At 41.8% G+C, this 288,358-nt stretch overlaps 4 protein-coding genes and 1 long non-coding RNA gene across 7 annotated transcripts; 2 read left to right on the top strand and 3 right to left on the bottom strand.

Moving 5' to 3' along the window:
- Positions 1-58,658: 58,658 nt before the first annotated feature.
- LOC116973277 (gap junction alpha-1 protein-like) lies at positions 58,659-67,277 on the bottom strand. Its single transcript, XM_033021192.1, has 2 exons — positions 66,891-67,277; positions 58,659-62,165 (listed from the first exon to the last, which is right to left on the bottom strand). The coding sequence occupies exon 2, from the start codon at positions 62,147-62,149 to the stop codon at positions 61,001-61,003; it is 1,149 nt and encodes a 382-aa protein (XP_032877083.1). The 5' UTR covers positions 62,150-62,165; positions 66,891-67,277; the 3' UTR covers positions 58,659-61,000.
- A 14,186-nt stretch (positions 67,278-81,463) lies between these two features.
- On the bottom strand, positions 81,464-92,396 carry LOC116973276 (gap junction Cx32.7 protein-like). The gene is made up of 2 exons (XM_033021190.1): positions 92,266-92,396; positions 81,464-83,711 (listed from the first exon to the last, which is right to left on the bottom strand). The coding sequence occupies exon 2, from the start codon at positions 83,695-83,697 to the stop codon at positions 82,816-82,818; it is 882 nt and encodes a 293-aa protein (XP_032877081.1). The 5' UTR covers positions 83,698-83,711; positions 92,266-92,396; the 3' UTR covers positions 81,464-82,815.
- A 10,645-nt stretch (positions 92,397-103,041) lies between these two features.
- On the top strand, positions 103,042-114,706 carry hsdl1 (hydroxysteroid dehydrogenase like 1). Of its 2 annotated transcripts, none has more exons than XM_033021189.1 (4): positions 103,042-103,700; positions 107,915-108,360; positions 110,222-110,449; positions 114,071-114,706. In XM_033021189.1, the coding sequence occupies exons 1-4, from the start codon at positions 103,481-103,483 to the stop codon at positions 114,164-114,166; spliced, it is 990 nt and encodes a 329-aa protein (XP_032877080.1). In that variant the 5' UTR covers positions 103,042-103,480; the 3' UTR covers positions 114,167-114,706. The 2 variants fall into 2 exon arrangements, with proteins under 2 accessions (XP_032877080.1, XP_032877079.1); XM_033021188.1 differs by lacking the exon at positions 114,071-114,706 and adding an exon at positions 113,434-113,998.
- LOC116973275 lies at positions 114,690-119,355 on the bottom strand. The gene is made up of 3 exons (XR_004412030.1): positions 119,345-119,355; positions 118,119-118,121; positions 114,690-114,802 (listed from the first exon to the last, which is right to left on the bottom strand). It is a non-coding gene; the product is annotated as an uncharacterized LOC116973275 (long non-coding RNA).
- A 3,932-nt stretch (positions 119,356-123,287) lies between these two features.
- Positions 123,288-273,499, top strand: tbc1d32 (TBC1 domain family member 32). 2 transcript variants are annotated; one of them, XM_033021186.1, is made up of 34 exons: positions 123,288-123,600; positions 126,549-126,707; positions 129,008-129,166; positions 133,498-133,675; positions 143,558-143,629; positions 144,155-144,280; positions 146,805-146,883; positions 153,582-153,685; positions 153,782-153,843; positions 155,309-155,459; positions 161,852-161,911; positions 167,479-167,575; positions 167,793-167,930; positions 175,565-175,657; positions 178,116-178,258; positions 180,075-180,199; positions 180,541-180,742; positions 184,001-184,083; positions 187,531-187,669; positions 188,957-189,044; positions 194,929-195,047; positions 197,463-197,582; positions 208,562-208,650; positions 214,715-214,837; positions 214,922-215,030; positions 225,585-225,678; positions 226,367-226,483; positions 229,299-229,376; positions 242,767-242,836; positions 243,587-243,702; positions 248,927-249,081; positions 252,435-252,575; positions 258,898-259,086; positions 273,190-273,499. In XM_033021186.1, the coding sequence occupies exons 2-34, from the start codon at positions 126,553-126,555 to the stop codon at positions 273,301-273,303; spliced, it is 3,888 nt and encodes a 1,295-aa protein (XP_032877077.1). In that variant the 5' UTR covers positions 123,288-123,600; positions 126,549-126,552; the 3' UTR covers positions 273,304-273,499. The 2 variants fall into 2 exon arrangements, with proteins under 2 accessions (XP_032877077.1, XP_032877078.1); XM_033021187.1 differs by lacking the exon at positions 161,852-161,911.
- Positions 273,500-288,358: the final 14,859 nt, after the last annotated feature.

Genomic DNA, 288,358 nt, shown 5'->3' with positions numbered 1-288,358 from the left:
GCAATCATCAGATAAAGTTAATGATGCTGACATAATTTCCATTTGCTTCCAAATGTGGGCAAATGGGTCTAGCCCAGAATGTCGCTGTTTGGCTTGGAGGCTGAAGGACCTGTTTCCATGCTGTATGGTTCTATCACTATAAACCCTACCATTTTGTTCCCCTTCCCCAGTAATGGTAAGTTAGTTTTGTTCCCCTTCCCCGGTAATGGTAGGTTGCAGTCATATTTCAGGAATTTTTCTACTTACAAAGTTGTCTTCAAATTTACTTTAGGAAAACTGGATCCAAGGAATATATTGCAACTTAAAAAAAACCATAAGAAGAGTCCTGACCTGAAATGCCACCTATCCAAGTCCTCCAGAGGTGTTGCCTGACTCACTGAATTACTCCAGAATTTTGTTTCTTTTGTAAACTAGCATCTGTAGTTCCTTTTGTCTCCATAATTTATCAACAGTTTCATATCATAGAAATAATAATTATTTTTTTTATTTAAAGAAAGTACTGATGCTCAACATTGATTCATGCTGTACTTAAGAAAAGTATGTTGTTGACTGTAGGTTGAAGAGAACAATCTGTAACTATATTGTCCTTTCCTATGATTTCCGCCTTCAAGATGCACATTATTAGCTTTTTAAATGTTGTGAAGGGCTTTCAAGAAACACAAATTGCTATCTATGTTCTATTCCTCCACTATAATGCTCCATATATTAATTCTATGGAGTCATCTTTAGATTGCTTCGCCATATACAAATCAAAACCAGGTTGACTGTATTACAATCTGATTTCCTTAAATCAATAGACAATAGACAATAGGTGCAGAAGTAGGCCATTCGGCCCTTCGAGCCAGCACCGCCATTCAATGTGATCATGGCTGATCATCCCCAATCAGTACCTCGTTCCTGCCTTCTCCCCATATCCCCTGACTCCGCTATTTTTAAGAGCCCTATCTAGCTCTCTCTTGAAAGCATCCAGAGAACCTGCCTCCACCGCCCTCTGAGGCAGAGAATTCCACAGACTCGACACACTCTGTGAGAAAAAGTGTTTCCTCGTCTCCATAAAATGCAAGCAAGGTCAGATAAAGGCTAAACATGGTGTTAAATATAAATCATCAGCCCAATCCTATTAAACATAAATGGGATAAAAATGTAAAATATATTTACCATTTGCTAAAATAAAAGCTTTTTTACATCTACTGATCATACGCTTTCCATGCTAAATGCACAACCATAGTTTTCTTTGATGTGGGATGCCCAGATAGTCGGTTCATACAGACAATACTTAATCTTCTAAATATTTTAGGTACTACAGTGAAATAACCTTTTTCATTTTCTACCGCATTAAGTTGATCGTGTCCTCTAAAGCCAACGTGATAATCATGGGTTTAAAATTAGATATTTTCAACACCAAAGCATCTGCATGTATCTGGTTACATTTTTGTCCAAAACCAGTTGCAAGTGTCAGCTAGATAGATAGATAGATAGATATAATTTAATTGCCACACAACCAAGGTCGGTGGTATTTGGGTTGCCAGCGGCGGTACAGTAATAAAGAACACAACCACAATAAAAAATTTACACAAGCATCCACCACAGCATTCATCACTGTGGTGGAAGGCACAGAGCTTGGCCAGTCCTCCTCCATGGGTGAAACACATTGTCTTACTCCAGGAAGCTACCACCAGAATCTAAGGATCAGCAAAACTTTATCAATATCCATATCAACGAGGAAGCAGTGCATGACAACAGTTAAACCCAAATCCTGGCACAGTCATTTTGTAAAATGTACATAGGTACTAGTTACCTCACCTACTTTGAGGTTAATGCCGAATGTACTGATAAGGAAATAAACTAAAAGGTGCAAAAAACTATTAATATTACCTATAATAAGTTCACAGCGACTGAGATCATAGTGTGCCCTGGATGAAGTAACATACATGGATGGGAATGTACAAGGCATGATTAGCACGTTTGCAGATGACACTACAGTGGGTGGTCTTATAAATAGTGAAGATGGTTGTCAAAAATTGAGGTAAGATCTTGATCGGTTGGCCAGGTGAGCTGAGGAATGGTTGACAGAATTTAATGTAGAGAAATGTGAGGTGTTGCCTTATGGGAAGTCTAACATGGGCAGGACCTACTCTGCGAATGGTCGGGCTCTGGGGAGTATTATAAAACAGACGGATCTAGGAGTGCAGGTACATAGTTCCTTGAAAATGCATCATAGGTAGATAGAGTGGTCAAAAAGGTTTTCAGCACTTTGGCCTTCATCAGTCAGAGTATTGAGTATAGAAGTTGGGAGGTCATGTTACAGTGTATAAGTCATTGGTGAGGCCACATTTAAAGTACTGTGTTCAATTTTGGTCACCATGTTATTGGAAAAATGTTGCCAAGCTGGAAAGGGAGCAGAGAAAATTTACAAGGTTGTTGTTATGACTCGAGGGCCTAAACTATAGGGAGAGGCTGAACAGGATGGGACTTTATTCCTTGGAGCCCAGGAGGATGAGGGGTGATCTCCTAGAGGTATACAAAATTATGAGAGGAATAGATTGGGTTAATGCACAGAATCTTTTGCCCATAGAAGGGGAATGTAGAACCATAGGTTTAAGGTGGAGGGGGGAAGATTTATTAGGAACTTGAGGAGTAATTGTTTTTTACACAAAGGGTGGTAGGTATATGGAACAAGCTGCCGGAGGCCGGGCTGCCAGAGCAGCAAGGTAGCAAGCGGTAGAGTTGCTGCCTTACAGTGCCAGAGACCTGGGTTCGACCTTAACTACGGGTGCTGTCTGCATGGGGTTTGTACGTTCTCTCCGTGACCACATTGGTATTCTCTGGGAGCTCCAGTTTCCTCCCACACTCCAGACATAGGGGTTTGTAGGTTAATTGGCTTTGGTAAAAATTGTAAATTGTCCCTAGTGTGTAGTGTGTAGTTACCTATATAAACGTGGATCGCTGGTCAGTACAGACTCAGTGGGCCGAAGGGCCTGTTTCCACGGCATATCTCTAAACTAAACTAAGTAGATGAGGCAGGTACTATCATAACATTTAAGAAATATTTAGAAAGGTACATGGATAGGATAGGTTAATGTTATGGGCCAAGCGCAGGTAAGTGGGACTAGTGTACATGGAGCATGTTGGTTAGCGTGGGCAAGTTGGGCCGAAGGGCATGTTTCCACATTGTATGACTCGATATGTACTTTCATCTCCACTAGAGGAAATAGCTTGACAGTACAGGACCACCATAGATTCAGTTATTAAAGACAATGAAAATAAAAAAGGTAAATGCCAGAAATCTGAAATTAAAACCACCAAGCTCACCACCAAACTCCACCAGCTAGGCCTCAGCTCACCGATATGCGATTGGATCCTGAATTTTCTGACGGAACGACCGCAAGCAGTGAAACTGGGCCCGCACCTGTCCTCCACTATCACCCTGAGCACCGGCACAACACAGGGCTGTGTACTGAGCCCCATGTTCTACTCCCTCTTCATACACGACTGTGTTCCTGCATTCGACACAAACACCATCGTCAAGTTTGCAGACGACACAACAGTGATTGCGCTGATCACCAACGGTGATGAAACAAAATACAGAGTTGAGGTGCAGAACCTGGCGGACTGGTGCACACGTAACAACTTGTCACTAAACACCTCCAAGACCAACATGCTGATTATTGACTTCAGGAGGTCACATAATGGAGAATACGCCCCAATCTCCACCTACGGGGACAGTGTGGAGAGAGTGTCCAGCTTTAAGTTTCTGGGCACTCACATTTCAGAATACCTCACATGGTCCACCAACACCGCTGCGCTGGTCAAGAAGGCACAGCAATGACTGCTCTTCCTGAGAACATTAAAAAAGACTGGTCTGCCCCAACAGCTACTGACAACGTTCTACCGCTGCACCACAGAGAACATATTAACGTATGGCATCTCTGTGTGGTATCTCAGCTGCACGGAGGCGGAGAGGAGAGCTCTTCAGCGCGTTGTCCACAAAGCGCAGAAGATCATTGGGACACCGCTACCAGCCTTGGAGGGCATCTACCACACGGTGCCACAGGAAGGCCGTCAGCATCCATAAAGACTCCTCACATCCTTGTAATGGACTGTTCGAACTACTTCCCTCCGGCAAACGTTACAAGGCCTTCTACGCCCGAACCTCCAGACTCAGGAACAGCTTCGTTCCCAGAGCTATAGCGGCTCTGAACCGGCCCTGCTGAGTGCCCCCCACCCCCATGGACTGTCTCCCTCGGATGGTCACGTCGCACAGACACATCTGCACTTTAGTCTGTTTGAACTGTTTTGCTGTTGTAATGTTCTTTGTACAAACCATGTTCTCGGGGTATCTAAATCTAAATTGTATTAGTTATTTAAGTTATGACATCGGTTGGAAGCTGCAAACCCAAATCTCGTTGCACTTATGTGCAATGACAATAAAAAATATTATTATTATTATTATTATTATTATTATTATTATTATTATTATTATTATTATTATTATTATTATTATTATTATTATTATTATTATTATTATTATTATTAAATACTGGAAATATTCAGCAAGATAGGTAGCCATGCTGGTACCGTATAATTCATTCTAGTAAAGGGTCCTCAGCCTAAAACATTAACTTGGTTTCTCTTTCCATTGATAATGTGTGACCTGATGAGTCTTTCGAACATTTTCTGTTTTTGTTTCATCAAAAACAAAAGCTATAAAACTAAAGAAGTGGAAAGTAAAGAGAAGGTACTGTATTTGATCACATCCTCACTAACATGTCTGTTGCAGCCCTGTATACTACAATGTGATTAATCAGAATTACACTTTCATAATGCTTATGAAGACAAATCTCACCATACCTGATGGAAGTCATGCCAGAATGCCAGCAGGTCTGGAAATTTTATATTTTGAAATTTATACCACCATAATCTCATGGCCCAATGCATCCTACATTTCTTAATGACTGTCAGTCTAGATCAGCACTAGTTGAGTGGGCAGTATTTGTGAAGCAGCATTGGATAAATAATGTGCTGATCAAATAACACCGATCAAAAGTGTGAACTTTTTCACACCATCTAGCTTTTTGTTTTTTAACAAGGTAACTGTTTAAAGGCCCAATTTGATTGTTACATTGTCTGTCCACTGCCGTTTCCCATATATATTACTACAATGCCCATTGAATTGGTTTTGATCTCCTCGATTGACAGTAATTATTAAATGGACAATGCAAAATGCTGGAGTAACTCAGGCAGCATCCCTGGAGAACATGGATAGGTGAGATTTCGCTTCGGGACACTTCTTCAGACCTGGTTTGAATTCATTTCCAACATACAAACAGTTCTCAGGAACTGAAATCCGTCATAACCTGGGGAGGACCTGTAAACTATAATTCTTCCATCCAACATTGCTGCCTGAGTTCTATAATGATTCACAATGTATTTATTTATTTATTTCATAGCTTGTGATAGCAATATCATCCAAGCTGGTTGAACTAAACTAGTTTGGCAGGCCGCTTTTAAGTGTATCTTCCTCCTGGATGGTAAATTATATATAGGGTGTTAAGCTGAGGCTGAAAGATTTGTCTGGAACCTTGGCTGTATATTCTTGACAAAGCACTGGTCAATATAGTTTCACAGTAAATCTCTTATTTTAAATTAAAACACAGATTTAAATTAATAAACGTAGTCCTGATTTTCTTCAAATAAATCAAACCACAGAATTAGTAAAAGGGTACAGAGTGCTGGAGGAACTCAGCAGGTCAGGTAGCAATCCTGGAGAATGTGACAGGTGACATTTCAGGTTGGGACTCTTCTTCAGACTAATAATAATAATAATAAATTTTATTTATGGGCGCCTTTCAAGAGTCTCAAGGACACCTTACAAAATTTAGCAAATAGAGTAAAAACATGTAAACGGAATGAAATAAATAGTAAAGACATCACCAGTACACAAATTAAAGACAGAATTCAATCTAAAGACAAAAATCAAAAACACAATATGATTATGAAGAGAGAGCAGCGGCAGCTAAAGCGCGCCAGCGTACACTCTCCCTTCCGGCAGCCATCTTGGACACAGAATAAAATAATAATTTACACACAAAAAAACATCCCCCCACAATGGTTACCACTGTGGGGGAAGGCACAATGCCCAGTCCCCATCCCCAGTTCTCCCATAGTCAGGCCTATTGAGGCCTCCACAGTTGCCTCTACGGAGGCCCGATGTTCCTGGCCGTTCTCGCCGGGTGGTGTTGCTCCGGCGTTGGGAGAGTCCTCACAGCGGCTGGGACGGCTGGAACGGCCGATTCCCTACCGGAGTCCGTGGCATTCCGAAGCCGACAGGGCCGCGTCGGTTGGTGCTCCGAGGCTCCCGATGTTAAAGTCGGCGCCGCCGCCCGCGGCTGGCCGCTCCACAGTCCCGCAGCTCGTCAGTGTTGATCACGGCAGTCTCAGCATACCGGAGCTCCAGCGCGGCGACCCAGCGCGGCGACCCAGGCAAGGCATTGCCCGCTCCGCTCCGTTCCGCGATAGCGCTCCAGCACTGTGCCGCCACCGAAGCTGAAGGTGCTGGGCGGTCCCCGCCAGGAAAACGCCGCTCCACTCCTGCTGGTAGGCCGCAAGGACGGGTCGACGGTGCAGCCCGGGGAAAAAGCTGCCTCACCGACCAGGTAGGGACCTAGAAAATAGTTTCCCCCTTCCCCCCCACATAAAAAAAGTCAAATTCCCCAACAAACATAGGACAAAATTCACTAAAAACTAATTTTAAAAAAGTGAATTGAACGGACAGCTGCTGGTTAGCAGCCGTTCCCCAGACTGAATGTGGTTAATTCCAATACGTGTAATGTCACATGATGCGACCATATATATTCACGTTTAGACATTGAAGAGGGTTTGAATGTTCACCTGCTTGAATCAGACTGACGAAGGTGGGTCCCGACTCAAAACGTCACCGTCCAAGTTCTCCAGAGATGCTGCCTGATCTGTTGAGTTACTCCAACACTTAGTGTCCTTTTGTGTAAACTAGCATCTGTAGTTCCTCGTTTCTACACATAATTAGTACCTTCTGGTTGTTTTAAGTAGGTGACAATTCAAACCCACTTCAATGTCTAACAGTGAATATATATGGTCACATCATGTGATATCATGCATATTGCAATTGACCACAAAGAGTTCAGAAAAGATTTACGAGGATGTTGCCAGGACTTGAGGGTGTGAGCTATAGGGAGAGGTTGAGTAGGCTTGATCTCTATTCAGGAGGATGAGGGGTGATCTTATAGAGGTGTACAAAATCATGGGAGGAATAGATTGTGTAGATTTGCTATTTGCTAAATTTTGAGTCTCTTGCCCAGAGTAGGGGATTTGAGGACCAGAGGACATAGGTTCAAGGTGAAGGAGAAAAGATTGAATAGGAATCCGAGGGATAACTATTTCACACAAAGGGTGGTGGGTGTATGGAACAAGCTGCCAGAGGAGGTAGTTGGGGCTGGGGACTAACCCATAGCTTAAGACAGGTACATGGATAGGACCATGTTTTGGAGGGATATGGGCCAAGTCGGACTAGTTTAGCTGGAACATTGTTGGCCAGTGTGGGCAAGTTGGGCCGAAGGGCCTGTTTCCACACAGTATCACTCGATGACTCCATGACTTTATTCACAGTGCTTACGTCAGTATTAGCAGACTGCCAGTTCTGTATTTCATTCTTTATGATGTCTTCCTCCCGATGTCTATCTAACCATGCATGCAATAGAAGAGTGGTGCTTTAAGTAAACACCTTTATTGTCATCAGTTGCACATTCCTCAGATCACAGCTAAGTGCTTTGCAGTCTGCCACTGCAGCCAAATAAGAGCACACTGCTTACTTTGAGTAAAACATTAACAATGTATGTCAGAGAATAGGCAGAAAATGTTTTTATCCCCTTAACTGTGCGCATGGGAGTAGATCCAAGCCACAGAGAAAGGAAAAATCAATGCAATGTTTCTGTTCGGTCATTTCCATTCTAGGAAAAAAACACATAGGCATGGACTCATGCCAGTTCTGCCACTGTAGCATGTAAAAAAAATCACCTTAGCTTCTCTCAAGACATATTGCCACTTACAATGGGCACGATGAAAGCCAAAGTAGTTGCTTGCAGTATCTCTGAGAAATATATTTTGCATTATAAGTATTTTATCAGCTGTTTCCTGTAACTGTAATAGCGTTGCCTCCTCTAAAACACTTTTTAATAAACCCATACATTTATAAAGGCTTACCATAATGCAGTTTACTGCCTCTTTGCCAGCATTTCTCACAAAATAACATGTTCTCAGCAGGCATGACATGCAGTCAGTCACTCTTTGTTAAACAATTTATCAAGTTGTTAAATCATAAGAAGGAGGGTAATAGAGATTGCCTGTGTTTGTCTAAATAACTTCTCGACAAGTAATACATTTCACCATCTGACTGTGAACACGTAAACTTGGTGAACAATACACTGGATCTCACCCAAAATATTCTGAAACAGACAGGAAACAGGGCAAAGTGATTTAATGGCTTTTTCTTGGTGAAGGGGGTGATGGGTGGGGTGGGGGGGGGAGGTAGTGACTCATGGTTTACTGCAGGGATTATTGCCCCAGATAGTGAAAAACATACATCAATTATTTAGTTGAGGGGGATTGGATGTCATATTTCAAAGATTGCAAAGATGCAAAATTAGGTTATATGGTGAGTTGGTAAGAGGAAACAATGAAATTGTGCAATTTAGATAAGATCAATGGGCAAAAATCTGTCAAATATAATGAAACCTGGGCGAATGTGAGGTTTACACAATGACACAAAGCTGGGTGGGAGTGTGAGCTGCGAGGAGGATGCTATGAGGCTGCAGGGTAACTTGGATAGGTTGGGTGAGTGGACAGAAGCATGGCAGATGCAGTATCTATATTACTAAAACTAAGATCTTGACCACTTTCTGACTTTCTGTTTCGTGATTTCCGAAAGAACGCCGCCACTTACGGCTGTCATTTTTGGCCACCTCTCTCGGAGTCCCCCTCCGCCGGATTGGACTGAAGGATTTTTCCCATCGATGAAAGATCAGAGAATTATTAATGTTTTAAAAAATGTCGCCATTCTCTCTGCTGCCCCCACTAGCGGCAGGGGGGAGGGACTATAAAACCCAGAAGTGTTGTGCCTCACGGAGACGGAGGAAGCGAGTGGGTCACGGCTCTGAGCTGCGAATAACACTGAACGCACGTCTACTCGACGATGAGTCCCCTCGATGTGGTTGTAAAGTGTTTGCCAAATTGTCTTGGCTTTTAAAGACTTTTCAGAAAATGAGTTTGTTGCTTGCAAAGTGTTTGCCAAATTGGCTTGGCTTTTAAAGACTTTTCAGAAAATGTGTTTGTTGCTTGCAAAGTGTTTACCAAATTGGCTTTGCTTTTAAAGACTTTTCAGAAAATGTGTTTGTTGCTTGCAAAGTGTTTGCCAAATTGGCTTGGCTTTTAAAGAGTTTTCAGAAAACGGGTTGCAAAGTGTTTGCCAAATTGGCTTGGCTTTTAAAATGCTTGCAACAGTTTTCGGATGGATAAAACGTGAATAAACATTTTATTAGATCAGCACTGTGTTTAATTGCATAATTGGCGCTCATTCCATGACTTCCACTTAGTTGCAAGATGGCGCTGAGTGCGTCATTTCCGGTTCGTGGCAAGATGGCGCAGACTGCAGAAGGCACAGAGTGAAGACGCCGTTGAATAGTTCAAGAAAGCTGACTGCTCTGTCTATGGTGAGTGTGTTTGTTGGACGTTATTTAAAGCATGTTTTTTCTTCAGCAGCAGCAGCCTCTACAGGAGGCTTTAAACGTTTGAATCATTCGGCTCACACACTGTACGTTCACCACGTTCTGAAGTTACTTGGCATTTTAGTAATGGTTGTGAGTGTGTGCGTCTGTGTGTGTGAGTGTGTGAGTCTGTGTGTGTGTGTGAGTCTGTGTGTGTGTGTCTTTGAGGGTCTGTGTGTGTGAATCTGTGTGTGCATGACTGAGAGTCTGACTGTGTGTGTGTGTGTGACTGAGAGTCTGTGTGTGTGTGAGTGTGAGTCTGTGTGTGTGTGTGTGTGAGTCTGTGTGTGTGTGTGTGTGAGTCTGTGTGTGTGTGTGAGTCTGTGTGTGTGTGTGTGTGTGTCAGTCTGTGCGTGTGTGTGTGTGTGAGAGAGTCTGTGTGTGTGAGTGAGTCTGTGTGTGTGAGCCTGTGTGTGTGAGAGAGTCTGAGTGTGTGAGAGAGTCTGAGTGTGTGTGTGAGAGAATCTGTGTGAGTCTGTGTATGTATGTGTCTGAGTGTCTGTGTGTGTGAGTATGTGTGTGTATGTGCGTGTGTGTGAGAATCTGTCTGTGAGTGTGTGTGTGAGAGTCTGTGTGTGTGTATATATGTGTGTGTGAGTCCGTGTCTGTGTGTGCATGTGTGTGTGTGCGCGTGAGTGTGTGTGTGAGTCTGTGTGTGAGCGTGTGTGTCTGTGTGTGTGAGAGTCAATTTAACAAAAGGTGAAGACATTCTCCTTCAGCAGACCCAATTCCCCATTCAATCAAGTTTTGCTATGACGATCCATAAAGCACAAGGACAAACAATGCAGAAGGTGTTGATCTACCTCGACAAACCGGTATTTCAGCATGGAAAACTATGTGTGTCTCTTAGTCGAGGAAAGATGAAGGGAAATGTCAATGTTTTCCTAAAGGATGGAACATCGACCATGAATGTTGTCATTAAAAGCGTGCTTCGTTGAACGATGACTTCTGAGATAAATTCTCAGATATTCTTTGTTAAAATTTGACCGCTGAATCTCTCTATATTTAAATTGTCTCTTTTTTTTATCAACAGCAAAGAGACATAAAGACGCAGTGAGCAGCAACAAGAGACACAACAAGAAAGAACATAATAATTCTCATCTTTAACATTTAAATTGTTCTTATATCTTAAGAGTCATTCACATTTTAAACTTTAATAAATCCTTTTTCCACTTTTCATGCATGCGTGTTCTTCATCACAATGGGAACCTAATAGGCAGTAATGGATGCTCTGTGGGAGAGCCACTAAGAATGCATCGGGGGAGGTTGTGGGGCGAAGGACTGAATGCGTGGGGTGGTGGGGAATGGCAAGGAGCAGAGTGGGAGGGTGAAGGGAGCAGGGGTGACTGAATGAACTGCCAGCGTACCAGGCGTGAGTGACTGCACGGCCAGTCCACCAGCTGTCAGTGACTGCACTGCCAGCCCACGAGCCGTGAGTAAGTGAACTGCCAGCCCACCAGCTGTAAGTGACTGAACTGCCAGCCCACCAGCCGTGAGTGACTGCACTGCCAGCCCACCAGCCGTGAGTGACTGCACTGCCAGCCCACCAGCTGTGACTGACTGAACTGCCAGCCCACCAGCCATGAGTAAGTGAACTGCCAGCCCACCAGCCGTAAGTGATTGAACTGCCAGCCGAATAATCCATTCAGTCCACCCTCTCCCCCTTCTTTCTCACAGAGTCTGTCACCTATTTTGGGCAGAATTTCAGGCAGTTTCTCAGCTGCCACCCTGCCAGGTCTGAGTGACTGTACTGCCAGGCCTGAGTGACTGGGCTGCCTGGCCTCAGTGACTGAGCTGCCAGCCTAAGAATCCATTCGGCCCACAATGTCCATACTAGCCCTCTGGAAACCAGTCCCTTCGGCCCACAACACCCATACTAGCGCAACAGAAAGCCCCCCTCCCACTGGCCAGCAATATTGGAATTGGTGGAGAGGTGGTATATTGCGTTGGGTGACCAGCCCTCCCGTGTGATGCTGGGACCCAATGGGTCCCACTTAGTCTTGTATATGGATAAATGTGAGGTTATCCACTTTGGTGGCAAGAACAGGAAGGCAGATTATTACTAAATGGTGTCAGATTAGGAGAAGGGGAGGTGCAACGAGACCTGGGTGTGCTTGTACATCAGTCCTAGAAAGTAAGTATGCAGGTAGAGCAGGCAGTGAAGAAAGCAAATGGCAAGTTGGCCTTCATTGCAAGAGGATTTGAGTTTATGAGCAAGGAGGTCCTACTGCATTTGTACTGGTGAGACTGCACCTGGAGTATTGTGTGCAAATTTAGTCTCCTAATTTGAGGAAGGACATTTTTGCTATTGAGGGAGTGCAGCAGAGGTTCACCAGGATAATTCCCGGGATGGTGGGACTAACGTATGATGAAAGAATGGGTCGATTGGGCTTGTATTCGCTGGAATTTAGAAGGATGAGAGGGTATCTTATAGAAACATATAAAATTCTTAGAGGATTGGACAGGGTAGATGCAGGAAAAATGTTCCCAAAGTTGGGGGAGTCCAGAACCAGGGGTCACAGTTTAAGAATAAGGGATAGGCTATTTAGGACTGAGATGAGGAAAAACTTTTTCACCCAGAGTTGTGAATCTGTGGAATTCTCAGATACAGAAGGCAGTGGAGGCCAATTCATTGGATGTTTTCAAGAGAGAGTTAGATTTAGCTCTTAGGGCTAAGTGAATCAAGGGATATGGGGAAAAAGCCGGAACGGGTTACTGATTTTCCATGATCAGCCATGATCATATTGAATGGCGGTGCTGGCTCGAAGGGCCGAATAGCCTACTCCTGCACCTATTTTCTATGTTTCTATGTTATTCATTTCATCAGGAAGAATAGCAAGTAAAGAAGGGTTTCAACCTGAAAAGTCACCCATTCCTTCTCTCCAGAGATGCTGCCTGTCCTGCTGAGTTACTCCAACATTTTTTTGCCTATCTTCACAGTATTACTTAGATTGTGTTAAAATGGGAAATGTTGATGTAGAAAGGGATCTCATTGTCCTTCCATGTCAGAAGTTCACTGAAATCAAATATGCAGGATAAGGAAACCGTTAAAAAGATAAATGGTATGTTGCACTTCCTTGCAAGGGACTTTGTCTACAGGAACAATTATATTCGACAGTGTTATGCAAGACCTCAGTGAAAGCACACCGAGAGTCTTATGGGAAGTTTTACTCTTGTCACCTGAAAAATAATATTCCGACCTTTGAGGAACTGCAGCAAAGATTCTTTGGACTTATTCCAACGATGACAGGAATAAGGAGAGACTGAGTTATCTTGGCCTCTATTCAATCAGGTTTAGGAGAACAAAAGTAGATCACATTGTACAGTGCCCTCCATAATGTTTGGGACAATGACCCACCATTTATTTATTTGCCTCTGTACTCCACTATTTGAGATTTGTAATAGAAAAAAAATCACGTAGTTAAAATGCACATTGTCAGATTTTAATAAAGGCCATTTTTATACATTTTGGTCTCACCATGTAGAAATTACAGCTGTCTTTATACATAGTCCCCCCATTTCAGGGCAACATAATGTTTGGGACACAGCAATGTCATGTGCATGAAAGTAGTCATGTTCAATATTTTGTTGAATATCCTTTGCATGTAATGACTGCTTGAAGTCTGCGATTCATGGACATCACCAGTTGCTGGGTGTCTTCTCTGGTGATGCTCTGCCAGGCCTTTATTGCAGCCATCTTTAGATGCTTAAACTTATGCTTGTTTTGGTAGCTAGTCCCCTTCAGTTTTCTCTTCAGCATATAAAAGGCATGCTCAATTGGGTTCAGATCGGGTGATTGACGGCCACTCAAGAATTTACCATTTTTTAGCTTTGAAAAACTCTTCTGTTGCTGTATGTTTGGGACCATTGTCTTGCTGCAGAATGAACTGCCGGCCAATAAGTTTTAAGGCATTTGTTTGAACTTGAGCAGATAGGATGTGCCCATACATTTCAAATTCATGATGCTACTACCATCAGCAGTTGTATCATCAATGAAGATAAGTGAGCTATTACCTTCAGCAACCATACATGCCCATGCCATAACACCCCCACCACTGTGTTTCACAGATAAGGTGGTATGCTTTGGATCTTGGGTAGTTCCTTCATACGTTGATCTTGCCATCACTCTGATATAAGTTAATCTGCGTCTCATCTATCCACAAGACCTTTTTCCAGAACTGTGGTTGCTCTTTTAAGTACTTCTTGGCAAACTGTAACCCGGGCATCCTATTTATGTGGCTAACCAGTGGTTTGCATCTTGCAGTGTAGCCTCTGTATTTCTGTTCATGAAGTCTTCTGCGGATAGTGGTCATTGACAAATCCATACCTGACTCCTGAAGAGTGTTTCTGATCTGACGGACAGGTGTTTGGGTTTTTTTCTTTATTATACAGAGAATTCTTCTGTCATCAGCTGTGGAGATCTTCCTTGGCCTGCCAGTCCCTTTGTGATTAGTAAGCTCACCAGTGCTCTCTTTCTTCTTAATGATGTTTCAAACTGTTGATTTGGCTGATGTTCCTAACAGTTCTATTCTTGTTTCTCAGTCACATAATGGCTTATTTGACTTTCATTGGCACAACTTTGGTCCTCATGTTGATAAACAGCAATAAAAGTCTCCAAATGTGATGGAAAGACTGGAGGAAAGACTAGGTGCTGAGAGCTCTCTTATACCTACATTAAGGAGGCAATTAAACCCACCTGAGCAATTACAAACACATGTGAAGCCATGTCCCAAACATTATGGTGCCCTGATATGGGTGGACTATGTGTAAACACAGCTGTAATTTCTACATGGCGAAACCAAAATGTATAAAAATACCCTTTAAAAAAAATCTGACAATGTGCACTTTAACCACATGTGATATTTTTTATTACCAATCTCAAATCGTGGAGTACAGAGGCAAATAAATAAATGATGGGTCTTTGTCCCAAACATTATGGAGGGCATGGCTATACTGACTGGATGCGCAAAGGATGTTTCCCCAGTCCAGGGGTTTGGAAGGGAGAGGCATGGAATCAGGGTGCCAGAGTAACAGTGTTGGGATATGGGATATATGACTATATGTAGGCGGCGCGACTCTCGTCTGCAGCGGCCTCTGCAGTCCGTCTGCGTTTTTATTATTTTATGTCTATGTTTTTATGTAGTTTTTGTTATTTTTGTTGGGGTATGTGTGTGGGGGGGTGGGGGTGGTGTGGGGGGGTTGGGGGTAACTTTTAAATCTCTCCCTGCGCGGGAGACCCGACCTTTTCTTTGTCGGGTCTCCGTTGTCATTGGGGCTGCAACGAGGAGCGGCCTCCAATAGGAAGACCGGGGACCTCTGGTGCCAACTACTCACCTCACCGTCGCGGAGCTGGCCGAGTCCAGAGCGGGTGGAGCTGTGGTGGACGCTGCTGCGGCCCGACCCCCGGAGATTCGGTGGCTGCAACTGCGGGTCTGGCGGGCGGCACCGGGAGCCCGCGGGTACCTGGAGGGAGACCGCTTTTCAGGGCTCCCGCAACGGCGACTTCTCCCGCCCGAGTTGCGGGGTTGAAGAGCTCCTGGAGCGGGGCCTTACAGCACCCCCCGCGCGGCTTGGAATGGCTGCGGGTCTCTGCGAGCGCACGCCGGGGGCTCTAACACCAAGACCCGGCGTGGCAATAATGGCCACGGGACAATCGCCATCACCCGCCGGGGGCTTTGACTTTGACTCTGACATCGGGGGGGGGGGGGGGGGGAGTGCAGTGGAGAGATAAGTTTTTTTGGCCTTCCATCACAGCAATGTGATGGATGTTTATGTAAAATATGTTGTGTCTTGGGTCTATTTGTTTGTAATGTATGGCTGCAGAAACGGCATTTCGTTTGGACCTCAAGGGGTCCAAATGACAATAAATTGAATTGAATTGAATTGAATTGAATTGATAAGAAATTTAGGAGTGGATAAAGTGCTTCATTCAGAGGATAATGAAACTCTGAAATTCTCTACCATAGAAGATAGCAGAGACTTAGTCACTGAACAAAATGTAGAAGATAGATACATTTTCAGACATAAAATGAGTCGAGGTATAAGAGAGGGAGGATCACCGTGATTGTATTTATTGTGTTTGTTTGCTTCTATGTTTACACATGAGCTTTGGAAGTTGAGTGAACATGTGTAGGAATATTCTAAATATCCTGTAAACATTTATAACATGTGCATAGAAAAAAAATACTGCAAAAAAGTGTTAAATTTCAACACCCCTTGATCAAGTGCACGCATGGGAATTTAAATTTAACTAAATGGAAGTGCATATTGTACAAGTATTCCCATATCTACACCTTTGCCCACAAGCCATATAAGAGAAACTCTTTAACTAAAGCCATCCATTTCCCAAAACATGGATGATAAATGATCTATACTTTCGGTCATTTTCATATATTTCTCTTAGATAATTCCCACCAGTATAACAACATTACTCTTTAGGAATGTTCCTATCAAATATCCATTTGTTAGACTTCTTGGTGTTTTCCTGCCGTATCGGAAATTCAATTTTTGCTATTGCTGGATGTGTACACGGTTATTATAAGGTCTGAAGTAAAGATAATTGTCTTTGGGAATCTGCAGAAGTCTCTGGAGGCTGATGGAAGCAACTCGCCTACATAATGGACCATGAGGTTTGGAGCAGACTTTCCTGCTGTGATGTTCAAAGCTATCCAAAAAGAGTTGAGGCGCCTGCTTTCACCAGTGCTCAATCGCTCAATTCACCAACCTTCCCAAATATGGCCTGGAGTTGTAGACAATGAGCACCTCCCTTGTAATACGTGATGTCCTGGCTTTAATCAGTATCAGATGACACTCCAACATTGGAATCTTTGGAAGTTCACTCAGAACATAACAAAATATGTTTATTATGATCTGGATGCTATAATCATGTTATGCATCAAGAGCATGAATCTGCAGCCCAAATTGAGTTAGACACCTAGTGTGATCCCACCAATGTGCTTTTCAATTTAGCTCTGATGTCTTTTCATGTTTATTCATCAAGCAATCCCTACACTATCTGTTTACACTATTGGACATACTGTCAGGTCGGGGGGTGTTCCCCCGCCACAGGTACCATGTAATCCCGTGCTACCTGCTCCATGGTCGGATAGTCGGCCAATAAACCGTCTCCTCCAACTGGTTTGCCAGGTGTGGAGGGGGCTGTGGACCCCCAGCAGGACCAAGAACAAGACCCGTCAAAGGGCCGATGAGTTCCTAGCGAGCCAACGGCCAGTTGCGATCACTGTCGTACATAGCATTGTAAGGCACCGTGCCCGTTGATGTTTTCAACGATAATGATGATGATGATGATGATGACATACTGTGGTTTTGCGCACACAAGATCAACTGCAAACCTTCCCTTCCTGCTCTCTAAAGGGACTCCGTTTCATTTTCTCAGCCTCTCCATCTTGTCACATCTCTTACACTCAGCTCCATCACCTCTTGAGTTATTTTATCACCTGTTCTCCTTCTATCTACGGAACTGTCCTGACGCCCCCCCCCCCCCCCCCCACCTCCCCACCCCCCTGTCCCTCACCTGTTCTCTGTTTTACCTCTGAATACTCTGTTCTAGTGAAAGGAGCTGAAATGTTAACTCTGTTTCCCTCATCACAGAAGCTTCGTGTCCTGCTGAATATCTACAACATTTTCTGTTCTTATTTGACTGACTTCCAGAATCTCCTGTTCTATACTTGTTGATGTATTATTGGTTTGAATCATCATGGAAAAGCAGGGATGAAACATTTTTATAATAACTATAAACAGAACAGACAGTTCCAATGAAACTAGACAAAATAAGAACACTGTAACAGTAATGAATAAGCAGGAAGAATAATTGCAGTCTTATCATAATAAATTACAAACAAACCCAAGCATTGGAAGGTATTATGCAAACCTTTAAAAGAAACTAGATTATTTGATGCTAATGGTCATTGAACTCCATGGATTTTCAGCATCAAAGAAAATTAAATGGAAGTGCTTTGTTCATTGTAGAAATGATTCATGATTTTCAATTATAGTTTAACTGCAAATACATATTGCTATCTTACAATGCACCCTTAAATGACTTTTAGAAAATATGCACATTTCAGGTTTTGTTGCTGTACCTTCCCATACCACCTCATTTCCTCTGCAATCTTGATCGCTGATCACATAGTGTATTTTTTACAAATGAGGTTGGACTTAAATTTGGGTAAGGTGCAAAAACAATGCATGATGTACGTGGAACTGGGCAATGTCAGAATTGATCCAGTGACCTCTGTTATAGTAGAGGCACACTGTCAGTCCCTGATGCAGTTCACCATTCCAAGGAAGAATTCAAATCAAGACACAAAGTGCTGATTGATTAGTAGGACTGCGAGTTGCAATCCCTAAGATTTCACTACAATTCTTAGGTATGACCACTAGGTGAATTTGCTAACAGTCAGACACATCTTCAGTTGTGTACCTCAACGTCACTGGGTGTTTCGGCCTTTTATCACAAGCCACCCTCAGTCGAGGCAGGCCCACCGCAGGTTGATCTGACCTGGGTGTGTGTCTTATTGTTAGCCTCTAGATGGTCACGTGACAGCCCAGACAGCATCTTTCCTCTTCAGCCACAGCCAGTGACTGCTCCATTCGGCGGCATTGGCTAGTTCTTTTATTGCCCTCCTTTGTGCCTGCCCTTTGACTCCTACTTCCCTCAGGAGCCTTGCGGTGGAACTGGCTACAAAGCCCCTGCACCCCACCTCCACTGGACACACCCTTACCCACCAACCTCTCTCCTCTGCCTCTGCTGCATGGTTTGACTATCGAAGCTTTTTCCTTTCATAAGCCTCGTCCACAGCCTCCTCCCATGGGACCGTCAGCTCAATTATGAAAACACGGCAACAGGAGTTGGACCAGAGAACGAGGTCTGGTCGCAGGTTGGTAACTGCGATTTCAACTGGGAATGAAAGCCTCTGGCCTAGGTCAACACGCATTTCCCAGTCCCTGGCTGCGTTCAGTGGGCATGAGAGGCGAGGGGTTAGTCCTCTGTTTCTCTCCTTCCCGGATGAAGGATGGTATTTGCGGAATGTTATCTGGGCATTGATAGGCATGGCGTTGGTGGTAACTCTCTTACACTCGAGTTCAGCTGCCAAACACCTCAGCACCTGATTGTGTTGCCAGGTGTATCTGCCGTGTGTTAGGCTGGTCTTACAACCGACCAGGATGTGCTTGAGGTTTGCTGGAACTGCACACAGGGGGCAGGCTGGATCCTCTCCCAGCCAAAGATTTAGGTTTGTGGGAGAGCGAAGGACGTCATATGTGGCTCTGATAATGAAGCTCAACTTATTTGACTCCATGGTCCACAGCTCTCTCCATGTGATCTTCCTCCTTTCAACACCATCCCACGTCATCCAGCGGCCTTGTTTGGCTTGGGTTATGGCTTTGGCACACCTGGCTGCTTCTTCCTGGTGGCGCACCTCCTCCACCACCAGGTGCCGACGTTCAGCTGGAGTAGCCTTTTGCCAGGTAGGTTTCATTGCTCCCAGGCCAAAGCCCCCTCGGCCTTGTTGGACATGGCCCACTATGTCCCGGTGTTGGAGGGCGGATTTTCCGTCCAGTACCACTGCTGCTGGAGTCCATTTCTTCCCTGTTGCTAGGGTTGGTGCGACACCTCTTATCATTTGGTCCCGGGATTCTGTTAGAGTCATGTCCAGCCTCACTTTGGCACATTTGTATTCCTCCATCAGGCTTGAGACTGGCAGTGAGAGGGCTCCATTCCCATAGAGCCCTATGCTGCTGAGGCATCTTGGTAGCCCAAGCCACTTCCTCACGTGAGTTCACCAGTTTCTCCAGCTGGTTGACATGGGATAAAGTGACCTCGTAGATGGTAATTGGCTACATGAGTCGGGGCAGTAGACCGAATTGAAGACACCAAAGCTTCAGCTTCCCTGGGAGAGCAGTATTGTTGATTTGCTTGAGGCGATTGATTGTATCCTGCCTGAGTTGTTCCACCTGCTCTGCATCCTTGAGGTATGCGGTGTACCATTGCCCGAGGCTTTTGACAGGCTTCTCCAGGACAGTTGGTTTTGTCTCGTTATTGATGCGGAACCTTTCGTCAGTGAGCCGGCCTTTGACGATGGAAATACTGCAGGATTTGCTGGGTTTAATCTCCATTCGTGCCCAATTGATGTTTTCCTGGAGTTTATCCAGCAGGCGTTTGGTGCATGCTTATGTTGTTGTTATTGTGGTCATGTCATCCATGTACGCCCTGATTGGAGGAAGACGCAGCCCACTCTTCAAGCGTTCCCCTCCCACCACTCATTGTGATGCTTGAATGATGAGCTCCATTGCCATGGTGAAAACCAGAGGAGAAACGGTACAGCCTGCTATTATGCCTACATCAAGATGCTGCCAGGCGGTGGTGTTGTCCTGTGTTGTGAGGCAGAACTGGAGGTCCTGGAAGTAAGCTTTTACCAGCTTTATGATGACCTCTGGGAACTGGAAGAAATAAAAAACTGCCCAAAGAGTCTCATGGGGCACCGATCCAAAGGCATTGGCAAGATCTAAGAAAACCACATGCAGATCTCTCTTTTCCTTCTTGGCAGTTTGTATCTGGTGCCAGATGACGTTTGCATGTTCCAGACATCCTAAGAAACCAGGTACCCCTGCTTTCTGCACTGATGTGTCAATGAAGTTGTTGCTCTGCAAAAATGCCGAGAGTCTTTGGGCCACAGCACCAAAGAACATCTTTCCTTCCACATTCAAAAGGCTGATCTGGCAGTATTGGCTAATGGTTGAAGAGTTATTTTCTTTGGGAATTAAGATCCCTCCTGCCCTTTGCCATATCTTAGGTATGATTCCTTTCCCCCATGCCACTTTCATTAACTTCCAAAGGTATTTCAGGGCACCAGGGGTGTTCTTATAGAGCCTGTATGGAATGCCATTGGGCCCTGAGGCTGATGCTGTTCTTGCCCGTTTGACTGTGTTCTCCACCTCCTTCCTTGTAGGAGGCCTTATGTCCATCTGGTGCTCAGGTGGGTGGATAGGTGGTTTGTCATCTGGAATGGTGACTGGCTCATGCCTCCGGTTGTCAGAGTACGTCTTCCTCAGGTGCTCCTCCAGTTCACTTACAGGTACTCTCAGGATCCCGCTCTTCTCCTTGACAAAGAGGCTTTTGACAAACTTATACAGATCTCTGTAGAAACTTGTCCTCGCCCGTTCTTTCTTCTTGTGTTGCTTTCTCAGGCATTCTGCTCTTCGCAGGATTGCCAGGCGTTGCTTTATTTCTGCCAGCAGTGCCTCGAGTCCTTTCCTATCTGCCTCTGTGGCCTTTCTCCACTGTTTTATCAGCTTTCTTTCACCAGTCTTTTGATCTCCTGCTGCCTCCTGGACTTGTACTGGAGTGCTGGTTCCTTCTGTGTCCTCTGTTTCATGACCTTCACCCCAAATCTCTCCGCCCCATAGTTGTATATGGTGTCTCCCATCTTCTCCAGTTTTCTTTCCACACATCCCTTCAATCCTTCCAGAAGATGGACGAGGTCAGTGTTAATGGTCTCCCACTCTTTCCTCTGGCAGGATTTAGGCCACAAGATTTAAGGCTTTTCCCCTTCTATTTTCTTCTCTACCGCTGACTGTGGCTGGTTGGGCTCTGGACTCGTGTCCGTTGGTGGTACTGTACCTGGTTGAGCTTCGCCTGGGGTGCTGATACCCTGTGGACTGTGGTGGTTATCCTGCCACTGGGCTTCACTCGACTGATTTGTCCTACCTCTTAGAAAGTAATGGTCGATGCGAGGCCCCACACCAAGCTCTCTCAGGCACTTTTTCCTGCCCTGGTGGATCTTGAGACCCTTCTCTCAAGCACGAATGTGCCTGAGGAGTTCCTTTCTCATGAACAATAAATAGTTCCACAACCTCAATGTTCAGCTGGTTGTGGATAAGCACAAGAATTTGGTGAAGATGAAAGATTTGTTTCCAAAGAATACACAGCAAATATTCATCCAGAGGGAGACAAACTCTCAGACATTTCCTGCCACTAGAACTACTCAGGGTATTGATCCTGAGTGGGGGCAACTGCTTCCCTACATCCTGACACCAACCTGCCTTCCTACCATAGTCGCTGTGTGCTGTTACAATAGGAGCAAATACAATACTGGAATTAATGTGGAAATCATCGCAGTCTTTTCTGAAGGTGAGGCCCTGGTGTCTGCATCAGTCTTGTGGTATCTTGCAGTCTAATACACAACAGGAACAGATGCACACCATAGGGAGATGTGGGCTGTACAAGTTAGCAATCCAAAGAGATCAGATGGTGCTGGAAGGGAAGAGGCCTGTAGCTTGAGGGACATGAGGTACAGGTCAATGGGTGTGACCCAGCAAATAGTGAAAAATAGTGAAATTCTGTTGCAGAGCTAGGCAAGACATTGAAACATGGACAATAAGGATTTATCTGAAAGAAGGATGCTTTACTTAAGGTTCCTGCCAAATGAGAGCACCAAATGCAAAGCAAGTTACCTGTAACCATGAACACCCGCTTCATCTGACTAATTAACCAAGAGAGGTCTGATTAATCCAATTATCCCTGACATTCTCATCTGCTGGACTACCTGCTCTGCTTGTAATATGTCCACGATGACCTCCTGATCCTATAACCTAACAGAGTTTCCATGTTTCACAATGAGTCACATTTAACTGACATCAGCTCAAAATACACTCTTTTCAGATCAACTCCATTCTGCAGCTATAACCTATTATCAACAGTGTGGCAATCCTGGAAAGCAGCTCAATACTGATGCTAGCTACTTAGCAATGTAGCCAATGTAACCAAGAGTAAATGCAAACAACAGTGTCTTGATCAAAATGGAATTCATTGAAACGGGCACTGGGAGGCTAACATTTCAACTGAATAAAGTCCAAAATCAATCAATGAGAAATCCTTTGGGGAAATACCATTTCAAGTTAAACAAGGCTCCTAATAAGCTATCAATAGTAAAAGCATGGTGTCTCACTCAGCTTCCTACATTTCTAATTGCATTAACATACTTACCTGTACATGTTTCACTTAACTCTCTTACATATTCCTGTCAGTTTCAACCATTCAGTTAAAGGGGAGTCCTAGAGAAAGCAGAACATTGAGCAGATCTTGCACAATTTTTCTCTCCTGAGCAAAATATTTCCATGACCATAAAGAAAACTTCACAAATGCTTTATTACCTACGGCTGCTTAAAAAGTGCAACATCGTCACCAATCATTGCGAATCCCTGACTTTGCCCCACTCAAAATGCAGAAGGAACATAAACTATGGCATTGAAAATCTCAAATCTCAATGACAGGAGAAACTAGAGGCCAATGGCAAACATGGGTGTAGAGATGGCCATATGAGGGGAAGTTAAGCAGATGAACTTTTACTGTCTATTGTTTAGAAACTTGGAAGATGATATCATTGACATAAAAAAATATCTTTGAGGTTTAACAGATTAGATGCTTTCCCTGGCTAAGGCAAGAAAAACTGATGGCTATACTCTCAGAGTAAGGTATCAATCATTTAGAACAGGAAATATCTTTATTCAGACAGAAATTAATATTTTATGTTCTTTACCCATGGGCTGTGAAGGCTCAGTGATTGAACATATTCAAGAAAGATGGATAGATTTTAACATATTAAGGAACAAGCTGAGGTAAAAGGTCAGTGAAGTGAAGTGAAGTGAAGGAACAAGCTGAGGTAAAAGGTCAGGTTTGATCATATTGAACAGCAAATATGTTTATCAGACTCCTGCTTCTAAGTCATATGAGTCAGAACCCTTTAGCTATTGAGAACACCAGGACCAGAGTTGACTGCAAGAAACTAACTAAGTGAAATCATCCTAAAGCTATTTTAAACACTTTTTTGCCAATATATTACTAATTTTTGTTTGGGTGAGTGCTGTCTGGTTATTAGACTTAAACGTAATGATGGTTTAATGTTAACTAGCTGAGAGCTAAAGAACAAGAGTGTAACTGAATTGTGCACATAAAGGATGCTCTCTGGAATCTGCAATCATTTCGAATTGTGCAATAAGAATTAATTAGTAAAAATATGCTTCAAGAATCTCATCTCAAAATGAATTATTTGATGCCCAGCAAGATATTGCACTGAAGGCCAATGATATTTTTATTGGGGGCCAAATGTTGCAAAGTTAATAAGCTCACAATATTCATGGGTATATAATTATAAATTATCTTATGCTTCAACAGGCCGATGTCAGCAGTCAGGTTTCTGGGACATAGGTCATGAGGATAGAAATCCAGGGTATGCAGTGTCAAGGTATCATTGGAGACAAGATTGGGATCTCAAGGGTTACTTCAAGCCATTGGGTAGGAGGCAGGCAGTGGCTGAAGTCACAATAGAAACTTGCAGATGTGGTGGCTTGGGGTCACAATCAGTTTGCATGAAAATTTGTTTTTGGCTGAGGGGCTTAGGAAGAACTTTTGCCAAGAAGTCTTTAAGTATTAAAGAGTAGTACTTGTGGCACTTTCCCAATACTTATTGTCATGGCCTTCTTTAACCAGTGATGACACATGCGCTGGGAAGCCCTGCTTCTTCATAAGTTTATGTTCATAAGTGATTGGAGCAGAATTATGCCATTTGGACCATCAAGTCTACTCCACTGTTCAATCAAGGCTAATCTTTCTTTCCCTCTTAACCCCATCCTCCTGCCTTTTCCCATAACCCCTGGCACCCGTACTAATCAAGGAATCTATCTATCTCTGCCTTAACAAATATCCATTGACTGCCTCCACAGCCTTCTGTGGCAATTAATTCAACAGATTCATCACTCTATGAAATTCCTCCTCATCTTCTTCCTGAAGGAAAGTCCTTTAATTCTGAGACTATGACATGGTTCTGGACTCTCCCACCAGTGGAAACACCCTCTCCACATCCACACTATTCAGGCCTCATTATTTGTATATGTCGGCCACGGGTCATACAAGTCTTGGCAGAAGCAAGGAGGAAGGGTCCAGATGTACATTGAATGCTATTGGATATGTCTGGATGTTTCCATGCAGTATTCCATTGGATTTGCAGAGGACTTGGGAGAAAAATCTTGGATTTAACGATCCCCACTGTAAACCCATGATTTTCTTTAACAATAATTTTTTCAGAAAAAAATTTAAGAGGCTGTCCAATGATCTTTTGTAATGAATATACAATTATGTGTAGTGAAGTAGACAATTCAATCACTTCACAATAACCTATTCAATTACTTAACATTCCATTCAATCATGTAATTAAGTGCTTCATTTGTTTATATTTACTTTTTACTGAGCAACAGAATTGCATTCACTATCATTCCAGCAGGTGAGAGATTGTGAAAACTGATGGTGATATATACCAACTAAAACTCAACTGTTTAAAAAAAGTTCATTTGGGACAATGTGGTAAAATGTTCAAAAATGATTCACAGAAGCAGTCATAAACTTGAAAGTAGACAAAAAATGCTGGAGAAACTCAGCGGGTGAGGCAGCATTTATGGAGAAAAGGAATATGCGACGTTTCGGGTCGAGACCCTTCTTCTGATGGGGGGGGCGGCGGGGGGCGGGAAAGAGAAAGGAAGAGGCAGAGATGTTAGGCTATGTGGGAGAGCTGGGAACGGGGAGGGGAAGGAGGGAGAAAGCAAGGACTACCTGAAATTAGACAAGTCGATGTTCATACCGATGTGGTGTAAACTACCCAAGTGAAATATGAGGTGTTGTTCCTCCAATTTACGCTGGGCCTCACTCTGGCAATGGAGGAGGCTGAAGACAGAAAGGTCAGATTCAGAATAGGTGGGGGAGTTGAAGTGCTGGGCAACCGGGAGATCAGGTTGGTTCGTACTGACTAAGCAGAGCCATTGGGCAAAGTGGTCACCGAGCCTACGCTTGGTCTCACCAATGTAGAGAAGGCGACACCTACTAATGCGGATGCAGTAGATGAGGTTGGAGGAGGTGCCTCACCTGGAAAGACTGTTTGGGTCCTTGGATGGAGTCGAGGGGAGAGGTAAAGTGACAGGTGTAGCATTTCCTGCAGTCGCAGGGAAAAGTACCAAGGGAGGGAGTGGTCTGGGTGGGAAGGGACAAATTGTTTAGGGAGTTCCAGAGGGAACAATCTCTATGGAAAGCAGAAAGGGGAGGAGATGGGAAGATGTGGCCAGTGGTAGGATCTCGCTGAAGGTGGCGAAAGTGTCGGAGGATTATATTTTGTATGCGCTGGCTGATGGGGTGGAAGGTGAGGACAAGGGGGACTCTGTCCTTGTTATGAGTAGGGGATGGGGAGTGAGAGCTGAGCTGCTGGATATAGAGGAGACCTTGGTGAGAGCCTCATCTACAATAGAAGAGGGGAACCCACATTTCATAAACAACGAGGACATCTCCGATGCCCTGATCTGGAACACCTCATCCTGGGTGCAGATGCAGAATTGGGAATAGGGGATAGAGTCCTTACAGGGAGCAGGGTGGGAAGAAGTGTAGTCAAGATAGCTGTGGGAGTCAGTGGGTTTGTAGTAGATGTCGGTCAGTGGTCTGTTACCTGCGATGGAGATGGCGAGATCAAGGAACAGTAGGGAGATGTCGGAAATGGTCCAGGTGAATTTGAGTGCCGGATGGATATTGGTGGTGAAATGGATGAAGTCAGTGAGTTCTGCATGGATGCAGGAGGTAGCCCCAATGAAGTCGTCAATGTAGTGGAGGTAGAGTTCAGGGATAGGGCCACAGTACACCTCGAATAGGGATTGTTTGACGTACCCTACAAAGAGGCAGACATAGCTGGGGCCCATGCGCGTGCCCATAACTACGCCTTGGATTTGGAGGAAAAGGGAGGAGTCAAAGGAAAAGTTGTTAAGAGTGAGGACCATCTCCGCTAGGCAGAGGAGAGCATTAGTAAATGAAAATTGGTTCTACGGTTGAGGAAGAATCGGATGGCTTTAAGACCCTCCTGGTGAGGGATGCAGGTGTCGAGTGACTGGACATCCATCGTGAAGATGAGTGAGTGGAGGCCTGGGAAATGGAAGTCGTGAAGGAGACGAAGAGCTTGTGAGATGTCTTGGACATAGGTGGGGAGGGATTCGACTAGGGGGGATAGGATGGAGTTGAGGTATGTGGAAATAAATTCGGTGGGACATGAGCGAGCAGAAACAATGGGTCTGCCAGGACATTTGCTATGGTGAAATATGAGTTATTCTGCAAGGTTGTTTAATGCTAATGCAATCAATGAATACCAAAGTCACATATTCCCTCAGAGAAATGTCATCAACGCAGCCAGAAATATGTGCAATTTAATTACCATAAAGGAAAATAAATTACAATGTACTAAGGCACATTTAGCATTTTTATTACAATATCACATTGCATAATATTTTCATTTTACAGTTTAAGTTATCATCCATTACTTCTATTTATATTAAATGATATCTTGTTTCATTTAATCTATGCATTAATTTTGATTAATAGCATTAAGTAGAGTTTTGGACCTTTTCTTCCAGGAAATACTGCATGTATCGCCATCTTAAATTAAACTTGTGATACTGATATTATTGCTGCCTTAATGAATATTTTAACTGAAAAGCAATGCTTAGCTATCAGACTTATATAATTGCATTTTCAAATTATTCAGGTGCCTCTTCCAGTTGAATTCCTTAGAAAATGTGATAAATGAGCTTATTTTGTCAAAAGGGATGTAAATGCAAATTCTGATAATTTTCTGGTGAATTATAATTCAGCAAAATTGCATTGCAATCTCCAAATTATCCAACTGATTGTAGAATGTTGAGTAAAATAACATTAACCAGACTCAAAGCACAAAGTGCAGGAGGAACTCAGCGGGTCAGACAGCATCTTGGGAGGGGGTGAACAGGCATTGGGACCCTTGTACTGATTAACCAGACTAATTAGATCAAGTCTGTAGAAACACAGAACTGCTGATGTTGGTTTATACAAAGATAGACGCTAAAATAAATCAGCAAGTCAGGTAGCATATCTGGAGAAAAAGGATAGGTACCTGACCTGCTAAGTTCTTCCAGCATTTTGTGTCTTTCATTATTGATAGTACATTTAAGATTTTAATTGCATTAGATAAAGTCTCCCATGGTAGGCTGATTAGTAGTTTAAGGTGCAGGATTAACAGTAACGATTCTATGGATTCAAAACTAAGACAGTGTTGTGGTGGAAGGACAATATTCAGGCTGGAGGTCTATGACTAGTAGAGTTCTGCAGGTATCTTTATTGGGGGCCTCTGCAGTTTGTAATATATACTAGACTAAGTGGGACCCGTTGGGTCCCAGCATCACACAGGAGGGCTGGTCATCCAACGCAATATTCCACCTCTCCACCAATTCTAATATTGGTGGCCAGTTGGGGGGGGGGGGTGCATTTGAAGTATGGTGCAAAGCCACTAAAGACAGCGAGTCGTGACCTCTCCCTCCTCCATCTTGCAGAGACGGAGCCACACCCACATTTCCGGGTTTTATAACCCCCCCCCCCCCCCCCCCGGAAAAAGGTGTGGCTTTCAAGGAGTGATTGACAGGAGAGAGATTCTCAACATTTAAAAAAAAACTAATAACATTTTTATTTTCATTGATGGGAAGAATTCTCTGCATCTGCTCAGCCGAGGGGGACTGAGTAAGAAGGCCAAAAATCACAGCCGTAAGTGATAGCGTTTTATCTAAAATCAATATACAGTGCAAACAGGAAGTAAGTGCATTTACAGAAGTGCCTTTTAACTTCAAGCCAAAGCACCCAAGCCACCATTTGCGGTAAGTAGTACCTTTCAACTTCAAAGCTCCAAAGCCACCATTTGCAGTAAGTAGTGCCTTTCAAATTCATGCCACCATTTGCAGTGCCTTTCAACTTAATGCCAAAGCACCCAAGCTACAATTTGCAGTAAGTAATGCCTTTCAACAATGCCAAGCATCCAAGCCACCATTTGCAGTAAGTAGTGCCTTTCAACTTCAAACCACAATTTGCAGTAAGTAGTGCCTTTCAACTTCAAGCCAATGCACCCACGCCCCCATTTGCAGTAAGTAATGCATTTTAACTTCAAGCCATTGCACCCAAGCCACCATTTGCAGTAAGTAGTGCCTTTCAACTTCAAGCCACACCCAAGCCATCATTTGCAATAAGTGGTGTCTTTCAACTTCAAGCCACACCCAAGCCACCATTTGCAGTAAGTAGTGCCTTTCAACTTCAAGCCAAAGCAACCAAGCCACCATTTGCAGTAAGTAGTGTCTTTCAACTTCAAGCCAAATCAACCAAGCCACCATTTGCAGGAAGTAGTGCCTTTCAACTTCAAGTCAAAGCTCCCAAGCCACCATTTGCAGTAAGTAGTGCCTTTCAACTTCAAGCCAAAGCAACCAAGCCACCATTTGCAGTAATAGTGCCTTTCAACTTCAAACCAGAGCTCCCAAGCCACCATTTGCAGTAAGTAGTGCCTTTCAACTTCATGCCACCATTTGCAATAAGTAATGCCTTTCAACCTCAAGCCACACCCACGCCCCCCATTTGCAGGAAGTAGTGCCTTTCAACTTCAAGCCAAAGCAACCAAGCCACCATTTGCAGTAAGTAGTGCCTTTCAACTTCAAACCAAAGTAACCAAGCCACCATTTCCAGTAATAGTGCCTTTCAACTTCAAGTCAATGCACCCATGCCCCCCATTTGCAGTAAGTAGTGCCTTTCAACTTCAAGCCACACCCAAGCCATCATTTGCAGGAGTAGTGCCTTTCAACTTCAAGCCACAATTTGCAGTAAGTAGTGCCTTTCAACTTCAAGCCACAATTTGCAGTAAGTAGTGCCTTTCAACTTCAAGCCAAAGCAACCAATCCACCATTTGCAGTAAGTAGTGCCTTTCAATTTCAAGACACACCCAAGCCAAGCCAACCAGGAGGGGGGGAGGGACTTTCAATCTCTTCCCTTTGCTCTGCCACGATAAGTAGCCGGCGGCGTTTAGGTCCTCTGCGTTGGGGTGATCCAGTTCCTGCATCGGGGGGGGGGGGGTTGTCAGCTCCCCCGCGCAGGCAATCAAACCCCGCGTCGGAGCTGGTCGAGCCTCTGCATTCGCCGGAGCTCCCGACTAGCTTTTCCCGACTGCGTGCTCCGATGTAAAGTCCGCAGGTCACGGTTGGAGCGGCTCCGATATTACGTCCGAGCCCCGCGGTGGGGCCCAAGGTTAGTCTGAGGAGGTCTCCATCTCCATGGATGATAGGCCGCAAAGCAACCGGAAACGTGGCCCGGAAAGGTAAGAAACTGAAAAAAAAGGTTTCCCTCGACCCCCTGCCCCCACTCCCCCCACTCCCCACACAAAATAAACCAGAGAATGTTTTCACAAACTTATAAAACGCACTAAAACATTTTTTAAGGACGAAAAATCAAATAGACTGTTGGCGGGGCTGCCAATCTTTCGGCACCCCTGGTGGCATAAAATGTGAGTTAACAGGGTGAGAACTGGGATCGTGATACCCCAATTGAGATATCCAGAACTAGTGGGATTAGTTTGAGAACAAGTTTCAGATAGAGATGAGAGATAATATCATCCCTGAAAAAAATCTCTGGGATTATCTAAACCAGAGAGGTGTGGAGGTGGAGTCATTGAATACATTCAAGGTAAAGATTGGCAGGCAGATGAACTAAAACAGAAAAACTGGGAAAACCATGTTTTGTACAAAACTAGATTAGCCATGATCTTACTAAATGGTGGAGCAGGCTAGTGGGATGAACCGACCTATACCTGCTTTGGTTCTTATGTTCTTATGTGAAACTGAATTTAAGCACTGTCACAAAGAAAAGATTTATGAATGAATTCCAGCAATAGAAGTCCTTTGCTTAATTCACCAGATTTACTCTGGTTTCTCTGTCTCTCTTCTCTTCAATGTTATGCTACTTTCCAAACTGCACAAGTCCAAGGAGTCTTTATTATGAATATTTCTGAAATAATGAACAGAGGAAGCATGTGGATAGAGGAGTAGAAAGCTGTCACCTAATTTAATTTCCCCCCATTTATAGACATCCTCACTGGTCTTCTCGTTTGTATCGTCTTTCCCTACCTCTGTGGTTTAAGTACATTTTCCCCAAGCCAAAAATACTTTGAGCAACCTCCTCTCAAGTTCTGGTCCTTGTCAGTGCAAAACATTTAGTAAGCTTGACTCACATTTTATTTTTATTCTTTGATCTCCCATCATTCTCTTCCCATGATGATTATGGTAAGATCCAAAAATCATCATCAGGAGAATTGCTAGCATGAACACTATAACAACTCAGCCAAAAAGTTTGAATGAATTAACCCATTTATTAATCTCAAAGGCTGAGTTTAAAAATGAAGAGACTCGAGGCAGCATCTACGTTTAGTAATTAGAGCATAAAATCATTTTTACTTCACAATTCCACTTTCAATTTATTTTTGTCACTGTTGACATTGTGAAATTATTCTCATTCCAAAGGAAAAGTTTTGATTCCTAGGAGCTAGAAATAGCACTATCATCTTAAATGCAGTGGGAAATATCACTGTAGCATTTACACCGAATGAGTTAAAACACAAAATTGTCACTCTTTTAAATATATTGTTTTACTTGTTAATATAAGTTTGATCATACATGAAACTGAATGAGATTTAATCTTCATTTTAAATGTAATAAATATTTAAGAAACATGTTTAAGAAACATTTAGATAGGTACATGGCTTGGACTGGTTTAGAGGTACATGGGCCAAATGCAGGCAGGTGGGACTAGTGTAGATGGGACATATTGGCCGGTGTGGGCAAGTTGCCTGTTTCTATGCTGTAAGACTCTATGATGCTATAAGTATGCATTAATATTATGCTTTTACAAAGTAAAACGCTATTTTAAATAATCATTTTATGTTATTCTTTTGACAGAACCATTCAAATGAATGAAGTCTCCTAATTACTAAACTGTGGCTGCTTAATCCGACTTTATTCGAAATGCCAGAACTACTTATTATGCTTTCACAATACTGCATTTGTTTTACCATTCAAATGAACTCACAAATAGAGGGTTGATATTTGCAAAGAAGATGTTTGCCAAAAACGAGGGAAACAGTAAGCTGGAAACAAATAGTTGAAAATTGAATCACTTAATTGTTCTTTTAGATAAAAATATATTTGATGCTTTTTTAAAACTGTGCTGTCAAAATCTTAACAAAATATGTGATAAGTACATCAGTGTTTATATATTGACCATGGGAGAGAAAGTAAACGGTGCCAGAAATCATGAACTGGAATCACAATTAATCTGCATATAATTGATCAAGGGCAGGTTGCAAATGAAGTTGTGCTCTCACCTCATTACCATGACAGCAGCGTCTTCCGCATGTTAACCATGCTATTTGTGGGGTTAGTGCTTATTCACAAGGAGTAATTTAATAAATAGTTTGTGCTAGATGAAACTAGCAAGCATGCTTTGAATCCATATCAGCACAACCTAAAGAGGAGATATTGCCAGCAACTAGGGGTCAATCCAAAGAATTGGTAAAATGGCTTTGTCAAGATTGAATAAATTACTAAACTCTCCTTTAAGGCCATTCACCACACCAACCCCTCCCCTCCACTCCTTACCAGGGATCTGATGGTGTGGCAACCAGAAATGCAGACAGAACTCCAACTGTGGCAAATTAATATTTTATAAAACTGGACCATAATCTCCCTGCTATTATATCCTACTCCCCAGCAGTATCCATATCTTTTCTTCACCTGCACACCAGAGCCCTTCTATTTCTTGATAATTCCTTGGGCCCTACTATACATGGAGTACATTCTTCTGCTACTAGTCCAAAGATTCCTGATGGTGTATTCAAAAAGTGCTATTCAAAAGGCCTATTTACATTTCTGCAATGCTATGTACACATATATTGGTCATCGTGCACTGGTAATGGAGAGAGTGATTTTTTTCTGGGGACTTTTGTCCTGAGTGTGTTCGAATTTCTTGTGTATTGTTGAAGCTGCACTCATTCAGGATAAGGGAGAGCATTCCAGCTGCACTCTGTGCACGGTAAAATGTCAATGATTTGTAAAAGTTCATGCAGTTTAACCTGCTAGACTTCAAATCTTCAATTGGATATATACTAGTTTTAATAATATGTGTGTGTGTGTGTGTGTGTGTGTGTGTGTGTGTGTGTGTGTGTGTGTGTGTGTGTGTGTGTGTGTGTGTGTGTGTGTGTATATATATCTATATTACTAAAAGTCTGTTCTTGACCGGTCTTGGCCATCTGTGCTGCGATTTCCGAGAGAACGCCACAACCTACGGCCGTCATTTTGGCCACCTCGCTCAGAGCCCCCCTCCGCCGCATGTGTGCCGAGGATTTTTCCCGTCGATTAAAAATGACAGAGATATTAATGTTTTTACAAAATTCTCCATTCTCTTTGCTGCCCCCGCTGGCGGCAGGGGGGAGGGACCATAAAACCAGGAAGTGGTGTGCCACACAGTCTCTACAAGATGGAGGAAGGCAGAGGGTCACGTTTCTCTGAGCTGTGAATGATACTGAACACATGTCTACTCAAATGTAAGTGTCCTTAGTGGTTCTAAAATGCTTGCAAAAAGTGGCTCTATTGGTTCTAAAGCTTGCAAAAATATGTTTATTGGTTCTATAGCTTGCAAAAAGTGTTTCTATTGGTTCTAAAGCTTGCAAAAAGTGTCTCTATTGGTTCTAAAGCTTGCAAAAAATGTCTATTGGTTCTAAAGCTTGCAAAAAGTGTTTCTATTGGTTCTAAAGCTTGCAAAAAATGTCTATTGGTTCTAAACCTTGCAAAAAGTGTCTCCATTGGTTCTAAAACTGGCCAAAAGTGTCTCTATTGGGTCTAAAGCTTGCAAAAAAATTCTATTGGTTCTAAAGCTTGCAAAAAAATGTCTCTATTGGTTCTAAAGCTGGCAAAAATATGTCTCTATTGGTTCTAAGCTTGAAAAAATATGTCTATTGGTTCTAAAGCTTGCAAAAATATGTCTATAGGTTCTAAAGCTTGCAAAAATATGTCTCTATTGGTTCTAAGCTTGCAAAAATATCTCTATTGGTTCTAAAGCGTGCAAAAAATGTCTATTGGTTCTAAATCTTGCAAAAAAGGTGTCTATTGGTTCTAAAGCTTGCAAAAATATGTCTATTGGTTCTAAAGCTTGCACAAATATGTCAATAGGTTCTAAAGCTGGCACTACTTACTGCCAATGGTGGCTTGGGTGTGGCTTGAAGTTGAAAGACACCACTTACTGCAAATGGTGGCATGAAGTTGAAGGGCACTACTTACTGCAAATGGTGGATTGGTTGCTTTGGCTTGAAGTTGAAAGGCACTACTTACTGCAAATGGTGGCTTGGGTGCTTTGGCTTGAAGTTGAAAGCACTACTTACTGCAAATTGTGGCTTGGGAGCTTTGGTTTGAAGTTGAAAGGCGCTACTTACTGCAAATGGTGGCTTGGTTGCTTTGGCTTGAAGTTGAAAGGCACTACTTACTGCAATTGTGGCTTGGGTGTGGCTTGAAGTTGAAAGACACCACTTACTGCAAATGATGGCTTGGGTGTGGCTTGGGTGTGGCTTGAAGTTGAAAGACACCACTTACTGCAAATGGTGGCTTGTGAGCTTTGAAGTTGAAAGGCACCACTTACTGCAAATGATGGCTTGCGTGTGGCTTGAAGTTGAAAGGCACCACTTACTGCAAATGGAGGCTTGGGAGCTTTGGCTTGAAGTTCAAAGGCACTATTACTGCGAATGGTGGCTTTGTTGCTTTGGCTCGAAGTTGAAAGACACCACTTACTGCAAATGGTGGCATGAAGTTGAAAGGCACTACTTACTGCAAATGATGGCTTGGGTGTGGCTTGAAGTTGAAAGACACTACTTCCTGCAAATAATTGCTTGGGTGTGGCTTGAAGTTGAAAGGCACTACTTATCGCAAATGGTGGCTTGGTTGCAATGGCTTGAAGTTAAAATGCATTACTTACTGCAAATGGGGGCGTGGGTGCATTGGCTTGAAGTTGAAAGACACTACTTACTGCAAACTGTGGCTTGAAGTTGAAAGGCACTACTTTCTGCAAATGGTGGCTTGGGAGCTTTGACTTGAAGTTGAAAGGCACCTCTTACCGCTAATGGTGGCTTGGGTGTGGCTTGGGTGTGGTTTGAAGTTGAAAGGCACTACTTACCGCAAATGGTGGCATGAGGTTGAAAGGCACTACTTACTGCAAATGGTGGCTTTGGAGCTTTGGTTTGAAGTTGAAAGGCACTATTACTGCAAATGGTGGCTTGGTTACTTTGGCTTGAAGTTGAAAGGCACTATTACAGCAAATGGTGGCTTGGTTGCTTTGGCTTGAAGTTGAAAGGTACTACTTACTGCAAATGGTGACTTGGGAGTTTTGACTTGAAGTTGAAAGGCACTACTTCCTGCAAATGGTGGCTTGGTTGCTTTGGCTTGAAGTTGAAAGGCACAACTTACTGCAAATGGTGGCTTGGTTGCTTTGGCTTGAAGTTGAAAGGCACTACTTCCTGCAAATGGCGGGCGTGGGTGTGGCTTGAAGTTGAAAGGCATTACTTACTGCAAATGGTGCATGAAGTTGAAAGGCACTACTTACTGCAAATGGTGGCTTGAGAGCTTTGGTTTGACGTTGAAAGGCACTATTACTGCAAATGGTGGCTTGGTTGGTTTGGCTTGAAGTTGAAAGGCACTACTTACTGCAAATGGTGGCTTGGTTGCTTTGGCTTGATGTGGAAAGGCACTACTTACTGCAAATGGTGGCTTGGGTGTGGCTTGAAGTTGAAAGGCACTACTTACTGCAAATGGTGGCTTGGGTGCAATGGCTTGAAGTTAAAATGCATTACTTACTGCAAATGGGGGCGTGGGTGCATTGGATTGAAGTTGAAAGGCAGTACTTACTGCAAATTGTGGTTTGAAGTTAAAATGCACTACTTACTGCAAATGGTGGCTTGGATGCTTTGGCATTGTTGAAAGGCATTACTTACTGCAAATTGTAGCATGGGTGCTTTGGCATTAAGTTGAAAGGCACTGCAAATGGTGGCATGAAGTTGAAAGGCACTGCTTACTGCAAATGGTGGCTTGGGAGCTTTGACTTGAAGTTGAAAGGCGCCTCTTACTGTTAATGGTGGCTTGGGTGTGGCTTGAAGTTGAAAGGCACTACTTACTGCAAATTGTGGCTTGAAGTTGAAAGGCACTACTTACTGCAAATGGTAGCATGAGGTTGAAAGACACTACTTACTTTTTTTTGCAAGCTTTAGAACCAATGGACATTTTATTTGCAAGCTTTAGAACCAATAGAGACATTTTTTGCAAGCTTTAGAACCTATAGAGACACTTTTTGCAAGCTTTAGAACCAATAGACACTTTTTGCTAGCTTTAGAACGAATAGACATTTTTTTGCAAGCTTTAGAACCAATAGACATTTTTTGCAAGCTTTAGAACCAATAGACAATTTTTGCAAGCTTTAGAACCAATAGACATTTTTTTTACAAGCTTTAGAACCAATGGACATTTTTTTGCAAGCTTTAGAACCAATAATCTTTTTTTGCAAGCTTTAGAACCAATAGACATTTTTTTGCAAGCTTTAGAACCTATAGACATTTTTTTGCAAGCTTTGGAACCAACAGACACATTTTGCAAGGTTTAGAACCAATAGACATTTTTTGCAAGCTTTAGAACCAATAGACATTTTTTTCAAGCTTTAGAACCAACCAACATTTTTTTGCAAGCTTTAGAACCAATAGACATTTTTTTGCAAGCTTTAGAACCAATAGACATTTTTTGCAAGCTTTAGAACCAATAGACATTTTTTTGCAAGCTTTAGAACCAATAGACATTTTTTTTGCAAGCTTTAGAACCAATAGACACATTCTGCAAGCATTTTAGAACCACTAAGGGCACTTACATTTGAGTAGACATGTGTTCAATGTTATTCACAGCTCAGAGAAACGTGACCCTCTGTCTTCCTCCAGCATGCAGACACTGATTGAGGCACACCACTTCCTGGTGTTATAGTCCCTCCCCCCTGCCGCCAGCGGGGGCAGCAGAGAGAATGGGGAATGTTATAAAAACATTAATATCTCTGTCATTTTTAATCAACGGGAAAAATCCTCGGCATACATGCGGCTGAGGGGGGCTCTGAGCAAGGTGGCCAAAAATGACGGCCGTAGGTGCCGGCGTTCTCTCGGAAATCGCAGCACAGATCGCCAAAACCGGTCAAGAACAGAGTTTCAGTAATATAGATATATAATACTGAAACTCTTTGACTTGTTTGTGGCTGTGTGTGAGTCAATCTGGTTAATTCTCCTATTTATTTCCAAACACTAGGCCACAGTCTTCCCATTTTCACTCATTCTACTCACATTGTTCCTGTTGAAGTTATAAACACCTTCCCGTCACATTTCCACCTATATTTCTGAACTTTTTAATCATTAAAATTTTAAAGCAGCCCGTAAACTCACTCATTTCGGAAAAAACCTCGAGTGACTCGCAAGGCCGGACGGGACACTCCAGGAGGGAGGGGCACTCCATCGCTCGTGTGGCAGCGGCTGCCGACGCCCGACAGGGAGGGTGGTGCTGGAGCTGGAGTGAAGGCCGAGCCCGGGGCTTGGGATGGTGCCGTGACCAGGGTTGAAATGGAAGCCGCCGCTGGAACCAAGGATGAGCCTGGGTCCGGGGTCAGGGACGAGCTCTGAAATGAAGTCGTAGCCTGCACTATAGCCCAGGTGGCGGCCAAGCTGATTGCTGGAGTCTACAGCCAGGGCCGGGCCGAGTACGAGAACCAGGCTGAGTTCCAGGCCCTGGCGCTGCTCTACGACCTGGGTAGGTCCTGGGGTAGGGAATGGGAGTGAGGGGAGGAGGATGATGGAAATGAGGAGGATGGAGATGGGGTGGGGAGTGGGGTGGTAGAGAGACATGGGGGGGGGGGGTGGAGGAGGGATATGGGGAGGGGTAAAGGAGGGAGATACCCCCTCCCTATCTACCCTCACTCCCACCCTCTCCCCTCCCTCTCTACCCCCTCCCTCTCTACCCCATTCCTTTCCACCCCCATCCCTCTATACCTCCCTCTCTCTCAACGCCCTCACTCTCTGCTCCTCCCCCTCCCTCTACCCTCCTTCCCTACTCCCCTCCCCTCTCCCTCTCTACCCCCTCCCCCTCCCTCTCTACCCCCCTCTCTACCTCTCTCCCTCTCTACCCCCATCCCCCTCCCCCTCCCTCTCTACCTCCTCCTCCCTCTCTGCCCCCGTCCCTCTCTGCCTCCCCTTCTTTTCTACCCCCCCCTCCCTCTCTACCCTCCCACTCTACCACCCCTCCCTTTCTACCCCCTTCCCTCTCTAGGGATTGAAGAGGGAGGGTGAAGAAGAGGAGGATAGAGTGCTGGGGGATGAGGAGAAATGAGCCGTGCCTGCGCGGGGCTATGCGTGAGTGGTGCAAATTGCATTGGGGGAACGGATTGCATTGGGGGAATGGGTGAGTGGTGGAATCTTGTGTTGGGGAGCAGATCAATGGGTCTGCACTTGGTCTAGTATAATATATATAATTAATAGATGTATATTTATGGCCGTCACATTTTCTGCATCATTATATTGTTCGGCACGGACTTGTAGGGCCGAGATGGCCTGTTTCCGTGCTGTAATTGTTATATGGTTATATGGTTATATATTGCATCATCTTAGATTGTACAATAAAATAATGATTCACATTTAAATAATTTCTCAATCATTGAACAGATTCACTCAATCCACAAGAAAAATGTCGAAATGATATGAAGTATTGTTGCTGCTATGATCTTGCTGCACCAGAGCTTGGCCGATTGCTTTCAATCTCAATAACACTTGAACTTACAAGTGTGCCAATCTCATTTCAGAGTGTAAGCATAATAGAGCAGTAATGCTTCAGAATTTACAGCCACATACACTAAACTGTCTACGCTTTGTGAAAAATCTAAAAGGCAATTTGATACGATGTGAAATATTGGAAAATGTGTCATTCACAGGAAAGGAATAATTGGTATTTCAATTATGATTCAGTGAAGAGAAAGTCTGTCACATAACCAAATGGTGCTCGCAACAATGTGTCTGCCATTTTATGCAGAGGCATGAAGTATACATAGTTTATCTTTGTAGAATAAGTAACTGAGCAAAGTATTAGCCATACTATTATTTAACATCATCAGGAGAGAAACTAGTGTTGCAAATGCCTTTGAATCTAATGTGCTGGATGCCCAAAAATAATACCTTTACGATGTATTTCACTCTGTACACAATGAACATTCACTGACAAATATTATGCTGCATGGTAATTATATGGTATCCCCATGCTATAAAAAATGGAAGTCAAGGTGAAATGAAAAATGAAAGGTTTAAGCTACTTTAAGCATGGATATTAATTATATTACTATTTCACTGCCTGGACAGCTCTAAAGGTGTTGCAGATATATAACTCAGAAGCATTAGACAGGACAACAATGTAGACTGCATTGTTAATAGCATCAGACAGAGTGCTTACTTGCTTATCAATTCTTTTAGATCACCAGAACGTAAGCAGTTCCACTAAAAAACATTGATCTTCTGCTGATTATCATATTCAATCTGTTGCAGAACTTCACAAATGGATATTTATGTTTTATTACAAATATATAATTATCTGGAACATTATCTTCTAATAGCAGTCTGCCAATGGAACCAATTCATCTGTTTCCAAATCTAATGTGGAGCGCAACTGTGAGCATCCGTTCAGAAACATAAACATCAATGTGGTCAATGTGCCGCTATGATTTAAATATAGTGCAGTGTAGGGCTTTTATGTACGGTGGGGATAACAATAATTCAAAAACCTCGTACTTCAAAATTAACCCTTCCTAAGGTGAGATTTGTTTTCCTGATGAAAATACCTCTTTCCATTGATGTAGTTTGACTGGCTGAAAGCTTACAGCATTTTCTGTATTTATTTCAAATTTCCATAATCACAGTCTTTTGATTTCATTTCAAGATTTCTTCTCAACTGTGTTTCAATGGCCTCAGTGTGCAGTGCAGGAGAACAAGTAAGAAGAAAAATATTTAACATAAAACATTGAACATTGTAGCACAGAAACAGACTTTTCTGTGCTGAACATAATGCCAAATGAAACCAATCCCTCTGGTTGCACATGGCCTATATCCCATAGTTATAGGGATACAGGCTAAAACGTTTTTCCTCATCTCAGTCCTAAATGGCCTATTCCTTATTCTTAAACTGTGACCCCTGGTTCTGAATTTCCCCCAACATCGGGAACATTTTTCCTGCATCTAGCCCGTCCAATCCCTTTAAGAATTTTATATGTCTATGTTTATATGATTCAATGTTCTATGCAAGTCCTCTTTCCTCTGGTGTAAAACTATCTTAAATCATAAACACTGCTGAATATTTTTCTGTCAGCCGCTACTTCTAAAGAAGTTTTATTTACATTGCTATTTACATTTTCCCGACATCCATCTTTTGCTCCATTACTTAGTGCTTTATCTTCCCTTTAATCTTAAACAAGTCTTCCTCCAGTCATACAAAGCACTAGATTTTGCTTTATCGCCAATCTTCCCGTCTCTTTGTACCCTGTCTTTCACCTACAAAATTATCTGCACATCTCGAAACTTGTTACACCTGTACAACTTCCAGTCCTGACAAACCATAAAAGGCCTGAAAGCTCCACTAGTTTCTTTATCTCCAAATGTTGCGCAATTTGCAAAGCAGTTCCAAGAATTTGTTTAAATTTCAAATCTACTCTTCCCCTCAATCAGTATAATACTGGGAGAGTGACTGATGTGACTCCCCTGACTAATTCATTGAGCTTAATGCAACATGGGGACGAGAGGGTAAACAACAAGTGCTAGCGTCAGCTCCCACCGATAATATATTTGGCAAGTTTCTGCCGTGGGAATCTGGCAATGTGCACATAATGAGCTCAGGTTCATTGATGTAATCTTCCAAGTCAGATTCAGGGACTATGACCACTTTTCAGTCTAAATTCATGCCCTGTTGGCACCTGTAGCGGCTATCCTTGAGAAATGGAACAAAAAGCTTTGTGATGTGCAACCGTCTATTTGAACAAGCTAGGCATGATTGCCTTCTTAATCTTCTCTCATTCAGGCTATTGATCCAATCTTCAGCCAAAATTAAATTTTCAAAGGCCACATGTCAACTTAGGTCAAAAGGTCAATTTAGCAACATATAAGAGGCATGTGAAAAGGCCAACATTCCTCCTTCAGCAGTTGAATATCAATTTTAAATTATTGTAAAAGTAATGTTAATCACACACACACACACACACACACACACACACACACACACACACACACACACACACACACACACACACACACACACACACACACACACACACACACTCGCTCTCACACACACTCATTCACCCACACACACACACACCCACGCACACACACTCACCCACCCACACACACTCACACTCACCCACTCACACTCACCCACACTCACCCACCCACACACCCACGCACACACACTCACACACACACCCACCCACTCACACTCATCCACACACACCCACCCATCCACACACCCACCCACCCACACACCCACGCACACACACTCAAACACACACCCACCCACCCACCCACTCACACATTCACTCTCACACACACTCACACACACACACACACACACACTCACACACACTCACACACACTCACTCACACACACTCACACACCCACCCACGGACCCACTCTCTCACTGGGGCCACCGCCGACACTGTCGCTGATCTTCACTGTCTACCCGGGTCATCAATGCTGCTGCCGCCGACCCGTATCTTTACTCCAGCTCCCCACGAGCCTCCACCAGCAACTGCGACGACCCTCTCCTCTCCACCAGCCACCAGCGGGCCAGAGCCGTCACCTCACCTGAGTTCTAAGTTCAGCACCAGGCCCACAACCTCCGCGATACAGAGTGGTCTGACTCTGCTGGGTCCTAGTGCACCCCCCCCCCCCTTCCCCCTCCTACAGGGAACCTCAATAGTAATGGGTCTTCCCCAACCACACATCCGCTAGTTAAAATTCCCCGCTGTTTATTTTAGTTTTTTTTACAGAGGCTCCGGTGAGCTCCGGCAGCACTGCACCCCTGGGTATTAGTCACGTACAACTAACGGTAACCTGTCAGCAGCTACACACAAACCCTCAACTTGATAGCCTACGGAAAACTGCCGTGTAAGTTCCCGCGCTACCACAAAACCCGCTAAATAGCCCGCCGCACAGAACGTGTTAAGAGCTTGCTGCGGGCCGGATAAAATCTCGTGGCGTGCCGGATGTGGCCCGCGGGCCATAGTTTGGAGACCTCTGGTCTAGAAGGTAGTGATATGGCTTACAAAATGATTCTGCTTTAAAGAATCAGGCAGAACTTTTAAAATTGTGACCACACAATCTTCATTTTAACAATATAATGAAAACTTTAAAATTTATAAAATTCTCCCGTTAAATAATGCTAGGTTGTTTTTTTTTTTAAAGTACAAAAAAATATGAATGTACATCAAAGACAAATTGAAGACATCTCCCACTAAACTGCAAAAATCTAGCAGCTATGCTTGGTATTTGTTGGTTTTGGATTTCTAATGCATTCTTCACACATAATAGACATAACAGACATTTGTGTCGAGAACTGAACATTCTGTATTGAAGAGTAAAAGAAAACAGATCTGTGGCGATTTCTAAACTTCATCAGTCACAAAATATAAACTAGGACTGAATTATTTTGATGGAGAGTCATAATGTTCATATAGGATTATGTTTTATTTCAAGGACAACCTTTGCCCTGAAAATCTGGGGGATTGAATAGTGACTGTATGGTGCCTGTATGCATGCACTGAAACGGGGCAACCATGGACCTGAACACATTTATGATGTTGCTGCATGGGGTTTTTTTTGTAAGTTCCAAACTTAGACAATAGTACAGAATGACAAGAAAGTGTCACAAACCCAAGAATCTGATGGATTTGAAGCTGACTAGATGCTATTAGAAGACATTGACTCTGGCAACAGAAGATTTCTGACTGTAGGTTGGGATGGGCAGAGGAATAAAAGGCTCTTCTATATCTCGAGGTTATTCTTGTTGAAAATAACCTTCTAGCCCTCATTGAACAACAATAGCCCTGAGCTAATATGGAAGCCAGCAATAATCTGCTGCAATCCATCTAATATATTGGAGGTATCATCAGTCTCAATCTGTATACTTAAGAATGACCTTGCAATCTCTCTGGGTATCCAGGAAAACAATTGTATCCACCCTATATCCATCCCTTATGTTCTTTCTACCCCTACCCCTCTCTGCTGCTTATGCCACACTTGTTTTCTCAATTTTTTGTTTTTTTCTGATGTACCATTGACCTAAAATGTTAACTCTGTTTCTCTCTTCACACTTGATGCTTAACATGCTGAGCATGTCTAACTCTTTCTATTTTTATCTCTTAACTTGTTCCTTTGAGCTGGTGACAGATAGAAACAGTTAAAAAAACTACAAATAAATCATACATACTTACTTAGACTTAGTTCCTCCCACACTGTTGAGTGCATTGGGCAGCAAGCTTTCGTCATTCTGTTCGGTTCTGTGCGACGTCTTCCACCCTCGATAGGCTTGCGTCCCGGACTTCCAAATCCTTCTGGAATGTTCGCCTCCATGTGAGTTTTGGTCGGCCTCTTTTCCTTCTTCCGTCATGATGCCATGTCATTGCTATCTTAGGTACACGTTCTGGTGACACTCTGAGTACATGTCCTGCAAATTTCATCCTGCGTACCTCTATATCCTGGCAGAGAGGCTTTGTTGCAGTTTCATGGTAGCTCTCCTCGTTTGTGATGTGGTCTCTGTAGCTGATCTTCAGGATCACTCTCAAGCAGCGTTGTTAGAATGCATCCAATTTCTTTTTCATCTTCACATTGATCTTCACCGTCTTACTGGCATAGAGGGCTGTAGGGAGAACCACGGACTGGAAGAGCTTAACTCTTAGCATCTTGGATATCTCACCACGAGACCATATTGGCTGCATTCATCTGAAGACTGATGCAGCTTTACCAATTCGGGAGTTGATGTCGACCTCTAAATCTCTGTCTACTGTGAACATGCTGCTAAGAAAGGTAAATCTTGTAGTATTTTCCACAGGTTCTCCATTGATTATCAGTTGGTCTATTGGCTGCTGGTCTCCAGTCTGCGTGGTCTTAGTCTTCTGGAAGCTGATCTTTAATCCAACGTTTGATGCATTCTCATCCAGAGCGGTTGTCATCTCTTGAAGGGTGTGTCTCGACTGCTAGTAGTGCAATGTCATCGGCAAAATCTAGGTCTGTGGGGCATCTTCCTGTTCTCTACGGTATTTCAAAGTCAGGTTTGTTCATTGTCTTCCGCATGACATAGTCGATCATGACAATAAACAGTAAGGGGGATAGAAGGCAACCTTGTCTTACCCCTGTGACAATGTCAAAGAATTCTGTGTTTCGTGAATCATACATACTACATTATTAATATTAAACCTTTCCGAGGTGCAGGATTTATTCTTTCAATAGAATGAATAACAACATGATTTATATAACTTGAGGGAAATCCTTAGTTTCCACTTAGCCAGTGGTCATTATGGAATGATTGACATTATGTCCACAATTCCGAATGCAGATTCTGGTTTAGCTTCTTGCGGAGAGCATTGCTAAAAGCCAATCTGAACAAAAATTATTTTCTTACTGAACAACGAATTCACCAACTTTTCAATCATGACTGTGCTCTTTAAGCTTTTTGATACTCATTATTTCAATTGCCCTCTCAAAAATGCATTTATCTCTAGCTAGCCAATCCACCCCCACCTCTTTATCCCCAGAATAGTACACCAATGTCCACCAATCCTTAATTAGTCTCCACCCCTGCTTCTGATCAGGTCCATGATGTCCCCATCTCAGACCCTGATCAAGTCTTTGATGAACCCATCCTTGCCCCGAATCAGGGCTCTGATGAACCCACTCTAGTCCCTGATCAGTGTTCCAAATGCCTGATAATAAATTCAGTGTCATACACTGTGGGTCTCGAGCACCACTGCAATGGTGAGACAGAACAAGTCGTCAGCAGGCTGTGAAATTACCGTATTACACATCTTTTATGGCAATGCCCAAAATTAGGGATATTTCTCTGCCATTAAAATGCACTATATTACTATTTGTTCACAGGATAAATTGCCTGAATATATTCAAGCCATTCTTACTTAACAACAAGAGCATAAGCTACGTTGAGCAGGTCTGCATACCTGTTCAGGATCAACTAGTCTCTGGAAAGAATCAATGTGAAGAAACCCATCCCACATCCAGGCTTAGAGGAGGTGCCCTGCTTGGAGGCCTCACTCCAACACCTAATACCAGCTGGAAGCTGGAGTCACCGATGTAATGAGCTGGCAATCTTGCCACCGGAAACTTGTCCATTTCTGAAAATGAAATTTGGGCAGCTTGCCCAAAGTTACATCTCAGGTGTGGAGTGGAACCATGGTAACCGGCAAGTTGTGAAGCTTTCGTCACCTAGCTCAAGGAAACAGTTTATTATGTGTCTGTCACTATTTGCATTGCAACAATGACATTTGGACATCGACTAGACCAGGATCATCCCCAGTCCACTGACTATTAACCATGTGTTGCAAACAAAACATAGACATTCAATTCAACTCCAAAGCCTCTTTCCTCACTATGCCCAACTCCAGGAAAGAGATCTGGTGTGAAATGTTGCTCTCCAAACTGGACCCTTAATTTCCCTCTTTAGTTTAGGAAACACATGTTGCAAGGATCACATTCTACTCAAAATACTTAGGTTTCTGGATCAACATACTTAAAAGCAATCCAACTAACATCAAGTTTTCCCTCAAAAAGAAAACTTCAGAAACTCAGTCAAATCTGCCAGTCCAAACCACATAGATTAGATCAGGAGCAATTCCGTGTGAACAGTGCCAAAAAGGATATGGTAATCAATTCTATTTAATTATGAACTAAATGCCTGCATTTAGTTCTCCCATATCAACTCCTGTTTGTCATCCATAAAAACCTGGATGCAACATAACTTCCTCAAACTCAACAGCGATAAGACAGAATTCCTCCTCATAGGCTCCAAATCCACACTCAGCAAAATCAATAACCCCACTCTCACCATCGATGGCACCACTGTCTCCCCATCTCCCCAGGCCCGCAACCTTGGCGTGATCTTTGATTCCACCCTCTCCCTTGAGCCTCACATCTGCCATGTCATTAAAACCTCCTTCTTTCATCTCCGCAACATCGCCAAACTCAGACCCTCTCTCACACCTCCCGCTGCTGAAAGACTCATCCATGCCTTCATCTCCTCCCGACTGGACTATTGCAACTCACTTCTCCTTGGCATCAGCTCCACCTACATCAACCGACTCCAACTGGTCCAGAACGCAGCCGCCCGACTCATCACCCACACCAAATCCTGGCATCACATCACTCCAGTCCTCAAACAACTTCACTGGCTTCCCATCTCCCACCGGATCACTTACTAAATCCTGGTCCTCACCTACAAAGCCCTCCACCATCTGCCCCCCCCCATATCTCACTGACCTCCTCTCCCCCTACCAACCCTCACGGTCCCTCAGATCCACATCAGCCGGTCTCCTCTCCATCCACAAGTCCAACCTCCGCAGTTTTGGGGACAGAGCCTTCTCCAGGGCAGCTCCCAGGCTCTGGAACTCCCTCCCCCAACTGATCCGCAATTCCGTGTCCCTCACCATCTTCCAGTCCCGCCTCAAGACCCATCTCTTCACCTCTGCCTATCCTTAGCCCCACGTCCCCCTCCCTTTTCATCTGTGCATGAATTGCCTCATATTGTGTTTTGAATTGAATTCTGTCTTTAATTTGTGTACTAGTCATGTCTCTACTATTTATTTCATTCCCCTTACACGTTTTTCCTCTATCTGCTAAATTTTTGTAAGGTGTCCTTGAGACTCTTGAAAAGCGCCCATAAATAAAATGTATTATTATTATTATTATTATAGTTACCTGGTGAGATGGATGAAAGGTAATTGATTTAAATTTGTCTCTTTCCATAAATACTATATTTGAATATTCTACCACATTCTATTTTTATATTAAGTTCTTGGAGTAATAATTGGAATGTTTTGCACCAGCCTTTTTGAGGATGAAATATTATTCAATAAGAGATGAGTTTGGTGAGATGGTGGGATGGTGTTACAGCAGTGGATTAGGGCAAATCAGAAGCTTATTTTGGCATCAATTATGTTGTCAAGGTCACAAACAGGTTTAATTTTAGACAATTCCTTGTTGAGAAAAGGAGTCGGGGAGATTGCAATGGAATTGAATATGATGGCTTCAACCTTTCCAGTCGATGGTTTCCAATTTTAAACAAGGCTTTATTTTTTTGAAATGTATAACATCATGTTTCAAAATGGAATTTTAAATGTATTTAGTTGAAGTCCCTAGTTGCTAAAAATCCTTATACCTTAAGTTTATTGAAAATTGTTTTATAAAAATTGGCAAAAATAATAATTTAATTACAATCGTATTGATTAACACTAAGTCAAAGATGCCAGATTTAAGTTCAAAATCTATATAGGCACATAAAATATATTTAAATATATGCTTTATGTAGTTTGTGTAATGATTCAAATGACAATTGAACATACGGAAAGTAATATTAAGATAATTTGGGAGATTCCAATTAGTGCAAAAATGAATTTAAATCCCAGAAAAATTGCAGAGGAACAGCAAACACAGCAAGAAATCAACATAATCAAGAATATATTTTATGTCAATATTGATTTATTATCTATTTCATCAAAGTGCTGACCAGAGATGTGAACCTACTGTCATGTAGCTTTGTAGCTTTTCAACTGCAAATGAAAGGAGGTATATCCTGCAGAACTTGAAGAATCACACTTTAGAGTTTTCATGAACAATTTTCATATAATGTGTTATGTATTTTTTCTGATGGTCACTAAATGACAAGTATTTTATGTTGTGTTTATATTGTAGCTACTGGTTTGACACTAGTAGCTGCAGAATCACTTGCAGCTGACAGAATGTGATTTATGCCACTTAAATCCAAATCAAATTTTCAGCGCCTGGGAAGTCCTGTATTTGTTTACTTGCACTTATATGCAGAGCTCAGCTTCTGGATGCTAAATTTTAAATAACTCCAAACTTGAATGGGTGCTTTGACATTCGCAAAACAATAATTATGTAAGTTTATAGAGTACACAGGAGGTCAAATTATCTTGTGTACTCTATAAACTACACAAATCTCCTCACTATTGAAAATTAGGTTTCACATAGTATTCCAGATATAATAAGATAATATCAAAACAACTTTATGCATATGACCTTCACTTTTCTGTTGAACGTATGAATAAGCCTTGAATCCAATATTTTAAAAAATTTATGTCTTACCAATTTGGAAATTTATCAGTGAATGTAAAAATGTCATTATTATTCTGCTCTTAAATATGCACCTCCATTTATTGCAGTTAGCCTTGCAATATAAATATTGATTTTAATATCCTTTTTTAAATACTGTGATAAAATGAATTGCAGCAAGCCAACATTTTTGTTAAAATAAATATTTAATGACCTCCAAACTTCTAAAAGACAAGAAAGAACCTTTGTTTAAAATGTACTTTCATGGTGTTGAAATTTTGCCTTGCATGGTGTCAAAAACAAAGAAAGCTGGACTATTAATAAAAGACACATTTGCCATTCTCCTCCTGAAAATGTGAATGCAAATAGCTATGCCTTTTGCCTATGGGTGATGCTTTATTAAACACAATCTGCAGACAGAAATAAGAATGTATCTGCTATTGTGCTGTAATGTTTAAGTAACTTAAGAAACTATTTAAATATCACAGTTGGTGAAATCATTCAATAAAGAAAGTAAAAATGAATAGTCTGTTCAGAAAATACAAGAGAATATGATAGTGCTGGGTTGAAATTCTTATATATTCTAATTCATAAGTTCATGTCATAGGAGCCATTCAGCCCATTGAGTCTACTCCACCATTCAATCATAGCTGATCTATCTTTCCCTCTCTAACACATTCTCCTGCCTTCTCCCCATAACCCTTGACACCCTTACCAATCAAATATCTGTCTTTAAAGTACCCAATGACTTGGCCGTCCGTGGCAATGAATTCCACAGATTTACCACCCTGTGACTAAAGAAATTCCTCCTTATCTCCTTTCTAAAGGTACATCCTTTCATTCTGCTTTGCCCTCTGGTTCTAGACTCTCCCACGAGTGGAAACATCCTCTCCACATCTATTCTATCCAGGCCTTCCACTGGTTGGTAAAATTCAATGAGGTACCCCCTTCATCCTTCTAAACTCCAGCGAGTACAGGCCCAGTGCCATCAAACGCTCATCATATGCTCAACGCCCAATCATCCCCAGGATCATTCTCGTAATCTTTTCTGGACCTTCTCCAATGCCAACACATCCCGCCTCAGATATGAGGCCCAAATCTGCTCACAATGCTACAAAGGTGGTCTAACCAATGCCTTTTAAAACAGCATTGCATTCTTATTTTTATAATCCACTCCTCTTGAAATAAGTTAAGTTGAATTGAGCATAATTTATTGTCACATGTACCGAGATACATTGAGAAGCTTTTTTTCCATGCTAACCAGTCAGCAAGTATGAAGAAGGGTCCCGACCTGTAATATCACCCTTTCCTTCTCTCCAGAGATGCTGCCTGTCCTGCTGAGTAACTTCAGCTTTTTGTGTCTATCCTTAGCAGGAAAAACAATATAGATTACATCTACAGTGTACAGATATATGATGAAGGGAATAACGTGAATAACCTTTAGTGCAAGATAAAGCCAGAAAAGTCAGATCAAAGATATTCTGTGGGTCTCCAGTGAGGTAGATAGTAGCTTAGGACTGCTCTCTGATTGTGGTAGGATGGTTCAGTTGCCTGATAATAGCTGGGAAGAAACTGGAGGTGTGCGTTTTCACACCTATACATTTTGCCTGATGGGTGAGGGGAGAAGAGGGAGCGGCCGGGGTGCGACACGTCTTTGATTATGTTGGTGGCCTTGTCGAGGCAGCGTGAGGTATAAATAGAGTCAATGGAAGGGAGGTGTGGTGGTCTGGGCTGCGTCCACAATTCTCTGCAATTTCTTGCGGTCTTGGATAGAGCTGTTCCCAAACCAAGCTGTGATGCATCCTGATGAAATGCTTTCTACAGCTCATCTATAGAGGTTAGTGAGAGTGGTTGGTGACATGCCAAACTTCCTAAGCCTTCTAAGGAAGTAGAGGCATTGGTGTGCTTTCTTGGCAATTGTTTCAATTTGGTTCTTTAGGAGAAGTTGTAGGTGATATTTACTCCTAGCAATTTGAAACTTTCAACCATCTGTAATTCAGCACTGCCAATGCAAACCGTATGTGTACCAAAATGCTAACATTGTATTAACCTTCCTTACTACCCATCCTTACTACCCATTCAACTTGCAAATTAACCTTTTTGGAATCCCGCACAAGCACTTCCAGGTCCCTTTGCACCTCTGCTTTCTGAATCCTCTCTCCATTTAGAAAATAATCTACGCCTTTATTTCTACTGCCAACATGCATGACTCCACACGCTACACTGCATTCCATCAGTTCAGTTCAGTTCAGTTTTTATTTGTCATATGTAGGTTAACACAGGGTCAACAGTACAATGAAATGTTTTTGACAAGACAACGGGTCACCTCAGCAATATTATTACAAGGATAAAATTAAGGTAAAAAAAAGATAAGATAAGAGTGACATTGGTAGGTAAAAGACAATAATAAATAAAATAATCAACATATATGATGTGTTTATGAGTTCAGAAGCCGGATGGCATGATGATCAAAACTGTTCTTAAGTCTGGTGGTGCATGCAGCCATGCTCCTATATCGTCTGCCTGATGGTGACAAGGAGAGTCTGCGTGTTGGGTGGCTGTGGTCCTTGATGATGCTGTGTGAAAATGTCCTGAATGGCCGGGAGACAGTTGCCAGTGATGTGCTGTGCCACCTCATCTGCCAGATCTTTGCCCACACTCCCAACTTATCCACCTCCTTCTGCAGAATCCCTGCCTCATCTACATTACCTACCCCTCCACCTATCTTCGTATCATCTGCAAACTTGGCCACAAAGTCTTCAATTCCCTCATCCAAATCATTGCTATACAATTGCTCAGCGCTTACCCCTGCGGAACGCCACTAGTCACTGGCAGCCAATCAGAAAAATCCCCCTTTATCCCCACTCTCTTCATTCTGCCATCCAGCCAACCTGCTATCCATGATGGTACCTTTCCTCTAATACCATGGCTTCTCATCTTTTTTCGCACTCACATGCAGCACCTTATCAAAGACCTTCTGAAAATCCAGGTAAATAACATCCACTGACTCTCCTTTGTCTATCCTGCCATTAATTACCTCAAAGAATTCCAACAGATTTGTTAGGCAAGATATCTCCTTCATAAAACCACGCTGACCGGCCTATTTTGTCATATGTTTCTGTACTTGGAAACCTTATCCTTAATAATGTATCTTCTATCCATCTACTATCTATCTATCCTTCTATCCATCCACTATCTATCTATCTATCTATCTATCTATCTATCTATCTATCTATCTATCTATCTATCTATCTATCTATCTATCTATCTATCTATCTATCTATCTATCTATCTATCTATCTATCTATCTATCTATCTATCTATCTATCTATCTATCTATCTATCTATCTATCTATCTATCTATCTATCTATCTATCTATCTATCTATCTATCTATCTATCTATCTATCTATCTATCTATCTATCTATCTATCTATCTATCTATCTATCTATCTATCTATCTATCTATCTATCTATCTATCTATCTATCTATCTATCTATCTATCTATCTATCTATCTATCTATCTATCTATCTATCTATCTATCTATCTATCTATCTATCTATCTATCTATCTATCTATCTATCTATCTATCTATCTATCTATCTATCTATCTATCTATCTATCTATCTATCTATCTATCTATCTATCTATCTATCTATCTATCTATCTATCTATCTATCTATCTATCTATCTATCTATCTATCTATCTATCTATCTATCTATCTATCTATCTATCTATCTATCTATCTATCTATCTATCTATCTATCTATCTATCTATCTATCTATCTATCTATCTATCTATCTATCTATCTATCTATCTATCTATCTATCTATCTATCTATCTATCTATCTATCTATCTATCTATCTATCTATCTATCTATCTATCTATCTATCTATCTATCTATCTATCTATCTATCTATCTATCTATCTATCTATCTATCTATCTATCTATCTATCTATCTATCTATCTATCTATCTATCTATCTATCTATCTATCTATCTATCTATCTATCTATCTATCTATCTATCTATCTATCTATCTATCTATCTATCTATCTATCTATCTATCCCAAAATACAGCTATTATAAAATGGAGGATCTTTGCATCTGCAGGGCCTGCTTGGCCAATTGCTGTGTAAAGCTGCAAGCTTCGAACTGGTGCCAGGAAATCTACGTCTCAAATGGAAATATCAGATAAGGTGAGGTCCAGATGTCCTCTCTATTGTTAAAATGTATGAGGACTGCAGAGAAATGCAGAGGTGTTGCAGATGCAAAAGGGTTGTAAATACTGTTAATAATGTTTATAAGAAGGAACTGCAGATACTGGAAAATCGAAGGTACACAAAAATGCTGGGGAAACTCAGCGGGTGCAGCAGCATCTAAAGAGTGAAGGAACTAACTAAAACTCTGATCTTGTGCTCTTCCGGTTTGTGGGGTTTTTATATTTGCGCAAAAACAGTACATGATAACACTACGATTTTTTGCCAGGTTACTCACCTTTCTCCTGTGCTGCGAGTGCAACAAGTTTCCTTCTGATCGGTGATATATTGTAAAAGTTATCAAGATTTAAAAATCTTAAAAACCACACATGGGCAGATTACTTCAGTCAGCGCCACGCAGACTGGTCTCTTCTCCTGTCAATCAATGCCATCGCCGGGATGACGACGACCCTTCCTGCCTCACCGGTGGCGGTCTGTCCCGCCTCACTCACAAACTCCTCTCTCCCCTCCTCACAGTAACTTGCCTATCGTCTCGCCCACCACCGGTGGCGGCCGCGGTTCAGTGGAAGCCCAGTGGAGACCCTGGTCCTGTCACTCTCTCCCTCATCACTCACCCCTCTCCCCTGCCTGCTCCCTGCGGCAATGGCGGTCCCGTCTACCTGCTCCCCGGGTCCATCTCCTCTGCCGCCGTTGCGGTAACTCACCCTCACGGCCTACTCGGAGGAGATCTTCTCCACCAGCTCATCGAAACTCAGCCCACCGTGATGAACACCGACTCCATCGCCCTCCCCCAGCGGCCCGGTGACGGCAGCGAGCAGGGAGGCAGGTAGGCGGGTGGGCAGGCACAGGACGAGCGGCAGTAGTAGGCGGTTCGAAAGGAAGGGGAGTGTGCAGAGGGAGGGAGAGTTGGGTTGCAGGGTGGCCGAGCAGTTTGCGCGGAGCTTGTGTGACACTGAGAGACACACACACACACACACCACCCCCCTCCACTACCCCCTCTGCTCCACCCCCCTCGCACCACCCCCCCCTCCGTACCACCCCCCCCTCCACACCCCTATGCTTTTGCTCTCTCTCCATCGCAGTTCTATGACAAGTCTGACTGTCTTCTTGATTAAATTTGTATCTTTGTATGTCAACTTCCCCAGCTTACAATGATCTATTCAACATTTTCCTTGAGCTTCCTCCGCATTGATGTCTTGTTTTCACACCTTATATTCTTTATCTCTGGGTCTCCATCTCCCATGACTAAAGAAGGCTCTCGACCCGAAACGTCTCCCATTCCTTCTATCCAGAGATGCTGTCTGTCCTGCTGGGTTACTCCAGCATTTTGTATCTATCTTCAATGTAAACCAGCATCTGCAGTTCCTTCCTACACAATGTGGATATACTTTGGTTGTGAGATACTCTACCCTTTAATGCAAGTGGCCCATGATCCTTTTTAATATCTATGCATTTGGAACCAAGAATATTTATTGTCAACAAATTAACAAGCCAATCAATGGTGAATCTGGATAATAATAATAATAATAAATTTTATTTAATGGCCGCCTTTCAGACATCTCAAGGACACCTTACATAGTAATCGGAATAAAAACATATAATCGGAATAGAACAGGTAAAAAAGACATCACAGAGACACAAATTAAAAACAGAATTCAATCCAAAAACAGAAAATCATAAACACAGTGTGAAGAGAGAGCAGCGGCAGCCAAAGCGCGCCAGCGTCCACTCTCTCTTCACGGCAGCCATCTTGGACAGACCTACAGGACTACAATTAGACAAAAAAATCATCCCCCCACAGTGGGTAGCACTGTGGAGGAAGGCACAATGTCCAGTCCCCACCCCATGTTCACCCCAAAGTCAGGCCTATTGAGGCCACCGCAATTGCCTCTACGGAGGCCCGATGTCCCAGGCCGTTCTCACCGGGTGGTCTTGCCCCGGCGTCGGGAGAGTCCTTTCGGCGGCTGGGCCACCTGGAACGGCCGCTTCCTGGTTGGAGCCCGCGGCTGCCGAAGCCGACAAGGCCGCGCCGGTTTGGAGCTCCCAGGCTCCCGATGATAAAGTCGGCGCCGCCTCTCCGCACTGCTGCCTCTCCGCACTGCCGCCTCTCCGCACTGCCGCCTCTCTGCACTGCCGCCTCTCCGCACTGCCGCCTCTCCGCACTGCCGCCTCTCCGCTCCGCAGACCCGCAGCCCGGAGATGTTGCTCTCGGCGGTCCAGCTCGCCAGAGCTCCAGCGCGTCGCTCCAGCGCGGCGACCCAGGCAAGGCATCACCCGCTCCACTCCGCTCCGCTCCAGCGCTCCAACGCTGTGCCGCCGCCGAGGCCGAGGTGCTGGGCTGTCCCCGCCAGGAAACGGTGCTCCAAGCCCGCAGGTAGGCCACGAGGACTGGTCGACGGGCAGCCCGGAGAAAAGGCTGCCACACCGACCAGGTAGGGACCTAGAAATAAAGTTACACCTACCCCCCCACATTAAAAGACCATATCCCCTACAAACAAAAAAACAGGACTCACTAAAAACTATTAAAAAAACGAATTTAAAACGGACGGCTGCTGGCTAGCCGATGGCTCCTCCTCCACATGGATGTAAATGTTACACCTCTGCATTGTAATTTGTGAGTGATGTTATTTATCGGAAACCTATGAAGGATTAATTTTTCTTTTCAGGCAATCTCTCTGGATTGAGGATGACTTACCTTTTGGTCAGGTCGGAGGAAATTCCTCCCACCACGGGTACCATTTAATCCCGTGCTACCTGCTCCATGGTCGAATAGTCGACGACTAAACTGTCTCCCCCACCTGGTTTGCCAGGTGAGGAGGGGGCTGTGGACACCCAGCAGGACCAGAAACAAGACCTGTCAAAGGGCTAGCGAGCCAACGAGCCAAAGGGCTAGCGAGCCAACGAGCCAAAGGGCTAACGAGCCAACGGCCCTCCACACTTCAGTAGAAGTTGCGATCACTATTGTACATAGCATTGTAAGGCACCGTGCCCGTTGATGTTTTCAACAATGATGATGATGATGATGACACCTAGTGATGATACCTAAAGGACACAGACAAGGTGGGCCGAAAGGCCTGTTTCCTGGATGTACAGCTCTATGACTCTCGATGACCATTTCAGCTCTGAGATTAATTTAGTTTAGAGATACAGTAGGTATGTTGCAAAGCGTACCTGAAGCGTCGCTGAAAATCTGTCCCAGCCCGTGTGCACGATTTTGGCGCCGTTTAGAGGCGGGTGGGTTTAAAACGCGATTTTCCCTAGGCTGTTCAAATCGAGGATGTTCAGCCTAGTTAATTATTAACGAAAAATCGCTGGAATATTCCGTCGCTTGAGCTATTATTAGTTTTAAGGGCTTTATCTAATTGTTATAGTAGTTTAAAAATTAACCTCTAAACCCCCGACGGCCGGCAACGGCCGGATCTCATACAGGGTACAATAGAAGGTAGGCTGTTTATTTTTACATTAAAAAGGGCTTCTTAAGATCCCTTTATACAAAGTTTAATGTTGCGACTAGCTAATTTTGGGCCCATTATATCCCGCAGTATTTTTCTGGGCATTTGAGGGCACAAATCTACCGCAATGTGAACGTTCTAAACCAGCGCGTTCACAGGATCCCACTAGAAAGCTGATTTAAATGGACTTTAATTTACAGCAATTGAACACTAAATTCCTTCCATTTGGCCTATAAATTAATGTAAATTAGATTTAAAAATCATGTTTTATTGTGAATTATTTGTGAATATTATTTGGACACTTAGGCTATTTAAAAATGTTAATCATTTATTAAGAAATGGATAGATGTTTAGATCTAGTAATTGAAGTTTGAAATTAGCTACAATTGGGTAACTAACTAATTATATGCTTTAATTTCAGGTCATCCAAGTAAGATTATTTTATATTTGTTTCAGAATGGTTCAATCTATGATAACTGAAAATTTCATTCAGCTCTCTTAATTTTTAAGAAGGTTATGGGCTTTTGACTGTCCATGATCACAGCTTTTTTGTTATGTCCATAGAAAATCAATAGGGAACAAGATGCTAATTTCCGAGTATGAAAATGGCCATAACTTTTTAAATACTTGAGATATGAAAGTGAATTAGGTGTCAAATTAAACTTCTTTTTATGCTTTATCTGATGGGATAAATTGCAGACTTGATTTTTAAAATCTCAAAATGTTGTAACATTGCTAGATACAGCACAGAAACAGACCCTTTGCTCCACCGATCTTTGGAGTGTGGGAGGAAACCAGGGTACCCAGGGAAAACCCACACGGTCACGTGGAAAACGTACAAATTCCCTACAGACAGCACCCGTAGTCAGGATTGAACCTGGGTCTCTGGCACTGTAAGGCAGCAAGTCCAGCACTGCGCCACTGTGCTGGCCCAGAGATGATTGATGAGGCAAATGTGGGAACCAAGAGCAGAGGGGACGGGGGACACAATTTTCTGGCGGCGGCGCGCGCATGCGCACACTCACACACGCGCGCGAGGCTTCGGAGGCTCAATCCAGCGCTAAATGCAGCTCAACTGCCTGTCTCACCGGGTTAACCAACAGCCCTGTCTGGACTGACGGGAAACCAGCGCTGCTTCTCCGTGCTGGCCATATTTCCCACAAGCCCAGGCAGGTTCACCTGGCAGGGATGTCGCCCACCTCTCAAAACATGGGGGGGACGTGTCCCTTCTGGCCCCCCCGGGTTTTCCGCCCCTGGTGGGAACCATATTCTCCCTCACAGAGGGGGCAGATAATGGCCTGCAGGTGTAGGCAATTTATGAGATGGTCTGCACTTTCAGTTGTTTATGCAGGACTTCCATGGGCCCCATTTCTTGGCCTAGAGGTTCTCACTATCACAGATAAGACCATAGCTGAAGTACTGTTCACCCTATAAAAGGATATTATTACATGGGAGAGGGTGCAGAAGAAATTCATCAGGATATTCCCTTGGACTGAACATTTCAGTTCTGTGGAATGATTGGATAGGATAGATTTGTTTTTCTTGGAGCAGAGAAGGCTGATGGGTGACATGATAGAGATATACATAATGATTAGGGGAATAGGCAGGTTACACAGTAGGAAACTTATCTGCATTGCAGAGCAGGGTAAAATAAAGGGCATGTGTTTGCTAAAGTGAAAGGGTATTTTGTGAGTCTGACGAGGATTTTCTTTTACACATGGATTTATTTTACACATTCAAATATGGATTGTGCTGCTTAAAAGGGTCAGAGGGAGAAATTGTCACAAAACTTATGAAGTACCTAGCAAGTACTTGAATGATCAGGCAATAGAGGGCAACTGACAAAATGCTAGTAACTAACAATTGTATAAATATGCATGTGATGGTCAGAATAAACATAGTGAGCTGAAATGTTTCTGTGTAGTATGACCTTATGATAAAAATGATCCTTAATGGTCCTTGAATGGTCATGGGTTGGAGATTCCCAAGGAGTCAGTGAGGATGTAATTTTTTTTCTGAGGAGGTTTTGAGCACACCCTTAAATCTTTTCTTCTATTCGCCTGCTAATCGCTTCAGATGGCAGAACTCAGATCAGGGTGTTTACTTCAGGAGTATGGTGTTAGGCATGCGAACAGCAGGTCCTGCCAAATGTAGTCGACTGCATGTGAACTAGGGCCCTTGCTTTGCTTGATGGCTTAGTAACACTTGTGTGCTGTTGGTGTAATTTGAAGAAATTGGTTGGAATTTACTCAGTTAAGTGAATGTGGTGTAGATAATAAAAATAAAAGTTGGAAGCATAATTATTAATTTGCTTATTATCAATTACATTTAGCACCACTTAATCAAAATATTCTATTAGTTTTGAATAACTGCACATTTTTTATATTGCCAATTTTTTTTTGGTTATTCCCTTCCTATAGCTGATGCACTACAATGCTGAGAACTATACCATACGCTATATCTTTCCATTTGCTCTATCTATTGCACTTGAGTTTGCCTTGATTTATTCATATAAAGTATAGTATTATCTAATCTGTTTGGACAGCAAGCAAAACAAAGTTTTTTGTCACTATTTCACAGTTCACATGACAATGGTAAACCTAAACCAAGGTGGAGTCACAGACACATTTTGCACCTAAAATATGATTGCCTGAAGACCATGATAAATGTGAACTCCAGAAATGTTATCGCCTTTAAACCATCATTTATCATTTGATGAAGCTAAAAAGTTTATTTAAAAAGTCAATGAACCAGATTACAAAGAGATGATATAAAAATTGAATCCTTTAAATCCTTTAAATCCATCAGTAAGAAATGCAGGGGGGAAAAAAAAACCAATGAGAGTCATACACACAAATTAAGATTCTGAAGAGTTTTAATATCCTTAACATTGAAATCATGAAACAAAATTGACAAGGTACCATTAAGGAAAATGCCATTTTAAAGTTTAAGTTATCAGACTGTATTAAACAGGAGACTGTTCACGTGATAATAATTCTAAGGATCTCAGTATAAGTGGGGCTGTTTGTCAATGATTTAGCTTGGAATGTTAAATTATACATTTTTTAAAAACATAAGCACTTTACAATAATTATGACTAGAGTGAACATCACTGTTTCAAGTAATTTTCTTTGTGGATGAATATTAGCATTTTGCCCCACCCCCCAAAAAAGTGTTGACTAGTCACACCACAATTTCCCCATGGAGATGCAACAGACAATGGAAATAGATATCAGACAACAACTCCACCTGTGACAGTGATCACAGATTATATCCCTCAGTTATTTATGGAATGATCACAAAATTTGGGAAATTAACAATGACCATAGAACATAAATGGAACTGAAGATGGATCCATCTGTGGATAGGCTTTTCTCTAAAGTAATCCCAAATACATTATTAAAGGAGATATGGAACCTTTGCAAAAAATAAATTAGTTACATGCACACTACTTGACAAATAGTAACAACTTTCTGTGCCATGTGCATTCTGAGCAAGTATCAAACTTCAGTGCAAACGCCATTATAGCTAAAGTAATAAACAAAACTTGGATACATGAAGACCAAGTCAATTCTTGGAAACTGTAGTTTTAGAATTGCTTGTGAGATTATATTATGTGATATTTTAAAAAAAGAATCAAATAAAATGTATTGGTGAATGTGGATATTTGTGATGCTATATTGGCGAATACCTTTATTACTTGATGACTAAATATTAGTCCAGCACTAAGCACATTGACTACAAGTTTCTCATACTACTGATAACTTCATCTCAAAAGTACTGTTACCACTATCACTGCAATGATTAAATAGTTCTTAATTTTCTTTCACACAATCAAGTTACTATTGCTTAGCACAAAATAGCAATCATTCTTACCTTTCTCATATAAACCACAGTATCCTCGCTGGATACAAATACACTCATGTTACACAGTTAAGACAATAAAATTAGCCATGCCATATTTGAACAAATATTCTAAGAAAAATACACCAGATTGTCAAATAGGCTCCTTGGGAATGCATCAGTATAGGCCCTCTCCACAGCAATTCCCCACTCTGCTCCCCTCCTTTCCCCTGACCCCCCACCCACAGAGTATTTAACTTTTGCCATCCTGCTTTAAATTAAGAATGTATGAACCAAATAATTAATGGTTTGATGATCAGATTATAAAACTGCAGTGATAATAATAAGTAGAATATTAATTGTACAAACATTTTGTCTTTCAAAATTATCCCAATTGGTTTCATTGTGTTCATTGCACTTGAAATTATTCATTATTCAGTGAAGCAGTGTTTTGTTTATAAGTATGATAAGAAGTAATGGGTATGGTATTGGTGGAACAATTTAACAAAAAGGGTCAAATACCAAACATTCATTAGTCAAGAAATATGTTCAAGAACATCTAAACTGATTTTCTGGTTAAATAATTTCAAGTGCACAGGGAGACATCTGACATGAACAAATCAACAATGTTTATAATGTAGAAACAAAGAACTGCAGATTCTGGTTAATACATAAAATGATACAAGATGCTGGTGTAACTCAGCAATGGAGAATATGGATAGGTGACAGTTCTTCTGACAGCAGATACACCAGCAGACAGATCTGAAGAAGGTTCCCAACCTGAAACGTCACCTATCCATGTTCGCCAGAGCTGCTGCCTGAACTGCTGAGTTACTCCAGCACTTTGTGTCCATCTATATTCATAAACTCTGCAATGTATTCTTTTCAAATTATTTTGATGCCCAGGATAGATTTGTGTTTTACTGTTGCTGCTAAAGAGTTATTTCAATCAGAATGATGAAAAACTTCATAGTGCAGGATCATGTCTTGAAATATTATTACTTGGCTTAAATCAATTGGTACAAGGTCAAATTCTTTGAAGGAATAAGAAGGAATACTTTGGCAATGTGCAGGAGTATGACAAGAAATTGCATAACATCATTGTAATAATTTCTTATATTTTTTTCAGCTGGCCTTTTGTTAAATGAGTTTACTGGAGTGAATATCATCAGAAGTATAATTTTTGTTGTGTCTTAGCGTGGTCCTATTTAAAAAGGTAATACCACCGAATTGTTAGTTAGTAATGAGTATAACTCAAAACTACTAAGTACCAACATCTGGGAAGCATTTCCAGACAAATAATGTATCTACTCGAGATTGTAGAAATGAGGCAGTGTCTTAAATGAACCGACTGGGTTAGACCTCAAGGTCATCTGGTCGAGGCCTGCTGCTTCCTCTACTGCTGGCTCTACTGGGAGGCCTCTGTTCCGTGAGACCAATTGGTTCCAGTTCTGTAACAGATGATAGCTTTTGCATGGTTGGCTGTTCACCACGGAAATCAAACGCCTGTGCATGGCAGTTGGAAATGGTGCTACCGGTCTGACCGATCCGGTTTTGTTCTGTGCTGTAATTTGCCCAGTTTTGTTCATTAGCCTGCTTATTGTAGCTTCGGCAAGAGGACATATTCCTGTCCCCGGTAGCAAGCTTGTATCCAGGAGGGGACATGGGTGCAGTTGGTGCGGAACACCCATTGAAATAGGCGTACTTCAACGCAGAGGAGTCTTTGAGAGTATTCAAGCCTGTTTTTTGAGAGTCTTGAAATAAATTCCTATTCTGTTTGACATGGTCAGCTGTAGTTTTGAAGCCGATGTAGAACAACTCTGCCACATTTAGCATAGCTGACGCAACGGATACCACCAGCATGAATATAACAAAGATGGTCTTCTCTGTGGGTCGTGACAGGAAGCAGTCTACTTTGTGTGGGCATGGATACCTCTCGCAGGTGTAAATAGCATTCAGTATGAATTTGAAATCATAAATGCACCATTGAGTTAATATAAAAGACACTTCGAAAATTATTTTAAAGATTATACTGACAGAATAAGTGCGCAAGAGGGATCCTTTAATTTTAATTCTGCCCTCCTCCTCCAGACCATACTTAATTTTCTTTAGTTCTATTTGTTTCAAGTGCAGACCCACATCTTCGCCACGTTCTTGGAGTATCCTCAAATATGATTCCTCCTTAGATATTTTCTTCTCTTTGTGAGAGATACGAAAGACGTGGGCAAGGTAGACCAAAGTCGGTGTGGAGACAAAAATAAACTGAAGGACCCAGAATCGAAGGTGGGATATAGGAAAGGACTTGTCATAGCAGACATTACCACAACCTGGTTGCAATGTGTTGCATGTGAACGCAGATTGTTCATCGCTCCAGGCTGATTCCACCGCAGTGCCCAGCACCAAGAGACGGAAAATGAAGAGCACAGTGAGCCACACTTTACCTCCCGGAGTCATATGTGACTGTACTTTATCCAATAGCTTCCCAAGGGCACTCCAGTCACCCATCTTGCTTTAGCTTTGGCTATAAAAATAAGAGAATGACTGTGTCAATAGATTGAGAAGTTGCCAGAGATGTTGGTTCATTTTAATATATAGCTTAATTTAAGTTTACATACTATCTTTAATCATGATCTGACTAGGATGTATATTTTCAGCTCAACATTAGAGTCAAAACCATTTAGCATCAATAACATTTCATGTATGTACCATACACGGTAACGTAAAAAAGTTATGAGTAATTATTTGAAAGCAAACAAACCAATAATTTAAAGTGCCAGGCCTTTTAAAATTAATTTTATCCATTCAAACAATTAAAAAATCTGAAGATAATTTGTTCTTTCAATGTATCTACTCAATTTGCTCTGAAATAATATGTAATTATATTTGAGTAAGCACTCATAAATATAATAAATATTTACAACATCTTTTACATAGCAATGACACATCCATATAACGGTCTGATAATCAAGTGATATAGATATAGGGTTCTTTTTAAAACATCATAAAGGAAAAAATTGTGGGTTGTAGGTGAGCTTTGGAAACAAATTCCTGGGTTTTGGGCTTTGGCTGTTGAAGACAAGGCCAATTAAGGTGGAACACCAAAATCCAGGGATGAGCAACAGGCCAGAACTGAAGTGGACAAGTTGGGCCGAAGGGCCTCTTTAAAAGTAGAATGACTCTATGACTTCAGTGAAATTACAAAGAGAAAAGTAATGCCATGGATAAACTAAATGTTAAAAGACAGCTCTTTAACCAGGATCAAGCAGCTGGGTGATGGGTGAACTATATTTGAGTTGACAGGGGCTTTGATGAATAAAACAGTGCAGGCACAGGAATACATCCTTCAGCCCACCAATTATGATACCAATTTTAAACTAATCCTATCTACAAGGCATATCCCTCTATATCCCTGCCATGAGGAAAAACGTTTTCACCCAGAGAATTGTGAATCTGTGGAATTCTCTGCCACAGAAAAATGCCACAGTAGAGGCCAATTCGCTGGATGTTTTCAAAAGAGTTAGATTTAGCTCTAAGGGCTAATGGAATCAAGGGTTATGGGGAGAAAGCAGGAACGAAGTACTGATTTTGTATGATCAGCCATGATCATATTGTATGGCGGTGCTGACTCGACGGGCTGAATGGCCTTCTCCTGCACCTATTTTCTATGTCCATGTGTCTGTCTAAATATTTCTTAAATGTTGCTATCATATCTGCTTCTGCCAGTTACTCTGGTAGTATGTTTTTGTCACCTCTAACCCTACAGTCGCCCTTCCTCAGATATCTCTCTCTGACTGATTGGTTGAGTTTTTCCAATATTTTTATTTTTATTTCAGTTTCCAACACTTGCAGTTTTGTTTGTTTTCTGCATTCTATTGGTAGCGATGCCAGTAAGAGTTTAGGGTGCCAATAATTGGGATTATTTGTCTTTGACGTAAAATGATGAGTCTTGCTGGAGCTGCATTCTTCCTAGCATGTGGAGAATATTCCAATAAACTCAGACACTTTCCCAAGGAACTCCTGCAGTTTAAGGATGTCATTAAGTTGTAAAGGGGGCAGAAGAGGTTCACCATGGATGCTATCGAGCCTTGCGAGCATGAGATATAGGGAGAGTTTAGATAGGCTAGGATTTATTTATTTGGAGCATAGGCTGAGGGGTGATTTTATTGAGTTGTACAAAATCATGAGGAACATGGATAAAGTGAAAGCTCAGTCTTTTTGTCTGGGTAGAGGATTTGAAAACTAGAGGAGATGGGCTTAAACTGAAAAGGGATTGATTTAAGAAGGAGCTTAGGAGCAACCTTTTCGCTCAGAAGATGTGGAATGAGCTGGCTGAGGAAGCTATTGAAATGAATACAATTATGACTTCTAAAAGACATTTGAACAGAATGGATAGGAAGGATTTAAAGCATCATGGGCTAAATGCAGAAAATACTAGCCCAGTATGATAACTTGGTCGACATAGACAATACAGACCGAAGGACTTGTTCCAGTCTTGCATAGTTCTATGGCTCCTTGACTGCACTGTCGAGGAGCTGAGGTCTATAATTTTTCACACAGAGAGTGGTGAATCTGTGGAATTCTCTGCCACAGAAGGTAGATGAGGCCAGTTCATTGGCTATATTTAAGAGGGAGTTAGATGTGGCCCTTGTGGCTAAAGGGATCAGGGGGTATGGAGAGAAGGCAGGTACAGGATACTGAGTTGGATGATCAGCCATGATCATATTGAATGGCGGTGCAGGCTCGAAGGGCCGAATGGCCTACTCCTGCATCTGTTTTCTATGTTTCTATGGTTCTATCTTCATCGTATAACCATCTTCCTTTGCGCTAGATCTAATTGCAGTCAAAAAAAATATTTTCTCCCCGATTCCCATTAACCACAACTTTACAATAAATTCTAGTGCTACACTTGGTCAAAATCTGTTATAATCTTTCGGGTGGTTAATTTCGACCCACCATTGGAATGCCGTTGCTTTGTACATGTTTGGATTAAGGCCAGAATGAGGGCTTGAGTCAAATAATTCTGGTGGAAACCTAAAAAAGAATGAACGTGTAAGGTCATGGCGCGTAGGTGAGTGTTTAATAACAGTCAAATCTCCATTGAAATATTATATTTTTTATTGGGCGTACACTGAAGGAAAGATAATTACAGTGATTGGATTTATTATTATTTTTGCGACAGGACAAACCTGAGAAGAATGGCAGTGAGCATCTGTTTAAAAAACAAATCTACGTGGCATTTCAGTAGCGTAAAATCAACATTAGGCTCTTTCAAGTCGTGTTTGAAAGTGTGAAAAACAGCAATCGGTTGTGGGGGGTCCTGCCTCATTCTTATTTCAGGCTGGTGATGTTGTCACCAGTTCAATCACCATGTCATCATCTCAAGCAAGATTAAGATAAATTAAAATATGTATTTGAAATTAACAGATCTGTTTAAGTTTGAGGAACTGTAATAGTCACAATGGATCTTAAATATATACGTTCAACAGACAAATAAAAAGCTGAATAAATATTAATAACCACATCTTTTGATGCAAGGGTATAGTCATAGTCAAAAAGGGTGGTTTCTGGATGTTCTTTACTGGCAGACTCCGAAGTTATTTGTGATTCATGCACAGTAACTATGAGGTATCAGACTAACTAAGACTTTTGGCTGTAAGCATATGGATCTTTGCGGAAAACTCCACTATGAATTGGTACTTTAATTATTTTTAGGAAGCCTGAAAACATTTAAGTATCCTGTTAGAGTAACCTTGAAGAAAGAGGCTTCCACATTTTATCTCCCCTCCTTCATTTTGGAATCCAGGAATCGCTTCCTACATTTGTTGGTGCCTTAAAGTTTAACAAAAAAACACACAACTTTAACGAGGAACGGCTGTCAATATATTGGAATATCTGGATCCAGAGTGTATTACTACTCCTTTATACAGCCATAATGATCTCCATATACAAAACAGTTGTGAGAAAGACTGACAAGCTCTCTGTTATAACATTATAAATAAGACTCAAACTCTACTAATTAAAGTAATTTGTTTACGTTAATTATGATTATGTTTACACACTTGAGATATTTCAGTTTAAAATTGTAATTCAGTTCCTGCTCCTGAAGCAATATTTAGTGACAGTGATATTTTAGACAAAAATTGCTTCAAATGTGTTCAGCATTGTTATTTTATGTCACTTAAACTGCGAATTCATAGCAAGACTCAATTAACTCATATTTTTCCAAATGCAAAATATTGTGCTTTACAAATTATACCTGATTCTGGGTCGTCCTTCTAGTCACCAACGACCTATGTATTGGAGGTAAATCTTAATATGTTTGTTAACGTTACCCCTGCCAATAGCCTGCCTGACATTACTGTTGATTACATGCTCTGCATACCTGTTACACTTATGCATTCCATATGCAAATAAGAAAAAAAAATAGAATAATTTGAACACAATAAAATAGATCATAATGAACATATTCTATTCCTCCTTAGCAGGCACCAGTCAATTTTATGAAAATATGATTTGTAGTTTTGAATTTATTACTTCATTGAAACATATAGTTCGTCGCCAGTTCTATGGGGCCCGGAGAACTATCACCTCCTGTGGGTACAACTGAAAAAATCGTGCACTTCTCTCTTAACTTCAGCTTTCAGAGGTCCGGAGAAGGGAATGGGACTACTTGTTAAGATAAATTTGCTGGCTGTATTTTCAATCTAAAATGCCACATGTATATATGGAGGGATAGATTAAGATGCCAGCTCAAAGTTTACATATTGACTTCACGAGGTAAATTTAATCCCGGTACCCTGGTTCGCTTTAACTAGATTGAACCGAAAAGAAACTAAAAAGTGGTTTACTGAACAATGTCATTCATCATATTTAGCTAATTTATCTAGTTTCAAGTACTAGCGTCCGTGAGATGCCTAATTCCTGATTAAAGTTTGTAAAGCACTTTGTGAGTTACTCCAGAGTTTAGCGTAAGTTATGTAAAGTTAGTGAGACGACCAGCTAGCTCCCTGAATTGAGATGCGTTTCTCACCAGATCCCACGTACAGACCGTTATATTTTTCTCTCCAACATCCTTTTAACAGCTAGTTTTCAACATTTTGCAAAGTACGGTATCGCTCTAAATCGGACGCTACGTGAGGAAGGGGTTGCTTTCAACAAGTTCGTATATTTCGCGATTCAAACTGCAGCGGTGAAGTTCAACTACAGCAGCTCGTTCCTTTAAATGTTAAAACAAACTTTCACTTACCACCAAAGTTTCGGAAGAAGCTCTCAACGATGGTTGAAGTTGATTAGATCAGACTGACCGAACAACAAAATATTGGAACAAAATATTGGAATCCTTGAGCTTTGGTCCACTTCTAGGTGAAGGAGGATCTTTACTCCAGCCCGAGCGGTGGGTGCCGGTCGATTTAAAGCCCTTTTAGCTCAAAAAAAAAGTTTTGAGTCATCTGACACTGACGTCACGAGCTCCCTGAAACTTCCAAGTTCCAGCGGCTGCTTGTCACTTGCTCAAGTCCCGGAATTGGCACTGGTAACCTCTGTCTGTGTCAACTACATCCCCAGTCTTTCTATATGGCCGGCGATGCCAGTAAATTCCACAGTGCACATTCCACTGTTGGAAGTCGCTTCCTTAAAACAAAAAGATAGACACAAAATGCTGGACTAACTCAGCGGGACAGGCAACATCTTGGAGAGAAGGAATTAAAACAAAAAGTCAATATTTGAAACGGCTTCTTTTCTAATATAGGATTCATCCCGAGAAAATCGACGTTCGTCATCGCAAAAGACCACTTTGATTACGTGTGGCTATTTTCGAGGTTGAAAATTCTGCAAAATGCCTACTTTAAGAACACTCTGCTGAGTTAGACGAATCATCGAGCATGTTTTGCTTTATTTCAGATTCCCAGGATCCGCGGATATGTGTTAACGTTTTATCAATACAATTGTTTTTTTCACTCACTTGTTCGACTCTTCGTGCAAAACGCCATCGTGTCCTTTACAGTTTTATTCTTTGGAGTGTAAACAAGTTTATTCACAAATGACACCCCGTAGAAAGATTTGGCAATGCAAATTGGATAGTTAATTATGTATTATGACAAACAAATTATACTTTAATATTGAAAAATTAAGGTTGTAGTTCAATATATAAACTAAACCCTTTATGATGTAATAATTTGATTAATAACATGCTAACAGAAATGTAAAGGTGATGGATATTAAACGGGTTGTTGATGTTATGCATGCCAGAACCATTATGTTAGGACTCGCAGTAAAGAGAACCGGGCCCACAAGAAGCTGTTCAAAATACATTGGAAAGACATTTGCTTTCACCGTCATGAATGTGACTCTGACATCGAAATACTTTGTCGATGTAGCTGTGTTTTCCATTAAAGTCCAGATTTGTCAAAAGTTTTACAAAACATAATCTTCAGTTCACTCTGTAAATTTGTGTTAATTTCAAGAATCCTATGTTCTAGTTGTTAAATCATCACCACTTTAACGGGGATTATAAATACCAGCTAAAGCCTTTTGCCTATGAAAGTTCAGCTAAATGGGCGGCATTTTATATTGATTCTCCGCTGCAACAATACTGAGGTGTAAAGGTAAAACAGGCAAGAGATATCATTTCAGCAATTTTTCAAAATTCAGACACCTGCTGAAAAGAACTCTACTTAAAGCACGTGACGCACACGACGACACTCATAAGTGCTCTGGAGTAAAGAGAGAAAAGTTCGAACAGGATTACTGAATGTCAATGGGAAAGTATTGGTTGAGTCAACAACGTGTCGCAAAAGAACGCGTTTGCAGGTCGTTATTAGCAATCCAGAACTATACCCGCTGGCCGGCCCAACAGACACATGGAAGAGAATAAATATTTATTAATACTTGATGAAGAGAAGTAAGCAGTAAAACAATTCCAATCCTTTAACCTGCATTTAATGATATTTTCCTTCCTTCACTAGGAATATGTCTGAAGAAGGGTTTCGGCCCGAAACGTTGCCTATTTCCTTCGCTCCATAGATGCTGCTGCACCCGCTGAGTTTCTCCAGCAGTTTTGTCTACCTAGGAATATGCCAACCCGTTTAATGACCCTGTGGCAACATTTGGATGCTGCAAATGCTATTAATGTTCAACAAGACAGGCAGCTTCTGTGGCGAGAGAACCAGGGCAACCATCTTACTATCGACCGGAAAGGTTAACTCGGTTCTTCTCCTCACAGACGCTCCTTTAATGATCATTTATTGATTCGGAAAGGGCCACTGGATCAATCATCCTATATGAAATTAGACAACATCATACATTGAGGGGAAATTATCTGGTAACTTGTCAAAAGCTTGGCTGTAACGGTGGTGTTCTATGTTATTGTACTATTCTGGACACGTCTAATCACTGGGGAAACAATACCTCCTTCCTGGAAATCAAGCCTGAAAATATTATAGACCTCAGTAGTAACCTTTAGTTTTCGTTCTTATTTGCAGATTGCTTAAATAATCATTAAACAGATCATGCAATCGGGATCCAGTAAATTGATGAGCAATAGACATTTTGAAATGTGGTGTTATTGCGCCCTCTCCTTTAAAACTTGTTAAATTATATATTACGCCTTTTACCAGCTCACTGGCACTAAGACTGTTTGATCTAAAAAATCTGAAAAAAATCACTAATACAACCTTTCTCCGCTGCACGCGCGCGGCTTTCAACATTTAAATTGTTCGTGGAAGAACATAAACATTGGAAGTGATTTCCATGTGATATTATTTTCGCAGGCATTGAATCTATGTTAGTGAAGTCAGTAGGTCTACTTTGAATGATTCGGATTGAAAGGGAGAAGCATTGTTTCTGCGGAGTTGTCTAACATCGCGTCTTGTGTACCTACATAATAGGCATGACGTGTGACAAACACTCCCTATAATCATGGTCATACACTTACAGTGCCGCTATAGATATATATCTGAAATATGGTTGTGCATCTGTAATTGTTCTTGGGAAGGAGCTGGTGATGAGCCAGCAACTGTGGTGCTTGCAATGGAGATTTTGCCTCAGATATGTTGGGTATGAAGTTCCAAGATTTAGACCCAGCTATAATGAGATAAAGGTTTCATATTTATATCTCTGAACTTGAAAGTGGAACATGCAGGTTCAAATGTTTCCAATTGCCATGCATCCATCCATGTTCAAGGCATTAGAGATGTTGAGTTTTGGAATTGCTATTACATTGTTGCAGTGGATGCTATCACTGCAGCCACAATACACTGGTGGTGGAGAGAAGGAATATTTAAGATAACAAACGGATACCAATAAAGTAAATATTTTAGAATCATGGAAACATAGGTGCAGGAGTAGGCCATTCGGCCCTTCGAGCCAGCACCACCATTCAATATGATCATGGTTGATCATCTAAAATCAGTACCCCGTTCCTGCTTTTTCCCCATATCCCTTGATTCCTTTAGCCCTGAGCTAAATCTAAAGCCCCTGTCTCACGGTGCGAGCCCACCCATGAGTGATCCCGAGTGAAAGAAAAAATCAAACTTGTGGTTGTCTACGAGATTCGAAGTTTATGTTCACGAGTTTAAACGAGTTCCCACGTGTATGTCTAAGTTTGCCGTTTACTTCTCATTTCTGCGATGTTCCAAGTTCCTCTCCTGAGTTACACTTGAGCCAACAACGACTACCGACGTGTGGAAAAATCATCACATGGATAAAAATGTCATGCAGTTTTTTTAAATTATAAAAAGCCTCCCATGACCATGGACAGAACTGCCCCGATGATCAGCTTCTCCGTGTCTCTTATGTAGCTGCATGCTTCTCTTGTCATGTAATTAACCGTTTTTATCAAATCGTTGTCTATCATTGCTACAATGCAATAAATGGTATTTAAAGTACTTGACTGTCAAAAAAAGCGCAAAACGTAAAGGTGTTTAAGAAACGGACTGCAGGGAGAACTTCAAAGCTTTTGTAAATCGATTAAATTCAGGAAGTTGAACTCAAGATTTAAATCCCCTGAAAGTTAGGTTTCTTAACACAGGATAGATGTTCTGCCAGAACGGAGTTGCTGAATAAAATCGTCTCCCGTTTTCCTCCGTTTCTTGCATGACCTCGGCTTGCCAGCTTTATTTGCCATTCCGTGATCTGTGTAATGTATATAAGTGTAAAATAATAAACTGACCAAGAAGGTCCAGTGTTCTCCCTTGTTAGTTTAGTTTAGAGATACAGAGAGGAAACAGGCCCTTTGGACCACCGGGACCGCGCCGACCAGCGATCCCCGCACATTAACACCATCCTACACCCACTATGGACATTTTCACATTCACCAAGCCAATTAACCTACAAACCTGTACGTCTTTGGAGTGTGGGGGGATCTCGGAGAAAACCCACGTAGGTCACGGGGAGAACTTACAAACTCATTACAGACAGCACCCGTAGTCGGGATCGAACCCGGGTCCCCGACGCTGCATTCGCTGTCAGGCAGCTGCACCACCGTGAATGAAGGCCTGTTTTAAGTATCAAATAGATTAGATTAGATTAGATTATTCCTTTAATAATCCTTTTCAGGAAATTACAGTGCCACGACAGCTTCAAGACAAACATAACACCACGCTTTCATACATAACAAGTTAAAATACGTTAAAATACAAGTTAAAATACAATTAATTTTAAAAAAGTGCAGTTATTTATGCTCATTATAAAGTCTTATAGCAGCTGGTAAACAGGACTTCCTGTATCTCTCCGTTTTGCACATTGGTGCAATCAGCCTCTGACTGAAGATGCTGCTCTTGATCACCTTCAGGGCATGGAGTGGGTGAGTGGGGTTTGTCATTATGGAACCTAGTTTATTTAGAGTTCTGGCCTCTGCCACCTGCTGGACCGTTCGTTGCTCAGCCCCGACCACTGAGCCGGCCTTCCTGATTAGTTTGTCCAATCTGTTTTTATCCGCTATACGGGCGCCATCTCCCCAACAGGCCACAGCAAAGAACAGAGCACTGGCCACCACTGAATGGTAGACACTGCACAGTAGGGGTTGGCAGATATTAAAAGACCTCAGCCTCCTTAAAAAATACAGTCGGCTTTGTCCCCTCCTGTACACCGCCTCCATATGACACTTCCAGTTCAGCTCACTGTCAAGCTGCACCCCAAGGTACCTGTGATTAGCAACCACCTCCACCTCAGTGCCCTTAATGGTGATCGGCGTTGCTTGAGTCCTCCTCCTCCCCCTCCTAAAGTCCACCACTATCTCCTTTGTTTTTTTGGTGTTGAGATGGAGATTATTGTGTGCGCTCCACTCCACAAAGTTACTTATAATGTCTCTGTATTCCTCCTCATTGCCCCCTTTAATGAGGCCGACAACAGCTGTATCATCCGAAAACTTCTGCAAAAAGCAGCTGTTGGTGTTCCATTGGAGATCCGCTGTGTAGATGGTAAACAGGAACGGAGCCAGCACAGTTCCTTGTGGAGCCCCTGTGCTGCTCAAGATGGTGCCCGAGACACTGTTCTGTAGGCGCACGTACTGTGGTCTGAGGGAAAGGTAATCCAAACACCACAGTACCAGTGATGGATCCACTTTCATCTTCTCCATCTTCTCCCCTAGCAGTCGGGGCTGAATAGTGTTGAAGGCGCTTGAAAAGTCAAAAAAAGTAATCCTTACAGATGCATCAGTAGTGTCCAAATGTGTGTACACCCTCTGCAGCATGTAAATGAGGGCATCATCGACACTGATGTTAGGCTGATATGCAAACTGTAAAGGATCCATGTGATTTGACACACTAGTCCTGATGTAGGAAAGGACAAGTCTCTCAAATGTCTTCATTATGTGAGAAGTGAGCGCTACTGGTCTGTAGTCATTGTAGAGAGTGGGATGGGTCTTCTTTGGAACAGGTACCAGGCAAGATGTTTTCCACAGCCTTGGAACCCTCTGTAGACGTAAGCTCAGGTTGAACAGGTGTGTTAGAATACCACACAGCTCTGAAGAGCAAGTCTTCAGTAGCCTTGGGCTGGTGTCATCAGGCCCCACTGCCTTCCCTGGCTTCAGTCTGTCCAGCATCACCTTGACCTGAGCAGTATAAAGAGTCATGGGTGGGGCTGCCGGTGGAGTGGGAGGTGGAAAGAGGGGACTCAAATAGAGGAGCAAGAAGGTGATCAAGGCGGAGAAAGTGTAGATTCCAATGCCCAGGTAGTCCAACTCGCAGGAGTGCAGGTCCACCTTGACGATGCCGTGGCCACGGTGGGTCATGGGGGAGGTGCAGGTGACATCGGTGACCAGGCGAGGGATGTAGACCGTGGTCTGATTGATCCACCACACGAACCACCTGGCGTCGCAGGTGCAGAGAAAGTGGTTTCCACTTAGCCGTAGCTCCCGAAGGTGTTTGATGGCGCTGTCCGGGAAACTGGAGGCCTGGATGGTCTTCAGGTTGTTGTAGCTGAGATCCAGGTACTGCAGGGAGGTCACGTCCCGCAGGAAGCCCCTGGTCAGCTTGGAGATTTTGCTGCGGGTGAGGTTGAAGACGCATAGGGTCTGAGTGCAGTTGGACAGCATGCGAGGCACCATAGTCAACAGGAGGTCCAGCAGCTCCAAGCAGCCTAGCAGGTAAAGCCTGACCCAGTTGAAGCTCCACAGCTGGTTACCGCTCAGCACAAGCTCCTTGAGTAGCGGGGGCAGGTGGTCAAACACGTCATGCGGCATGAACGCGAGTTTCTTCCCCTAATAATCTGCTGCTATCTGTGTTCGAGAGCGAAAACTTGCAATGGGCAGGCACGATTCCTCGCCAGCGAAGATAGACGCAGAATGCTGGAGTAACTCAGCGGGACAGGCAGCATCTCTGGAGAGAAGGAATGGGTGACATTTCGGGTCGTGACACATTACTTCTCTCCAGAGATACGGCAACAGCACAGCACAAAACTAGTCTGAAGAAGGGTCTCGGCCCGAAACGTCACCATTTCCTTTTCTCCAGAGATGCTGTCTGCCCTGCTGAGTTACTCCAGCATTTTGTGTCTATATCCCATGGCTTATAATGTCACCTCACATTGTAAAATCTTTATCTGAAGAAATGTCTCCTCGCTGGCTCAAACATAATCTATGTAGAACTCACGTTTCTCTCTGCTTCATATACGTGGGAATTTCCTCAATATGGTCACTTTTCAAGCGTCCCGCCCGGTGTTAACCCTTCCCTTCAAAGCTTGAGCCCCCATCTTCGCTCTGTACCTTCAACTTCATCGGCGGCTCTCTCCCATTGAAAGTATCCAAGTTAATTTCAGACCCCTATCCATCCATCCATTCATTCATTCCCCATTAAGATCTGACTAATCTCCAACATTTCACTTCTGGCACTCAGGCCAAACCCACGAGTTACTCATGAGCCACTACGGTAAACTCACGGGCTACTACGGTATTACAACGAGTTTAAAAGTTTCAAATTTTTCCTTCAAGAGTAAATTTGACTCGTGGAAATCTTTCAACATGATGAAAATTTTTCACGAGTTAACAAGTTTCCTGAGTACCTGCCGTTAGCGTTACGAGTCGTTAAGTTAAGTCCACGAGTTCCGATGTTCCCGCTACATTAAGATGTTCACTTCCTACAGCTGACCTTGAAGGTGCTGGAGCCATTAATCTCATGCAATCTTCTACTGACCTTTGTTGCTCACATTCGACGTCTTCAGCCCACTGAGTATTCGTGTCCTCTGGGCAGGTTCCTGGTTCCACGGCCCGCCTATCTGAAAGGCTTTAATGCTTTAGATTTTCAAGCACCGATTCCATTTTCATTCTTGTTACCAACAGCAATCACCTGGCACGAACATTATATGCCATTTGAATGTTTTTCCCATTTTGATGTTTGATGGCAAAGATTGCCTCATTGTCTGAGGAGTAGAAAATGGAACAAAAATACGTTCACAATTTTGGATGGCACTTCAGAAACTGCTTTTCATTTTCAGTCAGAATGTTTTGAATAATTCAATCATCAGCAAATATGCATACCTCCAAACTTATCACCCAGTTGAAGGTAGTTGGATTTAGCTGAGGCCAGTACACACACCTGAAGAAATCATGGAGTGTTGGAGTAATGTAATTGTAATTGTAATTGATTTTATTAGATAAGTATGAAAACAAAACAAGTATGTAAATCAAACAAGGAATTTGATTTGCCAGAGTCATACCAAAAAGCAACAAAACACGCAACTACGTAAACATTTAACATAATCATCCATCACAGCGGCTCCTCCACGCTCCTCACTGGGATGGAAGGCTTATCTTTTCTTCCTCCATTTTCTCCCGCGATCGGGAGCTCCCAAGGTAGATCCCCAGCAAGAGGCCGCCAGCTCCATGATATTAGGCTGCAGTGCAGACGGAGATACGATAAGGAAAAAGTTGCATCTCCATCGAGGAAAGAGATTAAAAAAGTTTCCTCCACCCTCCCACATAATACAAAACTAAACATACACTAAAATAACATTTAACTACAGACAAAGAGCAGATAAAAACAACAAAGAGGGAAATGGACAAGACAGACTGTTGGCGAGGCAGCCATTGTACAGCGCCACCTGGTCAATGAGATGCAACATCTAGGGAGGGAAAATGCTAGATTTCACCATCTGTAGGCCCTTGTGGCCTGAGGAATGCCTGAAATAATGACCCGAGGATGAATAAGCACAGCCATTTTCTTTTGTGTTCTGAATGATTCCAGTCAGTTAAGAGAAGTTTCAGTAACTTTGACTTCAATGTTATCAAGGCCTTTCATACCAAACTCTGGAACGTATTGAGCCATGGAGCTCAAGTAACGTAAAAACTGATCATTTCTTAGTAGTTTATTGTTGAGCAATTTCTTTTTTTTCCAACGTGGGTGCATTTGGCATGATGAGAAGCATTTACTTTGGCATGGCTCATGTGTAGAATGCATTCCTGGGCACTTTCAGTTTTTCCGAGGCAGTCCCTCGGGATGGAGAATGATTTGCTTCCAATTGAGTCCATAACATATGGACTTAGGAACATGTGTGTACTAAGGTGGTAGTAGGGGCAGACTCTGTCATAGTTGGTGCAAGAGGTACTTGATGTGACGAGTGGGTGGATAATTTTGCTCCAGCTGTATCTTTCCACCATTTTTGATGAATATACTTCAATAAAGATACCCAAATGTCCTTGGTGCAATTTTGATATTTCTTCTCCATTTCCATCACAGGTCAACGAATCTCATGATCCAAGGAATTTGTCACAATTTTTCAAGAAGGCTTTGAAAACATTTAATGCATTTCCTTTGTGCTCCTGACAAATTACAGAGGTCAGATGGAAGTTCTGGTAACAGGGGGCTTGTGTCAGGAATGTGGACAATGTAGCTAATCCCTTTGAAATAGACTAAGCTCAACAATAGTATACATTGGCAAGGGAGAGAATGCTGATTTTGGTTTGCTTATCCTGCCAGAAAATTTGGAGGAATTTGTACTGAATTTGCTGTAAGTGTAAGTGTCCCAAATCTCTTGTGGACAGAAATCTTAGGATCACTGCTGGTTGATAGGCATTAGCATCTTGCTGAGTTTAAATTCTTCAAACACCTTTTCTCTCTGAACAGAATTTAAGATAAGGCAGTACAGGGCAGCATGGTGGTTAAAAAAAAAAGGCTCTACGATGCATTTTATGAAACAACTCTAAGAAATTTACACAACTTTACCGTAAAATGTCGAAATTACTTTCACCCTTGCCTCAGATGGCCAAACATGTGTTGCATCATCATTGACGTATCTCTTCACTGACAGGCCACTCCCGAGATGTGGAAAATAGTTCAAGATTTTTACAGCTGTGCCGGCTGGCAGAGAATCTTTGATTTGCAGATGTGTTGATTCTCTGCAACGCTTCACTAAGAGATTCAACAATGACTTGGAGCTCAGTCTCTGAATGTACACATATGCATGCATTGCCAGCAGACTGCATTTGTTAAAGTTGTAGGGTCCTCGACTGTGGAGTAAAAGTGTTAAATATAGAGCTGCAGGATTAATTCTATTCCTGTTGACAGCCCTTTAGAGTTGAGTTGCAATTTTATCGTGGCAAGAGTTGGACAAACGTGTTGGTATGATGATGCATTCTTGCTTGACCCTGGTATAGATTTGGATCAGATCTGTAGTGGACTGACTGGTTTGATTCAGAGAGACTCAAGTAATTTTCTGATGGATCTATTCCCTATTAGGGTAATAGAAGAGAGGTGATTATAGAAACAAATGAGAAATTGGATGCACAGAGTCTCTTGCCCAGGGTAGGGGAATCGAGGACCAGAGGACATAGGTTCAAGGTGAAGGGAAAAAGATTTAATAGGAATCCTAGGTGTAACGTTTTCACAGAAAGGATGGTGGGTGTATGGAACAAGCTGCCAGAAGAGGTAGTTGAGGCTGGGACTATCCAATCATTTAAGAAACAGTTAGACAGGTACATGGATAGGACAGGTTTGGAGGGATATGGACCAAGCGCAGGCAAGTGGGACTAGTGTAGCTGGGACATTTGTTTTGGCCGGTTTGAACAAGTTGGGCCAAAGGGCCTTTTCCCACACTATGACTAAAGCTTTTCCAACTGGGGTGGCACAGTGGTGTAGCAGTATAGCGCCAGAGACCTGAGTTTGATCTTGACTATGGGTGCTGTCTGTACGAAGTTTGTACATTCTCCCTGTGACTATGTGGGTTTTCTCCAGGTCTTCCCTGTTTTTTTGTTTAGATTTCCAGCCTCTACAGATTTTTTGATTTTCAACAACTAAGAGTTTGATGAGAAAATAATAATGTGTCTTTTTTGGCAATCACTATTCATATGTTAATGGATGGTAATTTGTGCTAAGAAAGGAATATAGCTAGAAGTGCAATTCACCACAAGTTGCTGGACTCTTCTATTAACCACAGAAGAACAGAAGCACAGCATCAACCTCCTCTTACATTCAAGAAAAATAAATTTAGCACAGCGAATTGGGGCTGGTTCTTAATCATGTAAGGAAAGGATTTAAGTTCCTACCATGTCTTTCAATCTTTTTGGCTAAAAAAAGGAAAATTGAAACTGTGGGGATTACAAAGCCTGAGGCCAAGAGCTGGAAAGTGGGATTAAGCTGGAAAGTTACTTTTCTGCCAGCGCGACATGGTGGTATATTTTGCCTTCTTTACTGCCATTTTCTTATTATTCTGTGCTGAATTTTCCATTGGATACTAAAGTATTTCCAGGGATCTTCTTTCAATTTTGCATTTTTTAATATTATTCTTACATTTCCGTTATGTTCCATACTTTTATATTGCTTTTGATCCAAACTCTTTTCCCTCTTGCACTTAGTCAGGCTATGTATTTTCCAGTAATTACTCATTCTTTTTTTTCTCTTCCGTTTCAGTAACTAATGAGAGAGTCCCAAGACAAACTCTAATCCATCCATTCTCTATTGAACAGTTCTTGCATTTGTCTGCTGTGCTTCGTAAAGAAATGCTGCATCTATATACTACGCATCTAAACAATTTAAAATGTAATTAGTTTGTTACCAAAAAAAACTGTGTGATTCAAATTACATTCTGCAAAGGAAAATGCAGCTTTGAACATAACTTACACCACTGGGAGGCACCATTGCTTCTCGTTCAGAATAACATTCTGTCTGGAGTTGCACATTAATGTTCAGGCTGCTTATTTCTTTATATCTTTCATAAATGTTTTGTTTGAAACAAGCTATTGCATATTTCTACTTGCCGTACAAGTAATATTTATTTTGTAGTCTCATTAAGTCTTTGTGCAAGTTGAACATGAATTCCATCTTTATGCGTTCCATGCCTACTGGTACAATGTCAATTTAATTTAGTTGCCGTCCTTTGCTTTGCATGCACTCATCGTCTGTTTACTCAGAGTGATTCATATCCCTTTATCTAACGTGCCACAAAGGGATATGCTAGAATTTAGGACTGGAACCAGTTACACAGTCAGCCTTTGGTGCTGTTTTTACTGACAGATCTAATGTTCTTGCCAATGCAACTTCTTCTCCTGCATGGATGCAGACTGGCAATTAATCTGGCAGAAATGGGGCATGCACTGCTGCTTTCATAACTGCAATGAAGAAAATGGCTAATTATATGTTAAATCACTCATTACATTAGTAATTTCTATCAGCCTTAATGGCCTGTCCTTCCCCTAAAGGAGCTGCAATTCTCCTATATTCCTGAACTATGTGGGGTAAATATACAGAAATCTAATTAATGTTTCAGTCTTAACTACTTTTACTTAAATGAATTTTCCCTTTGAGCAGGATGCAGGATTAACACCTGAGGCCCTGTTCCACACAACTTCCAGTGGGAGTACATGGAAATCCATTTTTATTATTGATTAACAACTAGCCCTGAATGGAGTACACCAGTTTATTCCTTGAAAAACAAATCAACATGTCCCTTTCCAAATTCTTAGATTTTGAGCAAAGCACAAAGTGTTTAAGGAACTCAACGGGTCAGTCAGCATCTCAGGGAATGGGTAGGAAATGTTTCAGATTGGAAATCTTTCAGGTTTTAGTTTGCTGCATCTGCTTTGCAGGCTTTAAAGTGAGCTTTTAGTGGCATTTCTCATTTTTGGCAATATTTTTACATCAAACTATTAAATAGAGTATTCATAATGGGATTTTTACTTTTTTTTCTCTCTCAAACTACTACACTGCTGATTATTTTCCTATATGTTTCATTCTTGTTTTTTCCTCTTCTTTAAAATATTTTTGTCATGAAATTGTATTTGATATTGTACATCCAATTGTCATCTTACATTATTCTACTAATTTGTCACAATTCTGGTTATCTCATTATTTGCCCAACTAAACAAAATAAAAGCCATCACATATATTTCCAGAAAATGTTTTGAAATGTTAAAAGACTTTGTGACATAAATATTAGTCTTTGTCCTATGTTGTCTTCTTCTGCAAAAATGCTATTCAAATGTTAACATTTATTGTATTGTATTGTATTCAAATTTATTGTCATTGTCTCAGTTAGAGACAATGAAATGAATTTCCCTTACAGGCAGTATCATAAAAATAAAAATAAATAAATAATAATAAATAATACAACATATTAAAAATAAAATTAAATTTAAAAAAAAGCACAAACACTGAAATTCCACGACACAACATAACACAGTGGCACCAAGGTGAGGAAGGCACCATAGTCCAGCCAGCCTCCCCTCCGTTCTTCCCAGATGTTCACTCGTGGTCGAGGCCTTCCTAGCACCCGCAGTCGCCGCCCCGGGTGGCCCGATGTTCAGGCCCTCACGCCGGGCTGGTGGAACGCCGACGCCGAACCCCGACGGTGATACCTTTCATTCTCATTTGAAAGATTATTTACAATGAACTTAGAGCAGGTTAATTATTAAGATAATAAATAATAATTTGAAGCCTAAAAATGTGCATAGGTTGAATCTTTCATGAAGAAGAATGTTAGAGTAATACTAGACTAAGTGGGACCCATTGGGTCCCTGTCACAAGGGAAGCCTGGTCTCCCAACGCAACCCGTTCCCCAAGGCAATATTCCACCACACACCCGTTCCCCCAACGCAACCCGTTCCCCCAACGCAATATTCCACCACTCACGCCTATCCCTCTTCTATCGAATCCACCCCTCCCTCTCGCCCTCTCTCTCTACACACCCCTCTATCCTACCTTGCCCATCACCCCGGACCCCTTCCATCCCCCTCCCTACCATCCTGCACTTCACCACCCCTCTACCCCACTCCCTCCCTCATCCCTCTCCCCCCCCCCCCCCCCACCACCATGCTGTGGGTCAGGCTGCGGCACTCCGTCTCTCCGTGTAACACTGTGGTGTGTTAGGGCCACTCCCGTTGTCCACGCCCAAGAGCAAGAGTCGCTGGACGCAGGACCCACGGTGTCCTTCGCCAGCAGGTAGCTACCCAGGTCGTAGAGCAGCGCCAGGGCCTGGAACTCGGCCTGGTTCTCGTACTTGGCCCGGCCCTGGCAGTAGGCGGCCAAAGCACTCGCGGACGTGGGCCTTGACGGAGCCGGGCTCGCTGTGCCGGGGGGGGGGGGGGTGTGGGGGGCGGGCGGCGAGGCAGAGCTGCCCGCAGAGCAGGATGTGGAGGCTGGGCGGCCCCACAAGGCGCTGGTACATCTTGACCCAGGCCCCGGGCTTGGGCCCGACTCCAACCCTCAGCTCCGCTGCCACCTGGGCTCCAGTCCAGGCCCCGACTTCATCTCCAGGCTTGTACCTGACCCCGCACCCAGGCTCGTCCTTGGTTCCAGTCCAGGCCCAGACCACGGGCTCGGCCCACAGCACCACCCTCCCCACCAGGTACAGTGCGGCTGCAGCTCTTCGGGTGGCGGTGCCACTCCTTCATCATGGGGGTGGGGCTGCTGCTTGGGGCAGGGGTGCTGCTTGTGGTGGGCTGCTAGGGGTGGGGCGGGGCAGGGCTGGGCTGCTTGGGACTGGACTGCTTGGGGATGTCCCGGGCTGCGTTGCTTTGGGTCCCTTCGAAAGTCCAGTTGGAAATCTCCACCGTAATGGCACAGGAAGGGGTGGACCGTCCCGAGGAGTGACAGGGAAAGAGACTAATCTGTGTGTGCGCAGATATCGATCTGCGCACGCGCGGTTTTTAAGATTTTTAAACCTCGCTAACATTTACGACATTCAACTGATCGGGACGAAACTTGGCGCAATCGCAGCACAGGAGAACGGTGAGTGAACTGGTGAAAAATCCTAGCGCTATCGCAAACCGTTTATGCACAAATAGATAGACTGCCTAACCAGAAGATAACAAGATCAGAGTTTTAGTTATGTATAGATAGATAGATGAGCTGTTCTCTAATATTGCCACCTGTATATTAGATTAAGATTATGAGGCACTTTATTAAAAATATCTGATTTATTTATTCATTGCTCACATTTATAACACTGAAGCATTGTTTCAAATGATCTTATATTGTAATATCAATAGAAAATTAAATATTTCCAGATTCTTAAGATATTATGACATATATTGGTCTACAACTGAAGTGATTTCAGAAATATTGGATCCAACATGATGTCACTTCAAGTTTTCTGGCCATATTGATCTCTCTCTTCTTCCACCTGCACTCACTATTGAATCCCAGGGCACTTTAATAATTCCTGAACTGAAGGATCGGAGAGACATTGTAACTGCCCCTTAGACGGCACCTAGCACAGATAGGCTAAGAAGCATTGGGACATTCAATTCAATGGGTATATTGACCCCCATTCAAACGATAGGTTGAACTAAGCATTTTGTTTTTTTCTCTACATTGTAGAAGCATAGAAATATAGAAAATAGGTCCAGGAGTAGACCATTCGGCTCTTTGAGCCAGCACCGCCATTCAATATTATCATGGCTGATCATCCAAAATCAGTACCCCATTCCTGCTTTCTCCCCATATCCCTAGTTTAATGTGCTCAAATGTATGTCCTTTTAAATTTGTTTTCAATAATGTTTTCATTTTTATATTATCTAAATCAATTTAAGCTGAGATTTCTTAAAAAGCAGACCCTTGATAGCTTAGCCCTCAGTATCGTGGTGAGAGCCAGGAAAGCATTGTCTACTGCCTTGCGATTTGTGGCGCAGTCCACTCATGGTAGGGTCACAGAACCACTCTCAAAGTCATTGGGAGCTAAACGGGTTAATAAGATGAACCTGTTTCAGACAACAAATGAGATCAATGGCAATTTGATCAATTGGAACTGATATTCAGATCATTCAGATGATACATTAAAAAGTAAGACAGAAACTGTAATGAGTTAGCATTAATATCTATCAGCATAATGATAAAAATGACACTGTCAGCTTGGTCAAAACACAGTTTAAAAAATTTTCTCACACCATTTTTGCCACAAGTGAACTGAATGACTTCAGGAGAAACATACAGAGCAAAAAAATTGTTAGTGTGGATGCGGTACCATTATGAATCATACGATTCATCAGTTGAAAAATGAATTAGTGTCAGAAAGTTGTACATTTTGGTCAGTCCTGATGACATATGGAATTCTGGCCCTTTTTATCATGGCTGAAGAAACTGCTTAATAATACATTGTAAATTGTTCGTCAGGTTTACAAGCCTAATACAATAATATAATCATTGTTACATTTCTAGATTCTTGTTCATGAATTGGTTTGTTGTATTATTTCAGCGACCTATGTTCTGGAATAAAGGCAGATTAATTTATTGAAAATCATACCCATTTTATTATCCTGTATTTTCTTTAATTTCCTCACTACCTTTCTCAATCCCATAATTAATGGTTTTCTGAGACTTGGGATCCTGGCTATTGCTTGGTTCTGTACTAAAAGGCTTCACTTTAGAACCTGATAGAGGTAAATCTTCAGTCAGCTTTGATTTATCAAAAGACTCAATAAATTGGTGATGGCCATGTTTTTTATATCTCTTCTGCGTTGAAATAGTTATTTGCTTGAAAACAAGGTAAACTATTTCAGCTATATTTAGAAGAAGTGACACACAAGCGACAGCCAGCATGAAAATGATGAAGATGGTTTTCTCTGTTGGACGTGAAATAAAACAATCTACGGAATGTGGACAGGGATATCTACTGCACACATACATGGGATCCAAAGAAAAGCCATAGAGATACCACTGACCCACAATGAAACCAATTTCAAGCAGAATTTTACACAAAACATGTAATATGTAAGTAAATAATAGGATTCCTTGTATTTTTACTTTTCCATCCCTTACAATGTACTTTGATGTCTTCTTAACTTTTCTGAAGATTTGTTCATCAATTAATTTGTGTTGTTTTCTCTCCAAGTGGACAACATGTAAAGCATGTCCAAGGTACAGCAAGGTAGGTGCTGAAACAAAAATGATCTGAAGAACCCAAAAGCGAATGTGGGAAATTGGAAAAGCTTTGTCATAGCATACGTTTTCACAACCAGGTTGCCGTGTGTTGCAAAGGAAGCCAGACTGTTCATCACCCCAAACCTTCTCTGCAGCAGATCCAAGCAATAAGATCCTGAAGATAAATAATACGGTGAGCCAAATTTTCCCAATCACTGTAGATTGTGCCTGAACTTTGTCCAGCAGTCTTCCAAGTAGAGTCCAATCCCCCATTCTTCAAAGTATACCTGCCAAATTAAACACATACACAACTAAATGTACACAAAATCACCTGCATTACAAACTGGATGTTATTCTTGTACTTTTCCATATGGGATGGATATTTGCAAGAGCTGTCGGCCTCACCTGTCACAACATCAACAAGGAGGCCATGGAAGCTCTGGAAAAATGCCCTAAATGGTGAATGAAGATAGACCATGTGGAAATTCAGCCCCTGGAATATATTCAACTTGTCTGAACTCTTTTTATTTTACTTTTTAGGTGCAGCATTTCATGTACGTCAAAAATAATTTTATTGAATTAAATTAAAGGTAACAAATTCAAGGTTAAGGATGCTGCGGTTTCCTTTTTCTATTCTTCAAATGCTGGAATACTCTGTACAACCCTGTAGGAGATTCTTCATTTTTGTAAAACAACAGCAAATTAGGAAGGCAACTCAAAGGCAATTAGGGCAATTAGGTAGGGGTGAGTAATAAAGATAGGTCTTCATAGCAATTGCCACATTCCATAAAATAATAAAATTACTGGTAACTGAGGTACTGTACCTTGTTTATGAATGATTATGACTATTCCACTATACAAGGTATTCGCCTCAAGGTATGCAGCCTGCAGATGGGGACATTACAATAGGGCAGTTACCTAGTTTATGCAAGTCCTCCCTAAGTGTTTGCACACATTCATACATAAGAACAGACCTGAATCGTCTTGGTCCATTGATTACTGCAATCGGTTAATAACAAAATGTATCCTTGTGACATTTTGTCATTAATGTGGGAAGAAGTTTCCTCTGTTATAGATTATGTTTATTTTTATGGCACAAAATACAATTGATCCATCTATAATTTCACCGAACATTATAAACCAAAGCATTGATCTCAGATTTGGCTTAAAGGTTCTAGAAAGGGATTACAACCTGTTACTTGCCCAGAGAGAAAATCTATAATTTCATCAAACGTTGCATCGTACCCACAACAGGTCAAAACGGGTTCACAGTTTAAGGATAAGGGGGAAGTCTTTTAGGACCGAGATGAGAAAAACATTTTTCACACAGAGAGTGGTGAATCTCTGGAATTCTCTGCCACAGAATGTAGTTGAGGCCAGTTCATTGGCTATATTTAAGAGGGAGTTAGATGTGGCCCTTGTGGCTAAGGGGATCAGGGGGTATGGAGAGAAGGCAGGTACGGGATACTGAGTTGGATGATCAGCTATGAACATATTGAATGGCGGTGCAGGCTCGAAGGGCCAAAGGGCCGAATGGCCTAATCCTGCACCTATTTTCCATGTAAAAGATTTTTCATAATTTTATTTTTAAGAATGAACTGCAGATGCTGGAAAAATCAAAGGTAGGTAAAATTGCTGGAGAAACTCAGCGGGTGAGGCAGCATCTATGGAGCGAAGGAATAGGTGACGTTTCAGACTAAAGAAGGGTCTCGACCTGAAACGTCTCCTATTCCTTTGCTCTATAGATGCTACCTCACCAGCTGACTTTCTCCAGCATTTTTATCCACCTTCATAATTTTATTTGATCTGTTTACAAGAAACAAGGGGAAAGGTTTGAATATCGAACAACCAAATGAAAGCCAAAGGGCCTAAGGTGAAATAATGTCAATTTACTAGAGTTGTTTTTTTAAATGTTAAAATTAAATATGGCAGAGCCTGATATCCCTGTAGCTCCTTCAATGAAAATTGATTTTTTCAAGATTAAATAATGATCTAACTGTAAAATGCATTGAAAATGTGTCAAGTGTAGCAGATAGTGAAACAATGGATAATCAAACACAATAATATACTATACAGGTGATAAAGCATGCAACATCCTCCCAGGGTTCAACTAGTCAGATGGTGACAGTGAAGACCATAACACAATAATGTCAAAGTCTAACTGATATTTAATCATTAAGGAAGTAAAAGATTTGTAAAAATGATCTGAAGTAAAGTAGCAGCATCCATAGATCCACCTGACACTGTGAACAGCTGTATTGTTGATTAAAAAAACACCCAGGGAAATGTCAATGGTCTGACTTTGCTCAATAAATTGAAAGCAAATTGTTAGAAAAGTAGAAGAGCTAGCAATCTGGTCATTCTACCACATTCTACCACAAGTATTAAGTAGTGATAGAGTAGTCCTTTGCAGCTAAGCTACTTTTAAATTATGCCGAAAATCAGATACAGTCTAAACCTTCCAAAACTGAATTTAGTAGCTAATACAGCTGCTCCTTTTGAGTTTGGTCCCACCTCATGTGGAATAGACAACTTCTCTCACCATAGACAAAGAATTACAGCATTTAAGTTCGAGAAGAATGACATCATGTCTTACAAATACAATTATGCAAGTGCCAACTTCACAGTAGTGAGAACTACCCAAACCTGCATTCTTGTCTCTATGTTATGAAATGGAGAAAGAGGCACTAAATAAACCAGAGAAAAGATTTAAACAATATTCAGAAATGAGAGTGAAGGGTAGCAGAGATGAAGCAATTAAACTCGCTGGAGTTTACAAGAATGAGGGGGTCCTCATTGAAACATACAGAATAGTGAAAGGCTTGGATAGAGTGGATGTGGAGAGGATGTTTCCACTCGTGGGAGACTATGCACTAGAGGTCATGGTCTCAGAATTAAAGGACGTTCTTTTAGGAAGGAGATGAGGAGAAATTTCTTTAGTCAGAGGATGGTGAACTGTGGAATTCTTTGCCACTGAAGGCTGTGGAGGCCAAGTCGGTGGATATTTTTAAGGTATAGCTAGATAGATTCTTGATTAGCACAGGTGTCAGTTATAGGGAGAGGGCAGGAGAATGGGATTAGGCGGGAGAGATAGATCAGCCATGATTGAATGGCGGAATAGACTTGTTTGGCCAAATGGCCTAATTCTATTCCTATTCTTTATGACCATATAGCCTTATAATTACAAAATGCAGGATGCACAGAAAAAAACAACTGGAATTCAGAGAGCTCAGAGAGTTGCAGGGCCTACCTATATTACAGAGATATTATTGGGGGGTGGAGGACTGGAGTCTTGGTGAAGCAGGGAAGGGAAAGGGATACCAGAGAGAGAGAGAGAGAGAGAGAGAGAGAGAGAGAGAGAGAGAGAGAGAGAGACTAAATAGGGAGTTACAGGGAAGACAAGGGATGGTATAGAATATAAAGTGGAGGAGGGGTAAATGAGATGATATGGAGTAAGAGGGCTTGAGGTGGGTGGTGGGAGGAGATCACCCTATCTCGCGTCCAGACAAGAATTTACAAATTCTCTAGATTTTTAGGTCTATTGGTTTGGTATAGTGAGTCAACTTAAGTTCTGGGCCTGAGACCTAGTCTAGCCCTTGTCCCTGATTCCTATTTTCTGGTCTTTAGTCCCAGGCCCAGTCCAGTCCTTGGATCACTAGCCCCTGAGTTCTTGGACCTGTCCAAGACCAACTTGCTAGTTATGCCAGGAGTTCTCTCAGTCTCCCTCCGCAACGGGAAGAATGTAAATGCAGCCCAATGTCCAACAAATAGCTACCATGCACTCTATATAATTTTAACATTTAATTTTTCTTCAAGTTTCCAATTTCACCCTTCAATAGTTCGAAACACACAGAGGGAAGACACATCAATTATGTCCATGTTTCCCCAAATTGTAGTAGAAATGCCATTACAGTTGCTTCTGCTCCCTCTTGTCTGTCGCCCGACACATACTCTTGAAAGATTACATTCTCTTCTTTTATCAGCCAAACAGTATCAACTTCAAGGTTCCTTTGTTTGTTTTACTTCAATGATTAGTTATTCTGGTAATACAATTGGTGATGTGTTGTGTTAACATTGATACTCTTCAGTTCGCAGTGGTTGTACTCAGTCTTGGAATTCTTGGGTTGAAGAATGGGTTGTAGCTAAGGTGCATTCTGAGAAGGTGGCACAAGACTTACACACGTGATCTCCTTTCAATTGTTGCTACTGCTGTTGTTTCAAAGAGAGACAGCATTCTTACCGTCCAGTAGGCTATTTTGTAAGCCTTATAACAGCAGCTTTATTTAAAGTGTTTTCAAAGTGTGTACTCCAGGCTCATTTGCTGCTAAATTGTGTCTGTCCAGTGCTTCTAGCAATTAGCAGTACAATATGGCACTAGGCTTACATGCTATACGTTTGATATTATTTAATCTAGATCATTCATTGACAATATGAAGCATTTGGGCCAAATCTGACCCAACAGATTATTAAATCCCATTGCGATGTACTCATGCTAATTCTGGACACACAGATAAACCTTGTTCCATTAACACCAGTAGTGTGATTACACTTGGTATTACCTCCAGACCTCCATATTTCTTGACTTGACTTGATTTTTTTTTCCCTCTCCCTCTCCCTCTCCCTCTCCCTCTCCCTCTACAATATACAGAACAACAGGAAGTGGTCAAGATCAGACTTTTAGTAATATAGAAGATACATATACAAACAGACAGACACACACACACACATATAAGTCTGTTTTGTTACAGAGTTGCTATAGCACGGAATAGCGTGCAAGGAGTGAAGCTTGTAATGTAGCTTGAAATTTAAAAAGAGTTGTTTGGGAAGACCTATTAATTTGCAGGTGCCATGCTTGAGATTAGATGGTGTTTGTAATCTGTCTGTTAAATGGGGCTTCAGCTTTCTAGCATTTCTAGAAAACAAAATCTATATATTTGGAAGGAGAGATTCAGTATTAATAATGACAGGAGAAACAATATAAGATATAGACTGAATAATCTTATTAGGACAAACACTATAGTTCAATGGATTTATTGTTTTATCTAAATAGTATCTAATGTTCAGTTTTCTATGGTGTTAATCTGCATCTTTAACACATGTGTAGAAAGGAACTGCAGATGCTGGTTTACACATAAAATAGATACAAAATGCAGGACTAGCAGCATCTCTGCAGAGAAGGAATGGGTAACATTTCGGGCCAAGAGGGTCTCGGCCCACGAAACATCACCCATTCATTCTATCCAGAGATGCTGCCTGTCTGCTGAGTTACTCCAGCATTTTGTGTCTATTTTCCTTTAACACATGTGTTGGTAGCCTACTGCTTATTATTCAAAAAATCAATTAGTCAAACATTTATCCCAAATTTATTTTACCCAATCCATGCACTTTTTTCACAATATGGATGTATTATTTTCAGTTTGACTTTATATATGTGATTGCTCTTTGTTTTCACAGTTGTGAGAAGGTTTTCTGTTATCCCTTTGAAAGCTTACAAAAATTAAATGTCCCAATTGTTTATTTACCTAGGCAGACAATGATCAAGTTAAGATAGCTGTTTTGCAACTCAGTCATTATTTACTTTGGAAGAAACTCATTAGTTTGTACTAGTTTAGAGAACTTTGGTCCAGTGATATTGTCTTTTTTGTACTGATTGCAGGATTAATGTATAAGGGCAAATTAATTGCTTAATATGACAAAGAAATTATAGTGCACATAACATGCATTAACCTTTGGATAGTGTTCTCCATGTATGTGGCATGCCTAATCATGGATATAGGGCATGAAGCAGTGGTGCCTGATGTATAATTTTCAAAACAATAGTATGCAAGTATGTTTTTTAGGAAAGATAATAGAATTATATTGCATATGAGAGGAGAATTGAACCGAAAAGTAGATTGTTTTGTCTCAGTTATATCAGACCACATTTTAGTCACTAGAGGTAGTGTGGTTTAGAAGAATGAGCCAAAAGTGAAATGTATAGAACCATGTGTAGGAAAGAACTGCAGATGCTGGTTTAAATCAAAGGTAGGCACAAAATGCTGGAGTAACTTTTGGGTCGAGACCCAAAACGTCACCCATTCCTACTCTCCATAGATGCTGCCTGTCCCACTGAGTTACTCCAGCATTTTATGTCTATATAGAACCATGGTTCGTTTTGACAGGTTGTATGTGGAGATAATGTTTCTTCATGCAGGAAAATCTAGAACTAGGATCACTATTAAAAAAAAAACATGAATCATCCTTGTAAGAGAGAGATAAAGTTATTTTTACTTTCTACCATAACTGTCTTATTTAAAGGTCGGTTGACGCAAAGTCTTTGAATATTTTTAAGGCAGAGCTTGGAGGTCCAACTAATCGTTTGATAATCCTCTTTTTTAATTTCTTATCAACCCCCTCCCCCAGATTCTACCACTACAGCAACAAAGTAACCTAACAATCTGCAAGTCTTTGTGATGTGGGAGAAGACTGGAGGAGACCCACGTGGTCACAGGGAGAATAATAATAATAATAATAAATTTTATTTATGGGTGCCTTTCAAGAGTCTCAAGGACACCTTACAAAAATTGAGCAGGTAGAGGAAAAACATGTAAGGGGAATGAAATAAATAGTAGAGACATGACTAGTACACAAAGTAAAGACAGAATTCAATACAAAACACAGTATGAGACAATTAATGCACAGATGAAAAGGGACGGGGACGTGGGGCTAAGGATAGGCAGAGGTGAAGAGATGGGTCTTGAGGCGGGACTGGAAGATGGTGAGGGACACGGAATTGCGGATCAGTTGGGGGAGGGAGTTCCAGAGCCTGGGAGCTGCCCTGGAGAAGGCTCTGTCCCCAAAACTGCGGAGGTTGGACTTGTGGATGGAGAGGAGACCAGCTGATGTGGATCTGAGGGACCTTGAAGGTTGGTAGGGGGAGAGGAGGTCAATGAGATATGGGGGGGCCAGATGGTGGAGGGCTTTGTAGGTGAGGATCAGGATTTTGTAGGTGATCTGGTGGGAGATGGGAAGCCAGTGAAGTTGTTTGAGGACTGGAGTGATGTGATGCCAGGATTTGGTATGGGTGATGAGTCGGGCGGCTGCATTCTGGACCAGTTGGAGTCGGTTGATGTAGGTGGAGCTGATGCCAAGGAGAAGTGAGTTGCAATAGTCCAGTCGGGAGGAGATGAAGGCATGGATGAGTCTTTCAGCAGCGGGTGGTGTGAGAGAGGGTCTGAGTTTGGCGATGTTGCGGAGATGAAAGAAGGAGGTTTTAATGACATGGCGGATGTGAGGCTCAAGGGAGAGGGTGGAATCAAAGATCACGCCAAGGTTGCGGGCCTGGGGAGATGGGGAGACAGTGGTGCCGTCGATGGTGAGAGTGGGGTTATTGATTTTGCTGAGTGTGGCTTTGGAGCCTATGAAGAGGAATTCTGTCTTATCGCTGTTGAGTTTGCAAATGCCACACAGCCAGTCTCCAAGGTCATTGTTAAATAGTATACGTAGAGCAATAGTGACAGTAGCTTGAGAACAGATTGCCTATCATTATTTAGTTGGGATGTGCAATTATACGTAGGTCATTCCAGCCCTTGAGTGTGAGCTATCATTTAATTTCCCCGTGCCTTATGCATGACTTTACTTAATTTATCCACCTTGGTTCTTTAATAACTTTGGCTATATTAATATAATCCAGGTTAAACTAATATTGATTTAGAAAAATGTGCAACGTGATTCATCAGTAAGATGGCATCGATTTGGCATCATTCTGTAACTTAATTGCAGTTGTTGAAGAGCAAATCTGACATTTTAACACCTGAGAACCTTTTAAGCTTGTGTGCATTTCATGAATGTTAATGCAAAGCTGACTTTTCTGTCAAGCAACTGATAATAAATCCATTGCTCTGTCGGCCATCTGATTGCTGACATTTGAGTTCTGGTGAGTAGAAAGCAGTAGGTAAGTATGAATGCACAATATTTCTTTTTAGATCAGAGAATGACACACATGTCCGTAGAAGACAGTTCAGATACCCTTCTTCATTCAGCACCAAACTCAAACTGAGTGTGAAGTATAATGGAAGGCACACCATAATTTGTATTAGGCTATTTTGAGATTATATGCATGGTTTGATCTCCAGTCAATGGTGAGTGGCATGATTTTGTTAGAGCAATGATGGAACCATTTTCTTAGAGCGTCAGAGTTCAGGAAAGAGCAAGCAGCTGAGATTGATCAGTTTCTATTGATTGTTATAAAAAAAGAAATTCTAGTTTAAGGTCAGTTGTAGCACACCTCCCATTAAATGGTGCATTGGCACAAGCAATTGTATATCACCAGCAAGAAATCTGTGGTGAGAGGGGAAAGATTTAATAGGAACCTGAGGGGAAGCTTTATCATACACAGGGTGGTGGGTATATGGAATGGGATGCCAGAAGAGGTACTTGAGGCAGATATTATAACAACATTGAAAAAAACATTTGGCCAGAAACATGGATAGGAAAAGTTTAGAGGGACATGGGCTAAACACGGGCATGTGGGACTCGAGTAGATGGAAAATCTTGGTCGGCATGGGCAAGTAGGGCTGGTGCCAATTTCTGTGCAGTGAATATGGATCAATATTTCCAGGCAAGTAAAACATATTAGCACAAATTAAAACAGAAAATAACTCAAGCATGAATTTGCATTACCATAACTAATATCCATAGTTTGATTAAAGGTAAATGCGTTTTCCTTACATTTAGATCCGTCAAGCTTCCTTTGCAAATTATGGAAACTGAAAGTGCTCGTTTCCACAAATCAATCAACAATAGCATCCAGGAAAGAAATTTGTGCTGTTAATATCAACAAATGGCAACTAAATCACTTACCTGCTTTAAATAGCACTAGGTTAAAAGAGACAATCTGCTAATAATGGCGAAGAAAGTTTTACGGAGGATGCAGCTGGTCGTGTGCAATGTGAAAAGAGCAGTGTGTTGCATAAGAAGTTCAAATGTTTACTGATCTAAAATGTTGTAATCACAAAGTTTATTTGCTTCACCACAGAAATGAAGGTCACATTTTTGCTAACCTATAAAATTAGAGCAACTTAACAGGACATCTGTTCCAATAAGAATATTTATAATAATTCTATTTAATAACTGTTAAATGAAACATCTGGATGATTTTGGTTTTGTTTAATGAGTGGAAAATATCAGTTTTGAAACGTAAACCGGCTTTCCCAAGTGACCACACGAGATATTTTCAATTATAGAATGACAATAGCCTTCTTATTTAGGTATGATGCATCTTCACAATATCCCATTTGTATCAAAGCACGTCATAATTAGAAATAGAATTTAACCTTGAGACCTGTCTTGAAAAATAGATGAGTTGTAAGATGTAGAGTCATTTCGACAGGGAAGGAAAGTGACAAAGACTACGGATGCTGTCTGTTCGTCTTTGGAGTGTGGGAGGAAACCGAAGATCTCGGAGAAAACCCATGCAAATCACGTGGAGAACGTACAAACTACGTACAGCCAGCATCCGTACTCGGGATCAAACCCGGGTCTCCGGCGCCGCAGTCGCTGTAAGGCAGCAACTCTACCACTGTGCCACTGTGACTGCCCTTTGGAGAATTAAAGTATTTAAAGTAGAAATGGAAGAGTTGATGTGTCCAAACTTAGGGTGTCATGGTGGCGCAGTGGTAGAGTTGCTGTCTTACAGAGCTCGCGATGCCGGAGACCCGGGTTCAATCCCGACTACGGGTGCTGTCTGTACGGAGTTTGTACGTTCTCCCGTGACCACATGGGTTTTCTCAGAGATAAAGTATAAAGTAAAGTATAAAGTATCCTTTATTGTCATTCAAACTTTTGGTTTGAACAAAATTACGTGCCTTGTAGTCATGACAGAGAATAAAAAACAGAACACACAATGAATACAGTTTAACATCCACCACAGTGAGTCTACCAGGCACCTCCTCACTGTGATGGAAGGCAAATGTCTTAGAGTCCTTGTCTCTTCCTTCCTTGTTCTCCCTCTGCGTTGAGGAGATCCAGGCTTTCGATGTTGGGATCCCGCCGGGTGATGGTAAATCCCGCGGCCGAATCCGAGCTCCGCGAACGGGCCGGTTCAAACTCCGCGGCACGGGGCGGACGAAGCTGTCACCCTCCAGTCCAGTGGATGAAGCTGTTGTTGCGGGAGCTCCGGAAAATCGGTCACCAACATGGGACCTGCGAGCTCCCGATGCTGTCGTTCACTGGGCTCGCGGCCGAAGCCTCCGAGGCTCCGAAGTCGGCCAGCTTCGCGATGGTAAGTAAGTACTGGCTCTGCCTCCAGAGCCTCGAGGTCTGTCCCAGTTGGAGGCCGCCAGCTCCGCGATTAGGCCTCAGCGCAGACAGAGACGGAGACGGGGATACGACAAAGAAAAAGGTTGCATCCCCTCGAAGGAAGAGACTAAAACAACTTTCCCCTGCTCCCCACACATACACAACTAAAAATAAACTAAAAATAAACCAAAAAATATGTCCAACATGACAAAAGAAAAAAAAAAAAAAAAAAAGACAGACGGACGGACGGACGGAAAAAGTCAGCTGCTTGGGTAGCGCCGCCACTTCCGGATCTTCAGTTTCCTCCCATACTCCAAAGACGTATAGGTTTGCGGGTTAATTGGCTTGGTATAAGTGTAAATTGTCCCTAGTGTGTGTAGGGTAGTTTTAATGTGCGGGGATCGCTGGTCGGCGCGGACTCGGTGGGCCGGAGGGTCTGTTTCCGTGCTGTTTCTCCAAACTAAACTAAATTTAAATGGAATTAAAGGCAATGCAGCAAAAAAATCAACTTGACCAATTATAGGAAGGAAAGGATTAAGGTAAACACTCAGGATAGTCCATACCAAAACACAGTGTGGCATTGGTGGCTAACAAATAAAGGTAATGAACAATTGTTACAGTTCTTGAAGTGTTAGAAATGAAAAGAGAAGTAAGGAAGTCAATATACCACAGAACAAAACAGATCTGCTATCACCATTGAAACTTGGCTACAAGCATGAGTGGAAAATAAACATAAGAGTTTAATACGGCCAGAAATTTGAACTGTAGTTTGAAGGATTGAAAACCTGGAACTCATTTCATGAGTAGAATATGATGTAGTTTAAACGAGACAGAGCAAACACAATCAGGTATATTTTGTAAATATATAAATAAATCATGTGAATAAGTAGCATGGCTAGAGCATTTGCATTATTTAAGTTAGTCTGTCATAATGTGTGCGGAAACTCCTGTTGTGTTTTGGAGCTAGATTATTCAAATTTTAGAACATACCATCACCACAACATCACTATGACCACAAATGCATAAGCAGCAAAGATAGTTTCAAATACAAACATAGTTTGGCATTCAGAAACTTTTGTAGCATCTCTGGAGTGTCACTCACAACATGACTCAACAAGTGGTCAACTCTGCGTGGTGCTCGGATGTGGCAGTCCTATCCAACTCCTGAAACACCTGGCTGTGAAATGCCGTCCCTTCTACCTACCGAGGGAATTCACTTCCATCATCCTGACCGCGGTCTACATCCCACCCCAGGCTGATGTCCACTGGGGGAGCTGCACGCCGTGGTCAACAAGCACCAGATGGCTTACCCCGGGGCATTTACCACCATAGCCGGGGACTTCAACAAAGCCAACCTGAAGAAATCACTCCCTAACTTCCACCAACATGTCTCCTGCAGCACCAGAGGATCAAACACCCTCGACCACTGCTGCAGAACCATCAAAGACGCCTATCGCTCTATCCCTTGCCCTCACTTCGGTAAATCCGACCATACTGCGGTGCTGCTTCTTCCTGCTTACAGGCAGCAATTGAACAGCGCACCCACAGAGGTGAGAACTGTACAGAGCTGGTCGGGGGAAACGGCAACAGACCTGAATATGATACAGTCGTTATTGACTTCATAAAGAAATGTGTGGAGGACTGCATCCCAACAAAAACCTTCTGAGTATTTCCTAACCAGAAACCTTGGATGAACCATGAGATCCGCACCATTCTGAAGTCCAGATCCTGGGCATTCAGGTCTGGAGATACAGAGGTCTACAAGAAGTCCAGATATGACCTTGGTAAGGCCATCAAAAAGGCCAAAAGGGACTTCTGCACCAAGCTGGAGGATGAGACAGATGTTCAGCAACTGTGGCGGGGCTTGAATGCCATCACCTCCGACAAGGCGAAATCAGGAGGCAGCTCAATTGTCAGCAAAGTATCACTCCCTGACGATCTCAATGCGTTCTACGCACGCTTTGATAGGGAGAACACTAATGTGCCTTCCTGAGCCCCCATTCGCTATGATGGTATTTCAGTCACAGTCACAGAGGCTGACGTCAGAAGATCCTTCAGGGGGGTTAACTCTCAGAAAGCGCCTGGACCTGATGGTATACCCGGTCGTGTTCTAAAAACCTGTGCGGACCAACTGGCTGGAGTTTTTACGGACATTTTCAACCTCTCACTTCTGAGGTCTGAGGTTTCCCCTTGCTTTAAAAGGGCATCAATAATACCGGTGCCCAAGAAGAGCAAGGTGCCTCAATGACAATCGACCAGTGGCAATAACGTCTGTGGTGATGAAGTGCTTTGAGAGGTTGTTTATGGCGCATATCAACTCCTACTACGACAAGAACCTCGACCTACTGCAGTTCGCTTACCGCCACAACAGATCAACGTGGATGCGATCTCACTGGCTCTCCTCTCCACTGGACCACTTGGACAACAAAAACTCATATGAGGCTGTTATTCATTGACTACAGCTCAGCATTTAATACCATTATCCCCTCGAAGCTGGTTACCAAGCTCTCAGATCTGGGTCTCTGCGCAACCCTCTGCAATTGGATCCTCGACTTCCTCATCCACAGACCACAGTCTGTCCGTATTGGTAGAAATGTGTCATCCTCGATAACAATCAGCACGGGAGCACCTCAAGGCTGCGTGCTCAGCACCCTGCTGTACTCACTCTATACTTTGACCGCGTAGCCGGACATAGTGCGAACTCCATCATCAAGTTCGCCGATGACACCACTGTTGTGGGATGAATCACTGATGGTAATGAGTCAGAGTATAGAAGTGAGATCAACTGATTGACCAAATGGTGCCAGCACAATAACCTGGCTCTCAACACCAGCAAAACCAAGGAACTGATTGTGGACTTTGGAAGGGATAGGATAGGGACCCACAATCCCGTTAATATCAATGATGGTGGAAAGGGTCAAGAACTTCAAATTCCTGGGCGTGCATATTTCTGAAGATCTTTCCTGGTCCCAACACACTGATGCAATTATAAAGAAAGCACATCAGCGCCTCTACTTCCTGAGAAGATTACGGGGAGTCGGTATGTCAAAGACAGGGTTGGAGAACCTGCGGCCTTCAGGCCACATGCGGCCTTCTAGGCCATTAAGTACGGTCTTTTGAATGAATCCAAATTTTGTAGAACAAATCCTTTTATTTTTATTAATATGTTTTTGTTTGTCTTTTATTATTTTTATTTTAATCTTTAAATGAACGTATTTAAAATACCAAAGAGTAAAAGAAGTTTCAACAAAATTTGCATTTTTTAAGCATTCAAATTAGCATTTCAACCTCACCTAGTTGTTGTCTCCAAGGCTCCTATAGAACTACAGATGGATTTGATTGAGCTCTCAGAAGATGACATTTTAAAGTCCTTATTTGATGCTGAAAATCCAATTGAAATATGGAAAAATGCAGTAGAATACCCACGTCCGGCAACATGCACGAAAAATGCTTTATTGCTTTTCAACCACTTATTGCTGCGAATTTACATTCTTCTATCTAACCCAAATGAAGATGCCCATAAGGTCACAAATGACGGATACCCATCTAGATCAGCTGAAACTGCATCTCTCCATGTTGCAACCAAATATTCAAATGTTCCCACAAAAAGCAGTCACAACAAAGTCATTAAAAGGTTAGTTAACTTTAGAATTAACAATTTTCTTCAAGTTAGTACATAGTAGTTAGATTTTTACAAAATACTGTACATTTTGAAGTATATCTAATTGATGTTTCATGGATGCGGCCTTATTAGATTACAGCTAACTTAATGCGGCATTTCAACATGAAAAGGTTCCCCACCCCTGGTCAGAGGACTCTCTCGAAAATTCTACAGGTGCACAGTAGAGAGCATGCTGACTGGTTGCATCGTGGCTTGGTTCGTCAACGAGCTTCCAGGAGTGGAAAAGAATGCAGAAAGTTGTAACCACTGCCCAGTCCATCGAAGGGTTCTATCGCAGTGGGTGCCTCAAAAAGGCTGCCAACGTCTGCTGCTCTCCACTCCGTAAGACCATCAGTAAGACCAAGGAACTGATTGTGGACTTTAGTAGGGGAAGGATGAGGACCCACAATCCTGTTTATATCTACGGGACAATGGTGGAGAGGGTCAATAACTTCAAATTCCTGGGCGTGCATATATCAGAAGATCTTTCCTGGACCCAGCACACTGATGCTATTGTAAAGAAGGCACATCAGCGACTCTACTTCCTGAGAAGATTACAGAGATTCAGCATGTCAAAGAGAATTTTCCTAAACTTCTACAGGTGCACGGTAAAGAGTATTCTGAATGGTTGCATCGTGGCCTGGTTCGGCAACTTGAATGTCCAGGAGCGAAAAAGACTACAAAATGTTGTGACCACTGCCAAGTCCATCATCGGCTTTGACCTCCCCACCGTCAAAGGGATCTATCATAGTCCCTGCCTTAAAAAGGCAACCAAAATAATCAAGGACCCACACCATCATGGCAACACACTTATCTCACCACTGCCATCAGGAGGAAGGTACAGGAGCCTGAAGACTGTAACGTCCAGGTTCAGGAACAGCTTCTTCCCCACAGCCATCAGGCTATTAAACACAACGAATAAGCTATGAGCTCTGAACTGCAAAAGACTATATTATTATATGTTATTTGCACTATATTTGTTATTTATTGAACTTTTCTTTTTCCCCCCCCACTATATACAATGTTTACATATTCACATATTCTGTTGTGCTGCAGCAAGTAAGAATTTCATTGTCCCGTCCGGGATATATGACAATAAAACACTCTTGACTCTTGAACATCATCAAGGATGTTCCTGGCCACACACTCATCTCTCTGCTGCCATCAGGTAGAAGGTACAGCAGCCTGAAATCTGGTACATCCAGGTTCAGGAATAGCTGCTTTCCCACAGCCATCAGGCTATTAAACTCGCCATCAAACAAACTCTGAACTGTAACAGCCTATTGCACATTATCTGTTTATTTAGGTGTATATATATGGTCTATGCTATATAGACACACTGAACTGTTCTGTATTATGCTAACAATATTCTTTTGTGCTGCAGCCAGCAAGAATTTCATTGTCCTATCTGGGACACATGACAATAAACTCTCTTGACTTGACTTGACTTGAAGGGTCCTCAAAAAATATTTGGAAAAAGAAGGGAGTGAGACAATGTCGGTGTTGAAGGTTTCTGGTATAGAGTGAATTTGTAAATTTGTGAGATCTCAGGCAAGCCAAAGCAAAAGAGGGAAGACAGGCAGTAGAAAACATATTTTAATAAGCCACATTGACAACTTCAAGAGCATTACTTTGTATTATCGAATGAAACACCCAATTAAGAGAAGACAGGAAACTTTAACACAGTATCACCATATAATAACATTGAATGAGATTTGTGGAGACTAGAGACATTAATGTAAAAGGGGTGGCAAAGTGGCGCAGCGGTAGACTTGCTGCCTTACAGCTAGAGAGACCCAGGTTTGATCCTGACTATGGGTGCTGTCCGTGCAGTTTGTACGTTCTCCCCGTGACCACAAGGGTTTTCTCTGGGTGCTCTGGTTTCCCCCCACATTCCAAAGACGTACAGGTTTGTAGGTTGATTGGCTTCTGTACATTGTAAATTGTTCCTAGTGTGTTGGATAGTGCTAGTGTATGGGGTTATCGCTGGTGGGCGCAGACTCAGTTGGCTGAAGGGCCTGTTTCAGCGCTGTATCTCTAAAGCCTAAAGTCTTTATCCTGTATGGCAATGGCATTTGGGAAGAATCTGTCGGAGAATTCTTCCAACTATTTTTAATCGGACTTTACTGGACTTTGTCTTGCATTATACCATTTATCCTGTATCTGTACACTGTGGATGGCTTGATTGTAATCATGTAGTCTTTCTGCTGACTGGATAGTATGCAACGAAAAAGCTTTTCACTGTACCTCGGTACACATGACAATAAACTAAATAAAACAAAAAAAATATCCTTCATGTTCAGTAGGATAACATGTCCAGTAGGAATACCTTGTATGAAGGCAGATTGATTCTTTGATTTTATATTTGTTCAAGTGCAGCCTTGAAGTCAAGTGCAGTCATTTTCAATTCACCTCTGGAATTCAGCTCTTTGATCAATGTTTGGACTAACTCTGTGATGAGGTCTGGAGGAGAATGAGCTTGACAAAACCAAAACTAAGCGTCAGCATGCATGCCTTTGAAGTGTCTCTTGAAGCCATTGTCAAGCACACAATCCATCACTTTGCTAATTTTGAGAGTTGCAAATTATCACTTTTAATAACGTTTGCTTTTGCTGGAAGTGAGTGGCTTGGTTATATCAAATAATCTTATGTACAATTTGTTTTGAGGTTGGTAATTTTGAAAATGAGATAGCCATCCAATGCATATAAGTAAAGGGGAGAATTTTGTTTCCAGAATAAAACACCATGTTCTACATCTTTGAAAAAATCTATTTGTGCAACGGCGATTTGGAAGGTCCAGAAAATAAGTTTTCAACCAATTGTATAAGGGACTGCAATTACTCACTGTCAAAGCCAAAAACATAAGTGTTTCGATTGAATACATCAAATGGATTGTAATAAAAATATCCCTAACTTTTCAACTGTTTGTTGCATCTAACAAATGAACAGTTTTTGTAAGGCACGCCATTGAACAGCTAATCTCTGTAAGCTCCACCTTACACTTCAGTAGGGACCTTTAGAGAGATCAGCTGATGCAAGTTCCCGGGCAGGAGGCAGTATTTTGCTTTTCAGTTCATTCGGCCTGTGGGTTAAATTCATACAGTAGCTATTTTATTTCTGTAACGGTGTGCAGGCACATCAGCGACTCTGTAAAGAAGGCACATCAGCGACTCTACTTCCTGAGAAGATTACAGAGATTCAGCATGTCGAAGAGAATTTTCCTAAACTTCTACAGGTGCACGGTAAAGAGTATTCTGAATGGTTGCATCGTGGCCTGGTTCGGCAACTTGAACGTCCAGGAGCGAAAAAGACTACAAAATTTTGTGACCACTGCCAAGTCCATCATCGGCTTTGACCTCCCCACCGTCAAAGGGATCTATCATAGTCCCTGCCTTAAAAAGGCAACCAAAATCATCAAGGACCCACAACATCATGGCAACACACTTATCTCACCACTGCCATCAGGAGGAAGGTACAGGAGCCTAAAGACTGTAACGTCCAGGTTCAGGAACAGCTACTTCCCCACAGCCATCAGGCTATTAAACACAACGAATAAGCTATGAGCTCTGAACTGCAAAAGACTATATTATTATATGTTATTTGCACTATATTTGTTATTTATTGAATTTTTTTCCCCCCCCCCACTATACAATGTTTACATATTCACATATTCTGTTGTGCTGCAGCAAGTAAGAATTTCATTGTCCCGTCCGGGATATATGACAATAAAACACTCTTGACTCTTGAACATCATCAAGGATGTTCCTGGCCACACACTCATCTCTCCGCTGCCATCAGGTAGAAGGTACAGCAGCCTGAAATCTGGTACATCCAGGTTCAGGAATAGCTGCTTTCCCACAGCCATCAGGCTATTAAACTCGCCATCAAACAAACTCTGAACTATAACAGCCTATTGCACATTATCTGTTTATTTAGGTATATATATATGGTCTATGCTATATAGACACACTGAACTGTTCTGTATTATGCTAACAATATTCTTTTGTGCTGCAGCCAGCAAGAATTTCATTGTCCAATCTGGGACACATGACAATAAACTCTCTTGACTTGACTTGACTTGACTTGAAGGGTCCTCAAAAAATATTTGGAAAAAGAAGGGAGTGAGACAATGTCGGTGTTGAAGGTTTCTGGTATAGAGTGAATTTGTAAATTTGTGAGATCTCAGGCAAGCCAAAGCAAAAGAGGGAAGACAGGCAGTAGAAAACATATTTTAATAAGCCACATTGACAACTTCAAGAGCATTACTTTGTATTATCGAATGAAACACCCAATTAAGAGAAGACAGGAAACTTTAACACAGCATCACCATATAATAACTTTGAATGAGATCTGTGGAGACTAGAGACATTGATGTAAAAGGGGTGGTAAAGTGGCGCAGCGGTAGACTTGCTGCCTTACAGCTAGAGAGACCCAGGTTTGATCCTGACTATGGGTGCTGTCCGTGCAGAGTTTGTACGTTCTCCCCGTGACCACAAGGGTTTTCTCTGGGTGCTCTGGTTTCCCCCCACATTCCAAAGACGTACATGTTTGTAGGTTGATTGGCTTCTGTACATTGTAAATTGTTCCTAGTGTGTTGGATAGTGCTAGTGTATGGGGTTATCGCTGGTGGGCGCAGACTGAGTTGGCTGAAGGGTCTGTTTCAGCGCTGTATCTCTAAAGCCTAAAGTCTTTATCCTGTATGGCAATGGCATTTGGGAAGAATCTGTCGGAGAATTCTTCCAACTATTTTTAATCGGACTTTACTGGACTTTGTCTTGCACTGTACATTATAGCATTTATCCTGTATCTGTACACTGTGGATGGCTTGCTTGTAATCATGTAGTCTTTCTGCTGACTGGATAGTATGCAACGAAAAAGCTTTTCACTGTACCTCTATACACATGACAATAAACTAAATAAAACAAAAAAAATATCCTTCATGTTCAGTAGGATAACATGTCCAGTAGGAATACCTTGTATGAAGGCAGATTGATTCTTTGATTTTATATTTGTTCAAGTGCAGCCTTGAAGTCAAGTGCAGTCATTTTCAATTCACCTCTGGAATTCAGCTCTTTGATCAATGTTTGGACTAAGTCTGTGATGAGGTCTGGAGGAGAATGAGCTTGACAAAACCAAAACTAAGCGTCAGCATGCATGCCTTTGAAGTGTCTCTTGAAGCCATTGTCAAGCACACAATCCATCACTTTGCTAATTTTGAGAGTTGCAAATTATCACTTTTAATAACGTTTGCTTTTGCTGGAAGTGAGTGGCTTGGTTATATCAAATAATCTTATGTACAATTTGTTTTGAGGTTGGTAATTTTGAAAATGAGATAGCCATCCAATGCATATAAGTAAAGGGGAGAATTTTGTTTCCAGAATAAAACACCATGTTCTACATCTTTGAAAAAATCTATTTGTGCAACGGCGATTTGGAAGGTCCAGAAAATAAGTTTTCAACCAATTGTATAAGGGACTGCAATTACTCACTGTCAAAGCCAAAAACATAAGTGTTTCGATTGAATACATCAAATGGATTGTAATAAAAATATCCCTAACTTTTCAACTGTTTGTTGCATCTAACAAATGAACAGTTTTTGTAAGGCACGCCATTGAACAGCTAATCTCTGTAAGCTCCACCTTACACTTCAGTAGGGACCTTTAGAGAGATCAGCTGATGCAAGTTCCCGGGCAGGAGGCAGTATTTTGCTTTTCAGTTCATTCGGCCTGTGGGTTAAATTCATACAGTAGCTATTTTATTTCTGTAACGGTGTGCATAAGCAGCACTTCTGCAGAACGCTTTTTTAGCTGCATAGATTGTAATAGCTAAATGCAAGTCATTTTTAAAACTGAATATTTGTAAGCTATTTTTATGCACTCCGGCATCTAGTTTTTGTTTGCTTACTGCATGTAAAGAGGATTAATACAAACTATCAGAACAGACTACGGGCTGCACCTACAAAGTTGTATTTGGCAGAGCATTCTGAAAGTTTCCTGTTACCAAGCCCGAATATATATTCACGTGATGCATTGATGTGAAATTACAGACTTGTGCTATTGTGGGACGCCACTGTGTTACTTTGTCCTTTAGATTAAAAGGTTATCCACATTCCATAGCATGGCAGCGGTGGATAGTTTCGAACTACTGTACTGGCAGGTTGCCAGGACGTGTAATGTCTACTCAGATGCATTAACTGTTCTGGGAGCATGGTATGTGGCAAAGACAAGTATCTGCTTTGTTTGTGATATCTACAGTATGGTTAGACTCCATTTCATCCCGAGACTGGTGAGCAGGAAGCACCTGCTCAAACACTATGGGAAATGGGCCATGGTAACTGGTATGTAGTTTTTTTCTGTCTTTAAGTGAATGATGTTGACTTGATAAAGTACCTTTGTGCTCTATTACTGCTAGATTTGCATTGTAAATACAGCTGCAAAATGTGTGACTCTTCAACCAAGACCAAGCAATTCTTTGGATCAGCACCCAATTCATAAATATCCAATCCCTTACATTTCAGCACAGCTAACAGCAATTTGCTGAAGTTTTATTAATAGTTTCCCAATCAACATGACCAGTCTCTGAAATTTTTTGAGGATGTAACTAGGAAAATGGACAAGGGAGAGCCAGAGGATGTTGTGTACCTGGACTTTCAGAAAGCATTTGAAGGTCCCACAAAGGAGATTAGTGGGCAAAATTAGGGCACATGGTATTGGGGGTAGAATGCTGACATGGATAGAAAATTGGTTGGCAGACAGGAAACAGAGTAGGGATTAATGGGTCCCTTTCAGAATGGCAGGCAGTGACTAGTGGGGTGCCGCAAGGCTTGGTGCTGGGACCGCAGCTATTTACAATATACATCAATGATTTAGATGAAGGGATTCGAAGTAACATTAACAAATTTGCAGATGACACAAAGCTGGGTGGCAGTGTGAACTGTGAGGAGGATGCTATGAAAATTCAGGGTGATTTGGACAGGTTGGGGGAGTGAGCAGATGCATGGCAGATGCAGTTTAATGTGGATAAATGTGAGGTTATCCACTTTGGTAGCAAAAACAGGAAGGCAGATTATTATCTAATTGGTGTCAAGTTGGGAAAAGGGCAAGTACAACGTGATCTGGGGGGTCCTTGTTCATCAGTCAATGAAAGTAAGCATGCAGGTGCAGCAGGCAATGAAGAAAGCGAATGGCATGTTGGCCTTCATAACAAGAGAAGTTGAGTATAGGAGCAAATAGGTCATTCTGCAGTTGTACAGGGCCCTAGTGAGCCTACACCAGGAGTATTGTGTGCAGTTTTGGTCCCTTAATTTGAGGAAGGACATTCTTGCTATTGAGGGAGTGCAGCGTAGGTTTACAAGGTTAATTCCCGGGATGGCGGGACTGTCATATGCTGAGAGAATGGAGCGGGTGGGCTTGTATACTCTGGAATTTAGAAGGATGAGAGGGCATCTTATTGAAGCGTAAGATTATTAAGGGTTTGGACACGCTAGAGGCAGGAAGCATGTTCCCGATGTTGGGGGAGTCCAGAACCAGGGGCCACAGTTTATGAATAAAGGGTAAGCCATTCAGAACAGAGATGATCAGCTATGATCATATTGAATGGCAGTGCTGGCTTGAAGGGCCGAATGGCCTACTCCTGCACCTATTGTCTATTGTGAAGCAGGTAAATGGGATAGCCAAGTGATCCCAATATGAGCTGATGTAGATAAAAAAATCCCTGATCCATTTATTTTACAATATTGAGGATGCAGTGGCTAACTTCAAAGGCATTTAGAGAATGGGGAATGAGCTACCCCTGCCCGAGATTTCCATACTCAAATTAACTTTGAGCATGGTCTATCATAAAAATGGATTGAAATTCTCTTGCTTTGTTTTGTTTAACGGTTGGGATGATCCTTATCATCTGAATTACATACAAAACAAAGCAAAAGTTCAAAGCAAAAGCAGGCGCACCAAGTTACACTTGTTCAAGTACACCATAAAAGCGGCAACTGAGCCATTTATTTATTCAATACTACATATTTCTTGGATACTCCCTCAAGGTTAAGGATGACTTGATTCTTCTCCAAATTAGTGGATCACAGCTTAATAATGAGACCAGTGTGGGAAATGTAAATTCTTCTGGGATTGGAGATGCTTAGATGGGTAAGTGGGTAGTCTGTGAGGTGGTGTGCTCCTGGGCTTTTGTGTGCTCTGAAAGTGTGCACACAGAGTTCTCAATACCACGAAAAGTCATCCTTTTCGATTTTGAGTATTCGTGGGGAAATGGATTCCCAGAATTCAGCAGTCATGTGTATTTTTTTCCAAGGAGGTTTTGAGAACATCCTTGAATATTTTGATTTCTCTATTTGGTAACCTTTTCCCATGAGAGTTCAGAATTTAGAGTTTGCTATGAATGTCCTGTTGTTAGCTTGCAAATAATGTGGCTTGCTCAATGGAGTCAAATTGGGTACCTGGCCTGTGCATTGAGGTGCATGGAACAAGTAGTCCAAGTCAAAACACCACAGTGGCTAGGACACAAAAGTACAGAATTATGCCTTTCTCTTGGTGGTTCACTGCACAAAATATTTTGCAAGATGTAGAAACTTATAGAAAGTCATCATCACCTGGAATTTCTCTCATTTGAGAATGCTATACAGACACAAGTAACGTGATGGATTTTAACCTGGAAAATTAAAAAGAGCCCCAACTTTCTATCATTTAAGAATCAATTGCCATCTGTACTAGGAACAGTAGAGCAGGCAACTGAGCACACAGCCAAGTGCTCCTGTGCCGATGGTCATTGAGGAAGAACTGTTGCCAATTGGCACAGTTTGAGCTCTGCTGATGAGAAAGCCGTGGATCAAGTTGCATAGGGATGCGGAGAGACCCAGTTCGCTGAGTTTGATGATAAGTTTAGAGAACATGATGATGTAGAACACCAAGCTGTAGCCGATGAGCAACAGCCAGAAATGTGTTAAAGTCTTATCGCTGAAGTGGTCTAGAGCCGAGTCAATGAAATCACATTGCTGTTTTCAGTCGGCAACTTTGAAATCCTTATGAATAAGAACAAATTCTAATTTACAGTCATTTATTTATAATTTAAATTAAAATTTTAAGATTTCAGGGCAATCTAACCCATAATTTAGTGTGTGTTGTGATAAAGAATATAAAGTTATTTAAAAATATACAGCAATGTTCCCATCAATAAATCATAAGAGCAACACTTTTATACCCTAACTAACTAAAACAACTTTTTTAAAGATCAGCTCAGCCTCACATTAAGACACTGCTATACTTTAGGCCTTTATTATAAAGCTCAACAACAATTAAAACAGTGTATTCTGTGTGAATTAGACTATTATCATTGTTTTCTCTCACATATACTCCAAGGAAAGTCATTCCCAGATAGGAAATGTCTTTATGTGCAATGAGATCATATTTCTATTATGTGCTAATTTGTGAAGCTAAGTGTTCAAATGTTGGAAATGTTACATCCTACTGTAGTTTGACTTCAGTGCTTTCACTGTCAAAAGTAATTAATTGGAAAAAAAGCAATATCATGAGATCTTATATTTATCCTGAAGGAACAGTAGCCTTCTGAAAGGAAACATTTCTTGACCTTGATCCATCAATATATTTGTACATGAGGTACTGCAGATGCTAGAATCTTGAGCAAAACACAAATAGCTGGAGGAACTCAGTGGGTCAGGCAGCATCTGTGAAGGGAATGGATAGCACCTTTCAGACCGGTCAATTTATTTGCACAACTTCTGTGGACACTGTCAACTTCATGTCGATTCATCATGTTTGTCACTTGGGAATTGCAGGCTGCACTCCCCATTCTGTTGTGGGACATAGTTCCCATCTAATTCCCTGCCAAATCAATTCTCATGGTATACTCAGTTTCACATTGCCTGTGTTCTCCTCCCTCCTCCCCTGGGGAAAAAGTGCTTCCTACATGATAACTGTAGTGACCATTGTCACTCGACCAGAGATGTGCTTGTATTAAAAAGTCACAATTGACCAATAGATGAGATACACCTTGCTTGTGAATCGCAATGACCACTTTTACTGGATGAAAATAATTCGGATCGTTCCATTATTAACACTCACATTTCATATGATTAGAGGTATTTGGTATAGAATTATAATAGAATAGAAAGTAGATTTTTTTGTCAGGATATATCTGACGATCTTAGATAGTTTGTGCAATAATGTGCAGGAATTTTGAATCGACTTTGTCTTATTTTATTCTGTGCAATAAGTTTATATTTGGATAATGTAAAGCTAACACATCTGGAAAGACTATGGTGTGATGTTATGTGACTGATAATCTTGTATGCCTGCCAGAGAAAAAGCATATAATGGAATACATTTATGAAATACATCATACATCACATGATCGGCATTTATGGAATCCTTTCCTTGAACTTTATAAATAAGTATTATTTCTCTGAACATAGTCTCTAGTATGGGTTTTACAGAGTTAGGGCATGATGATTTCAGTCACTCTACAAAGAGAGTTAACTAATTTAACTTTTGACATTAACTGATCTATCTTTGTTGTCCTCAGGTGCAACAGCTGGGATTGGTAAAGCCTATGCTGAGGAGCTGGCTAAGCAAGGCATTGATCTGATTCTTATTAGCCATGATCAAAACAAGTTGGAAGCAACAGCCGCCGCCATTACAGAAAGGTTTAATGTTGAAACCTATATAATCATATCTGATTTTACTAAAGGACGTGAGATTTACCAACCAATTCAAGAAGCTCTGAAGGATAAGGAAATAGGCATTCTGGTGAATAGTGCAGATGTGCCTGCTGATTATCCACAGTTTTTCTTAAACATTTCCGAGGACAATCTCTGGGATCTTATAAATGTAAATATTGCTGCAACCAACATGATGATCCGCATTGTGTTACCAGGAATGGTACAAAGGAGGAAGGGAGCGATTGTTAATATTTCTTCAGGGTTTTGCTGCAAGCCCACACCACAGATGGCCACATATTCAAGTACTAAGGTAATATCTAAATGTTTCTGCAATTATAATAAGTTGTATAACAATGTCACATTCAGTTTGTAATGCAGTTATATTACTGAGGTTGTAATGAACTTGGAATCTTGTTTTAATAAACCAATTCGGTGTTCCAAAAAACGCAAGGAATCATGGGATTTGGCAAAGGTCATTCGAGACTAAAAAAAGTGAAAGGGGTGCCTGGTAGCGGGGGAAAGCTGGGTATAACAGCGAGAGGGAGGGGGTAGATGCAAGTGGGAAACGGAGAGACGGTGAGAGGTGGGGGAGAGAGGTTTCAGTTAGACAACCACTGGTAAAGCCATGGCTTGTTGCTTCTAGGAGAGTCGAGAAAATGTCCTCAATTGAGAGAATGCAATTTCAGAACCCCTTCTTCTCTACCGCGCTGGAGATTTCCGCGGGCGCAAGGAACAAATGACCTAAAGTTTGCATTGAGTGAACAGTGTTCTTATCATCCTCGTCGTACACCGGCGTTTTGTGAGAGTGGTTGGATCCCGGGATCGAGGAGTCAGCACCAGACAGGTGAGCGGGCCATGGTAGGTGGTGCCTCGCCGCTGGAAGAACTGACACCTCTACTCCCCGGGTCGGGCGCTGCCTTTTCGACCCTGCTGCTCGGCGGCGGCCGACTAGGATTCCAGAGCATCGCCTATGCCTCACATCAGCTCCTCATCCCCCGCTGCCTGTCCGGATAATATGGCCGACGTTGGTTGAGCTGAAGCTGGGATCCAACCACTCTCACAAAACGCCGGTATACGGCGAGGACGTTAAGAACACTCAGTTCACTCAACGCAATCTTTAGGTAATTTAGGTCTGCACCCATGCAGCAGCACGGCTGAAAAAGCTATTTTTATAACAACTAACCAGGTTCGCTTCTTAATAAACAGACACCACACAAACTGTTTGGTAGACCAGTTCAAAACTTTACTTATTATCGGCCGATGGAAGGGAGCGAGAATTCCAGCTAAGTGACCAATGTAGACACTCGACTGTCCTCGGTCCACTTCTCTGAACAACAGAATCACATTACATTAAATAGGGTTTTTTTGTCCCCTTAGCACATTCCACAGACATTAGTCATGGTCAGAGGTACAGGAAAAGGTTTCCACAGAATGCATCACATCAAAGGCATTTTGTTTACATGGTACAAGATATACTAAAAACATTGGCCATTTGGTTTAGGTCATTTTATCTTCAAAGAGATCACCCTAGCTCTTTCGCTGCTTCCTCTCTGTCACTTGGTCCCTCATAAACATAGGACACTTGGTTTACGGCATCTTATCTCAAAGAGATCTCTCTAGCTTCTCCTCTCTGCTTGTCACTTGGGAGACAATGTTATAGGATTTATTATCTCACACACCGCAACCTGAGGCAAGCCTAATTTGGGACTAAATATAAGCTGTAAGCTAGCCCAGAAGCCAATTTAAAATCTTCTTATATTTTTAACTAAAATTCGGCTTCATCACGGCCGCCGTGAGTGTTTAACCCGAGCGACCTATGATCTGTGCATGCACAGTCGGAATACCGAACTGGCTTATTAAAGTGAATGTTAATTGGAAATGACCTGCTTTTTGGAAATGTTTGCTCTCCTTTGTTTTCTGGCTAAGAGAACTGGCAGAAACCTGGTGCAATGGCATGATAAACAATTCACACTGCTTTATGTTTGAGATGAGTGAAAGAACTGATTGCTGAATAAAATGTGCAGAGCTAATTGCTGTTCATTGAAATCTATAGCAACCGTCCTTGGATGGGTGGGAGGGGGGAAATAAATGTAGCATGAGGTTAAAAGGTTGACAATTAGCATTTCCTTCAGAGAAATCTGTTTTCATAATTGTCTATTTTTACTTTTCAGGTGTATTTAGACCATTTTAGCAGAGCTTTGCACTGTGAATATGCTCCCAAAGGAATCTTTGTTCAGAGCTTATTGCCGTTTTCCACAACAACTAACAGAGATGGGTACGGCGAAGGCCTGCATTTATTTTCCTGGCTAGCACCATCAGTTAATGTGTATGCACGTCATGCAATTTCAACCCTTGGAATATCCAGCAGGACTCCAGGTTACTGGATACATTCAGTGCAGGTAATTATCTGAAGCAATGTTGCATTTAAGATTTGAAAATGACATTAAAGTACAAAAGAAAGGTCTTGAGCTCACACAGTACCTTTCATAACCTCAAGGCATCCTAAAATACATTTCTCAGTGAATGTAATACATTGATGTATAGCCCTTCACTTGTACAGGAAGGCCTCACCAACAAATAATTTAGATGAACAAAGTAGCAATGGTTTATTGATAAGCACATTAATGTTCAGATTTGAGGAGCTCTGCAACTCTTTCAACAAAGATACAGTCGACTGCAGCTCATTTGAGAGGTCAGCAAAGACGTAATGTTTCTGCGGGTAGTCAGAACCTATTAAATGCAGCACTAACTTGTCCTGTACTTTAACATTGCTCTACATTATTTATCATATGTATAAGATCATGAGAGGATTAGGTCGGGTAAATGCACAATCTTTTATCCAGCGTGGGGAAATCAAGAATTAATAGGAACCTGCGGGGCAACATTTTTATACATTGGGTGGTAGAAGTGGGGAATGGGCTACCAGATGCGGTAAGAAACTGGTACTATCACGACATTTAAGACATATTTGGACAAGTGTATGTACAGGAGAGGTTTGAAAGGATATGGGCCAAACGCAGGTAGGTGGGACTAGTGTAGATGGAGCAAGTTGGTTGGCATAGGCAAGTTGAACCGAAGGGCCTATTTCCACACTGTATGACACTCAAGCTTGTGGAATGAAACTGGAACTTTGGCTAAGTGAGACCTGCGGTTATTTCTTATTTCACAAATGTATTAGCAGCCATAATGATAATAGGCATCACCTGCATTTCAAAAGGAAATTATTCATTTTAAGCCAAAGTTTTCTGCAACCAAATGGCTTGTCAAGGAGCCATGTTTTGTAAAAATTAGTGTTGCTCTCATCCCTAATTAGAAAGGTGCGCTCAGATCCCCAAGACATGAGAATTGTAACCAACATTGATGTTAAACCTTGTTTCATGTGAGAGTTTAGATAGATGTTGAAGTATTTAACCCCATGTTCTTTTGTTAATTACACAATGTTAATGTAATAATTCATGTTATTAAAGGGAACTGAATGCTTGTTATTCAATTTCAAAGTGTTGGTACAGGTGCACAACCTTTTATCCGAAATTCCAAATAACGAAAAGCACCGAATAGCGGACATTTTTTCGGTCCTTGAAGAAAGGTCCTTGAAGACGTTCACCGAGGGCGGCCCGCAGAGGTGACAGCGGAACCTCCGGTCAGTCCTCGAAGAAAGGGGAACTAAATCCCCATTCATAAAAGAGAAGGTGAGGGTATATTGCGCGGGAGGGTTAATAATTGACAATCTGCTGCTGCCTGCCCGCTGAGTTAAAAAGTTCCCATGGTAGACTCACGATACACAGTGTATCGTGAGTCTTGCGTGGGAACTTTTTAACTCATCGGGCAGGCAGCAGCAGATTGTCGCTCCCTTCAGTTTCACCCCACCGACACCCCTCTGCTTCCCGGCCATGTGTGTGACCCCTTCCCTCCCCTCTCCAGCTCCCCGCCCATTGCACCGGCGCGGGGGCTTTGCACTGTCTTCACGTCGGCGATGCCAGCAGGTCAGTGCCAGTCACCGGAGACGTCAGGACCAACGGGACACCGACCCCCAGGCCCACTGCAAGCACGGAGATCCCAGAGACCCACAGCCAGCAGCAGCCCAGCCCCGTTCCAACTACAGAGGAAAACTGCAAACTGGCCGGAGACATGAGGACCACCAGAAGCCGTTCCCCGATGGGCCGCTACGGCGACAAGTGGCAGTTCGCCCACAGCCCGAGCTGCGCCCCCTCATCGGGACACCGACCCCCGGGCCCACTGCAAGCACAGAGATCCCAGATCAGCAACTCCAGCCCAGCCCCGCTCCAACTCCAGAGGAACACGCTCCCCGTAGGGGCAGAAGCTGATGGTGTGCAAGGTACGTCTTGTTCTTGGGGTGGCGCAGCTCGGGCTGTGGGCGAACTGCCACTTGTCGCCGTAGCGGCCCATCGGGGAGCGGATTCCTCTGGAGTTGGAGGGGGAGGGGGGTATTGTGCTGTTTGATCGCCCCCTGCTATCCCAGGGACAGGGAGACACAGCGGCTTTTGAGAATGGTGGGAAATCACTTCCAAAGTTCTGCCCACACAGTCAGTACACCTCTCCTATACTTGTCTCCCGCACTAAGATCATCTCGCAAAGAATGATCCCAGCCTAACCCTCCCTATTCTCTCCTATTCTGCAAGAAAAAACTACATTGAAGACTCAAACTCGCGATCGAGTAACTGCCGGGATCGAGGCGCAAACTCGCGACCTTGCGGATATGAGCCGAGCACTCTACCACTGAGCCAGCCTTTAAAATCTACGCTAAAAATCTTCCATTCCGAAAGCCGAAAAATTCCGAATTACGAAAAGTGTCTGGTCCCAAGGCTTTCGGATAAAAGGTTGTGCACCTGTACCAAGTAATATAACTGTTGACAAACTGATTGATTTTATTCACTCTAACCTTTAGCCATCATCTATTCTTAAAACAAAGTTGTGAATGAGATTATCAAAAGAGGTTCAAGTCTTAGCAATATAACAAATAACAAGGGTGGTAAAGAGAGAAGAGTGAGTATCTGAGAGAGTTAATAAAACAAAGGTGAATGAACTGAGATTGCAATGTGGAAAAATTACATTTTAAAGGATAAAGATACTTGTTGAACAACTGAATAGAGAACTGTTGATGAGTGAGTAGTTAGATATGTATATGTATAGATTGTGAAAAGATGGATGCTGAGGAGGTTGGGGTTCCAGAGAGATCTGAGAAGCATCAAAAAGATGAAAATATCAGGACAACATTGAGCCAAGGGAATGTCAAAGCACCATGATATAATAATTGTGTGCATCAAGGTGAAACAGCTGTATTGTTTGAGGTCATAACTCACAGAAAGAAAGATTGCTTTGGTTGTTGAAGATCAATCATCTCATCCCATAATATCATCATCAGAGTTCCTCAGGGCAATGTCCACAGCCCAACATTCTTACATTCATGTTGCAACACAAGGGCAGAAGTGAGAAATTCTCCAGTTGCACAATATTGCAATTCTATTTTCAAAAAAGAAAAACACTGCAGCAGCAGATCAGAAGCTGGATATGCTGAGGTGAGTGACTTTCTTTGTGACATCCCAAAGCATTTCCTTCATCCACAAAGCAGAGTTTAGGAATCTTTTAGAATACTCTCTGTTTGTCTGGATGAGTGCAACACTGTCCATGACTTGGGACAGTTTGATGGAGACACAATATACTGTAGATGCTGGAATCTTGAGCAAAAACCAAACAAATTGAGGGACTCAGCAGGTGAGTATATAGTGGCAGTGTGAGCATACACTCAGCTAGACTACTTGGATGGCATGCCTTAAGTCAGTACCCTCTGACCAAAATGGGCTGTGCATTTTACAACAATGGATATAGTGATGTAGTGAGAATTCTCTCAATTCATGTGAAAGGATGAAATAAATGTTTAACTTCATTCAGCTCTTGCTGTTTTGCTGTAGAGGTGCACACTATCATTAATTGAAAGGAATCGATTCTATGAAACTAAATGTTTATGGTTCTTTCAACATTATTTGTCTTTCCCATTACAGTTCTTATTTGCCCAGTGCATACCTGAATGGCTGTGGATATGGGGAGCTACACTGATGAACAATAGATTGTCCAAATGTGCAACACTCAAGTCATAAAACAAAGGACATGCTGGCTCTCAGAAAATCATGTTTGTGTACACTATTATCAACAACCCAAGACTCTATTAAGCAGCATCATTACTGTGAGATTTGTTAAATAATTGTTCCATTCTGAAAATTATTGAGGTGACACAAGCAACTTTATATCACGTTGACACCATCAAAAGAGCCTCAGAATGAAAATACAATATGTATCATAATTGGGTCATTATTATCTGTATTGTTGCTGTCAACTGTTTCTAAACTAACAGATGCCATTAAACAAATTGCCTTATCGGGTTAATCCAACAAATTGCTAAACTATACCACTTAACAAATCCCAAGTTCACAATAGTATACCTAGGCAAAACATCGGTTTTATTTAATAATTATCTCCTAAATTCTAACTTCTAAATATTTTGCAAGGTAAAACAACAAAGAAGATTTTTTTTGGTGGGGATGAGGTTGGAGAATTGAATGGCCGATAGGTATATAACTAATGAAAATATATTAAACCAGTGGCTTAAAAATGTGAAAAATTAAACATTTTGGTGTTGATGTTGCTTGTAAAGAAGTATAAATTCACATTTTTGTAAAATATATGTATCTGAGAATTGCCTATTAGTATCCTCTATAGTATATTTAAATATTTGGCTGAAAGGTTTGTGGTGGTGAGGTAGATGCTGGGCAGAGTTGTATAATGTGTTAGAGGGCTATGGAGTCATGATTGCACGGAGATTAGGGCAGGTATCACCTTAACATCTGTATGCCAGGTTGAAGGCTGGATGGTGGGGAAGTGGGGATGGGGGGTGTTTACAAGTTTGAAGGAGGTGTGAATCTACCGCCATGACAGTATTGTGTGAAGATTAAAGGACCCGAGGGAAGGCAGAGTATATTACTTGGATGACATTTTAAGTTGGACTTCCAGTGCTGGCCTGGGGTTTGTTCAAGGAAGTCTTTACTAAAGATGACTCACAGGCACTTTGAAAGCTGCTTCTGCATAAGTGCCTGATGGACAGTACAAACTAACAATTAAGGTCCAGAGATGTGTTGCTTGCTAATTTTTATTTTTATTTTTATTTATCCTTTATTTAACCAGGAGAAGTCTCATTGAGATTAAAAATCTCTTTAACAAGAGAGTCCTGGCCAAGACAGGCAGCAGCACAGTTCCACAGTTACAGACAATAATTTAAAAACAACAGAGAACATATAAATAGAGTCACAGTCAGAACATCATCAAACAAAGCATGTACAGACAGAAGAGCCCGCTTCAACATCATTAAGAAGGGATTTAAATCTGTTTATAGAAACCAGCTCCTTAAGTTTCAGTTCATTCTGCAGCTGGTTCCATGTGAAGGAAGCAGCATAACTAAATGCCCTTTTCCCCAGTTCAGTACGGACTTTAGGTACAGTTAGTAAGAACAAGTCCTCAGAGTGAAGCTGATAAGTTCCTGTGCTTTTTCGAATTACATACTTCTGCAGGTATGAAGGAAGAACACCGAGGATAGTCTTATAAATAAGGATATGCCAATGATGGAGTCTGCGGGTGGACAGGGCAAACCATCCAACTTGAGCATACAAAGAGCAGTGGTGCGTGAGGGTTTTAAAATTAGTAACAAATCTCAGTGCTCCGTGGTAGACCGTGTCCAAAGACTGTAGGCATTTTGAATATGCATTCATATATAAAACATCACCATAGTCCAACACAGACATAAACGTTGCAGCAACAAGTCTTTTTTTGGCTTCAAAAGAAAAACAAGATTTGTTTCTAAAGTAAAAACCTAATTTTATCTTTAGTTTTTTCACAAGTTGCTGGATATGAGGTTTAAAAGAATGAGAATCGTCAATTATAATTCCCAGATATTTATATTGAGACACAGATTCAATTACAGAGCCCTGCAAAGTGGTGATAGGAGGGAGGTCCGAGGGCTTTGATTTAGCTTTAGTGAACAGCAAGTCATTCTGCGATTCAGATACATGTTGCATACCACTGTATGCCATGGCACATGCATAATGTTCTGTGTGCATTAATGCATCACCTAGATTGAATATTATGGATTTTGGGATTGACTTGATAAATTGCTGATTTGCAATGTTTTATTTTTTGGTAGAAGCTGGATCTAGTGGTAGACAATAACATGTCATTATTTGATCCAATGTTTAGTTGTGGATACTTTAATTTGGAATACAGTTTACCTTTCACCTAGGATAACTGATAATTTATTATATTTTTATGTGGTTGTGGTGTTGAATATGTCTGTAAAGCTGCAGCAGGTAAGAATTTCATTGTTGCAGTCCTGGTGCATATGACAATTAAACACTCTTAACTTTTGACTGTTAAAAGATATTTTGATGATTACCTTATTTTATTGGATATACCATTTATGGTTTTTGATCTTCTGAATGTATACAAGCGGAGACTGCGGGACCTGGAGTGGAGACTGCGGGACCCGGAGCTGGGGCGGCGGCCTGGAGCTGGGGCGGCGGCCTGGAGCGGAGACTGCGGGACCTGGAGCTGGGGCGGCAGCCTGGCTGGAGCTGGGGCGGCGGCCTGGAGCTGGGGCGGCGGCCTGGAGCGGAGACTGCTGGAGCTGGGGCGGCGGCCTGGAGCTGGGGCGGCGGCGGCCTGGAGCTGGGGCGGCTGCCCGGAGCTGATGCTGTGGCGGGCCGTCTCGGAGCGGAGACGGCGTTCCGGCTTTCGGCGGCGGCGACAACACCACGGAGTGCGGCATCTTCGGCCTGGATCGATCGCCTCAGCGCAGAGGGAGAACAAGGAGGGAAGAGACGGAGACTAAGACTTTGCCTCCATCACAGTGAGGATGTGTTTGGTGAACTCACTGTGGTGGGTGTTTAATTTGTGTTTATTGTATGTTTTGTTATTATTGATTCTGTGTATGACTGCAGGCAACATAATTTCGTTCAGACCGAAAGGTCTGAATGACAATAAAGGATCTATCTATCTATACAATGGGAACTTAATTTTACAATCACTCTGTAAACCAAAGTACAAATCCTTTGTGCTTTCTTTTCTAAACCAGTTTGAAATATTCAATTTGCTATTTTCCCTATCACTTATCCCCTATCCCCTAAACACCCTCTTGTAGTCCTTGATCTGGACTAATTAAAGGGTTTCCATTCACTACTATATTTCATTCACCATGTTTAGTTCCTAAAATAATTCTTCAGAGCTGGATTTTACATTTGTAGAAGTCTGTTGTTATTACTCTGTGAAAATGATGACAGGCTCTGCAGGATGCACATATACACTACTGCAAAGGGTTCAGTATTTTGCAATATTCTTGATAGCAATTTTTCAGAGATTAGTTCTTTTGTCCTCCTCTCTACTCTTTATCTCGACTGTGTAGCCAGACATGCCTCCAACACCATCTTTAAATTTACCAATAAATAACAGGTCAGATATGCTGCCTGTCCTGCTGAGTTACTCCAGCATTTTGTGTATCTTAGGTCCGATAATTAGTCAGATTTCAGGAGGGAACTTGATAATCTGATTGAATGGTATCAGAACAACAATTATGCTCTGTTATCAAGACAAAAGAGCTGAATGTTAACTTCAGGAAGGGAAAGCCAATCTCGGTGTCTTCATCAATGGGACGAGAGTTAACAGTTTCAGGTTCCTAAGCGGGTATATCTGAATATCTGCCCTGAGCCCAGCACATTGATGCAATCATAAAGAAAGCGCATTACCACCATTAGAAGATTAAGGAGAATTGGAATGTGGCCAAATACTCCATTGAACTTGTACCAGGTGTGCCATAGCAAGCATACTGGCTAGTTGAATCAAAATAACTCAAATGTCCAGGAATGAAGGGGACTGCAGAAAGTAGACTACCTGGTTCATCACAGATACTGACATCAGCATTGAAGGAATCTAGGAGGTGCTGCCTAAAAAAGGCAGCTAATATCATCATAGATCCACACCACCCTAGCCATGCCCTGATCTCACTACTACCATCTGGGAGACAGTACAGGAGCCTGAAAACTGAACTTCCAGATTCAAGAACAGCATCTTCCCAGCAATCAAGAGATTCTTGAACACTGCCCAACACTAACGATGAACTTTGTTTTGGTTGCTCTACAAACTGGTGTTTGCACTAGTATGGTCGGATTATCATTATTAATTTACCGTGTGATTTATTGTTTTATTCATTTAATGTATTTTGATTATTGCAATATGATTTTGTATTATTCGGTTAATGGGCTTGTAAAGCTGCAGAAAGTAATAATTTGAAGATATTGGAATTCCTCAGCAGGTCAGACAGCATCTCTGGAGAAAATGAATAAGTAACGTTTCAGATCAAGACCCTTTTTCAGATCCAAGTAATAATGTCATTGCTCCATGGCCGATGCATATGACAATTACATTTATATTAAATTTATAGACTGTGTGGTAATTTCATTGGGACACTTGAAGACTTATAGCACTAAAACTTCCTTGTAAGAGAGGTGCCCCATAAATGTAACAGTGTAGGAAGGAACTGCAGATGCTAGGTATGTTACAAAGCTTACCTTCAGCGGCGCTGCAGTTCTGTCACTATCCTTGTGTGTGACTTTGGCGCCTTTGAGATGGGGGCAGGTTTAAAATGCCGTTTTTTCCCAGCCTGTTCAAATCTATTTTTGTCAGGCTGTTTAGCTGCTGAAGAATAATCGCTCCGACATCGTTTTTATTTAGTTTTTTTTAAACTGCACTGGATATTTTAAGGGCAGGAGTAATTTAAAAATCAACTTCTGAAGCCGTCAACACTGACAACGGGGACGGATTTCACGTACGGGACAGGTAAAGGAAAGCCGTTTATTTTACATATAAACGTGCTTCTTAGGATGCCTTTAATCAACATTTTACGTTGCGAAAAGGTGATTTAGGCCCCATACGAACCGGCTGTATTTTTCCTGCCGATATGGGGTTTAAATTCACCGCAACCGCAACGTTCCAATCGATCGCGTTCCACAAAATTCCACTCGCAAGATGATTTAAATGGCCATTAATTTATGGGAATTAAACACTAAATTCCTTTCATTTGGCCTATAAATTCATGACAATAAGATTTAAAAATTATGTTATATTGTGAATTCTTGTGTGAATGTTATTTAGACATTTAGGCTATTTAAAAATGTTAACCTTTTCTTAAGAAATTGATAGATGTTTAGATCTAGTAATTGAATTCTGTAATTAGCTACAATTAGGTAACTAACTAATTAATTATATGCTTTAATTTCAGGTCATCCAAGATTGTTTCATATTTGTTTCAGAATGCTTAAATCTATAACAACTGGAAATTTCATTCAGTTCTCTTAATTTTTAAGAAAGTTATGGGCTTTTGACTGTCCTTGATCACAGCTTTTGAGTTAAGTCAATGGAAAAGCAATAGGGAACAAGATGCTAATTTCCGAGTATGAAAATGTTTTTTAATACTGAAGATATGAAAGTGAATTAGGTGTCAAATTAAACTTATTTTATGCTTTATCTGATGGGATAAACTGCAGACTTGATTTTTTAAATCTCAAAATTTTGTGACATTGCTACAGATGCTGGTTTAAACTGAGGATAGAGACACAACATGCTGGAGTAAGTCAGTGGGATAGGCAGCATCTCTGGAGAGAAGGAATGGGTGACGTTTTGGATCTCGACCCGAAACATCACTCATCCTTCTCTCCAGAGAAGCTCCCTGTCCCGCTGAGTTACTCCAGCATTTGGTGTGTACCTTCGATTTAAACCTGCATCTACAGTTCTTTCCGACACATGGTTCTATATATTTCACTCAAGTTCTCTAATTCTTCTAAACCACACTACCTCGAGTGACTAAAATGTGGTCTCATCACAGCCTGATATAACTGAGACAAAACATTTCTACTTTTCGGTTCAATTCTCCTCACATCTATCTTCCATCCATATTACTAAAAGTCTGTTCTTGACCGGTTTTGGCCATCTGTGCTGCGATTTCTGAGAAAACGCCGCCACCTACGGCCATCATTTTTGGCCACCTTGCTCAGAGCCCCCCTCCACCGCATGTGTGCCGAGGATTTTTACCGTCGATTAAAAATGACAGAGATATTAATGTTTTTACAAAATTCCCCATTCTCTCTGCTGCCGCCGCTGGCGGCAGGGGGGAGGGACTATAAAACCAGGAAGTGGTGTGCCACACAGTCTCTTCAAGATGGAGGAAGGCAGAGGGTCACGTTTCTCTGAGCTGTGAATAACACTGAACACATGTCTACTCAAATGTAAGTGACCTTAGTGGTTCTAAAATGCTTGCAGAATGTGTATTGGTTCTAAAGCTTGCAAAAAGTGTCTCTATTGGTTCTAAAGCTTGCAAAAAAGTGTCTATTGGTTCTAAATCTTGCAAAACAATGTCTATTGGTTCTAAAGCTTGCAAAAAATGTCTATTGGTTCTAAAGCTTGCAAAAAATGTCTATTGGTTTTAAAGCTTGCAAAAAAATGTCTATTGGTTCTAAAGCTTGCAAAAATATGTCTATTGGTTCTAAAGCTTGCAAAAAAATGTCTATTGGTTCTAAAGCTTGCAAAAAGTGTCTATTGGTTCTAAAGCTTGCAAAAAGTGTCTCTATTGCTACTAACGCTTGCAAAAAAAATGTCTATTGGTTCTAAAATTGTTCATACTAGTGCTCCAGAAAGCGTCCCCGCCCCGCCCGGTTGGCTTGGCTTGGGTGTGTCTTGAAATTGAAAGGCACTACTTACTGCAAATGGTGGCATGAAGTTGAAAGGCACTACTTACTGCAAATGGTGGCTTGGGAGCTTTCGCTTGAAGTTGAAAGGCACTATTACTGCAAATGGTGGCTTGGTTGCTTTGGCTTGAAGTTGAAAGGCACTACTTACTGCAAATTGTGGCTTGGTTGCTTTGGCTTGAAGTTGAAAGGCACTACTTACTGCAAATGGTGGCTTGGGTGTGGCTTGAAGTTGAAAGACACCACTTACTACAAATGGTGGCATGAAGTTGAAAGGCACTACTTACTGCAAATGGTGGCTTGGTGTGGCTTGAAGTTGAAAGGCACTACTTACTGCAAATGGGGGGCGTGGGTGCATTGGCTTGAAGTTGAAAGGCACTATTACTGCAAATGGTGGCTTGGTTGCTTTGGCTTGAAGTTGAAAGGCACTACTTACTGCAAATGGTGGCATGAAGTTGAAAGGCACTACTTACTGCAAATGGTGGCTTGGGTGCTTTGGCTTGAAGTTAAAAGCACTACTTACTGCAAATGGTGGCTTGGGAGCTTTGGTTTGAACTTGAAAGGCACTATTACTGCAAATGGTGGCTTGGTTGCTTTGGCTTGAAGTTGAAAGGTACTATTACTGCAAATGGTGGCTTGGTTGCTTTGGCTTGAAGTTGAAAGGCACTACTTACTGCAAATGGTGGCTTGGGTGTGGCTTGAAGTTGAAAGACACCACTTACTGCAAATGATGGCTTGGTGTGGCTTGGAGTTGAAAGACGCCACTTACTGCAAATGATGGCTTGGGTGTGGCTTGGGAGCTTTGGCTTGAAGTTGAAAGACACCACTTACTGCAAATGGTGGCATGAGGTTGAAAGGCACTATTACTGCAAATGATGGCTTGGGTGCTTTGGCATTAAGTTGAAAGGCACTACTTACTGCAAATTGTAGCTTGGGTGCTTTGGCATTAAGTTGAAAGGCACTGCAAATGGTGGCATGGAGTTGAAAGGCACTACTTACTGCAAATGGTGGCTTGGTTGCTTTGGCTTGAAGTTGAAAGGCACTACTTACTGCAAATGATGGCTTGGGAGCTTTGACTTGAAGTTGAAATGCACCTCTTACTGCTAATGGTGGCATGAAGTTGAAAGGCACTACTTACTGCAAATGGTGGCGTGGGTGCATTGGCTTGAAGTTGAAAGGCACTACTGTAAATGCACTTACTTCCTGTTTGCACTGTATATTGATTTTAGATAAAACGCTACCACTTACGGCTGTGATTTTTGGCCATCTTACTCAGTCCCCCCTCCGCTGAGCAGGTGCAGAGAATTCTTCCCATCAATGAAAAATAAAAGTGTTATTAGTTTTTATTTAAATGTTGAGAATCTCTCTCCTGTCAATCACTCCATGAAAGCCACACCTTTTCTGGTGGGGTGGGGGGGGGAGGTGTTATAAAACCCGGAAATGTGGGTGTGGCTCAGTCTTTGCAAGATGGAGGAGGGAGAGGTCACGACTCGCTGTCTTTAGTGGCTTTGCACCCTACTTCAAATGGTATGAAACTGCACTTGAATTTGGTGGCCTTGCACCCTGCTAGAAATGGTAAGAAACTGCACTTGAATTTGGTGGCCTTATACCCTGCTTGAAATAGAATTTCAAGGATTAGCCGTGAGTCAACTACCAGCCCACCAGCTGTGAGTGAGTGAGTTGCCAGCGCAACAGGCTTGATTGACTGAGACGCCAGCCCAAGAATCCATTTGGCGCACAATTTGCATACTAGCCCTCTGGAAACCAGTCCCTTCAGCCCACAACACCCATACTAGTGATCCAGAAAGCCCCCCCCCCCCAACTGGCCACCAATATTAGAATTGGTGGAGAGGTGGAATATTGCGTTGGATGACCAGCCCTCCTGTGTGATGCTGGGACCCAACGGGTCCCACTTAGTCTAGTAAGCAATATAATTATATTATCTTTCCTAAAAAAAATGCTTGCATACCCTTCTTCAGACATTCCTTCTAGCCAGAGAGGCTGCCTGCCCCGCTGAGTCGCTCCACACAAATGTACATAGATGAAGAAGGGTTTCGGCCCGAAACGTCGCCTATTTCCTTCGCTCCATAGATGCTGCTGCACCCGCTGAGTTTCTCCAGCATTTTTGTGTACCTTTGATCAAAGATCCTATGATTTTATGAAGTTGCATGAGGTGGGGCCCCAGGCGCTACGTAAATGCAACAGGTTTCATGGCCTATTACATTTTTCCTTCGCTATTCGAAAAGGCCCATTTCCTTCGCTCCATAGATGCTGCCTCACCCGCTGAGTTTCTCCGACATTTTTGTCTACCTTCGATTTTCCAACATCTGCAGTGCCTTGTTAAACAAGGTTTCATGAAAGTGCTGGAGGTGTGGCCCCAGGCGGGCTGACCACGTCCCCGCCCCGCGCACGAGCAGAGACAGCCGCCCGGCCCGGCCCGCTCCTCCCACTACTCCTACTCCTCCTCCTCCGCTGCCGTCGCCGCCATCTTGCCCCGCTGCGGCGCGGCTCATTCTCACTCGAGTTCGGCTGCGGGTCGCTCTCACTGGGGACGGCGAGCAGACGCTATCACCACAACAACAACGAACGGCAGCGCGAAGGAAAACCCCATGGTCTCTTTAAACAGTTGTTATAATTGGCCTCAATCGTCGGCATGGGTTAGCTGTAAAACTTGAGCGACAAGCTGAGCGTCGGAAGGTGTTTCCATGGTTACCGTTGCTGGGCCCGGGGGAAGAGCAGGGGACGTGCTCCAGGTAGGGAGTCTGACTGCAACTGACACTGCAGGTGACTCGCTGCATCTCGCCTGCCCGCTGCTCGCTGTAGCCTGGGTGTTCATGTGAGCCCACTGGCGAAGTGGATGGATGTCATACTGGGGAATTCTTGCTGAACTGTTTGCAAAAAAATGTATTTCACTGTACCTAGTACACATGACAATAAAGAAACCATTGTACCTTGCAAGCTAAAGAGACGTTTTGTCCATGGTCTATGCGTGTTTGCTTAGACTTTGTTATCTATTGCTTGGCATTTTTGTTAGCTTGAAATGCCAGGTGAAACTGTGGACTCTCCTGAAGTATTGTTTGCAGTGCACTGTGGCATAGGTTGTATTTGTCCTGTGAGCAGGGTGGCCTCAACTTACTTTATTAGACTTCAATTGGAAATAGTTTCAAGAATAATTGCAAACCCATTTACTCATTCTCCATTTTTAGGTGATAACACTCTATTGTGTTCTTCACATATGCCCCACCAAAGAAAGAACTTGAGGGACTTCAAAGATTTCCAGAATGATTGCCTAGATGAGTTTGTTCTTTAAATTCACCTCCAGTTTAAGTTCCATTTGGAATATTTTGGAGGACCAAGAAGAACCAAGAACCATTGATACTTTATATTTCGACCTCGTTGTTGCATATGCAATATATTACATTGAGGATGCTCTTCAAACTGTGAAGCATCTTGGACAATACAGCTCACCTGAGGAGCATCTCCAGCAACAGACTGGTTCCACCAAGATTCAGCACAGAACGCCTCAGGAGAATCTTTTTTCCTGTGGTTATCAAACTGTACATACAACTCCTCCCCCTTTTGTCATGGGGTAGATTGACTAACTCCCCTCCTCTCCCCTCAAATCTTTGCACATTCTGGACTTTCCACGTCACTTTAATTTCATGTTTCATGTATCTGGTTGTGTTTTATGACTGTTGGCAGACCAATTTCCTTCCTGGGATAAATAAAGTTCTATCTTATCAAATCATAAAGCATTGTATGTATTGTAGCAACTTTTAACTTTAATACAATTGAATTATGGAAGAATGCATAAGAGACTCAGTAAAATGTCAACAGAGATGACTTTCTACTTGCTGCATGCTTTTAAAATACAGGATTGCACACGTTGCCCGTGTAGTCTGATATGATTTAGTAGCAGCGATGTTGATTACATTTTGTTGATCTTCACCAAAACTACCCAGATTGTTGTAACTTTGAACATTAAGATTTACCTTGTAGTGTCAAAACATATTTCTGTTTACTTTGTGGACTGTTTGGGTTTTGTTATCTTTGTCCATGATTGTGGTGAAAGTATTTTCAAAGGTAGGAATTAAACAAACAAACAAACTTTTGATATGGACACAAAATGTGGGAGTAACACAGCAGGACAGGCAGCATCTCTGGAGAGAAGGAATGGATGACGTTTCAGGTTGAGATACTTCTTCAGACTGAGAGTCAGAGGAGAGCGACTTTTGAGTATCGTTGACCTTTCTCTTTATTCTGAGACCATGACTCAATTATATATGGGTTTGCACTTTAACTTTAACATAGCCTCCTACTACATATTACATAAGGGGGGAGTAAAGTTTATTTTCTGCCAACTTATCTTTAATTTATCACTAGGAATGGTACAATATTAGAGTCCTACTGTTCTTTCCTGAATCTAAATTAATTGGCATCAATCCCATGGCTTTGTTCCCACATTAGAGGCATAGAGTCAAACGAAACAGAAACCGGGGACCCATCTAACCATTTGGCCCATAACCCTCTAAACCTTTCCTATTCATGTAGCTGTCCAACTGTAATTTAAATATTGTCATTGTACCTGCCTTAATTGCCTCCTCTGACAGCTCATTCCATAAACACCTTACTGAATGAAAATAGTTGCCCCTCAGGTTCTTATTAAACCTTTCCCCACTCACACTTAAACCTATGTCCTCTGGTTATTGATTCCCCTAATTTGGGTAAAAGATTCTGGGCATTCACCCTATATATTCCCCTCATGATTTGATACACTTCTAAAGGATCACCGCTCATCCAACCAATGGTTCTTTATCATCATGTATATATATGTACAGTGAAATTCTTTTTTTGCATTCAGTTCAGTAAACTGTTGCTATACCCAAACGAAATCCCCAACAATACAAAGAAAATATGAACAGTCCACTGAAACTGCATTTAGGAGTTGCGAGGTTTGGGCTTTATTTTTATTGTCTGGTCAATGCGCCTGGTCTTCTGGAGCAGAACCTGATCCAGATAAACCTCAGGCCTCCAGCCTAAGCCTTTGTCCAGATCATCCAGTGAACCGTCATCCCTTGAGAGCGCGGAAGGTAAGACGCTGGTTCACTCTCTTACCGGCCCTTTGTCTTGTGTTCGCTGGTCCTCTCTGTTCTCCTCTCCAGTTTTCCGATCCTCAGGGTATGAGCAGGGGCCGGGCTTGGTCCTCTACAAGCCGGCCACCTCCAGCCAGAGCGTACATATTGGAGAAATGTCAAAGGGTATATTGAACAGTAAAGCAAGAGACCCATAGCTGCTAGCCCACGCTGCAACAACGCCTCAGCAAGAAGGCTTTTGTTTATGTATGCTACATATATTTCTAATCTTTGGAAATTAAGTGGAATTCACCAATATATGAGGGCATAAGTGAATGACTGGCCTTGTGATGTTAATGCAAAAGAATTGCCACTGAAAAACCATGCCTAAGTGGGACAATGAAATGAAATTAACAGCATCAGCAATCATTTAAAGTAGATACGGGATAGGGCAAAGAGGAAACAACATCTTGGGTGAGGTGCAAGGTGAAAAGTAGTTACCAGATGGGTTGAGAGCTTAGTGAGTCAGACATGTATCAAGAAGGCAGACAATAAAATCCTTGTAATGAGGCAAATCATTATTAAATCATACCACAAGCAATTTTAATTGTTTTCATTATTATTTACAGCAAGATGTCCCATCTTTCCAGTGAGGATGAGTCAAGCCTTCAATCTTTAGTTAGACAACTATTGAAGAGTATTAAGGAGAGAATTGTAGGTGCACCTTCACTTGAATGTGTGGAAGAGATTTTGCTGCATTTGGAAGAAACAGATGAAAATTTTCACAAGTATGTTAAGAAATGACAACATGTTGATTTGAATATTAAGAAGAATGAACTAGTTGAAGCTCAAACATGGGTGCCTAATTTTGGATTGTTGTTGCAATTCACATTTATCCTTGATTATAGAAGCACACGAGCAGTGGATAGAAGTATTTATATAATTAAAAATTTCCAGATTGTTTTATGTCTATTAATTCTTCATACTGTCATTTTTCATTCATCATTTGAGAACTGGATGATGGCATGGATACATTTATTTCTCTAACTTGCCTCATTGTGCGTTTTGATGAGAGGATTCTCATATGAAAAGTCCAAAATAAGTTTTGATTTCCACGCTCTTGCATGCAAATTTTGCATTATTCTCCAAAGACATGGATATGAATTGGGCGGGACGTGAAATGTTACTGAAATAAATTGGAAGTGTTGCATTTAGTATGGGGAAAACCAAAGTTAGTGGATTAAATCACCTTAAAATGCTTGGATGCAGTTTCGTTGTTTCAACTTCATTTCTACTTGGAATGTCCTTGGTTTTTAATGTTCCGCTAGACCAAGTGCAGACCCGCCAGGTCTGCTCCCCCAACGTAATATTCCACCACTCACCTGTCCCCCCAACGCAATATTGGACCACTCACGCATAGCCCCCAACTGCACAGGCGCGGCTCATTTCTCCTCATCCCCCAGCACTCCCTCCTCCTCCTCTTCACCCTCGCTCTTCAATCCCTAGAGAGGGAGGGGGGGCAGAGAGGGAGGGTAGAGAGGGAGGGAGGGGGGTAGAGAGGAAGGGAGGGGGGTAGAGAGGAAGGGGGGAGGGGATAGAGAGGGAGGGAGGGGAGTAAAGAGGGAGGGTAGAGGGAGGGGAGGGGGGTAGAGAGGTAAAGGGGCGGACGGGGTAGAGAGAGAGGGTGTTAGAGGGAGGGGATTAGGGGGGGAGGGAGGGTAGAGAGGGAGGGAAGGGGGTAGAGAGGGTGGTAGTGAGGGTAGGTAGGAAGGAGGCATCTCCTTTTCCACCCCTCCCCATCTCCCTCCTTCAAACTCCCCCCATCTCCCTCTATCACCCCACTCCCCATCCCATCTCCCGCCTCCTCATTTCCCTCATCCTCCTCCCCTCACTCCCATTCCCTGCCCCAGGACCTACCCAGGTCATAGAGCAGCGCCAGGGCCTGTAACTCTGCCTGGTTCACGTACTCAGCCTGGCCCTGGCTGTAGACTGCAGCCATCAACTCGGCCGCCGCCTGGGCTCCAGTCCAGGCCCCGACTTCATCTCTGGGCTCGTCCCTGACCCCAGACCCAGGCTCGTCCTTGGTTCCAGCAGCGGCTTCTTTCTCGGCCCTGGTCACAGCCCCATCCCAAGCTCCGGGCATGGCCCTCACTCCAGCACCAGGCTCGACTCCAGCCCAGTTCCCGGGCACGGCGTGCAGCACCACCATCCCCACCAGGTACCGGGCGTCGGGCGCTAGCAGCCGTCATCAGTCCTCATTCACCACGAACGCTGGAGTGCCCCTCCCTCCCGGAGTGTCCCGTCCTGCCTTGCGAGTGCATTGTGACGTCACTCGGGTTTTTTTCCAAAATGGGTGAGTTTTTTGTGCTCTTTTTTAAATTTAAAGGATTAATAACTTTGGAAATATAGGTGGGAATGCGACGGGAAGATGTTTATCGCCACGACGGGAAAAATATGAGTAGGATACGTGAAAATGGGAAGGCTGTGGCCTAGCGTTTGGAAGAAGATAGGAGAAGCAGATCGACACATCGTGGGCACAAGCAAGACGAAGACTTTTAGTTATATAGAGATGTCACAGAGAAAATACTAGTTTGTTGTCACTATCTTTTCCTTGGAATTAAGTACTGAAACAAATTATTCTACATTTATTTTGAACCTGTTGACTAAGTAACATCTGGGCTTTAATACAATTTGGATCAATAATATTTTAAACCACCTATTTGAATTCTGTGCAAAAATAGGCATTATAATACTTTGCATATTTTTTTCAGTAGTTCAATAGGACTGAAGGTATATTTAGAGAAACCTTTATCACTTGATGACATTGACTGCAATATCTTTTTCACCAGTATTAACAGTTGGGCGGAAATAATATAGATTGTAATACATGTATGGAAAGCATAATTAACTTCTTTGATTTGAATGAGCAGAATTACAGTATGTAGAATGCTTTATAAGCATGATTTGTTTTATTCAATTTCCATTAAAATTGGTACACAATAATAAAATAACAAATTGATTAGAGGAACCTTTTACATTTATGTGATAAGGGTATTAATTTCTCTATATCAAATTTCTGTGATTTAAGTTATGAGTTGGTGAAGTACCTACGGAACCATATTGATGACATACTGGGCTCCGTGATTGAGAAGGAGACTGAGAAATGTACTGGAGAAGGTCGAACTTTAGTTTCTGGTCAAGATACACTAGTTCAACAAGTTACCAGAAACATTCGAGAATCGAAAGAGTAAGTTATATTCATTTTGCTTTAGAATTTCCTTTCTATTTTCTCCCAGAAAGACCCTCAATGAGCACAACAATTTTAAGTGATTTAAAAGATCATAGATATTTGACGTGCATCGTCTTATTTACATCCTGAAGCTTTGCCTCACAGTGGAAATTAAGGTTGCTGTAAATCTCAACTTGTAAGGAGAGGTTGATTAGGCTGGGTTTGTTTTCCCTGGACTGGAGAAAGCTGAGGGGTGAACTGATAGAGTACAATAATATGAGGGCAATAGATAAGGTAGATGGTAAAGTTACAAGAAATATTCAAGAATCCAATGAGTAAATTATATGCCTTTTGCTTCAGAATTTCCTTTCTATTTTCTCCCAGAAAGATCCTCAATGACCTCAGAAATTTGTTACGTGCTTTAAAAGATCATAGATATTTGACGTGCATAGACTTATTTAAACCTGAAGTGTTGCCTCACAGTGGAAATGAAAGTTGATGTAGATCTCGTGACAGGGGCATCTAAGATGAGGACATAGTTTTAAGGAGAGAGGTATGACATTTAGAGAGTAATAATAATAATAATAATAATAAGCCTTTATTGTCATTGTACGTGGAAATACAACAAAATTAGGAGAGCTACTGATCAGTGCAACCAAAACGTCCAAACAAGACAAAAACACATCCAATACATTCAATACATTATTTAACTGCTTAAAATAGTAGATAAATTATAATTATCACAACTAGGTAGAATATTGCACTGGGAGAATATTACACTTTAAAATTTAATAAATACTTTAAAAGAGTTTAAAAAAAAGAAGAAATATTAGCTGAGTGGTCTGTTTTATAGTGGAAGGGGTGACAGCATTCTCATGTTGTGTGGATATTTGAGGAATTTAGAGTTCTAATGGCCCAGGGAAATAAACTGTTCTTGAGTCTGTTTGGATGTTGACACACCTGTACTGCCTACCAGAGGGCAGGAGGTTGAACATGAACTGTCCAGGATGGGAGGGGTCTTTGATTATTTTCTTGGCTCTACAGAGGCACCGAGAGTTGGAGATGTCTTCCAGGGAAGGCAGAGGGCAGCCGATGATTTTCTGGGCAGTTTTAATCACTCTCTGCAGGGCTCTCCTGTCTGCTGCTGAGCATCCAGCATACCACACCGTGATACAATATGCCAGCACACTCTCGATGGTGGAGCGGTAGAAGTATTTACTAAGAAATATTACTAAGATAGAAGTATTTGTTTTACATAGAATGGTTGGAATGCACTCCCTGATGAGGTGGTGGAGGTAGATACTTTCACAACATGTTAGAAGCATACATACAAGCACTTGAATTGTCAAGGCCTGGAAGGCTATGGACTTAATGAGGTAAATAGGATTAGTGTAGAATGGTGTAATGGCCAATGTGGATGTTGGCGGTGGGGGCTCAAAGTGTGTCTGTGTTGTACGACTAAATTATTATTATAAATTTATAGATTGTATCATTCTGGATCGGTCAAATATCATTGAGTAACCTCTTTAGTGAGCTGTCAATGCTGATTCAGTTCTGCACCATTGACTTTTTCTTTTTCTATATATGGTGCTTGACCTGCTGGGTTTTTCAGCTATTTTCTGTACATAATAGTCTTCTAATAAGGGACATAGAACTGCAAATTCCTTGGAGGAAGAACATTTCCATGACCTTTAAAATGAATCATTGAGGAACACGGCTACACTCCAAAAGAATGGTTTAGTGTGGATTAGACAGGACACCTTTGGAAGAGGATAGCCATTTCAAGACAGCCAAGGATTGACTTTTTCCTGGAGGCTTTTCTAAGGGCAGATTTGCTTGATCAGCCACTCAGCAAACTTTAGGACCCTAAAGGGATATTGAAACGTTAGTTTTGCTTTGGTGTACTGATTGAACAAAAAATACTAAATGATGATATGCTATTTTGTGATTATATCATGCTGTTTCTCTGCTCTATTTAACAAACATTGCATGTCGAAAAAATATCATGGACGACAGAGACTTGCTTATTATTACCAATTCCCCCGACATCCAGTTAACATCAAGGACATGGTTGATGATATCTGGGGTAGTGCATTTGTCTGCTAATACCATGTCATTGTTATAACCTGTAGACCACTCTGCTATTGATCTGTTTAAGGCTTACAACCAGCAATATGTAATGATGAAAAGTTCACTAATGAGGATCTATTAGAGCTTATGCACCAAAATCACTGGAGGAATAAGAAAGATAGACACAATATGCTGGAGTAACTCAGCGGGACAGGCAGCATCTCTGGAGAGAAGGAATGGGTGACGTTTCGGGTTGAGACCCTTCTCCAGACGGAGGAATAAGAAACCTGGCAACATGTCTAAAAGTGCTCGCCATGAGCAGGCTTTTGGAGTTGTTCAGCCATAACAAGAAAAGGATACTCATCTTCAAAGACACCAGTCAGAACATCAAGACATAGTGGGGTTCTGCTAGGTACACTGGATCCAAAAAATGTGATGGTTAATTAGCTGCTGTAATTTGCCCTTTCGTGTCAGAAGACAGAAAAAGAACAAGGGAAGTTGATGTTCATGCGAGAACGAATACGTTCAGGGCTTCAGAGAAATATTGGGATTGATTGGATTTGCTCTCCTGGGAGTCAGCAAAGACATCAACAACTGAATGACCCCCTTCTGAGCTGCAACAAGCATCACTTTGGCCCATATACCTGGACGTCCTTGAACCTGTCTCAATGACTGCTTCAACAGCCCTCATGCTTGGACAATTAAAAAAAATGTGCAACTCTCTATATGAAGATACTTTTTAGCCTGAATCTTTAGCCTGAATAACTTGAGATTGTTAATCCTGGTTCTAAACACAGGAGGCATCACGTATGTATGAATTTTGTAAACCATCAGAAGAATATTATATGCTTCAATGAGATCAATTTTCATTCTTCCAAACTGAAGGATGTTTAGGCCCAGTTTTCTTAAATACTCCTCATGTAATAACTTCCCCGTCCCAGGAATGAATCTGGTGAACTTTTGCTGCGCTCCCTATATTGTAAGTGCATTCTTCTTCATGTAGGAATAATAGACCTGTACACAATATCCCAGATGGCGGTTTCAGCAGGACCATGGATAATTGAAGTAAAGTGTCTCTCATCTTGCAGTTATGGGTAGCATTCATTTTCGTTATTGGCTTGCTGTACTTTCATGTTAAGTGGATGTGTATAAGGATAACCAAGTTTCACTGAACCCCACCTTTCAATCTCACTTAAAAAAAAAATAGCCTTTTAATTTTTCTACCAAAGATGGTGACTTTGTATTTTCCCCCAGTGTACTCCATCTGTCATGTTCTTGTCCATTCTTTTAAGCTGTCTCTATTTTTTCGAAGCTCCTCTGTGTAACTTTGTACATTTTCACGAAGCATGGACAAATTATACTTGATTCCCTATCCAAAATATTAATGTAGTTTTTGAACAAATGGCCACCAATCTCTGTGGCACTAGCCACAGCCTGTCAATCTGAAAATGACCCCGTTCTCTGTTTTCTGCCTTTAACCAATCCTCAGTTCACCTCAGCGTATTACCATATCTTCCACCTACACCGCTTCTCCGTGGATTGTCACCTTGTCGTGGTGGAGAAGCCTGTGTGGACCTGAGATCCTGAGAACGATGCTGTCTGGAGCTATGCTCCTGGTAGGGCCACCCATCGAGGGGGTAAGGTCGAGGGGGAGGTCTCTGACAAAGATCAATCCAACCAAGACCTCAACGGTGGAACAGGCGGAGGACGATGGCTGGCCTTAGTGGAGCGTCACAACGGCTGGGAAGGCGGATGAAGGCTGCAGCAGAAAAGGGTCTCCGGTCGTCTTGGACTCCATGCCACTGGATCCTGACCCAGATCAGTCAAGGACCGTGGGGTGACTGTCTGTGCACCTGTCTCCCCACGTTAAACAAAGTCACGCACAGGCGTCCTCCATATATGGAATAGCGCCCTGGAGACAGTCCATGGACAGCCAAGGGGCCTAAGAAGAACCTACACCGAGTAGAGTGCATTCCAATTTTGATTAATTATCTCTTGGGTGGTATCTTATTGAAGATCTCCTAAAAACGTAAATACACCACATCAACTGGTTCACTTACTTATTTTGCTACATCAGTAAGATGTTAGATTAGTCAAATATTTCCTTTTAGGAAATCCATGTTGACCAGCCACATTCTACTATTATTTTCCAAGTACCCTATTATACTTCCTTATGATTGAAATTATGCTTCATAAAATTACTCACAACATGATGGAAGAGTTTAATATATACAAGATAATTCCTTGGTTAATTGTTAAGTTGTTATGGCTCGTTTCAGATACAAGGATATGATGCGATCAATGAAAAATAGTATGATGATAGTCGTTGAGTCCCTAATTAATAAATTTGAAGAAGATCAATTGAAGAAAGAAGAACTACACAGGAAAAAACAGCATGAGCAACATACTGATTACTGCATGGAAAATTGCTCAGACAGTGGATCATTATTCAATCAGGTAAATAACTTGATAATTGTTCTACTTTTCTTATGAGTATTATTGCTGAATGATAATTTAGTAACGAAGATAGAAACAAAATGCTGGAGTAACTCAGCGGAACAGGCAGCATCTCTGGAGAGAAGGAATGGGACGTTTCGGATTGAGACCCTGCTTCAGACTGATGATCAGAAAGAGGTAATTTAGCAACCATGGCTTAGCATTTGTGAACAACAGCGATGCAATAGCAGTTACCACTAATTAGTCAGGGAAGAGGAAAACTAAACGGCGAGAGAGAGGGTGGCACAGTGGCGCAGTGGTAGAGTTGCTGCTTTACAGCTCTTACAGTGCCAGAGACCCGGGTTTGATCCTGGCTATGGGTGCTTGTCTGTATGGAGTTTGTACATTCTCCCAATGACTGCATGAGTTTTCTCAGAGAACTTCCTCCCACATTCCAAAGATGTACAGGTTTGTAGGTTAATTGGCTTGGTATAAATGTAATAAAATATCCCTAGTATAGTGTTAATGTGTGTGGATCACTGATCGGTGCAAACTCCGTGGGCCGAAGGGCCTGTTTCCATGCTGTATCTCTAAACTAAACTAAACTAGAGATATGCGGAAGGGTAAGGTGTGAAGACAACAGATCATAGCAGATGTTGATAAGGAAATGTAGAATGGTTCATTGTTAGCTGAGGGGAAGGTGATAACACAGCATACAATCAGTAATATTTAATCAGGAGGACAGTAGAACTAGTCGGAGAACTAGGATGGAGGAAGGACGAGAGAGAGGGAAAGCAAGGGTTACTTGAAGTTAGAGAAATCAATATTCACATCGCTGGGTTGTAAGTTGCCCAAATGAAACATGAGGTGCTGTTCATGCAATTTGGTTAAGCTTCACTCTGACAGTGCTGGAGGCCCAGGACAGAATGGTCAGTATGAGAATGGGAGGGGGATTTAAAATGTTTAGCAACTTGGAGATCATGTAGGCCTAGGCAAAATGAAATGGGTTTGAGGTTGAATCTGCTGACTATATAGCATTGGACCATAGAGTTCATTGTTTAAGAAATGCAGTTGTTAACCTTGGATATTCTTAAATTTTGAGTCTGTTTAAAGTAGGAGCTTTAGAAGACAGGACTTTTCAATGCTAAAAATTCTGTCCAATGTGGCATTGGTGTGGAAGAAACGATGATTTCCCAGACATCCATTCACAATTTTTTCTGATCATTCTTAATTTCCAAGGCCACATTCCTTGGGCTGCACAGTGCCACGGGGGCTAGTGCTGCTGATGCCTTCTAATAGTGACAGCAACATGGGTTCAGCCCTGACCTTAGGTGAAGTTTGGTCTCCTGTGAAATAATCAAAGGGAAATTGGTGAGCATGAGGGAGAGGATAGGTCCGAGTATTACAGAGATGAGAGGGGAAATGGGATTGTTCATTTGGGAGTCCGCAAGGACTCAATGAGCTGAATGCTCTCCATTGTGTGTCAGAATAAACATAGAAAATAATAGAGACAGCAACTGGTTACTAGCCATTTTAATTCCCCTTCCCCTCCCCATATTGACTATCCTCAACCGTCTCCATTGTCACATGCAAACAGAAATAACAATATCTCATATTTGCCGATTTCAGGTAATTACCCCTGTTTGCCCCTTTTTCTCCACTGCCCGATCCTTGGCACCTTCCTCCTTCTCCAATTCTTTCATCATTTCATTTCATTTTCCACCCATCCCTGCCACAGTCCCCCATTTTTCATGCTATGTCTCCACCCTTCTTTCCACCACCTGACTTGTTTGCCCATCAGATCCTCTTCAACTTGATCCATCTATTGTTTGCAAGGTTTTGCCCCACCTCTTCCCCTCATCTTTTTCTGCTGGTTATCTCCCCTCTGCTACCTCATTTAGAGGAATGGTCTCGACCCAAAACACCATCTGTCCATCTCTCTCCACAAATGCTGTCTGATCTGCTGAGTTATAGACAATAGACAATAGTCAATAGGTGCAGGAGTAGACCATTTGACCCTTTGAGCCAGCACCGCCATTCAATGTGATCATGGTTGATCATCCACAATCAGTACCCCGTTCCTAACTTCTCCCCATATCCCCTGACGGTCTATCTATCTCTCTTGAAAGCATCCAGAGAACTGGCCTCCACCACCTTCTGAGGCAGAGAATTCCACAGACTCGCAACTCTCTGAAAAAGCTTTTCCTCATCTCCGTTCTAAATGGCTTACCCCTTATTCTTAAACTGTGGCACCTGGTTCTGGGCTCCCCCAACATCGGGAACATGATTCCTGCCTCTAGCGTGTCCAAACCATTAATCTTATATGTTTCAATAAGATTCCCTCCCATCCTTCTAAATTCCAGAGTATACAAGCCCAGCCGCTCCATTCTATCAACATATGATAGTCTCGCCATCCCGGGAATTAACCTTGTGAACCTACGCTGCATTCCCTCAATAGCAAGAATGTCCTTCATCAAATTTGGAGACCAAAACTGCACACAATATTCCAGGTGTGGTCTCACTTGGGCCCTGTACAACTGCAGAGGACCTCTTTGCTCCTATACTCAACTCCTCTTGTTATGAAGGCCAACATGCCATTCGCTTTCTTCACTGCCTGCTGTACCTGCATGCTTACTTTCAGTGACTGATGAACAAGGACCCCCCAGATCCCGTTGTACTTCCTCTTTTCCCAACTTGACACCATTTAAATAATAATCTGCCTTCCTGTTTTTGCCACCAAAGTGGATAACCTCACATTTATCCACATTAAACTGCACCTGCCATGCATCTGCCCACTCACCCAACCTATCCGTCACCCTGCATTTTCAAAGCATCCTCTTTACAGTTCACACTGCCACCCAGCTTTGTGTCATCTGTGCATTTGCTAATGTTACTTTGAATCGCTTCATCTAGATCATTGATGTATATTGTAAATAGCTGCGGTCCCAGCACCGAGCCTTGCGGTACCCCACTCGTCACTGCTTGCCATTCTGAAAGGGATCCGTTAATCCCTACTCTTTGTTTCCTGTCTGCCAACCAATTTTCTATCCATGTCAGCACTCTACCCCCAATACCATGTGCTCTAATTTTGCCCACTAATCTCCTATGTAGGACCTTATCAAATGCTTTCTGAAAGTCCAGGTACGCTACATCCACTGGCTCCCCCTTGTCTATTCTCGTAGTTACAGCCTCAAAAAATGTTCTTTTTTTGTAATAGATGTTGCTGCTTTATTCAATGTTGAAACTGAGTGCAAGATGTAGGCATGATATTGTCCATAAGGGATTGTTTAACAACATTGGTGTCTGTGGATAGCAGTCCTAAGTTTCTCTGAAAACCAACATATCAGTAGAATTGTTTTGCTTTCTATTGTTGCTGCTGATGCTTGTGACAAAAGTAGTTAAGATTAAGTAAATCTGGGAGTCTCAAGAAAATAGTCCGAGGATTCAGAATGAGAACCAGCCATGCATCTCATGATTCTATGGCTTAATTAGGCTTTATACACCTTATTACTGTAATTGATGTAAAAATGGTGTCATGTTCCACAAGATTGCAGTAAATTCCAATGATACATAAACTGGAGGATCCAAGTTGTAGCTGGCAAAAGTTAAATGGTATTACATATTACAGTGATGCTAAATTTCACTGGTAATCTAATTGAAGACAATTTCATTAACTTTCTCACAAAATGACGGCTTTTCTGGATGACACTTCACTGGCAAACGTCCATTGTTCAGGAGTCGTCGTTGTAATTAAGAACAAAATATTGCAAGTATATAAATATTGAGCCTAACGTCTGTGGTCGGAAAGTTATTAGAGACTATACTATGGGATAAGATATACATGCATTTAGATGGACAGGGGCTGATTAGAGATAGTCAACATGGTTTTGCACCTGGGAGGTCGTGTCTCACAAATCTGAGACACAAATCTTCAGATGTGAAGATGTGACCAAAACGGTTGACGAGGGCAGAGCTGTAGAGGTTAGATCCCGTGGGATCCAAGGAGAGATAGCTGAATGGATAGAAATTGGCATAATGGAAGGAAGCAGAGTGTGATGGTGGAAGGTTGTTTTTCGGCCTGGAAGCCTGTGACTCAAGGTTCTGTGCTGGGCCCATTGCTGTTTGTCATCTATATCAATGATTTGGATGAGAACGTACGTACATGATTTGCAAGTTTGCAGATGACACAAAGGTGGGTGGTATTGTAGATAGAGAAGATGGTTGTTCAAAATTGCAGTAGGATTTTGATCGGTTGGTCAGGTGGGCTGAGGAATGGTTGATGGAATTTAATACAGAGAAACATGAGGTGTTGCATATTGGGAAGTCTAACATGGGCAGGAGCTACACAGTGAATGGTGGGGTTCTGGGAAGTGTGTAGAGCAGAGGGAACTAGAAGTGTAGGTACATAGTTCCTTGAAGAGGAGTCAAAGGTAGATAGGGTGGTCAACAAGGCTTTCGGCACATTAGCCTTCGGTCAGAATATTTAGTACAGAGGTTGGGAGGTCATGCTCAGTTACACAAGACACTGTGGAGCTTATATTTGGAGTATTGTATTTAATTTAAGTCACCCTGTTATAGGAAAGATGTTGTCAAGTTAGAAAGGGTGCAGAGGAGATTTACGAGGATGTTGCCAAGACTCGAGGGCTCAAGCTAAAGGGAGTGGTTGAACAGGTAGGACTTTATTCCTTGGAGCACAGGAGGGTGAGGGGTGTGTTGGAAGGAACTGCAGATGCTAGTTTAAACCAAAGATAGACACAAAAAGCTGGAATGATTCAGCGGGACAGACTGTATCTCTGGAGAGAAGGAATGGGTGACGTTTTGGGTCGAGACGCTTCTTCAGACTGGTTAGGGGTAAGGGAAGTGACACACATGGATGATGATGTGGAGAGATAAAGGACAGTGAATAAAAGATGCGCAAAAAAGTAACGATGATAAAGCAAACAGGCCATTGTTAGCTGTATGTAGGGGAAAATGAGAAGCTAGTGCAATTTGGGTGGGGGAGGGAGAGAGAGAGAGATGGAATGCCGGGGCTACCTGAAGTGAGAGAAATCAATATTCATACCGCTGGGCTGTAAGCTGCCCAAGGAAAATATGAAATGCTGTTCCTCCAATTTGTGTTTAGCCTCACTGACAATGGAGGAGACCAAACACAGAAAGGTCTGTGCAGGAATGGGAAGGAGAAGTGTCCTGCAACTGAGAGATCAGGTAGGTTCAGGCGGGCTGAGTGAAGGTGTTCTGTGAAACGATCGCCCAGTCTATGTTTGGTCTCGCCGATGTACGAGTCCACATCTTGAACAACGGATACAGTGGATTGGAGATCTAGTACAGTATTACATTGCAGTAGTTGCAGATGGTCCAAGTAAATTTGAGTGCACGATGAAAATTGGTGGTGAAGTTGATGAAGCCCATGAGTTCTGCATGAGTGCAGGAGGTAGCACCGATGCAGTCATCAATGTAACGGAGATAGAGTTCGGGGATAGGGCCAGTGTACGCCTGGAACATTGTTCAAAGTTCAGGTAGGCATAGCTGGGGCCCATGCGGGTGCTCATAGCTATGCCTTGGACTTGGAGGAAGTGGAAGGAGTCAAAGGGTAAGTGGTTATTTTCCAAGTAATAATCACCTCTTACCTTTCTTCCTCTTTTCTGTCTCAAGTCTCTCCTAATTTTCTCTCCATCTATTTCCCTCCTGCCCTGATTTAATTCTCAACTTCTGTGTCCTATTTCTTTTAACTTAGTTCTTTACATTGCTGCTTGGGCTACTTGCTGCACCTGGTTTTAACCCCCCTCCCCACCCCATCCTCTTTTAAAAATGACATGGGTGATTTCCTTCTCATTAGGAGGTCACTACATAATGTTTGAAAATACATCTATTAAGTACCATGGAACGTTTTACTTAATGTACTTAGCAACCAAAGTTAAAATGGTGCCACAGAGGAAATTTGAGTGTTGTGCTAGAATTTCAGTCTTTGAAATGCTACCTGAAAAAAATAGCTTTACACGTATAAACATGTACACTTCCCTTTGTAATCTACCACCTCTACAGGCATTTGAGCTGGAAATTGAGGAGAGAGGATAAAAGTTTGGAATTGATTGGAAGTGTGGCCAAAGAGATGGTGGGGATGAGTTATTTGGCAAAATGTTCTGGGTGGGTTATTTGGTAAATGATTTGAGAAGTTTGGTATGGCTTATAATTAGACGGGATATCTCGGAATGGGTAATATAGCCATGGATGTACGTATACAGCACAGAAATAGGCCCTTTGGCGAGATACATCCCATGCTGACCAAAATACTCAACAAAGCTAGTCCCATTTGCCCTTGTTTAACCAATATCCTAAACTTTTCTTATCAGTGTATTTGTTCAAATGTCTTATAAATGTTGTTATTGTACCTGCCTTAACTGCCTCACCTGGCAGCTCTTTCCATATACCCACCAGCCTCTGTATGGAAAAGTTGGTAGGTTCCTATTAAATCTTTCCCTTCTCACCTTAAATGTATGTCCTCTAGTTCTTAATTTTCCCAACCCTGGGACAAATGATTTTATGCACCTCTATGAGATCAACCTTAGGCTCCAGTCTGCTAAGGAAATGTCCTAGTTTGCCCAACCTCTCGCTATAACTCAACCCTCGAGTCCTGACAACATCCTCACAAATCTTCTCTACACCTTTTCCAGGTTAATAGCATCTTTCCTGCAGGCTGGTGAGCCAGTGAATAGAAATAATTGAGCAGGCAGCAAAATGTTGATTATAATCGAACAGCACTTGTTGCAGAAGATCTTCAAAAAGCTCATTGCAGTAATTTAAAACTAATCATGTATTCTCCTCATAGCTTTTTCAAATGTGGCAGAGCAGAAAGCACTAGAAGATTAAAACTCAATTATCACATTTGTAAATGTGAATAATATTGACACATCTTGAAAATTTGTAACATTGAAATACTGCAGTTGCTGGAAATACTGAAGTAACATCATGCAATGTCAGAAATATTAAACAGATTGGGTAGCATCCACAGAAAGCAGAACAGAATATTTCAGAATTGGAACTTGGAAAAGAATGAAGTAAAAGAGGATTGTAAAGCTATTTCTGAAGGTGGGATAAATGGGAGAAGACAAATCAAATCTGAAATGTCAGAAGAGAGAAAAAGCATGAGACACCAGAAATTCAAGAATGTCAGGGGGCAGAAATTAGCAGAGTTGTTATTACTAAAGAGAAGTTGCTTTAGAAGCTGAAATATCTGAACCTGGGTAAGTCAATTGGATTGCACCGCAGGGTTCTGAAAGTGGTAGGGTTGTGATTATGGAGGCATTGTGATTGTGTCCCGGGGAGCTGCGAGCGCGGCGGGAGTACCCCGAGGAGCCGGATGGCGAGGCCTGTCTGGGCCGAAGGAGCCTCAGCAGTGGCAGCAGTGGGAGCCTCAGCGGCAACAAAGAAACATAGAAAATAGGTGCAGGAGTAGGCCATTCGGCCCTTTGAGCCTGCACCGCCATTCAATATGATCATGGCTGATCATCCAACTCAGTATCCTGTACCTACCTTCTCTCCATACCCCCGATCCCTTTAGCAACAAGGACCACATCTAACTCCCTCTTAAATATAGCCAATGAACTGTCCTCAACTACCTTCTGTGGCAGAGAATTCCAGAGATTCACCACTCTCTGTGTGAAAAATGGTTTTCTCATCTCGGTCCTAAAAGACTTCCCCCTTATCCTTAAACTGTGACCCCTTGGTCTGGACTTCCCCAACATCGGGAACAATCTTCCTGCATCTAGCCTGTACACCACTAAATAATTTTGTAAGTTTCTATAAGATCCCCCCTCAATCTTCTAAATTCTAAAATTCTAGCGAGTACAAGCCGAGTCTATCCAGTCTTTCTTCATATGAAAGTCCTGCCATCCTAGGAATCAGTCTGGTGAACCTTCTCTGTACTCCCTCTATGGCAAGCATGTCTTTCCTCAGATTAGGAGACCAAAACTGTACACAATACTCCAATACTCACCAAGGCCCAGTAAAACTGCAGTAGAACCTCCCTGCTCCTATACTCAAATCCTTTTGCTATGAATGCTAACATACCATTCGCTTTCTTCACTGCCTGCAGCACCTGCATGCCTACTTTCAATGACTGGTGTACCATGACACCCAGGTCTCGTTGCATCTCCCCTTTTCCTAATCGGCCACCATTCAGATAATAATCTACTTTCCTGTTCTTGCCACCAAAGTGGATAACCTCACATGTATCCACATTATACTGCATCTGCCATGCATTTGCCCACTCACCCAACCTATCTAAGTCACCTTGTAGCCTCCTAGCATCCTCCTCACAGCTAACACTGCCCCCCAGCTTCGTGTCATCTGCAAACTTGGAGATGTTGCATTCAATTCCCTCGTCCAAATCATTAATATATATTGTAAATAGCTGGGGTCCCAGCACTGAGCCTTGCGGTACCCCACTAGTCACTGCCTGCCAACGTGGGCCTCGGCGGCACGGGGACCTCGAGATCGATGAACGTGAGGGGGGAGGGGAAGACAATGGGGACCCGGTGTGGGGGACCACCATTAGGGACAGTGGGAGAACAAAGGGGGACCCGGTGTGGAGGGGTGGGGGGACATTAGTTTAGAATCCTCTGCTCCGGGTACCACTGGGTGGCACCCGTAATGTCCACCTCGCCAGCAGTCTATCTTGTCCCTTCTCTGTTTTTATTATTTTAAGTAAGTACTAGACTCAGCATCACACGGGAGGGCTGGTCCCCCAACGCAATATTCCACCTCTCCACCAATTCCAATATTGGTGGCCAGTGGGGGAGGGGGGGCTTTCTGGAGCGCTAGCATGGGTGTTGTGGGCTGAAGGGACTGGTTTCCAGAGGGCTAGTATGGACATTGTGGGCTGAATGGATTCTTGGGCTGGCGGCTCAGTCACTCAAGCCTGTTGTGCTGGCAGCTCACTCACTCACGGCTGGTGGGCTGGCAGTTGACTCATGGCTATTCCTTGAAACTCCATTTTAAGCAGGGTGCAAGGCCACCAAATTCAAGTGCAGTTTCATACCATTTCAAGCAGGGGGCAAGGCCACTAAAGACAGCGAATCGTGACCTCTTCCTCCCCCATCTTGTAGAGACTGAGCCACGACCACACTTCCAGGTTTTATAATCCCTCCCGCTCCCACCAGAAGGGGCGTGGCCTTCATGGCGTGATTGACAGGAGAGAAAATCTGGATCGGGCTGGGTCGGACCGTTTCCGGTCCCTCCCTCCAAAAATTGTGTCCGGTTGGAGATCTCCGCCGGCCATCCAGAGCCTCCCGCAGCTACAGTAAAGATGCGATGGCACAGGAAGGGGCGGACCGTCCCGCGGAGTGCCAGTAGAAGTGACTAATACGCGCGGCGCTGAATGGCAGGGGAGGCAATTGATCTGCACACGCGCGGTTTTTAAGATTTTTAAATCTTGATAACTCTTACCAGCTTCCACCGATCGGACAGAAACGGTGCAATCGCAGCACAGGAGAACGGTGAGTAAGCTGGCAAAAAATCATAGCGCTATCGCATACTGTTTTTGCGCAAATAGAATGATTGCCAAACCGGAAGATACAAGATCAGAGTTTTAGTTATGTATAGATAGATTATTGATATCTCTTTGTAGATTTAAGAAATTTTAGTTCAGAACTCACTGAATAATTTGTTGATGATTTATAGAATGATTGGAGTAATACTTGGCCATAAGAATGGAATAATGCAACAATTTGATAAATAAAAGTTGTTGTACATCCAGCTTTAAATGTCACATTTAACCCTGATGATAATTGTGTTGATTCATTATATTGGCTATTTGTTATCCTGTTGAAAATGACTTGTCAACTATAATCCTTCATATATCATTGCCATTAAGTGTGTCAAATATAATTCATTGTTTTACTGCAGAGCTACACATTTATGAATCAGGAACAATTGCAGATTTTAATAGAAAGAATGGATCCTGGCCAGCCAATGGAGGTGAGTGCATCATTATTGGATATCCACTATTATAGAGGATATCAATATTTCCTAAATACTGTTGTGTCACACTGACAGTAGAAGAGTAGTCTAAACAAATTATGCATTCAAAGGTAGACATAAAATGCTGGAGTAACTCAGCGGGACAGGCAGCATCTCTGGAGAAAAGGAATAGGTGATGTTTCATGTCGAGACATTTCTTCAGACTGATGTCAGAGGAGTGGGCGGTACAGAGATAAAATGTAGTTGGAGATAGTAAGACTGGTAGGAGAACTGGGAAGGGGGAGGGGAGGGGATGGAGAGAGGGAAAGTCAGGGCTACTTGAAGTTGAAATTATATGTTCACTTGGCCTCAGCATATATAGTACAATGGACAAGGCACCTGTCTTTTTATTAAGATCGTGCTCTTTTAAGTGTAAATTAACCATTCTATACAGATGGTGGCATAAATGCTGATATTAACAGTTACAGTTAATTTGATTCACTTTGATGAAATAAATTGATTCAACCGAGTTTTCTTTTCAAGGTTCGCCAGGATGCCTTGCACACTCTATGCTGTGCTCCTCCATCTGATGTATTGAACTGTGAATACTGGGGAACTCTTTGCAAATACATTGCTGCAGCTCTTTCAGATCCAGACTCTACATTGAGTGTAATAAGCTAAAATATACTTACAATTTACTATACGCTGAAAGTGCTATTAAATCGGGAATTGTAAGATTTTCATACGTCAACACTGCATTTTTTGATTAATTACTGTAATTTGTGGCATATTTTATAGTATCTATTAGGCTCGTTCTCTTGCTGAAGCAGCTTAAGTGTTACAAACGTACTTTTAAATATATAAAAAATGTGAAAGGTAATGTATGTCTCCACCCCATAATAACAATAAGTTTTCAGAAGTGACAGTGAACTATACCACAACATAATTAAGAAAATAAACACAGAGAAAACTGGAAACACTCAGCAGTTCTGGAAAGGGACAAGGAGCTAATATTTAATGTCGAAGACCTTTCTTTAGAACTATGAAATTGAGAATGAAAATTCGTTTTGAGTTGCATTAAGAGCGGGTACAGTTGGATGGAACAAAGGGAATATTTCTGATTATGATGAAGCCAATGTTCTCTGGGTGAATTAACATTTACACATTGGTCTGGTTAACAGGTTAATGAGAGCAGTTAGAGAAAGCAAATGAAGGGATGTGTTAAAGCTTTGAAAAACAGGTTGGAACCGTTTGTGAAACCTGAAGTCAAACACACTAGAAATGTAGACATAAGAAACTGAAGATAATAATAATAATAATAATAATACATTTTATTTATGGGCGCCTTTCAAGAGTCTCAAGGACACCTTACAAAAATTTAGCAAGTAGAGGAAAAACATGTAAGCGGAATGAAATAAATAGTGGAGACATGACTAGTACACAAATTAAAGACAGAATTCAATTCAAAACACAATATGAGGCAATTCAAGCACAGATGAAAAGAGAGGGGGACATGGGACTAAGGATAGGCAGAGGTGAAGAGATGGGTCTTGAGGCGGGACTGGAAGATGGTGAGGGATATGGAATTGCAGATCAGTTGGGGGAGGGAGTTCCAGAGCCTGGGAGCTGCCCTTGAGAAGGCTCTGTCCCCAAAACTGCGGAGGTTGGACTTGTGGATGGAGAGGAGACCGGCTGATGTGGATCTGAGGGACCGTGAGGGTTGGTAGGGGGAGAGGAGGTCAGTGAGATATGGGGGGGGGTCAGATGGTGGAGGGCTTTGTAGGTGAGGACCAGGATTTTGTAGGTGATCCGGTGGGAGATGGGAAACCAGTGAAGTTGTTTGAGGACTGGAGTGATGTGATGCCAGGATTTGGTGTGGGTGATGAGTCGGGCGGCTGCGTTCTGGACCAGTTGGAGTCAGTTGATGTAGGTGGAGCTGATGCCAAGGAGAAGTGAGTTGCAGTAATCTTGTGCAAAAAAGTGCCTGGATGATCTCAGTGAGTCAGGCAGCATCAGTAGAGGGAATGAAAAAATTACATTTCATGTCACGATTTTTCTTTAAAAACACTAGATATTTCGATAGTAAGTGAAAATTTTAATATTAGAAATTGGCATCTTCAGCAATCACAATTTCCTATCACATATATTGGTTTGATAGAGTTTTTTTTAAACAATGTTCATAAAAACATATTTGCACAATGCCCACAAAACAAACTTTGCACAGAAAAATCAATTGGCATTACTGTAGTGTTTACCGTCTTTAGTGCATGTTTGTGCAGTGTTGTTACTCTGACGCCCATCTTACCAAAATCTTGTTGAAGCATTGTAATGGCCTAATGTGTTTTTGTCAAAATGTTCAACCATATTTAATCTGAAGCACACCTGAAACAAACTTCTAGTAATGTTGAAAGCTCAAACTGAGCTTTATTTAGCATTAGATACATCACTTTGCAATTATAAGCATAACTCTCTCTCTTGAATAAACAGACACAATCAGTGATCCCAGTTATCATAGTAGCAAGATATTTCATCAGGTTGCTGCTCAAAATTAGGTGGCTAGAGGTGCCAGAGGAAATATGCAAAAGAAAACTGATTTTACATTAATCAGATCAGGAAACAAAAACAAGAGAAATATGTAGCACTGATGGCAAGAGTTATCTGTAAGGATTTGAGAGACCTCATTTGAATCACTATCAAATGCCCTCACAAGTGTGTTTGTAAAATTTGAATTTCACAAACATTGCAGCTTGCACTCTTTGGCATAAGTGTTTCTTTTGACTGTGGCAAAGTTGCAGTGAACGGCAAGGTGTCATGGGGCATAGTTCAACAGAGGCAGCCGAAGAGCATCCTCTGGCAAGACTTCTGAGTGAGGATGACCCTGACTTTGACATTGTGTAAAGTGGTATTGCATAAGTAAGCGCAGAGCACTGTTTTGGAAATGATGCTGATGAATTTAGTTTTATTTGTTTCAAAACTTTCTGGAAAAAGTGCAGTGAAAGTGACTATTGCTAGAAAAATGATGCAGCTTTCTTGGCCCACATCTTTAACTTGCGAATGTTGTCATGTTATCATTGTCTAGTGGTCAAAAGTAAATTTGAAGTATTCATTTTTGGAAGGTATAATTTATTAAAGTATTACATGTAAAGAAAAGATGTGGAATACATAAAAAAAAATAATGTCTCATTTTCTTTAGGATAAAGGCCTTCGGTTCTATGCAAAAACATTCTCATCATCAACATTTAGCATTTCAAGGGAAATCTACACATGCCTGGGTATGGATTAAACATTTATTGCAATTTTTTTGAGAGAATTGATCCCATGTAGAAATATGTAACCCATCTGAGATTATTAATGTATTGTATATTTCTTGGAAATACTTCTTGAAATCATCTGGAAGCCAATTTAATGTTAACGAGCTAATGCACCAGCATCACAAAACTATTGTATCATTTGGTGCTCAACTGAATTGGAATTGAACAGATTAAATAATTTAGTATGTTTTTATTGTTCCAATTTGATTGTCTACATATGTTGGTCAACTTTAGGATGTTCAGTGTAATTTATTATTTCATTCTAATTGCAGATACACATTAACTGATTAGTTGAAGCAATTGCACATTCCCATAATTTGCTTTTCACATTTTCTGTAAGTTAAAAAACATACATTGTTAAGGGATGCATTAGTGATGTGATGCTGGGTGCCATGATTGTACATATCGAAATTGACCTTGGGCTAGAAATAGAATTGCATTGCAGAACCTCTGGGCACAATGTGACTATTTCATTAGAAAACTAATGCACCATGTAAGAACAAGAGGAGGAAATTATTAAATTGTTTGTCTAACAGTCAGTACTAGACAAATAAATTATTTCCCAATGATTATTGGGAAGTCCAATATTTTAGGAACCAATGTAAAGCATTCCATAGACCTCGACTCTATGCTTTTGCATCTTTCTATGAATTATCACAACCTGAACCGGAGCGTTTGGAAATTATTGCAATAATTACCCCTAGAATGATCACCATTGACCTATTTATGACATTATTTAGCTCAATTTGGTTTCCTCCGTAACATTGCTTGCCCGTATCTGTGCTTTAACTCACTTGAAACCCTGATCCAAATTTTTATTATCGCCATATTTAACAATTTGCTTATCCTCCTCTGGTTACTCTCCAAGTCATGTGGTTAACAAAAGCATTATATATTGCATTCAATCCTGTTCACTTTACTTTCATTGGTTCCTAGTTAAGTCACAATACTTAAAAAAATAAGTTGAATCATTTTCAGATATTTATGGCCTTTTTCTTTTTGAGTTTTTATCTACAATAATGTAGAAGGAGGGCTTTTGGCCCACCTGGATCATGTCAGCAGAAGATTCGTGGTAGCCCCTTTTACCCTTGCATTATTTTCTTCTATCCCTGTAACTTATTCTGTATCGCATGTCCATTAACTCCCCTTTTAATAATGTTTTACTAATTTTCCTTCCCTAAAGTGTAATTTTCAGTAAAGCATATAAAGTACTGGAGTAATACAGCAGGTAGACAAAAATGCTGGAGAAACTCAGCGGGTGAAGCAGCATCTAGGGAGCGAAGGAATAGGCGACGTTTCGGGTTGAGACCCTACTTCAGATGTCGGGGGGGTGGGAGAAAGGAAGGAAGAGATGGAGACAGTAGGCTTGTGGGAGAGCTGGGAAGGGGAGGGGGACGAGGGAGAAATCGAGGACTACCTGAAATTGGAGAAGACAATGTTCATACCGCTGGGGTGTAAACTACCCAAGTGAAATATGAGGTGCTATTCCTCCAATTTGCGCTGGGCCTCACTCTGGCAATGGAGGAGGCCCAGGACAGAAAGGTCAGATTCGGAATTAGGGGGGGGTGGGAGATCAGGTTGGTTATTGCGAACTGAGTGGAGGTGTTGGGCGAAGCGATCGCCAAGCCTGCACTTGGTCTCACCGATGTAGAGCAGTTTACATCTGGAACAGCGGATGCAGTAGATGAGGTTGGAACAGGTGCATGCGAACCTCTGCCTCACCTGGAACGACTGCTTGGGTCCTTGGATGGAGTCGAGAGGGGAGGTAAAGCGACAAGTGTAGCATTTACTGCGGTTGCAAGGGAAAGTACCAGGGGAGGGGGTGGCTTGGGTGGGAAGGGACGAATTGACCAGGGAGTTACGGAGGAAACGGTCTCTGCGGAAAGCAGAAAGGGGAGGAGATGGGAAGATGGGGCCAGTGGTGGGATCCCTTTGGAGGTGGCGAAAATGTCGGAGGATTATATATTGCGTGCAACGGCTGGTAGGGTGGAAGGTGAGGACAAGGAGACTCTGTCCTTGTTACGAGTAGGGGAAAGGGGAGTAAGTGCTGAGCTACGGGATATAGAGTAGACCCTGGTGCGAGCCTCATCTATAATAGAAGAGGGGAACCCCCGTTCCCTAAAGAATGATCTGGAACACCTCATCCTGGGTGCAGATGCGGCGTAGACGGAGGAATTGGGAGTAGGGGATGGAGTCCTTACAGGAAGCAGGGTGGGAAGAAGTGTAGTCCAGATAGCCATGGGAGTCAGTGGGTTTGTAGTAGATATCGGTCAGTAGTCTGTTACCTGCGATGGAGATGGTGAGGTCGAGAAATGGTGGGGAGATGTCGGAAATGGTCCAGGTGAATTTGAGTGCCAAATGGAAGTTAGTGGTGAAATGGATGAAGTCAGTGAGTTCTGCATGGATGCAGGAGGTAGCACCAATACAGTCGTCAATGTAGCGGAGGTAGAGTTCGGGGATAGGACCACGATACGCCTTCAACAAGGATCATTCGACGTACCCTACAAAGAGACAAGCACAGCTGGGGCCCATGCGTGTGCCCATTTCTACGCCTTGGATTTGGAGGAAATTGGAGGAGTCAAAGAAAAGGTTGTTGAGGGTAAGGACCAGCTCTGCTAGGTGGAGGAGGGTATTAGTAGACGGGGAGTGGTTGGTTACATAGAAACATAGAAAATAGGTGCAGGAGGAGGCCATTCGGCCCTTCGAGCCAGCACCGCCATTCATTGTAATCATGGCTGATCATCTCCAATCAATAACCCATGCCTGCCTTCTCCCCATATCCCTTGATTCCACTGGCCCCTACTGCTCTACCTAACACTCTCTTAAATCCATCCAGTGATTTGGCCTCCACTGCCCTCTATGGCAGGGAATTCCACAAATTCACAACTCTCTGGGTGAAAAAGTTTTTTCTCACCTCAGTCTTAAATGGCCTCCCCTTTATTCTAAGACTGTGTCCCCTGGTTCTGGACTCGCCCAACATTGGGAACATTTTTCCTGCATCTAGCTTGTCCAGTCCTTTTATAATTGTATGTTTCTGTAAGACTCCCCCTCATCCTTCTAAACTCCAGTGAATATAAGCCTAGTCTTTTCAACCTTTCCTCATATGACAGTCCTGCCATCCCAGGGATCAATCTCGTGAACCTACGCTGCACTACCCCAATCACAAGGATGTCCTTCCTCAAATTAGGAGACCAAAACTGTACACAATACTCCAGATATGGTCTTACCAGACCGGTTCTACGGTCGAGGAAGAAACGGAGGGCTTTAAGACCCTCCTGGTGGGGGATGGAGGTATAGAGTGACTGGACATCCATAGTGAAGATGAAGGAGTGGGGGCCTGGAAAACGGAAGTCATGGAGGAGACGAAGAGCGTGTGAAGTGTCTTGGACATAGGTGGAGAGGGATTTGTCCCGAGGGGATAGGATGGAGTCGAGGTATGTGGAAATAGGTTCGGTGGGACATGAACAAGCAGAAACAATGGGTCTGCCAGGACAGTCAGGTTTGTGGATTTTGGGGAAAAGATAAAATCGTGGCGTGCGGGGCTGGGGAACGATGAGGTTGGAGGTTTGGGAGGGCAGGGAGCCGGAAGCGATGAAGCCAGTGATGATGCTTGAGATAATGGCCCGGTGCTCGTCTGTGGGGTCATGGTCCAAGGATAAGTAGGAGGAGGTGTCTGAGAGTTGGCGCCTGGCCTCAGATTGGTAGAGGTCAGAGCGCCAGACTACCATGGCACCTCCCTTGTTGGCAGGTTTGATCACCCAGTCGGATTGTTGTATACTTGAATGCCTGCAAATTTTCATTAGAAGCCCAGTGTGAAAATCTTTGTACAATGAGTAATTAAAATATGTTCACAGTAAATTTTCCAGAATGTGTTATTCAAAATAATTCTGAAGAGTCTGCACTTCAATTACTTAATTAGTGAACTAAAGAAATGAATATATGAGATTCTGTCTACAATTTGTATCAACCAATTGAGTAAATGTATTGTGTTCAAAGTTGCGAAATATGTCCCTTTATACCTTCATAATGCTGTAAAAAATATATTTCTTACAAAATTATTGTGTTTCCAATAATTTGCTGAGATTTACCTCACAATGAATTTTATAAAAATATCTGGTTAATTAAAACCCCTTTCTGCTTATCTCACCACAGTACAATAGTATAGTTTTCTTAGTGTTTTATTCTGTTAGGACTCCAACTTAATCGTTTACAATCCTATTAATTACAATAAATAAATAGATAAGTTGGATCATTTGTACTCTGCTGATAGTTGGTGTTTACTGGAACCATTTATTTAATTTCATTTTGTTTTGCTTTTTATTTTTTCTATTTTATTGTTTAAAGATATCCATTGTCTGTTAAATAACGCTACAGTGATGTAACTCAGGTTGAACAGTTATGTCCTTAACTGTTTTGTTCTTTATTTAATCTTTGTTAGTTGCGCCCTATTTTTTGTATATCTTTATCAAAATAACCTCTTATTCCCTGTATCACTCCTGTGAGTATCATTTTGCACTTCCATCAGCAACCTAATAACAGAAAAAACCCCTCAAAATGCCAAGGTAAACAATTTGACTATTATGCTTGTCAATCATCTCACCCAATAATTCCAACATTACAAGGAATGGAGGTGATGGCATGTTAAGCAAGCAAATAGGTTTTGAAAACCTTTTAAGTGCTCAGGTGTGGATCCCACGGCATGTTTTTTTGAAATGCAAATGCAAAGCTTCTTTGGAGACATAAGGCACTGCAGATGCTGGTTTACGAAAACAAACGACACACATTGCTGGAGTTACTTGGTGGGCCAGGCATTTCAGGAGAACATGAATAGGTGATGTTTTGGATCAGGACCCTGCAGACTGTGGTGTGAGTGGAGAGAAAGCTGGATGAGAGTTTGGGGCAGCACATAACCTGGCAAGTGTGTACAGGTGACAGCGGTCAGGGGAGTAGGTTCTGATAGGCATATGGTGGGACAAAGAGCAGAGAAGAAAAGACAAGTAATATGAGATAAGGTAAGAAGAGGTGCGAATTATGAAGGCAGAAGAAGGAATGTAGGTGGAAGGGGAGAAATCATTGCGAATCCAGGTGGGACATGGACGAGAGAGGGAAGAGGGGCTGGAGAGAAAGGGGGAGGATTGTTAGTAGGTTAGCTATCTTAAATTGGAGGATTCAATGTTCATTCCGTTACATTGAATGAACAATGTAAGCTACCCAACCCGTTTAGTTTTTTTATCTTTTGGCATAACAGAACTAAAAGGCACTTTTCATGCAGAGAATGCAGGCACTCTTTTGTCAGCAGTACCTGTCTATTCCCTCCAGCAGGGCTAGACGTGGAACGTGGAATTGTTAGTCTTGACGTACACCCAGCTACCAGCCTGTTTTGTAGCTGGTATATTCTAATCTAGTTCAATTAATGACATTTTATGAGTAAGTTATGGATATATCAAAACATAGAAAATAGGTGCAGGAGTAGGCCATTCGCCCCTTCGTTCCAGCACAGCCATTCAATATGATCATGGCTGATAATCCAAAATCAGAACCCCGTTTATACTTTTCCCCCCAAATCCCTTGATTCCTTTAGCCCTAAGGGCTAAATCTATCTCTCTCTTGAAAACATCCAGTGAATTGGCCTCCACCGCCTTCTGTGGCAGAGAATTCCACAGATTCAAAACTCTCCGGGTTAAAAAGATTTTCCTTATCTTGGTCCTAAATGGCCTACCCCTTATTTTTAAACTGTGACCCCTGTTTCTGGACTCCCCCAACATTGAGAACATTTATCCTGCATCTAGCCTGTCCAAAGCTTTAAGAATTTTATATGTGTAAACAACTGAGTCACATAATCTAAGATCCAAGATCATCTTTAATCAGCATTCAAACTATAGCGGTACAGCAGGTTGTTAGTTGTCAGAGCATCATAACCGCTTCCAAGACTGATCAGTACAGGAAGTGGGTGTTAATATAAATGGTACAGAAGGGTGGGGTTAGTGATGCTAGTCTACTATGATTGGTTGTCATGCATAAACCAATCTACAATATGTTTCTATAAGATTCCCTCTCATCCTTCTAAATTCCAGTGAATACAAGCCCAGTCGACCCACTCTTATAACATGGTATGTCAGTCCCGCCATCCCGGGAATTAACCTGGTGAACCTACGCTGCACTCCCTCAATAGCAAAATGTCCTTCCTCAAATTAGGAGACCAAAACTGCACACTACACTCCAGGTGCGGTCTCACTAGGGCCCTGTACAACTGCAGTATGTCCAGTGAAGGCCAACATGCCATTAGCTTTCTTCACTGCCTGTTGTACCTGCATGCTTACTTTCACTGACTGAACTTCCAATACTGGGCCTTCCAACACTCCCAATACTGGGCCTGTTGGGATTTCTTGTGTTTTAGATGGAAGAATCTCACCTTCCATCCTTTTTGACAAATCTTTTAATATCCAGAAACTTTCCTGATAGCCCACATTTTCACTTTCGCTTCACACTTTCACTTCAATGGCCTGAAACAATGTCCCCTTTAACGTTTCATTCATAATTTTTAATTTAACTAAAATTTGAAATATCGCCATGTGGTTTACTAGTATGTTTAGCTTTAATAATTTTCTTCATAATATATAGGTAATATATTGATTGCAATTCTATATATTTTCTTGTAGCCAAGCATTTGGAATCCTGCTTTACTTCACAGAAAATGCCAGTTTCCACTCTTTCCGTTGGCATGGATATAACAAGTCCTGATGCTGTACAGATACTTAAAAAGGTAGCATTTCTGGTGCAGGTTGAATGCCTGTATTTAACAGTAGTTGTAATTTAGTGGAAGTTTTTTTTAAATAATAAAATATTATTGTATTTACAGTTTCGTCTTCTTAATGAGTTTCAGAAAGAAGTTCCATCCTTCTGGATTCGTCATCCAGAGAAGTATATATTTAAAACAAATGATATTGCAGTTCAGACGAAATGCGAGACTTTTTAGACCATGTCTTGTTTAATTAGATGCTTAATAATTAAAATTAACCATCTATCATACAGTGGATAGCAGTATACTTAATTATATCTGAATAAAATTTTACCAAGGATACAGTGCCTTCCATAATGTTTGGGACAAAGACCCAACATTTATTTATTTGCCTCTGTACTCCATAATTCTCTATAATAAAGAAAAATTCCCAATCACCTGCCGACAGATAAGAAACACTCTTCAGGAGTCAGGAGTGGATTTGTCAATGACCACTGTCTGCAGAAGACTTCATGAACAGAAATACAGAGGCTACACTGCAAGATGCAAACCACTGGTTAGCTGCAAAAATAGGATGGCCAGGTTACAGATTGCCAAGAAGTACTTAAAAGAGCAACCACAGTTCTGGAAAAAGGTCTTGTGGACAGATGAGACGAAGATTAACTTATATCAGAGTGATGGCAAGAGCAAAGTATGGAGGAGAGAAGGAACTGCCCAAGATCCAAAGCATACCACCTCATTTGTGAAACATGATGGTGGGGGTGTTATGGCCTGGGCATGTATGGCTGCTGAAGGTACTGGCTCACTTATCTTCATTGATGATACAACTGTTGATGGTAGTAGCATGATGAATTCTGAAGTGTATAGACACATCCTATCTGCTCAAGTTCAAACAAATGCCTCAAAACTCATTGGCTGGCGGTTCATTCTATAGCAAGCCAATGATCCCAAAGATACTGCCAAAGCAACAAAGAAGTTTTTTCAAAGCTAAAAAATGGTCAATTCTTGAGTGGTCAAGTCAATCACCCGATCTGAACCCAATTGAACATGCTTTTTATATGCTGAAGAGAAAAACTGAATTGGACTAGCCCCCAAAACAAGCATCAGCTAAAGATGGCTGCAATACAGGCCTGGCAGAGCATCACCAGAAAAGACACCCAGCAGCTGTTGATGTCCATGAATCACAGACTTCAAGCAGTCATTGGATATGCAACAAAATACTGCAAAGGATATGCAACAAAATACTAAACATGACTACTTTCATTTACATGACATCGCTGTGTCCCAAACATTATGATGCCCTGAAATGTGGGGACTATGTATAAACACAGCTGTAATTTCTACATGGTGAAACCAAAATGTATAAAAATGGCCTTTATTAAACTAATTTAACCACATGTGATTTTTTTCTATTGTAAATCTCAAATTGTGTAGTACAGAGGCAAATAAATAAATGATGAGTTTTTGTCCCAAACATTATGGAGGGCACTGTATTCTGACCGATAAAAAAACATTGAAATATTCTGCTTGTGGAAACTTTCTGAAAATATTGCTTGATGTGTCACGTACGAAAAAAATGGGGTGAATAATATTGTATGTTTTTCACAGCTAAGTAGTTGTAAATATTTGATGTTTAATTTTCTACAGGTTTATGGAGGAGATAGTGGAAAGCACTCTGTCATTGCTGTCAGTAACACATGAACAGAGTCTTAATACTGACACCCTAGACCGTGCACTGGAACCTGTCTATTTCCTGGCACTGCTGGATATAAAAGCCTCCTGGTTCAAGAAATGGATGGTAAAATTAATGTATAAAAGATGTTTTTTGAAAATGCACAGTGAACTTTCAAATGTAGAATTAATGTGAAGGGAGTGAAATGTCGACAAATTACGAATCATGGAATTTTTGAAGGCACAATATTTTATCAGTTTACTGTGCAAACTTAATTAGATTTTGATTACTGTTACTAGACATTGTAGTTGCATTATTTTGCCTTATTAATAGGAACAATATAATACATTGCAGCCTCCTTCTTGGGTGCAATTTAATCACAGGCTTTTTCACTCTATGTCAGTCAGAGTCTTATTTGGCAGCTCTATGGTTCTGTGCTAGCCAATTAGTTTGACTTAGGATGAACATTTGTCTGGGCTCACAGCAGATTGTATGGGCAGAAATGTCAAATTAGTTAGAAGACAATGGAGAAAAAGAACTTGTGGAAAAACTAAGCAACTTCTAAGCTGTATTGGAAAGTGAAATTACAAGTGTTCATATGAATGGCCCTGACCTTTCAGTTGCTTGTCAGTTTAATTACCAACCTACTCCCACTTTAACTTCTCTGCCTTTGGACTTTTTACTTATTTTCAAAAATCGCGACATAAATAAGCGAGTTTGGTATTCCGAAAAATGCAAGGAATCATGGGATTTGTCAAAGGTCACTCATGATAAACATTCTCAACAGCTGTGCCAATGCATGAATACAGACCTGCGTTTCATCCGTAGTCAGGATCGAACCCGGGTCTCCGGCGCTGCAAGCGTTGAATTGCTACTGGACGATCCTCGTCCCCTACCGAGTGTCCCATCCCTGTCCAGTGGCAGCCGAAGATGTCCAGTGTGACCCTTATCTGACGGGACACCGGCCCGGAGCAATGGCGGCCTAGGCTTACAGCTAGCGCGGAGAAGAAGCGCTAACCCCAGCTCAACTCTGCCTGTCCCGCCGGGTTAACCGACAGCCCTGGACTGACGGGACAGTGGCCCAGAGCAGTGGCGGCTCAGGCTTACAGCCAGCATGGAGAAGAAGCGCAAACTCCATCTCAACTCTGCCTGTCCTGCCTGGTTAACCGACAGCCCAGGACTGACGGGATACCAGCCTGGAGCAGGGGATTTAGCACTTCTTCTACGCCGCCACTGCTCTGGGCCGGTGTCCCGTCAGACCAGGGTCACCCCGGACATCTTTGGCCGCCGCCGGACAGGGATGGGACACTCGGGAAGGGACGGGGACAGTCCAGTAGCGATTCAACATGCTTGCAGCACCGGATTCGATCCTGACTACGGATGAAACGCATGTCTGTATTCATGCAGCAGCACAGCTGCTGAGAATGTTTATCGTGGGTATGACCTGGGCATGCGCAGTCGGAATACCAAACTTGCTTATTCAAGGAGCAGGATTCCATCTAGCTTGGATGTCTCAAGATTTAACATTAAATACAATAATTTCGGATAGCCCTATAGTTTGTGTCAGTTTTAGATAGTTTCCCTGAATGTTTATAAACTTAAAATGTAAACTGTTTTTCTCTTTCCAAATAATTTACCTGACTTGCTGAACATTTCCTAGATTCTCTGCTATTATTCCCAGCATTTGCAGTGATTTGTTTCTATGATGTTTTGTCTCACAATTTCAGCATTTTTTTCTCTTCTTTTCTCTCTTCCTCTATTTTCATTTATCCCCTTAAACTTCCATATTGTCCTTTAACTCCAATTAACCATCCCATCTCAGCCAGCACCACAATCACCATTCAGTCCCCCATTGGCCTCTTCATGCCTCCACTTCTTAAACTTAAAACTTGCTTGATTTCTAACTTCTCATGTTGCTCTTCAAGTTCTCATGTTGTTTCTTTCTCCCTTGACCTGAATGTTTCAAACATTCTGCTTTTATTTCAAATTTGTATCATCAATGTTATTATTTTCTTTTCAAGATTTACATTACATTGTTCAAACATACTCAAACATACTTACTATTTTGGAATAACATTGTTACCATGTTTAGATGATTTTTAATCTCTGTTAAGTTTCAAGAAAGTTGCTTATACTCTCGGAAGACTGAAGAGTAGTTGGGATTTTGGCTGCAGAAAAAGATAGGGGGTAGGGTATTGACATGGATAGAGAAATGGTTGCTAGACAGAAAGCAAAGAGTAGGAATTAACGGGACATTTTCAGAATAGCAGGCAGTGACTTGTGGGGTGCCCTAAGGCTCAGTGCAGTGACCCTAGATGTTTATAATATACTAGACTAAGTGGGACACATTGGGTCCCAGCATCACACGGGAGGGCTGGTCCCCCAACGCAATATTCCACCTCTCCACCAATTCCAATATAGGTGGCCAGTGACGGGGGGGGGGGGGGGGGGGGGGGGGGCTTTCTGGAGCGCTAGTATGAGTGTTGTAGGCTGAAAGGACTTGTTTCCAGAGGGCTAGTATGGACATTGTGGGCCGAATTGATTCTTGGGCTGGCAGCTCAGTCACTCAAGCCTATTGTGCTGGCAGCTCACTCACTCACGGCTGGAGGGCTCGCAGTTGATTCCATTTCAAGCAGGGAGCAAGGCCAACAAATTCAAGTGCAGTTTCATACCATTTCAAGCAGGGTGCAAGGCTACTAAAGACAGCAAGTCTCCCCCATCTTGCAGAGACTGCGCCACGCCCACACTTCTGGGTTTTATAGTCCCGCTGCAAGGCAGTTTTAGCACGTTCAAACCAAAGGCAACGCAGCATTAGCACGTTCAAACCAAAGGCAAGGCAGCTTTAGAATGTTCAAATCAAAGGCAACGCAGCTTTAGCATGTTCAAACCAAAGGCCACGCAGCTTTAGGACTTTGAAACCAAAGGCAACACAACTTTAGCACTTTCAAACCAAAGGCAACGCAGCTTTAGTACTTTCAAGCCAAAGGCAACGCAGCTTTAGCACTTTCAAGCCAAAGGCAACGCAGCTTTAGCACTTTCAAGCCAAAGGCAACAAAGCTTTAGCACTTTCAAACCAAAACACACTTTTTGCATTTTCAAACTCCATTTTCAAACCACATTAAGGGCACTGACAGGTCAGTAAAACCACTCACAGTTTAGTAGACATGTGTTCAGAGTTATTCACAGCTCGGACTGAGAATTGTGATCTCTCGCTCCCCCATCTTGCAGAGAACTGAGGCACCTCCACACTTTCTGGTTTTATAGCCCCTCCGGAAGGGGCAAGGCCTTCAGGGGGGAGAATCTCAACATTTTTAAAACATTAATAAGTCTTTTATTTTTCATCGATGGGAAATATCCTCTTGTCCTGACCAACGGAGGGGGACTCTGAGTAAGATGGCCAAAAATCACAGCCGTAAGTGGCAACGTTTTTTCTAATATCAATGTACAGTGCAATTGGAAGTGGCCAAGATGAGACTTTTAGTAATATAGATATTAATGATTTAGACGAGGGTATTAAATGTAACATCTCCAAGTTTGCGGATGACACAAAGCTGGGTGGCAGTGTGAGCTGCGAGGAGGATGCTATGAGGCTGCAAGGTGACTAATGTGGATAAATGTGAGGCTATCCATTTTGGTGGCAAGACCAGGAAGGCAGATTATTATCTGAATGGTGTCAGATTAGGAAAAGGGGAGGTGCAACGAGACTTGGGTGTCCTTGTACATCAGTCACTGAAAGTAAGCATGCAAGTACAGCAGGCAGTGAAGAAAGCTGATGGCATAGAGTCGTAGAGTGATACAGGCCCTTTGGCCCAACTTGTCCACACCAGCCAACAATGCCCCATGTTGGCCATCATTGCGAGAGGATTTGAGTTTAGGAGCAAGGAGGTCCTACTGCAGTTCTGCAGGGCCCTGGTGAGTGCATGTGGAGTATTGTGTGCAGTTCCGATCTCCTAATTTGAGGAAGGACATTATTGCTATTGAGGGAGTGCAGCGCAGGTTCACTAGGTTAATTCCCGGGATGGCGGGACTGACATATGATGAAAGATTGGGTTGACTGTATTCACTGGAATTTAGAAGGATGAGAGGGTATCATAGAAACATATAACATTCTTAAAGGCTTGGACAGGCTAGATGCAGGATAAATGTTCCCGATGTTGGGGGAGTCCAGAATGAGGGATCTCAGTTTAAGAATAAGGGGTAGGCACATTTAGGACTGAGATGAGGAAAAACTTTTTCACCCAGAGAGTTGTGAATCTGTGGAATTCTCTGCCGCAGAAGGCAGTGGAGGCCAATTCACTAGATGTTTTCAAGAGTGGAGTTAGATTTAGCTATAGGGGCTAAAAGAATCAAGGAATATGGGGAAAAAGCAGGAAAGGGGTATCAGCCATATGATCAGCCATAATCATATTGAATGGCGGAGCTGGCTATAAGGGCTTATCACATTTATTATCCACCACTCTCTCCTTTTCTGTATCACAATTTCTCTCCACGGATAATGATTTTTTTTCATGGAGACAGATTACTGTTTGTGATTTTTCCTTTGTGAGTCACTGTCCTTTTAGATCTCTAATACTTTATTATCTATTAGACAAATTCAGACTCCCAGGATCTATGTATGTTGTTATCACCCAAGTTGTTGTAAAATAAATAGTCACCCAGCTTCAGTATTAGCATTTGTTCCTGTACATAGGTCAGCTGCTGCATTGTGTGATTATGTTGCTTGAGACATTCAGAATAAAAAAATTGGTTCGTGGATATTGCTAGAAACTGGCATTTATTGCCCTACCTTATTGCATTTACAAATCAACCACGCTTATAGGTCTGTGAGACATATAGGCTATAAGTTAAGATGGCAAATTTTCTTCTTAGAAAAAACATTAACAATTTGCGCTATTTTACAAGATGTGGTGGTTTTCGGGAGAAGGCTATTGAGGTTTTCTTTTAACATAGATTTTATCGTTAGAATTCCTAGATTCCACAATGAATCTAAAATTTTATCTTGGAATTAGTGGTCAAGAGCCTAATAGTCACTTACTGCTGTAGTACACTATTGCATTCATCACCGCCTAAGTTTTAAGATATAATTATTTGTCTTTATTTAAGATTGAACAAACATATCCAACTATCTCAGAGACAAATAGATACATCAAAGAAAATAAGTTTAATTCAGAAAGTGACATGGGCTTAGTTAAAGTTCTGAATTTTAAGAAGGGTCTTAAAGGGAGTGAAGGAGATGCAAAGGTTGAAAGGATATTTTTCGTGAGATAATGTCATGAAATTCAAGGGGTAATTTTGGGCTTACTGAATGTATTATTTTTCTGTTGGAATCTCTCACGTTTTCCTGCAATTTATTTTAACTCTTCTCTCTTGTACAGAACTGTTGTGTATTTGGTGCTTGGAGCTAACTTTAAATAACACTCTGGACACGGGAGTAAAATTAACAAGCTTCTTTATTCCAGGACGCCACCTTGAATCTCTCTTGCGCATGCTATTACATACACCACAGGAACTTCACTTCAATAAGACATTTTGTAACTTCTTTCTAAGCCCTCATTCAATCACCCCTCTCTTTCCATCTCCCAAATCAATTGCCACTGTTTTAGCCAACAGGAAAATAAGTCAAAGGTTTAGGTCCAACAATGCAAATTGGTAAACTATCTGCTCTGAAATACTTTCCACTCATAGCCTATTTAAGACTAAAATTTTATCAGGGTGCCAATCATGGACAAAAGCATGTGGGAAAAATTCAGTTTTGGGGATGGAAATCTCTGCATGCAACTTTTCACTATCATCCAACCTCCCTGCAATATCACCTACATGACCTGTCCATGTTAGGCCCTGTGTTTGCTACAGGTATATTCAAACATTGGGACATACACCACTGAGTTCCAGATCACATTTATTTAGTTTAGTGTTGACGATTTATAGTAATAAGGCCAGATTTGACATTTCTCAAAACATTTTATGTAGAGTTTTTTCAGATGGCAGAGAACAAGTTTTATTTTCCCATTAATATGATATGGATTTAAAATTAGCTCTCAGATGATTTGAATTTGAGATGTCTTTAAATAAGTCTCCTGACCTTAGAAAGCTTTAACAAATCTGTACAAAATTTGAGTGCAGATTTACACTTAGATAGGAGAGTATTCCACTGCTTTTTGCAACTGCAACCAATAAACATTTAGTTGTAATGGAATATGCTGTAAAAATAGGGAAAAAATGGATGAAACTAAAATAAATATTTTACAAATATATTGAAAATGTCAAATGTAAAGAGTGGCATGTTATCAGGAGAAATATGCAATGTTTAATACGAATGAATGTTAAGAATAAGAATTGTACTATAGGTAATGGATATGACATATTTTATTAATGGTAATATGTTACCTTTCACTACCTATTTATCATAATTCTGAATTATTCATATATAGTAATTCAACAATGAATGTGAGTTGGTTTCTAAATGAGTAGTTGTAGGAGCTTATAGGGTATTAATACACTTTGTTTTCTTTTCATAGCATGGTTACTATAGCAGAACAGTAGTTTTAAGACTCCTTGAAAATAAGTACAAGTCATTGGTAAGTGTCCCAGCATTTATTCTCATATTTTGTAGGCATCATGGCTATATCAATAGTGATTTGAGTTATGTGCTGTTCCAGTACCATCAAAATTATTACGGCATTATATTCTGTATTGAATTTATGCACCCAACGTGATGAACAAGGAGAATGGAGATGGAGTTTAATCCGATTACGAGATGTTGCACTTGTGGAGGTTAAATGTAAGAGGGAAATATACGATTAATGGTTTCATCCTTTCAGCATTGATGTACAAAGGAATCTTGGGGTCCAAGTCTATAACATTCCTGAAAGTGGCAACACAAGTAGAGAGGGTGGTAAAGAAGGCATATGGCATGCTAGCTTCCATTGGTTGGGGCATTGAGTATAAGAGTCAGGAAGGAATGATGCGGCTGTATAGGACTTTGGTTAGGCTGCATTTTAAGTATTGCATGCAGTTCTGGTTGCCCCATTTACAGGACGGAGGTGGAGGGTTTGGAAAAGAGGTGGCGGGAGGGGAGGTGGGGGGTGCAGAAAGCGGGGGGTGCGGAAGGAGGGGAGGCGGTGGTCAAGAGTCAAGCGTGTTTTATTGTCATATGTCACTTCATTGTGACGTCATCAGGCGAAGCTTAAAAGGCAGTTTTGTCTTTTTTAAAAACTTTAATCACCAATAAGTCGTGAAATAATGCATAAAATCTTAAGTGAAGCTGGTCACTGCTTAGAGAGGAAAAATGTGTCAGAATATGTAAAAATTCTTATCGTTACCGCGTAGCATTTTGGCGAAAATATAAAGATATACAAATATACACGCACACATACAAGATGAGAGATTTAAAGTTATACGAGACGAACTGGCCTGTCACAGCGGAGGTATGGTCCCCCAATGCAATATTACACCACTCACCCATAGTCCCCATGGGAGGCAAGCAGAGATTTAGAGAGATATATAGACCAAGTTTTTTTTTTTTTTAAAGTTTTTTTTATATGTATATATTTTTACCTTTTCTTATATATTTAAAATTGCTCTTGTGAATCGCACCGTGGGATTGACTTTTAAATTTCATTGTACCATGTGCAATGGCAATAAAGAGATTCATTCATTCATTCATTCATTCAAGTGGGACACGCTGGGCCCCGTCCCCCAAGCTGGGGGGGTTGCGTGGCATTTGCGCTCACCCCGGAGACAGGCGCCCCCAAAGTCAATTAGCCATGCTGCGGTGCTGGCTCGAAGGGCCGAATGGCCTACTCCTGCACCTATTGTCTATTGTCCAATCAACCCCCACAAGGAAAACTATGGAATCTATGGAGGCAATCAGTCGTCTCCGCATTGGGAGGGGGGGGGTGTAGGGGGGAGGGGGGGGGGGGTTAGGAGGGGGGGGCGAGGGAGTTAGGGGGAGGTGAGCGGGGGTGGGAGGGGATGGCGGGGGGAGGTGGGAGGGGGGGGGGGATGAGTCAAGAGTGTTTTATTGTCATATGTCCCAGATAGGAAAACAAAATTCTTGCTTGCTTGGGTGCAGGGAAGAATATGTTCCCGAAACTGGACGTTACAGTTTTAAGGGAGGGGGCGGCGGTGTGAATAACCCAGGGCGGGGAGAGGGGGCGGGGGGGTGTAAATAACCCGGGGGAAGGTGTTGGCTGCCTTTTTGAGGCAGCAGGGGGTGTGAAGAACCCGGGAGGGGGAGTGTGAATAAACCGGAGAGGGTGTGGGTTGTGAATAACCCGTAGGGGGGGGGGGGGGCTATTGGTGCCTTTTTGAGCTGGGGTTGCTGCTTCTTCTCTGCGCTGGCTGTGGGGCTGGGACTCGACATCGGCGGCCCCAGGCCCACAGATAGCGCGGAGAAGAAGCGACAATCGCCGGGACAACCAACAGACCCGGACCGACGATACCAGCAGCCTCAGGCCCACAGCTAGCGTGGAGAAATGGCAATCCCAGCTCAACTCTCGTCCGGACCCCACGACCACCGTGCCCCCATCGTCGCAAGGCCTCACCGCTGTGGTCTCGATGCCTCCTTGATGCCACATACAAGATGAGAAGTTATAGAGATAGATATGTGTCCCGGGGAGCCACGCAGGCCCGATCCACCTGTTGAACAACCGCGTTGCCGATGACTGGGGTGACAACCCAAGACCGGAACGCGATAGGCCCAACTCGCCCCACAGGACTCCTAGGAGACTGCGGTGAAGCGATGTTTGGGCCAAAGGAGCCTCAGTGGTGACGACAATGGGAGCCTCGGCGGCAAAGTGGGCCTCGGTGGCAATGGGAGCCTCGGAATCGGTGGGTCTTCGTGGTCGATGAGTGTGATGGGGGAAGGGGAAGACAATGGGGACCCGGCCTGGGAGGACTGCCGTGAAGAACAATGGTAGGCCCGGAATGGGGGGACCGCTGTAAGGGACGGTAGGAGAACAAATGGGGACCCGGTGTGGGGAAGGGCACTCTAGTTTAGAATCCTCTGCCCAGGGGATAGGTCGCTGTTCGTTTGTTTGTTTGTTCGTTCGTTCCAGTGAAGGCGCTGTCCACGCAGCAGCCAGCCAACAGTCACTTGTCTTTTCTTTTTTTTGTACCTTGTGTGTTGTGACTGTCGGCAGACCAATTCCTCGTCCGGGGTTCAATAAAGTTTATTGTATCGTATAGTATGACAGAAACGTTTTCTCAGGCTGGAAAAAATTAAATACTAGAAAGTATATCTATGGAGAGTGGAGCAAAATGTAAAGTAGATGCGTCAGGCTGTTTTTTTAATAGAGAGGTTGATAAGTGCTTGGAACGCATTGCCAGGGGAAGTGGTGGAGGCCGTTACGATAGCATCATTTAAAAAGTGTTTTGATAGGCATATAGATATGCAGGGAATGGAGGGATATGGATTTTGTGCAGGCAGATAAGTTGGTCTTGGCATTATGTTTGGCACGGGCATTGTGGGCGAATAGGACTGATTTTATGCAGTACAGTTCTATGTAAACAAGGTGGGAGGGGGAGCGAATTACATTTTATTGAGATACAAGATCTTCCAACAACATCTTGAGGTAAGAATAATCATGATTTTCTCCCTTAATCTCACAGTTAATAATATAACCTGAGGTCAAGATTTTCCAACGATAATTGTATTCCAATATCTGAACTATGCTAGGATGACCACACATAATAATCTGTAGTTCTACAAGTGTTGTAAACTTTGGAAGCAAACTGTGACTAGCTGCATCAACAACATTATTCAAGATAATTCATTTTTATGTAGGAACATTTCTGGTTGCCAGTAGTATTGATTTGATACCCCCAGTCAAGCATTCTCTTTCAAAAATGACTGCTTAGTTATTAGCAAGGGATCAGGTTTTGAGAAAGTGGTCAATTTGCCTGATTTGTAGTATGGTCAGTTTTCCACTTAATTGGCTAATAAGATGGAAATGTTGTCTCTGCAGCTGTTACGACTCCCGAATGCAAGTACTTCAGAGCCACGTAACACAAGTCAAAAACCAGGTTCAGGTTCAAAAAACAGTTTTAATTATTCATTGGAACACAAAACTCAAACCTGATTTAAACAACCCAGTCAGGGATATGGATAAACCGACAAACAATTTAACAATGCTCCAGCCAGCCACGCCATGGGCCGTCGAACCGGAGATTCCAAAACCTGCCCAAAGAGATACAACCCTGAAACCAAACTACACGAAAACTCTAAGGTCAGCCCTTATCCGTCCCAATTCAATATCTGTTAACAAGGAATGGTGAAAATACACAAAGTTCTATGCCATGTGGTCAGGCTTCCTCGGCCCACACCAACAGTCTGCTCATCAGTCAGAGTCTACGACGAAGAGGGGAGAATCCTGGGAAGCTCTGGTATTTATACTTCAGATGAGTCACCCGTCACCTGACGCAGCTGGGCCAATCGGGTACAGGAGCCTTTAACCCCTCGATTCCAGACTCACAGCCACGAGGCCTGTACTTGGGATAGAAACAGAGAAAGGTAAGTACATAGCATTCACCAGGAGGGGGAAGCGCCTAACAGCAGCACATTCATTATATGCTCGTCCCATTACATTTCTCAGCAAAAGTACGAATCAATATGTTAGTCTCTATATGTATTTTCTGTATATCTGGAGTTTTTTCATGTTAACTTATTCCATTTGCCAATATTTGTATTGTCTACTTTTATTGAATACATTCAAATTCGAGAAAAATGTTTCAATTTGTCTCGATTGATGACAGGTGTAGCATGAATACACGAGAAAGTAGAAGCAACTTTAAGAAGAATGAAAATTAAGGAATTACTTGAGGAGGTGAATTGGTACCTGATACCTGAAGATAAAGTGGCAGGGGATCAGAGTAGGGTTCCAATCATGAAGATAAAATGGCGAGGAGATTGGAGCAAATGCAAAATATGAAAAATTTAGGGAGAGAAAATGGCACTGTTTCCAGCCTATTTTAAAACCATCCAATTGTGTTTTCCATACTTTTCAGTTTAACATTTGGAATTAAGATGGAAACAAGCAGAAAATCAAGGTCTGGGCCCTTGGATGGGACCAATGCCTGGGACAGGAAAATAATTGATTCCGAAAACATAATATTTGATTTCACACCTCTAACAGGAACAGGGCCTGCAGACCTGGGTGAACAATTAAATGGAGATGTCTTGTATCTGGAACCACATTAAGGCTTCTGCAAATTGTAGTTACATCAACATCACAGTACTCCTATGCTTTTTGCTCATGCTTTATAATGAGGACTGACCTGGATGGCACAAGGCAATAACAACGACTTGGTAGAGCTTAGAAAATCAAGTTTAAATTTTGAGAGAGTAATCTATCCTTGGACTACAATGAGTCATTTGAGGAAAATATTGTTCATATTTGGCATAGTTTTTCAAAAATATTTCAATTACTTTATTTATTCAAGCATTTAGAGGCATTTTCATAAGGGAACTTTGGCTTGGAAATGATTATTTTGTATTTATTCCATATGATGTAATTGGAGAAGAGTATTGGCAGCACGATTGATAAATAACAGTTGGAATTCCATCGAAGATGACTGTGTTTGGAACTTAAAACTGTTGCAAAATATTGTTGTACACAGATATTTCTCCATATTGTTTTCGAAAGGATTGAGACAGCGTATGAAATCATTTTGCAATATTTTGTTCTTTGGAGCCATATATCACAATACACAAATTGAATTAATTTGACGTAAAAAAATTGTATTTCAGAAAATATGTGCATGATACACCCTTTGGAGTATTTAAGGTGTTGAGTTATGAGGAGAAGGCAGGAGAATGGGGTTGAGAGAGAAAGCTAGATCAGCCATGATTGAACGGCGGAGTAGACTTAATCGGCCGAATGGCCTAATTCTACTCCTATAACTTATGAACTTGTGAACTTATGATTTACTGAATACTTCAATAACATAAGAAAAATATATTTTATCTAAAGTTAACAATTATGAAATGTGATTTTGGATACAGTTAAATAATTGTGTTTCATAATTTTGGATTCACTGTTGTTTGGTACATGTGTTTTCATAGCTCAGAGAACATTCACTATTCTATACTGTAAGATGAAATGGAGAATTTAATGCCGTAATACTTTTATCTATTTTTCTACAGATAACTGCAGCTGTTCAACAATGCTTGAATTACTTTGATTCAGGAAAATTAGAGGATGATGCTACTGACAATTTATGTACCATGCTTTATCACATAAGTAAGTAGCATAATTTGCTATAATGCTATATTTAGTGCTGTACACCAAAAAGGAGGTAATCTGTCGATACACATTTATGTCTTCAATATTAGCTGGTACAAAAGCTTGTTTTTCGCAGAATTTCTTTGCTAGGGGATTCCTATTAAGGAAATTCTGCTTCATTTTCTTTATGCAAAGATTGTTTTATTGTAATCTAATTTTTCATTTTTGTCTAAAGACAGTGGTCAGAGAACGTACTATACAGGAAGTGAATTGCAATACATTTGCTTCGTACATTCACTTTGTCTTCTGGGAAGAATGTTGATGTACACACATGGCAGAAAACTATTTCCTGTAAAAGTGAATAACAAAAAAGGTAAAAAAAAACAAATAATCAAATGAATTTTCCATTGCATGCATTTGACAAAGTGGCTGCTTCTGATATGGTTCACCACACCTGTTTCTCTATCTAAAATTTGAAATAGATACATAAAATTCATATGTTATGGTAGAGGAACTCAAATTTACTTGTTTTTGGACTTACATGCTATCCAAAGACTCAATATGTTGGACGAAATAAAATTCAAAAATATTTAATTCATTGCCAACTATATAAAGTGTCAATATCCTGAAATCTGTCACAAGCTACCCTTACTTCTCAGTGGTAATACATTATTGAGGAGAAAATGGAAATCTGATAATCGCTTTTAATTCTTGTAAGTTTTTTTAGTTTAGAGTGGATAGGAAAGAACATAAGTGAGTACTTGTGGTGGAAGTGAGTACAGGAAAAGTTACAAAAGACTCCCGAATTAATGGGAAGGAAAGTTCGAGAAGGGATAAGAGAGTAAGGTCAGGGCCAATAGTGATTGGAGCAAGAGGGGAGGTGAATACTGAAGTCAAAGTGTTGTATATGAATACGCAATGTATAAGAAATAAAGTAGATGAGTTTGAGGCTCAGTTAGAAATAAGCCAGTTCGGTATTCCAAAAAACGCAAGGAATCATGGGATTTGTCAAAGGTCATTCAAGAATAAAATAAGCAAACGGGGTGCCTCGTAGCAGGGGAGAGCTGGGTGTAACAGCGAGAGAAAGGGGGAGAGATGCGAGTGGGAGACAGGGAGAGATGGTGAGAAGTGGGGGAGAGATGTTTCAGTTAGATAGACAACCATAGGTAAAGCCATGGCTCGATGCGTCTAGGAGAGTCGAGAAAATGTCCTCAATCAAGACAATGCAACTTCAGAACCCCTTCGTCTCGACTGCGCTGAAGATTTCCGCGGGCGCAAGGAACAAATGACCTAAAGTTTGCATTGAGTGAACTGAGTGTTCTTACCGTCCGCATCGTAAACTGGCGATTTATGCGAGTGGTTGGATCCCGGGATCGAGGAGTCAGCGCCAGACAGGTGAGCGGCCCGCGGGAGCTGGTGCCTCTCCACTCACCGCTGGAAGAACTGACACCTCTACTCCCCGGGTCGGGCGCTGCCTTCTCGACCCCGCTGATCAGCAGCGGCCGACTAGGATTCCAGAGCATCGCCGATGCTTCACATCAGCTACTGAACCCCCGCCGTCTGTCCGGATAATGTGACCAACTTTGGTTGAGCTGAAGCTGGGATCCAACCACTCCCATAAAACGCCGGTGTACGGCGAGGACGTTAAGAACACTCAGTTCACTCAACGCAAACTTTAGGTCATTTGTTCCTTGTGCCCGTGGAAATCCCCGCTCCCATCCATCCCAACCACGGCGCAAAATCTAATGTGTAGGAAGTCTGAAGGAGGGTCTTCTATCCAGAGGTCCGCGGACGGGAGTTTCGGCCCCAGCTCGACCCTGCCTGTCTCGCCGGCGAGACGGGCGGGTTGAGCTGGAGTTGGTGCTTCTTTTCCGTGCCGCCTGCGGGCCTGGGCGCCACTCCTGTCCATCCGTTCCGCAGGTCTACACCCATGCAGCGGAATGGATTGCCGAAAGTGTTTATCCCGAGCGACCCATGACCTATGCATGCACAGTCGGAATACCGAACTGGCTTATTGGCAAGTATGATGTTGTGGGAATTACAGAGACATGGCTGCATGAGGACCAGGACTGGGAACTGAATATTTAAGGGTATGTGTCCTATCAAAAAAACAGACAGGTGGGCAGAGGGGGTGGGATAGTTGTTGGTGAGGAATTAAATTCAGTCCCTTGCGAGGGGTGACATAGAATCAGGAGATGAGAGTCAGTGTGGATAGAACTGAGAAATTGTAAGGGTAAAAAGACCCTAATTGGAGTTATCTACAGGCCCCCAAACAGTAGTCTGGATATAGGGTGCAAGTTGAATCAAGAGTTAAAATTGGCATGTTGTAAAGGTAATGCTACGGTTGTTATGGGAGATTTCAACATGCAGGTAGACTTGAAAAACCAGGTTGGTACTGGACCCCAAGAAAGGGTGTTTGTGGAATGCCTCCATGATGGATTCTTAGAGCAGCTTGTACTGGAGCTGACCAGGGAGAAGGCAATTTTGGATTTAGTGTAGTGTAATGAACCGGATTGGATAAGGGAACTCACGGTAAAGGAGCCAATAGGAGGTAGTGACCATAATATGATATTTTAATCTAAAATTTGAGAGGGAGAAGGGTAAATCGGAGGTGTCAGTATAACAGTTGAATAAAGGGGACTATGGAGCCATGAGGGAGGAGCTGGCCAAAGTTGACTGGAAAGATACCCTAGCAGGGATGACAGTGGAACAACAATGGCAGGTACTTCTGAGAATAATACAGAAGGTGCAGGATCAGTTCATTCCAAAGAAGAAGAAAGGTTCCAAGGGGATTAAGGGGTGACCGTGGCTGACAAGGGAAGTCAGGGACAGTATAAAAATAAAGCAGAAGAAGCATAACATAACAAAGATGAGAATGAAACCAGAGGATTGGGTAACTTTTAAATAGCAACAGAAGATAAATATAAAGGCAATACGGGGAGAAAAGATGAGGTACGAAGGTAAGCTAGCCAAGAATATAAAGGAGGATAGGAAAAGCTTCTTTATATTATTTACAGGTACTTTGGATCCGTCTTCACTAAGGAGGACACAAACAATCTCCCTGATGTTTTCTGCACTAACGGGAAAACAACCCCAGCCTACCCAATCTAATTTTATAAATTTTTGTCACCCTATCAAACTTAATCATATCCTTCCACCTCTGGCAAAGCGTTCCTTATCCTCACTACTCTATGTTTAAAAAAAACTTGCCCCGCATATCTCCATTAAACTTTTCCCCTCTTACCTTATGGCTGTGGCCTCTTTTATTGGAAATTTCCACCAAGGGAATAAAGGTTCTGACTATCCAATCAATGCCTCACATAATGTTATATACTCCTATCATGAGGGAGTACAGAGAAGGTTCACCAGACTGATTCCTGGGATGTCAGGACTTTCATATGAAGAAAGACTGGATAGACTCGGCTTGTACTCGCTAGAATTTAGAAGATTGAGGGGGGATCTTATAGAAACTTACAAAATTCTTAAGGGGTTGGACAAGCTAGATGCAGGAATATTGTTCCCGATGTTGGGGAAGTCCAGAACAAGGGGTCACAGTTTAAGGATAAGGGGGAAGTCTTTTAGGACCTAGATGAGAAAAAAAAATTTCACACAGAGAGTGGTGAATCTCTGGAATTCTCTGCCACAGAAGGTAGTTGAGGCCAGTTCATTGGCTATATTTAAGAGGGAGTAAGATGTGGCTTTTGTGGCTAAAGAGATCGGGGGTATGGAGAGAAGGCAGGTACAGGATACTGAGTTGGATGATCAGCCATGACCATATTGAATGGCGGTGCAGGCTCAAAGGGCGAATGGCCTACTCCTGCATCTATTTTCTATGTTTCTATGTCTCACCTCAACCCCTGAAGTTTCAGAGAAAACAATCCTAATCTATCCAATTTCTCACTGTGGTTGAAACCCTTGAACACAGGCAACATTTTGGTAAACTACCTCTGCACCATTTTGAAAGCCTCCCCATCTTTGCTGCAATGGGATGACCAGAACTGCATGCAATATTCAAAATGCTATGGAGTTGCATCATGACTTCCTGGCTCTTGTATTTAATGCCCCATAGCAATGAAGGCAAGCGTATCATATGCCTTCTTTACCACCCTATCTAATTATGCTGCCACCTTGTGCAGTCATATCTTTATAGATATCTGGGCATATCTTTATAGATTTGTCACTCAAGGAATGTGGATTGACTTAGCAAAGTACTGCATCTCAGTTCACCAGCTCATAATTTTTTGCATACCATGTGAAGCTTTGCTGTAGAGGCATAAATAAAAAGTAATGTCAATATTACCTGTTCTTTGAACCTGACCAAAAGCTCGACAAGGCATAGCAACATGGCAAGAAGTATAAAAACCAGCAGCATCAAAGCAATTATTTCTGAACAAAACACTGTTCAGTCTGAGCATTATTCTACCTTTCATGGAAGAATTAGATAAGTTTCAGCATAAAGCAAATGCACTTTTAGTCCTGTATTCTTAATTGGTGGGTTGAAAATAGAATATTTTATAACCAGCTCAAAAATTAACTGAAATAATTGAAACTTTGATGCAAACCTTGATGATAATAAATATTATTTTATTTCAAAATAAAACCTACATTTTTAATTGGCAGGAAATATTTATTATATTATGAATATTAATAATGTGTGAAATATATATATATATGTGACTGTACAGAGATTGTTGTGATAAAAATTGATTTTCACCTCAGAGATTGACATTGCATTAATTACTATTTTGATATAGAAATTAAACAACGATTTGTTCTCGAGGCAAGACTCAAATCACCAACATTGTATTGATTTCTTGAGAGATGTATGTCACAATAATGCAAAACAGTTAACAGGCCCGAACGTGCTGACTTATTTTCTCCTTGCCTGGAATCACGATTTAGTCCCCAAGTCTTGCCCTTAACCAAACTGTGTGAATAATCCAGCTGGCTTTATCTGCAACAGAGCTATTAGTGGTACAATGTGCAAGTTTTGTTTTGAATGCACCCAACATTCTATTATGGATAGCTTCACTGTGAGACTTTGTTAGCTATGAAGGTTTTAACTGTTTTAAAAGTATCTCATGTTCTCAGATGAAGAAAGATTCCAAGGGGAATAAGGCGTGACCGTGGCTGACAAGGGAATTCAGGGACAGTATAAAAATAAAGGAGAAGAAGTATAACATAGCAAAGATGAGTGGGAAGCCAGAGGATTGGGCAACTTTTAAAGAGCAACAGAAGATAACTAAAAAGGCAATATGGGGAGAAAAGGTGAGGTACAAAGGTAAGCTAGCCAAGAATATAAAGGAGGATAGTAAAAGCTTCTTAAAGTATGTGAAGAGGAAAAAACTAGTTAAGACCAAATTGGGACCCTTGAAGACTGAAAAAGGTGAATTTATTATGGGGAACAAGGAAATGGCAGATGAGTTGAACAGGCACTTTGGATCCGTCTTCACTATGGAGGACACAAACAATCTCGCTGATGTACTAGTTGGGTGATGGAGGAACTGAAGGAAATTCACATTAGGCAGGAAATGTTGTTGGGTAGACTGATGGGACTGAAGGCTGATAAACCCCCAGGGCCTGATGGTCTGCATCCCAGGGTACTTAAGGAAGTGGCTCTAGAAATCGTGGACGCATTGGTGATCATTTTCCAATGTTCTATAGATTCAATATCAGTTCCTGTGGATTGGAGGGTAGCTAATGTTATCCTACTTTTTAAGAAAGGCGGGAGAGAGAAAACTGAATTATAGACCAGTTAGCCTGACATCGGTGGTGGGGAAGTTGCTGGAGTCAATTATAAAAGATGAAATCGCAGCACATTTGGATAGCAGTAGCAGGATCGGTCCAAGTCAGCATGGATTTACGAATGGAAAATCATGCTTGACTAATTTTTGAGCATGTAACTACGAAAATGGACAAGGGAGAGCCAGTAGATGTAGTGTACCTGGACTTTCAGAAAGCATTTGATAAGGTACCACATAGGAGATTAGTGGGCAAAAGTAGAGCACATGGTTTTGGGGTAGAGTGCTGACATGGATAGAAAATTGGTTAGCAGACAGGAACCAAAGGGTAGGGATAAACAGGTCCCTTTCAGAATGGCAGGCAGTGACTAGTGGGGTACCGCAAGGCTCGGTGCTGGGACTGCAGCTATTTACAATATACATTAAGGATTTAGATGAAGGGATTAAAAGTAACATTAGCAAATTTGCAGATGACACAAAGCTGAGTGGCAGTGTGAACTGTGAAGAAGAAGCTATGAGGATGCAGGGTGACTTGGACAGGTTGGGTGAGTGGGCAGATGCATGGCAGATGCTGTTTAATGTGGATAAATGTGAGGTTATCCACTTTGGTGGTAAAAACAGGAGGGCAGATTATTAACTAAATGGAATCAAGTTGGGAAAAGGGTAAGTACAATGGGACCTGGGGGGTCCTTGTTCATCAGTCAATGAAAGTAAGCATGCAGGTACAGCAGGCAGCGAAGAAAGCAAATGGCATGTTGGCCTTCATAACAAGAGGAGTTGAGTATAGGAGCAAAGAGGTCCATTCTGCAGTTGTACAGGGCCGTAGTGAGACCACATCTGGAGTAATGTGTGCAATTTTGGTCTCCCAATTTGAGGCAGGACGTTTTTGCTATTGAGGGAATGCAGCGTAGGTTCACCAGGTTAATTCCCGGGATGGCGGGACTGCCATATGTTGTTAGAATGGAGCGGCTGGGCATGTATACTCTTAAATTTAGGTTCAGAGGGGATCTCATTGAAACATATAAGATTGTTAAGGGTTTGGATACGTTAGAGGCAGGAAACATGTTCCCGATGTTGGCAGAGTCCAGAACCAGGGGCCACAGTTTAAGAATAAGGAGTAAGCCATTTAGAACGGAGATTAGGAAAAACTTTTTCACACAGAGAGTTGTAAGTCTGTGGAATTCTCTGCCTCAGAGGGCAGTGGAGCTGGTTCTCTGGATGCTTTCAAGAGAGAGATAGACAGAGCTCTTAAGGATAGCGGAGTCAAGAGATATGGGGAGAAGGCAGGAATGGGGTACTGATTTGTGGATGATCAGCCATGATCTCATTGAATGGCGGTGGCTCGAGGGGCTGAATGGGCTACTCCTGCACCTATTGTCTATTGTGTATTCTGGTTATTTCAAGACTGCTAAATAGAAATAATTATTTGAACTTGATTTTTCATCACTTCATCCCAAAATAAAATGGGAAAAGTACACAAAATCACTGCAAAGAAGCAAGTTACCTTCTTTGTGTCCCAAATATTTGCCCTGCAAACCTCATTGAGGGAATTGGGATCTTGTTTCAGGCTTTCAGATAATGTATCTGGCACAGGATCCTAGTATATAATTCTATGAAATCTCATTGAGTCAGTGCACTGCTGTTGGACTCGATATCAAGTATTGCAGCTGAGTGAACTGACCAGCTTCATGGCTCTATTTGGTCTTCAAGACCTGTACATACATACACAACTTCAGCATTTCATAGCAGGTGTTGAAATCCATAACACAGTGATGAGAATATCCATTGGTACAGTTTGAACAACTAAAAATCAATAACTTTAATCAAAATCATAGGCAACATCTGGTCCAATGTTTAGGGACAATGAATATGTAGCAGAGTTATTACAAAGATTAAGAAGTCGAATAAATAACAAGGTTTAAAATGCGTAGGAAGTGGAGTAGCAGGGGAAAAAGTGAAGGGAGAGTCTGTAATAGGTGGAGAAATTAAATGACAGAAAAGATGTTAGTGCCAGGCAAAATAAATGGTGGTGGTATGGGTGAATTGAGAGAAACCCAAAAAGCTATATTCCAGAGGTGAGGTGTAATTAACTGGTTTTGATATTTGGCTGAATGTGGCATTAAGGAGCTCAAATTAAACTGAAGTAAGTAGACGTAAAGGGAAAATGTTTTTAACTTAATGCACAATAAAACAAGGAATAAAGATGTTTCAATCATTCAAGAAAATTATTATAAATGGACGAGTAACATTTACTTTTACAATACAGAACCAGTATCTCTGATGGACTTCCTTGTACTCTTGATTCGTATGATGTACCAGCATCCAAACACAACACAGACAGGAAATGTTACACAAACAGGTAATAATCAACTGGAATATTTTAGCAAAACGTGTTTAATGATGAAAATTAAAATCCTACATTTAAAGATTAGAATTAAATGAAGAAAGTGTGAGAAATCTAGATACTAAAATCTAAATTCTGGCAGTATCTGCAAAGTAGTTTTAAAGCATTTCCGACAAAGGGCTTATATGATCAAATCTTTGCTTCCTCGCACAGCTGTACATAACACATAGAACAGTACAGCACAGGAACGGTCCCTTCAAGCCACAATCAGTTGATTGATCTCCTGCCTGCAAATGATTCATATCCCACTATTCCCTGCATTTCCATGTTACTGTCCAAAAACCACTTAAACGCCACTATCATATCTGGCTCCAGCACCACCCCTGGCAATGCGTTCCAGGCACCCGCCACCACCAAAAACGCACACCCCCATTAAACTATTGCCCTCTCACCTTATAACTAAGCCCTCTAGTGTTGGACAATTCCACCCCGCGTAGAAGAAGATTCTGATTGTCTATGCGTCTCATAATTATATATACTTCTATCAAGTCTCTCTTCCACCTGCAACGTGCCAGAAAAATAATCCAAGTCTACCTAACCTCGACCCACTGCAGTTCGCTTACCGCCACAACAGATCAACGGTGGATGCGATCTCGCTGGCCCTCCACTCCGCTCTGGACCACTTGGACAACAAAAACTCATATGTCAGGCTGTTATTCATCGATTACAGCTCGGCATTTAATACAATCATCCCCTCCAAGCTGGTTACCAAACTCGCAGAACTGGGTCTCTGCGCATCCCTCTGCAATTGGATCCTCGACTTCCTCACTCACAGACCACAGTCTGTTCGTATTGGTGGAAATGTGTCAGCCTCGATAACAATCAGCACAGGAGCACCTCAAGGCTGCGTGCTCAGCCCCCTGCTTTACTCACTCTATACTCATGACTGCGTAGCCAGTCACAGTGCGAACTCCAGCATCAAGTTCGCTGACGACGCCATTGTTGTGGGACGTATCACTGATGGGGATGAGTCAGAGTATAGAAGAAAGATCGAGCAACTGTCCATATGGTGCCAGCGCAATAACCTGGCCCTCAACACCAGCAAAACCAAGGAACTGATTGTGGACTTTGGAAGGAGTAGGAGGGGAACCCACAGCCCCATTTATATCAACGGGTCGATGGTTGAAAGGGTCAAGAGCTTCAAATTCCTGGGCGTGCACATCTCTGAAGATCTTTCCTGGTCCGAGAACACTAATGCAATTATCAAGAAAGCTCATCAGCGCCTCTATTTCCTGAGAAGATTACGGAGAGTCGGTTTGTCAAGGAAGACTCTCTCTAACTTCTACAGGTGCACAGTAGAGAGCATGCTGACCGGTTGCATCGTGGCTTGGTTTGGCAATTTGAGTGCCCTGAAGAGGAAAAGACTACAAAAAGTAGTAAACACTGCCCAGTCCATCATCGGTTCTGACCTTCCTTCCATCGAGGGGATTTATTGCAGTCGCTGCCTCAAAAGGGCTGGCAGTATCATCAAAAACCCACACCATCCTGGCCACACATTCATCTCCCTGCTACCTTCAGGTAGAAGGTACAGGAGCCTGAAGACTGCAACAACCAGGTTCAGGAATAGCTACTACCCCACAGCCATCAGGCTATTAAACCTGGCTCGGACAAAACTCTGATTATTATTAACCCATTTTCTGTTATTTGCACTTTATCAGTTTATTTATTCATGTGTGTATATATTTATATTATGGTATATGGACACACTTATCTGTGTTGTAGTAAATGCCTACTATGTTCTGTGTGCTTAAGCAAAGCAAGAATTTCATTGCCCTATACAGGAACACATGACAATAAACTCACTTGAACTTGAACTTGACGAACTCTCTCTGTAGCTGAAGCCCTGTAATCCAGGCTGCATCTTGGTAAATCACCTCTGCACCCTCTACAAAGCTTCCACATTATTCATGTAAACGGGTGACCAGAACTGCATGCAATATTCCAAATGTGGCTTAATCAAAGTCATATAGAACTGCATCTTGACTTCCTGACTCTTAGTACTTAGTAATGAAGGCAAGCATACCGTATGCCTTCTTTAGCACCCTAACTACTTGTGCTGCCACCTTTAGTGAGCTATGAACCTGGACTCCAAGATCCCTCTGCAAATCATTGCTGTTGAGGGTCTTGCCATTAACTGTATACTCTCTCCTTGCACTCAACCTCCCAAAGTGCAACACCTCACACTTGCTTGGGTTAAACTCTATCTGATATTTCTTTGCCCATTTCTGCAGCTGACCTATATCCTACTTTATCTTCTGACAGCCTTCTTCACTGTATGGTTGTTAAAGCTTTGCTGGAAACAGCAGTCTGCATTTTTCCTTTTCAAATGCTACTGGGTTTGCTGTGATAATCCATAAAATCGTGAAAAGTCTGGAGTTGAATATTCAATATTTAACAAATATTTTTCATTCAGATTCATATGCTCCAGCAAATCTCGTAATGGAAGTATTGCGCATGTTATGTGGTGGAAAAGAGTGTGCTACAGAGTGCCTGTACAAGAACATCATTACTGAATCCCTTCTTTTTCCGATAGTCACATTGCTGAAAGGAAAACAGGTGCAGTGATTTCTACTGATGTTGTTTGTGTTTTTGTTACTGGACTATTCCTCTTTTTATGCACCTCAATTACATCACCTCCGAGCCTCCTTTATAACACGGGAAATAGTCCCATCTTATCCAGTATTTCCCAGTGACCCATGTACATCTCATGTGCCTTTTTAATCATTTTATTGACACATTTTCCTCCTTTAAAGATCTGTGCTCATACTCACCAAAGACCCCATCTCTCCACATTTCCCAACGTCTTTGTCTTTTATTGGATATTCCTGTAGGAACAGGCAATTTAGTGACAGGAGGAGGATACTCAATCATCTAGCTTGCAGAAATATATGATAAGCTCTTGATTGATCTGACTGTAACCTCAACTCTGCATTCCTGTCAATCTTTCACCTCAAGGTTATCAAGACGTATATATTTCTGCCTTAAAAACTCAAAGACTTTGCTTCCTCTGCCTTTTGAGAAAAATTGTTCTGAAGAATCATGACTCTCTGAAAGAAAAAATTGCCTGAACTTAAACGGAAGATCTATTAATTTTAAACAGTGTTAAAATTTATTCCAAATATTCCCATAAGAGGAACCATCCTTTCCACATCCACTTTTTGAAGACCTGTCTGAAGCTTGTATGTTTTGATCGTCACCTCTCAGTGTTCCAAACTCCAATGAATCAACCTCTTCAACCCTTCCAGCCTGACTATTTAGTAAATCATCTCTGAGTTCCTTCTGACATATTAATATCCTTCCTTAAACAAAGAGACTGGAATTATGCACAGCTCTCCAAATGTGGTTTTACCAATGCTCTCTATAACTGAAGTTTTGTTGAATGGGAGCCATCTTGTTGCACTTTTCCAAATGCATTACATCACATTTTTCTTTATTAAATTTTGTTTGCCATGTTTCTGCCCAACTAACCAGGTCTCAAATAATGTCATTAACTTTCTCCTTCCTGCGCTGTACAAAGTTTTGTATCATCCGCAAACTATTTTTTGTGCACCTTCCTTTTATGTATACTTGGTTTCCTTTGCTTTTGATTAATTGGGATGATATTTCCTTAGAAACAACACTTATAGAATCATAAAATAGTTATATCATGGAAGCAGGCCATTCAACCCACAGTCCATACCAGTTCCATGACCTTCTCACCTGTACTTATAAGTTTCTTATAGAAACTTACAAACTTCTTAAGGGTTTGGACAGGCTAGATGCAGGAAGATTGTTCCCGATGTTGGGGAAGTCCAGAACAAAGGGTCACAGTTTAAGGATAAGGGGGAAATCTTTTAGGACCAAGATGAGAAAAACATTTTCACACAGAGAGTGGTGAATCTCTGGAATTCTCTACCACAGAAGGTAGTTGAGGCCAGTTCATTGGCTATATTTAAGAGGGAGTTAGATGTGGCCCTTGTGGCTAAAGGTATCAGGGGGTATGGAGAGATGGCAGGATACTGAGTTGGATGATCAGCCATGATCATATTGAATGGCAGTGCAGGCTGGAAGGGCCGAATGGCCTACTCCTGCACCTATTTTCTATGTTTCTATGCACTCTCCCCATAGCCCTTCAAATTCAGCCCTTTCATGTACATATTCCAGTTTCCATCCAGCTCTGTCTGTTAGTTCTTGATTTCTCTGTCAATGAAAATAGTTATCTCCATCGATGTCCTTCATGAAATACCTTAAAATTTACTTAAGACTTAACATAAACATTTATAAATTGTTCTAGATGTGAAATGGCTACAATGGCTTCAAATTTAAATTGTCATTGAGTTATTTTGCTTTGTAGTAAACATTCTATTAATTTGATTTTTTTTGCAATGAATAGATAAAGAACTGTAATGAAACAGTGTTGATAAACATAGCTGATATTTTGGCAAGGATAGCCTCTACAGACCGAGGACTTTCTTTGCTCCTTTTTGGTGAAAATGACAGCCCTATTGCAACAAATTGGTAAGAAAGTATACAAGACAGAAAAACATAGTTTGCCTATAACATTTAATATACATTGTTCCTCTTTTTTCTCTTGGCCGAAGAATTAAAATTTTCTTGTGACAGCTAAGTTTTACTAAGTAAGTAAACTAGTTTATGGTGTTTTTAATAAAATTCTTAAAATGCTGTGGCCAAAAATTATTTTAAATGCATTAACATTTGTCATATCCAATTGGGAATAGTAATAGGTAACTACCTGTATGTAGCATCAGAAACTTTAAGTTAATAGCACTTAGTAAATTAAAATGTTTTTGAATAAACAGCACATCATAAGACTTGTATGTTTTTCCTTCTCTTATCAGTCTTTCTACTGCACATATAATTGCCGAATTTACCAAAAGACTACTTGATGGAGAGCTTCCAGCTTTAGATTCCACTGAGCCATCCTCAGCTCTGAAGGGGGCTTTTATTTTTGTCTGTCGTCAAATGTACAATACATGCGAGGGTCTCGAGGTTTTGATGCCCTATGGCTTGCATGAATCTATCTCTAAAGCATGGAAGAAGGTAACACTTATTATTGCTCAACATCAAAACTTGTTTTATCATGAACTTTCTTAGTACGGCTTCTGAAAATCTGATGTGATCTATCATAATGAGCTTTTTTCAGATTTTTATCTTTTTAAAAGGTTGATTTTGTTTTTTATTACTTGAAGTGAGTGTTTTTTCAAACCATTTAATTTTTCCTTGATATTTTTAACAATCACAAAATTGTTAATTTAATTTCTAATGAATGCTTCTATATATCTGAATATTCCAAAGTCCTTAACAACTTTTAACAGCAAGTTCCTACATAGTATATTTAGGACACTTCTGAAAGGAGTTATCATAAAGCCATGAACGAGCTAAGCAATAAGATGAATGTTTGCCTCCAAATGCTCAACAGCCCCACCTCATTAGGGAACACTATTGTTCTTATCAAGATCCAAAATATCTCTTACTATATGACCTATCTTTCATCATCTTTTTACCTATTATTAGAAGCTAATAAGGATAAGAAATAAATACTAATAAATACAAAGGACGTTCATTTACTGTATTCACATAATAATGAAGTAGATAAATTCAATCCTCAATCAGGAGTAAAATTTATGTTGTTTCCAGTGAATAAAATTGAAATGTGATATTGTAGCGAGACCAGCGGGTAGAGCAAATGGTTTTATTGACAAAACGTTACTTGAACTACAAGAGCACTCAGTCGAGAGTAAACGTTTTTTTAAACTTTTGTCGTTGCGAAGAGCACTAGCTGCTGAACAAACTTACTAACTCTAAAAAACCCTGCAAAAAATCCCATCACGTGACAGTCCCGACTTCTGATGAGGGTTCTGCATGCACAGCTTAACCACTAGGTGCTGATACATGACCCCCCCCCCCCTAGAACCAGAGGAAAGAAAATGAGCAAATAAACCAGATGGACCGCGTGGACACAGGCACAACATGCGTAGGCAAAGGTGGGTGCGGGAGGGCCGGCGGATGACCATTACGGCGGGGCTGGGCCACCAACACCGTGCGATTGACATCGAGATGAGCAGGTTTAAGACGGGCCACCAAAACGACCTCCTGTTGGCCCCCGATGTCCAGAACGAAAGTCGCGACGCCCGGCTGCAACACCTGGAAGGGACCCTCGTAAGGGCGCTGCAGCGGGGTCCGGTGCAAGTTCCTGCGAAGAAAAACAAATTGACAGCGAGTGGAACGGCCTCGGCCCACCGCGTGAACCGGTCCACAATGGTGAGTAGGGGGTGACACCTCGGGACGGCGGAAGGGGTCCCACAAGATCGACGTGGATGTGGTCGAAGGTGTTGTTGGACGGCAAAATCCTGCAGAGGTGCTCTCACGTGACGTTGGACATTGGATGTTTGGCAGGGGACACAGGCCCTGGCCCAGGAACCAACTTGCTTACGTAGCCCAAGCAACACAAATGTGGCCGCCACCAGCGCTGTGGTTGCCCGGATAGAAGGGTGGGCTAATTCGTGGACTGAATCGAGAATCCGACCGCCAAGCTGTGGGGACAATGGGTCGCGGTTGCCCAGTGGAGACATCGCAGAGGATGGTAATGCCAGTGGATCCAACCGGGACGTCCTCCAGTATCAAACCCGAAATGACGGTACGATATGTTAGCATCTCGTCGTCGTCCCGTTGCGCAGCGGCCAGGCCGGAATAGTCGATTCCCGGAGCCAAAGTCAGAATGGCATTAATGGCAGTGCGGGATAAGGCGTCAGCAACCTGGTTGTTCTTACCCACCACGTGTTGGATACAGGTGGTATACTCCGAAATGGAAGCCAAATGTCGCTGTTGTCATGCGGACCAGGGATCGAACACTATAGTGAAGGCGAAGGTAAGAGGTTTGTTGTCTGAAAAAGCCATGAAGGGTCTGCCCTCCTGGAAATAACGGAAATGACGGTCAGCTATGTAGACAGCCAGGAGCTCGCGATCAAATGCGCTGTAATTTATCTCTGGAGGGCGCAGGTGCCAGGTGAAAAAGGCAAGTGGCTGCCAGCGACCGTATATGAATTGTTCGAGGACCCCCTTGACAGTGGTGTCATAAGCGTCCACGGTGAGAACGGTAGGAGCATTGGCCCGCAGATGGACGAGCATTGTTGCGTTTGCCAGCGCCTCCTTTGCGCCATCATATGCGGCTGTGGATTCAGCATCCCACACTAGGTATCGCTGTTTGCCTGCCCAGACACTAAAACAAAGGTCGCATAATCCGGGCCGCCGCTGGTACGAAACGATGGTTAAAGTTTATCATACCAACGAACTCCTGGAGACTTTTCACTGTGGCTGGCCAGGGAAACTGTCGAATGGCCTCCACCTTGGTGGGGAGCAGGATTGCGCCCTGTTGGGTGACATGATGGCCGAGAAAGGTAATCGAGTTAAGGCCAAACTGGCACTTGGCTGCATTAATGGCGAGGCCATGGTCACTATGGTGCTGGCACAGTAACCGGAGGTGCGCGCAGTGCTCTTGACGAGAGCGACTGTCAACTAGAATGTCATCGAGATAGATGAATAACAATTCCAACCCCCGGCCGACCATGTCCCTAAGCCGCTGAAACGCTTGGGTGGCGTTTTTGAGGCCAAAAGGCATTCTCAAAAATTCAAATAGTCCGAAAGGGGTGATAATGGCGATTTTGGGCACATCATCTGGGTGGGCAGGTATCTGGTGGTAACCGTGCACCAGGTCAATTTTGGCTGCGTGAAATGGTAGGAGCCGAAAATAAGGGGAACTGTGCAGACTCCATATGTCTGGATAGGGCTGCCATTGACGGCGGTTAGGGCAGGGCCTCACTTACCGGAATGGGTGTCGACTCCGGACGGGGTTAGTATGCTGATCTCTGCTCCCATGTCAACAAAGAATCGGAGCCTGGAACGATGATCCCAGACGTAGAGGTGATGTTTCTGGCCGACCGGGAACTGTTATCTGAATTTTTTAAAACAGTGCTAGTTGCTTATTAAACTAAAATAAAGAAAATTTTGAATCCCTTATTTGTGGCTTTATTTCAATTTCTTTTAGAATTGCATAGTTGTTAAAACACCTATTATTATTATTATTATTATTATTATTATTATTATTATTATTATTATAATTTCTTGTTTTCTAAGTTGATGCATCTTCAAAAGTTATGGTGCTAAAATCTAATCTTTGTGCGAAAATCTATTTTTGCATGATGGAATGTTTAAAAATGAATTGATCTTACTATCATACTACTAATGAAGTTGAAGAGAAATGTTGTCATACCTTAGTTTTAACTTTATTTCATAAATCAGGCCAGTTTAATTACTGAACGAATACCAACTCCTGTAGCAGGAAGTGAATCAGGCTCTTCAACAGCTCATGAACTGCAAAACATGTAAGTACTAGTGAATTATTATTTTGTAATCATCAGCAATCCTGCTGGTTAACAATAGTTATTTCTTAATCCTTACTTTAAATTCTGATGTTAACTGCATGAAACCACTACATTGCATTTAATATGAGGCCCAATATTAGGTTTAATGTTATATATGGGTGTCAAAGATTTCGGGGAGCAGACAGGAGAATGAGGTTGAGTGGGAAAAATAGATCAGGCATGATCAAATGGCAGAATGGACTTGATGGGCCAAATGGTCTAATTCTGCTCCGATGCCTTATGGTCTGATAATTCAGCCTTTCGCCCAATAGGTAAGAATGTTTTATTTTCCTACATTGCTAATGCAAACGAGCATTAAGACAGGTGGTCCGCAACATTGCATCAAAATTACATTGCCTGTTAAGCAGTGGTTAAAGAGTATACTCGATGGCAGACATTGAAAGAGCTATGAAGAATGTATAATGTGGTTATGCTGAAACCAGCATCTGTCAGATTATGAGATTAAACCTTAGTACTCATCCTTGCTATAATATAATACAGGTTCATCACCGAATTTCTGGCATCTGCTGATCTGGCACCTCCTTTAATCAGACAACATTACGGTGCATACTTGAAACCCCACTTGGAAGTCCGCCCGAAATGTGGCACCTAGGCTAGGTGAGGCAGTCAACCTCATCGGCAATTCCGTGGCCGATCAGCAGGTCGAATTTGTCCCCAACCAAATTTGTTCCCATAGTTGGCCTCAGAAGTTAGCCAACTTCTGAGGCAAACTTTGCAGGCCAGTATCTCAGCCCCCCCCCCCCCCCCCCCCCCCCCGGCGGCCTAGGTGAAACTTTTCAGTACCTTTTGCCTCCTCTCGGAGGCTGTGACCTCTGGTCTGTCAAAACGGATAATCCAGCAAGGTCCTGGAACCAAGGGTGCGAGGCAATCTTTGATGGACCTATACTACTACAATTTCTATAAAAGAAGTATACTGTGTTTCCATTAACTTTTATTTATTATTAATTAGTTCTCTATGACTTTTCCCAGTTTCTTTGGGTCAATTTGTCTTTGTATTTTAATGCTACGGTACATCGGTGGTAGAAACATTATTGGACAGAGACCGAAAGGATGGAATTTCTATACATTTGGCGAGATGGGTGATTGGGGATAGTCATCATAGCTTTGTGCGGGGGAGATTTACGGGGGAGGGGTAATTAAAAAGATTGATGAAAGCAGGATGGCAGATGTTGTCTATGAATGTTGTAATATTCCACATGGCAGGCTGGTAGAGAAGGTTAAGTCACATAGGATCCAGGTGAACTAGCTAATTAGATCCAAAAGAGGTCAGAGGAGAGGATGCTGGTGGAAGGATGTTTTTCTGATTGGAAGTCTGTGACCAGTGATGTACTGCATGGTTCAGTGCTCGCACTCTCGTTGTTTGTGATTATATATTAACAACTTGGATGTTAATTGAGGAGAAATAGTTACTAAGTTTGTGGATGGAACAGAAGTTGATGGTGTTGTGGATAACGAGTAAGTTACTTTAAGGCCACAGCCAGATTGAAAGTTGGGCAGTAGTATTGACAGATGGAATTTAATCCAAACAATTGCTAGATGATGCATTTTGGGAAGTCAAATAGGAATGGGACATTTACATTAGTTGGTACGGTGCCAAGGAATGTTGAGGAACAGAAAAACTTTGTGGTGCAAATGCATAATTCCTTAAAAAAGGTAATACGTGTAAATAGGGTAGCGAAGATGGCATGTGGTATGCTTACCTTCATAGGTTGGGACATGGAATATAAAGGTTAATGGGTTATTTGTCAACTTTATCAATCATTTGTTAGGCTACACGTGATGTATTATGTGCACTCTGGTCGCGACACCATTGGAAGAATATTGTGCAGGAGAGAGTGCAGAGAAGATTCACCATGATGTAATTTGGATTGGAAGACTTTAGTTATGGAGAGAAATTCATTGCTTTTAAGAGATATTTGGATAGATACTGAAATAGACAAGGCTTAGAGGGCTATAGTGCGGGAAAATGTGACAAAAATGTTGTCATGAACGTGATAGGCCAAAAGTCCAATCTCTGTTCTGTGTAGTTCTGTGACTTATCATTCTATTTCCAACTGCATTCTTCCATGGTACACATTGAATGTATCAACGTTAGCCATTATACCTTTCAAATCTGTCTCCCATTTTATTACAGTGTATACAGCTATATATTTTCTATTCAGTCCTATTTTTTAATGGGGTCACATTGCAATCTGACAGAACAATATGTCTACCCAAAATATGCAGGAGGGAAGTCATGTTTAACAAACAGAAGTGAGGACATACCAGCTATTGCTTTAGGTGTATCTGAAAGGAGCTTTTTTTCTTGTATAAAGAAGTAATTTTTGGAGCCCCAGACTCTAAGGAGTGCAGGGTATCAAAATATTGTTAACAGACTTAGCATTTTCTAGGCATTCTCTTAGTTGTTGCCAGATTTCAGGTTTGATGTCATACTTAATTCCCATTTTCCCGAGTTAAAGCAGAATTGGCATGCTGATTGCATCATCAGGCCACATATTAGTCTGTGAAACGGATTTATACCTGCCTAGAGTGGCTGACCCTGTGTTGTAGGCAATGTCCCTAGTTAAAATTGTGGATGTGGAGGTATCCAAGTAGAAACATAGAAAATAGGTGCAGGAGTAGACCATTCGGCCCTTCGAGCCTGCACTGCCATTCAATATGATCATGGCTGATCATCCAACTACGTATCCTGTATCTGCCTTCTCTCCATACCCCCTGATCCCTTTAGGGCCACATCTAACTCCCTCTTAAATATAGCCAATGAACTGGCCTCAACTACCTTCTGTGGCAGAGAGTTCCAGAGATTCACCACTCTCTGTGTGAAATTTTTTTTTCTCATCTTGGTCCTAAAAGATTTCCCCTTTACCCTCAAACTGTGACTCCTTGTCCTGGACTTCCCCAATATCGGGAACAATCTTCCTGCATCTAGCCTGTCCAACCCCTTAAGAAATTTGTAAGTTTCTATAAGATCCCCCCTCAATCTTCTAAATTCTAGCGAGTACAAGCCGAGTCTATCCAGTCTTTATTCATATGAAAGTCCTGCCATCCCAGGAATCAGTCTGGTGAACCTTCTCTGTACTCCCTCTATGGCAAGAATGTCTTTCCTCAGATTTGGAGACCAAAACTGTACGCAATACTCCAGGTGTGGTCTCACCAAGACCCTGTACAACTGCATTAGAACCTCCCTGCTCCTATAATCAAATCCTTTTGCTATGAATGCTAACATACCATTCGCTTTCTTCACTGCCTGCTGCACCTGCATGCCTACTTTCAATGACTGGTGTACCATGACACCCAGTAGGAGGAATCTCATTTGAACTACCATTGCATAACATGTTTAAATTTTCCAGCTACCATAAAAGCAAAATCCTTTAACTTCCTTGTTAGGATGAACTTGGAAGAGATGCTTCTGGACAATCTATTAAACTTTGCCGCTACTCCAAAAGGATTATTACTTCTGCAGCAAACTGGAGCAATCAATGAGTGTGTGAATTATATGTTTAGCAGATTCACTAAAAAACTTCAGGTTTGTATAAAATCTGACAATTACATGAGGATGAATGGAATTAACATTATATGTTACCATCATTACACGATGGTCCCACTTACACTACTTTTTCGGCGACTGTCGGCACCCGTCATAGGTCATTACAGGTCGCCAACATTTTTCAACATGTTGAAAATCCACCGGCGACCAGAAAGACGCTAATACACTTTGGGCGACTGAGGAGACTACTCACGACCATAGAGGCGACACCAACATGTTGAAAAATTTTGGCGACCTGTAATGACCTATGACGGGTGCCGGCAGTCGCCGAAAAAGTCGTGTAAGTGGGATAGGCTCATAAGGCCCAAATGTATGTTCACAAATAAACAATTATTTTATTACCTTTAAGATTATTTCAGTGCCATTTCGAGAAGCTTTCTTTTTCCCCTTGATCATAGTGATTTAAAATAGAATCTTAAATTCCTGTGGGCAACAGTTTAAAGTCAAGAACACCAGAATCCTGATTATAAATAGCAAGTAATTAATCATCAAATAATAATAGGTTAACCGTATATAGTTTGGGCACATTTTGCAGATCAGTAATGAGTACTGTCGGGTATAGTCATGCAATCATAGTTTCTTACAGCGTGGAAACAGGCTCTACGGCCCAACATCCACACCGGCCAAGATGTCCTATGTACACTAGTCCCACCTGCCTGCGTTTGGCCCATATCCCTCTAAACCAGTCCTATTCCATGTATCTGTCTAAATGTTTCTTAAACGTCGCAATAGTACCCGCAATAGTTATCTCCTCCGGCAGCTTGTTCCATACACCCCCCCACCCTTTGTCTGAAAAGGTTACCCCTCAGGTTCCTATTAAATCTTTCTCCATTCACCTTAAACCTATTTAGGAATTAAGGAGCCATCAAAAATATTTAATTTTTAAAAGCAAAAGTGAAGAAAAGTAAGTTACTAAAAAATCTAAAATTCTTTCAGACGCGTTTTCTCATTAAAAAAAATAACGAGTTTAAAATAAATTCTAAGAAAATATTAGATGTCTATTTTAATTTTATTGACCTAACTGAAAGTCTAAAATTATACAAGATTCTCTCAGCTTTTTCTCTTCCTTTCAAATCAAATGAAGAAGGTCTCTTGCACCGACCTGCACCAAACATTTTTTTCTTGTGTGAACTTGTAATGTAAATTTGCACCATTTATCCCAAGTTCCCTTTTCCTCTGCTGAATTCCATGGGGGGGGGGGGGTTTGGGTATCAAATTCTAGATCAAGTTGTAGGAAATGTACTTACTTTTCCCTTAATTTGGCAGGTCAGCAAATGTGAAAAGTTTGGATATGGAGTAATGGTCACACAGGTAGCTGCAACAGCACATGGCATTGTGGCACTGCAAAGTTCAGGTAAACATTGATGAGTGGAAGTTTGCCAAATCTGGTGTAAATTGGAAGAATTTTACTGTAAATGAAATGTTACAAGTATCCTTTATTATTTCAGTGGTGTATTTCATGATGTAATTTTCCCATGCAATGCTAAACAAACTCATCAGGAAGGCTGGCTCCGTCCTGGTGGCGGAGTTGGATTCATGGGAGGTGGTCTTGGCGGGGGGGATGCTGCTAAAACTGTGGAGCATCCTAGACAATACAGCTCACCCTTTCCATGACACATTGGTCAACCTGAGGAGTACCTTCAGCAACAGACTGGTTCCACCAAGATGCAGGACAGAACGCCACAGGAGAACCCTCTTCCCTGTGGCTATCAAACTGTACAACTCCTCCCCCTTCTGTAGTGGGATAGACTGAGACTGACTCCCTTCCCCCCTCCCCAATCTTTGTACATCTCCCATCATCACTTTAATTTAATGTTTCATGTATTTTGTGTTTTTTATTACTGTTGGAAGTTCAATTTCCCTCCTGGGATAAATACATTTCTATCATATTGTATCGTATTAATGCTCCTTTTGCAGCATTACATTTGATCTTGAATAACATTGTCTTAGGAGTGCTTATTATAGCATTCTCAGGACAATATGCTTTTTTATTCTGTAGCATTGACCTGGGATGCATAGAGGTAAGCAAAGTACTTAGCCAAATCCTTAGGCCTGTCCATCTCTTTTTCTGCTCTATGTCCTCTATTCATGCCAATGTATTATACTTGACCACATGAGCACTATCTTTATGTGGATAGGATAGATAAGCAAAGACAATTTGCAGCATAGAAGTATAGGAGGAGAAGTGACATAGGCAATCAAAATCATGAAGGGTTTGAATAAAATGAAGAAAGTATTTAAATTGTCTTAAACAATTATGATAATAAATATCGTCTAAGTTGATTGTCAATAGAACCAGAGGTGATATTAGGATATGTGCAATGCAAGTTAGGATTTAGAATGTGCATTCTAATAGAATATTTGGATTACTATTAGCATGAGAACATTTGCACCATTCTCAAGGGAAATGGAAGGTAGTCTTTGGCTGCAAAGGGAAATCGAAGTATTGGTGAAATAGGGTAAAACAAAATGGAGACAAATGTGTTGTGATGCATTTTTGGAATACTAATGAGAATAGGTCATATACCATGAGTTGTAGGGAGAATTGAGGAACTGAGGGAACTTGAATTACGGCAACAGATATTTGAGGGTGGCAATACAGTATTATAATTTAGTTAGGAAGGCATGTGGCATAATATTCAGACCTCAGCTGGAGTATTGTGTGCAGTTTTTTTTTGTGTGCACAGAGTCATCGTGCCAGAGGGAGGATTCGCTGGTAGGGCAATTCTGTTATGAAGAGAGACTGGAGAAACCAGGCCTGTTCACCTTGGAGCAGAGGAAGTTAAGAGAGGCATGATTGAGTTTTATAATATGAAAATGTAGGGTAGACTGCAGGAAACCTTCACCCCGTTTCGTAAATACAACTAGGGATTTAGGATAAGAGGGAAAGATTTAGAGGTGGTATGAGGGAACCTTCTTTATCCAGAGGGTTGTAAATTCCTGGTGTTTAAGGAAGAACTGCAGATGCTGGAAAAATCAAAGGTAGACAAAAATGCTGGAGAAACTCAGCGGGTGAGGCAGCATCTATGGAGCGAAGGAATAGGTGACGTTTCGGGTCGAGACCCTTCTTCAGACCTTTTTAGTGTGTGTTTGAAGAAGGGTCTCGAATGTCTCCTATTCATTCCCTACGTCTCCTATTCCATTCCCTATGAGTTTCTCCAGCATTTTTGTCTACCTTTGTAAATTCCTGAGAGGTGGTTGAAGCTAGTTGTCGATAGCAAATAAGAACTAAAGTTGAGCACTTAAATTGCTGTGGCATGGAAAGCGCTGAACCTTCCATGAAGGCTGGAAGATGGGATTAATACGGAAGGGTGCACCTTTGTTCAGCATGGACAATTTGGGACAAATGACCTGTATCCCTGCTGCATAATTTTGTGGCTCAATGATCGATTACACATCAAACTATGTTTCTGTAATTTGTAGTGTGAAATTTATGTGACAGCACATTAATAGGAATAATATTTCATTTAACTGGTTATAACTGAGCTACTGTTTCTCTTCACTTAATGGTAGGAAGTAGTGTGGTGGTGGAAGGTTGTATTTCAGATTGGAGGCCTGTGGCTAGTGGTGTGCTTCGGCAATTGGTGTTAATACAAGTTGCTATTTATTACTTATATCAACGATTAGGATGACAATATACAAGACATGATTAATAAGCTTGCAGATGACACATTCAAGAATGATCCCAGGAATGAGTAGGTTAACCTATGATGAGCATTTGTCAGCACTGGGCCTGTACTCGCTGGAGTTTAGAAGAATGAGGGGGGACCTCATTGAAACATACAGAATAGTGAAAGGCTTGGTTAGGGGTGCCGCACGATTGGCAGCCTCGCCAACAGTCTGTCTGGTTTTTTGTCTTTTTAAAACATTTTTGTGTGTGTTAAAAGTTAGTGTAAATGCTCTCCGGTTTATTTTATGTGGGGGAAGGGGGAAACTTTTTTTCAGTTTCTTACCTTGCCGGAGATGCGATTATTTTCGAGATCGTGTCTCCGGTCGCTCTGCGGCCTACCAACGATGGAGCTGGAGGCCTCCTCGGACTGACCTTGTGCCCCAGCACAGGGCGTGGACTTAACATCCTATCCCTTGCCTGGGATCTCTCCAGGCACGGGATTGCGGACTTTACCATCGTGAGCTCGCAGTCTTGGGAGAGACCGTGGATGTCGGGAGCTCCAATGACGCAGAGGTTCGACCGGCCCCGATGCGGGGTTCGATCGCCGGCGCAGGGGAGCTGACATCTCCCCGATGCAGGAGCTAATCGCCCCGATGCGGAGGGCCCGACCGCTGGCTACGGGAGTCAAGATCGTCCCGTCAGCTCAAGGCCCCCGACCACGGGGGAACAATGAAGGGAAGAGATTTGAACTTTTTATCGCCTTCCATCACAGTGAGGAATGCGGAGGAGTCACTGTGGTGGATGTTTATGTTAAAATGTGTTTTGTGTGTCCCGTTGCATTTATTTGTTTGACTGATCTGGCAAATCTGTGGAATTCTCTGCCTCAGAGGGCAGTGGAGGCAGGTTCTCTGGATGCTTTCAAGAGAGAGCTAGATAGGGCTCTTAAAGGTAGCAGTCAGGGGATATGGGGAGAAGGCAGGAACGGCTACTGATTGGGGATGATCAACCAAGATCACATTGAATGTCGGTGCTGGATTGAGGGGCCGAATGGTCTATTCCAGCACCTATTGTCTATTGTCAAATGAAATTCCTCGTATGTTGCAAAACATACTTGGCTAATATTATTGTGATTGTGATTGTGATTGTGATTGTGATTGTGATAGAGTGGATGTGGAGAGGATGTTTTCCACTAGTGGGAGAGTCTAGGACTTGAGGTCATAGCCTCAGAATTAAAGGACATTCTTTTAGGAAGGAGATGAGAAGAAATGTATTTAGTCAGAAAGTGGTGGATTTGTGGAATTCTTTGCCACAGAAGGCTGTGGAGGCCAAGACAGTCGATCTTTTTAAGGCAGAGATAGATGGATTCTTGACTAGTACAGGTATCAGAGGTTATGGGGAGCGGAAGGAGAATGGGGCTCGGAGGGAGAGATAGATCAGCCATGATTGAATGTCGGAGTAGACTTGATGGGCCGAATGGGCTAATTCTACTCCTATCACTTATGGCCCTATGTCCTAAAATAGGTGGATTTGTAGACAGTGAAGATGGTAATCAAGAATTACGGAGAGATCTTCATCAGCCGGTAAGTGGTCCTCACAGAGGGTGATGGTTATATGGAACGAGCTACCTGAAGAAGCAGTAGAGGAAGATATAATAACAACATTTAAAGGACATTTGGACAGGTACAGGGATAGAAAAGGTACAAAGAGACATGGACTAGGTGCAGGCAGATGAAGCTTCAATGGGGCATTTTGCTCAACGTGGATGAGTTGGGTTGAAAGGTTGTTTCCGTGCTGTATGACTAGCTCGATTCTGCACTCAAATAATTTATTGTTTATTTATTTTACATTTATCCTCTATAAATGCCTTACAAATTACGTTAAGATCTCCCTGACTGGCTGGCTAGTGAGCTCTGTAAGGTAGATTTATAGGTTAGTTCCAGTGGGAGTATTGTGCCATATTACAAAGGTGCCATGTGCGAAAAATAAAATTAACCTCCTTTTTTATAATAATTAGCCCGTGTTGATATCAATTCGTGATAATAAATTTTCACCGCATTCCCACTCAAATAGTCCCATTCGATTTGCGTCTTTATCTAATTCCACATATAATTTTGCAAGACTAATGAAGAAAATGCAAGTTTTTGGTACTATTTCAGTAATTTACTGTAAATACTGGGTTTATTACCTCATACGAAGGAAATTTAGGAAAGATTTTAATGATGAATTTCAGTGAGATAAATATTCTTTCCTCTGATTACAGTATTGGTAACAAGTATTAATTGTTAGAAATGCCATTGAATGAGTGAGAAGCTCAGTCCCACAAGTCTCATAGATTTATTTTTAAAGCCTCCGATTCTCTTCACAGTTGGCTTACTTTTGAGCTGCCTCAAGCCATCATTGTCTCAATTACTCATACTCACCTTCTATCCTGATATCTATATTTTGCTGTCCTGCTTCCCTTCTTTGTCAGCCTTCACCTTAGCTTTGACACCACTTCTCAGCTTCAAATGCTATCATATAACAAAAAAAAATCAGCAGAATGATCTTTGAGTCTTTGCCTGTTTGCAGGGTAGATGGGAAAGGCACAAAAGAAGAATGCTGTTGTTGAAGGCAGGTTGGGATATAAATAATATTCCATGGTTAATTGATATCTGGATCACAATTTAGATGGGCTGATTAGTAAGTTTATAGATGACACCATAATGATTGGAATTGTGGATGGTGTGAAAGGTTGTCAAAGGAGGTGGCAGGATATGGACACATCCTGTAATAACTCGGGGAGTAACAGCAGGATATAGATCAGTAAAAAAATTGGGTGGATAAATGGTCGATGAAATTTTATTGGGACAAGTGTAAAACGTTGCAATTTGACAGATCAAATGCAAAAGGAAAGTGTTCAATAAATATGGGGCACTTGGGAGCATTGAGGTACAGTGAGATCTTGAGCACATCCATAGCTCCCTGACAGTGACTATGTAAGAGGAGAGGGTGGTAAAGAAGGCATTTGGTATGTTTGCCTTTATTGGTTGGATCATTGAGTATAAAAGTTGGGAAGTCAGTTTTGTTGGGAACTTCAGTTAGTCCAGATTAGGAGTATTATGTACAGTGCTGATATCAGATTGCTTTGACCTTTCATCAGAATCCAGAGAGCTTGTTTATTATTTAATCAGAAACATCACTACTCTGATACATTGACTCTAGTTCCCATTCGGTTGGTACTACCTGAGTACATATTCCATCATCTTCAGACATTTCTAATCCCATGTTTCTAACTGTTGTTGCATCACCAATGTTACTGTGCGAAGTTTTGAAATATATTGTTATGACCCACCTTAAATGAACATAACCGAACCTTCAAGCCTTGCATCTATTGATGGTATTTGTTTTAAACGCCTTTGAAAGCTGTATGCTCTGGTTAGTAGGAATACTAGATTTAGTCATAGGCTGCATGCATATACAAGGTAGTATGTAATATGTGAAAAGCTTTAGTCCAGTTGATAATCCATTTGAGATAGAATATCTGATTCATCAACATGGTTAACAATAGCTAGCTCTCAGATTTTTGACATACAGTATTTTTTTTAACACATTTTCATGTTTGAATAGTGTCATCTATTTTTGTTTTCAGGGTTTATCAAAGCTCTTGTAATGGAGTTGTGGTCTGTTTTGGAGTGTGGAAGAGATGACGCTAGAATGATCAATCCTAAACCAACTCCAGTGGAGGCCATAGATCGAAGCTGTCAGAAGGTAAGTGGGAAATTTGGAAATGAAGCCCTGGATTTTAACCAACTAATGGCATTGTGCCAAGGAAAAATATTCTTACCATTTCCTGCAAATTCTCTGGGGTGAGATAAAGTGGTATTTAGAAATAGTGGACAGCAACAGATGTAGACTGGGTGATTAACCAATGTTGAGGATTTGCTATTCTCACTCTTATAGTTTTGAATGTTGTGGTAATGGAGATGGTGGAAACACTGATGTCATCTAAAACTACATGAATGCCAGGATGGTTCTCCACAGTTTAGAATGTAGCCACATGAGAAGAAAATAGAAAGTGACTACAGAGCAGTGGCAGAGATAATGCTAGAATCTATTATAAATTATTTTAAAAGGAAGTGGCACATAGAAAATAAAAATTGGGTCAGCATGGGTTTATATTGGCATATCTGTGAGAGCCTTTTGATTTATAATTAAACTTGGATTAAGGACGAACCACTTTTAGAAGACCTTTAAGATGCAAAAAAATTGTTGAACAAAATGAGAGCACATGAATCTCAGGATAATGTACTGATGTGGATTGAGGATTGTTAAAAAGGCAGAAAACAGATTATTTTGGGGTTAGAGGCCATGATTCTGGGACACAATAGGAATCAGTACAGGACGAAGGTAGACGCAAAATGCTGGAGTAACTCAATAGGGTGAGGCAGCATCTATGGAGAGAAGAAATGGGTGACGTTTCAGGTCGAGCCTTGATCCTGAGAATTCACTGAATATATCCAATGCAGAGATGAATGTATTTTAGAAGAAAATCGAGGGATACGGGTCGAGTGGTGGAAAATAGTGCAGAGGTGAAAGATAAAGCATGTTCATACAAAGTGGTAGAGTGGGTTCAAGAGGCCAGATGATATACTTCTGCTTATTTTTCTTATGTTGTTATGTGCCATCTGGTTTCATTAGCATCTTTGGCACTCTTGTTTTCTATTGCCCGATAACGAATCAGTTGTCTCTCAAACAAGCAATTATAGATCATGGAGATTTTCTGCTACAGCTGTATATGAATTAAATTGAAGAGATTATTTCATGAAAGACTTCTGTATCCAGATAAAGTTTTTAGTTTATACATCTGTTATGAATTTGAACCTAGGTGCCGAACATAACCTGAGAACCAAACAATCCTGATGAAGACTAGAGTTTATGAGCTCAAAAGATGTGAACTTGTTGCAATTTTCTACATTGTTAAATCTCACTTTCTTGTTGTAGAATTATTTTGGTTTGTTGGTTTATTATATTAATTATGGTAATAGAGGGAGACATGGTAGTAGAGGCAATCTAACAAAAATGCAATCATAAAACTTGTCCTTAAAGGAAAGCTAGTTTATTTTCATTTTTACTTCTAAACTGTTTTGCTTGCTGTGGAATATACACATGCGGTCAATGCTTAACAGAAGGTGAATAAACAAAAAATATATTTAAAGCAGATAAAGATGTATCTCTGTTTTAACATCTGATTTTAAATATCTATTTAAATTAAACTACAATAATTTTGTAAAATTTATTTAAAGATTTTTAACTTGTAGTTAAGAAATTCTAAATTATTAGAAGCTAATTTTAGTTTTCAAGGACTAGTTTTATGATTGCATTTTTGTTTAAGGGAGACAAATCTGCCTGGTGTGGAAATCATGGAATTATGATCTTGTCATGTACGATTTCCCATCCATTTATTTCCCTATGGGAAAAGTCAGCATCAGAAGAGTGGGTTCTGAAAATATTAGACGTTCTGTACAGTGGTGCAGTAGTAGAGTTGCCGCCTTACAGCGCCAGAAACCCTGGTTCGATCCTGACCATGGTTGCTGTGTGTATGGAGTTTGTATGTTCTCCCTTTGATGGCATGGGTTTTCTCTTGTTTCCTCCCACATTCCAAGGATTTACGGGTTTGTAGGTTAATTGGCTTATGTAGATTGTCCTTGAGTGCAGGATAGAACTAGTGTATGTGTTATCATTGGTCGCTGAGGACCTGGTGGGCCGAAGGACTTGTCTCCACATGTGTTATGGAGGCAGATTTGTAGTTATTTAAATATATTAATAGTCCATGTACAGTGATCAATACATCATAAGGATTGTCTTGGCCTTGTAGGTGGCATGGATTGGTTTTCTTTATTTACAGAATAAATGTCAAATAAAATTGAGTTTGTTGTCATTGTAGAATGCTCCAGTGAAAGTTAAGGCCTTTGCAATATTCCTACTGGAAACAACTAACGTAGTGTGGTTTAGTTAAGTTTGATGTCAATAAATTATATTTCCAAAGGTATGCTGTGCACTGAACTTATTGCCGTATAGTTTGTTTTCTGATTCTGTGCTTTTACTTTGGACATTTTTTCTTCTATGTTACTAAGATTTTCTTTAGCGTTTATGGATATTGACAGAAATCTTCTTTATTTTAAGTCATTTTTAGCTCTGGTGAATCTGCTCTCTTCTTACCAAGCTGTCTACGAACTTATTGGTAATCTGCCACTACCAAACAAGGCAGTATACTCCTTACGTGAAGTGCCTAGCTCAGTTGTTGTAAGTGGAACTATTTTTATTCCTGAAAGTACTTTATTGTTAATATATTGTTACAATTTGTTCTGTATAAACTTTCTAAAGATAAATGTGAAAATCCAGATATTGCAGCATCTCACTTCTTTTAATCACACTGGGGTCCTGTTTCCCATGATCTCTTTAAAACATTCCCTGTTTCTTGCACTCACTTCAACCTCACTGGGATAGGCAGGGTCTCTGGAGAGAAGGAATGGGTGACGTTTCGGGTCGAGACCCTTCTTCAGACTCGAACCGAAACGTCACCCGTTTCTTCTCTCCAGAGCTGCTGCCTGTCCCGCTGAGTTACTCCAGCATTTTGTGCATTTAAACCAGCATCTGCAGTTCTTTCCCACTCAACCTCACTGCGACCCTTTTATCCAATTTTCCCTTTTTACTCGCCACTCCCTTTAAAATACATTAGTCCCACATTTTTAAACAGATTAGGGCACTTTTTCCGGCTTTCCCTTTAAATGAACTGGCTCCCCATTTCTTCAGCTTTTAAACAATAGATTCATTAGGGTTTGGAAAATAACCCTAAATAGATTTGTAAGAAAATTTATTAAATTACTGTGTTAAAAGTAGCTTAGAAATATGTTAGTGTTATTAGCAATAACAATCAATAATAGTGCAGGAAATCTGCTATTATGGCACAACCAAAGTCCTAAGGGTGCAGGATGATAACATTTTTACTCCAGAATGTTACTGTGTGAGTATCGCCAACTGCACTGTAAATGTTCTTTCACAAGACGGATGGTAGTAGTTTAAGTGCATGGCTCATCATCAATATTTCCTGGGCAATTAATGATGTGCCATAAATCCTGGTGCTGTCAGCAATTCTCATATTCCAAAAAGTAAATACAGAACAGTGTACAATATTAAACAAATCAGGCTGGAGCTTGATAAGTCACTGCTTAGTTCTCAGTTAAAGCATCATCACCAGTTTATGTCGTTTAATGAAAATGATATACATGCAAAAATAGGCCCTTTGGCCCTGCAGGTCCATGCCACCCATCGTGTACCAATTAATACATTTGCCAGCTCTCACTCTGCAGCTTCAATGCAATGACGATTCAACATTCAGCATCATTTTGATACTTATTAAATGTTGTGAGAGCACCTGGTCTTGACACCCACTTAGATAGTGTATTTGTTCCAGGACGTCCTGATTCTATTGACTATAATCAGTGAGGATTGGCTGCAAAACATCCTCCATGACATTTCTCAATACTGGTGCCTTGCAAGAATGCATTCCCAGCTCCCTATACTATCACGACTGTGCCACTCCATTTACAAATTTGCAATACCACACTGTAATGGGCTGGTTCTCAGACAATGATGAAATGAAGTACAGGAAAGATACTGAGAGCTTAGTTACATAATGTCAAGATAACTACCTCTTATTCAATGTCAGCAAATTGAAGGAACTAGTTATCAACTTCATGATGCGGGGTGATGCATAAATCCCAATCTGCATCTGAAGTGCAGATGCTCGCAAACGTCAAGTTTCTAGGCATAAATATCACCAACAATTTGTTCTGCTTCTACTACTTTGACACTTCAAATCGGTGGATATGGTATTGATAAAAGGACTACTTTGTCAAGCTTCAAGATTTCCGTTGCTATAATCATCCACACAAATGGAGGATGTGCGATTCTTTTATCTGACATCTCCTCATAAGCCACTTAAAAATAAACAAACTGGATAGAAAGCAAATCATTTTCCACTCCCAAAGGGTTATCTAAGAAGTATAAACACAAGACAGATAGGATAGGCTGGAGTAACTCAATGGATCAGGCAGCATCTCTGGAGACAAGGAATAGTCTAAAGAAGGGTCTTGACCCAAAACCTCACTTATTCCTTTTCTCCAGAGATGCTGCCTGACCCACTGAGATACTCCAGCTTTTTGTGTCTGTCTTCGGTTTAAACCAGCATCTGCAATTCCTCCTGACACTTAAGAAGCATAGCCAGGGTGATTCAGAGATTCAGCAGATGAAGTGCAGAATACCCACTCTCTGTATATTTATGTGGATTATATTTATTATATATATGTGTATGATCAAGTTGATTTATAGATCAATGATGCTTTATGTTGGAAGACGTGATGATTAAATGTCATGGTAACATGATTATTTTTTCTGTTGTTGGAAATGGTCTTTGAGTGTGATAATTACATGTCACAGAAGTTGTCATTTAAAATGCTGCATCAAACCTGAACAAGTGTTGTCAGATCAATATGGATAGTTTTATTACTGGTTGAAGGGAATTTCAGTTTTTCAGCATTGTTAGGCCTTGGATACTTTGCTGTGGGATTTATTCAGCATTGTCCTGGGCGGCCTCTATCATCCACAATCATCTCTACTGGAACTATCTTTGACTCCAGCCACTGCTGAGCCCTTTCCCTTTGATTCCCATTGCCTTTTAAATTTGATTGGCCTTTTTGATGCCACCTTTCTTATTCCTCCCTTAGCATTAGGTGCAGTCATCCTTGTCTTACCTCCAGAAACCAGCTCTCTGGTCCATATTTAGGTAGAACTGTAATGAGATCAAGTTTGTCTTGGTAATCTGCCACACCATGGGTATGTTTGTTTTGGACCATCTCCGATACCTCCCTCCCCTTTCTTGATCTCACAGTCTCCATCACAAGAAATAGACTATAGACTGACGTCTATTACAAACCCACTGACTCACACAACTATCTCGACTACAGTTCTTCCCACCCTGCTTCCTGCAAAGACTCTATCCCCTATTCCCAATTCTTCCGTCTATGTCACATCTGCGCCCAAGATGAGGTGTTCCATACTAGAACATCCGAGATGTCCTCATTCTTTCGGGAACAGGGGTTCCCCTCTCCCATCATAAATGAGGCCCTTGCTGTCCCCCTAGTCCTTACCTTCCACCCCATCAGCCATCGCATACAACACATAATCCTCCAAAATTTCCGCTACCTCCAACAGGATCCCACCACTGGCCACATTTTCCCATCTTCACCCCTTTCTGCCTTCCGCAGAGACCGTTCACTCCGCAACTCGCTGGGTAACTCATCTCTTCCCATCCAAACCACCCACTTACCTTCCCCTGCAACCACAGAAGTGCAACACCTGTCGCTATACCTCCTCCCTCGTCTCTGTCCAGGAACCCCAACAGTCCTTTCAGGTTCACTTGCACTTCCTCCAACCTCAAGTGCTGTATCCGTTGTTCAAGATGTGGACTCGTACATCGGCGAGACCAAACGCAAACTGGGTGATCGTTTCGTGGAGCACTTTTGCTCAGCCCACGTGAACCAACCTGATCTCCCGGTTGCTGGACACTTTAATTCTCCTTCCCATTCCTACACAGACCTTTCTGTCCACGGTATCCTCCATTGTCAGAGTGAGGCTAAACACAAATAGGAGGAACAGCATCTCAATGGACAATATTGTAGGCCATTCGGCCCTTCGAGCCAGCATCGCCATTCAATGTGATCATGGCTGATCATCCACAATCAGTACCCCGTTCCTGCCTTCTCACCATATGCCCTGACTCCGCTATCTTTAAGAGCTCGATCTAACTCTCGCTTGAAAGCATCCAGAGAATTGGCCTCCACTGCCTTCTGAGGCAGAGAATTCCACAGATTCACAAATCTGGGTGAAAAAGATCTCCGTTCTAAATAGTCTCCCCCTAATTCTTAAAATGTGGCCCCTGGTTCTGGATTCCCCCAACATTGGGAACATGTTTCCTGCCTCTAGTGTGTCCAATCGTTTAATCTATACCTAAAAGCCCTGTCCCACTGTACGAGTTCATTCAGGAGTTCTCCTGAGTTTGCCCTGATTCAAACTGGGAGATTTACGGTAATGGTCTTCACGAGTCTTCCCGAGTTTACCGCGTTTCCCGAGTACCTGCCGTTAGCGTTACGAGCCGCTAAGAGACGTCCCCGAGCTCCGACGTACCCGCTACGTACATTCTACGTGCTTACCACGAGTTGGATTTTTTTTTAAACTTGGGAGAGCTCTTGAATGAACTCGTACAGTGGGACAGGGCTTTAATTAAAACTCCGATCTTGTGCTCTTCCGGTTTGCGTGGTTTTTCACCAGGTTACTCACCCCCTCAAGTGTTGTCTGCCCCGAAAGCTCCCAAAAGGGTGTATCTGTTTTCATTTGGCACAGTCACTGGGGTCTCCTGCACTACACGGTCACTCCCCTTTCTCCCAGTCACCCACCTTTGCTCTTCCTGTATCCTTGGCGTGACGACCTCATTGTAGGTTCAGTCCACAAAACTCTCGTTCTCCCGTATGGCCCGGAGGTCATCCAGCTGCTTCTCCAGTTCCCCAACAGGTTAATTCAGGAACTGCACCAGGAACAATTTCTGCAGGTGTAGTTTCCAGAAGCTCCAGCCTTGTCCCTGACTTCCCACATCCTGCAGGAAACACACTGCACCTACATGCCTGCCATTTCTTCAGTAGACAAAAATCACAAATTTCAAACAAATGTAGCCTCCTTCTCTCAGCCTCCTCGCCGAAATATAGCCTCCTTGTCTCAGCCTCCGCACTACAGATTATCTTCGGGAAAACTAGTTCTAGGTACCAATCACGTAACAAGAGTCACAACTACTTCTGATCTCAAAATCATTCCCATTTCCAGTCACTAAAACACCCCCAACAGAGCACGTAATTCCTCCCACCAGTGATCCATAGGCCAGTGATGTTCTTGCTCAACCAACCAATAATACTGCCATGTCACATTATCTTCCTATCCAGAGTCCATTGAACTATGATAATGGATTCTGAGGCTCACCTAACCCTCTTTCAGACCCCCATGGGCCAAACCAATCTATCTGAAAATTTATATTTTTACGTCTGCATGTTCCATTGACTCCATTCACACTTCATGCTGCCTCAGCAAGGCCAACATCATAATCCAGGACCAGTTTCACCCCAGTCACTCCCTCTTCTCCCCTCTCCAAGAGGTACATAAGTATGAAAACGCATACCTCCAGATTCAGGTACAGTTTCCTCCCAGCTTTTATCAGGAAACTGAACCTTCCCTTCACCAGCTAGAGTGCGGTCATGACCTCCAATCTACCTACCGTATTTCCCGGCGTCCATGACGCTATTTTTTACTCTAAAATAAGGCCAGAACATTTACCTGGGTCTTGGAGGCTGAAGGTTAGGTCGAGCAATGCCACTCTCGTAGCGACTGCTCCGCAGAACCTGCCACTCCTTCAACCCAGGAACTATGTGAAGTTGGAAGCAGCTGCAAAAGGACAGCACCGCTGGGGGTGGGGGGGGAGAATTCCTTGCCACAGCGTGTGGGAAATCTGGCTTGGGTCAGCACGGCCTGTGCTGCACAAAGTAGTAAACTTAGCTGGGCCGCCAGGGGCAAAGTTGCGGGGAGGTCAGCAAGGAGGGGGTCGGAGATCATGCCAGCAACTCACTCACTTAATGCTGCCGCGGCGCTCCGGGCGCGGAGCCACCGCATTGTGGCCGGGGAGAGATGTAGCTCGGGTGGCTGCGAGCGGTCGCTGGGACCGGACAGCGGAACCGGCTGCCACCTCAGCGCCTTCTGCCGGCCCGCCTGCCAGCCAGCCACGGTGTCCTTCGGCACAGGCGCAACCGGTGGAGATGGTGGGGTGCGTCTTCGACGCAGGTGCGTCTTCATTGCCGGGAAAGACGGTAATTGGAAAGCTTTGAAATATCTTTAGATCGGACTATATCTTAAGTTAAGTATCCTTTATTGTCATTCAGACATTTCAGTCTGAACAAAATTGTATACCTTGCAGTCATAACATAGAATAAAATAACAAAACACACACTTAACACAGTTTAACATCCACCACAGTGAGTCTACCAGGCACCTCCTCACTGTGATGGAAGGCAAAAGTCTTAAAGTCCTTGTCTCTTCCCTCCTCGTCTCCCTCTGCGTTGAGGCGATCCAGCTTTCGATGTAGGGACCCCGCCGGGTGATGGTAAGTCCAGCGGCCGCATCCGAGCACCGTGAACGGGCCGGTTCAAACTCCGCGGTCCGGGGCGGTCGAAGCTGCCGAAGCTGCCACCCTCCAGTCCAGCGGACGAACCTGTCGTTGCGGGAGCTCCAGAAAACCGGTCACCAACCTGGGACCTACGAGCTCCCGACGTTGTTGTCCACTGGGCCCGCGGCCGAGCCTCCGAGGCTGCGAAGTCGGGTAGCCGCCGCAACGCCACCACAGCCCCGAAGTCGGCCAGCCCCGAGTTGGTAGGTCCTGGTCGATAGGTCTCAGCGCAGACGGAGACTGAGACGGGGGATACAACAAGAAAAGGTCGCAAAAGACTAAAAACAGTTTCTCCCACCCCCGACCCCCCACACATACACAACTAAAATAAACAAAATAAACTAAACAACAAGGCAAAAGAAAAAAAAAAGACAGACAGACTAAATGTTGTGCCCTTTATCCTTTATCCGTGCACTGTGGACAGTTTGAACATGTATAGTCTTGTCTTTGACTGGGTAGCAGGCAAATATTAGCTTTTCACCGTACCTCGATGTATGTGACAATAATAAGCTAAACTCCAGCTACACAGTTTAATGCAAAATCCAGATCAAGTTGAATCTCCTTATTTGAGGATCAACAATAAACACTGAGGTCAAAAGCTCAAAATGGGTCTACTAAATATCTAGACCATTGAACATTTTGCAAATTAATTGATTTATATTTAATAACTTTATGAATTAAGATGAAACCCAAACCATGTCAGTGTTTACATTGTAACAGTTGCTTTTATTTTGTGAGTTTTAAGGTTACCACCATAGAACATCCCAGATGTTATAACCAACACAACACTTATTAAATTTAATCGGTGTTATATGACAAGGCACAATGAGATAGATGTTATTGGCCACTCCCTTGGTTATTCAGTCATAATGGTCTTAGTTTAATTGGTTGTTAAATACATTTTAGTTGAGACCCTGGCTGGATCTGTAAGACTTTAGACCTATGTGAGAGGTTTAAGAAGCCATTTTTAAGTCTGCACCACCCAAGAACTCAGTATTCTCACAATCTCCAATCTTACAAGGAACTGCTGATGCTGGAATCTTGAGGAAAAAATGCTGGAGTAACTCAGAGAGAGAGAGAGAGAAAACTGTGCTTTGATCGAAAAGAGACTGTTTCAATCGAAGGCAGGACATTCAAAAAGCAAATGTTGTTTGGCTAAGGAAGAGACAGAGCAGCCAATAAAAGGCAGGAAATGTTTAGCAGAGCGGCCTATTGGGAACAGTTGTGTTGAGGTGAAGGACTGCATTGAGGGAAAGTGCAGCATTGAGTCTTTGTGAAAGAGCCGAGAAAAGGGTAATAGCAGGTTAAGGTAGGCGTTTTTCTGTCTAATTCTTCCTCGGTGTTTGATGTTCTAGAGATAGTCATTAGACAATAGGTGCAGGAGTAGGCCATTCAGCCCTTCGAGCCAGCACCGCCATTCAATGTGATCATTCAGATTCAGATTCAGATTCAATTTTAATTGTCATTGTCAGTGTACAGTACAGAGACAACGAAATGCATTTAGCATCTCCCTGGAAGAGCGACATAGCAAATGATTTGAATAAATAATAATAAGTGATAATAAGTGTCCGGGGGGTGGGGGGGTGATTGGCAGTCACCGAGGTACGTTGTTGAGTAGAGTGACAGCCGCCGGGAAGAAGCTGTTCCTGGACCTGCTGGTTCGGCAACGGAGAGACCTGTAGCGCCTCCCGGATGGTAGGACGGTAAACAGTCCATGGTTGGGGTGAGAGCAGTCCCCAATCAGTTCCTGCCTTCTCCCCATATCCCCTGACTCCGCTATCTTTAAGAGCCCTATCTAGCTCTCTCTTGAAAGTATCCAGAGAACAGGCCTCCACCACCCTCTGAGGCAGAGAATTCCACAGACTCGCAACTCTCTGTGAGAAAAAGTATTTCCTCGTCTCCGTTCTAAATGGCTTACCCCTTATTCTTAAACTGTGGCCCCTGGTTCTGGACTCCCCCAACATCGGAACATGTTTCCTGCCTCTAGTGTGTCAAAACCCTTAACAATCTTATATGTTTCAATAAGAATCCCTCTCATCCTTCTAAACTCCACAGTGTACAAGCCAAGCCGCTCCATTCTCTCAACATATGACAGTCCTGCCATCCCGGGAATTAACCTTTTAAACCTACGCTGCACTCCCTCAATAGCAAGAATGTCCTTTCTCAAATTAGGGGGCCAAAACTGTACCCAATACTCCATGTGTGGTCTCACTACGGCCCTGTACAACTGCAGAAGGACCTCTTTGTTCCTAAACTCGACTCCTCTTGTTATAAAGGCCAACATGCCATTCACTTTCTTCACTGCCTGCTGCCTCAAAAGGTACAGTTTCTTCACTGCTTGCTGCCTCAAAAAGGCTGCCAGCATCATCAAGGATCCACACCATCCTGGCCACTCACTCATCTCCCCGCTGCCTTCAGATAGAAGGTACAGGAGCCTGAAATCTGCAACATTCAGGTTCAGGAATAGCTGCTTTCCCACAGCCATCAGGCTATTAAACTCCTCAAACAAAACTCTGATCATTAATAGCCCATTGCACTTTATCTGTTTATTTATGTGTGTGCATATATATATTCATTGGTATATGTTCTGTTCTGTATTTATTTATGCCTACTATATTCTGTTGTGTTGAAGCAAAGCAAGAATTTCATTGTCCTATCTGGGACACATGACAATAAACTCTCTTGAATCTTGAACCTGCATGCTTACTTGCATAGACTGATGAACAAGGAACCCCAGATCCCGTTGTACTTCCCCATTTCCCAACTTGACGCCGTTTAGATAGTAATCTGCCTTCCTGTTTTTGATACCAAAGTGGATAACCTCACATTTATCCACATTAAACTTAATCTGCCATGCACCTGCCCACTCCCCCAACCTGTCCAAGTCACCCTGCATTCTCATAGCATCCTCCTCAGTTCACACTGCCCCCCAGCTTCGTCATCTGCAAATTTGCTAATGTTACTTTGAATCCCTTCATCCAAATCATTGATGTATACTGTAAATAGCTGCGGTCCCAGCACCGAGCCTTGTGGTACCCCACCTAGTCACTGCCTGCCATTCTGAAAGGGACCCGTTAATCCCTACTCTTTGTTTCCTGTCTGCCAACCAATTTTCTATCCATATCAGCACTCTACCCCCAGTACCATGTGCCCTAATTTCCTATGTGGGACCTTATCAAATGCTTTCTGAAAGTCCAGGTACACTACATCCACTGGTTCTCCCTTATCCATTTTCCTAATTACATCCTCAAAAAATTCCAGATGGCGCGTGGGATAAATGAATGTTCCTCCTTTGGGATGTTGGAAGCCAGGGGTATTTCAAGTGCCTTTGAGTAATACATCTTCAATAAATGTGTTCAGCCGCAGCTCCTTAAGGCCTAAATTAAGGGACCGAAGAAGCACCTGGATGACCTCAGGATTATGCAGGGTGTAAAACTATAAGTGAATCATAGATTAGAGTTATAATGAGGTGGTCACACCTAAGCTACAGGCAGGACGTAGATGGAATCTCCTTGTGCCATTCCCCTCGATAACAGGCATGCTCCTTGCAACAGGCAGTATATTGTTGTGGTGGAGGACTGTTCAGGGGAGAGCAGCAGCGGTGGTCTAACCTGCGATGTCGGGCCCTGCTCTGGACAGGAGGGACTGTCGGGCCCTGCTCTGGGCAGGAGGGACTGTCGAGCCCGGCTCTGGGCAGGAGGGACTGTCGAGCCCGGCTCTGGGCAGGAGGGACTGTCGAGCCCGGCTCTGGGCAGGAGGGACTGTCTGGCTGTGGCCATACCCCGGCAGCACGCTGGGCTTACCTGCCGCTGAACCGGAAAACCTGCCTGAAATAGGAAGCTGTCAAGCTCATCCCCGAGGACTGGAGAACCAGAGAGGAGGGGAAAGGGTGTTGGAGAGAGCGGATGCAAGAACAAAGGGATGATAAGAACTGGGGTCATCTTCTGCACCTTCAAGGTTGGCTATGGGAGGTGCCTCCGGAGCACAAAGTCTGAAAGGTGGCCGGGCGAGGAGTGGGATGACGGTTCGCGGGACGATCCGGATCAAGGTGACAGTTGGGATCGGGCTATTATGACCAGTTGCAGCTTAAATTTTAAAAATTATCTCAAACCTGGTGACTTTTGTATATGCTCTCAGTGGGCTATTTTCTATATACACTTTTTTTTAAATCTGGGTTGTATGGCAATAATTTACTGAACTTCACTGTATCTCTGTACATGTGATAATAAAGAACCATTAAACCATGGATATTTAGAAACTACGGCCTTCATATATAGAACTCAAAATGCAATTGGCAATCTTTCCTTTGCCATCTTCTATTCTTGTGATCTGCTGTTTGAAGATGCTGGAGGAACCTTTTGTTCTAGTGCTTTGTTAAACAGATTTTTGTTACAATTTATTTTTGTCTTTTTCATCTCAGAATTTTGTTCACAGGTTAAATAATTTGAGATCACGGTTGTGCTTCAGTCTATTAACGTACAAAAAGGATTGTACGTTGACAATGAATGACAATAAATTGAATTGTATTGAATTGTAATTGAATTGTAGGATGCTAAATGTGCTTGTCTTACTTTGCAGTGTTGTTTTGTTATGAGGTTACTCTGTTAGAAACCAGTTCTGATACAAATGCAGCGAGTACCATTTGACCATGTTGCCTCAACATCAAGTTGACATCAACTTGTTACATATTATATTTAAATGCCACGCAAATTGATGTTTAGTTCATATTGATATTCCAGTTGTCTGCTATAATCCTACTACAACCACATTACAATGCACAGTTTGTAAATATTGAGGTTGCATAGATCGTTCAAAGTTAATTAATGTCAGTATATTTGAATACAAAATATATGAAAGGAACTTATAACGAAAATTTTATTTTTATGGTCTTCTATTTTTATACTACATTCTGCCTCTATACAGCATTAATGATTGGTATAATAATGTTTCTCTTTTAAAGGATGTAATTGACCGACTGATAATTATCAATTCTAATGCCAAAATACACTCGCTGTTCAACTATGAGCATTCCCATATGTTTGGGCTTAGGTAAGTAGGAATCCAACTACTTACAGATGGAAATAATGTATTTATGTGTATTTATTGTTCATTTAAAAGGATAATAGATATCCTTTCCTGTGGGATGTTAGTGAAATAGGTGGATTTTTAATGACAAAAACCCACCACAAAGTGCTGGAGTAACTCAGCTGGTCAGACAGCAACTCTGGAGAACATGCACAGGTGACGTTTTGGGCCAGGACTCTTCTTCAGACAGTTGAGTTATTCTTGATGTGTCCTTTTTTTTGTAAACGACCATCTGGCAGTTTCATTTTCACCATTACTGAAACTAGATTTTTATTCCAGATTTATTTAATTACTTGAATTATAACTCCCAGCTATGGTGGAATTTGAACATATCTCAAGGTCATTACCAGTCTAGGAACTTAGCATGCGACTAATGTATACACAATGTCCTAGAAATTGCTTTGCAATGTTTTTTTGGCTTTCAACTAGAATTGTGGATCATTTTCACGCTCTTTATAAAAGTGGCATATGGAGTGGGAACAAGGCTGTCAAGTTTTCTTGTGTGATGCTACATTGAAATTGATTCTGTCAATTTTAACACACAGTTCAACTCAACATAAAGTTCTACCAAATCTCAGTGTAGAGATCATTAGAAACGTGCCACTCTGCAACTATACTGGCAAGAGGGAGTCTTTCAAAAGTGTGATAGCAAGAAATCAGGGGCAGCATGTTCATGTGAGGGTAAATTCCAAGACTGGCAAGTTTTGGAAATCTATTTTGATAAGAGATGTGGAAGCTCTGATCAGGAAAAAGAAAAAAACCATAACGCCAGATTTAGGCAGTCGGCATCAAGCAAATCCCTCAACAAATATAAGAAGTGTGGGAATACACTTAAAGCAATCAGAACGGCAAAAAGAGGACATGAAATTGAGCTGGCAGGTGGGGTAAAGGAAAATCCTAATAGATGCAGCAGGTATATTAAGAGTAAAAGAGTAGCGAGGAAGAGAAGATGACCTTTTAAAGTTCAGCATGGCCGTCTTTGTGTAGAACCACAAGAATTGGAGGAGTTAGTAAATCGATACTTCTCACCTGTTTTTTACTGAGTAAAAGATCATGGAAGTTGAGGGATTGAGACATGTGAGTTGTGATGTCATAGATCATGTAAGAATTACCAAAGAAAGATCATTAAGGTGGATAAGTTCCCAGGGCCTGATCAGGGCCAGAAGACTGGAGGGCTGTTAATATTGGACCATGGCAGCAAGGACAAGCCAAGGAACAACAGGCAGGTGTGCCCAACGTCAATTGTGGGAAAGTTAGTTGGAGGAAAATCTGCGCGAAAGGATCTATCAGCAGTGGAAAGGCAGAGATTGATTAGAGAGGGTCAACGTGGCTTTGTGTGTGGGAAATCTTGTCTCAAAAATCTAATATTTTTGAAGAGGTTACCAAGGGGATTGATGAGAGCAGGTCAGTGGATATTGTCTGTAAGGAGAGTAGTAAGGCCTTTTACAAGGTCCCGCATGGTAGTCCAGATTGGTCAACAGGGAATTCAAGGCATGCTAGCTAAATGGAATTAAAGGGTGGTTGTGGACGGTTGCTTTTCTGATTGGAGGCCTGTAGACCAATGGTGTGTATCAGAGGTCAGTCCTAGATCTACTGTTTGTTATCTGCATTAATGATTTGGATGACAATTTAATTAACATTGTTGGTAATATTTGCAGATCTTACCAAAATTGGTGGTATAGTGGACAATGAGGACGGATATCTAAATTTACACCAGGATCTAAATCAGTTGGGAAGTTTGGCTGATAAATGTGAGGTATTGAACTTTGGTATGTCAAAGCAGGGAAGGACTTGCACAATAAATGGTACTGTATTTCACAGAACAAAGACATCTGGGAGTACAACTGCATGGTTCCCTGAAAGTGGCGGTTCTGGTGGACAAGGTGGTGAAGAAGGGGTTTTGCATGCGTGCATTTGTTAGGAAGGGTATTGAGTACAAACGTTGGAATATCATGATAAAGCTATCTATACAAGTTGGTGAAATCACACTTGGAATACTCTGTGAAGCTCTGGTTACCCAGCCAAAGGAGTTATAGGGAGAGGCTGGATGGGCTAGGACTTTTCTCTTTGGGGTGTAGGAGGCTGCGGAGTCATCATATTGAAGTATACAACATCATAAAGGGCATGGATAAAGTTAATACTCAGTCTTTTTGTTGTGAGTAAATTGTGAGTGTTGCACTACTGTTATTATTCAGTTGGAATGTAACAGCTATCACTGTTTTTTTGTTATTGTCTTTTGAACATTAAAAGTTATTTTCCTTCATTGCAAATTGATAGCACTGAGTGAAATACCTTAGTGCTGCAAACTAACATGTACCTACTTGATGAAATAATGCCACAACATCAGATTAAAGTTTTTTTTAATGTTAGTAATCCATCAATATGTCATTTGTGATCAAATTGACAAATGCTATAAAAATATTGCTACCCTTCTGTAAAATCTAAACCTACAGGTGTTCTGACCCGTATTTATTTTATGCAACCTAAATTCTGATTCGCCTCCCTGGGTTGCGCCTACTTTAGGCAATATATTACCAATCATTTTCAAGTCGCTCTTCTACTCAACAAGTAATATTCCTATGTAGGCTCATAAGCTCAGTGGCTGCCTCGCCAGCATCTGTTAGTCCTTTCACCCTTTTGGTTATTTTTATTGTGTCTAAATGTATGTTTTAAATGTTTCTTCGTATGTCTTATGTGGGGGGTGGTGGTGGGGTAATAGGGGGAAACTGTTTTTCAGTCACTTACCTGGATGGAGATGCGTCTTTTCTCTGTGTTGCATCTACGCCCACCGCTCGCGGCCTACCAACTGGATTGGTGCAGCCTTTCCGGAGGCCGGCCCAGAGCTTCAACAGCGGCGCTGCACTAAATTATCATCGCGCAGCAGTGTTGGAGCACCGGAGTGTTGGGCCCGCTGACTCTAACACCGTGGAGCTGTGGTTTGCGGAGCTTCTAGCCGCGGGCGCAGTGCTGACTTTAACATCGCGGAGGCCTGGGATCTTTTGCCGGGGATCGCCAGTGTTGGAGCTCTGTCCAGCTCGGCCTGTGGACTCTGAAGCCGCGGTCTCCGGTAAGAAGCGGCCGATTCGGAAACTCCTAGCTGCGAGTGTGTTTCGATCCGTTCCGATGCCGGAGCTTCGATCATCCCGGCGAGAGGGCCTGTACATCGGGCCGTCCGTAGCGGCGAGTGCGGAGGGTTCAAAGGCCCCGACCACGGGTGAACAAAGAGGAAGATGACTAAACTCTACTGCCTTCCATCACAGTGGGAAACGTTGATTCTGCTGTGGTGGATATTTATGTTAAACTCTATCGTGTATTGTGTTATTTTTATTTGTATGGCTGTATGGTCTCAAATTTCACTATACCAATTGGTGCATGTGACAATAAATGTGAACGTGAAGTTGAAGCTATGATCTTTGACTACATATGACAATCACAAAGGACAGTATTTACCATCAGTGAATAGAGTAAGATAAATTAAAGACCTGACAGCTCTCAAGGGCATGATAAACATGATTAGCAAACAGCTTTCAAAGCTAGATAAATTGTCACTTTGTTCCATTTGTCAATGTGATCACAAATGATTTATTTTGTTTAAAAAAGAACTGCAGATGCTGAAAAAATTGAAGATAGTCAAAATTGCTGGAGGAATTCAGCGGGTGAGGCAGCATCTATGGAGAGAAGGAATAGGCGACGTTTCGGGTCGAGACCCTTCTTCAGACTGATGTCGGGGGGGAGGCGGGGAATAAAAAGGAAGAGGTGGAGACAGTAGGCTTGTGGAAGAGTTGGGAAGGGGGAGGGGAAGGAGGGAATCAGCAAGGACTATCTGACATTAGACAAGTCAATGTTCATACTGCTGGGGTGTAAACTACCTAAGCGAAATATGGGGTGCTGTTCATCCAATTTGTGCTGGTCCTCACTCTGGCAATGGAGGAGGTCCAAGCTCTCACCAGGGTCTCCTCTATATCCCACTGCTCCTCTCTTACTCCTCATCCCCCTACTCGTAACAAGGCCAGAGTCCCCCTTGTCCTCACCTTCCACCCCATCAGCCGTCGCATACAACATATAATCCTCCGACATTTTTACCACCTCTAACGGGATCCTACCACTGGCCACATCTTCCCATCTCCTCCCCTTTCTGCTTTCCGCAGAGACCGTTCCCTCCGTAACGCACTGGTTAATTTGTCCCTTCTCACCCAAAGCACCCCCTCCCCGGGTACTTTCCTTTGCAACCGCAGGAAAAGCTACACTTGTCACTTTACCTCCCCCCTCGACTCCATCCAAGGACCCAAGCAGTCTGTCCAGGTGCGGCAGAGGTTCACATGCACTGCCTCCAACCTCACCTACTGCATCCGCTGTTCCAGGTGTCAACTTCTTTACATTGACGAGACCAACCACAGGTTCGGCGATCGCTTCGCCTAACACCTCCGCTCAGTTCGCACTAACCAACCTGATCCCCGGTGGCTCAGCACTTCAACTCCCCCTCCCATTCTGAATCTGACCTTTCTGTCCTGGGCCTCCTTGCCAGAGTGAGGCCCAGCGCAAATTGGAGGAACAGCACCTCATATTTCGCTAAGGTAGAGGGGTGTAAACATTGACTTTTCTAATTTCAGATAGTCCTTGCTTTCTCCCTCGTTCCCCTCCCCTTCCCCCTCCCCCGCTCCCTTTGCCAGCCTACTGTCTCCGCCTCTTCCTCTCTGTTTCCCGCCCCCCTTTCCCCGACATCAGTCTGAAGAAGGGTCTCTACCCGAAACGTCGCCTATTCCTTCTCTCCATGGATGCAACCTCACCTGAATCTGATCCTGAATGTTGACAAAACAAAGGAGGTCATCGTTGACTTCAGGAGAAACCGGCACATTCACACACCACTACACAGTATTGACATCGGTGTGGAGTTGGTCAGTTGCACTAAGTTCCTGGCGGTGCAGATCACGAACAGCCTGACCTGGTCACAAAACATCGCATCACTAGTTAAGAAAGCGCAGCAGCGTTTGCACTTACTGCGCCGGATGAGAAGAGCTCACCTTACCCATCCCGCCCTCACCACTTTCTACAGGGGCACCATAGAGCTGCATCTCTGTCTGGTTTGGGGACTGCAAAGCCTCCGACTGGTAGTCCGTGCAAAGATTGGTGAGGATGGCTGAAAAAATCATCGGAACTTCTCTTCCTTCAATCCGGGACATTGCGAGCAAACATTGCTTGTCCAAGGCCAACAGCATTGTAAAATACCCCACACATCTCCATCATGGACTGTTCACTCTGCTGCCCTCCAGGTATCGTAGTATAAGGAGCAGAACGGCCAGGTTTTTCAACAGCTTCTTCCCCCAAGCCATCAGACTCTTGAATTCCATATAATGTGCCGCCACTATTATCTATTTTATCTTTTATCTATTTTATCTTTTTATCTATTTTACCCTTTTGTTATTTTATGTTGAAATTTCGTTCAGACTTGCATTTGTTGGTGTATTTTTGAATGACAATAAAGTCTTGATTGATTGACCTGCTGATTGACCTGCTGAGTTCCTCCAGCATTTTTGTCTACCTACAATTGATATCTTACTGACTTGCTTCCATTAAATATTAAGGTGATGTTATTTCTTTATCTATTGCTGCAATTAACTTCAGAAATTCTTTTTTGTAACTGATAATCTGAAATTTCAAATGTTTTGAGTCAGAAATAAATATTCCAACATCCAACACAGTGTTTCACACTTAGGTTTTTGATAATGTCAATGGGATTTTAACATTAGTAGGGGGAAGATGTGGAATATGACAGACTTGGGAGAATGGTTAGGGGAATTTGAGGACAGATGAGGGATATAATCTTGGCAGTGACAAATTAGTTAAAACACCTACCACATTAGATCTGTGTTCCCATTTAACAAACATCTACAGTTGTGACCATTTACTAAACTGATAATCCTTCATATGCATAAATGTTTACACATTGACGAGAAAATTGTGCGTTTAATTTATAGCAAATGGGCACACTTTTGTTATGTTGCTGAAGATCATTATTTTCTTTCTGTAGGCTGCTGAGTGTTCTGTGCTGCAATCTGGATATTCTTTTACTTTTAGAATCCCAATATAGTGTAACAGAAATTTTCCTGAATGCACAAAAGGAAAATGTTAGAGAAGACACAAAAAATCTGGGGTAAGTAAATTATATTATTGGCATTTTACATGTTTTAGACTTCTAAGCTATTTATCCTGAAACAATTATAATTATATATTCAAGGGACTTCATAATTGATGGTCTCTCTGTGGAGAGAAATCATATACTTATCCGCATGGAACTTGTCGGGGGAGCCTCGGAGCGGGTTTTACCACCAAGAGTTTTACAGAAGGTTGGAAAATTCTCCATATCTCCTGCTTGAAATGTTGCTTCCTTTTCATTTGAAATTAAATGGTGTACAGTGTTCATCTTGGCCCCAATGATTAGCTCATTGACTTCCCTTTGCTGTTAATGGTATCTGTCAGCTTTTGAATATCAAAAGATGATGGAATATTGAGTAAAAACAAACTTAGAGGAACTGCCGGTAAGGCAGCTTTTGTGGAGGAAATGGGCAGATAATGTTTTGGGCCACGACCCTTCTTTAGACTAGGTTTGCACCGTGACAAGTATATTCTTGGGTTCTAAGTGTTGGGGTGTGGGGATCGGCCAGCAAAATAGAATAATGTCAGAGTTAGCCATAATCTACATTGAATATTGGTTGTGGGACCAAGGGAGTACATTCAGCTCTGGGTTTCAGCAGGATATTCAACTTGCACCTATTAATTCCATATGGCTCCTAATATGGTTACGTAAGCAATTGAAATAGCCTCGATAGCCTCTTGAGCCAGCTTTGCCATTTAATAGGTTCATTTATTTTTAAAAATTTTAATTTTTAATTTAAAATAAATCAACACAAAAATGAAAAAAGACATGTTAATACGAAACTCAAATAATACATAAAAGAAAAATACAAAAATATACAGAAACATAAAATAAATAGAAATAATTATAAATATATATATACTGTATATAAAAAATATTAATAATATATAATGCATCAGTCACACACCCCACCCATCTCACCCTGGCTAATTAAGAGTGAACAGTGCACCTACACATAACAACATTTAACAAACCAGCCCTTAGTCTGGCAGAACCTGCAAGTCTGTAAAGTATGATGAAAAAAGTTGCCATTTGTGAAAAATATTATCAGTACATCCCCTCAATTTATATTTAATTTTCTCAAGTTTAAGAATAAACATTACATATTTGAGCCACTGACACAGAGGGTGGATTAGGGGATTTCCACTGTAGGAGTAGGCGACGTCTGGCTATTAAAATGTAAAATGAATAATTTCTTTTTGCACAGAGTTTAATCGACCTGACTCATCCGGGGCCCCACAAATAGCAATCAATGAACAGGGCTGTCGAGGTATTCCCATTACGGTAGACATTATATTAAAGTAGCCGGACCAAAAATTATTTAATCGTGGACAAAGGAAAAACATATGGCTCAGATGACAGTGTGGGCCTGAAAATCTATTACATTTATCCTCCACCTCTGGATAAATCCCAGACAGTCTTGATTTAGAAAAATGGACCCTATGTATAACCTTAAACTGAATGAGTGCAAGACGAGCCCACCCACAACGTTATCGCACCACTCCTCAGTAAGTTGAAGTCCCAGCTCTTCATCCCAAGCAGCCCTTGTTTTAGAGTTGGACTGATCGCAAAGATCCAGAATACGGTTATACATCTCTGAAACAATCCCTCTTTGTTGGGTCTTGAAAGTAATCAAACTATCCCATATTTGTCGTGGAGGTGAAGAGGGAAAATTAGAAAAACATTTAGGAACAAAGTGTCTAACTTGGAAGTACCTTAAAAAATGATTTTTGCTGGTAATCCATACAATGATGATAAATTGGTAAAGCCGTTAAAAATACCATCTGAAAACAGATCAAGAAAACATTGTATACCTTTGTTATGCCATACCGAAAAAACGGAATCCAAATGTGAGGGAGGAAAGGTGATTGTTACATAAAGGACCTAAGGGAGATGCAGCTACAAATTTGAAATGTTTCCTGAATTGATACCAAATCTTTAAAGTATTAAGCACAACAGGATTTTTGATAAACAATGACATCTTGGTTGGAAGAGAGGAATATATAAGAGCAGATATGAAGGAGGATGAAGGAGGGCAAAGGCGGGCTGCCAGTTTGCACTTAGCTAAATAATGAAAATCAACCCAACAACGTATTTTATAGAAGTGAGTGGCCCAGTAGTAGAATTGAAAGTTCGGTAAAGCGAGACCACTACTGAATTTACATCGTTGGAGTAATGATTTACGGACCCTCGACGGCTTCACACCCCAAATAAAAGAGCTAGTAATTTTGTCTAAGGAGTCAAAAAAATGTTTTGGTAAGAATAAGAGAATTGATTGAAACAAATAAAGAAATTTAGGCAAAACATTTATTTTAACAACATTAATCTTCCCAATTAAAGAGAGAGGCAGATTATTCCATCTCTGAAAATCAGATTTCACTTTAGTCATGAGCAGGGTAAAGTTGGCGGACAAAAAGCCTGAGAATGTACGCGTCACATTGATGCCAAGATACTTGAATCCAGAACGAGTGATTTTAAAGGACAAATCAGCTTCCTGAAGTTGCAAACCTGCTGCGTTAATGGGGTAACATTCACTCTTTTGAAGATTTAGTTTATATCCTGAAAAGGAACGAAAAATATCCAGAATTGATAGGATACCCGGAAGACAAGATGTAGGATCAGTTACATACAGCAACAAATCATCCGCATACAGAGATAAACGATGTTCGACACCGTTACGAATAAAACCTTTAAAGGAAGTGGAGGACCTTAAAGAAATGGCCAGCGGTTCATTAGCCAAAGCGAAGAGAGATGGAGATAAAGGTCAGCCCTGACGTGTCCCACGTTCTAGTGCAAGTATTCAGAACAAATATCATTTGTTTGAACACTAGCTTGTGGCGATGCATACAGTAATCTTACCCAACTGATAAATTTATCTCCAAAACCAAATGTCTTCAATACCGCAAATAGGTACCCCCACTCAACCCTATTGAATGCCTACTCAGCATCTAATGAGATTACAATCTCAGGTAAATGATCAGAATGTGCTGAATGAATAATATTTAAAAGAGTACGAGTGTTGAAAAATAAATGACGTCCTTTAATAAAGCCATTCTGTTCATCAGAAATAATACTAGACAAAACCCTCGAGACGGAGAGCAATAATTTTTGCCAAAACTTTTACATCAGCATTCAGTAAAGATAGAGGTCTGTAAGAACCACAGGAAGTGGTGTCTTAATCTTTCTTTAAAAGAAGAACTATCGAAGCTTGAGTCAGTGTGGGAGGTTACAAACCATTTTCCAAAGATTCATTGAACATCAACAAAAGTAGAGGTGCCAATTTATCAATAAATTTATTTAGAAACTCTATTGGAAATCGATCAGGACCTGGGGCTTTGTTAGATTACATTGCTGTAATTGCAAAACTGAGTTCTTCAAGGGAAAGTGGAGCATCCAATTCTTTTGCACGGTCAGAATCAATGGTAGGATTCTCAAGATTGGCCAGGAACTGATTCATTTTCGTAGTATCAGCAGGGAATTCTGATTTGTATAGGGAAGAATAAAATTATTTAAATGTGGCATTAATTTCCACAGGATCCCTAACAGTCATGTTAAAAACATTATTAATTTGAGGTATAAGACATGAGGTGAACTGACGTTTTAATTGGTGTGCTAATAATCGATTTGCTTTATCATCATGTTCATAATAAGTACCATGAATTTGTAACAACAGTCGCTCAGCACATCTGGTAGAAATAAGATCAAACTCCGCCTGAAGATTAAGACGCTTCTTAAATAGTTCTGGAGAAGGATCGGATGAACATTCTTGATCGAGGCTATTAATAGGAGATGTAAGCTCAGTAAGCCTGGTATTGTATTTTTTTATTAGAATAGGAGGAATATGAAATAATCTGCCCTCTAAGAAAAGCTTTCAGCTACTCCCAAATTAATGAAAAAGATGTAGATTCACTCTCAAGAAGAGAAACTCATCAATTGAGTGTGAAAAATTCACAAAATATTTTATCAACCAACACTAATGAGTTAAATCTCCAAAGGGGGAGGGGGGGGAGAGTAGATTTCTGTATGGATAACAGCATATCTAGAAAAAATGGTGCACGATCAGATATTAGAATACTTGAATAATCCGAGGAAACTACACACGAGTTGAGACTATTATCCATAAAGAAATAATCTATTCTTGAATATGATTAATCTACATGAGAAAAGAAAGAGAACTTTGTGGTTGAGGGGTTACGAAGTCTCCAAGGGTCAATCAAACTACTCCAAAAGGGAGACAGCAGTGTAAGAAACGAGAAAACAATTGTTGCCTCATAACTCTGTCAACAACTCGGAGAATAAACTAAGCCAAACCTAAGAAATAACTCCCACACTCCTAAATGTGTAATAAAAGGCACAACTAATAATAAGAATATCCCATATCGGCTTAAATGAAATATTACCTCATGTAGGCTGAAAGGATGTACATGAAAAGACCACTTCAAAAATATATAAACACCAATATACTGTAATATATTTTGGCGGACTAATATTAGTGCAAAATAAGGTATTATCACACGACAATTTAAACAAATTCCCCCTGTATATAAAAGGAAAATTGCAGAGAAGATTGTAAGTTGAACAGGAGTAAACAAGTGTCTAAATGTAAACAAACATCAAATGTGAAGAAGTATTTAAATGTAAAGTAAAGGCATGGGTGCATGACATTATTGCAACATATTGTACAACATCACCCAATATTCATCTTGTTGACATAAGCCTTGGCATCCTCCGCCGAGTCAAAGTCTTTCTCCACACCTCGGTAGCTGGTCCGGAGTCGGGCCGGATAGAAAAGACCGTAGCGAACCCCCTTCACACCATGCAGCTGTTTTCTGACCTCGTTGAAGGCTGCCTGGGCCACCTTAGCAGTGTGGTCGGGGAAAACGGAGATCCTCAAATCACCGATATCGATCTGTCGAATCTCTCTCGCACGGCGTAAAACATTTACGCAGTCGTTGTAGAAATGGAACCTGGCAATGATGGGTCGTGGTCGCTCACCGGGTCGTGGTTTCGGCTGTGTGGATCTGTGCGCCCGGTCCAGTAGCGGCTCTTTGTCCAGCTTGAACCAGTTCATTGATGAGCAGGCAATCGGTTCAACGCCACCTTTCTGTCTGTTTCTACAACCATACATCCAAAAGGTTATATCTCCTTTGAAAATGCTCGTAATTGCACCTCAGAAGCTCTTTGGGATAGAAATCCAAATCATTTGCCACCTCCTCCTTCCAGAAATTCTTTCTCATCTCTACCTTAAATGGTCTCTTATTCTGACTCTGTGACCCCCAGTTCCAGATTTCTGCATTGGACAAATGTTCTCTCAGCGTCATTTAAGATCCCCTGAAAATGTTTACAATTCAATAGATCACATTTAAGTTTCCAAATTTCAGCAAGCTCGATTGTTCTCTACATGATAACCAGTTCATCTCGAGAATCACACTTGCAGACTTTCTCTGAACTACCTCCAAGGCTACCTCAGTAATTAAAAAGTCCTGAACAGTTGTTGTATATTAGGTATTTTAGCCAATAGGTGCAGGAGTAGGCCATTCGGCCCTTCGAGCCAGCAGCGCCATTCAATGTGATCATGGCTGATCATCCACAATCAGAATCAGAATTTATTCGCCAAGTATGTTTTGCAACATACGAGGAATTTCACTGGCCAGATCAGTCATACAATTAAAAGCAACAGACTCAAAAACATATTTAACATGAACATCCACCCCAGAGACTCCTACACATTCCTCACTGTGATGGAAGGCGAAGTAAAGTTAAAGTCTCTTCCTTTGTTCTTCCTTGGTCAGTGGCCTCGATCCCCCCGTTGTCATGACGGTCTTAACACCCGTAGCCGGCGGTGTTCGGGCCCTCCGTGTCGAGGCGTTCAGCTCCCGCATCGGGGGGATGTCAGCTCCCCCGCGCCGGGCAATCGAACCTCGCGTCGGGGCTGGACTGCGGAGTTGGAGCTCCTGACTTGCCTTTCCCGAGACAGTGAGCCCTTGTTGGTAAGTCCACGGTGGTCGCGGTGGGAGCGATCCCAGGCAAGGGGATGGTAAGTCCGCGCCCCGCGATGAGATTCACAACAGTCCGAGGCGGCTCCCAGCTCCAGCTCAGTACCCCATTCCTGCCTTCTCCCCACATCCCATGACTCTGCTATCTTTAAGAGCCCTATTTAGCTCTCTCTTGAAAGTATCCAGAGAACCGGCCTCCACCGCCCTCTGAGGCAATTAATTCCACAGACTCATAACTCTCTGTGAGAAAAAGTGTTTCCTCATCTCTGTTTTAAATGGCTTACCCCTTATTCTTAAACTGTGGACCCCTAGTTCTGGACTCCCCCAACATCGGGAACATGTTTCCTGCCTCTAGTGTGTCCAAACCCTTAATAATCATATGTTTCAATAAGATCCGCTCTCATCCTTCTAAACTCCAGAGTATACAAGCCCAGACGCTCCTTTCTCTCATTGTATGACAGTCCCGCCATTCCGGGAATTAATCTATGCTGCACTCCCCAACTAGCAAGAATGTCCTTCCTCAAATTAGGGAACCAAAACGGCACACAATACTCCAGGTGTGGTCTCACTAGGGCCCTATACAACTGCAGAGGACCTATTTGCTCCTATACTCAACTCCTCTTGTTATGAAGCCCAACATGCCATTTGCTTTATTCACTGCCTGCTGTACCTGCATGCTTACTTTCATTGACTGTTGAACAAGGTCCCCCAGATCCCATTGCACTTCCCCTTTTCCCAACTTGACACCATTTAGATAATACTATGCCAATTATCCACATTAAACTGCATCTGCCATGCATTTGCCCACTTACCCAATCTGTCCAAGTCACCCTACATTCTCATAGCATCCTCCTCACAGTTCGCACTGCCACCCAGCTTTGTGTCATCTGCAAATTTGCTAATGTTACTTTGAATCCCTTCATCTAAACCATTGATGTATATTGTAAATTGTATACTGCAGTCCCAAGCACCGAGCCTTGCGGTACCCCACTAGTCACTGCCTGCTATTCTGAAAGGGACCCGTTAATCCCTACTCTTTGATTCCTGCCTGCCAACCAATTTTCTATCCATGTCAGCACTCTACCCCCAATACCATGTGCCCTAATTTTGCCCACTAATCTCCTATGTGGGACCTTACCAAATGCTTTCTGAAAGTCCAGGTACACTACATCCACTGGCTCGCCCTTGTCCATTTTCCTCGTTACATCCTAAAAAAAATCCAGATGATTAGTCAAGCATGATTTCCCCTTCGTAATTCCATGCTGACTCGGACCGATCCTGTTATTGCTATCCAAATGTGCCGCTATTTCATCTTTTATGATTGTCTTCTACATCTTCCGCACCACCAATGTCAGGCTAACTGGTCTATAATTCCCTGTTTTCTCTCTCCCGCCTTTCTTAAAAGGTGGGATAACATTAGCTACCCTCCAATCATAGAAACATAGAAAATATGTGCTGGAGGAGGCCATTCGGCCCTTCGAGCCAGCACCGCCATTCATTGTGATCATGGCTGATCGTCCCCTATCAATAACCCGTGCCTGCCTTCTCCCCATATCCCTTGACTTCACTAGACCCTAGAGCTCTATCTAACTCTCTCTTAAATCCATCTAGTGACTTGGCCTCCACTGTCCTCTGTGGCAGGGAATTCCATAAATTCACAACTCTCTGGGTGAAATTTTTTTTTCTCACCTGTCTTAAATGACCTCCCCTTTATTCTAAGACTGTGGCCCCTGGTTCTGGAATCCACAGGAACTGATCCTGAATCCTGAAACTATAGAACATTGGGAAATTATCATCAATGCGTCCACGATTTCAAGAGCAACTTCCTTAAGTACCCAGGGATGCAGACCATCAGGCCCTGGGGATTTATCAGCCTTCAGTCCCATCAGTCTACCCAACACCATTTCCTGCCTAATGTGGATTTTCTTCAGTTCCTCCGTCACCCCAGATCCTCTGGCCGCTAGTACATCAGGAAGATTGTTTGTGTCCTTCTTAGTGAAGACGGATCCTAAGTACTTCTCTTTTATTTTGTACTCCTTGATGCTGGCTATAATGTTTTTTTGTTCCAATATTATATTTTCTACTCAAAATGCTTGCTGTATTTTCATTGTGACTTCCTGTGTTGCATCTGAGAGAATTTCCAGATACCCATAATTGATCTGCCATTTTTGCTATCCACTTCAGTCATCTACATCTCTTTGTATTTTCTTCATGTCATAATTGCTTTCCTCTGTTTTGCTTCTGTATAACCAATCCTTTCCTCTAATTTCTTGATTGATTGATGATACGATTGCATGCGTCTAGCGCGACCAAACGGAAGCGGAGTTCACGTTAAGTATGCGCAAAGTTCGCGCGTGACGTAATTTAGGTCATACTCACCAATCAGCTCGGCAGGAGGCGGGCCGACTGAATTTGGACGTCGCATGGCGTCGGGCGGTGACGTCATCACGCAACGGCACGCCGGGTGGTGACGTCATCGTGCAACGGCACGCCGGGCGGTGACGTCATCGCGCAACGCCACGCGCTAGACATACGCTGTCAAGATGCTGCGTACGACATCAAGACGCTGCGTACGACGTCGAGACTCTGCGTACGCCCTCAGTGTGCCTGCGGGCCGACAGGCCGTTAGTGCGCGGGAGTTTCGGACAGTGCAAGATTTTCGGAGCCCCGCACAATGTCAGGACCAGCCCCACACAACTCCATACGCCTCCAGCGATCGAAGTGGGACCAGCCCCGCGAGGCCGTACGCCTCAAGCGACCACATTTGGTCGCGCTAGACACATGCATTCGTATGCTGGTGGGACAGGCCCTTAAGTAGTTGAAACATGAGCACTAATCAATGTGGTATTCCTCCAAAATGACCTATTTATCCAAACTTTCAGTTGATTAGTCAATCCTCTATCCATATGGTTACTTTTATCTAGCACCCTCTTGAACATCTTTTGGAATCCAGCTACCAATTGATTCCCTTTATAGGCCCTACTCCTAAATATAATCTCAGAATGCTGACACATTTGTCAAACATAACTTCTCTTTCGCAAGAGCTTATTGGCTCTTCTTGACTATTATAATTTCATTTTAAATATCGACATATTTAATAAATAAATCCTAATATTTTTGTTTTATTTCTTCTACTCTTTCAAATGATCATTTTGATTGCACCTTGATTACCTTAACGCCTGTCAACGATAGGTCTAGCCAGCCACAGCAGGAAATGCAACCACAGATGAAACATTTCCCTTTCCAAAGACAACGTCAAGGCCGCACAATAATCTCTCGCTGAAGAATGATGCGAACACACAGCTTAATGTCTAATATGGTTTAATATGTCTCATTGGTAGTTTCCTATTAAAATGTTATAGTATTGTCAATGATAAATGCTAGCTGGCCTTCTCTCTCCAGTCTTTCTTGAATCATCTTTCTTGTCTCATTTAAATATTATAATTATTGACCATCTTTTACATGCTGGTTATATTATGAATGGGCACCTTGTCAGTAATATTCCCGTTTATTAATTATTTTGAAGCAAATGCAAATATATTTGGGTAATTACTATTTTAAGTTAGAGATTAATTAATACATTGTTACATTCAGATTGGTTCCAACTTATTTAAACAATTGCATGTTTCATTAAATAAAACAGCATTAAGTTGGGAAAGTTTGGAGTCTCAAAATTAAATTCATTGATTTAGGTTTTTTGCACACGGTGCCACCAAAATTGCATAGTTGGTAAATTCTCCCCAAATTTGTCTGCCTTTTTGATTGTTCCTTTAAACAATGTGAGCATGGTGGGCTGATATCTGAGCCAAGGCTTCAGCTCTGTTTCTGAGTTAATATCCACTACAGGAATGTGAGGATTACGCGGAATTAACTTTTGATTGATGCAGTGCTGATAAATACAATATGCCAACTGGTTTCCTACTGTGGCGTAAACTTTGAATTATTATTCAAAGTTTATTCAGTGCTTTCATTGCAATTACCAAAACAATGTTGTGTTAATCCTTCATCTACATAACATTACTATTTCCAGTATCTAAGCCTGTAATGCAGCAAGCAACGCTTACACTAGATATTTACACTAGAAGATCCGTTGAGGGTGTAGTTTGATCTTATTACGGAAATAATTAATGGTCAATCTTAACAATTTACAACCATTCAATTTATTGAAAAATATTAAATCATTTTGAGCCTCTAAATTAATACCAACGATATAAATTCATTGATTTATAACATAAACATTCGTTTTTATTTTCCTGTCTGGATTTTCTGGGGCCAAATGCAGCCTGATGAACAACTAAGATCTATATGTGATGATCCTCATTAGTATGCATAGGGTGTAATATTTGTTAGAGCATTTTCTTTGTAAGGCTATATGTCCATATTAGCTGTCAAGTTTACACAAAGGATGTGGAAATTACTGATGTGGAATAATATTAGTAATCCTACTGAAAATACACTTTTTTCCCCTTAGGGCTTCATCACCTAATGCATAGACATCAGCGCAGTACAAGAATGGTGCTTTCATGGATAGTTATGTTGGTAGAGACAGAAGAAAGATATCTATTATTCTGTATTGCTTTATAATTTAATGGCTTTGGATTGGAATTCATTTTCTTAAGTGGGAAAATGGGGAACTTTGAAAACCTAACAGACCTAAAATGCTGAAATTAAAGTCAATAAAAGAATGATGGGAAAATATTACTTTAAATCTGTTTTTTCCACTTTAATTTTGTACTTTTCTACCCTAGGGTAATGACCCATATCCTTGGCCGCTATTTTCCTCTTACCCTGTACCAAAGTGTTATTTGCAAGACCCATTGAAAAATGTTGTACTAAAACAAGGTAAACATTAATAAATGAGTAAGTTCTTTGTTTTATAGTCATAAAAATAGGTTGTTGCGCACTTAAAAATTGAATGTGACATTCGTTCCTACAGAAGCATTTCATGTTATTAAAATAAAGGATCAGTTTGTGTACATCACTACAGCCAGAAAGAATGTGCTTGATCACATTTGTCTCATGAAAATTAAGAAATCCTATAAAGTTCTTATGTTTTGGGGCAGGATTCAAAATGCAAAATCAGCTAGAGATGATGTTTGTCGGGTAATAAGCTGTTGTATCCACATATTTTGCTGATTCAAAATGGTTTTCGTCTGACACTTTTCAAAGAGTATAATGAATCGTATTTTTTAAAGACAAGTATAGACAAGTATAGTATATTAAAGACAACATTTCTCCTTTTGTGGAACTGAATGTTGGAAAGGTCTGACATTTTCTGATTTTAGTTCTCCTACATAAGACTAAGATTTATCACACAAAGCTATGGTAAGTTTCCTTGTTCTGCCTTTTCCTGAGGCTGTTGTCTTGTGTCCATATGAGCTATTTCGAAGAATCTATGAACAATATTGTGTAAATGCAAATTCTTTTCACTATTCCCTATTCTGCTGCAAACAATTGAATACACTGATTTCCTTTTTATAAAAAAAAAGGTAATATGCAACATAACATAACAAATTTTATTATTATTTAGATAATGAAGTTATCAAGTTACTGAAAATTTCAGAGAAACAGCCAGACTGGTTAGAGTGCTGTAAGAAGCAGTTCCGTAAAAATATGACAATCAAAACTGAAATCATTAAAGGAAACAGTAAGTTTTCACGTTTATTATAAATATATTTTTGGACAAGCATTGATTCAGCATGAAATGGCAAAAGCATTTCTATTATTTAATGGGAACTTTAAACTTGCAATTTTTTTCAACAATGGAATGGATATTTTGCTTTAAATTGATTGCATCCCATGTTGATTTTAACGATGTAACTGAATGAAAGTTCAGGATACCCGAGTGATGCTGGAAAACCTGAATTTAGGTACAGCTGATTGTTGATTGTGGGGTACCTGCACTCACCCTCTAATGCTTCTTGAATTCAAGTGTACAAACATCTGCCGATTTCTCAGTGTTTCTGCTGCAGATTTGTCTGTTTAACCTGGCAAAATGCAGCAACCCCATTGATTACACTTGGAAGAATCAGATGGAAAGGTGTTTATTTCAATTGGAGATAGACACAAAGTGCTGGAATAACTCAGTGGAACAGGCAGAATCTCTGGAGAGGAGGAATGGGTGGCATTTCGGGTTCAGACCCTTCTTCAGACCTGTCACCCATTCATTCTTTCTTTCCAGAGATGTTGCCTATCCCCCTGAGTTACTCCAGCATTTTGTGTCTATCTTCGGTTTAAACCAGCAACTGCAGTTCCTTCCTACATACTTTATTTCAATTGGTATCATTGAAATGTATTTATTTGTTTTGGGGGTTTTTTCCGACAGAGTATTTGAACTATATTTCTTGTTTTAAAATGTTCGGATGATTTTTATGTTTGCAATGAGAGACCTACACACAAACCTTCAATCTCAATGTCAGCTTTGATACAAAGTAAACTGGGAGCAAGGCAGCACTGGATCTTATCAATCAGCTGGAAGCTGGCTTCCCAGCAGAAGACTGGCCCTTGAGGCCTCTTCCAAGTAAGCTGAGATTTTAAGACCAAAAGGATTTTAAGACCAAAACAGCCGAACCTTCCATTGATGGCTTGCCAAATCAATGGAAAATTAAGCTTTTTTATAACATCCTATTCATTTTTTGCAAAAACGATAGGCACTAGACTTCAGTGGTTCAAAAGGTCATTCACCAACTTTTTAAGAGTGATTAGAAATGGGTAATAAATCTGCCTCACCCACATTCTGTAAAATGTATTGTTAGAAATTATCAATCTGGCAGTATTCTGCCTCTTAAAAACAAAAATGATGCAGATATTTCACAATTTTGTTGAACAAACTTATTTAGTGGTGCAGCAGTAGAGTTGCAGCCTTAAGGCCCTGTCCCACTTACGTGTCCTTGGCATGCAAATTACGCGACCTCGTCGTCGCGTTGAGGCGCACGGGCATCATGTGGCCGCGCGGTGCCGGTCCCGCTGAGAAGCATGGAGGGGTATGGAGTTGTGCGCGGTATCGCGCGGCGCTCCGAAATTTTGTACCGAACGAAATCTTCGCGCACCAACGGCCTGTCGCGTAACTGATGGCAAAAGTGGGACAGGCCCAAGACCCTGGCGCGACGCAACGTCTCACCTCCAATAGCAGCAGAAGCAGGCAAACGATCGCCGAGGTCGGCCTGGGGCTCACGGCCATTGCGGATCTGGATCCGCCACCACTTCTACTCCCAGAGCGAGGCCAAGAAAATTGAAGATAGATACAAAATGCTGGAGTAACTCAGCGGGGTCGGCAGCATCCCTGGAGAGAGGCAATGGGTGACGTTTCCGGTCAAGACCCTTCTTTCAGACTGAAGAAGCGTCTCGACATGAAACGTCATCCATTCCTTCTCTCCAGAGATGCTGCCGGTCCTGCTGAGTTACTCCAACTTTTTGTGTCATCTTCAAATGATGTCACGCGCTCCAGACGGCTGTGCGGGCGCATGAAGCCGCGAGCGGCCTTTGCGGGACCGTCGCGCCTCAACGCGACCACGAGGTCGCGTAATTAGCGTGCCAAGGACACGTAAGTGGGACAGGGGCTTTATAGTGCTTAAGTGCCAGTAGACCTGGGTTCAATCCCAACTACGGGCACTTGTCTACGGGTGTTTGTACGCTCTCCCCGTGGGTTTTCTCCGAGATCTTCAGTTTCCTCCAACATTCCAAAGACATACAGGTTTTGTAGCTTAATTGGCTTGTTATAAATGTAAAATTGTCCCTAGTGTGTGTAGAATAGTGTAAGCATGCGAGGATCGCTGGTCGGTGCGGACTCGGTGGTCCAATGGGTCCGTTTCCGCGCTGTATCTCTAAACTAAACTAAACTTTCAAAGCTTGAAAATAAATTACAGCAGTGATAAACCTAAAATATAAATTACAGAATATATTTTCCAGGTTATTATTTGAGATAGCAACATTAAATCAATCTGCTTCCCCATATTTGAAAATCCACACCCAGTTAAAGTTTTAAACAAATAATTTCTCAAGAACAGATCACAAGTTTTATGGCACTAAACTGTACTGAATTTCTGAACCATTGGCAGTCATTTTAAAGAAATGAAAACATGCTAGGGTGATTCATCAGCTAGTTTGCATATCATCAGTTGAATAGATTTTCACAAATCTCCATTGCTATTTTCTATAAAGATCGTCTTCTTTGGAAGTAGTTGAAGGCAAGATTTGATTTATTTTATAGCCTACAGAATGCTGCAAATTGGGGGGGAAATAATCATTTTTTGTTCTGGTTAAATAATAATTTGAAGACTATTCTGACAAAGAGTTTTTAACTAGAAGCATTAAATCAGATTTTTCTTCCCTTAGATGCTGCCTCACCTGCCGTGTATTTCCAGCATTGTCATTTTGTTTCAGATACAACATCTGCAATTATTTTTGATTTTCACAAGTTTACTTTATTGTCTATTAACATTGTTTATTTCTTCAAACTTAAGCACTCGTTGAATTGCTGGAGAACGTTGTTGAATTTCTCGCTAATAACCCATCTGAGTGTTTTTTCAGGCCATACAAAGGTGAGTTATTACTTTCCCTTATCTATGATTGGAAATACGTTATTGGGTTTTTGTAAAGGTTATTTTTCAATGATAGAATTGCTGCAAAATATTTAAAATACTTTTTTTCTGAAATATTTTTGGGAATGGTAATTAGGGATTTGTTTGATCATAAGATCGTAACTGATAGGAGTAGAATTTGGCCATTCAGCCTATCAAGTCTACTCCGCCATTCAATCATGGCTGATCTATCTCACCCTTCTAAAAGGCCTGTCCCACCGTACGAGGTAATTCAAGGGTTTTCCCCTGATTCGAACTCGGAGAATGTCCGTAGCGGGTCCGTATGAGTTCGTTGATGTCTCGTAGCAGCTCGTACGAGTAAAAAGTAACAATTTTTTTCATCACGAGTATTTTTTTACACGTGGACATTTTTCACAGTGTTGAAAAAGCGTCACAAGTTTGACGGATTTCCCGAGTACCTACCGTTACTCGTACGAGCTGCTACGAGACATCCACGAACTCCTACGGAACCGCTACGGACATTCTCCGAGACCATAGAGAAATTGGGAAGTTATGTTCCAGTTGTACAAAGACATTTGTGAGGCTGCACCTTGGAGTATTGTGTGCAGTTTTGGTCACCCTGCTAAAGGAAGGATACCATTAAGCTGGATAGGGTAGAGAGAAGACTTTACAATTATGTTTTTGGAGTGTTTTGTATGTCTTGAGAGGAAATCTGAACTCCTGGAGAAAACCCACATGGTCACAAGGAGAATGTATAAAGACAATGTACAAGATCGAACCCGGGACTCTGGCGCTGTGAGGCAACTGTACCGTTGCGCCACTGTGCCTCTCCTCATGCTGAGCGATCTTAGTTGTGAAGAGCTGAGCTATGTAGGCCTCAACTCCTCCAAAGAGGAGGAAATAAACATAAACCCCAGCAGGAGGTGTAGGCCTCTTGCTTCCAAGTAACCTGATACCACATCAGCAAAGTTCACAGATAAAAAGTGGCCTTATGTGCAAGGCTTTAGATACAACTAATATAATATAATTAAACTTTCCCAAAGTGTTAATGACATTGTGAGACATGAGTGGGGTGAAAATTGGCAAAAAAGAAAAGTAATATGAAGTTATCAAAACTAGTATTGCATTATGTAAATTTTCGTCAAGCCCGTTAGCAAATCTCAAAATGCGGTGTGATAATGAATGTATCAATATGAAACATTTTTCATAAACTAACGTGAATTAAAGGGCCTGTCCCACGATGTGAGTTCACCCATGAGTTCTCCCGAGTTAAAAAAAAAATCAAACTTGTGGTACCTCATCACGAGTATTTGTTTAGTCTTGGAAATTTTTCACACTGTTGAAAAAACTTCACGAGTTTCCGCGTTTCCTGAGTACCTGCCGTTAGCATTTCGAGCCGCTACGAGACATCCACGAGCTCCGACGTACCCGCTACATACATTCTACGTACTTACCACGAGTTTGATTTATTTTTAAACTCGGGAGAGCTCTTGGGTGAACTCGCATCGTGGGACAGGCCCTTTAGATTCTCAATGAGAAAGATTTAACCATGAAAAGGCTAGAAGCAATGCATATGAGTGCTAATATTGATGAAAAATGTTTACATTTTTCTGTTGAAAGGGGGAAATGCATTTTTATATTCTTTGCTGAATTTGTGATAATTATGAGAATTAAATGATTTTTTCACTAGAAGCATTTCAGAAAGAGCAATAGGTAGCCAAAATGTGGTGTTTTTGTTCTGAAGAACATGAGACAATTTCATTAGGTTTATCATATGCGTGATTTTAACAAAACAACATAAAGTTCAAATTCAACCATAGATCGTGCATTTGCCGAACAAAAATGAGCTAAAATATATGTTGCTATATGCAGGGATTGATTCATTTAAAAACAGAATCCAGACTAATGCGAATAAATTGGTGACTGCACTGTGTGGAACACTGCTTATGTGTACTTTTACAGAAGTCCAACCTTTTAAAATATAATTTAGATGCAAATTCAGGAATTTAGCACTATTGATCAACATGTTGTACTTTCATTTTTTAGTTGTGATTTTGAATTCATCTCAATATGATGAAATCAAGAGTTTCTTATTTGCCATATGAAAGGATCCTGAATAAAATTAACATACAGTTCCTTGTAGCTATATCTGCATCATAATTAATTGCTAAATTAGTGGTTTTAGCGAGATTGTTATTTAGATTGGTCTGGACAGAAATAATTGGGAAGTTGCCTTTCATTGATAGGATTATGACCTTGCTGTTAGGTTCCCAGTTTTTAAAATTATCATGCTTCATACTTCACTAACTCTACTCAGTTTATTGATCTAAAAAATTCACCTCCCAAATAAATTCTATGTGAGGAGGGGAATGCATTTCAACACCACTCATTTATTACTGTTCAAAATCCATGTCGCTAAAAGCAAAGTGAGTTTCGTTTACTATTGGATTTTTGTTCATGAAAGCAAAATTACCTTTTTGAAAGCGGTGGCTGCATGTAGAGTTGATATGGAAGCCTGATTGTTTGTCCTTTGATCTATGAGGCAAGAAGTAAAAACATAATGAAAAGAAAAGATTGGCTTCCTTCCAAGAATGACAATTCAGTCTCCATTCCCATCTCTACAAATTCAGTTTCAGTTGACACAAATCTTTTTCTTCAATTCTGACCAGAATAGATAAACAAAATAATCTCAATGAAGTGTGTTTTCATTTTGCTTGTTTTAATCGTAGTAAAATATTTGGTCCTGAGTAAAACATTAAGGCTCTAATTTTTGTGTGTTTACAAATTTTAACAATAATTTAATGTTTTACGGAGAATAACACTCACAACAACACCGAGTCTACTAAGTGCACAAGGAACAAATCTACCAAAGTTTCAATTAACTCAACAGTATTTTTGAGTTAGAAACATTCAGATTGCCCTGTTCTTTGTGTGCAAAATTAATGCTTTGAATTATGAAGTGTAGATGTATTATACTTAGATTTCCAGAAGGCATTTTATAAGGTCAATGAATATTGTGCAAAATTTAAAAAAAACTTGTGTAACATGCTAAGGTAATATAGTGCCCTCCATAATGTTTGGGACAAAGACCCATAATTTATTTATTTGTCTCTGTACTCCACAATTTGAGATTTGTAATAAAAAATATCACATGCTGGTTAAAGTGCACATTGTCAGATTTTATTAAAGGGTATTGAGGCCTTACGCACCATCTCAACGGGCGTGCGCAGCGTCTCGACGCCGTACGCAGCGTCTTGACGCCGTACTCCTTCGCTCGAACTTCACGTCAACTCGTACGGGATCACTCGACCTCCGTGCGGCCCCCGCTTCCGGTTTGGTTGCGCTCGCTGCATGCAGTCGCATGCTGGTGGGACAGGCCCTATACGGGGATCACTCGACCCCCGCGCGGCCCCCGCTTCTGGTTTGGTCGAGCTTGCCGCATGCAGTCGCATGCTCGTGGGACAGGCCCTTTAGAGATATCAGCCAAACCTTAGGCTTATCAAAATCAACTGTTTGGAACATTATTAAGAAGAAAGAGAGCACTGGTGAGCTTACTAATCACAAAGGGACTAGCATGCCAAGGAAGACCTCCATAGCTGATGACAAAACAATTCTTTCTATAATAAAGGAAAACCCACAAACACCTGTCCGACAGATCAGAAACACTCTTCAGGAGTCATGTGTGGATTTGTCAATGACCACTGTCCGCAGAAGACATCATGAACAGAAATACAGAGGCTCCACTGCAAGATGCAAACCACTGGTTAACTGCATAAATAGGATGGCCGGGTTACAGTTTGCCAAGAAGTACTTAACAGGGGAACCACAGTTCTGGAAAAAGGTCTTGTGGACAGATGAGAGCAAAGTATGGAGGAGAGAAGGAACTGCCAAGATCCAAAGCATCTGTGAAACATGGTGGTGGGGGTGTCATGGCCTGAGCATGTATGGTTGCTGAAGGTACTGGCTCACTTATCTTCATTGATGATACAACTGCTAATGAATTCCGAAGTCCTATCTGCACATCCTATCTGCTCAAGTTCAAACAAATGCCTCATAGAAACATAGAAAATAGGTGCAGGAGGAGGCCATTCGACCTTTCGAGCCAGCACCGCCATTCATTGTGATCATGGCTGATCGTCCCCTATCAATAACCCGTGCCTGCCTTCTCCCCATATCCCTTAACTCCACTAGCCCCTAGAGCTCTATCTAACTCTCTCTTAAATCCATCCAGTGACCTGGCCTCCACTGCCCTCTGTGGCAGGAAATTCCACAAATTCACAACTCTCTGGGTGAAAAAGTTTTTTCTCACCTCAGTCTTAAATGATCTCCCCTTTACTCTAAGACTGTGGCCCCTGGTTCTGGACTCGCCCAACATTGGGACCATTTTTGCTGCATCTAGCTTGTCCAGTCCTATTATAATTTTATACGTTTCTATAAGATCCCCCTCATCCTTCTACACTCCAGTGAATACAAGCGTAGTCTTATCAATCTTTCCTCATATGACAGTCCCGCCATCCCAGGGATCAATCTCGTGAACCTACGCTGCACTGCCTCAACAACAAGGATGTCCTTCCTCAAATTAGGAGACCAAAACTGTACACAATACTCCAGATGTGGTCTCACCAGAGCCCTGTACAACTGCAGAAGAACCTCTTTACTCCTATACTGAAATTCTCTTGTAATGAAGGCCAACATTCCATTAGCTTTCTTCACTGCCTGCTGTACCTGTAAGCCAACTTTTCAGTGACCGGTGTACAAGGACGCTCAGGTCTCGCTGCACCTCCCCCTTATCTAACCTAACCCCATTAAGATAATAATCTGCCCCTTTGTTTTTGCTGCCAAAGTGGATAACCTCACATTTATCTGCATCTGCCACGCCTCTGCCCACTCACTCAACCTGTCCAGGTCACCCTGCAACCTCCTAACATCCTCTTCACAGCTCACACTGCCATCCAGTTTTGTGTCATCCACAAACTTGCTAGTGTTGCTCCTAATTCCCTCTTCCAAATCATTAATATATATGGTAAACAGTTGCGGCCCCAACACCGAGCCTTGCGGCACTCCACTCGCCACTGCCTGCCATTCTGAAAAGGACCCGTTCACTCCTACTCTTTGCTTCCGGTCTGCCTACCAATTTTCTATCCATGTCATCACCCTAGCCCCAATACCATGTGCTCTAATTGTAGTCACCAGTCTCCCGTGCGGGACCTTATCAAAGGCTTTCTGAAAGTCTAGATACACTACATCCACTGGCACCCCTTCGTCCATTTTACTTGTCACATCCTCAAAAAATTCCAGAAGATTAGTCAAGCATGATTTCCCTTTCATAAATCCATGTTGACTTGGACTAATCATTTTACTGCTATCCAAATGCCCCATTATTACCTCTTTAATAATTGACTCCAGCATCTTTCCCACCACCGAAGTCAGGTTAACTGGTCTGTAATTCCCCGTTTTCTCTCTCGCTCCTTTCTTGAAAAGTGGGATAACATTAGCTATCCTCCAACCCACAAGAACTGATCCTGAATCTATTGAACATTGGAAAATGATCACCAATGCATCCACTATTTCTAGAGCCACCTCCCTGAGGACCCTGGGATGCAGACCATCAAGTCCATATATTCTTCAATTATATAGCTTTGAAAAGCTCCTTTGTTGCCTCAGCTTTAAGTGGTCTCTTCAGCCCACTGCATCTATGCAAACCAATACTAATCCCATTAACCTACATTAATTCCTTATTCATCTTTGTCCCACTATTCATCTCTGTCCCGCTATTCATCTATCAAGCAGCTCTTTTGAGGCTTTTACTAGATCGTATTTGGAGTATTGCATGCAGTTTTCCTCACTCCATGACATTTAAGAGGCTTTTAGATAGCCACACAGAAAAGTAATGGATAGAATATATGGAGCATGTGCAGACAGATGAGATCAGTTTAACTTGGCATCATGTTCGACACGAAGATTGTGGGCCGAAGGGCTCATTTCTGTTCTGTACTATACCGCTATCCCTCTATGTCCCGCTATCCCTCTATGACAGAGTCATCTGTAATTTTTGAGACAGCTCCACTCCTTCAACGTCTGCAATAAGATGCTGCAGATCTTCTACCAATTGGTGGTAGCCAGTGCCATCTTCTTCACTGCCGTGTGCTGGGGCAGCAGGGCAAAGGCTACGGACGCCAATAGGATCAACAAACTCATCAGGAAGGCTGGCTCCATCCTGCAGGTGGAGTTGGTTTATTGGGAGGTAGTCTTGAGGGGGGGGATGCTCCTCAGACTGCGGAGCATCCTGGGCAATACAGCTCAACCCCTCCGTGACACACTGGTCATCCTGAGGAGTACCTTCAGCAAAAAACTGGTTCCACCAAGATGCATGACAGGAGATCCTTCCCTGTGGCTATGAAACTTTACAACTCCTCCCCCTTCTGTCATGGGGTAGACTGAGACTGACTCCCCCCGGCCCCCCACCCCATCTCCTCAATCTTTGCACATCCCCAAGACTTTCTGCTCATCACTTTAATTGCATGTTTCATATATTTTGGGGTTTTTACGACTGTAGGGAGATCAATTTCCCTCTTGGGATAAATAAAGTTCAATCATATCGTACGTCGCGCTATCCCTCTGTCTCGCTAGCCCTCTATGTCCCGCTATCCCTCTATGTCCCATGTCCTGCTATCCCTCTATGTCCCACTAACCCCTTGTGTTCCGCTGACAAGAGTTCGACAACATCCTCTCTCGCTGCTCCTCTGTGCATTCATTGTTCTTTATCTCTCCACATCAATGTCTATATCTCTCGTTTCCCTTGTCCCTAACCTGGTGGTAGAAGGGTCTTGATCCGAAATGTCACCCATTCCTTCTCTCCAGAGATGCTGCCTGTCCCGCTGAGTTACTCCAGCTTTTTGTGTCTATCTTCGGTTTAAACCAGCATCTGCAGTTCCTCTTACACATTTTGTCTGCTCCACTGTGAAATCTCCTCAAGGTATGTTTGAAAAAGTTCTCTTCCTCTCTCCAATGAGAGTTCTGTAATATCCTCCCTCGCTGCTCCCTCTCTGTGCATTCAATGTTCTTTATCTCTCCACATCACCATCTATTTCTCTCGTTTCCCTTATCCCTAATAGTCTGAAGAAGAATCTCGACCCGAAACATCACTCATTCCTTCTCTCCAGAGATGCTGCCTGTCACGCTGAGTTAAGGCCCTGTCCCACTTGGGCGTCATTTGCGCCACACAGATGGTGCGCGAAGATTTTGTGAATCCCCAAATCCTGGGGCGCATCACACGACCGCACATCACTGCCTACGCCACCACGCCTCACCACGCGCCATGCAAGCGGCATGACGCGTAAATGATGTCGCGTAAATGACGCGCAAATGACACCCAAGTGGGACAGGCCCTTTACTCCAGCTTTTTGTGTCTATGATCCCAAGGGATCTTTACAAGATAGACATGTAGAGTATATTTCCTATTGTGAGCGAATCTAGACTAAGATGCATTGTTTAAAATTAAGAATTGCCATTTTAAAGCAAACATTTGTTTTTCTTTTTCTGTAAGTCTTTGGAACTCTCTTCCTAAAAAGACAATTGATCCAAGGTATTTGAATAATGTTAATGTAGCAGGTGATACTTGATATGTCAGTGGGTGAAAGGTTATGTGCCTGTCCCACTTCGGCGATTTTTCAGGCAACTGTCAAGTCGTAGCAGGTCGCTGAAAAATCGGCGACTGTCAGAGAGGAAAACACACACACACACACACACACACACACACACACACACACACACACACACACACACACACACACACACACACACACACCCCCCTCCCCCCCCCCCCTTCACCAGCCAGTTATGCAGGCAGGGACAGGGCAAGCGGGGGGAGCGCTGTCTGAGTGAAATTCACACGGTGCAAAGCCAATGTGATATAGACACACTCCACAATGAACAGGAAGGTTTGCACTGTAATTAAGACAGTGAAAGCACAGTGTACGGGAAGGGTCACGCAAGTCCTTTAAAAGAGAGAGTGGGGAGAATGAGTGGAGACAACTTTTAAGAAGCCAGATATACACGGCTGTGATGCTTGGCAGACATTAACATTACCAGTCGGTTATCCTTGGTTCTGAAAACTGTTTACGGTTTTTTTCCCAATGAGCCAATGATTTGCACCGGCAACAACCTACGACAACCTATGACAACCTTCGACCTCCTGGCAACTCAATACCACTGCACCTACAGCACGAGAATTCTCGCTACTCTCCATGGCGGCTTCATTCTGGTCTTGACTAGTTCCGGAATGAAGTCGTGACTAGTTCCGAGAATGCGGGAACAACTCACGACCATGAATGTGACTCCCCAGCAACATGTGGCGTCCATGTGGCGACCGCATAGTCTCCTGTAGTCGCCTAAGTGGGACAGGCCCATTACTGTAGATACACAAGAGTGCAGAGTTGTGTTACAATCAGAACTTTTTAAATATCAAAATAGGCTTGAAAGGCTGAATAGCCTACTACTGCTTTTAATTTGTATAGAACCCTGAACATATTAGCTAGGATTTTAAGATTACAATCTCTATTTTGTATTGCCCACCAATGAAAATGGTTTCAGTATCATCAAAATTCCATAGTCATCTTATCTTTTTCAGTAATTTCATGTTTGATCCTGTATACAGGGGAATATAAACAAGGGCTATGGAATATGCCCTCACAAATGAACTTTATCATCTGGTAGACAAAAATGCTAGAGAAACTCAGCGGGTGAGACAGCATCTTTGGAGCGAAGGAACAAAACCCTTCTTCAGACTGATAACCTGGTATCATTCTGTGGAACTTGCTGCAAGACCAGTATATCCTATCAATTAAATGCATTACTTTCATATGAGATCTTAGCAGGACTTTATAAAATTGCAGTTTGTAATTCACACACTACAAATGAAGATAAATAGCATTCCATAAAAGTTTTAAATCATATTTTTCTTATTTACTCACTTGCCTTTACTGATATATGTACATTTCTCATACGTATTGTGATTCCACAGTTCCTCAATTGGTGATTTTACAGTTCCTAGATTTAGGATGTTTCTGATGTATTTTACATCCACAGTGGATGACATTGCACTTTTCCACACTGAAGTCTATCAACTTCAGCAAAACATTTGACAAGATTCCATGTGGTAGGCTGCTCTGGAAGGTTAGATTGCATGGAATCCAAGGAGAGGTAGCTGAATGGATAGAAAATTGGCTTAGAATACATCGAATACATTGGCTGAAGAATACATCGAAGTCCCTCACCCTGAGCACAGGATCGCCCCAGGGTTGCGTCCTCAGCCCCCTATTGTACTCCCTGTACACACATGACTGTGTGGCTAGGTTCAGCTCCAACTCAATAATTAAGTTTGCTGATGACACTGTGGTGGTGGGCCTGATCTCAGACAACGACGAGAAGGCCTACCGGGAGGAGGTGGCTGGTCTAGCACTCTGGTGCCAGGATAACAGCCTCCTCTTGAACATCAAAAAAACGAAGGAGCTGATCATGGACTTTAGGAGGGCACATCATCCGAGGACGTACACTCCATTGAGGATAAATGGGGATCCTGTGGATAGGGTGAACTGTTTTAAATATCTGGGAGTCCACATCTCCGAGGATATGACATGGGCATCACACGCCTCAGCACTCGTGAGTAAGGCAAGGCAGCGCCTTTACCACCTCAGGCAATTGAGGAAATTCAGAGTGTCTCCGAGGATCCTCCAGTGCTTCTACGCAGCGGCGGTGGAAAGCATCTTGTCCGGGAACATTACCATCTGGTTTGGGAATTGCTCTGCCAAGGACAAGAAGGCTCTGCAGAGAGTAGTGAGTTCGGCCGAACGTACTATGGGAACTTCACTTGCCCCCCTGCAGGAACTATACATCAGGAGGTGCAACTCCAGAGCCAACAATATCATGAGAGACCCCTTCCACCGCTGCAACGGACTGTTCCAGCTGCTACAGTCAGGCAAACGCCTCCATTGCCATATGGTGAGAACGGAGAGGTTGAGAAGGAGTTTCTTCCCAGAGGCCATTCGGACTGTAAACGCCTATCTCATCAGAGACTAACTCTACTGAACGTTTTTCCTTCCATTATTTATTATGTAAAAGAATATGTGTGTTATGATTGTGTTTATAGTTTGTTTGGTTGTTTGTCTTTTGCACAAAGGTCCGCGAGCATTGCCACTTTCATTTCACTGCACATCTCGTATGTGTATGTGACAAATAAACTTGACTTGACTTGACTAGACAATAGACAATAGGTGCAGGAGTAGGCCATTTGGCCCTTCGATGGATAGAAGTTGCTGGAAAGTGGAAAGTTGCTTCTCGGACTGGAGGCCTGTGACTAGTGGTGTGCCTCAAGGTTTGGTGCTGGGCCCATTACTGCTAGTCATCTATATCAATGATTTGGATGAGAACGTCCATGGCAAGATTAGTAAGATTGAAGTTAATACAAAAGTGTGTGGTATTGCAGATAATGAGAATGAAGATTTGTGAAAATTTCAGCAGGATCTTGATCGGATGGCCAGGTGGGCTGTGGAATGATTAGACAATAGACAATATGTGCAGGTGTAGGCCATTCGGCCCTTCGAGCAGCACCGCCATTCAATGTGATCATGGCTGATCATCCACAATCAGTACGCCGTTCCTGCCTTCTCCCCATATCCCCTGACTCCATTATCTTCAAGAGACCTATCTAGCTCTCTCTTGAAAGTATTCAGAGAGCTGGCCTCCACTGCCCTCTGAGGCAGAGAATTACACAGACTCACAACTCTCTGTGTGAAAAAGTGTTTCCTCATCTCCGTTCTAAATGGCTTACCCCTTTTCTTCAACTGTGGCCCTGGTTCTGGTCTCCCCCAAACATCGGGAACATGTTTTCTGCCTCTAGCGTGTCCAAACCCTTAATAATCATATATGTTTCAATAGGATATCCTCGCATCCTTCTAAATTCCAGAGTATACAAACCCAGCCGCTCCATTCTTTCAGCATATGACAGTCCCGCCATCCCGGGAATTAACCTTGTGAACCTACGCTGTACTCCCTCAATAGCAAGAATGTCCTTCCTCAAATTTGGAGATCAAAACTGCACACAATACTCCAGGTGTGGTCTCACTAGGGCCCTGTACAATTGCAGAAAGACCTCTTTGCTCCTATACTCAACTCTTGTTATGAAGGCCAACATGCCATTCGCTTTCCTCTTGCCCGCTGTACCTGCATGCTTACTTTCATTGACTGATGAACAAGGACCCCCGGATCCCGTTGTACTTCCTATTTTCCAAACTTGGCACCATTTAGATAATAATCTGCCTTCCTGTTTTTGCTACCAAAGTGGATAACCTCACATTTATCCACATTAAACCACATCAGCCATGCATCTGCCCACTCACCTAACCTGTCCAAGTCATCCTGCATTCTCAGAGCATCCTCACTGTTCACACTGTCACCCAGCTTTGTGTCATCTGCAAATTTGCTAATGTTCCTTGTAATCCCATCATCTAAATCATTGATGTATATTGTAAATAGCTGCGGTCCCAGCACCGAGCCTTGTGGCACCCCGTTAGTCACTGCCTGCCATTCTGAAAGGGACCCATTCATCCCTCCTCTTGATTTCCTATCTGCCAACCAATTTTCTATCCATGTCAGCACTCTACCCCCAATACCATGTGCCCTAATTTTGCCCACTAATCTCCTATATGGGACCTTATCAAATGCTTTCTGAAAGTCCAGGGACACTACATCCACTTGCTCTCCCTTGTTCATTTTCCTAATTACATTCTCAACAAATTCCCGAAGATTAGTCAAGCATGATTTCCCCTTCATAAATCCATGCTGAATCGGACCGATCCTGTTACTGCTATCCAAATGTGCTGCTATTTCATCTTATATTATTGACTCCAGCAACTTCCCCACCACCGATGTCACGCTAACTGGTCTATAATTCCCTGTTTTTTCTTTCCGCCTTTCTTAAAAAGTGGGATAATATTAGCTACCCTCCAATCCACAGGAACTGATCCTGAATATATAGAACATTGGAAAATGATCACCAATGCGTCCACAATTTCTAGAGCCACTTCCTTAAGTGCCCTTGTATGCAGACCATCAGGCCCTGGGGATTTATCAGCCTTCAGTCCCATCAGTTTACCCAACACCACTTCCTGCCTAATGTGGACTTCCTTCAGTTCTTCCGTCACTCCAGATCCTCTGGCCACTAGTACATCAGGAAGATTGTTTGTGTCCTCCTTAGTGAAGACGGATCCAAAGTGCCTGTTCAACTCATCTGCCATTTCATTGTTGGATTGATGGATTTTAACACAGAGAAATGTGAGGTTGTATTTTGGGAAGTCTAACACTGGAGTGTTACAGAGCAGAGGGATCTAGAGTTGAGAAGGTGGAGTCGCAGGTAGATAGGGTGATCTCAAAGGTTTTTGCCACATTGGCCATTTTACTGATTGTATTTATGTATAGTATTATCTAATCTGTGTTAAAAGAAACTGCAGATGCTGGTTTAAACCGAAGATAGACACAAAAAGCTGGAGTAACTCAGCGGGACAGGCAGCATCTCTGGAGAGAAGGAATGGGTGACGTTTCAGTTCGAGACCATTCTTCAGATTATTATCTAATCAGATTGAATAGTATGCAAACAAAACTTTTCACTGTACCTTCGTACACATGACAATAATAAACCTAAAGCTAAACCCAAATCTTTTGAAATTGGGCCAGTATCTTTCGAGAACTACTGGCTTTATTTTTTTGCTGGCAAGCTGAACTTTATATTTTTGTTTTTTGTAAACTTTACTTTACACTTTATATATGTGTTTTTTTTATTCATTCCTATCACTTTAAGTTGTTCTTAATTAATTATATTGGGTATTCTTTCATTATTTATTCAACATTTGGGACTATTTGAACTGTTTTAAAATGTTTGATTACAAAGATGTGAAGTGTTTCATTTCATATGAGAATTCTTGGATAATGGAAGGTCAGTTCAATCAGCTTTCATTACCTGGGGCATATTAGTGTAGGTGGGCAGGCACCACAGACAGCAAATTGGATCCAATATATTTCAGCCTAATATACTGTATCCTCTTACATCATCGAATTGGGCATTGAGTCCATTGTAGCTGCATCTAATATTTGACAGAACTGTGTAATTGTTTCCAATCCTTTTGCTCACTACACTCATACAGTAATACTTTCCATCGTACAACAAATCTTTAAAAAATAAAAGAGCATGTAAAGAAAGTACAGTATGTTATGGGCATTATATTTCATTTAACTAATATCGTTGCTTTCTTTCCCTATTTGTGTTTGGCTTTTAAAATGGATATGAATGACTTCCATCTGATTATTAGGTACAATATTTCTTCTGTTGTTTTTACAGCAACTGATGATGGTGTCAAGCATCTCAGTCTTTCGCCTATTCAGCAGCTTGGAATAAAGATGGTTGTCAGGTATTTTACAGTTTATGTACATCTATGGGTAGGATTCTAAACATTTTTGTATGCATTAAAATTAAGCAGAAGTACTCAAAATATTTAATTTTGAGTTTGGGAAAATGTAAATAGTTGCAAGTAATAGCCCTGTCCCACTGTACGAGTTCATTCAGGAGTTCTCCCGAGTTTTGCCCTGATTCGAACTCGGAGATTTACGGTAATGGCCGCTCGCAGGTACTCTGGGTTCTCGTGGACATTTTTCAACATGTTGAAAAATCTTCACAAGTCTTCCCGAGCTTACCGCGTTTCCCAAGTACCTGCCGTTAGTGTTACGAACCGCTAAGAGACGTCCCCGAGCTCCGACGTACCCACTACGTTCATTCTATGTGCTTCCACGAGTTTGTTTTTTTTTTAAACTCGGGAGAGCTCTTGAATGAACTCGTACAGTGGGACAGAGCTTTTACTCCAATTTTGTTTGGGTGTGTTGCTGCAATTTGCTTTCCTTCACATTAGGTGGCACTAATGTTGTTACAAAAACAAATGTTTGCTTCATATATGATTCTGTATAAAACCTTTTAACAAATTTTTCTCTATTGTGCCCAGTGCATTTCCGTTTGATAATTTTAATCAATGACCAATTCCAATATATTGTTGTGGTACTTCAACTTTAAGATGTTTATTTGCTCGGAAAATTATACTAGCATATGTTAAATACCAATGTCTAGAGAATGCTCTTATAACTGGTTATATTTAAAATCTTTCTCGTAGATATGGAAGATTCCTTGGGGTACTAAAGACTGATGCTGATGAGGAACTTGCAGTTTTACTGATGCACTGTGATAGATTTTTGAAACAGCAGCAAGTTGCCCTAGGCTCTTCACTTTGTATCCTTCTGTGTGATTTAATATTTCATGATTTGAACACTTAATTCTTATTCAAAACAATATGCTTGTATTTGTTATTGTAAGCTACACATGGAGTACAGATTTGATTACAATGAATTCCCAAATAGCTATTTCCATGTTTTTCATTCCCACCAACTTCTTTATCACATTATTATTAATTTATGTTTTGATAATATAGTCAGGTTCATAATTCATCAACTACAGTTTCACAACTATAACATTAAGATTTGTGGTGAGTTTCTGAACTTGTGTTTAATTTTTGGATGTCATTCTCAAATGGATTGTGTTATAGTTTGTGGCACACATAGTGGTAAAAAATAAAATTGAAGCCCCAAGAATTCTGGAATTGTAAATTGAACAGATTGGGGTTGCTATTTCCAGAAAGAAAACTGGGAGTTGACTTGACATGGATTTTAAGAATATTAAGGAAGTGTGCCTGGTAAATTAACTTAAGACATGATCCTCTCACTGTCAACTTATTATTAACATAAATGATAAATTAGTATTCCAGCTGGAGATTTCTCATGAGAACTTCAGTTCTGACAAGAAGACTTCCTACAGGAAGAGCAACTTACCAATTTATTTTTGCTGAAGGACCTACTCATTTATTTCCATAACTGTTCTTGTCTTCTTCTTCTATATTACTAAAACTCTGTTCTTGACCGGTTTTGGCGATCTGTGCTGCGATTTCCGAGAGAACGCCGGCACCTACTGCCGTCATTTTTGGCCACCTTGCTCAGAGCCCCCCTCAGCCGCATGTGTGCCGAGGATTTTTCCCGTTGATTAAAAATGACAGAGATATTAATGTTTTTATACAATTCCCCATTCTCTCTGCTGCCCCCGCTGGCGGCAGGGGGGAGGGACTATAAAACCAGGAAGTGGAGTGCCTGAATCAGTGTCTGCAAGCTGGAGGAAGGCAGAGGGTCACGTTTCTCTGAGCTGTGAATAACACTGAACACATGTCAACTCAAATGTAAGTGCCCTTAGTGGTTCTAAAATGCTTGCAAAATGTGTCTATTGGTTCTAAAGCTTGCAAAAAAAATGTCTATTGGTTCTAAAGCTTGCAAAAGATGTCTCTATTGGTTCTAAAACTTACAAAAAATGTCTATTGGTTCTAAAGCTTGCAAAAAAAATGTCTATTGGTTCTAAAGCTTGCAAAAAAATGTCTATTGGTTCTAAAGTTTGCAAAAAAATGTCTATTGGTTCTAAAGCTTGCAAAATGTGTCTGTTGGTTCTAAAGCTTGCAAAAAAAGTCTATTGGTTCTAAAGCTTGCAAAAAAAATCTATTGGTTCTAAAGCTTGCAAAATGTGTCTCTATTGGTTCTAAAGCTTGCAAAAAAATGTCTATTGGTTCTAAAGCTAGCAAAAACATGTCTATTGGTTCTAAAGCTTGCAAAAAATGTCTATTGGTTCTAAAGCTAGCAAAAAGTGTCTATTGGTTCTAAAGCTTGCAAAAAGTGTCTCTATGGGTTCAAAAGCTTGCAAAAGGTGTCTCTATGGGTTCCAAAGCTTTCAAAAAATGTCCATTGGTTCTAAAGCTTGGGTGTGGCTTGAAGTTGAAAGGCATTACTTACTGCAAATGGTGGCATGAAGTTGAAAGGCACTACTTACTGCAAATGGTGGCTTGGGAGCTTTGGTTTGAAGTTGAAAGGCACTATTACAGCAAATGGTGGCTTGGTTGCTTTGGCTTGAAGTTGAAAGGCACTACTTACTGCAAATGGTGGCTTGGGAGCTTTGACTTGAAGTTGAAAGGCACTACCTGCAAATGGTGGCTTGGTTGCTTTGGCTTGAAGTTGAAAGGCACTACTTACTGCAAATGGTGGCTTGGTTGCTTTGGCTTGAAGTTGAAAGGCACTACTTACTGCAAATGGTGGCTTGGGTGTGGCTTGAAGTTGAAAGGCACTACTTACTGCAAATGGTGGCTTGGGTGCAATGGCTTGAAGTTAAAATGCATTACTTACTGCAAATGGGGGCGTGGGTGCATTGGCTTGAAGTAGAAAGGCACTACTTACTGCAAATTGTGGTTTGAAGTTGAAAGGCACTACTTACTGCAAATGGTGGCTTGGGTGCTTTGGCATTAATTTGAAAGGCACTGCAAATGGTGGCATGAAGTTGAAAGGCACTACTTACTGCAAATGGTGGGTTGGGAGCTTTGACTTGAAGTTGAAAGGCACCTCTTACTGCTAATGGTGGCTTGGGTGTGGCTTGAAGTTGAAAGGCACTACTTACTGCAAATTGTGGCTTGAAGTTGAAAGGCACTACTTACTGCAAATGGTGGCATGAAGTTGTAAGACACTACTTACTGCAAATGGTGGCTTGGGTGCTTTGCTTGCAGTTGAAAGACAGTACTTACTGCAAATGGTGGCTTGGGTGTGGCTTGAAGTTGAAAGGCAATTCTTACTGCAGATGGTGGCTTGGGTGCAATGGCTTGAAGTTAAAATGCATTACTTACTGCAAATGGGGGCGTGGGTGCATTGGCTTGAAGTTGAAAGACACCACTTACTGCAAATGGTGGCTTGGGAGCTTTGAAGTTGAAAGGCACTACTTACTGCAAATGGTTTCTTGGGTGCTTTGGCTTGAAGTTAAAAGGCACTACTGTAAATGCACTTACTTCCTGTTTGCACTGTATATTGATTTTAGATAAAACGCTATCAGTTATGGCTGTGATTTTTGGCCATCTTACTCAGTGCCCCTCGGCTGAGCAGATGCAGAGAATTCTTCCCATCAATGAAAAATAAAAGTGTTATTAGTTTTTTTTTAAATGTTGAGAATCTCTCTCCTGTCAATCACTCCTTGAAAGCCACACCTTTTCCGGGGGGGGGGGGTTATAAAACCCGGAAATGTGGGTGTGGCTCAGTCTCTGCAAGATGGAGGAGGGAGAGGTCACAACTCGCTGTCTTTAGTGGCTTTGCACCCTACTTCAAATGGTATGAAACTGCACTTGAATTTGGTGGCCTTGCACCCTGCTAGAAGTGGTAAGAAACTGCACTTGAATTTGGTGGCCTTATACCCTGCTTGAAATAGAATTTCAAGGATTAGCCGCGAGTCAACTACCTGCCCACCAGCCGTGAGTGAGTGAGTTGCCAGCACAACAGACTTGATTGACTGAGACGCCAGCCCAAGAATCCATTTGGCGCTCAATTTGCATACTAGCCCTCTGGAAACCAGTCCCTTCAGCCCATAACACCCATACTAGCGCTCCAGAAAGCCCCCCCCCCCCCCAACTGGCCACCAATATTAGAATTGGTGGAGAGGTGGAATATTGCGTTGGATGACCAGTCCTCCTGTGTGATGCTGGGACCCAACGGGTCCCACTTAGTCTAGTATTTTCTACAACTACCACAGCGGGGACTGGCATGGCAAGTTATTTACTGGTCTGTCACTGTAGAACTACCAATTATTTTTTTTATAATTTCACATAAACTACATGTTCACTTAGTTTGTAAGACATTAAGATGAAGACTACAATAAAGGCTACATCTTAACGTAATCTACCATATCCAATACCTTCATAATCATAGAATCCAAATCGTCAACTGCCAGTTTTCTTTCTGGAAATAGCAACACCGATCTCTTCAAAGTATCACGATGGATCTAGAACTATGACTGTTCTGGTAATATTTGCTTTGCTTCTTTTTAGCAGACATAGAAATTAGCACAGTACTCAAATAGTTCCAAACAAAGTTCTTTCCAAATTGAAAATAACTTTTACTTTTCAATTATATTCCTCAAGGACCTATTTCCTGTGCTTTTGCCTTTTACCCTACATCACTACACTTAGTGACGTGTACCTATACCCAAGAATCCTGCTGCGTCTCTGCCCTATTTTGACTACATATTATGCTTCATCATTGGAGAGAAATCCTTGGTCTCATCTTCTGGTGATGTTATGATTAGAAATTGATAGGGAAAAGATCAGAGGCTATCATCCATGCTTCCTATTTAATAACATTTAAACACTGATTTTCCATGTTGCTGATGTGTTATATAATCATGTCATATATAGTATTACGTATTAGATAAGTTTATACTTCAAATTGTAACTTAATAAGAATTGTATCACCAGATAAATAAAATCACACAGATTATAATCAGTACTGTATATTATTTTATCAAACATTTACTTTTATGCACCTTACTATTTAAGCTTCTAAATGTAAGATTTTTCACCTCAGCCATATCAAATAGATGTAAAAATGCTGATTCAACAGAACAATGTAACATATTTTCACAGGGGATGTAGGATTGGAATTCAAATTCACTGATAGAAACATAACAGAAATGATACAGAGAGAGTTATGCCAGTTGGAAGAGTGGACTGAAAGATGGCAGATGGAGTTTAATGCTGATAAGTGTGAGGTGCTACATCTTGGCAGGACAAATCAAAATAGGACGTACATGGTAAATGGTAGGGAATTGAAGAATGCAGGTGAACAGAGGGATCTGGGAATAACTGTGCACAGTTCCCTGAAAGTGGAATCTCATGTAGATAGGGTGGTAAAGAAAGCTTTTGGTGTGCTGGCCTTTATAAATCAGAGCATTGAGTATAGAAGTTGGGATGTAATGTTAAAATTGTACAAGGCATTGGTGAGGCCAATTCTGGAGTATGGGGTACAATTTTGGTCGCCTAATTATAGGAAGGATGTCAACAAAATAGAGAGAGTACAGAGGAGATTTACTAGAATGTTGCCTGGGTTTCAGCAACTAAGTTACAGAGAAAGGTTGAACAAGTTAGAGCTTTATTCTTTGGAGCGCAGAAGGTTAAGGGGGGACTTGATAGAGGTCTTTAAAATGATGAGAGGGATAGACAGAGTTGACGTGGATAAGCTTTTCCCACTGAGAGTAGGGAAGATTCAAACAAGGGGACATGACTTGAGAATTAAGGGACAGAAGTTTAGGGGTAACATGAGGGGGAACTTCTTTACTCAGAGAGTGGTGGCTGTGTGGAATGAGCTTCCAGAGAAGGTGGTGGAGGCAGGTTCGTTTTTATCATTTAAAAATAAATTGGATAGTTATATGGACGGGAAAGGAATGGAGGGTTATGGTCTGAGCGCAGGTATATGGGACTAGGGGAGAATACGTGTTCGGCACGGACTAGAAGGGTCGAGATGGCCTGTTTCCGTGCTGTAATTGTTATATGGTTATATGATATGCCTTAAAAAATTGATTTATGCTTTCAAATTTCCTTAACTGCAGTTTACAGGCTGTCTACGGGGAGGTTATGTTGGGCATGACTGGTTTGCATCCACTGTGTTTTTGATAATGTCAGGGGATGGAGAGAGAACACTAAAATTTCTGCAACAATTTTCAAACCTACTTGTTTCAGCATTTCTCTGGCTACCTCGCTTACATAGCTCTGTGCGTATTCCTTTAGTAAAATCTAACACTCTTGCTTAATTTTTCTTAATTACATTCCAGGTGGACAGCTTTTGAAAAAGTGTGGAAAATGTATTCCGCAAATTTGTCTTTGACACCAGGCCAGCAAAGTGTTCAGTTCATTGTAGTAGTTGGGGCCCATTGGCATAATGTTATCTACGGTAATATATTGGTTTGGTTAAGCCTACGACTTGTAAGCGTCATTCTTGGCTTGGAAATTCAGAAATAATTATTTAAAAAGTGTCAAAATCTCTTCAGGATAAAGATATGTTCCTTAAAAAAGCATAAATGTCCAGAGGACTCTTTCAAAATTAATGTTAATCTGACCTAAAACACTCAATTGAAGTCGGAATATAATCTGGACACATCCACTCCAATGACCTTGCCTGAAAACAACTTAACCTTTCCTATCCGATACATAAATAATGACAGTTTGGATGAGATAATGGAATTTAACTGCAGCCATGTCTTTTCAATAAGTCAGTGAAGAAGTCATTTTCACTTTTTGCTGTGTTTTGACCAGGAATGATCAGGATTGTTGGATTGCTCGGGCTAAACCATTTACAGGGATCAAATCACATCTTTTTAAAGGCAAAAGCACAGATAATGGGACTAGAGATAGCACAAAGCTTGCAAAGGCACATTAAGGGAGTTCTGTGTAGGTCTCTGATTCAATTTTCTCTGAGACTGTTCTCTCCATTGGCAATGAGCGCCTAGCACGAAAGGCTTAAGGCAGTATGCAGGATGGAATAAGCAAGCTGACTTTAGTTTCAAAAGCCACCAAAAGAAAATCAATTCTTCTGCAAAGAATAAGAATAAGAGGAAAGATACAATTGGGAGGTAGAGAATGGATCAGTGAGGAGTGAGAGCGAATTAGTGATTTAGAAAGAGGATTGAAGATGGAAATAGGATTTTACACGGTAGTTGGGGAAGGTGTTGTTCATAATGGCTTGGCGAGGTAGGGAGTAAGAACAAATGATTTCCATCTGGTGGCCCATCCTATCCTTAATAACAAAGATGCCTCATCTAAGCAAGTCCCATTTACTCACCCATGGCCTATATCCCTCTACAGCTTGCCTATCCATATTCCTCTTGAAATATATATTTAAAATTGTTGTTATACCTGCCTCAACTATTTCCCCTGCAACTTATTCCATGTACCCATGCCTCCCCCCGTGGAAAAAAATTGTCTCTCGGATTCCTATTAAATCTTGAACTCCCACCTCAAACATATGTCTTCTAGTTCTTGATTTCCCTACCATAGGAAAATAAACTGCATTATCCCTATCCTCTTAATGATGTTATACACCTCACTAAGTTTACCCCTCAACCTCCGGTGCTCCAAGAAATAAATTCCTAGCCCAGCCAATCTCACCTAATAGCTTGTGCACTCAAGTCCTGGCAGCATCTTTTTACCCCTCTTCTTTCCTCTTCCCTCTGTCCCCTTCCATCCATATCCCTCCCTCTAGCTGTATATTTAATTCCTCTTCTTTCCTTAACTGATACCATTTTGTCTCCTTTTCGCCTCTAGTTTTTGTCACTTACTCCACCCATGTGCCAATCATTCATTGCCCCTCACCCCAGTCTATGTCCATCGTTCACTTGCCAGTCTTTGCCCCACCCTCATTTTTTATTTTCCAGCTTGTTCCCCCTACTCCAGTCAGTCTGAACAAGATCATGACCTGAAGTATCACCTGTCTATACTCTCCACAGGTGCTGCCTGACCAGCTTTGAGTTTTCGTTAATAACATTTCTTGGAAGTTCTCTTCAAACCATACTGCATCAGATTGCAGTTTCCATAGATATAAATTTGCTTCACTGAAAAATGGAGGGACCTGGCCTGCCAATGTGAAGGTTCCAAAAAATATCGATGGCCGATGAGACTGAGACAATAAATTCTGTGTTGCGGTTTCATCAAAGGTAGCACTAGTACCAGGACTGTTAAATGGAGAGCATCATATGCCTGCCACATTCCATCCTGAAAAACAATGCTTGACCACTTATTATCCTGAAACCAATGTCTGGCATTTACTCAAACCATCTACTGCAATCTCTCCATCAACATGTTCTGCATGTTCAATTAAAATCCATTTCTTAGTCCATCAAAATGTAGTTTTAACAAAAGAATAGTTGAAATAAGAATGGGTGTCAGTCCCTCAAGCTAGCTCTGCAATTGTACAAGATTATGGCTGATTACAAATACATTGATTCTCCTTTATAAACTCAAATATCTCAGTGTCCATTAATTTCTTTTGTTGATTGTTCTTTATGGAAGCTTCTCTACCACCAGGGTAAAACTGGTGTTTGTGGTTGTCTCTAAATCTTTTCTTGAATAAGAGTATTATAGTTGTCAATTTGCTATCCTCTGACACCTCCCCCTCCTCTAATTGGGCATGACGTTAGCAACCTTTACATCCACAGCTCTCAGCAGCAGACCATCTGGTCCAGCTTTCTAGTTTGCTTTCTGGTATTTTCTCCTTAATCAATTATCGCCGCATCCTTTATCTCCAATACCTTCCTTTCTACTGAGATTTTGGCAGCATCTGTTTCCTTTGTAAAGACTGATAATTTAAAATCCCACTAAGCCTTCTGCCTTTATTCATAGATCATAATCAGAATTTACGAAGAGAACAAGTGCTGATTAACAACAAATGCCTAGATATTAGGACTCAGAGCAGAGCAAAACAAAGCTATAAATCAGAGTGGTTTTGGGTGGGGTTGAATATAATGTTGCCAAGGTGAAACCATTTTTAAATCAATTTCACTGTTGATTTTAATTCCATTCACATAAAGCACCAACCAATGTTCACGAGTTAGGCCAGCTAATTGATCTTGGCAAAGGGTTTTATTTTGAAGGTGACACAGAAAATCCACAGCGATCTTCCCTTCAGTTAATTAATCATCATCTCCTTACTTATTCTACATAGATTGGAAGGAAGATGTATCCTATCAACTCATTTTATTTTCTATGGTGGTGGGATAGCCAGGATAATCCTGTATTTCTTTGAGAAAGATTGAGATCATTTGACTCTATTTAGAACCATGGAATATATTTATAAAAAGTAAAAACTGGAGCTGAAATATTCAATTTGACACGCATTTGAACATAATTTCCCTTTGATGACCATATTTTAAATGTTAAGAGCACTAGTAAATGGTTGTTTTTGCCTGGATTCTCAAATATAAAATGACTTGGTTATATTATGACAAAACAAAGGAATTAAACTTAATCAAGGGACACTTTTAGGCAGGGTACATGATGACTAGTTGGTAGAAGTACATCTCTAAATTGTTTTTCTAAATTAATTCATCTGTCTATGTTGTCACCTTGACAGATCCACCTTCCTGTGGAAAGATCAGAGTCCGGTATCCATCCTGTGTATTCGTGCACAACTTATTTCATTGAGATGCTACTGAAGAAAGAGTTGCCACTTGTCTTCTCAGCATTCCGCATGTCAGGCTTCACTCCCTCACAGGTGAAATGTTAAGATTTTAAATGCATGTATATGAAGAGTTTTATTATTGCAACTGGGAAGTTAATAAATGTATTTTTTTTTAATGAAACTAATTTTATAGACCTGTGGCCTCTATTAAGAATGTCAGAAATAGACTTAAATTTAATTTTGCAATTTCATGTTATTTCTAAAGATCTGTCTTTTGAAGCTGCACTCATTGAGGGTATTTGATATAAAATTAAAGAATATCTATTATCATCATTTCTGGTGACTTATGATTAGTCACAGCAGATAGAATTACACTGATCTTTGAATATTTGTGTGTCATATGAGCGCACATTTTTAGATAATGTGAAAGTGAAATGCGTAGATGCTGTTAATCTGAAATAAAACAGGAAATGTAGTAAATACTCATGAGGTCAGACAGGGTTTGTGGAGTGAGAAACAGAATTAACCTTTCAGTTTCACCTGATTCTGATGAAATATCATCAATCTCAGTGTTAACTGTTTCTCTCAATATAGGACCTGCTTGACCTTTGTTTTATTTTGAGGTAATTACATAATTATGTCCTGCTAGTGAGTAACACCACAGGTTAATTTATACCAATTTCTCTTTTTGTGTAAGCACAGAAAAATAAAAATCAGGCATTTATGTTGCCACTGCTTGCCTCTCATGGCATTCCCATGATCAGCAATTTTTAAAGAACTAACTTTTATTCATTTAAGAGCCCTGGGGGTCACAAACAAGGTCATGATTTATTGTTAAAAGGAACACAAAATGCTGGAGTAACTCAGCAGGTCAGGCAGCATCTCTGGAGAACATGGATAGGTGACGTTTCGAGTGGGATTGAAGAAGTGTCCCAACACAAAACGTCACCTATCCATGTTCTATGGAGATCTTGCCTGACCTGCTGAGTTGTGTCCTTTTGTGTAAACCTGCATCTGCAGTCCCTTGTTTCAGCCATTTATTGCTGTTCACTAATGAGAATGTGGTGGCGAGCCACCTTTAGGAATTGTTACAGTCCTTCTGGTGAAGATGGTCTCTCAATGCTGTTTCAAGTTTTAGACCTGGGGACGATGAAGTACCAGTAATGTACTTCTAAAGCAGTTGGGTGTGCAGCTGGGAGAGGAAGCCTGCAGGTGGTGGTATTTCCTTGCCCTACTTCCCTTGTCCCTCTTGGTAGTAAAGATTTTGGAGCGGCTGTTCCGAGTAGCTTTGATGGCAATTTGTTTTGTAGAAGAAGCACACCCCATACATTTGTGCATGATGGGCGAGAGAACAAAAAATTAGGATGATTGATGGGGTGCCCATCAAATGTGCTGCATGTTCCTGGATAGTGTCGAGTCTTCAGAGAATTGTTGACAGCTGATTGGGTCTTCACTACCAGTGACCACAAGCAGATGGGAGGTCTGGGTGTTAAAAGATCTTATGTTGCTAATAGATGCAGGTGCAGAATCCCAGATTTATTGTTGAGAAAGAGAATATTAGGCATGTACGTGCAAGTTATAGAGTCATATATTGTGGAAAGAGGCGCTTCGACCAACTTGCCCACACCGACAAACATGCCCTATCCCACCTGCCTATGTTTGCCACCTGTCCAAATGTTTCTTAAACTTTGCGATAGTACCTGCCTCAACTACCACTTCCGGCAGCTCGTTCCAGCTTGTCAACATCTTTCCTATTAAATGGTGCTCAAAACTGAACACCTACTCTAAATGCGACCTCACCAACGTCTTATATAACGGCAACATGACCTCCCAACTTCTATACTCAATATTGTGACTGATGAAAGCCAATGTGCCCAAAACCTTTTTGATCACCCTATCTACCTGTGCTGCCACTTTCAATGAACTAGATCCCTCGGCTCTACAACACTCCCAGAGCCCTACCATTTACTGTGTAGGTTCTGCCCATGTCCTGCCCATCATCAACAATAAAAATAGAGGAGGTGGAGAGGCTGTTCAGAAGACAGAAAAGCCGGAAATCTCCAGGACCGGACAATGTTTCCCCCTCTACTCTCAAGCTCTGTGCTGAACAACTGGCACCGGTCTACACAGACATTTTCAACCAGTTCCTGCAAACCTGTACTGATCCTGCCTGCTTCAAAGCCTCCACTATTGTCCCTGTATCCAAAAAGGCAAGGATTACTGGTCTTAATGACTACAGGCCTGTCGCACTGACCTCTGTAGTCATGAAGACCCTTGAAAGGCTTGTGCTGGCCAAGCTGAAAAATATCACAATCCCCCTGCTGGAACCTCTGCAGTTTGCATATCGGGTCAATAGATCTGTGGATGACGCAGTCATGCCGTGAAGAGAGAGTGGACGCTGGCGCGCTTTGGCTGCCGCTGCTCTCTTTTCACACTGTGTTTTTGATTTTCTGTTTTTGGATTGAATTCTGTTTTTAATTTGTGTCACTGTGATGTCTTTAATTACTTGTTTTATTCCGATTATATGTTTTTATTCCGATTACTATGTAAGGTGTCCTTGAGATGTATGAAAGGCGCCCATTAAATAAAATTTATTATTATTATTATTAACCTGGGCCTGCATTTCATCCTCCAGCACCTAGACTGCCAGGGGACCTATGCGAGGATTTTGTTTGTTGATTTTAGCTCTGTATTCATCACCACTGTGCCAGAGCTACTACACTCCAAACTTTAGTGTAAGGCTATCAGTAGCACAGAAATCAGCAAGGATGTCTGCTGAGTAGAGAAATTAAACTCTATGTAGCTTTAAGCAAAGATCTTAAATGATCCATCAGAGGGCCAGATACATTTTGTGCACAGATATTCAGAATGTGGATACAAAGTTCGCTTCATCCTTAAACAGGTTTATAAATACCTGGATGAGTCGGCATGGATGAGTTTCTGTGCTGTGAATCATCGCTGTATTCTGTAGCTGCTGAGTGACATCCTTGACCCTGACAGCAGGAATATAATTCTGAAATCACATTGCAGCTGTAAAACACCCAGCGGAACTCAACAACTAAAGACTCTTCGATAACTACTTCTTTCTCTGTCTTCCCCCATCCCTGCTGTATAGATGAGTTTCTTGCAAAACTTGACTCTGGCTGTACTCTTGGAACGTATGCCTTCATTGTCAATTCGAACTGAGTGTAGGAGTGAGTGAGATGCTCTCTAAGGCATTACTCTGGGAGGAATGAGGAATACTCAGGGAGTTCTTGCACTACCTGCCTATTTTTTTCCTTCTGTCTGAAAGTAACACATTCCTTCTCTATCCCTCACATTTAAGCTGCAATATGATGATTTCCTAGAAGGTGCTACGTCTAAACTTTTAAAGCTTACATCTTATTATGGTTACTGAATTATTTTGTCTTGACTTCAAGTTTTCTGGATAAACTAGTTACCCTCACACATGTATGCATTAATAGTTATTCCTCTTGGAATACCGAATAACATGTAGAATGAACAAAGAGGCCCACAGAGTGATACATGCGGCTTGAATAGGAAGAACAGAGAGAAAGGTTCTAAACAAGAGGTATATCCACCCAGGATGTTTAATGAGCTAGCTCCCTGCTTGAGCATGCACAAGGAATAGTGTCATACATTTGTGCTTCATTGAAAACGTTATCATGGAAATTCCTGATTATTAAAACTATAGTATAGCCTCCCTTTAAGCAATGTTGGTTCATCATTCACAATGTTGAGCTTCCTGCTGAGACATGCATAGTGTTAGCAGGGCAGTAAAAAAAACTGGCTGCACAAAGAAACTGCATCACTTAGTAGCCTTCAGGAAATTGGCATGTTGCCCGCATTGGAAACAGCAAATATGGTTTAATTCCACCTCATCATCTCTTTGCTAACCAAATTTAATATGTTTATATCTTTTTATTACAAAAATTATCTCTGGATATAATAAAATACTTATCATAGGAATATTTGATTTTTCAATAACATGCAACATTATGGTTACATTCACTAGAAATAAATAATAAACCTTTGGATAGATCAATATCAAATTCAGCAGCATTGTGAAAGCGATTGTAAAACGCCTTACCTGAGAGTTTGTCATTCTATCAGTAAATGCCCTGTAAGTATAGCACATTGCAAATTGTCTTCAGTTAATTATTTTATAGACAATAGGTGCCGGAGTAGGCCATTCAGCCCTTCGAGCGATTCAATGTGATCATGGCTGATCATCCCCAATCAGTACCCCGTTCCTGCCTTCTCCCCATATCCCCTAACTCTGCTATCTTTAAGAGCCCTATCTAGCTCTCTCTTGAAAGTATCCAGACAACCGGCCACCACCGCCCTCTGAGGCAGAGAATTCCACAGACTCACAATTCTCTGAGAAAAAGTGTTTCCTCATCTCCGTTCTAAATGGCTCACCCCTTATTCTTAAATTGTGGCCCCTGGTTCTGGACTCCCCCAACATCGGGAACATGTTTCCTGCCTCTAGCGTGTCGAAACCTTTAATAATCTTATATGTTTCAATAAGATATCCTCTCATCCTTCTAAACTTCTAAAGTATACAAGCCCAGCTGCTCCATTCTATCAGCATATGACAGTCCCGCCATCCCGGGAATTAACCTTGTAAACCTACGCTGCACTCTCTCAATAGCAAGAATGTCCTTCCTCAAATTAGGGGGCCAAAATTGCGCACAATACTCCAGGTGTGGTCTCACTAGGGCCCTATACAACTGCAGAAGGACCTCTTTACTCCAATGCCCAACTCCTTTTGTTATAAAGGCCAACATGCCATTCGCTTTCTTCACTGCCTGCTGTACCTACATGCTTACTTTCATTGACTGATGAAGAAGGACCCCCAGATCCCGTTGTGCTTCCCCTTTTCCCAACTTGACACCATTTAAATAATAATCTGCCTTCATGTTTTTGCAACCAAAGTGGATAACCTCACATTTATCCACATTAAACTGCATCAGCCATGCATCTGCCCACACACCCAACCTGTCCAAGTCACCCTGCATTCTCATAGCATCCTCCTCACAGTCCACACTGCCACCCAGCTTTGTGTCATCTGCAAATTTGCTAATGTTACTTTGAATCCCTTCATCTAAATCATTGATGTATATTGTAAATAGCTGTGGTCCCAGCACCGAGCCTTGCGGTACCCCACTAGTCACTGCCTGCCATTCTGAAAGGGACCCGTCAATCCCTACTCTTTGTTTCCTGTCTGCCAACCAATTTTCTATCCATGTCAGCACTCTACCCCCAATACCATGTGCCCTAATTTTGCCCACTAATCTCCTATGTGGGACCTTATCAAATGTTAACATTTCTCTTCATTTACTTATTGTTGCAATTAACTTGAGGAGAAATGATTTACATATTGGAATTCTTCAAATGGAAATTATTCTATGAGACTACTCTGTGCTGATTGCTCTTTCTTCTTTCCAATTATTTTGAATTTAATTCTTCTTTTCCACTCTTGTATGGATTATTGCAAGCTAGACAAAATTCTTCTTTTACTTTAACATATACTAAACTTCTTGATTCAGTTTCTTGCAGTTGTGCACGTATTCTGAAAGCAGAAATCTCCATTCAAAAGGGGAAATGTGAAGTGTGAAATCTTAGGCTATAATTCACCACTATAAATAAAGCATGGATCTAGATTTTTAATAGTATCAATGCTTTTGATTGAATAATATTGAGGCCACCACTACATTGAGCATTTTCTAATCTGCTGTGCTGAAAATTTGGCAGAAAGTGATTTTTTTTTTGTGCAGGAGAAACTATGTACTAATTCAGTACATTGCTGCTATTAGTTTTTTTTTTCAGATGGAGTGTATGGTTGCAATTTAGAGTTGAATGATGAATGAAGATTTTTCATCAAATGCATCTTGTAATTTTAGGAACTCAAATTAAAAAATATATATTCTTGGACATAGAGAATCACTTCAGCTGAAAGTACAATATCATGGTTGATTGTGTTGTAGCCATAGAGTTGAACAGCACAGAAACGGGCCCATTGGTCCATCTTAGTAATTTTATTTGCTTGCAGTAGGCCTGTACCCTTCTATGTCTTGTCTGTTTAAATGCCTATCTATTTGCCTCTTAAGCCATGATTGGATTTGATTTCACTGCCTGTTCCGGCAACAGAATGTGTGTGTCTGTGTCTGTATCTGTGTCTGTGTGTGTATGTGTATGTGTCTGTGTCTGTCTCTCTGTCTGTGTGTGTGCGTGTGTGTGTTTTTCTGTTCAAGCCCCTAATAAAACTCCTTAAGCATTTAACCTAGTGATACTCCATGTGATTAATGTAAGCATTTGCACACAAAATAAGAACATCTTGCTCAAATCCTCTTGAAGATCTCTATTTCTGTGATTCATTGAAATGTGCTTCATTTTTCTCCATTGCATGCAGATTTGTCAACACTGGCTGGCTCAATGTTTCTGGAACTATTTGAACTGGACTGAAATTGGACATTACATTGCTATCTGCATAATCTTGGGCCCTGATTATCAGGTTTACATGTGCATTGCTTTGCTGAAACACATGCAACAAGATGTTCTTCATCACATGCAAACTCAGGATCTTCAGGTTTTTCTTAAGGTAAGTGATGCTATTAAATGTGAAAATATATATATTTTTTAAATTTGAAAGTAATTAATTAGCAACACCAAACATTTGTACACATCAAGCAAAACTTGATTTGGGTTATTTACTATTTTCTCTTCGAATGGTTGAACACAATTACTATAATAAAAATACTGAAATTATAACTTTGGCTGTAATCAATTTAGATTGATGGTGTTCTTTGTCTTAATTCAGTGAGCCATCAATGTTTTTGTCACTCAGTGTAATTTGTTTCAGTTCATGTTTTTTTGTTAATGTAAACATAATTTATTCACTTTATGAAGTCATTCTACAAGCTATCTCAAATGCTTTTTGTCGAGGAATGCATTTGAATCTAAATAAAGGTCAAAGTAGTCGGTGGACATAATGGAAAATAGGTGCAGGAGTAGGCCACTCGGCCCTTTGAGCCAGCACCGCCATTCACTGTGATCATGACTGATCATCCACAATCAGTACCCCTTTCCTTCCTTCTCCCCATAATCCCTTGACTCCGCTATCTTTAAGAGCTCTATCTAACTCTCTCTTGAAAGCATTCAGAGAATCGGGCACCACTGCCTCCTGAGGCAGAGAATTCCACAGATTCACAACTCTCTGGGTAAAAATGTTTTTCCTCATCTCTGTTCTAAATGGCCTACCCCTTATTTTTAAACTGTGGCCCCTCGTTCTGCACTCCCCCAACATTGGGAACATGTTTCCTGCCTCTAGCATGTCCAATCTCTTAATAATCATATGTTTCAATAAGATATCCTCTCATCCTTATAAATTCCAGTGTAAGCAAGCCCAGTCGCTCCATTCTTTCAACGTATGACAGTCCAACCATCCCGAAAATTAACCTTGTGAACCTACGCTGCACTCCCTCAATACCAAGAATGTCCTTCCTCAAATTTGGAGACCAAATCTGCACACAATACTCCAGGTGTGATCTCACTAACTGCAGAAGGAACTCTTTTCTCCTATACTCAACTCCCCTTGTTATGAAGGCCAACACGCTATTACCTTTCTCCATGTCTGCTGTACCTGCATGCTCACAGATAGCTCAACACCATGTTCCTCTACCAGCTTCTTTGGAAACTGTTCAACTTAAATGGTATTCGTAGGCCTTGTGGAAAACATCAACTGGGCTATTCTCAATTTTCAACCTAAAATACTTTAAAACTCATTTATACTCATTAAACTTAGTATGTTTTAAATAATTTGGGGAGCATTTCCTTGGACATGGCAGTAAAAATATGTAGTGTTGCCCATTTATTGATCACTGCATAGACAAACTTCTAGGTCAAAAAGTTGTGGATTCAAATGTTTGTAACATAACTAAGCTAATTCAGTTAAGTACTTACAAAGTATTTAATTCATGGAGCTGCTGTTTGGAGGATGATGTGTTGTACATGGGTTAATTCAGAACAAGAAGACTGAACGACAAATGATTTATTTGGAAAGCAAGATATTCATTGTCTGCCTACCTCCCACGTGTGTGAGTTGCACTCTATTTTATTTTCATGCCCATCAGCTATTCATCTGTGGATAAATGTTGCTGCTCAATAGCTATTGGTTGGTCGCTCAAATTCAGATTGAATTATTGGCTGCTACAGAGCGATATATTTGCGACCACTGCCTCTATCTTCAATAATAGCTTAAATAATTCAACAGCAGAGTGAACAATGCAGATTGTAAGATCCTGTTCTGATTGCATATGGGTTAATATAAGAACTATTTATTTAAGAATGAACCCTAGTAAATATATAGTGACTGTCTGACTAAAATCAGCAATACGCATAAGATCAATGCGTTTTCATGTGTGAGCCGCCTACCATAAATGTTCCGCAAGAGTACCTAGGCATCATGTGTTCAGACTGCAACTAGTCCTTTCCTTCAATAGCAGTTGGTGAAGAAATTCAAGTGGCTGATTGTCGCGAGTTAGGGGTACAAGTTGAGGGAAAAAGGCTGATGAGGCAGGTGTTCTGGCAAGATAGATAAAGGATGGGATTGAATTTCAAATTGATGGGTAGAATCAAGAAGGTATTTGGGTTAAGGCATTTGGCATGGAGCTGATATTCATGTTTTGCTCTGCAGGGTTTTATCAGCACTGCAAATAAATGCTGTAGGGTACCTGTGCTCTGATATGGCTGAGATTATGTGGCAGGAGGCCCAAAGGATACATGTGGTGGGAATGATGTAGTGATAGGGAGGAAATTCTTGCAACAGTTACCACTTTTTGTGTGACATACTTTTTCTGGATAGTTTTTACTAATATATATGGTCATGTAGAAGGCCTTGTCCAGCATTGCCCAGTGACACTGAACTTATAAATTTGCCCCCAAAATGCTATCAATTGTCAAAATTACCATTTTCTTGCACAATATCAATCGCAATCAAAATAATACTTTATTAGCCAAGTATGTTTTGCAACATATACGAGGAATTTCATTTGCCAAGTCAGTCATACAAATAAAAAGCAACAGAACATACAAAACACATTTTAACATAAACATCCACCACAATGAATCCTCCACATTCCTCACTGGCGAAAGCGAAAAAAAGGTCAATCTCTTCCCTTAGCTCTCCTGCGGTCGGGGGCCTCGAGCCCTCAGTAGACGGAACGATCTTAACACCCGTAGTCGCAGGCATTTTGGGCCCTCCGCATCGGGGTGATCCAGCTCCTGCATTGAGGGGATGTCAGCTCCCCCGCGCCGGGCGATCGAACCCTGCGTCGGGGCTGGTGGGGCCTCTATGTTCGTAGGAGCTCCCGACTAGCCTCTCCCGAGTCTGCGAGCCCTTGATGGAAAGTCTGCAGGCCATCCCAGGCAAGGGATCGGCTCCGATATTAAGTCCGTGCCCCGCGGTGGGGCTCAAGGCCAGTCCGAGGAGGCCTCCAGCTCCATCGATGGTAGGCCGCAAAGTGAGCAGCGACGCGACCCGGAAACATCTCGTCTCCGGCAAGGTAAGAAACTGAAAAAAAAGTTTCCCCCGACCCCCACATAAAACAAAGCTGAAAATATTTACACAAACTTATGAAACGCACTAAAAATAAAAAAAGACGAAAAAACAAACGATTGTTGGCAGGGCTGCCAATCTTCGGTGTCCCTGTGGGCTGCATGCTAAACATCCAGGAAAATACATACCCTCTGAAAACAAAGGCATATTTTCTATGATACCACCACACTATAATTGGCAACTATTGCTAAAACAAAGCAAAATAACTTATTGTCTAGTTTAATATACTTTTTTCTCCAGGTACTTGATAGTTCATAAGTTATTGGAGCATAATTAGGCCATCAAGTCTACTCTGCCATCGAATTATGGCTGATCTATCTTTCCCTCTCAATCCCATTCTCCTGCTCCCCATATACTCTAAGACCTGACACTGGCACCACACCACATGACACACCATTTTCCTGATACCACATTGATACTTCCATTATTTACAAGTATATTTTTTCCATGTTAATAGCAGTATTTGAATTTTATAATCTGGTTCACTTTAAGGTGCAAAAACTGTACATTTGAAAAGTAAATTAATCATGTGGAATCTATATACTTATAAAACTTTCATCTTGTCCTCTTCCGGTTTACGTTGTTTTTACATGTGCGCAAAAACGGTACCCGATAGCGGTACGATATTTCGCCACCTTACTCACCATTCTCCTGTGCTGCAAGTGCAACAAGGTTTTTTCCGATCGGTGGAATAGGACCAAAGTTATGAAGGTTTAAAAATCATTAAAAATGCCCACGAGGGGGCGGCGGCGAGGAGAATAAAGCTGAAGGAGCGGAGTGAGCAGAGTGTGTTGAGCGAGTGCGCAGTGAGCAGCGTGCAGAGAGAGCAGCGTGCGAGCTGTTTCTGTGGTGACCAGCACGATGAGCCGGGAGCAGCTGAGTGGAACCGGGAGCCGCTGAGTGAAGCCGGAGACGGACCGGGAGCTCCTGAATGAGGCTAAAAGCTGAAGGTGCAGGGTGAGCAGAGTGCGAGCTGCAACTGCAGCGACCACATCCCCCCCCCCCCCCCAACAGCCACCACCCCCGACCACACACCCCTCCCTCTCCCCTCGCCCACACATCCCTCTCCCTCCTCCACACACCCCCTCCCCCACACTCCCCACACTCCCCCCTCTCCCACACTCCCCCCTCCCCCACATCCCCCCTCTCCCACACTCCCCCCTCCCCCACACTCCTCCTCCCTGTAGATCAGTCACTCATGTTATGAGTCATGCTTTTGCAGTTACGCCCACTAGCTTTACAGTAACCTCTCCTTACCTGGTTCCCTTAGAATTAGAGAGACGTGCAAGTTTGAAGTCATATTTGCTATGTAGTTAATAAAGTCTTTGGACCTTTATCTTGGTGTAAGGCTTCAGTTATTTATAATAGCCGAAACACAACATGGTGTCATCCTCGATTAATTCTATTGCTGTCTCAACTCGCATACCCACATCCTGGATTTTTATGTGATACGTGAGAATGTACCATATCAACTGGGTGCCGACGCATGCATAGACATGGGTTTGATTACTTTCAGCCCTTCTGTCTGTTCTCTGTTTACAGACTGTGATTCACGGTGCTAGATGCCAAGAGTTCATTCTGGCAGGTTTCGCTAGAACATAACTCCTCCAAGTTGACAACTTTCAGCACTCCATTCGGACGTTATAAATTTCTTCGTATGCCCTTTGGAATAAGTTCTGCTAGTGAAGTATTTCAACAAGCTATGGAGCAATTATTTGCAGGCACCCATATTCCATCGTAGTGGATGATATCCTCATTGCTGGAAAAACTGTCGAAGAGCATGATGCCAATCTGACAAAGGTATTGAATTGTGCCAAGGCCATCCATCCCAAGCTAAATCCTCAAAAATGCAAATTCAGAGTGAATGAGGTAAAATACAGGCCATATATTTACCAAAGACGGCCTCAAAATGATTCAGCTTCCTGCACCCACGGACTTGCTCAGTCTGCAGAGATTCCATGGCATGGCTAACTATTTGAGCAAATTCATTCCGTATTTCAGCGAAATATCAGCCCCATTGCGCCAGCTTACACACAAAGACTCTGCTTGGACCTGGCACGAGCAACAACCGACAGCATTCGACACTTATATGGCAGATGTCTGGTGCTCCTACTCTGGCTTACTTTGAGCCTAAACTACTGATTACACTTACTTGTGACGCCTCACAACACGGGCTGGGCGCAGCATGCCTTCAGAATTATGGCAACGGCAATAAGCCTGTTGCCTATGCCTCGCGCACCATGACTGACACAGAACAACGATATGCCCAAATTGAAAAAGAGCTGTTAGCGGTTGTTTTTGTCTGCAAAAAATTCAACGATTTCATCTTTGGTCACACGGCCACAATTGAAACTGACCACCAACCTCTGATCAGCATTTTCAACAAACCTATCCACACTTCTCCAGCGCGCTTACAGCGGATGTTACTGCAACTTCAAAAATATGACATAGTTCTGATCCACAAACACGGTAAGGACATGCACCGGGCCGACACTCTTTCGCGGGCACCCCGGAAGATCTGCGAGGATCCGCCCTCGCCGATGATGATTTTATTGTGATGACTGTATCTTTTATTCCCTTGTCCTGTATGGAGGACTTGGTTGCCCACCATGCTGCTGACAGTACCCTACGGTCGCTTACCTCCGTCATTAAGCGCAGCTGGCCAAACAAGCACTACAACGTTCCGCTGCCAGTCCGGCCTTTCTTTGCTGTTCGTGATAAGCTAGTGCTGCAGGATGGCATTATTTTAAATGGACACAAGGATGTGGTTCCTGCTTCGCTGCATCACCAGTATTTTAACGCTGTTCATGCAGGGCACCCAGGCGGAGGATGTAGATCAGTGTCACCCATGTTATGAGTCATGCTTTTGTAGTTACGCCCACTAACTTTACACTAACCTCTCCTTGCCTGGTTCCCTTAGAATTAGAGAGACGTGCAAGTGTGAAGTGTGAAATTTGCTATGTAGTCTTTCGACCTTTATCTTGGTGTAAGGCTCCAGTTATTTATAACAACCGAAACACAACACTCCCCCACACCTCCTTTCCCCATCACGCACAGACAACACACACACACACACACACACACACACACACACACACACACGTCTGAAATTCACACCTGCAATGAACGTAAGATGGCTGGCACAGTTACGGTAAGTCCTTTAGAGAGCGCGGAGGGGGGATAGAAACATAGAAAATAGGTGCAGGAGTAGGCCATTCGACCTTTCGAGCCTGCACCTCCATTCAATATGATCATGGCTGATCATCCAACTCAGTATCCTGTACCTGCCTTCTCTCCATACCCCCTGATCCCTTTAGCCACAAAGGCCACATCTAACTCCCTCTTAAATATAGCCAATGAACTGGCCTCAACTACCTTCTGTGGCAGAGAGTTCCAGAGATTCACCACTCTCTGTGTGAAAAAAGTTTTTCTCATCTCGGTCCTAAAGGATTTCCCCTCTATCCTTAAGCTGTGACCCCTTGTCCTGGACTTCCCCAACATCGGGAACAATCTTCTTGCATCTAGCCTGTCCAACCCCTTAAGAATTTTGTAAGTTTCTATAAGATCCCCCCTCAATCTCCTAAATTCTAGCGAGTACAAGCCGAGTCTATCCAGTCTTTCTTCATATGAAAGTCCTGATATCCCAGGAATCAGTCTGGTGAACCTTCTCTGCACTCCCTCTATGGCAATAATGTCCTTCCTCAGATTTGGAGACCAAAACTGTTCGCAATACTCCAGGTGTGGTCTCACCAAGACCCTGTACAACTGCAGTAGAACCTCCCTGCTCCTATACTCAAATCATTTTGCTATGAATGCTAACATACCATTCGCTTTTCTCACTGCCTGCTGCACCTGCATGCCTACTTTCAATGACTGTTGTACCATGACACCCAGGTCTCGTTGCATCTCCCCTTTTCCTAATCGGCCACCATTTAGATAATAGTCTGCTTTCCTGTTTTTGCCACCAAAGTGGATAACCTCACATTTATCCACATTATACTGCATCTGCCATGCATTTGCCCACTCACCCAGCCTATCCAAGTCACCTTGCAGCCTCCTAGCATCCTCCTCACAGCTAACACTGCCCCCAGGTTCGTGTCATCCGCAAACTTGGAGATGTTGCATTCAATTCCCTCGTCCAAATCATTAATATATATTGTAAATAGCTGGGGTCCCAGTACTGAGCCTTGCGGTACCCCACTAGTCACTGCCTGCCATTCTGAAAAGGACCCGTTTACTCCTACTCTTTGCTTCCTGTTTGCCAGCCAGTTCTCTATCCACATCAATACTGAACCCCCAATACCGTGTGCTTCAAGTTTGTATACTAATCTCTTATGTGGGACCTTGTCGAAAGCCTTCTGAAAGTCCAGATATAACACATCCACTGGTTCTCCTCTATCCACTCTACTAGTTACATCCTCGAAAAATTCTATAAGATTCGTCAGACATGATTTACCTTTCATAAATCCATGCTGACTTTGTCCAATGATTTCACCACTTTTCCAATATGCTGCTATCCCATCTTTAATAACTAGAAAGAGGGGGAGAAGGAGTGGAGACACTTTTAAGAAGCCAGACAACTTTTAATAAGGTTTAGTGGGCATTTAACAGTCGGTTTACTTACCTTTTTTTTTTCACAACAAACTTTACCTTCGACTATCTTTGAAAAAAACGCCGCGACCTAGCTGAGGCCTAGAGTACACAGGGACTACTCTCGAGCATGAAGGAGAGTTACAAAGACCTCCTAGGACCTCGTTTTGACCATGCTGCGAGTGAGTCGAGGGCAAACTCTTCTAAATTCGCGAAATACGTTGCCACAGTGGGACAGGCCCTTTAGGCAACTTTCCAAATATTTAAGAAATTGAACGCTTCTTCTTTGAACAAAGGGTCATCAGAATGTTTTTGGTATAAAAGGCTTACTCAGAGTACCCAAACAAGTCGCTCAGTGAAAGAGAGGCTGCCTCTAATTTTAATGCATTTTACAACATTTGCCAAATACAGTTACAATGCCAGATAATGTCTGGTTTACCAGTTTGATTCATGAAAACATTTATGATAGGCAAAATTGGATAACCCACCATTTTTTGTTTTATTCATGCAAGCATGCCATCAAGCAAGGCATGCCATGCCTTACTACATTTTGAGTTTTGACCTTAAATAATTGTAATGCAGTTAGAGACATTTCAAAATGGCAGCCTTCCTTACTCTTGCTTAAAACTCTTTCTTCAAACAAGTCATGACATGTGACGTAGCTGCAAGATAATGATACTTTTTGCAAGTGTCTATATTTGGTGAGACTGTGCATGATGTTATTAGTAAAAATGATAACGTGGACTTGAAGCAACTTTTGATGTGCATCAGTAATCAATTGAAAGTAGAAGTTTGAGATGAAGTATTTTTCTGATTGATGGGATGTGACAAGTAGTTAGGTGTTTAATGAACAGACTTTGCACGTCAATTCCACTGAATTTATTTATAAGTATGTCAATGTGTGTGAATAGCAATAAATTAGATGGCACAGAAAGCTCTATGGGAAGAACCAGGAAATTACAATGGAAGGAGATAAACAAATGAACGTGTAAACTAATGCGTAAATATATGAGACTCCCTGTATGATGTCCAGTATAGCTCGATATTCTCAATGATGAATGATAAAGTTCTGTTTAATGGCAAAGCAGATTCAGTAATCATTTTCAAAAAATAACTCACAATTGGAACGTTACATTTTAGCAAGCTGTGAGAAAAAGACGTGTAGAAATGGTTGAATATCTCTTGCATAGAACTTCCTCGTGCAAGATGGGTCAAATGGCTGTCTTGCTATCATGTAAGAATTTATAACACTTGCTATAAGAGTGATTCAAGATTGATTGTTAAAATATGTACCATCTGACAATTGTGTAACAAAGATGTTCTGGTCTATTTCATAGCTTAAAAAACCTCTATTGTGTCAATTATTAAATTCAATTGACATGTTCAGAAAGGTGCCATGTAAAATGCTAGTTTGCAAAAGTGTATGTGATTGCGAGATATATATTAGTATGAAAAGAATACTGGTTAGTAGACAGTCTACAAAGATTCTGGATCAACAGGATATTATCATGTCGGCAAGTTATATCTGGTGGGACACACTAAAGATTTTTTTTTTGTTTGTTTAGCAATGAAACAAAATGCACATGAAACAAAATGTACACAGCTTGATGCACCATCCCACTGTTCATCTATGTGGAATTGCAGCTCTAGGTATCCTATTGAAAATAAACAATTCATTTTGCCTCTGTTTTATTATTTCAAAAAAATGTTCGCCCAGGTGAAAGGAATAGTAATGTCAATTTTAAAAAATGGTAACACTTAATGTTTATCTTTGTTCCATACATTCTCAATGGATATCATTTAAAAAAATGCTAACCTTTCTGAAATACTTATTTTTCCTAGTTTATACTCTAATGAAATCCATCTAGTTAAAAATCATGCAGGTGTGGATGGTAACTGTTGCGCAACAGTTGCTCATCAGCTCCCACATATCTCATTGGAGACCTTTTGAACTATCTTTAATCAGTCTTTATCGGACTTATATGTTATATTTTGCACTAAATGTTGTACCCTTTATCCTTGTCGGTGCACTGTGGAGAGCTTGATTGTATTCATGCGTAGTCTTTTTGTCTGGTTAGCACACAAAGCTTTTCACAGTACACTTAACAATAATTAACTAAATTAAAAATTGGAGCAAGCATGCAATTATTATGCTGAACAAAGGGAATGATTTTGAAAAATCATCAAAGTACTTACTGAAGCAGTATATATGCTGTGACACAATGTTACTGAGAAAGCACAGAGTAGTTTGGTAAGGGCATGGGAGGTATGCAGAAATGAGTACAGCAAATTGTGTTTAGATTACAACAATTGAGTTAATCATGATAGGTTTTAAAAATGGGTATTTATTCCATCTTTTGACCATCGGTATCAACTAGCACCCAATATTTAATTCAAGGCCATCATTTCCTGAAGTGATAATCCTAGGAAAGTTTCATTATGTTACAACAATCAGATAGAAAGATTGTGATATTTACCATTCAATGACTGAGAAAGAATTTTAATGTGAATAATTGAATGATGGAATTCCAGTTCAAATAGTTATTTTTCAATGCCTTTGTGATTCTACTAAGCAGTAATTAATACTCGTCATATTATTAAATGATTACGGAAACCTAAACAGACAAAGCAAGTTTTTTTTTTGTTCATGGTATGAAGCAATCACACTTCATACCATGTAATGCATTGCCATAGTGAAATGTTCAATTCTACTTTTCTGCAATTGGAATAGAAACTTCCAGACTTGAGTTTTTAGCCTTGCATCTACCCCTCACTTAAATAATGGCAATTGCCGTAAGCCTCGCTTGTCAATTTTGACCCTCATATCATCTTAAGCAGACCAATTTTTTTTAAATCGTAAAAAAATGCTAGTTTAGGAAGACCACCACCAAAAGAAAAATTGTATTATATATAAACTGTGTAAATGAAACACAATATTGTATAATTTATTTCGAAACCAGTTGTTTGTTTCCAAGGAAATGGTTAGGCTTTACAGGTTTGAAGATAAATTGGGTGAAAAATGTAAAAGCGTCCATTCATATTTTGGGCTGTAAGTGTATTATTATTCAGCAGGGCAATAGACTTTTTAAAAGTCAGGAAATAGAGTTTCCAGTGACAAAAAATGATAATCTAATGGAGCTTTGATGTGGCACTAACAGTAATTGAACAGCCGCAATCCAAGCATGCGAGCAGAAAAGTAAATATACTTCTGTATTTGCCTTAGATTCAGAAGTGTTCAGCAGACTCTGTTTTAAAACAATTTGTTGTTTCTGTAGTCTATGGTGAAACAAACCACTAGTCAAGTAATTTGCTCTTGAAAGTGATTAATTTTGGCAAATGGTAAACATTGCATTAAGATCAGGTGAATAACTTGTTTTGTAATTTACATCTCACAGACTGTGTATTGGCATACATAATGTTTACAAAAAATGGTGTAAGCATATACTTAGTATGGAGATGTGTGGTTATATCATGATACATTCTAATTTTGAATATTCTGACACGAACTGTTTAATCCATTAAATCATTCTGTTCCCTGTAAACCATTATGTAACGTAATTCATAGATTATGCTTAGTTATCATTACCATAGGTGATTTAAATCATGTTTACCTTTTCTAAATTAAACCTAAAGGCAACTAATTAAAACTGAAATCAACTTATTTGTAAACATCATGGAAGTCCTGTTGCCAGTTCTAATGAATGGTTTTGTTTAATGTTTATAAAGTATCATTGTATATGAGTATAAGAAAGCCATCTACCAGACTCTCTTCCAAACTCTTTGATAGGAATATATTAAAAGGTAGACCAAGGAAGATTGATAAGGCTGTTCTGAAAGCCTCCTTGGAAAAAATGCAACATCAATAATTATAGGCAGCATGGAGTGAATGAGGTGCTTGAGGAGTATAAAGAATGTAAAAATAATCTTAAGAAAGAAATTAGAAAAGCTAAAAGAAGATATGAGGTTGCTTTGGCAAGTAAGGTGAAAGTAAATCCAAAGGGTTTCTACAGCTATATTAATAGCAAAAGGATAACGAGGGATAAAATTGGTCCATTAGAGAGACAGAGTGGACAGCTATCTGCAGAGCCAAAAGAGATGGGGGAGATATTGAACAATTTCTTTTCTTCGGTATTCACCAAGGAGAAGGATATTGAATTATGTGAGGTAAGGGAAACAAGTAGAGTAGCTATGGATACTATGAGATTCAAAGAAAAAGAAGTACTGACACTTTTGAAAAATATAAAAGTGGATAAGTCTCCAGGTCCTGACAGGATATTCCCTAGGACATTGAGGGAAGTTAGTGTAAAAATAGCAGGTGCTATGACAGAAATATTTCAAATGTCATTAGAAACGGGAGTAGTGCCCGAGGATTGGCGTACTGTGCATGTTGTTCCATTGTTTAAAAGGGGTTCTAAGAGTAAACCTAGCAATTATAGACCTGTTAGTTTGACTTCAGTGGTGGGCAAATTAATGGAAAAGAACCTTAGAGATAATATATATAAGCATCTGGATAAACAGGGTCTGATTAGGAACAGTCAACATGGATTTGTGCCTGGAAGGTCATGTTTGACTAATCTTCTTGAATTTTTTGAAGAGGTTACTAGGGAAATTGATGAGGGTAAAGCAGTGGATGTTGTCTATATGGACTTTAGTAAGGCCTTTGACAAGGTTCCTCATGGAAGGTTGGTTAAGAAGGTTCAATTGTTGGGTATAAATGCAGGAGTAGCAAGATGGATTCAACAGTGGCTGAATGCGAGACGCCAGAGAGTAATGGTGGATGGCTGTTTGTCAGGTTGGAGGCAGGTGACTAGTGGGGTGCCTCAGGGATCTGTGTTGGGTCCACTGTTGTTTGTCATGTACATCAATGATCTGGATGAAGGTGTGGTAAATTGGATTAGTAAGTATGCAGATGATACTAAGATAGGTGGTGTTGTGGATAATGAAGTAGATTTCCAAAGTTTACAGAGAGATTTAGGCCATTTGGAAGAATGGGCTGAAAGATGGTAGATGGAGTTTAATGCTGATAAGTGTGAGGTGCTACATCTTGGCAGGACAAATAAAAATAGGACGTACATGGTAAATGGTAGGGAATTGAAGAATGCAGTTGAACAGAGGGATCTAGGAATAACTGTGCATAGTTCCCTGAAGGTGGAATCTCATGTAGATATGGTGGTAAAGAAAGCTTTTGGTATGCTAGCCTTTATAAATCAGAGCATTGAGTATAGAAGTTGGGATGTAATGTTAAAATTGTACAAGGCATTGGTGAGACCAATTCTGGACTATGGTGTACAATTTTGGTCGCCCAGTTATAGGAAGGATGTCAACAAAATAGAGAGAGTACAGAAGAGATTTACTAGAATGTTGCCTGGGTTTCAGCAACTAAGTTACAGAGAAAGGGAGAATAAGTTAGGTCTTTATTCTCTGGAGCGCAGAAGGTTAAAGGGGGACTTGATAGAGGTCTTTAAAATGATGAGAGGGATAGATAGAGTTGACGTGGACAAGCTTTTCCCATTGAGAGTAGGGAAGATTCAAACAAGAGGACATGACTTCAGAATTAAGGGACAGAAGTTTAGGGGTAACATGAGGGGGAACTTCTTTACTCAGAGAGTGGTAGCTGTGTGGAATGAGCTTCCAGTGGAAGTGGTGGAGGCAGGTTCGATTTTATCATTTAAAAATAAATTGGATAGGTATATGAATGGGAAAGGAATGGAGGGTTATGGTCTGAGTGCAGGTAGATGGAACTAGGGGAAAATAATTGTTCGGCACGGACTTGTAGGGCCGAGATGGCCTGTTTCAGTGCTGTAATTGTTATATGGTTATATTGTTATCACCGGTGGTTCCTCAGAATCATTAGTTCATGATCATTCAAGGTGGATAACACAGATGCCCTACATATCTGGCAGAAGGAATGCACCACCTCGCAAACAACCTGCCCACCCAGAACACCATGCATCTCCTGCCATATATGTAGATGAATTTGCAGATTCCACTTGGTCCCATCAGTCAGCAATTGTAGCAAGTGATCCTTAATCCTGAGAGACTGTCTAAAAGAGAACAACGTCATGTAATTCTCCAGCACGTTTACAGTTACAGTTAAATTTCTTCCTCTAAGTATCTGAGGAATAAATGTAATACTTTTTGACCAATACCGTAATAGGATATGACAATGACTGACCATTACCAGCTTATGGCTTCTGTACTCATGACAATTAACATACTGCACTATGCTCTTGGATTTATGTACTGTAACTTACAGGTTGCTATAGAGTTTTATTTTGTACAGTATTGGTGCACGATATTGTTAAGGCACCAAAACTACATACTGCACCTGTGGATAGTAGTTTTCATGGAAGACAAAAGTCATCTTTTACTTTTTTCTTAAATTTGCTTTAATCAGTTGCAATGTTCTATATATGTAAAGAAAGCATCACGATATTTTAATCCCAAATATATCCAGCGAAATTTTTTTTTAATCTATTTATTTCAATTTATTTTTAGGAGGAAGCAATCCATGGATTTCATATTAGCAGCTACTTTGAATATATGGAAAAGCTTGAAAAATCCTACAGAACTACTATACTTGCAGAAATGAAGAACATAAATATAAAGTGAAAATTGAAGATTTGATTGACTACTTTTCTGGTAGCTCCATCCTTTTCAATTGTTATTTATGTAATTTTATTGGAAGAATATATTATAAGATCTTAAATATTCCCACAACAATGCAGCTTCACGTATAGATGGTAAGCTGTGACTGAAAAGCATTTTGGCAAATGTTTGATTAAAATTACCAGAATTTTACAAAATCACCAGAATTTTACAAAATCCAACTGCTGCAAACTAAATAAAATATATTTTTGGAGGCTGATAGATGTGATCAAATGCATTTCATATTCCTTTAGCAGTTTAAATTTAACAAATAGTGTGGACATTTGGGAACAATCGAAAAGTTATTGTATTCTCCTAGAGTTAGGCCTGAGAGACATTGTGACCTAGTAGAGGACGTGTAAATGAGAATTAAAAATAAATAAATATTGTGAATCTACTGAACTGTGAGTCTGTAATGTACTTGCAATAAATGATTTGTTAGCCCTTAATGACAATGCAATGAGTTGTTTGGCAATTTGGAGGCCTGCACTCTGCCTGAAATGCTATGCAATTGAATGTGGTGGCCTGCACCCTGCGCCCCCCCCCCACAACTGGCCATCAATATTGGAATTGGTGGAGACTTGGAATATTGCGTTGGGGGACCAGCCCTCCCGTGTGAACATGGGAGCGAACGGGTTCCACTTAGTCTAGTATGCTATAAATTGGGGGTTTTTTTAAAACGAAATGCTGGATGTACTCAGCAGATCAGGTAGCATCTGTGAAAGGAGAAACAAGGTAAATGTTTTAAGGTGTGTCATTTCTTCAGACTAATTAAGACAACCTGTTATTTATTATTATTAGTAACAATAATAATGGACATTTTGGTCGCAATGGATAAGATGCTGGAGGTTTAAAGGCCCTGTTTCTACTTTCTATGACTATGAATAATCGGTATCTAGATTGATAAAATATCTTATTTAATTTTATATTGCCATAGTTCTGCTTTAATAAGGTAAATATTTACGTGCACTTTTATATACTGGGACCTTAATGATTAATTTGAGCATTGTAAATACTGAACAAACCCATCGAGTGCTTATTATTTTCTATGTGCTTTGTAATGTACAAGTCTGCGCTTTAAACTATAATTGTAATAATTTGCTTCTAAAGTTATCAAATATTTCATATTGGACTTCGCTGATGAAAGATTCACACCTCTGAAAGCAGATTTTCATTAAAATATTTATTTTGGACAGGAGGTGGTAGTTGGGGGCGATTGCGGTGCCATTGTAACTTGAAGTTCCTCCAATGCGATGTAATTTAGATTGCTGAAGAATGTTAGCCAGTAATCATTACACCATTTAAATTGAAGGGATCGAGTTTATAATATGCTGTCAAAGGTATTTGTTACATGAAGTACATTTTTGGAACATTTAACAATAAATCACATCTGTGCTAATGAACCGATTATTGCACATTTAAGCTATTGTCCATTTAGTTGTCCAAATATATTTTGAAACAAAAATCTGTGAAGCTCCTTAGTAAATTCAAATTTAATTGGGGCCCAGCATGGGTCTTTCCGCTTGAGCCAAATCCACCGGCTGCTTCTTTCAGCCGCCTCTGAGAGTGATCTTATGGTCTTCCGCAGAGCCTGACCGTGGATTCCAAGCTCCTTCAGCAGTCTGATGGTAGATGACGCAACAAATCCTCTGCATCCCACTTCAACTGGATAGACTTTGGTGTTCCAGCCACGCTGCGTTGCCTCTGCTGCAAGCTCTGCGTAACGCAGCTTCTTACGCTCATAGGCCTCCTCAACAGAGTTCTCCCATGGAACTGTGAGCTCTATGATGTAAAGCGGCCTTTTCACGGGGCGAGTTGACGCAAGATGTCACCAGAGTGAAGAGGTCGTGGTCCAGCACGAGTCTCGCACGATATAACGGCAGTAGATAAAGAGTTCCCACGGTACTCGGCATTTCTGCTATTTGTGCGAGTGACTTGTCCCTTTCCCGAGCTTTCCCGTTAAATCTTGAATGAACATCGTGAACTACACGTGACACAAATGATGTAACTTTTTTTTTCACACACTATATATATCCTCCCTTGGTTGAATTGGCTCATTTGGAGACATATTTTACTGTGTATGTGGGAGACACAGATGGACTGAGCACAGTACCTCGGTCATACTGTGTGTGGGAGAGGGGGAGAAAGAGACGTACACTCACAGAGGCAGAGTCTCTCAGCCTGTGTAAGAGAGAGAGAGAGAGAGAGAGAGAGAGAGAGGCACACACAAGGTGGATGTGAAATCTCACCTGCCTGTTTCAGTGACAGACACCCGCCGTCAGTAAATGAAGACACCCCCATCTGTCTCCCCCTCCTCTCCCTCGACTCCCCCACCTTTCTCTCCCAACTCCAGTCCCGTCCCGACCCCCTGGGAAACTGAATAGAGCAACAGTCAACTGCTGCCTGTGCGCTGATATGACAATAAAGGCTACTTTACTTTACTGAGTTAAAGAGTTCCCACGATAGACTGTAAAACTGGCACCCTGGTTACTCCAGCTTTTTGTGTCTGTCTTCGGTTTAAACCAGCATGTGCAGTTCACTCCTTACACGGGTCTCTGTACAACATTGATTGGTAGCGTTCCGGACCCCTGGACCCGAGGACTCCGACCTGTATCTCTCAAAGAAGTACATGTGAAAAATTTCTCACGGACCATAAAAATGCGTAACCTTTCAGTAAAGTCCCTTTTAAAGTCCCTTTTAAAGATTATAGTTATTTTCTTGAATCTCATTAACATAACTCATGAATAAGTTGATGTCCATATGCGGATGCAAATCTTTATTTTTATTTATTTTTTAAATTCAATCCCACATAAGATAATTTTTACTCACCTTCTGTTCCCTCTGTCCAGCTTCCGGGTTCACCGTTCGCAGGAGTTCCCACGGTACCCGCAAGAGTTATTACGGATATCGCACTGGCCACTACGTTCATATAATGTTGCAATACTCAACCACAAGTGTACAAGTCACTCTTGGAGAAATTCAAACTTTCTTGAATTTTCTCCCGAGTGACCAAGTTACACGATGACCTGCCGTTAGCACTACGGTGGTCCACGGTGGTCCACGAATGCCGCACTGTTATCGCACGAGGTTCCCACGATGTTAAACTCCGGTTAACTCTTGCGTCAAGTCGCCCCGTGAAAAGGCCGCTTAAGCAGTCTTCTGTGAAGGGGACCAGAACACCAAGTCTGGCCTGAGGTTGGTGGAAGCAATTTCAGGTGGAAAAACTAGTTGTCGGCCGATGTCCGCCAGCATCCTCCAGTCGCGGGCCCTGCATAGGTTTCCTTCTTCTGATCTGGTGGAAGGATGTTTAGATGTTTTCTGTCCTTCTCGGACAAAGGTTGTTGCCCTTAGGGAGGGGGGGGTTGCTTGCTCTCGGAGGCAAGGAGTTGGTCGCACACCGCCTGTTCTCAAGGGCTGATGCCAGGCTTTATTATTATTATTATCATCAAACCATGACAATCAACGTAGAAGTCACATCTGACCAGCAGTTTAAGTGTGTAGGATCTACTGAAGCCCACGACAGAAAGCAAAGAACAAACGCCACTTAGCTGAGCCAGACACCTTGTGTCACGTTTATTCCAGAAGCCCCTTTTACCTACATTCTCACCAATCATGTCCCGTGTGCAGATAAGGCTAATTCGTGCATCTGATCTTGAAGTTGTTATTGAGCTCTTGTGGCTGGACCTTCTCGTGAGTCGCCAGCAGTGACAGGCTGTGTGCAAAACCAACATGGGCATGAAGGCAGCGCCACACCTGTATCTTGCATGTAAGACTATAGCTACAAGGCCAGGCCAGAGCTAAATATCCTGCAAAAAGTGGTTATGGCGAGTAGTAGAGAGTGAGGAGAAGCTCTCTGCAAAATTTGTGTGAGGTATATTTTTGGCGAAGCTCTCTAGGTTTAGATTTATTTTTGTCACAGTTACTGAGATACAGTAGAAAGCATTATTTTGCATGCTATCCACACAGATCAGATGTATCATACATAAATACAAGCAAGTCAAACTTAAGTACAATAGACACTGCAGAGAAAGATGCAGTGCAGAATATAGTTCTCAGCATTGTACCGAATCGATTGCATAGACAAAGTCCATTATCCACGATAGGGTAGAGGTGAATCATATTAAAGGACATTTCCAAAGCCTGATAATGGCAAGAGGCTGTTCCTGAGTCTGATAGTGCTTGTTTTCAAACTTCAGTACCTTCTGCTGGACAGGAGCAGGGAGAAGAAGAATTACCAGGGTGGGACAGGTCTTTAAATATGTTGGCTGTTTTTCTGACACAGGGTGAAGTGTAGATGGCGTCAATGGTGAGAAGTCTGGTGTATGTGATGGAGTGGGCAACATCTACAACAATCTCCACAACAATCTACTACATCTCTGCAATTTCTTGCAGTCTTGTGCAGAGCTGTTCCCAAACCAAGATGTTGTGCAACCCAATAGCATACTTTCTTTGGTGCATTGGCAGATGTTTCCCAGATTCTTAGATCACTGGGATCTGTTTTGGAGTAAGGGGGAACTGTACAAAAGGGACGGATTGCATCTTAACAGGTGGGAGACCAGCATTCTGGCAGGCAGGTTTGCCACTGCTACACGGGTGGTTTTAAACTGAATAAGGGGGTGGGGTGTCAAATGGGATAGTCGAGGATGGAGTTAAAGGGAAAGAGAGTAAAGACATAGTTAATGACCCCAGAATTAATGGGAAAGGAAGCTCACAAAGGGATAGGAGAGTATGGCCAAGTGTAATAGGGATCGATGTGAAAGGTGAGATGCGTAAGGAATTAAAAGTATTTTATATGAATGCGCGAAGTATAAGAAGTAAAGTAGATGAGCTTGAGGCTCAGTTAGAGGTTGGTAGATTTGACATTGTGGGGATTACTGAGACGTGGCTGCAGGAGGATCGGGCCTGGGAACCTAATATTCAGGGTTATACATCCTATAGAAAGGACAGGCAGGTGGGCAGAGGAGGGAGAGTATGTGAGGGATGGAATTCAGTCCCTTGCGAGGGAAGACATAGGGACTGATGAGGTAGTCACTGTGGATTGAGTTGAGGAATTGTAAAGGCAAGAAGACACTAATTGGTGTTATTTACAGACCCCCAAATAGTAGCCCGGATGTAGGGTGTAAGTTGCAGCAGGAGTTAAAACTGGCATGTAACAAAGGTAATGCCACTATGGTGATGGTAGGCTATATGCAGGTAGACTGGGAAAATCGGGTTGGTTCAGGACCCCAAGAAAGAGAGTTTGTTGAATGCCTCTGAGATAGATTCTTAGAGCAGCTTGTAATGGAACCGACCAGAGAAAAGGCAATTCTGGATTTAGTGTTGTCCAATGAACCAGATATGATAAGAGAACTCAAGGTAAAGGAACCGCTTGGAGGTAGTGATCATAATATGATTAGTTTTCATCTGCAATTTGAGAAGGAGAAGGTTACATCGGAAGTGTCAGTGATGCAGTTGAACAAAGGGGACTATGAAGGCATGAGAGGGGAGCTGGCCAAGGTAGACTGGAAAGGGATCCTAGCAGGAATGACAGTGGAACAGCAATGGCAGGAATTTCTGGGCATAATAGAAACATAGGTGCAGGAGTAGGCCATTCAGCTCTTCCGGAAGTCCGGAAGACACAGGATCATTTCATTCCAAAAAGGAAGAAAGATTCTAAGGGGAGTAGGAGGCAACCATGGCTGACAAGAGAAGTTAGGGACAGAATAAAACTAAAAAAGATGTATAACACAGCAAAGAGTAGCCGGAAGCCAGAGGATTGGGAAACTTTCGTAGGACAACAGAAGGAAACAAAACAGGCAATACGGGCTGAAAAGATGAAGTACGAAGGGAAGCTGGCCAGGAATATAAAGAAGGACAGTAAAAGCTTCTTTAGATATGTTAAGGGAAAAAGAGTAGCAAATTCAAATGTGGGTCCCTTGAAGGCAGACACGGGTGAAATTATTATGGGCAACAAGGAAATGGCAGAAGAGGTAAATAGGTACTTCGGATCTGTCTTCACTAAGGAAGACACAAACAATCTCCCAGATGTACTGGAGGACAGAGGATCTAAGGAGGTAGAGGAGGAACTGAAAGAAATTGTCATTAGGCGAGAAATAGTATTGGGTAGGCTAATGGGACTGAAGGATGATAAATCCCCTGGGCCTGATGGTCTGCATCCCAGGGTCCTCAGGGAGGTGGCTCAAGAAATAGTGGAGGCATTGGTGATCATTTTCCAATGTTCAATAGATTCAGGATCAGTTCCTGTGGATTGGAGGATAGCTAATGTTATCCCACTTTTCAAAAAAGGAGCGAGAGAGAAAACGGGGAATTACAGACTAGTTAGCCTGACTTCGGTGGTGGGAAAGATACTGGAGTCAATTATTAAAAAGGTAATAATGGGGCATTTGGATAGCAGTAAAAGGATTAGTCCAACATGGATTTATGAAAGGGAAATCATGCTTGACGAATCTTCTGGAATTTTTTGAGGATGTGACAAGTAAAATGGATGAAGGGGTGCCAGTGGATGTAGTGTATCTAGACTTTCAGAAAGCCTTTCATAAGGTCCCGCACGGGAGACTGGTGACTACAATTAGAGCACATGGTATTGGGGGTAGGGTGTTGACATGGATAGAAAATTGGTTGGCAGGCCGGAAGCAAAGAGTAGGAGTGAACGGGTCCTTTTCAGAATGGCAGGCAGTGGCGAGTGGAGTGCCGCAAGGCTCTGTGTTGGGGCTGCAACTGTTTACCATATATATTAATGATTTGGAAGAGGGAATTAGAAGCAACACTAGCAAGTTTACAGATGACACAAAGCTGGGTGGCAGTGTGAACTGTGAAGACGATGTTAGGAGGTTGCAGGGTGACCTGGACAGGTTGAGTGAGTGGGCAGATGCGTGGCAGATGCAGTATAATATAGATAAATGTGAGGTTATCCACTTTGGTGGCAAAAATAAGGGGGCAGATTATTATCTCAATGGGGTTAGGTTAGGTAAGGGGGAGGTACAGCGAGACCTGGGCGTCCTTGTACACCGGTCACTGAAAGTTGGCTTACAGGTACAGCAGGCAGTGAAGAAAGCTAATGGAATGTTGTCCTTCATAACAAGAGGATTTCAGTATAGGAGTAAAGAGGTTCTTCTGCAGTTGTATAGGGCTCTGGTGAGACCACATCTGGAGTATTGTGTACAGTTTTGGTCTCCTAATTTGAGGAAGGACATCCTTGTGATTGAGGCAGTGCAGCGTAGGTTCACGAGATTGATCCCTGGGATGGCAGGACTGTCATATGAGGAAAGATTAAAAAGCTTGTATTCACTGGAGTTTAGAAGGATGAGGGGATATCTTATAGAAATATATAAAATTATAAAAGGACTGGACAAGCTAGATGCAGGAAAAATGTTCCCAATGTTGGGCGAGTCCAGAACCAGGGGCCACACTTAGAATAAAGGGGAGGTCATTTAAGACTGAGGTGAGAAAAAAAAGTTTTCACCCAGAGAGTTGTGAATTTATGGAAGTCACTGGATGGATTTAAGAGAGAGTTAGATAGAGCTCTAGGGGCTAGTGGAGTCAAGGGATATGGGGAGAAGGCAGGCACGGGTTATTGATAGGGGACGATCAGCCATGATCACAATGAATGGTGGTGCTGGCTCGAAGGGCCGAATGGCCTCCTTCTGCACCTATTTTCTATGTTTCTATGCTTGTAAGAGTTGCTGGAGTCATGACACATTTAATCAGTCTCCTTTGGAAGTAGAGCTGTTAATATGCATTATTGGACCGCCTCAATGTGGTTGGTCCACGACTGATCACTAGAATTATTAATATCAAGAAATCTAACGCATTCAATTTCCACTTACACACAATTGATGCTGATTGGAGCATGTACTCTACCATGCTTCCTGAAATGGAGTGCATACTCCATAACTAACTCCAACTTGCTGACATTGAGGGAGAGGTTATTGTCCTGTCCAAGTTAGGGGATTCCACACTTAATTCACCAACCATATTAAGTCAAAAGACAAGTAGCCAAATGAATTACATATTGATTTAAAAAGTGAAAGTACAGAACAGGTGTAAATGGTAATTATTCATATATCAGGAAAGTTAAATTCAATGTTCTATAAATGTGCTGTGACCTCAGTTACTTACGATTTATTTAAACTGATTTGGGATTAGGAATATGTAACTCAATATCAAATTTTGCAGATGTTATGAAACTAAGTATGTCTGAAGAAGAGTGCATCATAATTCAAGTCAGAAAATTTGCAGACTGGATGATTACATATCATTAATAATTGGAATGAAACACTTTAAAAAAGAAATGTCATTTGCTTCTCAAAAATAAGAAAAAGTAGAAGAGCAAAGAAATTTTAATTTATTTAAATTAATAAAAGTAGTACTCAAGTCAATGGAGTGATCAAAAAAGTTAATGCATCAAGATTAATTTCAAGCAAGACAATTAAAATAATAAGGGAATGTTAAAGCTGCATGGTTTCTCTGGGAAGGTCAGAATCGTAGTTTCTAGATTACAAAAAGTGCTAAAATCGAAACATAATTTGCAAGAACTGAAAGATTAAGCTGTCAAGAAAATTAGACATCAAGAAACAGTGTGTAAGGAGATGTGATAGGTGTCTTCACACTTTTAACTGGTTGGACAGCACTGATGAAAAACAAATGTCTACATTGAAGTGGGCATAAAACAAAATGGTTTCCCATAAAATTTTGGGAAATGAAGCGCAACTTCTTTACTCAATAGAAATTGATTTCCACGGGAAATAGTTGAGAAAAACTGTTTTCAAAGGAAGACAAATCAAATATATGATTGGAAAGGGAATTGCAAATTATACTTTGTAGGAAGGATCTGCAGATGCTGGTTGATACTGCAGATTGACACAAAATGCTGGAGTAACTCAGCGGGACAAGCAACATCACTGGATAGAACGAAAGGGTGACGTTTCGGTCGAGACCCTTCTTCAGACTGAGTCAGGGGAAAGGGAGACACAAAGATAAGGCAGTGTAAGGTGTGAAAATGAGACATCAAAAGGGATGGAGCTCAAGGAAAATGTAGAATAGATCACTGTTAGCTAGGAGAAGGAGACAATGAAGCATACAGTTAAAATTTAATCGAGACAGACTGTTGGAGAATTTGGAAGGGGAGGGAAGAAGAGAGAGAGAGGCAAAACAAGGATTACATGAGGTTAGATAAATCAATATTAATACCACTAGGGTGTAAACTGCCCATGTATGAGGTGCTGTTCCTCCAATTTATGCTCGGCCTCTGTGACATTAGAGGAGGCCCAGGACAGAAAGGTCAGTATAGGAATGGGAGGGAGAGTTATTTTAGCAACCGGGAGATCAGGTAGGGTGGGCAGATTATACTGAAGTTCTGAGATCAGATTAACTAGAATGGGAAGCGTTATGTGGACATCAATCAGCACAGTGGTTGTTAATAGCCTCTTTGTATGCTGAACATTCAATATTAATACCCATGGATGTGTGTCAATGTTGTAAATTGGTTACCAAGTATAGAATTAGACAAGCAGTGTAAATATTCCAAGAATCCAAGATAATTTGAGTGAGCGAATAAAATGTCGACTAAATGATTTCCTCAACCCAGTAAAAATCCGGAGGGATATATACTTGCCCAATGAGCTGGAGTATCATACATTTGAAGAAATACATGAAAAGAGGGGGAAAAGGCATTTGTTTCACACTTGCTCACAGCACCAAAACATTCCAAAGTACTCTTGAGGGCAATGAAGTGCTTCCTTTTGGAATGCAGGCCACCATTGCAATGTAGAATGTCAACAGCAAATTTCCACATTGCAAAATCATTCCAATGGTAATGTCACAATTAAATAATCTGTTAGAGTTTTGTTGAATGCAGAATAAACATAATCTGGAGACAACAAATCTATCTGAAGAAGGGTCTCGAACTGAAACGTCACCCATTCCTTCTCTCCAGAGATGCTGCTTGTCCTGCTCAGTTACCCCAGCTTTTTGTGCCTATCTTCAGTTTAAACCAGCATCTGCAGTTCCTACTTGCACATTAAATATATCTTGGAGTTTGACCCCAGCTATGTGGTGCTCTGCAAATTAAACAATGAAATGTTGCTGTGCTACAATTCTTCCAGCAGCCTGTTTACATAATGAGTTAGCATATCAGTAATATTGCAGATACTTCTGTTCCATTGAGTCAATGTTTTATAATGTGCTAATACTTTTGTTAAGGGAACAATTTAATTTTAATTGACTTGTAGGCCTTTGAATCCCTGGAATGGGACTAAATATCCTTTGCCATCTTCTAAGCAGTAAGCTTCTGATGACAGGCTGGTTTTGGGGAATAGATAATTAGACCTGACACTTCAAGATTTAATGGTGTCGTAAACAAATCCAATAGGACCAAAGCTTATTATAGTTACACGCTGTTCAACTTGCATATATAGAATTCAATGCTAATTCTGCATTATTTATACACAGTATTGATAATTGCAGCTATGTGTCACATGAGAAAACCTTAACTGTATGCATTAATGATAATGAATTTTTTTTTAGTCTGCTAAATACTTTTGTCAACAATGGTATACAATCAATCAATGCATTTGATATGCCTTTCCCCACTCATTAAATTGAACAAGATAGTAATGTAATTAATGTTCACCGGGTGGCATCCGCAATGGCTGCCTCGCCAATAGTCTGTCACGTCCTTACCTTCTTTGTTGTTTTGGAGCTCCAACCGCGGGAGTCTGTGGGCTTTAACATCGTGGAGCTCGCAGTCCCTGGTTTAGAAACCGACTTCGGGAGCTCCAAGCCGCAGGAGCGGGAGCCCCGATGCAGGAGCTTCGATCGCAGGCTGCGGGGGCTTCGATTGCCCCGACTGTGGATGATTCGACTGCCCTGACCGCGGGAGAAAAGTAAGGAAGAAGATTATACTTTATTGCCTTCCATCACAGTGGGGAATCCGCTGTGGTGGATTTTTATGTTAACTTTTATGTACAGTGCAAACACTAACCCCACTCTCCATATTCCTATTACTTATGCCCCTGACACTCATGCATCAGAGAAATTAATATGTGCATCTTGAGTGGTTATCCACCTCCAAATAGATGGAGAGATTCATTACACACCTTGCAGTAGCATTATTAAGTGCAATGGTTTCAGAAGATAACTATATAATGACAAAAATTGTCCCATTATAATAATTATTTTCAACACCTGTTTAATTACAGCAGAGATATTGGAGTGTCCTTCAATATTAAAGGTCTTTCCTTTATACTTGGCAACACTGCAGTTGAGCATTACAGGATGGTTCAATGTCAGTTGGAATAATTGTGTAGTCCCCTCATTTGCATCATCTCAGTGTATCCTCTCGGTTGATTGGTGTATTAACACCACAAATGCACTGCTAATTTTACAGGATAAAAAAACTCATATTATCTGGTCAGCCACGTCTGTAGAAAGATATGGATAGCAACATTTCAGGTTGGGACCCTTCTTCACACTCTTCCCCCCTGAGTTCCTCCAACAGTTTGTTTCTTGCTGAATGTTCCAACATCTGCAGTTTCCTGTGTCGCCTCATATCTGCTTGAATTGCCTCATTGCTCTCCCAATTTGGAGAAGTATCAGAACAATATTGTTCAAATATGCTTCTATTGGTATGCAAGTCTATTGATTATATTTTACAACACACATTTTCAAAGTAGTGCTCTTCAAAGAGGAGATTTTGTGCTGATTGCTAATATTGTATTCAATTAGGATAGCTCAAGTAATCTGTCTTTACATGAGTAATCTCTGCAGGAAGCACAGTTCTCCTGTGGAAACAAGAAAATTGTGCTTCCTGCAGAGATTACTCCTGGTTTTGAGAGAATGGAACCAGTTCCTTTAAATTAAAACACTATTTATCCAGCATAGGTACAATCTGAGATCTTGCCACGCAGACTAATCCTTGGCTAATTCCAAGAAAATCTTGGTTCATATTGTTATGCTTTTATACAAAATCATGTTAGGCAAATTATAATTTCAAATATTTATTGATGAATTTGATGTGTTTGTGGCACTGCAATTTTATTAAAATTGTCATATCAAAATACCTCACTAATGGTTAAATGAGCAAAGTTTTGAGTCAGCAGGCTTGATTCTGTTCCTGCAAGATCTCAAAACAACAATGTGCTGAATGATAACTAATCTTTCATGCATTGGAAGAATACTGACAAGACCTCAAGAGAATTGGTGGCTCTTTTAATTGTGATGTGGGACCTCTAGAAGTCAGGAAAACAGGATCCTTGTTTCAAGTTTCTTCCAAAAGGAGCTCCTTTGACATTACAAGAGTGTGCCAGTATCACAATACTGCAGCAATATGTTACTGTAAATTATGAAGTGACTTACAGTGGATATGTTTTAAAATGTGTGTATGCTTTTGTTTGCAAAATTTAACACTGTTTACATAAATAATTTCACTTTAATTGGTACTGTACAAAATGCCATTAAAAAAGGTGAGTAGATAATAATTTTACTTCGGAGTCACGTGAGTGACTACGTGGAGAACCCGCTCAGTGCGCAGGCGCGGCATTATGCCAGCAGTGCAACAGCGGCTGCAGCGGGAGTTAGGCGCTCCCGCTACAGAATGAAACGGACCGTCAGGTGAGTACCCTGAGGTTGGGTTTCTATTACAGGGGAGCCTTTTACTGCTTGTGTTTTACAGGCAGAGAAAAAGGCTCTGGAACAAAACTGTCCCCTGTTCGAGGAGGAACGGTTTCCGTCGGGGAGGGGGGCAGCAACAGGCGGTAGGAGCGTTTACCCGGTGTTCCGCTATTCCCCGACATCGTGCCGAGCCCAGCCCGCTAGTACCTGAGCAGCGGGCTGGATGCATAGCCACCCAAAGAGGCATCCGGCAGGTGTTTTCCCGATTTCGGACGGGACATCTCTCCACCCGCACGGGGGGAGAGAGAGCCGCCTGAGCCGCTGGAGCGGCTCACGGAGCAGGTGCCTGCGAGACGCGCTGCTTGAGGGGCGCTCTCGCTACTACAAGGCACAAAAGCTCTAGAAGAAGGCGGTAGGAACAATTACCGGGCGCTGCGCTATCCCCATCACCGCGCCGAGCCCAGTCCCGCTAGTGCCTGAGCTGCGGGCTGGATGTTTAGCCATCCGAAGAGGCATCCGGCCGGTGGCTTCCGACTTGTCGGAGGGGACGTCTCTCCACCCGCAGGGAGAGAGACAGCCGCCTGAGCCGCTGGAGCGGCTCCTGGAGCAGGAGCTCCTGCGAGACACGCTACGTGAGGGGCAGTCTCGCTGTGGGTTCAGGCACACCCTCCACAGTGCCTAGGCACTGCCCATCGCTTCCTCCTTAGTGTGGTTAGCTTTGGGGTGACCAGGGGCTGGGCTGGTCATGAAGAAGGGTCACTGGCTGAACAACATCGGGAGTATGCTTGAGGTACAGGATCAGGAAGAGCTGCTGGGTGTGGCCGCTATGTGGCTCCACCACTAGCGAGATGGCTTTTCAGTCTCAACTGATGGCCAGCTTACTACCTGTTCTTTCAAAAATCTCCAAGACAGGTAGTCATGAGGCGTTGGAGTTCATCACGCTTCCCCTAAATTGCATTTACTCAAAGTGGCCACCATTATTGGAGGGTACATTGAGCATCGCTTTAAAAAAGCCAAAATATCAAAAAATGAATTTGATATCCCTGACGTCAGCTATCATTTTTGCATGCTCTTCCAGAGGGTCACGGTAGTATGGCAAAACACCTGACCTACTGTTCGCAGTGCTCCGCAACTTCTCAGGAAGTTACAAAACCTGCCCTCAAAGAACGCCGACCTCACAAAAACTGGACGAAAAGTGTCCAAAATATCGGCGCAAGAGGGCAGGGTCTGGAATGAGCACCACACGTAAACCAGTCAGCAGTACCTCTAACGCGTCCACCAGGAGGGTCCACCTCATGGTACTGGTGAAAGCTCGGGGCCTGCATGCCAAACCCGTAAGCCTTTCAGGCCAAGGCCCAGAGCAGGCCCCATGGAAAATGCGCCACCCCCCAACACCACCACCACGTCAGACAACGTGCAAGACTCGTTGGACCGGCAGGAAACAGAAGAATACCCATAACCATGGAGGTAGGTGGGTCTGGTTCCTACCAACGTATACAAAATAGGGGCTTAATACTAACAGGGGAGATTACACCTGTTTTAAGAAGCACGGGAGTCTATCACAAGTGATCAGTATATACTCAATGGCTTAGTGGATACAAAATACAATTCATACTAGAAAAATTGCCACCAGTTCAACATTTACCCCAGAGGGTATTTTCCCTCTCCGTTAAAGAAACGAGAGGGACAAGCTGTACTGGTGAGACTAATTACAAAGGGTATCAAGGGAAACATGAACCCTTGGAATTCGTATCAAATATTCGTCACTAAACCGAAAAACATGGTGGATGTCGCATCATCATTGACTTAACTTCACTAAATATGGTTGTTAAGTATATACATTTCAAAATGGAAACGGATGTTACTGCCAAACAACTAATTTCCAAAGGATACTTCATGGCAAGCATTGATCTTAAAGATGTTTACTATTTTAGTACCATTCACAAGGATCATCGCAGATACCGGAAATTTACCTGGATGGGGCAGCTATGGCAATTTAAAGCGTTACCCAATGGGAAAATAGGCAAGACCATGGAATTGACTATGTTAGCTGTATCAGCTACCAAACAGTTATTCGAAACCCTGGGATTGTCTTACATCCAGATAAATCTAGGTTGAAGCCATCCACAATCATGGACTACTGGGCTTCACAATTAATTCAGTCTACGTGACTGTAACTTTGCCAAGAGACAAAACAGTTGAATTGGCACAATCATGCAACAATTAATGGTCCACGTACTCCCAACTATTCGATAAGTAACAGAGTAATTGGGAATATGGTAGCAGCATTTCCGGCTACACAATTCAGACCTTTGCACTGTCAAAACTTACAAAGAGCAAAGGTACAGGCACCAAAACGACATACAGGTCATTATGATCGTGTCATTGAAGTCACCCACTGAAGCAATAT

Source organism: Amblyraja radiata, chromosome 5 (assembly GCF_010909765.2).
Source record: "Amblyraja radiata isolate CabotCenter1 chromosome 5, sAmbRad1.1.pri, whole genome shotgun sequence".
Lineage (NCBI taxonomy): Eukaryota > Metazoa > Chordata > Chondrichthyes > Rajiformes > Rajidae > Amblyraja > Amblyraja radiata.
Note: the sequence above shows the minus strand (reverse complement) of the source record. Positions and strands in the feature narration are given on the sequence as shown.

What these genes read in the sequence shown, in the direction of transcription:
- hsdl1 (XM_033021188.1), top strand. Translation starts at nt 103,481, where the DNA reads ATGGCAGCGGTGGATAGTTTCGAACTACTGTACTGGCAGGTTGCCAGG. An exon ending in GAAATGGGCCATGGTAACTG is followed by an intron (nt 103,701 to 107,914) that starts GTATGTAGTTTT and finishes TGTTGTCCTCAG; the next exon opens with GTGCAACAGCTGGGATTGGT. An exon ending in CCACATATTCAAGTACTAAG is followed by an intron (nt 108,361 to 110,221) that starts GTAATATCTAAA and finishes TTTACTTTTCAG; the next exon opens with GTGTATTTAGACCATTTTAG.
- LOC116973277 (XM_033021192.1), bottom strand. Translation starts at nt 62,149, where the DNA reads ATGGGTGACTGGAGTGCCCTTGGGAAGCTATTGGATAAAGTACAGTCA.
- tbc1d32 (XM_033021186.1), top strand. Translation starts at nt 126,553, where the DNA reads ATGTCCCATCTTTCCAGTGAGGATGAGTCAAGCCTTCAATCTTTAGTT. An exon ending in ATCCTGGCCAGCCAATGGAG is followed by an intron (nt 143,630 to 144,154) that starts GTGAGTGCATCA and finishes TTTCTTTTCAAG; the next exon opens with GTTCGCCAGGATGCCTTGCA. An exon ending in CTGTACAGATACTTAAAAAG is followed by an intron (nt 153,686 to 153,781) that starts GTAGCATTTCTG and finishes TTGTATTTACAG; the next exon opens with TTTCGTCTTCTTAATGAGTT.
- LOC116973276 (XM_033021190.1), bottom strand. Translation starts at nt 83,697, where the DNA reads ATGGGGGATTGGACTCTACTTGGAAGACTGCTGGACAAAGTTCAGGCA.